This window comes from Schistocerca serialis, chromosome 6 (assembly GCF_023864345.2).
Source record: "Schistocerca serialis cubense isolate TAMUIC-IGC-003099 chromosome 6, iqSchSeri2.2, whole genome shotgun sequence".
Lineage (NCBI taxonomy): Eukaryota > Metazoa > Arthropoda > Insecta > Orthoptera > Acrididae > Schistocerca > Schistocerca serialis.
Window position 1 is genome coordinate 179,814,221 of NC_064643.1, and position 288,358 is coordinate 180,102,578.

Sequence of the window (288,358 nt, forward strand, 5' to 3'; positions counted from 1 at the left end):
GCTGCGTACCGTTTTTCTTGTTTCTTTGTGAGACAATGTCAACATCCTGGGAACCCACCTGGCACAAACATTTTTTAACGCCAACACTTACAGTATTCTGCAAACACTTCCTTCCCCTACCCCAACGTAGTGTGACAATTCGTTCACTGTGATGCGTCTGTCAGCAGTCACCAATTCGTTAACTCTCTGCACATTGTCTGGAGTGTGTGCAGTACGAGGCCTGCCGCTGCGAGGACAATCCTCAATATTTCCGTGCCCACTTACATCACGTAACCTGCTTGCCCACCGACTAACTGTACTGCTATCGACAGCAGCATCTCCATACACCTTTTTCAACCTCTTGTGGATGTTTCCCACTGTCTCGTTTTCACAGCACAGGAATTCTATGACAGCACATTGCTTCTTACGAACGTAAAGTGTAGCAGCCATTTTGAAGACATGCTGTGACGGCGCCACTCACTGGAACAGGTTGAACTAAGTTTGAAAACAAGCGGGAAGGATGTATCTACACACTGCAAAACTTTCACACATGCAGAATGAAAACTGTATTTTTAATAAATAGTGTGCATTTCTTTTGGAGTGACCCTCGTATGAGGGACGTTCAATAAGCAATCCAACATTTTTTTTTAAAGGAGGTTGGTTTTATTCGGTATTACAGTACACCATATTATTCCCAGGTCTTTTGGCTACAAAAATATTATAAGTATTATTTTTCAGCACAATCTCCATTCAATCCGACGGCCTGATGACACCTTACTGGGAGAGCCTGTATGCCCACATGGTGTCACTTTACTGCTCGACGTCGGACTCAACATCTTGCTGCATCAATTACGACCCTTTCACCCACGTACTGCTTCCTGCAGAGGGCACCCTTCATTGGACCAAACAGATGGAAGTCGGAAGGTGTGAGATCTGGACTGCAGGGTGGATGAGGGAGAACAGTCCAATGAAGTTTTCTGAGCTCCTCTCGTGTGCATAGACTTGTGTGAGGACTTATGTTGTCTTGGAGAAGAAGTTCGTTCGCATTTCAGTGGCGAAGAACACGCTGAAGTTTCTTCAATCTTCTGAGAGTAGCACACAGATATACGATCGTTGGAAGGGCATCAAGCAGAACAATCCCTTCAGCATTCCAGAACACCGTCGCCATAATTTTACCGGCTTTACAGATTTGAACATTTTCTTTGGAGGAGAGGGGTGTGGCATCACGCTATGGATTGCCGTTTTGTTTCCGATTTGATGTGATGACCCCACGTTTCATCACCTGTAAGGATGTTCGACGAAAAATTGTCAGTCACCTCGAATGAGAGTGTCCGCACTTTCCAGCTTTGCAGAACTCACAGCTGTGTGTGGCCAGCCGGCACACAACAGATCGGACAGGTTTCCACAACCTTGTTGCGATAACGACAGACGCCTCACACGACGACTCGCCATGCTTTTGTTCACTGTCAGGCCTTCATAGACACACAGCAAGCGCCTATGAATATCTGAGATGCTCTCCTCTCGCCAAGAGGAGGTCAGTGACAGTTCTGTGCTTGGAATACATGCCCGTTACAGACATTTTCAAGCCTCTATACAGCTCCAGCACATATCGGAAATTCACGAAACTGTAGGGGCTGAAAAGGGAATATTCCACGATGTCCCACAACAAATTTCGCGGTTTTCCGACTAAAATTGGCCGAGAAAAAAAATGTGTAGCATTACCTATTCAATGTCCCTTGTGCAGTCAAATACACTACTGGCCATTAAAATTGCTACGCTAAGAAGAAATGCAGATGATAAATGGGTATTCATTGGACAAATATATTATACCAGACCTGACATGTGATTACATTTTCACGCAATTTTGGTGCATAGATACTGAGAGTACCCAGAACAACCACCTCTGGCCGTAATAACGGCCTTGATACGACCGGGCATTGAGTCAAACAAGATTGGATGGCTTTTACAGGTACAGCTTCCCATGCAACTTCAACACGATACTACAGTTCATCAAGAGTAGTGACTGGAGTATTGAGACGAGACAGTTGCTCGGCCACCATTGACCAGACGTTTTCAATTGGTGAGAGATCTGGAGAATGTGCTGGCCAGGGCAGCAGTCGAACATTTTCTATATCCAGAAAGGCCCGTACAGGACCTGCAACATGCGGTCGTGCATTATCCTGCTGAAATGTAGGGTTTCACAGGGATCGAATGAAGGGTAGAGCCACGGGTCGTAACACATCTGAAATGTAAGGTCCACCGACCAAAGTGCCGTCAATGCGAACAAGAGGTGGCCCAGACGTGTAACCAATAGCACCCCATACCATCACGCCGGGTGATACGACAGTATGGCAATGACGAATACACGCTTCCAACGTGCGTTCATCGCGATGTCGCCAAACACGGATGCGACCATCATGATGCTGTAAACAGAACCTGGATTCATCCGAAAAAATGACGTTTTACCATTCGTGCACCCAGGTTAGTCGTTGAGTACACCATCGCAGGCCCTCCTGTCTGATGCAGCGTCAAGGGTAACCGCAGCCATGGTCTCCGAGCTGACAGTCCATGCTGCTGCAAACGTCGTCAAACTGTTCGTACAGATGGCTGTCTTGCAAACGTCCCTATTTGTTGACTCAGGGATCCAGACGTGGCTGCACGATCCGTTAAGGCCATGCGGATAAGGTGCCTGTCATCTCGACTGCTAGTGATACAAGGCCGTTGGGATCCAGCACGGCATTCCGTATTACCATCCTGAACCCACCGATTCCATATTCTGCTAACAGTCATCGGATCTCGACCAAAGCGAGCAGCAATGTCGCGATACGATAAACCGCAATCGCGATAGGCTACAATCCGACCTTTATCAAAGTCGGAAACGTGATGGTACGCATATTTCTCCTCCTTACATGAGGCATCACAACAACGTTTCACCAGGCCACGCCGATCAACTGCTGTTCGTGTATGAGAAATCGGTTGGAAACTTTCCTCATGTCAGTACGTTGTATGTGTCGCCACCGGCGCCAACCTTGTGTGAATGCTTTGAAAAGCTAATCATTTGCATATCACAGCATCTTCTTCCTGTCGGTTAAATTTCGCGTCTGTAGCAAGTCATCTTCGTGGTATAGCAATTTTAATGGCCAGTAGTGTACCTCATTGAAAGTGCCCCGAGTAGAATTCATGGCGTAGTAAAAGCGAAAAGTAGACTCACACCATATTAATGTCCACTAATAGGTGTCCAGATACTAGTGATCAGATGGTGTCTGTGTATGTTTTCTGTATGTGTTGCAGCTTTTATGCAGTCGTCTTCTGAGACCGCGAAAGTACCCATGAATACCCCTGTATTTTGTCCTGTGGATCTGTTCGGACTGGCGGCGTGGGTGCACCTGTCCTGTCCTGCAGGTACGTGCCCGCGGGCGCGCCGGTGGAGCCGTGGCGGCGAGTCTCTCTGGCGCTGGACTCTGGCTGCTGGCTGCTGCTGGTGGTGAGCTGGGCGGCGGCCGCGCTGGTCACCTGGAGGCTGTCGGGCGGGAGGGGGCCCGGCGACGCGGCGTTGCGCGTCTGGGCACCGCTGCTCGGCATGCCCAGCTCGCGGGAGCCACCTGCCGGCCGCGCCAAGTACTTCGCCATGCTATGGACCCTGTACGGACTGCAGGTCATCTCTCTCTCTCTCTCTCTCTCTCTCTCTCTCTCTCTCTCCGTGTGTGTGTGTGTGTGTGTGTGTGTGTGTGTGTGTAGAGAGAGCAACAGCGGCTCGTAATTAAAGGCTCTGAGGCAGAGCATCTCAAAAATATACAGGATGTTACAAAAAGGTACGGCCAAACTTTCAGGAAACATTCCTCACACACAAAGAAAGAAAATATGTTATGTGGACATGTGTCTGGAAACGCTTACTTTCCATGTTAGAGCTCATTTTACTACTTCTCTTCAAATCACATTAATCATGGAATGGAAGCACTCAGCAACAGAATGTACCAGCGTGACTTCAAGCACTTTGTTACAGGAAATGTTCAAATTGTCCTCCGTTAGCGTGGATACATGCATCCACCCTCCGTCGCATGGAATCCCTGATGCGCTGGTGCGGCCCTGGAGAATGGCGTATTGTATCACAGCCGTCCACAATACGAGCACGAAGAGTCCCTACATTTGGTACCGGGGTTGCGTAGACAAGAGCTTTCAAATGCCCCCATAAATGAAAGTCAAGAGGGTTGAGGTCAGGAGAGCGTGGAGGCCATGGAATTGGTCAGCCTCTACCAATCCATCGGTCACCGAATCTATTGTTGAGAAGCGTACGAACACTACGACTGAAATGTGCAGGAGCTCCATCGTGCATGAACCACATGTTGTGTCGTACTTGTAAAGGCACGTGTTCCAGCAGCACCGGTAGAGTATCCCGTATGAAATCATGATAACGTGCTCCATTGATCGTAGGTGGAAGAACATGGGGCCCAATCAAGACATCACCAACAGTGCCTGCCCAAACGTTCACAGAAAATCTGTGTTGATGACATGATTGCACAATTGGGCGCGGATTCTCGTCAGCCCACACATGTTGATTGTGAAAATTTACAATTTGATCATGTTGGAATGAAGCCTCATCCGTAAAGAGAACATTTGCACTGAAATGAGGATTGACACATTGTTGGATGAACCATTCGCAGAAGTGTACCCGTGGAGGCCAATTAGCTGCTGATAGTACCTGCACACGCTGTACATGGTACGGAAACAACTGGTTCTCCCGTAGCACTCTCCATACAGTGACGTGGTCAACGTTACCTTGTACACCAGCAACTTCTCTGACGCTGACATTAGGGTTATCGTCAACTGCACGAAGAATTGCCTCGTCCATTGCAGGTGTGCTCGTCGTTCTAGGTCTTCCCCAGTCGCGAGTCATAGCCTGGAATGTTCCGTGCTCCCTAAGACGCCGATCAATTGCTTCGAACGTCTTCCTGTCGGGACGCCTTCATTCTGGAAATCTGTCTCGATACAAACGTACCGCGCCACGGCTATTGCCCCGTGCTAATCCATACATCAAATGGGCATCTGCCAACTCCGCATTTGTAAACATTGCACTGACTGCAAAACCACGTTCGTGATGAACACTAACCTGTTGATGCTACGTACTGATGTGCTTGATGCTAGTACTGTAGAGCGATGAGTCGCATGTCAACACAAGCACCGAAGTCAACATTTTTTTTTTTTGTTCATCAGTCTACTGACTGGTTTGATGCGGCCCGCCACGAATTCCTTTCCTGTGCTAACCTCTTCATCTCAGAGTAGCACTTGCAACCTACGTCCTCAATTATTTGCTTGACGTATTCAAATCTCTGTCTTCCTCTACAGTTTTTGCCCTCTACAGCTCCCTCTAGTACCATAGAAGTCATTCCCTCATGTCTTAGCATGTGTCCTATCATCCTGTCCCTTCTCCTTATCAGTGTTTTCCACATATTCCTTTCCTCTCCGATTCTGCGTAGAACCTCCTCATTCCTTACCTTATCAGTCCACCAAATTTTCAACATTCGTCTATAGCACCACATTTCAAATGCTTCGATTCTCTTCTGTTCCGGTTTTCCCACAGTCCATGTTTCACTACCATACAATGCTGCACTCCAGACGTACATCCTCAGAAATTTCTTCCTCAAATTAAGGCCGGTATTTGATATTAGTAGACTTCTCTTGGCCAGAAATGCCTTTTTTGCCATAGCGAGTCTGCTTTTGATGTCCTCCTTGCTCCGTCCGTCATTGGTTATTTTACTGCCTAGGTAGCAGAATTCCTTAACTTCATTGACTTCGTGACCATCAATCCTGATGTTAAGTTTCTCGCTGTTCTCATTTCTACTACTTCTCATTACCTTCGTCTTTCTCCGATTTACTCTCAAACCATACTGTGTACTCATTAGACTGTTCATTCCGTTCAGCAGATCATTTAATTCTTCTTCACTTTCACTCAGGATAGCAATGTCATCAGCGAATCGTATCATTGATATCCTTTCACCTTGTATTTTAATTCCACTCCCGAACCTTTCTGCCGGCCGCGGTGGCCGTGCGGTTCTAGCGCTGCAGTCCGGAACCGCGGGGCTGCTACGGTCGCAGGTTCGAATCCTGCCTCGGGCATGGATGTGGGTGATGTCCTTAGGTTAGTTAGGTTTAAGTAGTTCTAAGTTCTCGGGGACTGATGACCTAAGATGTTAAGTCCCATAGAGCTCAGAGCCATCGAGCCGAACCTTTCTTTTATTTCCATCATTGCTTCCTCGATGTACAGATTGAAGAGTAGGGGCGAAAGGCTACAGCCTTGTCTTACACCCTTCTTAATACGAGCACTTCGTTCTTGATCGTCCACTCTTATTATTCCCTCTTGGTTGTTGTACATATTGTATATGACCCGTCTCTCCCTATAGCTTACCCCCTACTTTTTTCAGAATCTCGAACAGCTTGCACCATTTTATATTGTCGAACGCTTTTTCCACGTCGACAAATCCTATGAAAGTGTCTTGATTTTTCTTTAGCCTTGCTTCCATTATTAGCCGTAACGTCAGAATTTCCTCTCTCGTCCCTTTACTTTTCCTAAAGCCAAACTGATCGTCACCTAGCGCATTCTCAATTTTCTTTTCCATTCTTCTGTATATTATTCTCGTAAGCAGCTTCGATGCATGAACTGTTAAGCTGATTGTGCGATAATTCTCGCACTTGTCAGCTCTTGCCGTCTTCGGAATTGTGTGGATGATGCTTTTCCGAAAGTCAGATAGTATGTCGCCAGACTCATATATTCTACACACCAACGTGAATAGTCGCTTTGTTGCCACTTCCTCGAATGATTTTAGAAATTCTGATGGAAAGTTATCTATCCCTTCTGCCTTATTTGACCGTAAGTCCTCCAAAGCTCTTTTAAATTCCGATTCTAATACTGGATCCCCTATCTCTTCTAAATCGACTCCTGTTTCTTCTTCTATCACATCAGACAAATCTTCACCTTCATAGAGGCTTTCAATGTATTCTTTCCACCTATCTGCTCTCTCCTCTGCATTTAACAGTGGAATTCCCGTTGCACTCTTAATGTTACCACCGTTGCTTTTAATGTCACCAAAGCTTGTTTTGACTTTCCTGTATGCTAAGTTTGTCCTTCCGACAATCTTATCTTTTTCGATGTCTTCACATTTTCCCTGCAGCCATTTCGTCTTAGCTTCCCTGCACTTCCTATTTATTTCATTCCTCAGCGACTTGTATTTCAGTATTCCTGATTTTCCCGGAACATGTTTGTACTTCCTCCTTTCATCAATCAACTGAAGTATTTCTTCTGTTACCCATGGTTTCTTCGCAGCTACCTTCTTTGTACCTATGTTTTCCTTCCCAACTTCTGTAATGGCCCTTTTTAGAGATGTCCATTCCTCTTCAACTGTACTGCCTACTGCGCTATTCCTTATTGCTGTATCTATAGCGTTAGAGAACTTCAAACGTGTCTCGTCATTCCTTAGTACTTCCGTATCGCACTTCTTTGCGTATTGATTCTTCCTGACTAATGTCTTGAACTTCAGCCTACTCTTCATCACTACTATATTGTGATCTGAGTCTATATCTGCTCCTGGGTACGCCTTACAATCCAGTATCTGATTTCGGAATCGCTGTCTGACCATGATGTAATCTAATTGAAATCTTCCCGTATCTCCCGGCCTTTTCCAAGTATACCTCCTCCTCTTGTGATTCTTGAATAGGGTATTCGCTATTACTAGCTGAAACTTGTTACAGAACTCAATTAGTCTTTCTCCTCTTTCATTCCTTGTCCCAAGCCCATATTCTCCTATAATCTTTTCTTCTACTCCTTCTCCTATAACTGCATTCCAGTCGCCCATGACTATTAGATTTTCGTCCCCCTTTACATACTGCATTACCCTTTCAATATCCTCATACACTTTCTCTATCTGTTCATCTTCAGCTTGCGACGTCGGCATATATACCTGAACTATCGTTGTCGGTGTTGGTCTGCTGTCGATTCTGATTAGAACAACCCAGTCACTGAACTGTTCACAGTAACACACCCTCTGCCCTACCTTCCTACTCTTAACGAATCCTACACCTGTTACACCATTTTCTGCTGCTGTTGATATTACCTGATACTCATCTGACCAGAAATCCTTGTCTTCCTTCCACTTCACTTCACTGACCTCTACTATATCTAGATTGAGCCTTTGCATTTCCCTTTTCAGATTTTCTAGTTTCCCCTACCACGTTCAAGTTTCTGACATTCCACGCCCCGACTCGTAGAACGTTATCCTTTCGTTGATTATTCAATCTTTTTCTCATGGTAACCTCCCCCTTGGCAGTCCTCTCCCGGAAATCCGAATGGGGGACTATTCCGGAATCTTTTGCCAATGGAGAGATCATCATGACACTTCTTCAATTACAGGCCACATGTCCTGTGGATACTCGTTACGTGTCTTTAATGCAGTGGTTTCCATTGCCTTCTGCATCCTCATGTCGTTGATCATTGTTGATTCTTCCGCCTTTAGGGGCAATTTCCCACCCCTAGGACAAGAGAGTGCCCTGAACCTCTATCCGCTCCTCCGCCCTCTTTGACAAGGCCATTGGCAGAATGAGGCTGACTTCTTATGCCGGAAGTCTTCGGCCGCCAATGCTGATTATTTATCAAAATTTAGTCAGTGGCGGGGATCGAACCCGGGACCGAAGACGTTTTGATTATGAATCAAAGACGCTACCCCTAGACCACGGGTACAACCTTACCTTCTTTCAATTGGGCCAACTGGCGGTGAATCGAGGAAGTACAGTACATACTGACGAAACTAAAATGAGCTCTAACATGGAAATTGTTTTCTTTATTTATGTGTGAGGAATGTTTCCTGAAAGTTTGGCCGTACCTTTTTGTAACACCCTGTATATTAATACAAAGTTCTCAGTAACGTATTATAGAACTGAAATTATCAGAACGCAGAACGAAATTTTCACTTTGCAGCGGAGTTGCGCTGATATGAAACTTCCTGGCAGGTTAAAACTGTGTGCTGGACCGAGACTCGAACTCAGGACCTTTGCCTTTCGCAGGCAAGTGCTCTACCATTTTAGCTACCCAAGCACCCCGCACAACCCCCCCTCACGGCTTCAGTTCCGCCAGTACCTCGTTTCCTACCTTTCAAATTTCACAGAAACTCTCGTGCGAAACCTTCAGAACTAGCACTCCTGGAAGAAATACCCCTATAGTTATTGGTAATAGGTCAACAAGTATGTAGCAACTAACTCTAATACTTTATTATGTAAAACTGGTACTTCATTGTTCAAATCTGGAACGTTTGGCTCTTGACACTTGTCACATGTCCTTACATACTCAAATGTTCAAATGTGTGTGAAATCTTATGGGACTTAACTGCTAAGGTCATCAGTCCCTAAGCTTACACACTACTTAACCTAAACTATCCTAAGGACAAACACACACACCCATGCCCGAGGGAGGACTCGAACCTCCGCTGGGACTAGCCGCACAATCCGTGACTGCAGCGCCTGAGACCGCTCGGTTAATCCCAAGCGGTCCTTACGTACTCCTACACCTTCTTAGCCATATTATTAAAAAGGACCACCTACATTAATTTCCCAAACACCTTTTAGCTCCACCATATGTTAGGTGTATACGGTCAATTAAGTACCTACATATGCTATTCCAGCCAGCACACTTTCCACTTGTTCAATTCTTCCTTTCTTTGCGTAAACAGTATTGCGTTGGGGCGGGGGCGGTCGTCAATGTTGTTGTTAATGCTATCGTTCAAGTCACCTACTTCAATAGGATTCTCGCCGATGTCCTTTCACTTTGCGGTAGCAGATATGTGCCAGGCAGTCTAAAGCAGCGTTGATGAAACAGCTACCTTATACCTACCACACAGAGGCCGCGTAACGCAAAGGTCAGTTCCTGAAAGTCCATCGGGCGCTGAGGATATTCAGTCTACTTGCAGAAAAGCATTTAAAATTAGATTAACTCTGTTTTTATTTATATTGAAACAGATGAAATCGCTATCAAGTCCGTAATTAATATGATGAAAAGTTATCATTGAAAGTTCACTGTCTGTATGTCCACCCCCGGTAGCCCCAGTAGCCCCAGTAGCTGAGTGGTCAGCGTGACAGAATGTCAGTCGTAAGGGCCCGCGTTCAATTCCTGGCTGGGTCGGAGATTTTCTCCCTTCATGGACTGGGTCGGAGATTTTCTCCCTTCATGGACTGGGTGTTGTGTTGTCCTAATCATCATCATTTCATCCCCATCGACGCTCAAGTCGCCGAAGTAGCGTCAAATCGAAAGACTTGCACCCGGCGAACGGTCTACCCGACGGGAGGTCCTGGTCACACGACATTTACTGTCTGTATAACAAATACTCACTCTAAAAGCAGCCAGAACTTTATCAAGTCCGACCTGACTACTTTTCACGTTCTACCAGTCACAGACCCACAACTATTCGCGAATTAAACATTCGGTCGTTTCAGTGGTCTTACTGGTAAGAACCGCTCGCCAAAATATTCCGTACAGAGCATGAAACAAGCCAAGGGAGCTTTTACTACGACCAGAAACTTCACACACTCATATCTCTCAAGCTATTTAACTTAGAAACACCGATCTTTCATCCATATGTTCGTCCCTCCAGTAGCTTCAGTCACGATATGTACGAACCGAAATTAGCTCGCTATTTTCTCATCTTGCAGAGTGTTTTTAAGGAGCGATCTAACATCGTGTTATCCGTAGGCCGGCTAGCAAGCAACTCTCTTGAAGTACTCTCTCCTCTTTGCACACTCCACTATTCGCGCGGGAACTGCTTCATTCTGATTGGCTGTTGACCTAAACGACCAATCAGAACGTTCCTTCCTGATCATTCTCGCGGCAAATCTGACCTTATCCAGTCACTAATTTGATAGTAATTAATGTCATCAAAACTTTAATTTCTTGTATTATGTTTAACCAAAATAAGCAAAGTGCGAATTATTCTTCAAATTAATACTTATACCGCCTCTAACTTCCATTCTGGCTGCTTTTTATAAATGCATGCTCACACAGACATACGTCACCTGAATCGTTGTTGCAACGTAACTTTCCCACGATTCATTTGTACGTGCTTTTACGTAAAATGAAATATTAAATTTTAATGTATGTCCCACAAACACCCTTTCAATCATTCTTACGCACTCACCCAACAAAATATAATCAAATAATAATTTTGACCGATTTTTGCAGTATGTAATGCAAAGTGAGTAAAGTTTTAAAAAGAAAGTTCTAATTAATTGATTCTTATGCACTGACGACTTAGTAATGGCTTCAAATGATAATGAAAGTCAATATGTTATTGTTCCTAACTTGCTTTTAAAAACAAGTGTACGTTTTATGACTTTTAGATAATTCTCTTTATCTCCGGAACTATAACAAATAAAAATCTGAAATTTTGTCAGCATCATTCCATTAATAACAAAAGGCTGTGTACGAAACTTGAACAAAAATCGGATAATAACTAATATGGATTATTAAGATTCGTAGAGGGTATGAATCTTCGTATCGACTGAATGTTCCACTATGCAGTTCTCACAGCAGGCAGCGTCAGCTGTGCTGTGAGCAGAGCGAAGAAAAACATAGCCATCCTGCAGCCACCATACTAGATGGCTGTGTGCCTTACTGCAACGAATGTTATCTCGTAATAACTTGCTGCGTTACACACCCCCTACGAACCTAAAATTACTTTTAAGGTACATTTAAGATTCATACAACGACAATGTTACTACTGAATTCTTTAACTGAACCGACGACTTTAACTATGGGATTTTTAACAATTTTTTCACATGAACGAAATATCAAATACACTTGTCAGTTTTTGTACAATGTTACATTAGATTTCAAAGGCTTGGACTTGATAGCAAATAATAAAACTGATTAGCAAATATTCAAGTTTTCCTTGAAATTAAATTTTACTTCAAACAATTACTTTACAAATTTCTATATCGGTTTGACATGAAATAAACCACTTAATGCTCTTTACAGTCGCTATGTTAGCGTTCATGAAACCTAATATATTATTATAGTAAGGATTCGACTTAATTAGCGTTATTCCATAAAATTTTCTAGCAGGATAACATTAGCTTTAATCTTCACTGTGGATAAAATGTTTCTTTCGTTATATTATTACAATGAAATTTTACTCACTTATTCTTAACCTTCTCGCTTTCTGGAGCGTCTTTTTTACATACTTTAGCAAGAAAACACTTTCAGTAGCAGCACTGGGGTAGAACATTTTTCTTTCTCACACTTACACTTCGGTTGCTTTAAAGGCACTTCACTGTGACACAGCGTCCACTCGTCTGGTTTCTTATAGCCTCTTATCAGGTTTTTTTAAAGTTTTGTACCTGCAAAATACAGTACGTCCAAGCCACCATTCTCAATTTTTGCACCCTAACTTTACGCATATACACATATCATTATTCGTATTTTTGTTCTCAAATCTAAAGGAGAAACTTTGTGAGAAACCTTCCAGAATTTTAGTGTACTCAAAATTTACGGCTTATTTTCACAAATCTCTTTTCCTAGAAAACTCAATATTCATTGAAATTCAACATCTTTCATCAAATAGTCTTATACACTACTAATTATTTTCAGTAAAGAGTGAGTATAACAACAGTACCCACATTGGCACTATTACTTTACTCTGTTTCAAAAAATCTTTATATGCTTTTTAGAGTGGGAGGATTCCTAAGCAACTTCCTGCTGAAAGCAATACTTATTACTATGAAAGCAATCCAAAAAAAATCTTTTCTTTCAGAAATTTACAAACTTTTCTTTAACTTTTCTTTTCAGAAAAAATATTTACCTTACAGCTACTAGTAAATATCGCATGAGTTTACATAAAACAAGGTATTGTACTCAGAGAAAGCAAACTCACTGGTAATGTTGAAAATATTTATGCCAATTTATGTGGCTCTCAAATAAACATCAGATGCATAAGCTCTTTACTTACTTCTACTAGGCATTTTCCTTATGCTTTTTACCACAAACATCTTCCAAGATATTCCTACATGTTCTGAAAAAGGCTTAGAAATCACATATTAAGGAGTCACATTACATTATTTTTTTCAGTACACCTTTTTACATCACTTTCACTCCAGATTCATTCGTGTTGGTCTTTAGTAATCATTTACCTCCAAAAATTTCTTTTTTTACCAGTTCTCTTATTTTCTGATGGTATTTACTCTCTATGTACATTTTATATACACTATTTACTACGATAGGTAAGAAGGAAAGAAAATAGCAAAACAGTTCCGAATGATGAAAAGTTTTCTTGACAATACGAAACGAAAAGGAAATTATATTGGCAACAACTCGGGATTCCTGGTGTTCGTCATACACCTGACGACGCTCAGAATGTGTGTCCTCTGAGGTCTATTAACTACTACTGTTCCCATCATCTTTCCGTACATACCTCTTCAAATCAATGATATTTTGCAATCCCAGAAGTTTGTGCGACTTGACATATTCTAATTTATATGCATTAGCATGAGGCTTGGCCACAATTTTTAAGGGTTCCACATACTCATCTGTACACTTTTTGGTTTCTGCCATAAGCTTATTAGATTTTTCCTTGGTTTTCACCAGTACTAAATCGCCTTCTTGAAGATTTGTAGGACACGCTCTCACATCGTGTCTTCTTTTTCTTTCCGGAGTCTTTTTTCTAATATTTGCCCATGCTACCCTCTTATTCTGCTCCATGGTCATTTCAGTAAGTTTGGGAAATTCAACTAAGTCAAATATTAAGTTATTTGGTCTGATTCCACACATTAACTCTACAGGTGCATAACCAGTTGCTTCATATTCCAGGTGATTAATCAACTCTTCAAAATAATCTAAGTAGTTGGCCCAAGCTGAATGCTTCTTGTGACAATACGTCCTACAGAGACGATTTAGTTCCTTCATTATTCTTTTGCACATATGTACCTAGGGAAAATAGGCTGAAATCTTTATATGTTCAATATTCCTTTTGTATAAACATTCCTAAAACCTCTTGGACACACTCTGTGATCCATTATCTGATAACATGGCTTTCGGTACCCCAGTGTTTACAAAATAATCTTTCTCTAGTTTACTAACAATTACTTTGGAGTTTGCCTTCTTTATAGGATAAAATCTAACATACATGGGAGAGCCATCTACCAGCACAACGACATATTCACAGCCCCCCTTGCAACAGGTAAAGGGCCAAAAGGTCCACAGCTACGAGATCTAGCCTATTTTCAGGTTCTTCATAATACATTCGTCTCTGTACGATCCTATTATTTGCTCGCACCTTCTGACATCTGCCACAAGATTCCAGCCTTTTCTGCACCCTACGCCATATGTTATCGAAAATTGGTGGTGGTGGTTAGTGTTTAACGTCCCGTCGACAACGAGGTCATTAGAGACGGAGCGCAAGCTCGGGTTAGGGAAGGATTGGGAAGGAAATCGGCCGTGCCCTTTCAAAGGAACCATCCCGGCATTTGCCTGAAACGATTTAGGGAAATCACGGAAAACCTAAATCAGGATGGCCGGAGACGGGATTGAACCGTCGTCCTCCCGAATGCGAGTCCAGTGTGCTAACCACTGCGCCACCTCGCTCGGTTTATCGAAAATTATTACTTCATTCGACTTCGCAGTATATTTTGTGGCTCCATAATGCCCACACTTCCTATGCTCATAACCTACCAGCAAGTCCACATGTTGTTCTGAGAAACAGATGCGCCATGTTTCGTCATCGTACTTTCTTCGCCTAAATAATATCTCCTGAAATAATTTGTAATATTCTGCTATTTTCGGAATATCTGGATGACCTAGCCAGCTTTTTAACAGTTTAATATTTTCATCTTGATTTTCTCCTGAGGTTCTTACAAATGCGTTTTAGCGGTCCTTCTTCCTGTAATTGTATTGTTGCCAGCAAAACATCACTCCATTCCCATTTTCCTAAAGGATCTACTTCCTGCCCGTTTTCTTTCACATTTCTAGACTATACATCGACTACAATGTTCCCCAAGCCCTTTATGTACTTTATATCACAATTGCTGGAGATACATTGACCACCTCCTCAGTCTGCTGTGTTATAGGTGGCATGTCTGCAAATATGTTAAGGCCGGTGGTCACTGTAGCTATTACTTTGTATCCTAATAGGTAACGTTCAAACTTCTGTAGCCCAAGTGTAATTGCTAGGGCTTCCAACTCCGAAATGCCATAGTGTTTTTCCTCCTGTTGCAACGATCAACTAACAAACGCGATCGTTTTGTGAACTTGGTTTCCTCCTTCTGTTTCAGTTCCACCCCCAGACCAGAACCTCATGCATCTGATCCAAGAAAGAAAGGCTTGGCAAAGTCAGGATGATTTAAGATCTGACTACTTGGCAGCGTCTCTTTAACTTCTTCAAAACCCCTCTGACTCATGTTTTTCCATCTAAACGGTACATTTTTCTTTAATACACTCCTGGAAATTGAAATAAGAACACCGTGAATTCATTGTCCCAGGAAGGGGAAACTTTATTGACACATTCCTGGAGTCAGATACATCACATGATCACACTGACAGAACCACAGGCACATAGACACAGGCAACAGAGCATGCACAATGTCGGCACTAGTACAGTGTACATCCACCTTTCGCAGCAATGCAGGCTGCTATTCTCCCATGGAGACGATTGTAGAGATGCTGGATGTAGTCCTGTGGAACGGTTTGCCATGCCATTTCCACCTGGCGCCTCAGTTGGACCAGCGTTCGTGCTGGACGTGCAGACCGCGTGAGACGACGCTTCATCCAGTCCCAAACATGCTCAATGGGGGACAGATCCGGAGATCTTGCTGGCCAGGGTAGTTGACTTACACCTTCTAGAGCACGTTGGGTGGCACGGGATACATGCGGACGTGCATTGTCCTGTTGGAACAGCAAGTTCCCTTGCCGGTCTAGGAATGGTAGAACGATGGGTTCGATGACGGTTTGGATGTACCGTGCACTATTCAGTGTCCCCTCGACGATCACCAGTGGTGTACGGCCAGTGTAGGAGATCGCTCCCCACACCATGATGCCGGGTGTTGACCCTGTGTGCCTCGGTCGTATGCAGTCCTGATTGTGGCGCTCACCTGCACGGCGCCAAACACGCATACGACCATCATTGGCACCAAGGCAGATGCGACTCTCATCGCTGAAGACGACACGTTTCCATTCGTCCCTCCATTCACGCCTGTCGCGACACCACTGGAGGCGGGCTGCACGATGTTTGGGCGTGAGCGGAAGACGGCCTAACGGTGTGCGGGACCGTAGCCCAGCTTCATGGAGACGGTTGCGAATGGTCCTCGCCGATACCCCAGGAGCAACAGTCTCCCTAATTTGCTGGGAAGTGGCGGTGCGGTCCCCTACGGCACTGCGTAGGATCCTACGGTCTTGGCGTGCATCCGTGCGTCGCTGCGGTCCGGTCCCAGGTCGACGGGCACGTGCACCTTCCGCCGACCACTGGCGACAACATCGATGTACTGTGGAGACCTCACGTCCCACGTGTTGAGCAATTCGGCGGTACGTCCACCCGGCCTCCCGCATGCCCACTATACGCCCTCGCTCAAAGTCCGTCAACTGCACATACGGTTCACGTCCACGCTGTCGCGGCATGCTACCAGTGTTAAAGACTGCGATGGAGCTCCGTATGCCACGGCAAACTGGCTGACACTGACGGCGGCGGTGCACAAATGCTGCGCAGCTAGCGCCATTCGACGGCCAACAACGCGGTTCCTGGTGTGTCCGCTGTGCCGTGCGTGTGATCATTGCTTGTACAGCCCTCTCGCAGTGTCCGGAGCAAGTATGGTGGGTCTGACACACCGGTGTCAATGTGTTCTTTTTTCCATTTCCAGGAGTGTAGTTCCCTCAGACAAGGTGCATTGAATAATTGTCCAGGCACAAATTTTCGTTAGAATCCAAAAAGGCCAAACATGCCTTTTATTCCTTTCGAGTAGTAGGTGGTAAATAATCCCTAATGGCTTTAATTTTTTCAGGATCGCGCATAATTCCTTTTCCACTAACAATAAGTCCCAGGGATTTTATTTCTTTCCTCACAAACTCCGTTTTGACTAATTTAAGTTTCATTCCATCCCTTTCTATTGCTTCTAAAACCTTATCCAACAACATACAGTGTTCTTCCCAAGTGGGACTTGAAATCAATACATCGTTCACGTAAACTGTAATTCTTCTTAATAACTAGTCACCTAGCACTAGGGACATTGCCCTAACAAATACACAAACGCTGATGTTTACCCCAAATGCACAATCTTGTACTGATAGCACCTTCCCTCGAGCAGGAAAGCTGTGTATTTCCTAGATTCTTTCGTCAAGGGTAGGTTCAAATAACCACAAGTTACATGCATCCATTTAAAAAATTTTGCACCTTTAAATTTTTGCAATAATTCTTCTGTATCTTCAGGCCTCTCACTCTCTTGCAATATTATTTTGTTCAAAGCTCTATCGTCCAAAACGAGCCTAATCGAACCATCTTTTTTAGGCACCACAACCAATGGGCTGTGAAACACACTAATTTTCCTTTCTATAATGCCCCATTTAAGCATTTTCTGAATCATATCTTTCACAGTTTCTTTATGTACTTTCGCAACAGCGAATGGCTTTCGGAAGATATGTACATCCTCGTTTACAGTTAGATAACATTCGTAATCTCGAACTAGTCCTGGTTGGTCAGGAAACACTTCCTGATGCCTGCTCAAAATTTGTTGTAGCTCATCCTTTTGTGTTTCTGTCAAATCCGATAATCCCTGTACTTTTTCGTTAATCCTTATTCGGATGTTTTCTTCATCAGAAGGATCTACTTACTTCCTTTCGCCATACTCATTACACCCCACAATATCCTCTTTCCTTCTGCAGTAACGTATAGGCATGTCACTATGCTCGTCGGATTCATATTGCCTTTTACCAATAAAAGGAATAGCTACTGTTCTTCCCCGCACCACAATGACCGCTTCGTTGCGTCCAAAATCCACTTTTCCTTTTTACTTTTGTAGGAAACCTGCTCCCACCAGCATTTCCACGCTTAAGCCAGTTATTATCAGAAAATTCTGGTCCAACTGAACATCACCGATCCTGACAGGTAGCATAACTTCATGTTTAACTACTTTCTTACTTTTCCCTGTGGCTACAATAATATTTATGTCATTCACTGGCATTGTAATCACATCCTTACTAGCAGGGAGAGCATTCACAAAACTCTGTGACACTGCACAAAAATCGGAACCACTATCAAGTAAACAAGGAACCTCCTCATTAAAAATAGTAACTTCTATTATAGGCTGTCCTGCAGTTTTCTCTCTGACTCCAGAATCACGTTCGTCTAACAAATCTTGCACTACATCATGTCTATTGAATCCTACACCTTCTGTGTACATTACGCACATATTCACGGAGTCTTCTTCCTCTTTAATTGTGGCATCTGTAATTAGTCTGTCCACTACTGACAAATCAAAACACTTCTCCAAACGTTCTCTTTCTTTAATAGTAATATTGGATTCTGCAACCCTTCCTATCGTGTTGACAGAATTATCAAAATAACCATCTGCTTTCTCCACTTCTGTTCCTTCTTCGTCACTATCAAACACTACTCCTTCTAATTTACGTAAAACTTCCTCTGCCCTTCTATATTCTTCCTCTGGTACCTCTAATACCATTTACCCTATTATACTGCTACTTCCACAGTACATCGTAAGCTCATCATCTGCACTGCAGTGCTCACTCACACTAACATCCTGTTCTGAATCGTTATTTTCTAATAGCTGTTCCTCATTAACGTGGTTCCTGGAATCGCTGTTATGCCATTTTCAATCGCAAAAATCTATTACACTTCTCTGAAAAACACACATTTTAAGTGTCCCTCTCCTCTGCAACATCTATTTCTACTATACCAACCCCAAGATGTTCAGCTGGTGGTTACCTTACAAAAGATTTTGCTAGCGGATTTAACCTATGCTGCCGCAGCCTGCAAACGCTAGCGACATTACAGACAGCCATTAGTTTTCCCACTCTCCTATGCGGTTAATGCCACTGACATTTGTTTCGGCTGGCTGTCTACGCCACTCCGTCCAGTCAGCGGACTGCTTCTGTCTTATTCAATGTTTCGGTCTCTGTCATTATGTCTACTTCCAACGGGACCCCCTCACCCTCTGTACCTGCCTCTGTAATTACTGGATCTTCGCAGTCCTATTCTATTAACACGTGCCTCGGCTCTGTTTTCATTTTGCTTAATGGGAGGCCTATAATCCCTCCTAGCATTCTCCTCCCCCATTGGAAGATTTTCTACCTTCTCAAGATAATGAATAAATTTATCAGTATCATCCCTAGGTGCCGAGATTATTTTATTATGCCAGTATAAAGGCAGCTTATCCTCTATCCCCATAATGATCTGTTCTATCTCAACTTTAGAGCTCAAATATGACAAAGTTGTGAACCATTTTTACACAAACCTCTTATAGTATCTTTCATCAGATCATATTTATCACCTGACCAGAATTTGTTCAAAACTTTCATTTGCTTTAGTTTGCTCCAATATTCCTCAAAAAATGCCTGTTTAAAAACCTCTATTTGTCATATTTATATACTGCCCAATTTCCCAACTCTCTAGCTTCACCCATAAAATTTGACGCTATGAATCCAATTTTTTGCTTATCATTCCATGATCTAGGCTAAACGTCCTCAAAATCACCCCAAAATTCTTTGGGATGTACATTTTAACTTGGATCAAATCGCAGAAACTGTCGATGTGTTACATATACATTTTATTAGGATTCTACAACACCATTAGATATTACGCAGCCACTACTGTTAGTAACACTTTGTTCTACTCTTTTTAGTCTACCATCATGGTTAAGCAGTTGTTCATCTACAGCGATATAATTTGAATTATGTTAGTTTCCAGGTTAGTAAATTTAGCAGCCTCTTGCACGACAAATTTCTCACACACATTCTTTCTTTTCTTGATTTGATTTCCCATTATAGTGTGATTATCCTCACATTGTTTTCCCACATTATTTACTTGTTCCTGAATTTTATTTAAATCTGCATTTACTTGTTCCCCTAACTGTTTGCTGTCATCAGCAGCTTGCTTCATCTGAGATGGCAATTCATTTTTTACTGTTACAACAGCATTATTACATTCTTGTTTTACTTAACTAACTGCACTTTTTACACTGTCACTAAACAAAGTCATATCGTTTTTCCATGAGTCTCTTAATTTAGAATTTTTTTTCCATTCTGGATTCCATTTCTACTGACATGTTAGTAAACCCATCAACTTCAGTATGCAACCCATTTATTTCAGTGTGCAATCCATTTATCTCAGATGTTAAAGAATTCGTTATATCAGAACCCATTTCCTTCATTTTACTGTTAATATCAGAGCTTAATCAAATTGTAGTTTCGGAACCCCATCTGTCCATTTTGATATTCATATCCTCCATATGTTTCAAAATATTTGCTAACATTTCTGAAACACTATCTTTCTGCTCACAAGCAATTTACAATGGTTCCTGTTTTATCTCTGTAACAGTAACAGGTGTAAACTTTTAACGTTAACCTCAGATTCTGCTTCACTTTTTTCATCCCGAATAGGAATAGGTGTGAAGTTTTCAACCTTTGATTCCCTTTTTGGGCTTTGAATACCAAACAGTGTAAACTTGACATCGGATTCCACCATGTTCTGTTCATTGTCTGTCCCATAATCAGTATGCATTGAATCTGGCAAGCAACTATCATTTGCTTGTGATGCATCAAAACTAAATTTACCAGCCACTGCATCATCTGCATGTATTACTTTCTCCAAATCTACCCCGACATTCTCGTCTACTATAGCAGGGTTATGATTTTCCGCCATGTTCCCAAGTTACTTTCCACACACACACACACACACACACACACACACACACACACACGCCAGACTAAGTAGAGTATAACTCAGTTTTTCTCGATCGTCGTCAGCACGGTGAGATATTACAGCGGGTCCGTTCGCCAAGCTCTGCCCCCCGCTCTGGGTCCACACTCCGTCCATTGCTACCAACTGCCTTAGACTCCCAGCTGCTATTGCTCATTTTGCGCGATGCTCAGCTGTTGCCGACGTCGTCGGCCGCCTTCTGAACCGGTTGTTGTAGCCGCTAAATCTTCCACTTCGCTATTGCTGTCCTTTCTGAATCATCTTTCCCTTGGTTCTTCTGTCTTTCTATCAAAGTTTATTTACGCACGTGTGAGTCTTTCTCTTATCAGGTTAGCTACACAGCTGCTTTTAAAGTTCGCACTCACTTGAACTTCACGTTTCCCAGACGCTAAATGTTCCAATTGCGGCGGGGCGTATCGTTCAGTCCACCTACCTCGATAGGATTCTTGCCAATGTCCGTTCTAGGCAAGTAAAGCAGCGTTGATGAAACCTGTAACTAATACCTACCGCACAGAGGCCGCGTAATTCTAGTTGAAAGTCAGTTCCTGAAGTATCATCATTAAAAACTCGGGCGTTCGGGATATTCAATCTACTTGCAGAAAAGCGTTTAAATCTAGATTAACTCTGTCTTTTATTTATATTGAAACACATGAAATGGTTATCAAGTCCTTCTTTAATATAGTGAAACGTTATCATTGATAGTTCATTGTCTGCATAACAAATACTCACTCGAAAAGCAGCCAGAATTTTAGGAAGTCTGACCCAACTAATATTCACGTTCTACCAGTCACAGACCCACAACTATTAGCGAGTTAAGCATTCGGTCGTTTCTATGGTCTTCTTCGTAAGAAATTATCGGCGTACAGAGCACGAAACACGCCACCGGAGTTGTTACTACGACCAGAAAGTTCACAGGCTCATATCTCTCAAACTGTTTAACTTAGAAACACCAAACTTTCACTAAAATGTTCGTATCTGCAGTCGCTTCAATCGCGATATGTTCGAACCGAAATTAGCTCACTATTTCCTCATCTTTCAGAGTATTTTTTGGAGCGATCTGACATCGTGTTATCCGTAGGCCGGCTAGCAAGCGACTCTCTCGAGGTACTCTCCTCTCTGCACAAATGCTCACACAGACATACGTCAACCGAATCGTGGTTGCAACATAACTTTCCCGTGGTTCGTTTGTACAAGTTTTTACGTAAAATGAAATATTAAATTTTAACGTATGTCCCACATACACTCTCTGAATCATTCTCACGTACTTACCCAACAAATTATAAGCAAATAATAATTTTGGCCGATTTTTGTATCACATAATGCAAAGTGACTAAAGTTTTAAAAAGAAAATTCTAAGTAATTGATGTTTATACAATGACAACTTTGTAATGGCTTCAAATGATAATGAAAATCAATCTGTTATTGTCCCTGACTTGGTTTTAAAAAGCAAGCGTAGGTTCTAGGATTTTTAGGTAGTTCTCTTTATCTCCATAACTATAATAAATAAAAATCTGAAATTTTGGCAGTATCATTCCATTAATAACAAAAGGCTGTGTACCAAATTTGAACAAAATTCGGATACTAACTAATATGGATTATTTAGATTCGTATGAATCTTTGTATCGACTGAGTGTTACGCTATGCAGCTCTCACGGCAGGCAGCGTCACCTGTGCTGTGCGCAAAATGAAAAAAACATAGCCACCCTGCAGCCACCATACTAGACGGCTGTGTTACTTACTACAACTAATGTTATCCTTGCTGCATTACAGTATCACTTCAAGTAATGTGTAGTCCAAAAGGGACATCACACTATTGGTAGCTTTTTCTTGCAAACAAGAATGCTGTGTACTTGCATGACAAGGTGGGTAATGGTATTTGCCAGTATATGACGGTTAAGGCAAGACTTCTCATAAATTTAACACCATTAAACTCTTTTATTACATCTTCTGTACTCCTTGGTTTATCACATTACCTCCATATTACGGCATTCAATTTTCTAGTATCTGTTAATACCTGTACCCTTGAATCATTCTTACCCACTATCATTAAGGAGTTACTATATTCTCTGTTGCTCCTTTCAATAATACCCCACTTTTCTATATGAGCCAACACTTCTGCCACAGTCATCTTCCGAGGCAAAGATATTTGGTAAAGTTTTGCAAAAAAAGGAGTATGTGTTTTTATATTCAGCTAACATTCAGAATCCTTTACTTTCGCCAGATCATCAGAAAACGCTTTTTCGTTGTCAGTTAATGTATTATATAAACCACCTTATCGATCTTCACTTATACCTTGACTTTTATCTACTATTCTTTTCGACAATCCCATTTGATTCAATATAGTTTTTACTATCTTCGAATATATTATCATCATAACATGTACCCAGTGACATCATAAACATCCTCATACACCCTAGATGATCATTCTCATCCATCACTTGTTCATTAAAATCTACCGATATGTCAGCACCATTACACACAAAATTAGTCGCTTCCTTTTCACAATAAATTTTCACAGTAAATACTTTCATAAACCCTCTTCACGAAATTACTCTCAACACAAATCACGTATCAATAAAAATTCATACTCTACTTCATATCCCTCAAGCTCATATGTCAGATAAACTTCTCTTTTTTATTTCCTCACTCAGCCTTCCTGTCTCATGGAGCACTCTAAGTCCAGATACATGCACCTCTTGAATTTTATTATTTTTCCTTATTTGTTCCCATAATGCCTCTGACAAAGCTGTGATCTCACTACCAGTGTCCAGTAAAACCCATTAAACTCTAAATAATAAACGTTATCATTGTACTGTTATTTCCTTTTACACACCTAATCTTCATTTTCTTCCTTAAGGAATACTGTCCAACAGTCTCTGCAGTTCAATCAGATTTTATTAAACTATTTGTTCCCATAATATTATTTACATTTGCTGTAAACTGACTTCAGCTTTCCATTTGCTTGATTCATCTCTCCTTCACTCCTTCTCCAAAGATTCTGTACACTGGTAATCCTTTCGGCCCAACTGACCCGTTTTCTTCTTAATGCAGAATATATTGATCTCATCCTCTTATTCATCTTTTGTAACCTGACTTACTTTTATACCTACCTGAATTCTGTTCTTCATTATTTTCACTGGCATCAACATAATCTCCTACTTGAATGTCCTTCAACATCATCTTCTGATGTTTCCTCATCACCATTTAATCCATTATCTTCCTTATTATACAGTACTTTAGCCTCTTCGCTGCCTCCCCTATTGTCCACTACACACCTTTCAAACATCTCTTTTGCTGCTTGTCCTTTTCTTCAGAATATTCCATAAGATCATTAGTTAACCTATTCATCTCTTCCAAACCCCTGTTATACAAATCTCTTAACAGGAAATATCTACACCAGAATTATAAACAGTTACATGACAGTCACTATGTAACTCATCCAAGTTAAAAGTCATTACACCTTTATCATCACTTTCCCTAGAGCTATGGACCATTCCATTCTCCCTATCTTCCTACAGATTAAATCTCTCATGAACTTGGCGGCCTCTGTCCATAATACAGGACCTGCCTTTTTTCGTTTTCACCTTCCTTTATTGGAGATTGTACCCCATGTTCAGATCTCCCTGCAGTCTTTTTTTTTTCTCTGTCTCAGAGAATTATGAACTGACCGTCCGGTCATTGACGAGTCTGTTCGCTGAATTCAGAGTTGTGTCTTTGTCGTGGTGTAGCATCCCTTTGCAATAGCGAGGTATAAGAAAGGGACATAGAGACATACGTACCTCGTATTTGTTCTACACAAGCACCACATGTTATGACTCTTGCCTTTCGTTTTGGAAGTTTTGATTCTTGAATTCCTTTGTTGTAATAAAATTCACATCCGTTTATTTGTTGTTTTCATATTTATGAGAGGTCTATGCAGCATCCCTCCTGCTCTCACTATTTATTTACTTGCGACAGTAATATAGTCTTACCACATGACTCATATTCTACACTCCTGGAAATGGAAAAAAGAACACATTGACACCGGTGTGTCCGACCCACCATACTTGCTCCGGACACTGCGAGAGGGCTGTACAAGCAATGATCACACGCACGGCACAGCGGACACACCAGGAACCGCGGTGTTGGCCGTCGAATGGCGCAAGCTGCGCAGCATTTGTGCACCGCCGCCGTCAGTGTCAGCCAGTTTGCCGTGGCATACGGAGCTCCATCGCAGTCTTTAACACTGGTAGCATGCCACGACAGCGTGGACGTGAACCGTATGTGCAGTTGACGGACTTTGAGCGAGGGCGTATAGTGGGCATGCGGGAGGCCGGGTGGACGTACCGCCGAATTGCTCAACACGTGGGGCGTGAGGTCTCCACAGTACATCGATGTTGTTGCCAGTGGTCGGCGGAAGGTGCACGTGCCCGTCGACCTGAGACCGGACCGCAGCGACGCACGGATGCACGCCAAGACCGTAGGATCCTACGCAGTGCCGTAGGGGACCGCACCGCCACTTCCCAGCAAATTAGGGACACTGTTGCTCCTGGGGTATCGGCGAGGACCATTCGCAACCGTCTCCATGAAGCTGGGCTACGGTCCCGCACACCGTTAGGCCGTCTTCCGCTCACGCCCCAACATCGTGCAGCCCGCCTCCAGTGGTGCCGCGACAGGCGTGAATGGAGGAACGAATGGAGACGTGTCGTCTTCAGCGATGAGAGTCGCTTCTGCCTTGGTGCCAATGATGGTCGTATGCGTGTTTGGCGCCGTGCAGGTGAGCGCCACAATCAAGACTGCATACGACCGAGGCACACAGGGCCAACACCCGGCATCATGGTGTGGGGAGCGATCTCCTACACTGGCCGTACACCACTGGTGATCGTCGAGGGGACACTGAATAGTGCACGGTACATCCAAACCGTCATCGAACCCATCGTTCTACCATTCCTAGACCGGCAAGGGAACTTGCTGTTCCAACAGGACAATGCACGTCCGCATGTATCCCGTGCCACCCAACGTGCTCTAGAAGGTGTAAGTCAACTACCCTGGCCAGCAAGATCTCCGGATCTGTCCCCCATTGAGCATGTTTGGGACTGGATGAAGCGTCGTCTCACGCGGTCTGCACGTCCAGCACGAACGCTGGTCCAACTGAGGCGCCAGGTGGAAATGGCATGGCAAGTCGTTCCACAGGACTACATCCAGCATCTCTACGATCGTCTCCATGGGAGAATAGCAGCCTGCATTGCTGCGAAAGGTGGATATACACTGTACTAGTGCCGACATTGTGCATGCTCTGTTGCCTGTGTCTATGTGCCTGTGGTTCTGTCAGTGTGATCATGTGATGTATCTCACCCCAGGAATGTGTCAATAAAGTTTCCCCTTCCTGGGACAATGAATTCATGGTGTTCTTATTTCAATTTCCAGGAGTGTATAACCAAGGTATGGTATGACAATTGCCAAGACTACAAAAGGAAAACAGAAACGTCAATGAACGGACGGAAAGCTCATGATTTTGTGAAATAAAATTTATATGGGATGCGAGGGAGACTAGAACATGGATCCCCCGCTTTGCAGTCCAACACCGTGAACACAGAGTCACGACACCATTGTTCTTACAATGTGCTCGATGTTGCACATCTTGAGCTTCAGTCGTTATTTGTTTCTAGTTTTCTTCGTTTTTCACTGTTCAGTACACCTTCTTCCTGTTTTTATTCTTGATCCCTGTTCAGTTTTTTGACAGACTATCCACTGGATCATTTCACCACTATATCTAAATGGAATGCGATGGGGACTTCCCCTTGTCAGGAACAAGCAGCTGCTGACGTAGTCGAGAGCCATTAGCCATGCAGAAAGCATCCAAACAGCTCTGGCATAGTGAAAGTAATGCCCAACCTAAAAATATTTTACTTGTAATAGTCATAATTAATAGTCTGCAAATGTTGCAAATACTGATGTATAGTTGTTCAGTACACTGTGCTCAGTCACCAGCAGAAATATCTCCACTTATACCTGTTACAATCTCTATAAAGTGTGATCTACACACAGCTGTATACAAATAATGGGCAAGGATGACAACTGCTAAGAGCGTCTAAGGATCGTACCCTAAGCCTATTTTGTAGTCCAGTACTTACCCACTTGCGAATCAAACCTGTAGCTAGTTAACGCTCTGGAATTCAAAGTACGACGGGGGCGAAGAGAAGCCTGTTGTAGCTGTAGCTAATTGCTGCCTGCAGGTGACCGCCGTCTTCGGCTCGTCTCTGACCAGTCTGCTGACGCACCCTCCAATTCAGCAGCCAGTCGAAGACGAAGAGCAGCTCGCCCAGTCGAACCTGCAGCTGTTCATGCTGCCCTCCATCTTCGACATCCTCAACAACTCTGGATCAGCACTGGATCAGAAGATTGTATCTCGTTCGCAGGTACTTATATTCTCAAAAAAACACTGTTCAAGTAAGTTGCAACACACATAAAATTTCCTGAGCTCTCTAACATTGTTTCTGTCTACAGGCATTAGACAAAGCAGTAAATACACTGAAGAGCCAAAGAAACTGATACACCTGCCCAATATAGTGTAGCGCCACTGCGAGCAAACAGAAGTGCCGCAACACGACGTGGCAAGGACTCAACTAAAGTCTGAAGCAGTGCTGGAGGGAACTGAAACCATGAATCCTGCATGGATGTGCATAAATCCGTAAGAGTATGAGTAGTTGAAATATATCCCAGATATGCTCAATAATGTTCATGTCTTCATGTCTGATGAGTTTGGCGGCCAGCGGAAGTGTTTAAACTCAGAAGAGTGTTCCTGGAGCCCCTTCTGGACGTGTGGGGTGTCGCATACTCCTGCTGGAACATCCCAAGGCCGTCGTAATGCACAATGGACATTAATGGATCCAGGTGACCAGACAGGATGCTTACGTACGTGTCACGTGTCACCTGTCAGAGTCCTATCTAGACGTATCAGCGGCCCCATATCACTCCACGTGCACACGCCCCACACCATTACAGAGCCTCCACCAGCTTGAACAGTCCCTTCTGACATGTAAGGTCCATGGATTCATGAGGATTCTCCATACCCGTACACGTCCATCCGCTCGATACAATTTGAAACGAGACTCGTCCGACCAGGCAACATGTTTCCAGTCAACAACAGTCCAATGTCGGTGTTGACGGGCCCATGCCTTCGGCTCCGAAAGCCAATATCAATTACGGTTCGTTGAATGATTCGCACGCTGACACTTGTTGATGGCCCAGAATTGAAATCTGCAGCAATTTGAGAAACGGTTGCTCTTCTGTCACGTTGAACAATTCTCTTCAGTCGTCGTTTGTCCCGTTCTTGCAGGATGTATTTCCGGCCGCAGCGATGCCGGAGATTGATGATGTTTTGCCGGATTCCTGATATCCACGGTATACTCGTGAAGAATCCCCACTTCATCGCTACCTCGGTGATGTTGTGTCTCATCGCTCGTGCGCCGACTATAACACCACATTCACACTCACTTAAGTCTTGATGACCTGCTATTGTAGCAGCAGTAACCGATCCAACAGCACCGTACACTTGTTGTCTTATATAGGCGTTGCCGACCGCAGCGCTATACTCTGCCTGTTTACATATCTCTGTATTTGAATACCCATACATATAATAGTTTCTTTGATGCGTCAGTGTAATTTTTTTTTGGGGGGGGGGGGGGGGGGGGGAAGTGGGGGGCAGTTGCGATCCAAGAATCCAGGAAAGATATCGCTTCCAGGAAATTCAAGGCTTTCGAGAATGTTTTAAGCTTGACATCGGATAGTAAAGCACAAAAGAAATCTTTGTTCGTGTAATATAATTACAAATTAATAATTTTCTGACTTTTTGGTTTACTCATTCTGTGAAACGTTACTTGTCGCCAAATTTCATGACTCTACATCAACTAGAAGTATCCTATAGGTTTCAATGAGGGAGTTTGGGAGTGTTAAAATATGACAGAAATGACCGTAACTTTTGATTGCCTTGATTTAGAAGCTTAACATTTTTATAGCATGGTAGAATTATAGCTCTCAGTAGGTGAATCAAGTTTCAGCTTGATACATCTACTCGTTCCTAATAAAAAGATAGATTAACGGATGGATTGACAGACAGTCAGACAAAAAATTACAATATTTTTTCATGTGGTATAGTTATAAAGTAACAGTTTTCGGATTCTTTCCTTTATTTGTACAGTGAAATGTTGCTTCTACTCAAGTTCCAGGATTCTAGACGAATGGGAAGTATCATATAGGTTTTGATGAGTGAGGTTTCGAGTGAGATAAGTGGCCGTATCTGTTAGTTGCATTAACGTAGAAGCTTACGTTTATTACACCGCCGAGGGACTATAGACATAAGAATGTGACATAAATTTCAACTTAAAACGCTTACTCGTTCCTGAGAAAAATGTGACTTAACAGACGGGCGGACAGACAGACAAGCTGTACCAATTGGAAAATATCTTTTTTCATTCGATATAACTACAAATTAACAGTTTTCGGATTTTTTTCCTTTAGTTGTACAGAGAAAAGTTACTTCTTGCCTAAATTCCATGACTCTAGACCAACGGGAAATACTCTATAGGTCTTGATGAGTGAGTTTTCGAGCACCAAAATATGTGACATAAAGGGCCGTATCATTCGATTGCGTTGACTCAGAAGCTTCCATTTTTTACCCAGCAGAGAGAGTGTAGACATTAGTATGTGATATAAATTTCACCTTGATCATCTACCCGATTCTGAGAAGAAGAGTTTTTTTAACAATCGGACAGACAGACAACAAAGGGTTCCGTTTTCACCCATTGAGGGTCGGAACATTAAAAAAGAGACAAATTTTTTATTAATGTGGTGTTGGCCCTCCATCTTGTCTAAATTACAGCTTGTATCAGAAGTGGGATGGATAAACAGCGGTCACGCACGTCATTCTCATGCAAGAAAGGTGGTAATTAGGTAATTCCGAAAAATGCCTTATGTTGAAGAAATCGACCGCGAATCTTCTCCTCTAATAAAACAACAGAAATTTTCAATTTTGTTCAGATGTAGGCACTGATGGGCCTACAAGAAGTGTTGTACGTCATCATAGTGTCCATTAAGCCAATCTTGAACAATTCCAGTGGAACGAATACAGGCATATTCTACTGGTAGACGGTTGCAATTAGAAGTACTGGGTGAAGATGGTCGCACAGAAAACACAGTCCTGCACACGCAGGACAACAAGTGGACCAAAACAACGGTGCGACATCAGGCCCAACAACATCACTAAACAACCGCCATGTTTGACAGTAGGGCGGCAAGAGTCAACAGTGGCAAAACTATCGTCATTGGCAAGAGTCAACAGTGACAAAACTATCGTCACACTTGATTCGGTCACCGTTTTTCAAAGCATGCTCAGGTGTTCCAGATTTCTGGGGGAAGCATACGCGATACCACCTCTCATGCTTCTTCCTGCGTCGTCCCAAATTACGCACTGTTTGCCCGACATACCTTATTCGCCCTCAGAGAATGTTTATTAAATCCCAAGCATTCACAGACCTGATATATATTTCACTGGTTCAGTATCTGGCGAATTACAGACAGCACTCTTAACACTAGGGTGATCGCGCGGTTGAAGTGGCCGCAGCGTAGATATGACCACATAGCAAGATATCGTTGACACAATTAATGTCACAGCCAGTAACTTGGGGATACTTCACAGTGCATACTACAGGTTTCTACGTACTTAGCAGATAGAGTTTTGATAAGGAATCCTACACTGAAGCGCCAAACAAACTGGTATAGGCATGCGTATTCAAATACGGAGATACGTACACAGGTAGAATAGCGCGCTGCGGTCGGCAACGCCTATACAAGACAACAAGTGTCTGTCGCAGTTAGATGAGTTATTGCCGCTACAGTAGCAGTTTATGAAGACTTAAGTGCATTTAAATGTCGTGTTATAGTCGGCGCACGAGCGATGGGACACAGCATCACCGAGGTAGCAATGAAGTGGGGATTTTCCCGTACGATCATTTCACGAGTATACCGTGAATATCAGGAATCTGGTAAAACGTCAAATCTCCGACATCGCTGCGGCCGGAAATACATCCTGCAAGAACGGGACAAACGACGACTGAAGAGAATCGTTCAACGTGACAGAAGAGCAACCGTTTCTCAAATTGCTGCAGATTTCAATTCTGGGCCATCAACAAGTGTCAGCGTGCGAATCATTCAACGAAACATCATCGACATGGGCTTTCGGAGCCGAAGGCCCTCTCGTACACCCTTGATGACTGCACGACACAAAGCTTTACGCCTCGCCTGGGCCTGTCAACACCGACATTGGACTGTTGATGACTGGAATCATGTTCCCTGGTCGGACGAGCCTCGTTTCAAATTGTATCGGGCAGATGGACATGTACGGGTATGTAGGCAACCTCATGAATGTATGGAACCTGGATGTCGGCACGAACTGTTCAAGCTGGTGGAGGCTCTGTAATGGTGTGGGGCGTGTGCAGTTGGAGTGATATGGGACCGCTGATACGTCTAGATAGGAGACTGGCAGGTGACACGTGACACGTACGTAAGCATCCTGTCTGATCACCTGAAACTATTCATGTCCATTGTGCATTCCGACGGCCTTGGGTAATGCCAGCAGGACAATGCGACACCACATACGTCCAGAATTGCTACAGAGTTGCTCCAGGAACACTCGTCTGACTTTAAACACTTCCACTGGCCACCAAACTCCCGAGACATGAACATTATTGAGCGTATCTGGGATGCCTTGCAACGTGCTGTTCAGAGGAGATCTAAACCCCCTCGCACTCTTACGGATGTATGGAGAGCCCTGCAGGATTCATGGTGGCCATTTCCTACAGCACTACTTCAGACATTAGTCGAATCCATGCCACGTCATGTTGCGGCACTTCTGCGTGCTCGCGGTGGCCCTACACGGTATTGAGCAGGTGTACCATTTTCTTTGGCTGTTCAGTGTAGTTTGGAAATGTACCTTTTGGACGTAAAAGAAGTTTGAAGGTCGGATCTTTTACAAATCTCCCACTTCACACAGTGGAGACAATGAACTCTTTCCTGCGTACTCTACAGGCGCCAATGGGATGGCCAATGTTCCGTGCACCCGTTGCAGGGGTTCTCTTCTACGTGAGGAAGAACGTCCCACCCAATGTCGAGAGTGCGGGTCGTCCGTGTAGCGCAACAGTGAATGCTCCCAGCTGCGAACGTACCAGTTTCTCGCAGTCATCGTGGTATGTGATGTCGTAATTACAACAGGGACTGACCACAGAGTCTTCGTAGTTTGTGTGCGTACCGTGAAGTGGGGGATTTGAGAGTGCCCAAAGTTTTCAGCTTACTTTATATCGAAATGGGACATTGTTTTAACCGCAGGAACAAGCCAAGTCTAATTACAGTCGTTTTCAGGCAGGACGCCGAGAATAGTACGTAGGAAAGAGTTAAAATTGTAGCCCTGGACGCCGGGCGTGGCCGAGGGGTCAGCCGAGGAGGAAGTTCAAACTGTCGGGCAGAGGCGCTTGATAAGAAAGCAAACAGCCAATAGATACAAACGAAGCTCTGTGCAGGGACTCATGATAAGCAATCAATTACGGGTATCACCAGAAAGCATTCCTGGCTAGAGAGAGAGGTCTGGGAGTGGAGAGAAAAAGAAAGAGGGCCCTTGGTGGGAAGAGCAATACGTCATGAGGAGCCAGTGAAGGGCTCAGGACACAGTGCGTGACCATATAGGGAGAGGCGCCTTTATCCCTCCACCCAAGCTCTGAAGAACAATAACAACAATAATACTTTAACGATACCAAATAAGGACAAATTGCCTTCGACGCTAGGTCATGCCAAGCGCTGGTGGGGTCGAAGGGGGAACGCTAACAAAACTCGGGAGCACGCCGCTCTGCGGGGTCGTTCTCCGTCTCTCGATGTTAGGCTCTAGGTATCGACAGTAGTCAGCGTGATAGCAGCAGCCGACTTGGGCTGAGGAACATGCTGTAGGCTGCAGCCGGAGATAGTCGCTGGAGAGCGTTAGGGCGTAGCCGCAGGACCCTGACGTAGGGCGCTAGGAAATATTGCAGAGCTTCTAGTAGACGGAACGGTGGAATCAGTCACCGTCTCTGTATTAGACTTGGCCTTCCTGTGAATGCAGTCACCACGCATTTAGGGTGAGCTGTAACTATTCGGAATAAACTGCAACTTGTTTAAGTTAGCAAGACTTCAATTCAACCCGCTTCCTAGCCTTGTACCTTCACACCGGGGATTTCCACATCTTAGCCAGATCAAAAAGTCTCCCTCTCACTAAGGTCAACCGGCTAAATCCCATCCACGAACCGTGTCGCTCAATCCCTTGCAATACCCACACTTGGGACGCGACAACATTTCCAAGCGTGGTTTCCTCATCAAAACTGTATCTCCTACGTCCCACTCTACAATAGGGATACGAAAAATCGACGGTTAGAACGAATACCGGTATTTTAGCTCTCAATATCCGGTATTTCTCGGTATTTATTTGGTCTGGTTTATAAAAGGGGATTTTTATTTTTTTACCAGTAACCAGGTAAAAAATCTAAATATCAATTAGCAATAGCAGTAGTGCTAGATTTTTTGGTTTTATTATAAATCATTTTTATAAAACGAGTAATTTTTATTCTTAAAATTGCCATTCATTTTAAATACTGTGTTATTATAGAAAATGTGAAAAGCTATTAGTGCTATTTTAAAAACAATGGTCGCACACATAACGTAAGAATAACGTGGTATGTGATGTCGTAATTACAACAGGGACTGACCACAGAGTCTTCGTAGTTTGTGTGCGTACCGTGAAGTGGGGGATTTGAGAGTGCCCAAAGTTTTCAGCTTACTTTATATCGAAATGGGCATTGTTGTAACTGCAGGAACAAGCCAAGTCTAATTACAGTCGTTTTCAGGCAGTACGCCGAGAATAGTACGTAGGAAAGAGTTAAAATTGTAGCCCTGGACGCCGGGCGTGCTGAGACAATGCTATCCTTTTACAATGCGGTCTAGCGTTATCACATGGCATGGGCGTACATGCAGTGTGTAAGACTTCCCCCATCTGGTACGTATAGTAATTTCTCGCTGTTGGATTACAGAACGGTAAATTTCTAATCAGGAAGTACAGTACTCCATTTGCTTTTAAAGATTAAAAAGGGAAGGAGTCACAGCAAACTTGCGACATCATATAACGAGAAAACTTAAAACGTATAAATTCTTTCATAGTTTACAATAAAAATAGAAAGCAGCTAGTTTGCTGTCTGTGTCTGCATAATATGCCTTTCTCTTCTTGTAGCCCCTGAAAACACACTAATCAATACTAAAAATACGGTTCTTCAAACTCAGCTTTCACCCATTACCACTGACTAATCGTAATACCCAAATAGTGGCATGAGCCTCAATTACAACATGATTTTTGAGCAGAAATTAGAATCAAAAGGAGAACGTTAGTAGTTTTTGTTGTTTTGGAGAGAAGAACAGCGTAAGGACTAAGTTTTCTTTTATTTGCCTATTTAATTTAATATTTTGATTCTGTGTATCTTGAAACTGGGAGTCACAATTTTTCATTCTTTGTTCGATTTCTACCTTTATCATAGGAAATTACAGGAATAAAAAACCGAAAACCGGTTATTTCAGGAATTGGTTATTTTTAGCGGTTTTAACAGTCAAGTTAAGCTCGCGTTGAAAAAAAAAACAGTACAACCGAAAACCGGTTGTTTCAGTGATAACCACCATCCCTACTCTACAACCCCAAAAGTCTGTCAAAGGACTTGTAAAACATCCTGTATGAGGGCATACTAGCAGCTTAACAGCTGACATTCGCATTTGAGAATGGCTGATGACTGCTTAGTTGAAAACTCGTGGCTTTTCAACCACTTGTCGTGGCTGGAAATCCAAGACTACTTTATTGTATGTAAATTGAAGATGGAGGGGGGAGAGGAGAAGGGAAGTAAAGGGAAGGGATTACTAATGCCTGCTGCATCGGGACATTATGCGCAATCAGCGGCGATAAGCGAAAGTGGCTATAGGACTGGAATTCGAACCCGAGATCTGCTTACTAGACAGGTGCGTCAATCACTGCGTCATCCGGAACACATTGTTGTGACAACTGCGGGCCTATCTCTGCGCGCCTCACGGTCGACCTTGACTCTCACCGAGCGCCACCTATTTGCAGTCCCTGTCCATTTCCTCCATGCTTGCCACTCTGAGATTCCGGCAGGAGATCAGACGTACTTGTGCATCTGCAAAGAAGAAGGTGGATCCATTGCCCATGTAGGCGAATCACTTATATGAAAGTGTGGTGTCTTGTTTCGCACAAGTCCAAAAGAACCTGACACCAGGCGGAATTCGCAGCTGTGATATACCCTATGTGATCAAAAGTATCCGGACACCTGGCTGAATATGACTTACAAGTCCGTGGCGCCCTCCATAGGCAATGCTAAAATTCAATATGGTGCTGTCCTACCCTTAGCCTTGATGACAACTTCCACTCTCGCAAGCATACGTTCAATCAGATGCTGGAAGGTTTCTTGGGGAATGGCAGGCCATTCTTAACGGAGTGCTGCACTGAGGAGAGGTATCGATGTCCGTCGGTAAGGCCTGGCACGAAGTCGGCGCTCCAAAACATCCCAAAAGGTGTTCTACAGGCTTCAGGTCAGGACTCGGTGGAGGCCAGTCCATTACGGGGATATTATTATCGTGTAACCTGCCACAGGCCGTGCATTATGAACAGGTGCTCGACCGGTTGAAAGATGGAATCGCCATCCCCGAATTGCTGTCCAACAGTGGGAAGCAAGAAGGTGCTTAAAACGTCAATGTAGGCCTGTGCTGTGATAGTGCTACGCAAAAAACAAGAGGTGCAAGCCCCCTCCATGAAAAACACGGCCACAGTACACACCACCGCCTCCGAATTTTACTGTTGGCACTGCACGCACTGGAAGATGTTCACCGGGCATCCGCCATACCCACATCCTGCCATCGGATCGCCACATTGTGTACAGTGATTCGGTATTCCACACAACGTTTTTCCACTGTTCAATCGTCCAGTGTTTACGCTCTTTACACCAAGCGAGGCGTCGTTTGGCATTTACCGGTTTGATGATGTGTCGCTTATAAGTACCCGCTCGACCATGAAATCCAAGTTTTCTCACCTTTCGCCTAACTGTTAGTACTTGCAATGGACTCTGATGCAGATTGGAATTCCTGTATGATGGTCTGGATAGATGTCTGCCTATTACACATTACGACCCTCTTCAACTGTCGATGGTCTCTGTCAGTAAACAGAGGAGGTCGGCCTGTACGCTTTTGTGGTGTAAGTGTCCCTTCACGTTTCGATTTCACTATCACATCGGAAACAGTGGACAAAGGGATATTTAGGAGTGTGGAAGTCTCGCATACAGACGTATGACACAAGTGACACCCAGGCAACTGACAACGTCCGAAGTCCGTGAGTTCCACGGAGCGTCCAATTCTGCTCTCTCACGATGTCTAATCACTTCTGAGGTCGCTGATATGTATGGAGTACCTGGCACTAGGTAGCAGTAAAATGATGCTAATATGAAAAACTTATGTTTTTGGAGGTGATCGGACACTTTTGATCGCATAGTGTATTATACGTAAATTGAAGACGAGGTTAAGAAAGGAAAGGGAAGGGATTACTTCAGACATTCCTGTAGGAGGTCTAACGTACTTGTGCATCAGCGCTGAAGAAGGTATGTCCATTGATCATCTAGGAGAATCAATTATACGAATATGTGGTGTCTGTTCTTTCGGACTTTTCAAACAATCTACAAATTTAATCGAACTACGAACAAACTAGACTGACTAAAGGAGACAGCTTTAGCGATGCTGCTTCTGGATCATGGGGTTCCGGGCAGACATCAAGCATAAAGGGTCCAGGTGAATGTCCCCCACAGCATAATACTGCACACAGTGCCCTTCATTTGTAGTACAAGACATATTTCGAGCACTCATTCTGCTGGATGACTGCGTATTCGCATACAACTATCAACCTGGTGTAACAAGAAATGCGATTCACATTTCCATTGATCCACAATCCAATCTCGATGATCCCGTGGCCACTGCAGCCATATTTGGTGACAACGTTGGATCAACCAGAGAACACATATGGGCTGTGTACTGAGCGGCACCCTGTCGTCAGAATTGCTACAAATCTCGATCTGTCCTGCTTTTCAGAGCTGGCAAGCCTCCGACCTCCACGTTCATGGACGAGGCGTGGACGCCCAACACCTTCTCGCCTACTCGTGGTTTCACAATACTTGAACCACTCTCCATTGGTGTTAACGACAGCAGGACGTAAACAGCAGGCCAGCATCAATATTTCTACCGTTTGTCAATGTCGAGTAAGATGTGTATATGCAGGCTGCAGCGACGAATGAAAATTTGCACCAAGGCCAGGGTTCAACGCAGCTTTCCTGCTCACTAAACAACTCGCCGCCCTGGTACAGTGGTTTCGTGGAACTGCAGGGACTATCCTAGCACACCTTAGTCCAAACACCCATTCGCACCTAATCCCATTTGGTATTCCCCCTAAACTCGAATAAGCATTGCAGAGCCTCTTCAACTGTGTTGGAATAGCACCTCAGTATCGAACGAGAGGTGAGATCTTTCTGAAACCCACGCATAGGTGCTTTAATCAAATGATACTATATGATTCCACAGATCTTTTCAAGTCTCAAACATCTATGATGTATGTATGCAGACTGAAGCGACGAATGGAAATTTGTACCGAGGCTGGGAATCAAACCTGTGAGCTGAGGTAGGAATGGGAAGGAAATTTGTATTGCCCGTGCAGTTGTGCACAGCCACTGTGTCAGGGTGCCATAGTGGTTAGCACACCTGCCTAGCGAGCAGCAGACCCAGTTTCGAAAGTCGATCTTGGTACAATTTTTCATTCATCGCTTCAGTCTGGGTATATCTCTCATAGATGTTTGAGACTTGAAAAAAGTCTTGGAAGCATATAGTTTCATTTGATTAGCGTCCGCCTTAGCCTACTCTGCACTGACTGACAAGTGCGACCGCGAAACTACTTCCCTAACATTGCTTCTTCCAGGAATGATCACGTTCACGTCGAATTTTAACAACGAAAAATAATTATGTTGTATGTTAAAGTCGAACACTGCTAAAATTGTTAAAATGGAGGGAAAACCGGACGCATGAATACCAGAATGAGCGTGAAATCTCTTGTATGTAATTTGGGTCCAAATAAAACTTAGAATAAAAAATTTGAAAAATAAACTGCTCCTGCAGATCGTGGAATATCACACCCACTTGGACTGAACCTGCACCAGAAAAGGTAATATTACAGTGTGATGTGCTCTGAAACATAAATGAACTTAGGCAACACCCATTTGCGGAACGTAGCCGGCTGCTGTGGCCGAGCAGTTCTAGGCGCTTCAGTCCGGAACCGCGCTGCTGCTACGGTCGCAGTTTCGAATCCTGCCTGGGGTATGGATGTGTGTGATGTCCTTAGGTTTGTTAGGTCTAAGTAGTTCTAAATCTAGGGGACTGGTGACCTCAGATGTTAAGTCCCATAGTGCTTAGAGCCATTTGAACTATTTGTCGAACGTAAAGTTTTCTCGTGGTCTTAACCTTCGCCGGTGAATATGCACCTACTGCTTCCTGACTGGTAAAAGCCAGCTGGTTTAATGGCGCATCCTATTTTACTGACACACTACACACACACACACACACTATCTCAGACATCGACACGAAACTTACCACACAAGTAAAGCAGTAACATTCACAAACATTGCGAACATTCATTTATTTTGAGAAAAAGGCAAAGAAAACATTGAATGGAAAATTTCGTATAATTGCAGTAAATGCAAGAATGTGTAATACATTCGGATGCCACAGTAATGAAAGTAATGTCAAAAAGAAAGTCTTCGAACAAAGATTTTGTAGTGGCTGGACAAAAATACGGAAAGATCGCGAGAAATCCGTGCTTGACCATAAATGCAGATGCTAGTCAAGCTCACAGGTTGTATTTGACAAAGAACAACACCTATGCAATGTTGTCAGTACGCTGCATGTGTCAGTTGTGAGTGCATTATGCTGCAGCTGCAGAGGACAGGCAAAATAATGTGAACACCTGTACGTACTTGGGAATGGTTTATTAATAAGGCGCTGCACCCCCATACGCTGTAATACAGCTGCGATTCTTCTTGGAATATTGGCATTTAATGATTGGAGAGTCTCCAGTGGAATGTTATGCCGCTCTTCGATCAGATCCTCTTCTAGCACCTACAGCGACGAGGCAGGCGGAAATCTGCTCCGGAGCCTGCGCTCCAATACCGCCCACAAGGATTTGATAATGTTCAAGTTCGGAGACTGTGCTGGCCAGGGAAGACGCTGCATTTCAGTTGCATGCTCCTCATATCACAATTGTACTGTCCTCGCTGTGTGAATGGGTCCATTATCGTCATGAAATATGTCGTCCTTGTTTGGGGACAACATTTCAATCATGGAGTGCACCTCATCACCTAAAATGTTCACAAAATCGTTGGATGTAACATGGCTTTTGAGAGAAATGATGGGACCAGCAGAATACCATGATATGGCTGCCCACACCATCACGCTTCCATTTCCATGCTTAACCGCTAGAATCAAGCAATCAGGATTGTAGGCTTCTTTTGGCATTCTCTAGACGTAAAACCCGGTCCGATGTTGAGATAACAAAAACATTGCTTTGTGACCGAGCGGTTCTAGGTGCTTCAGTCCGGAACCGCGCTGCTGCTGCGGTCGCAGGTTCGAATCCTGCCTCGGGCATGGATGTGTGTGATGTCCTTAGGTTAGTTAGGTTTAGGTAGTTCTAGGTCTAGGGGACTGATGACCTCAGATCTTAAGCCCCATAGTGCTCAGAGCCATTTGAACCATCTGAACCATTTGGAAAAATTGGCTCGTCGTACGTTATGACGTGTATCAACTGGTCAGCCGTCCATGATTTATTGTCCTGACACCATGTTTTACGCTTCTTTGTGTTGGTTGTCGTCACTAATGGTTTCGGTCTAGCAGCTCGTCCACGAATATTCGCTTTATGGAATTCTCGGCGGACAGTGTCGATAGATATGGGGTCTCGAAGATGGCTATTGAGCTCTGCAGTCACTTTAGCCACCGCAGTTTTGTGTTGTATTGACACGATTCGTGTTAGCGGAAGACGATCTCTGTCATATAGTTTTGATTTGCGCCCACTATTACGCTTACACGATGATGTCTTTCCATGTTTTGTGCAGGCTGTCATGACTGTTCGAACAGTTGCTCTTGACACTTTCAATAAGTATGCTGTCTGGTTACTGATGCTCCACCTAATCGGGCCACCACAATCTGCCCTCTTTGAAACTCTGTTAGGTCTTTCATTGCACGTCGATCTCGGCCTCTGAATGCAAATACGAAGTGTGCACTACTCGTAAACAACCCGCCCTGATGCCTAGTTCGTACTGAACATTCACTGTTCAGCGCAACACGTGCCTTACCTGCGTTGTTGACCGTCAAACACAACCGTCCCATTACTACCACTGTTCACATTATTTTGTCTATCCCTGTAAGTGAAATCAGGTAACGGCCTTGCCACAGTGGATACACCGGTTCCCGTGAGATCACCGAAGTTAAGCGCTGTCGGGCGTGGCCGGCACTTGGATGGGTGACCATCCAGACGACATGCGCTGTTGCCATTTTTCGGGGTGCACTCAGCCTCGTGATGTCAATTGAGGAGCTACTCGACCGAATAGTAGCTGCTCCGGTCAAAGAAAACCATCAGAACGACCGGGAGAGCGGTGTGCTGACCACACGCCCCTCCTATCCCCATCCTCAACTGAGGATGATACGGCGGTCGGATGGTCCCGATGGGCCACTTGTGGCCCGAAGATGGAGTGCTTGTAAGTGAAATCCGCCGGCCGGAGTGGTCGAGCGGTCCTAGGCGCTACAGTCTGGAACCGAGCGACTTCTACGGTCGCAGGTTCGAATCCTGCCTCGGGTATGGATGTGTGTGATGTCCTTAGGATAGTTAGGTTTAAGTAGTTCTAAGTTCTAGGGGACTGATGACCTCAGAAGTTAAGTCCCATAGTGCTCAGAACCATTTTTTTAATCCAACGTGGAAAAATACACTCATGCTCATAAATTAAGGATAATGCTGATACATGGTGAAACAACTCTCTGGTGGGCGGTTTGCGGGTTTAAATCACCTTGGGGTATGACCATGTGGTGTATTTGACCTGCGGTCGTCGCACGGTGGCGCAGGCAGCAGTCCACATACATAGAGATGTGTTGGTGCATGTCAGAGTACGATGCAGCGAGTAAGTGTACAGACGTTTTCAGACGTGCTATTGGTGACTGTGTGTTGAAAATGGCTCAAAGAACACATATTGATGACGTTATGAGGGGTAGAATACTAGGGCGACTGGAGGCTGGTCAGACACAGCAGGTCGTAGCACGGGCCCTCCCAGTGCCACAAAGTGTGATCTCACGATTATGGTAACGATTCGATCAGACAGGAAACGTGTCCAGGCGCTACAGTACGGGTCGTCCACAGTGTACAATACCACAAGAAGACCGATATCTCACCATCAGCGCCCGCAGACGGCTACGGAGTACTGCACGTATCCTTGCTCGGGACCTTACCGCAGCCACTGGAACAGTTGTCTCCAGACACACAGTCTACAGACGACTGAACAGACATGGTTTATTCGCCCAGCGACCTGCAAGGTGCATTCCACTGACCCCTGGTCACAGGAGAGCCCGTAAAGCCTGGTGTCAAGAAGACAGTACATGGTGATTGGAACAGTAGTCGCAGGTTATGTTCACGGACGAGTCCAGGTATAGTCTGAACAGTGATTCTCGCCGGGTTTTCATCTGGAGTGAACCAGGAACCAGATACCAACCCCTTAATGTCCTTGAAAGGGACCTGTATGGAGGTCGTGGTTTGATTGTGTGGGGTGGGATTATGATTGGTGCACGTACACCCCTGCATGTCTTTGACAGAGGAACTGTAACAGGTCAGGTGTATCGGGACGTCATTTTGCACCAGTATGTCCGCCTTTTCAGGAGTGCAATGGGTCCCACCTTCCTCCTGATGGATGATAACGCACGGCCCCACCGAGCTGCCATCGTGGAGGAATACCTTGAAACAGAAGATATCAGGCGAATGGAGTGTCCTGCCTGTTCTCCACGCCTAAATCCCATCGAGCACGTCTGGGATGCTCTCGGTCGACGTATCGCTGCACGTCTTCAAACCCCTAGGACACTCCAGGAACTCAGATAGGCACTGGTGCAAGAATGGGAGGCTATACCCCAGCAGCTGTTCGACCACCTGATCCAGAGTATGCCAACCCGTTGTGCGGCCTGTGTACGTGTGCATGGTGATCATATCGCATTTTGATGTCGGGGTACATGCGCAGGAAACAGTGGCGTTTTGTAGCACATGTTTCGGGACGGTTTTCTCAACTTATCACCAATACCGTGGACTTACAGATATGTGTCGTGTGTGTGTTCCCTATGTGCCTATGCTATTAGCGCCAGTTTTGTGTGAAGCCACGTAGTGTGGCACCACATTCTGCAATTATCCTTAATTTATGAGCATGAGTGTAGTTAGTACTCGTATCGCGAGTTCTTCCGTAACCAAAATAGCCGAGGTGTTTGGTGTTTCAACAGGTACCATATCGATGATTCATACTTCCTATAGGGAAATCATCTTATGCTATGTCACAATGCGGACGAAAGTGTGTATTGAGTGACAGAAACAGGCGGCCATTGAAGAGTATTGCGACGAAAAACAAGAGGACGACGGCTGCAAAAGTCACTGCAGAACTGACTATGTCGAACTCGCGAACACTGTCAGCAGCAAAACTACACGAATGGAGCTCCAGGAGCAGTGAATTGCAGGACGAGCGGGAACTGCAAAATGACTCATCAGTGATGCAAAAGCCTGCAGCAGTAAAATGCGGTGCCTGAGACATAAAACCTGGACTACGGTACTGTGGAAGAAAGTCATTTTGTCGGATGAATCTTGAAGCACAGTGTTTACAGGTTGTGGCCGGGTTTACGTCGCAGGAGTGAAGCATGGCGGGTGTTCGATGATGATTTGGGTAGCCATATTGTGGCATTCGAATGGCCCCTATGGTTATTCTGCAAGGTCGTATTACTGCCAAGGATTACGTGGCCATTTTGGCTGAGCAGGTCCATCCTATGGTACAATGTTTGCTCCCCAGAGGTGATGTTGCATTCCAAGACGGCAGAGTCCCTATTCACACAGCTTGCATCGTCGAGGACTGGTTTTGTGAACACGAGAATGACTAGCAGCATCTCCGCTGGCCACCACATGGCAATATTATTGGGCCTCTGTGGTCTACTTTGAAGAGGAAAACCTGTGATCGCTAACCGCCTCCATCATCGTTAACTGAATTTGCCACTATTTTGCAGGAAGAATGGTATAAGATTCCTTTGATAATCATGGACGACCAGTATTTATCCAACCCGAGACGACTGGAAATTGTTTTGAACGCCAATTGTTTCCCTACACTTTATCAGGCGAGGTAATGTGCTACAACTTTGGGTCTTTCCATACTTTTGTCCACCACTGTACGTTACTGTGACCTAACATTTCGTGCTAAATTATATCCAGCATTCGTAAATCTTTAAAATTACCAGTGGTGATTTAAAAGATCTAAGAACAAGGTAACAACGATAAGAACCTGTATGTGTAAATTCAGCGAAAGATTTAATATACAGAGGGGTCCAAAAAAATGTATCCACTGTTTAAAAGGCCATAACTGGCAAACTAATTGACGGAGTTGTCTCATCTTTGTTAGTGTAATAGTTTGTAGTTCCGGCAATCTCCACACAAGCGTTGTATTCCGTTGATTTGTTTTGTCAGATGACAGTCGCCAGATAGTCAGTGTTTTGTTCTTAGATGCACCTAGTTATTCGAGTAAACATGGTTGGCTTACATTCGATGAAAGGAAGGCAGTTTTGAAGTGGTATTTTAAGTACGAAAACATTGAGATTCAACGGCAATGGGGAAATGAGTATCAAACAGAGCCACCGACACGTTTAACGATTCGTCGCATTCGAGACAAATTTGAAGCCAAAGGCTGTGTTAAAGATGTACACAAACAAGGATCTGGACGACCTGTAACACTAACAAGTCCAGCTAACTCTCGTCCTGTGTTACAACAATTCGCTCGCTCACCACGAAAGTCTGTGAGACAGAGTGCCCGTGAAACTGGAGTGAGTCGCTCAAGTGTTCGGCGAATTTTGAAGACAGCAAAGTGGAAGTGCTACATCCCCATAGGATTATTCAAATTTAAGAAAAATCAACGTTGCGCAATGGAAACGTCTTATTGAAGAAAAACTTCCAGGGATGGCTCACTCAAGCATGAAAGTACGAGTAAGACACCACATATGGATATAGTAATGAAGTGGTTCATCTGGAATACAAAAGAGAGTAATGGTCTCTGTTACAATTTGGTTTATTACCATAAAACATTGAACACATGAATTCCCCACTGAAATAAGTCTCTAAACTAAACATTTAATAAGTGCACAAAGGGCTGTAACTATGAAATCTACTCTTAGCACAGGTGGGTGGAGACATGAAAGCAATATTGTGAAACTTTATCATAGATCAGCCTGTTGTTTGTTGTGGTCTTCAGTCCACAGACTGGTTTGATGCAGCTCTCCATGCTACTCTATCCTGTACCTGCTTCTTCATCTCCCTCTACCTACTGCAACCTACATCCTTCTGAATCTGTTTAGTGTATTCATCTCTTGGTCTCCCTCTTCGATTTTTACCCTCCACGCTGCCCTCCAATACTAAAGTGGTGATCGCTTGATGTCTCAGAATATGTCCTACCAACCGATCCCTTCTTCTAGCGTCTTCTCCCAAATTTTATTCAATACCTCCTCATTAGTTATGTGATCTACCCATCTAATCTTCAGCATTATTCTGTAGCACCACATTTCGAAAGGTTCTGTTCTCTTCTTGTCTAACTACTTATCGTCCACGTTTCACTTCCATACACGGCTACACCCCATACATCATCAGATCAACTCCATATATCAACAGATCAGCCCACGAATACAAAAATAATAAGTGGCATAAAGAAAATGTTGGCGTCAACTGAAAAATGGGGTACAACCCATCGGCTTTGATCAATGACGTCATAGTTTACTCATAGATATTAATGTTTTTATTTTCAAACCAAAGATACTAAATGAGTTATCTCCTGTGGCGAGGCGTCATCAGTGTAAATTGAAATAAATGAATGTGTTTTAATAGACTGTGCATGGGGGCTTAATTATAAAAATGCAACAAAAATAATTTTAGTAGCTGTGTGTCCGGTTACGAAGTCTCGTAACCGGTCGGCCCTGAGTAGTATTAGTACGCAATCTGACTGCATAAAATAACAATAAGAATAAAAGGAAATTTCCGTTAACACAATTGATTATTAAGTCCCCAGCAACTATAAAAGCTACGAAACAACAAAGCACAAGTGTAATTGTTCTGTGTGTGGTAGTGTGGTTCAACGTACATGTATCTGGCACGGTTCTTCCTCAATACGGCAAGAAATTTTAAACACCATTTACAATGACGTAATTAAAAAAGCCAGAAATACTATAATTGCACATAGAAACCAGAATTACAGTCTAATACATGAACACGAGCCAGATGCTTTGTTGACTGAACCTGTGACCAAGAGGCATTGTTATTTAGGAAATTTGAAATTAAAAAATTTTTTGTTACCTCCATACATATTGACGAAAAATACATTGTGATCACTGCAACATCTTCCATCTGTACATTACACCAACCGAACACCATCTCTCGCCCAACAGAACAATAACTGCACACGACACGCTCTCAACTAGTACTGCTCTCGACATCCTTTCAACAAGCACTTCCCACGGCAACCTCTGAACTGCAACTGCCCTCGACATTCTCTGAAAAACTACTGCCGCCAGTGGAGGCGGCGGAATAATACTCTTTGGCGCAATCTCTGGCGCTGTGACTCAGTGTAGCCACCTTTGAACTGGACAAGACATTAGTACGATTTTTGTCGCTTGTATAAGTTTAAATAATTTGTTCGTTCAAATTCACGTGGTACTCATTTTCATTCTTAGTCAGTTTGAAATACTTTAGAAGAATTGTTTTCATTCTGGACAATTTTTGCTTTTTGATTTTCGTTTGTAGGTATGGATTTATCTATTCCTATGAATTTGGAAGACTTGAAGCAGAGTTCGTCAGCTGCAGTACGGAATACAAATTTTGCAGTTATCGCTTTTTTTCGCTTTCGTTAGCACAAGCTATATAGGCCAACTGAATTACAGGATACAAATCTTATGTAAATCGCTATTTTTCACCTTCGCTAGCACTGGTATCCTACTCTTCAGTTGACCTATACAGGTCGGCTCAAAAAGTACGAGATACAAATTTTACTGTCGTAGGTTTTTTCGCCGTCACCAGTACTACTATGACGATTTTCAGTCGATACTATTAGTATCGAAGTATCGCTTTCGTTCGCCTTTGTTCAGCTGAGGTACAGGATGCCAATGCCAATGCTAGCACTAGTATCCTATTCCTCTGTTGCCCTATATAAATTGGCTGAAGTAAGGGATACAAATTTTACATATGTCGTTCATTTCGCCTTCGCTAGTACTGGTATCAACTGAAGAGTAGGATACTAGTGCTAGCGAAGGCGAGAAAATCGACATAAGTTAGATTTGTACCTTGTACTGCAGTTAACTTATACAGATCAGCTGAAGTTCGGAGTACAACTAATATATGTCAACACAGATATTCCACGCTAACGTTACTTCTGTCCTTTTTTTCACTTATATCCCATTCTTCAAGTGAACTGTAAAGGTCAGCTGAAGGATAGGATAGGATATTACTACTCAAAGAAGCGACATACTTAGCATTTGCACGAAATATGAATGTACGTGATATACAGGTTGTTACACTAAATGTGTTAGCCGCTTAAGTTCTGGAGTAATAGGCAACGGAAATATTTATTGGGGTAGGTTACCATAAGAAACATTACACTGTCTGCGGAGCTATGAACATAGTTTATTGTGTTATTATCCAAAGAGTTACAGCAAAAAGATACAGTTTTTTAAATGGAACAATAATTGTTTCTATCATGCACTGGAATCAGTAAGACTAGCTGTGTATACATCAATTTAAATCACATTCCTATCACTTTTGCCGGCCGGGGAGGCCTAGCGGTTCTAGGCGCTACAGTCTGGAACCATGCGACCGCTACGGTCGCAGGTTCGAACCCTGCCTCGGTCATGGATGTGTGTGATGTCCTTAGGTTAGTTAGGTTTAAGTAGTTCTAAGTTCTAGGGGACTGATGACCTTAGAAGTTAAGTCCCATAGTGCTCAGAGCCATTTGAACCTATCACTTTTAGTATGGGAACTACAACCCTACAAAGTTTCAGGGGCAGACAGTACACGCTGTACATAACACATGGCTGTGCGGTGGATGATGGATGTTCTGGCGGTGGGAAGTTGATTTAAATGAGATGTTAAAATGTGTGTCCATGTTCGTGAATGCACAATGCACACTCCTTCTAAAGGATCTGTGGACGTGATGTAACACCGCCGGTGTCACGGAGCAACATGCGTCCTCGATGCACCGTTTTAGATCATCTGGGATGTAGGCTCAGTGACATAAACACGATCCTTTGGATAACCCCGGAAAAAGAAATCTAATGGTGTTAAATCGAACGACCTTGCGGACCATGAATGAGGACCATGGCGCACCAACCACTTTCCTGCAAACCTGTTGTTTAGTTCTTCCACAACAGCACGCGCAGAATGGGTTTAGTGACCATCGTACTGCATCTACATGTGGACTCTCGTGTGTAGACACACATGTTCAAGGAGACCACCCAAACTGTTGACTATAAACGCGCGGCATAACTCACCTGTCAGTGTACCTGGGGAGTAGTGTGGAGCGATGATTTCATCACCAAGGATTGCACACCATACATGAATAGACCACCTACGTTGACGGTCGACAGGTCGTACCCACCGAGGATTGTCTGCGGCCCGGTAGTGCACGTTATGGCGATTCACTGCACAATAATGTGTGAACGTGGACTCATCAGAGAACATAACACCTTGTAAAGACTCCAGCGTGAAATTACGCATGGCCCATTCACAGAATGTAACTCTCGCACTGAAATCATTCCCATGCAGCTTCTGTGTCAGTGACAGGTTAAACCTGTGGCCGTGTCCTATACGCCACACAGACGTGAGACTGACACCAGCGACTGTAACAACGGCTCGTAAGCTGACATGAGGATCGTGGTGTACTGCAGCTAAAACAGACACCTCCGTCTCCTCACTTCCTGCAGTTCTTCGTCTGTTACTGCGGTGCATTACCAAACTGCCTGTTTTCCGAAGCCGTCGTTCGGCACGTAAGAACTTTATGGCTGCTCGAGCCCTTCACCTAGGATATCTCACGGCGTACGCCATGGCTGCTTCAGTGGCATCGTGTCGGCACTCGCCGAGCATCAGCAACATGTCAACCTACTCGTTGCTCGTGTGTGCCATCTTCATCTGATGTCAGTAACTGTGGTATATTGAGCCCAGTTTGTTTGTGTGGCTCGAACTGTCGGGTATACGGCCGTGTGCGGCGACAGTCGGCAGTCTAACAGCGCATCGAGGAAGCTTCTCGCTCCGTGACACCGATGACGTTACAACTCGGCCGCCCCACATTTAGAAGGCGCATTGCGTTGTGCCCAGCGTGTGTGGCATCTGCCCCTAAAACTTTGAAGGGTTGTAGCTCCCAAACTAAAAGTGATAGGAATGTAATTTAAACTGATGTATACACAGCTGGTGTTACTGATTCCAGTGCATGATAGAAACAACTATTATTCCATTTAAAAATTGTATCTTTTTGCTGTAACTCTTTGGATAATAACACAATAAACTATGTTCATAGCTCCGCATACAGTGAAACGTTTCTTATGTGACCTACCGCAATAAATATTTCCGTCGGCTATTACTTCGTAATTTACAGAGGCAAACACATTTAGTGTAACATCCTGTATGTCTACTATCTGTTTTCTCTGTCTTGCATACCTTTGTTTTTTCAACATTCACCTTTGCTGTTGAATCTGTGCAATACATCATCTGTGACAACTACTGACGTCATCGGTCAAAGCCGACGGGTCGTAGCCCATTCTTCAGTAATCCCAAATGTTGTGTACGACTTTGTACGCTACGGTAAAGACAAGTGGGCTACAGAGTGTTGCGGCAACTGTCGTCGTAACAAAACTGAACGGGAACAGAAATGGTTAGCGAGGAAGTTAACACAACAAACAGAAGATTTACTGAACTTGTATTTCTTGAAATGTAAAAAAACTCATTACAAATAGTTCATCAAGATACGGAGTAGAACTATCACAATGTCAACTAGGATGAGGCTCGCTGCACTAGGCTGTGCATAGCTTCAAGTGCGAACAGGCTGAGTCGCTGCTGCTGGCTATCCCATATCATGGCAGCAGAGGGCGCTCGTGGTACAGAGCCAGTGGAGGAGTGGCTCAGCAGATGGGCTCCATTGGGTCCACCGGATCCCATATGACCACTATCGACATTGGACGGAAACTTGCAATTCCGTTGCCAACTGACATGCGCCAGTAGGGTGGTATCGACACGTGATACCACAGAAAGATCCCAGAAAAATAAATACGGACAACATTAGAATCCCGCAAAGTGGATGATGTAAACAACTAGCTGGTTGTGAACGTTAAAACAGTGCAGTTAGACCCTGATGTTAACCAGCATTGTGTCGCCCTTGATTCGGTGATTGTAACGCCAGCTCATTATCACCACTCCTATATGGTGTGCATGTCGAAGAAAGACTGGAAATTCTGAGTCCAACTTGTCCTCTGCACTCAGCTCTAATCCGGAGACGTCCTTCCACGCGATGCCTCAGCAGCAAGCGTGTCTCCCAGCACCAAGTCTACTCTCTCTCCGTCACCAGGCAGCAAGTGTCATCTGACCTAACTTGCCAAAACTTGGCTGCCTGAGTAGGAATCTTGTTAGTCAACAGCAGCAAACTTTGCGAGGTGTACAAATAATAACTTTATAAATAAAACTTCCTGGCAGATTAAAACTGTGTACCGGACCGAGATTCGAACTCGGTGCCTTTGCCTATGGCGGGCAAGTGCTCTACCAACTGAGATACCAAAGCACAACTAACGACCCCTCCTCACAGCTTTACTTCCGACAGTATCTCGTCTCCCACCTTCCAAACTTCACAGAAGCTCTCCTAGACAAAGGTCCCGAGTTCGAGTCTCGGTCCTGCACACAGTTTTAACCTGCCAGGAAGTTTCATATCAGCGCACACTCCGCTGCAGAGTGAAAATTACTTTCTGGAATTTCGTAAATAAGTTAGACAAACTCCTACACTCCTGGATTTTGACACGATTAACAAACAATAGTTTGGCGTAGGGAAGAGGACACAAAATCTCTCCCACTCTATGACAGATTTAAAACCCCGGACAACTGAAGAGCCTGTGCATAGACAGGTACAAGAAAGCAAACCTTCTACAGAAATAATTATTGTGAGCCAATCACAGTGCCTGTTACTATGATTTTAAATGAACGTTCTTTTGCGGCATAACTGCAGAGAAATGGCTCGTCTGTGGAAGACAGATTTTAGCTCCAAGCACGTTTATGACCCGTTCCGGTCTTCTTAAGTGAACTTCTGTGTTGTACGAGTTAGCTAGAATGCTTTCAAGGTTACAGAAAAAAATGATAGGTCCCCTCTCGCCATAATAAACGGCAGGGAAGAGGAGAAAAATTAGCTGAGCAATTGAAGTTTTGGGCCACCTAGCAATAGACCTGACTTTCTTGACCATCTCCACATTCAAACTGCTATTGGTGACCATGTGGCAGTTGTGATAAAATGATTACAAAAGTAGAAAGGGTAACTAAAACAAGGTGACAGATTTATATGTTGACTAGTTACTGTCATATCTCAGTAAAGAACTTGGAAACACAAAAGAACTATGGATAAGGTATACAAGAATAATTGTCTTGAGCTATGATACAGGATCGAATAGATTAATCGTGGGGATGTGCATATTACATTATAAAATACGTTGCACGACAGTTTTGGGCCACCTAGCAATAGACCTGACTTTTTTGACCATCTCCACATTCAAACTGCTATTGGTGACCATGTGGCAGTTGTGATAAAATGATTACAAAAGTAGAAAGGGTAACTAAAACAAGGTGACAGATTTATATGTTGACTAGTTACTGTCATATCTCAGTAAAGAACTTGGAAACACAAAAGAACTATGGATAAGGTATACAAGAATAATTGGCCATGCACTAGAAAGATGTGCACCCAGTAGAACAGTTCATGATGGAAGGGATCCTACATGGCATATGACCACTGAAAAGAAACATCAACTGAAAAGAAACATATAAAGAGACTGAGACTGTGCGCATAATAGACGTAAAACTGCGTGGAGCACTGGACAGCGCAATTCTAAATGGAACTGGTTTGGCTGTAAAAGAGGGCAATGACTACTGTAACAGAATATTATCGAAAGCTCTCTTAAAAACACCAAAAAATTCTGGTAATATGGATGTTAAAGGCACAAAAGGTAGCGTCTAGACACTCGTGAATAAGACGGGATCTGAAACGCGAGACCGTAAAGCGAAAGCAGAAGTGCTTAACTCCATTTTCAAATCATTTACAAAGGATATCAAGGAGTATTGATCCAACTTAATCCTCACATCACTAGGTATTAGTGTCAGTACCGTTGGGGAACAGCTGAAATTTTTAAAACTGAACAAAGCTCCAGGGCCTGATGAAATCCTTACCAGATTCTACTAGAAAGAATCTGAGGCTGAATTAGCCCCTATTTTAACGATAATGTACACAGATCCCTCGAACAAAACGCTGTGCATAGTAGTTAAATAAAAGCACATATCACACCCGTCTTCTGTAGGGAGGGTAGCAAAAGTGATACAAAAAATAGTATCCTTCACATCCATCTGTTGAATCATCTTAGAATACATTGTGTTCGAACGCAATGAGATATATCGAACAGAATGACCTCCTCCATGCTGTTTGTCCCAATCTCCATAAGTAAGTAGAAAGGAAAGAAGCCCTAATAACAGATACTATGGGAAATACCCTCTGCCATGCACTTCACGCTAGCTTGCAGAGTATGGACGTACCTGTGTAATTTGCCATTCGAACGTCTCTGCGCATTGTTCGTCAGTATGGAGGAATATGCGGTTTGCACACTGCTCTCCCAGCAACTGATATCAGATGTTCCAAATCATTGTTCCCTGTTGAGAACTCGTCAGGTATTAAATGCTGAGAAGTACTGCACCATACTAGCTTTGCAACGAAAGATAACTGAACATCTAAATAATAACGTAGTGAAACTTTGCTCATTATTCAAAAAATAAAAAAAAAACCTTTATCGTTTCAGATTGACAACTGCTTGTATTATAAGACTTATCACAGTACGGTAAGATCTTGTTCATGTAGTAAAGGACCCACTACTGTTTCTGTTGGACTTTAATAATGCAGAGGCAGTGAGCCCACAATCTTCTCATTATGAAATCAAAATGGGAAAACCTAGAGATACTGGATAAAGAGCTACCAAAGATCCTAAAGAAAAAGATAACTATTCATGCTTACGATTAAAAATCTTTTCTAACTATAAAGATAATCGTTCGGACACTACTCACCACAACAACCTCTCATGTTCATAACATTATATTGCAAGATTAAAATTATGTGCTCTTATCATGTAACTTTCGAAACACTCTAGCAGAAGTTCATAAGGGTGTACTCAGGCTATAGAATTTTTTTAAATACTGTACGAAAATGATAAAATATCTTAGATCACTTCGCATCAGACACGGAAAACTGGAGCAGATTATTTTGATAACTATCATGTTGGTGACTTAAAAACGTTGAAAACTGTGGAGCGGGAATCATAAACAAAAATCTCTTTATTTAAAAACTAAATTTATGTCTGATATTCTGTTAAGAGCTTCAGTAAACTACCTATAATTAATGCATTTCATATATGATAAATCAGAAAATTCATCCAATTAATGTTTGATTAATGAATAATTTTCTTTTCAGGCATGTCCCACAATGGAAGAATGCCTCTCAAAAGTGGCATTCGACAGGACAGCAGCTGTTGCAACTGCCGTACAGTATGTGAACTTCATTGCAGTTCACAAGTTCTCTTCAAGTGGTACTATGTTGCTGAAGCCCCTTGATAACACAATTACCACGTTCTTTACTGTCATTCAAATTCGCAGAGGGAGTCAATTTGTTACATACTTCAGTACAATCATATTAAGAGTTCTTGAACATGGCATAATGCATAAATGGAAGAATGAGCTGATACATGTTTCTAGAAGCATGTACCACAGTAAATCCGAGTTCACTGAACACGTGAAGTCAGTTCCAGTAAGTTTGGATTTTGAGCATATTCAGCCAGCTCTTGGCATACTGTTCGTTGGTCTCATGGTCGCACTGCTGTTTTTTGTAGCAGAGTTACTCATAAGTAAAAATCAGAAAGCAATTTTTCTATTTCAACGTGCGAATTAGAATCTTCTTGCTGAAAATTCAAAGATGTTTCGGAACAAAGAGTGCATGCAATCTAAAGCAATGCACATCTTTAAAATTTGATTGAAATAAGCAAACTCAAATGTGCACATATTATTACATCATTCCTTTTATAAAAAAGTATGAATTTACAGCGTATACTCACATATATTAAATACACGTTTATAGGTTTATAAGCGAATTATTTCATATAAGCCTTATGAACTTCGAAATACGTTAAAAGATCACAATGACTCCCTGTAATATATATATATATATATATTTAAAAACAAAGATGATGTGACTTACCACACGAAAGCGCTGGCAGGTCGATAGAAACACAAACAGACACATACATACACACAAAATTCAAGCTTTGGCAACAAACTGTTGCCTTATATATATATATATATATATATATATATATATATATATATATATATATATATATATACTTCACGTGTGTGTGTGTGTGTGTGTGTGTAGGGGAGAACGTGGTGGAACAAACAAAATGTAACGAAAATTTGACTAATAGATGGCACTCGTTTATAGTATGACAGTATACCGTATTTTTTTTCAAGGAGATTTGTCCTGCGTGTCGTGTTAGCTGTACCATCACTGGTAAACGCCATGAGACTCTTTCGCACACCCACGTCATTCCAACTCTTCAAATGGATAGATGTGTGGGCAGGATCATTTTTATGCAAGATGCTGCTTCTCCGCACTTTACACAGCCAGTGAAGCGCCTGCTGCAGAGGCATTTCGCAAATGATAGAATTATCAGCCGTCATATCCGCACAGTCTGGATGTCCAGATCACCTGCTCTTAATCCGTGTGACTGCTGCTGAAAGATGTGTTCAGCGCTTCAGTTACGAATTTAGCTGAACTGAAGGCACACATAGCGCAACTATTTCTGAATGTGACCCCCGAGACACTCCGATCTGATGTGGAATACACAGTTTCTCGATTTCACCTTGTGGCAGAATACAGCGGACAGCATACTTAACATGTTTTGCGGCAGTCTCACGTCAGTTAAAAACCGGTGTCACTTTACTTTTTATGTTGCTTTTGCCCCCATTAAAATAAAAAAATGTCATTTCGCTTTTTACTAGCCTTTTGGCCTCAGGACAATTAAAAACGAAGTCATTGTCCTTATAAATGGGTTCTTGGGCTCAGGACAATTAAAAACAGATTTTTCCCTTCAGATGAGGTACGACATTGCCGTGGTGGATGTCTCAACTGTTGGTTGCCGAACTTCTGCAGTCATGCTAATGCTCATCGAACAGCACAGATGGTATAATATGCAGCTCAAACCATAGCCGTCGTCTTGCGATTCATCAGTCATTCGTAGCCGACCCCATTTACGTTAAGACGCTTACACCACTATCTACTGATAAAATTCTCGTTAGTTTTTTACCCTTGCCCCATGACGTTTCCCCCTGCATCGATAAGATGCTGTTCAAATTTGACGCCATTTTGGGCAGTGGCTCTCTTTCCACAGCGATTTGAAACTGGTACTGGAACTGTGTGTATTTATGAACATTTAAGGATAAAACTAGGATACAGACACAACTGACATTTTATAAAGTCGTGGCAATTGCTACTTTATTATGTTGTTGTTGTTGTTGTTGTTGTTGTTGTTGTCTTGTCTTCAGTCCAGAGACTAGTTTGATGCAGCTCTCCATGCCACTCTACCCTGTGCAAGCTTCTTCATCTCCCAGTATCTACTGCAACCTACATCCTTCTGAATCTGCTTAGTTTATTTATATCTTGGTCTCCCTCTACGATTTTTACCCTCCACGCTGCCCTCCAGTACTAAATTTCTGATCCCTTGATACCTCAGAACATGTCCTACCAACCGAGCTCTTCTTCTAGTCAAGTTGTGCCACAAATTTCTCTTCTCCCCAATTCTGTTTAGTACCTCCACATTAGTTATGTGATCTACCCATCTAATCTTCGGTACTCTTCTGTAGCATCACATTTCAAAAGCTTGTATTCTCTTCTTGTCTAAACTATTTATCGTCCACGTTTTACTTCCACAAATGGCAACACTCCATACAAATACTTTCAGAAACGACTTCCCGACACTTAAATCTATACTCGATGTTAACAAATTTCGCTTCTTCAGAAACGCTTTCCTTGCTATTTTATATCCTCTCTATTTCGACCGTCATCAGTTATTTTGCTCCCCAAATAGCAAAACTCCTTTACTACTTTAAGTGTCTCATTTCCTAGTCTAATTCCCTCAGCGTCACCCGACTTAATTCGACTACATTCCATTATCCTCGTTTTGCTTTTGTTGATGTTCATCTTATATCCTCCGTTCGATACACTGTTCATTCCGTTCAACTGCTCTTCCAGGTTCTTTGCTGTCCCTGGCAGTATTACAATGTCATCAGCAAACCTCAAAGTTTTTATTTCTTCTCCATGGATTTTAATTCCTATTCCGAATTTTTCTTTTGTTTCTATTACTGCTTGCTCAATATACAGATTGAATAACATAGGAGATAGGCTATAGACCTGTCTCTCTCCCTTCCCAACCACTGCTTCCCTTTCATGTCCCTCGACTCTTATAACTGCCATCTGGTTTCTGTAAAAATTGTAAATAGCCTTTCGCTCCCTGTAGTTTACCCTTGCCACCTTCAGAATTTGGAAGAGAGTATTCCAGTTAACATTGTCAAAAGCTTTCTCTAAGTCTACAGATGCTAGAAACGTAGGTTTGCATTTCCTTAATCTATCTTCTAAGATAAGTCGTAGGGTCAGTATTGCCTCACGTGTCCTTCTTCTTGAAGTCTGAGTATATTTCGCCTGTCTCATACATCTTGTCCACCAGATGGTAGAGTTTTGTCAGGGCTGGCTCTCCCAAGGCTATGGAATGATGTCTACTCCCAAGGCCTTGTTTTGACTTAGGTCTTTCAGTGCTCTGCTCTTCCAGGTCCTGGCAGAATTACAATGTCACCGGCAAACCTCAAAATTTTTTATTTTATTATATGGGGGAGAAAGTCGTACGATGAGCAACGAAGATTTGCGGCAACTAGAAGCATAAGAAATGAAATGTGTAAGACCTGTGAAAGGCTACACTAGAAAAGACAAAATTAGAAACGAAGTAATAAAGGAAGAATTAGGAATCCAACCAATAATCCAAAAATCAATCCAGTACAAAGAAAAATGGAGACTGGTGTTAAACAGGGAGATGGATTGTCACCATTGTTGTTCAATATAGCACTGGACGAAGTGATCAGGCAGTGGAGAGCAATAAACGAGGAAATGGGAATACCAAAGACACATGTGGGGGACAAAAAGGACAACAGGGCTCAAGTGGACTGCCTAGCCTTTGCAGACGACATAGCAATAGTAAGCGAGACGTAAGAAGACGCAAAGACACAACTCGACAACTTAAGTAAGGTAGCCAGAAAGGTGAGACTGAGGATAGCCTGTAACGAGACAAAGACATTAAATATCACTGCAGACTGGGAAACACCGGAAGGCACTGTGGAAATGGTGGAGAAATTTAAATACCTGGGAGAATCTATAACAGGAAGGATCAGGAGCAAGGAGGGCATAACAGAGAGGATAAAGAAGATGAGGTCAGTCTTCTGCATGACGAGAGAGATATACAATAAAAAGAATACATCCACAGAGGCAAAGATAAGCCACTACAAGGCAACGGTGAGGAATGCAGTATTATATAGTGCTGAGACGATGACACTAGGAAGAAATGGGGCAGAACAACTAGAGAAAGAAGAGAGAAAAACACTGAGAAAAATACTGGGTCCCAAAAGAGGTGGAGAGAGGTGGACGCGAAGACCTAGGGAAGAAATGTACCGGAACATGAGATCAATATCCGGTGAAATCGGACTCAAAAGGGCAAGGATAACTGGACATGTAGTTAGGATGAGTATAGACAGAATGACGAAGAGAGTGTGGGAAACCACAGGGAGGACAAGGGGAAAGACAGGAACCAAGTGGGTTGTTGAACTTCGGAAGGACTGGTTGGAATTGGGGATCAAGGTCGAAGGAAAGGAAAACTGCAGGAACAAATATACACCGCCCAATATGCCGGAAATCAATGACAAAGAAGAATACAGAAAAAGATTAGAGTGTCACCATTGGAGCCGACAGGAGAAACGGACACTGAAGATCTCGGAAGAAGAGCGGGAGAGAAGAAGAGAAAGAATGAAGAGGTTCTGGGAGAAGAAGAGGAGAATGCAGTCCACGAAGGGGCTACCCGTGGTCCAACAGAGGCCGTAACGCAAGAAGAAGAAGAAGAAGAAAAATGGAGAGAATATGTACTTCATATGCCATCATAAAGACTTCATAAACTAGCAATGGATTATAAACCATGGGGCAAGAGAAGTGTGGGAAGACCGAGGATGAGATGGTGAGAATGGAACAGGCTCTAAGTTTAATCCTGGAGTGGCAGAAGAATATAGGGGGTGGACTAAAATATGTAAACACGACAAATACAACACACTACCATGTCTAATACGGTGTAGGAAAACCATTAGCATTCAAAGAGCTTCCAGTCCTCTCGAATGGATAAGAGCAAATTCTGTGTGGTTCTCAAGGCACTCTTATACCATTATTTATGCAAAATCGTGGCAAATTCTGGTAACTGATGGAGCTGGATAGTGATCACACACCCTTCGCTCCAAAATGTATTGAGATCTACTGACTGCAGTGGATTGGGAGATGCGAAAATTTTATCCTTGTGCTCACAAAACCAATGCTTGACGAGTTGTGTGGACAGGGCCCCAGTCGTCTTGGTATACAGTATCACTATTTGGGAACAAACATTGTACCACTGGATGAACCTGGAGAGACAAATGCTCACATAATACTTGTCAGTGATGCGACCTTGCAGATGCGGCCCACGAAATACCACGATGTGGCAGCCCATATCATCACTGAACCTCCGCCATGTTTCACTCTTGGGTCGTAACCGCGGCCAGAAGTTGTAAACTGTGCGCTTCAAGGCTCATCCGACCAAAAAATTTTCTTCCATTTCTCCAGAATAGAGGTTTTATGACTTCGGTACCACGTTTCCTCTTACAGACACTACTCTTCAATGACTGTCACGATCACTCAACACACGCTTTTCGTTCACATTATGGCTAGACGGCTGATGTTTTTCCACTTTCCCTACATGCAATACAATACTTCGATACGGTGCCACTTGCTAACGCAAGCGCCCACCATGCGAGCAACAACAGTTTTCCCACACTGTAATTCACTTAGCTCTGACATAAAGCAGTCACAACTACACAAGAGACTGTTCTCACCACGGCTGACGCAACGTGTGGAGGACGTCGCACAGGTGCCGTTCGTCCTCAAACACAAAAGCACAACCTGCAGGCTTGACTGGCATCTGCATTTAGGTTCAAGCATGCGTTTGCCGCGGTGTTTCCACATTTTTGGCCGACTCCTGCACTGTAAATGATTCTTTATCAAATATCTTGCCACAAAATAGAAATGGTATTGATTTACAAAAGAGCTCTACAAAAAAATGTGGCTCAAAATTTACAAAAATGAGACTCTGTAACACAGTCATTGTAGCAGTATCTTTAGGAGCCTGAAGAAGGAACTTACATATAAGATCGAGAAACTGAAAAGTACACTGCTGGCCATTAAAATTGCTACACCACGAAGATGGCGTGCAACACACGCGAAATTTAACAGACAGGAAGAAGATGCTGTGATATGCAAATGATTAGCTTTTCAGTCATTCACACAAGGTTGGCGACGGTGGCGACACCTACAACGTGTTGACATGAGGAAAGTTTCCAACCGATTTCTCATACACAAACAACAGTTGACCGGCGTTGCCTGGTGAAACGTTGTTGTGATGCCTCGTGTAAGGAAGAGAAATGCGTGTCATCACGTTTCCGACTTTGATGAAGGTCTGATTGTAGCGTATCGCGATTGCGGTGTATCGTATCGCGACATTGGTGCTCGCGTTGGTCGAGATCCAATGACTGTTAGCAGAATACGGAATCGGTGGGTTCAGGAGGGTAATACAGAAAGACGTGCTGGATCCCAACGGCCTCGTATCACTGGCAGTCGAGATGAGAGGCATCTTATCCGCATGGCTGTAACGGATCGTGCAGCCACGTCTCGATCCCTGAGGCAGCAGATGGGGACGTTTGCAAGACAACAACCATCTGCACGAACAGTTCGACGACGTTTGCTGCAGCATGGATTATCAGCTCGGAGACAATGGCTGCGGTTACCCTTGACGCTGCATCACAGACAGGAACGCCTGCGATGGTGTACTCGACGACGAACCTGGGTGCACGAATGCAAAACGTCATTTTTTCGGATGGATCCAGGTTGTATTTACAGCATCACGATGGTCGCATCCGTGTCTGGCGACATCGCGGTAAACGCACATTCTAAGCGTGTATTCGTCATCGCCATACTGGCGATGACAAATACACGCGTGATGGTAAGGGGTGCCATTGGTTACACGTCTCGGTCATCTCTTGTTCGCATTGACGGCACTTTGAACAGTGGACGTTACATTTCAGATCTGTTACGACCCGTCGCTGTACCCTTCATTCGATCCCTACGAAACCCTACATTTAAGCAGGATAATGCACGACCGCATGTTGCAGGTCCTGTACGGGCCTTTCTGGATACAGAAAATGTTCGACTGCTGCCCTGGCCAGCACATTCTCCAGATCTCTCACCAACTGAAAATGTCTGGTCAATGGTGGCCGAGCAACTGACTCGTCACAATACGCCACTCACTACTCTTGATGAACTGTGGTATCGTGTTGAAGCTGCATGGGCAGTGCACCTGTACTCGCCATCCAAGCTGTGTTGGACTCAAGGCCCAGGCGTATCAAGACCGTTATTACGGCCAGAGGCGGTTGTTCTGGGTACTGATTTCTCAGGATCTATGCACCCAAATTGCGTGAAAATATAATCACATGTCAGTTCTAGTATAATATATTTGTCCAATAAATACCCGTTTATCATCTGCATTTCTTCTTGGTGTATCAATTTTAATGCCCAGTAATGTATATCACTTATGCGGATATGAAGAACGCAGGCTAAAATTCTATGGGCATATCAAAAGACTAGAACTAACGAAGTTCTGGGGATCACCGATTGTGGCAGTAAAGCTAAAACTGAAATAATAAAATGAATCAGTGCAATAAAAGAAGACCTGAAGGTAGCAGTATTAACGCAACTTGATATCTCAGAGAGAGCAAAAAGTAGGCAGAAAATTCACAATTGAACAGTTATCCTGCCCGAAGAGCCCAAGAACAATGGAAAAAAATTCCCTTGACGACAGGTGGATGGTCCACTCTGATAGAATGAAGGTACTTGTATCGCGCAATCGTTTAAAAACTACACACATAAACAAAAGTTTTCCATCGCCCCTATATGCCGTGTAGCTGTGTTAATGTGGCTGTTCCTGTAGCGATCGAAAGCACTGCAGATTTCACTTGAAAGTAAAACACTGCTAGGAACGCATCAGAGACGTCTGTGGAAAATCAGAGCGAACAACCATCATGCCACTAAGTGCAGTCGGGACCAATGATTGGGTCCGTGTCATCACGTTAAGTGGAGAAGGATTGTTATCCAAGGAAGCTGCACCGGAGTTAATGTCGTGTGGGCAAGGGAGCGGTTCCAATTGAAGGCAGTATGAAATCTGACAACGCACAGGCCGTTCACGTTCAACAGGTGCAGAGGATTATACATTTCTGCAACTGTGGGCTAAGCGCTCCAGACCTGAATTCGGCCTTCTATGACGCTACAGGCCCTAATGCATCGCATCAAACTGTTAGGAGTCGATTGCATGATGCGAAGCTCCATTCCCGAAGACCACTATGAGCACCATGACGTGCACCACAACACCATGTACTCCATTACAGACGGGCAAGAAGTCACGCAGAATGGACGCTCCAGGACTGGCGACGGATGTTTTGTGTAGACAAAATTCGAATATGTGTGTAACTTGACGATTGCTGCAGACAACGTGTTTGGGGACAACCGAACGCTTCCAACATGCATCGAACTCATGTCCCAAATTGGCAACAGCGTGGTGGTTGAGTGGTGTTCTGGGGGAAGGGGTGGGGGGGTGGAGAGGTTCAAGCTTTTCGTGATTTTCGAGGGCAGTCTCAGTGCCTTACGGTACAGGCACTAGATACTGCAGCCAACAGTGGGACCGTATCGCCAACAGTTTGGTAACAATTTCATCTTGATGGACGATAACTACTGGGCTCATCCCGCTGTTCTAGTGAACAAGTTCCTTCAGCAAGCTAAAATCACCTGAATGGTGTGGCCTGCCTGTTCCCCAGACATAAACCCAATCAAACATGAGCGGAGTGAACCGAATCAGACATGACCGTTTCTGGATGTAGGCAACGATCACGTACTCTGTCCGACTTTCGCAGAAATGCTATTGGAAAGTAGGACATCGAATGCTCTGAAGAATCCTCCATGGGAACAGAAGATTTTTGCGAACTTCCAGCATGCTGGAGTAGCTTGGGTCAGCAACTCTTGTTAATCAGTAGAACGAAAAACCACTTCAAGTTGCAAATTTTTACTTGTTATTCATTCGATGATTAGTTTCGGGCCGAGACTCATTTCCAAATCATAATAAGAAAGTCGAAAATGGCATTTCCAAAGATGTCGGAAATGTGCACTGAACATTTATAGTGCATATAGATAACTGCAGTAAACATTTACAGTGCATACAGATAACTGTATGCACTGTAAATGCTCATTGCACATTTTAACGTCTTAGGAAATGCTATTTTGAAATTTGTTATGATGAGCTGAAAATGGATCTCTGCCCGAAACTAGTCATCGAACGAATAAAAAGTAGAAATTTTCAACTTGGTCTGGTTTTTCGTTCTACAGGAGATTTTGTCGTTAAGCAAATGTATGTTCTTTTTTTTTTTAATTTGGCGAGCTGGACACATTTCAAATGAATATATACAAATGAAAATAGCGATTTTTTTCTGTGACATGAATTTCGAAATAAAGAGGCGGCGCAAACTTTTGTGAATGTATCTATTATGGTAACGAAATTTAAAAGCTTCGAAATTCATATAGTAAAAATTTGAGGTGTGCACTCATTATCCTCAGTATTTCACATAACACTAGGATTGCGAACACAGGTCAAAACATTATGGTTACATAAGCTTCTAAATAGGTAAAATGCAGTATCTTTTAGCCATTTAGGCCTACGTTTAGTAGAGTAAGCCTCTCTGTAATTTTTTCCTTTCCCACTCTGTCTCATATTACTGAGATGCTTCTGGCTTGCCAGTTTCGCCTGTGGATTCAAGGGGAGTGTCATAATTGCTTCTTGGGAGCAATTAATGTCAGCATTTTTCGAGATTTTTAGTTTTCATGTTACTATTTTCTCCAAAAGTTAGCTCATAATTTGACAATTGATATATGTAACAATATAAATTGGCATCAAAAAATTTGTTTCTAAATAAAAATTAAGATAGTGTGCTATTTTTATAACCTGAAAATTACTAACACTATTTTTGTAAAAAAAAATTCACATGTATACAAGGACTAAACTATTCCCCAAGTAGATTAACAAGATGGGCACTAAAATTGAGTGAGTTTCAATATGAAGTAATTCACAAGCCCTGTGACAAGTATATGGATGTGGATACACTCAGTAGGAAAATTACAATGTTGCCAAAATCGGAACTGAATCTAGTAGGTTTGAAAATGACACAAGCAGTGGATACAAAAAGCCAAGTATACAGTAAACAACCACAATTTCATATGCAAAAAGGCATACTCCGTAAATTCTAAATGCACCACTCATTGGCGTTCCTTCAGCAGTAAAAACCGAAGTGCTATGACAAGCACATGACCATGTACTATCAGGACATGGAGGTAGGAGAGCTACTGACAGACACGTCGCAGTGAGGTTTTGATGGAGAATATGACATAGTAATGCGGAGCATTAGGTAACAAATTTGCATTCCTTGTGGACTATGAACAAATTTGAGCCAGCAAAAGATACAACTCCAGAGATTGCCATAATTGGACATACCTTCTCAGACGACAGGAATTGATGTGTTAGAGCCATTTAAAAGAAGTTTTATGGGTAATCAGGACTTACTGACGATTATCGACCATTTCTCAATATACCGTGTAATGACAGCAGTACCAGATCAGAAAACAACCACTGTCACTCAAGCCATGGTTAACAATTGGTTACCTAAGTTTTGTTTACCAGAAACCATAGATACAGATCAAGAAACAAATTTTATGTCTGATCTGGTGGAGAAGTTATGTCTTCTATTGAGAGTAAAGATATAGTGGATTAATCCATTCCACCCATATGCTAATGGTCATACAGAATGAATATACAATGACATAATGAAAATGTTAAGTTGCTACATGAACAGTCAACATTTAGACTGGTATTTCTGTTTAGACTATGTGGTGTTTATATATGACTCCAAAAATCGGCACAGGGACAGATCTTTCACCATATGTTGTGATGTATGGGTGAAACATGCCATCACCTTTGATTTAGTGCAGCCAAAGGTTGGAACACAGGGTGAGATGGGAAACAGTCCACAATAACATTAAAAGAAGTTTGTCAGTGAGTGAAACAAGCTAACACAGACTTTTGGGCATCAAGAGTAGAAAGGGCGGGGTATGAGTAGTACAGGGTAGGATAATGGTTTCTAATAGCAAATACGTATACCCCAAAGCACAAAACCAAGGAACTCCTTACAAAGTTCCAAGGACTGTAGCAAACAGTGGAGATGACTACACTGATTGTCAAGTTGCAACTACAGACAAAAACACCAGCTGCACATGTTAGTCGAGTTAAATTTTTTAAAGGTACAATTGATGTGACACCACAAATACTTGCAACATTACCACAGAAAAAGGAATTACTGTGTGGAATGAGAGTAGCACAAAGTGTACCTTATGGCCTTAGGTCTAGGGATAAATTATAAGGTAGCAGTGTATTGTGTTTAATTTTATGTTGGTTTACGTAGATTAATATTATTTTTCTTAGTTTGCTACAATAGTTTTCCGAGAGATATGCATTTTGTCTAAGGAGGAAGTGGATTCATTGTAATTCCTTTGTCCTAAGTGGTGTTGTAGATGGTGTCACAATATATTGTCATGGGTATAATTTTCTTACACAAATGTGAAGCAAAGGTGACTGAAATATGGCAGTTTCCATTGGGATTACAGCAAGCAGAAAAGGAATTTCCAAAGGGGAAACGACACATTGTATCACTAGTGAAAATTAGTACATCATTTTTCTTTCATGTTACTACAGTTAAGGTTCAGTCAGATCAAGCTAGAGCGTATATTGATTACAATTTCCAGTCGCAAATTTAATTTTCTATTACCAATGTTTGACGAGCCATACATATCTGGTGAAATGGAAAATTATCTATAAGAGACTACAGATGCAAACTAATTAAGTGTTACTTGTGACAGAACAAAGAGGTACACATTTTCTCATGAGACAAGGGAATTATGTGAGGGAGTTAGTCGGCATTTTTCTAGCACAGAAATAGGAATTGACAAGCAGTCTTATGGAATTCAGTTGCCTAAGAAATATGGAACCATCAGAGGGTAAAAAAGTAGTATCAATGCTGCTGCCACATTTTCAGAGGATCGGTAGTCATATATTTTATGTTTTCGCCAGAGATAGTAATAGCAAATTGCTACAGTAATAACACATGTGTGACAAAGTTAGAGAGAAAACAAAGTGGATTGGTTGTAAAAGGAAACAAGGGTGATACAGATGGAACAAAGATTCCCATTCCTGCCATGATTATAGGTACCACAGTAGGTACAGGGACTCGACCAATAAGCACAGGAAGTCGACCAAGGGAGACGTCTTAGTCTGTTACTCATGTAAAAGCTAACCTTCGTAAATAATACTTTCAATACAACTTTACAATGGATAATAGAAGAAATACTCATTGCAGAAAAAGACAAATTTCGAGAGACCAAATGTTACATGTTCAGAGATTTCAAGGGAAGCAGAAACACAATATCATGACATTCAATGTATTCACCAATAGTGCCACAGTGATATTAGCTTTTATCTGTGCTGTCTACTTTTGCCTCAGGAAGAGAATAAATCTTGTGAAGAGAACAAAGGATCATCCAATTCCTTTGGAATGGATTCATAGTCCGCAGCTCGTGGTCGTGCGGTAGCGTTCTCGCTTCCCACGCCCGGGTTCCCGGGTTCAGTTCCCGGCGGGGTCGTGGATTTTCTCTGCCTCGTGTTGACTGGGTGTTGTGTGCTGTCCTTAGGTTAGTTAGGTTTAAGTAGTTCTAAGTTCTAGGGGACTGACGACCATAGATGTTAAGTCCCACAGTGCTCAGAGCCAGCCAATGGATTCATATGAGCAACAGATTTTGGAGTAAAATGTAAAAGAAGCAAGCTAGAAAAATAATGGTAAGCTGGGATAATAGTTTTTGTGATCACTGTAACGAAAGGTTCAAAGGAAAAGTAAATATGTAAGATAGTTAAGCAAACAAATAGAAAAGGGTAAAATTCGGGACGAATTTTATTAAAGTGGAGGGGAATGTTATGTTACAGAATTTAGCAAGGGAACACCAAAGCAAAAATTTTGTAAATTTCAAAACAGCCGGCATAACTTAATAACATGGTTGCATTAGAACAATGGAGACAGAACAACCTTCATCTGCGTCTAGCCATCTTGGTTTAGGTCTTCTGTGATTTCCCTAAATAGCTTCAGGTGAATGCCAGGATGATTTCTTTGAAAGGGCATGGCTGACTTCCTTCCCCATCCTTACCCAATCAGATGGGACCAATGACCTCGCTGTTTGGACCCCCCACCTCCCCCCCAACTAACCAAACAACCATCTCCATTACTTCCACAACATTACACAAGAGACACTAAGTAGGACACAAAAACTACTAGCGAGAGTTTGAGTAAGCAGTAAAAGCCCTTTAGCGAACCTGTTAAGCAAATGTAGCAGAACAGTCTCGCCCCAGCGACATAAACACTCCATCCCAACTAGCTATGGGCACTTTATCAGTAGGATCGATCGCATTCATGTTCTTTGCGCTCGATTCTCTGATTGTAGAATAGCTACACCTTGTGTGTGAGATCGTTCTAGTGTTGGTCTTGAACTTCGTGTCCTATGAGATGATCAGCGAATCGAAGACTAATGGAGTCCAGCATCCAGTACTGATGTCAGCATAACAGCGAGTGCTAATAGGTAGACTGGAGATATACTTACATCACTCTGGTCCAGAGTGGAAGTAGCCCTGAACTCCAGTATAGCACAGGTCTGTTGATCTATCCTACCAGAGGGCCATGGTTAGCTTTCAGCACGACTACATGGCATGAGACATCATGATCCACCTGCTTGCTGACATTTCGCAGTTCTTTGTCACTAAATTTTTGTCGCCATTATTTACTGCTTGGTTCAGAAATAGACGCTTATACTGACAGGTTACTCTAATTGCTTTATCGTTGCGGCCGCGGAAAATTGATAACAGCGTTTATTTTGTTCTTCTCTGCCAAGATTTCTTGACGTCCTAATCACTGTCATGACCCGATAATTGTAATTCATTTCTCCAAAACTTCTGTCTCTGCAGATTGAGAGTAAATTCTTAATTGCTTTTCTGAATCCTTACCTTTCCTAACGGTTCTATTTCTACATCCCATGTGAGCATGGCTGCTTATGAGTCATCTGAGTAAACATTAGACATGAAACCGTTCCATCAGATCAGGACTTCTTATCTTGTCTTATGTTGAGATGAATAAATCAGAAAAATTTAGACCAAATGATACTACTGTGAACATGTAATTTCTCCCAGTGTCAATATAGGTGGAGTGCAGGGAGTCTCTAGCAAATGGACTCTGCTAATTACGTGAGTGCACATCGATGCTCCGTAAATATCGAACGCCATAAAAACGCATTAACTGCTCTTGTAGTGGTTTTTTCTGGGCTCATTTTGACTGCCCACAAAACTATTATTGAGAGTGCCGACAACAACCAGACTGTTGCAGTAGTCCAGGGATTTGGCGATCGTACGAAAAAGTTTTGGAGAAGCTCTTAAATTTCCTCATTATGTTTTTAAGACAGTGATTACACGAAGTCCAAAGTCACCATAAGTGAGGAACTAACATCTCACAGAATAAAAGTATTGAATAGTGCAATCTCTCAGCTCAGGTTGCAAAATGTGTGAACCACAGGGATGGCAGGATAATTGTAATGACTGATGCCGAAAAGCACTGAGTGAGCAACTACATAGAACTTCGAAGCCTAAACTGTGTAAGCCCAAATAGATCTTTTGTAAAGAAACATTTTGTTTTGTAGTACTTTTCTTGAAAACAGTTTCCTGTTATTTTAATTTGTCTGTTTAGGTTTACTTTTAGTAATAGTTATAAATATTCTGTTTTCATATTTACAATATCAGAATAGACGTTATTTTACTATTATTACAGGGTTTTTATTCAGACACTTTATTTACTGCCAAGGTTTCATTTTATTCATTAGTAACATCATTCTAGATATCGATGGTGGGTAATTAAAAAGTAACTCCATTTTGTTCAGTTATATGTTGTTGTTGTTGTTGTTGTTGTTGTTGTTGTCAGTCCTGAGACTGGTTTGATGCAGCTCTCCATCCTGTGCAAGCTTCTTCATCTCTCAGTACTTACTGCAACCTACATCCTTCTGAATCTGCTTAGTGTATTCATCCCTTGGTCTCCCTCTACGATTTTTTCCCACCACGCTGGCCTCCAGTGCTAAATTTGTGATACCTTGATGCCTCAGAACGTGTCCTACCAACTGGTCCCTTCTCCTCATCTCCCCAATTCTATTCAGTACCTCCTCATTAGTTACATGATCTACCCATCTAATCTTCAGCATTCTTCTGTAGCACCACATTTCGAAAGCTTCTATTCTCTTCTTATCTAAACTATTTATCGTCCATGTTTCACTTCCATAGATGGCTACACACCATACAAATACTTTCAGAAACGACTTCCTCACACTTAAATCTGTACTCGATGTTAACAAATTTCTCTTCTTCAGAAACGCTTTCCTTGCCATTGCCAGTCTACATTTTATATCCTCTCTACTTCGACCATCATCAGTTATTTTGCTCCCCAAATAGCAAAACTCCTTTACTACGAGGGCCGTTCAGAAAGCAACCTCCGGTTGATTTAAAAAAATACACCAAGTTAAATAAAAATATTTTAATATATACATCTTACAACTACATCTTTGCACTATTTTTCTACATAGTCTCCATAGCGATTGAGGCACTTATCGTATCTCTTCACAAGCTTTGAAATTCCTTCTGCATAAAAATCACCCGCTTGTGCCTGGAGCCAGCCTGTGACCGCATCTTTGAGCTCTTCGTCGTCATCAAACCGCTGTGACCCGAGCCATTTCTTCAAATGCATGAAGAGGTGATAATCACTTGGCGCCAGGTCTGGGCTGTAAGGTGGATGGTTGATAACGTCCCACTTGAAGGACTCAAGAAGGGCCGTTGTTCTGCGAGCAGAGTGAGGACGGGCGTTATCGTGCAAAAAAACGATACCGGAAGTCAGCATACCACGGCGTTTGTTCTGTATAGCCCGTCGTAACTTTTTTATTGTTTCACAGTACACGTCTTGATTAATGGTCGTACCACATTCCATGAATTCAACTAACAACACCCCTTTGGCATCCCAAAACACCGTTGCCATCAGTTTTCTGGCAGAAAAATCTTGCGAGGCTTTTCTTGGTTTGGTAGGCGAATTTGAATGTGCCCACATCTTTGATTGTTCTTTTGTCTCAGGGTTCACGTACTTAATCCAGGTTTCGTCACCGGTCACGATTCTGTTTAACAATGGTTCTCCTTCGTCCTCATAACGTGACAGAAAGTCTAATGCAGAGGCCATTCTTTGAGTTTTGTGGTGGTCGGTAAGAATTTTGGGCACCCATCGTGCACAGAACTTACGGTAACCCAATCTTGCTGTCACTATCTCGTACAAGAGAGTCTTAGAAATCTGTGGAAAACCGGTAGACAACTCCGACATTGAGAAACGTCGATTTTCACGAACTTTTGCATCAACTGTCTGAACGAGTTCGTCAGTCACCAATGATGGTCTACCACTCCTCTCTTCATCATGAACGTTTTCTCGTCCACTTTTAAATAAACGTACCCATTCACGGACAACTCCTTCACTCATAACTCTTGGTCTGTACACGGCACAAAGCTCACGATGAATAGCTGCTGCAGAATATCCTTTGGCTGTAAAAAACCTTATGACAGCACGCACTTCACATTTGGCGGGGTTTTCTATTGCAGCACACATTTCAAACTGCCACAAAAACTAAACTAGCGCAGGTACGACGTTCACTCGACCACGGCTTGATGCCGACTGACCTGTTGAGTGCGTGAACGCACAGATGGCGTCGCTACTCCCCCCACAACCCGCACTGTGACCAATCGGAGGTTACTTTCTGAACCGCCCTCGTACTTTAAGTGTCTCATTTCCTAATCTAATTCCCTCAGCATCACCCGACTTAATTCGACTACATTCCATTATCCTCGTTTTGCTTTTGTTGATGTTCATCTTATATCCTCCTTTCAAGACACTGTCCAATCCGTTCAACTGCTCTTCCAAGTCCTTTGCAGTCTCTGACAGAATTACAATGTCATAGGCGAACATCGACATTTTTATTTCTTCTCCGTGGATTTTAATACCTACTCCGAATTTTTCTTTTGTTTCCTTTACTGCTTGCTCAATATACAGATTGAATAACATTGGGGAGAGGCAACAACCCTGTCTCACTCCCTTCCCAACCGCTGCTTCCCTTTCATGCCCCTCGACTCTTATAACTGCCATCTGGTTTCTGTACAAATTGTAAATAGCCTTTCGCTCCCTGTATTTTACCCCTGCCACCTTTAGAATTTGAAAGAGAGTATTCCAGTCAACATTGTCAAAAGCTTTCTCTAAGTCAACAAATGCTAGAAACGTAGGTTTGTCTTTCCTTAATCTATTTTCTAAGATAAGTCGTAGGGTCGGTATTGCCTCACGTATTCTAACATTTCTGCGGAATCCAAACTGATCTTCCCCGAGGTCGGCTTCTACTAGTTTTTCCATTCGTCTGTAAAGAATTCGCGTTAGTATCTTGCAGCTGTGACTTAGTAAACTGATTGTTCGGTAATTTTCACATCTGTCAACGCCTGCTTTCTTTGGGATTCGAATTATTATATTCTTCTTGAAGTCTGAGGGTATTTCGCCTGTCACATACATCTTGCTCAGCAAATGGTAGAGTTTTGTCAGGACTGGCTCTCCCAAGGCCGTCAGTAGTTCTAATGGAATGTTGTCTACTCCCGGGGCCTTGTTTCGACTCAGGTCTTTCAGTGCTCTGTCAAACTCTTCACGCAGTATCGTATCTCCCATTGCATCTTCATCTACATCCTCTTCCATTTCCATAATATTGTCCTCAAGTACATCGCCCTTGTATAGACCCTCTATATACTCCTTCCACCTTTCTGCTTTCCCCTCTTTGCTTGGAACTGGGTTTCCATCTGAGCTCTTGATATTCATACAAGTGGCTCTCTTTTCTCCAAAGGTCTCTTTAATTTTCCTGTAGGCAGTATCTATCTCACCCATAGTGAGATAAGCCTCTACATCCTTACATTTGTCCTCTAGCCAACCCTGCTTAGCCATTTTGCACTTCCTATCAATCTCATTTTTGAGACGTTTGTATTCCTTTTTGCCTGCTTCATTTACTGCATTTTTATATTTTCTCCATTCATCAATTAAATTCAATATTTCTTCTGTTACCCAAGGATTTCTACTATCCCTTGTCTTTTTACCTACTTGATCCTCTGCCACCTTCACTACTTCGTCCCTCAGAGCTACCCATTCTTCTTCTACTGTATTTTTTCCCCCATTCCTGTCAATTGTTCCCTTATGCTCTCCCTGAAACTCTGTACAACCTCTGGTTTAGTCAGTTTATCCAGGTCCCATCTCCTTAAATTCCCACCTTTTTGCAGTTTCTTCAGTTTTAATCTACAGTTCATAACCAATAGATTGTGGTCAGAGTCCACAAAAAATGGTTCAAATGGCTCTGAGCACTATGGGACTTAACTTCTGAGGTCATCAGTCCCCTAGAACTTAGAACTACTTAAACCAAACCAACCTAAGGACACCACACACATCTATGCCCGAGGCAGGATTCGAACCCGCGAACGTAGCGGTCGCGTGATTCCAGACCGTAGCGCCTAGAACCGCTCGGCCACACCGGCCGGCCAGAGTCCACATCTGCCCCTGGAAATGTCAATTTAAAACCTGGTTCCTAAATCTCTGTCTTACCATTATATAATCTATCTGATACCTGCTAGTATCTCCATGATTCTTCCATGTATACATCCTTCTGTTATGATTCTTGAACCAAGTGTTAGCTATGATTAAGTTATGCTCCGTGCAAAATTCTACCAGACGGCTTCCTCTTTCATTTCGCTCCCCCAATCTAGATTCACCCACTATGTTTCCTTCTCTCCCTTTCCTACTCTCGAATTCCAGTCACCTATGACTACTAAATTTTCGTCTCCCTTCACTACCTGAATAATTTCTTTTATCTCATCATACATTTCATCAATTTCTTCATCATCTGCAGAGCCAGTTGGCATATAAACTTGTCCTCCTGCATTACCCCTATTTGATTTTGCACTTATAACCCTGTAATCACCTGACCAAAAGTCTTGTTCCTCCTGCCACCGAACTTCACTAATTCTCACTATATCTAACTTTAACCTATCCATTTCCCTTTTTAAATTTTCTAACCTACCTGCGCGATTAAGGGATCTGACATTCCATACTCCGATCCGTAGTACGCCAGTTTTCTTTCTCCTGATAACGACGTCCTCTTGAGTAGTCGCCGCCCGGAGATCCGAATGGGGGACTATTTTACCTCCGGAATATTTTACCCAAGAGGACGCCATCATCATTTAACCATATAGTAAAGCTGCATGCCCTAGGGAAAAATTACAGAGTGGCCGAGCGGTTGTAGGCGCTACAGTCTGGAACCGCGCGACCACTACGGTCGCAGGTTCGAATCCTGCCTTGGGCATGGATGTGTGTGATGTCCTTAGATTAGTTAGGTTTAAGTGGTTCTATGTTCTAGGGGACTGATGACCACAGCAGTTAAGTCCCATAGTGCTCAGAGCCATTTTTTGAAAATGACGGCTGTAGTTTCCCCTTGCTTTCAGCCGTTCACAGTACCAGCACAGCAAGGCCGTTTTGGTTAGTGTTAAAAGGTCAGATTAGTCAATCATCCAGGCTCTTGCCCCTGCAACTACTGAAAAGGCTGCTGCCTATCTTCAGGACCCACACGTTTGTCTGGCCTCTCAACAGATACCCCTCCATTGTGGTTGCACCTACGGTACGGCCATTTGTATCGCTGAGGCACGCAAGCCTCCCCACCAACGGCAACGTCCATGGTTCATGGGGGTAGGGTTCAGTTTTTTAGGTGAAGTAATAACTATATCTTATAAACTTTCTTAAAAAATCATATAAAGTGATACAGAAAGCTGGTACATGTACAACTGTATAGCAGAAGTCTAGTTATTGACAGCTTAGAAAAATTCATGCACTTTCAAATCTCTCTTTGGTGATGGAGTTACTAGTTACTGGTATTACGAATTTTCACTGACAGATGGAATTACGAAGTTTTCATTGCGTACCATTGATATACTGTTTCTGTGCTGCTTTTACATTACTATTTTATTCCTGTTTCAGTATAATCTGTTGCTCTTGCTTTTTCCTTTTATATTGTTATTTTCAATTTAATCACTCTTTTATTACCATTTCCCATACTTCTATACACTGCTTACTTTGTCGCCATGCTTCATCGATCTCTGGAAAGCCCATACACCTTCGACCTTCACGCTCCTTATCAGGCAAGTGTACCCGACCATGAACCTCCCACCTTTGTCCGGCACCCTACCTGGCTGTTTGCAGCTCTGTGCACCCTTCCTCAGCCCTCACCCCTGCATTTCACAAGGCGTTGGGCCACGCCTGTCTCTGAGAGAGTTGTCCCTTCTGCTGTGTCCGACATCTTGGACACTGACGTGGCTAGCAATAATACAGTTAATTAGAACACTCTGAATAAGTAATACTTTATTAATTTCACAAGAAATGCTATGCTATTCCACTCCATTCCATACAATTGAACTCGTACCAAACTCTCCTCTTACTGAGCGTTCTGGACCACTGTGGGGCAAAATTCTATGTGCAACAACCCCCCGTGAAAGCTGAGGTACTGCAGTTGGAACTAAGGTTCAAAGACTATGTGAGGAAACAGACAAAAAAAAAAGCCACTGAATGCAGTGTGCATGTTTGCTGTTGACTTTAAGGTTTTACACCAAAGGCACCATTCAAATAGTGGTTGGTGATCTGTTTAAAGGAGACGTATCAACAGCTTGCAGAACTGTCCATAAAGTATCCGCCTGCATTGTCTCATTGAAAAATGAATTTATCGAAAATGGCGTTGGGAACACCCAGAGTGATTTTTTTTTCAAACAGCCCATTTTCCTGGCGTTTTAGAGGCTATTGACTGCTTTCACATCCCCATCAAATCGCCTGGTGGCGAAAATGCTGCGATATTTAGAAATCATCACGGGTGGTTCTCTTTAAATGTACAACCGATCCCAGACCCTAAGCTGTGGTGGTTAAATATCCTGACAAGATGGCCAGGATCTGCCCATGACAGCAGTATTTTCAGAGGTTCACGCTTACATGCTCAGTTGGACACAGGAGAAATACCGAAAGACATACTTCCGGGAGACAGTGGCTAACAGTGTTGCAGATATTTGTTGATGCCGGTACTTCGTGAAGAAACGGCGGATGAGCGAGTCTATAATCATGCCCACAAGAAAACCAAAACAGCAATTGAAAGACTGGAGCAGTAAAAAGACGATTTCCCTGTTTGAGTTTAGGACTCAGAGTAAAAGGCAGGTGTTATAATAATTGGAGCATTCGTCTTACACAATATGGCTATCAGTGCATCAAAGGAGGAGCTTGAAACTGACGACAATGTGTTTGCTGGGAGAATAGTGTACGTAGAATTTGCGGTACTTGCAAAATGTGACGCCAACAGGCATCATAGTGCAGTGAGAGGGGTATTTAAAAATAATGTGTTTAGGTAAGAAGATAAAAAATTGGAATCAATGTACAAAGTACAAGTTTGAGAGCCAGATTTTCTTTTCCTTCCTTTTAGTTCTAGTTTCTTCTCTGTCACTGGTTACTGAATTCTGCATCAGAACAAGAATGCCATGAATATTATAAACTACCTTTTACGCAACAAATTCGTCTCAAAACATTAATCACAGCGTATTAAAATACATATAAAACGACGTATTTAACTTTGGGATGAAAATCTGTTCACGAAGAAATTCCAGTAGGCTGCATACCAACAGAAAACGAAGACAGCAGCAGTCACAATGCCATGAGGGAGAAATTTAGTTGGTTGGTTGGTTGTTTGGGGAAGGAGACCAGACAGCGTGGTCATCGGGCTCATCGGATTAGGGAAGGAAGTAGGCCGTGCCCTTTCAGAGGAACCATCCCGGCATTTGCCTGGAATGATTTAGGGAAATCACGGAAAACCTAAATCAGGATGGCCGGACGCGGGATTGAACCGTCGTCCTCCCGAAATTTAGTAATAAGACATTTATACAAAGGGTTACTAGATTGGAAGAAATTTACAATGTGTCAGATTAAAAGTCTGATTGTCTTTTAACTATCTTTAAGTTCCAGTCTTTAGCTTCTTTATCTATTTTGAGAGTTTCCATTATTATTTCATGTTCTTGCAGAACGTTCATGCTCGAGGCATTCTAATTTTCTCTTGTAAAATTAGTACGGTATTTGTTATCGAGAACATTTTCTGTTCTTTTGGTTTTGGGGCGAGATTCCGACGCTATAAGAGAATCCTGGCTTGCATGTTTCGTGTCTGCCGGTAATTAGAGGTTATTCTCAGTGCAAAATACGCGATTTTGTGCTGTTGCAGTAAAGCTATTACATTATTTTAGTGCATTACCTTTCTTGCCATCTGAACGTAAACATTCTCTCCTTCGTTTCGATTTTCATTGTCATCAACAAGAGCAGTATTCTCATTTGAAGTTACAGCTGTGTCCTCGTTTACTCATGTTAATGAACAGTACTCTTTGTTACCGGACCCTGTATCACCTTTTACACAGCAAATTTTCTTCAAAAATTTATGCGATCGCATCAAAAGGTTAACAAACCACTGCACATAACTTTAGGACGAAAATCTGTATCGTCATCGTAGGGGTTGGAAATAGAAAAAAATTGTGGCTTCAGGGGTGCAATTAGCTTTTGTCTATTTTTTGTAATAGTAGGCGTTACGAAATTACAGCCTCCAGTTTTATGCATTTCAACCTTGAAAAATTTTGATACACAAAAAATGAAATGTAATAATTATGAAGTACGTCTTCAAATTATACCTTGTTATGTACAAATACTTTCTTGGTCCTTTTCTTAACATTTTCGTAACACATTTTCAAACTCTTCCAGTCACGATCTGTCCCGATGTTAAAGTGAACATCAACTTTTCTCCATGTCTTTATTTTGTTGCTCACAGTGACTTTATCTGGTTTTTTGTCACTCAGTTGTACCTTTATACTGGCCCAGTCGGGGCACACATATTCATCTGTCCCCGCGGACATGTCCGAAAGAACAGATACCATCTGAGTATATATATCGTAGGCACTTGTTGACACAGTTCTGAAAGCGTTGGCGCGCAGGCGTAGTTCACAGGAGACCGAAGTCTCTTCACTCCCCCACGGTTGACACGGGCTGTCACGGCAGTAGGTGGCACAACGACATTACTCCGACAGGAACTTCCCGGAAGTGGGCAGGATCCGATCTTGTACAGAACTGGCCTCCTGATTGGCGATATTGTTTCAGGACACACGCGAGGCGGTGGCGTCTAAGAACTACGGAAGACACGGCTTCTTCCTGGCATCTCACTGACGCCACGTGATATCGCTTTACCGTGCAGTATCTCTGCGCTGATTGATACTTCCTATGCCGCTCTCGATACACGACGAACACCGCACCTCCTATCGCGAGACAAATATTGGAAACAACTTGCGACAGCTCTACACTACAGATCGCCCACGCAAACGTGCGCTCCTTTACAGCCCATCTGAGTTCTCCTGCATATATAAGGATCTCAGTTTTCATGTCGTTCCGCTGCTGAATTAGAGTATCCCTTCCAGTTCTGTAAGTCCTGGCAGTTACGTTTTTCTGAGACATGGCGTATGTAATAGACGAGGGGAAACGTATACACAATAAAATTTGTTCCCCGTATTCGTATTCACGTCTACAAACGAAGATAAAATGATCAAATACATGTTGATTGTTAACAGAAAATTTCTCATCCGTTTAATATGTGTACAATGTACCTAAAGTTGTAAAACTCGCTAGCTTTGAACATGCGTTCTATGGTCTTGATTATTCGTATGAAGACATAATTCTGGCCAGACATTCCAACATAAATCGTCTAAACAACAGTGCATACTTTCCTGCTCGAATCTTACACTGGTTACACTTAGGCTTGCTCATCATACAGCAGACACTCATGTGTTTATCCATATATTCGCAACAAAAATAACCAGAGTAGTCTGCACCGATTAGATTTCAGAACCTGGGTTGTCTGCTCAAATGGCGACTTGTAGAGATTTTTAGGACATGAATATGCCTGAGGTTACAGCTGACGTTTATGATATTTCTTGGCAGACATCAGTAGGAAACAACTTCGACGAAAGAAACGAAGTACCTAATTTCACTAAAAGGCTCAATAATTTACACCATAAACATGCTTCTCTACAAACAGGAAGCATAAGGAGAAAACCTGTGCAGTGGCTTACGAACCACAGGTGTAACTTGCTCAGTGGCGGCGTAAGTTCTTGCTCTACGTTCAGGTAGAGAAGCCGGCACAAGAGGTACAAACACGTTATCCTTGATGAATCCCCATTTAAAAAAATCGAGTGGTGTTAGGTCTGGAGATCGTGGGGTCCATGCAATTTGCGCATCATGGCCAGTCCATTAACCTGGAGAGATAGTCCCAGACGTCAGTCATGTAGTGGTGTGGTGCATCATCTTGCCTGAGGTAAACATTTCGTTCTTTATCATTCTCATCGATCTGTGGTATCAAAAATCACTCAATGACGTCGTCGGATGTGCTTAGACAACCTGACGATTTCCCATATCTTACTGTGTAGGGGATGATGCGGGAGACCTGCACCGCTGACTAGGCAAGGTGCTAGTGGAGGTGGTTTGCCTGCCATTGCCTTCTTCCAACCATAATGGGGATGAATGATGATGATGAAGATGACACAACCCCCAGTCATCTCGAGGCAGGGAAAAATCCCTGACCCCACCGGGAATCGAACCCAAGACCCTGTGCGCAGGAAGCAAGAACGTTACCGCAAGACCACGAGCTGCGGACTCATACCTCTGTAGGTACTATGAATTAATTTATATAAATTTTCGAAGTTGTAACATCATTTTTGAAACACCCTGTAAGTGTTAGACATGCAGCACACAGGCCATATAAATGGCACCTGACACCTGATAATCACCTCACCTACAAGCAGCTGTATAACTGAGTTACTCAATCTGTGAGAAATGCGGAAATCAGGTACACCCACTCTCTCACAGAGGGCTACTATAGACCTACAGTCCTGCGGAAAAATCTGCAAGGTTTAGGAATACACAAACCAAAATCTGCAACTGAATCTCTTATTCCTATCGAAACTCTAAATGAGTCTTTCGCCATGCACCAATGCACAAGGGTGCAAATCATCATTTTCATTGAAATATCAGTGCTTGGTACAAACGAAAATTTTTTTCTGCAGCCCGTAAGCCCTAACATAGCTAGCACGTCGACTGTACAAATTCTTTCGGCAGCTGCAGGACACGATGGTATTACAGTGCAAATGATTAATTTTCTCGTCGATCGAGTGCTGTTCTAGACAGCAGATGCTTTTACACACTCTCTGACCTACAATATCTTCCCAACAGCCTGGAAGCAGGGACTCTTACAACCATTACCCAAGAAGGAATCTGCTAAGGAACATTTCGATTATTGGTCCATTTGCATTCTGTCAGCATTATCCAAGGCTTTAGACATATTATTTAACATAAATCAACGTTTTAGATGAATCCAGTCTGGCGTCTCACAAAATCGCAGCACAGTGATTGCCCTTATAAAAGTAACTGGCGAACTGAAACAAGCTATGGACAAATAACAGGCAACTGTTTGCTTTTAGGATTTCAGCAGATCCTTCGATACTGTCAATTTTGACATTCTAGTTGATAGTTCACAACTCAATTTTTTTTCTGTAAGTGCTGTATAACAGTTCCATTCATACCTTACATCCCACCGACAGTGTGTAATGATTAGAGCAAAACGGTCACAATGCAATGATGTAGTATCAGAAGTTCTACAAGGGTCAGTTCTGGGCCCATTACTTTTTTCATTGCATGTTAATGATGTGTCAACTATTATCTCCTACTGCAAATATCACCTATATGCTGAAGGCCTTCATTTACATCTAAGTGCAAGTCCAACTAATCTGATCACTACCATCCACCATGTAAATGTCGATTTACTTACTTTATTGGAGTGGGCACAGAACACAGATTTGAAACTTAACCCACCTAAAATGCAAGCAATCCTAGTTGGTCACAAAAGACTCATTACCGTCAGTACAGAGAAAATCTTCCATCATTAGTCCTAAACATCACAGAAATAACCTTTTCTTCTTCTGCAACGAACTTGGGGATAATTCTGGGTCATTACTTTGACTGTACTGTACACATAACTGCAATCTGTAAGAAGGTGTCAGAGTTGCTCTATTTACTACATAAACATAAAAAATTATTTCCTTTCTAGCTTAAAACAACCTCATAGCCTCAAAGAGACACTACCACTCTCTATACTTGACTATAATGATGTTATTCCCTAAGGATTCCCATACAAAAGCTCGTGCAGGCTCCAACTAGTGATGACATTGTGTGAGATACATTTGTGACATACACTTTTTCGACCATCTCACTCCTGCCTACAAACATTTCATGGCTACAAGCCGATAAGTGTAGGGACTACCACACTCTATGTTTGTTCTATCGTCTTCTCAGTCATTGCACTCCATCTTATTTGTCTTCAACTCCTACACTACTATCTGAACAGCACAGGAGAAATACTAGTTCTCAACAAAGTAAAATTCCACCTGTACCACCACATAACACTTCGATATTCTCTGAATAATTTTCTGTATCAGGAACAATCTCTCAAAATATCATAGAAATTAAATCCCTTCCAAACTTAAAAACACAGCTAATGGTCCACTCTCTATCACAGTAACCATCTCCTCCATATACTAGTCTGCAGCTCCTCCTCATCAACCCCTTCTCCCCTACAATTTATCCCTCGCCCTTGTTGGCAGAGTTCTTTGTTTATATTCTGGCCTTTCCTAACAGCTATTGTCACTGTTCTTCCAATCTTCTCCACTTTCGTTATCCTTTCTGCTCCAGATAATGCTGAATGTGCTTTCACATATGCTAAGCTAATCTATATCATATTAATCCCCTTTATTATAATTATTATTAGTTCAGTGTCAAATATTGTTACTGTTATTATCAGTATTATTAATTTGATATTATTATAGTTACTATTATTATTGTGAATTATACCTTTGGTATATGTTGTTGGTGGTCAGGTGTAAGAAAGAGTCTTACCATCCTAATATCTTGTTAGGCAAAATAAGCAATAAATAAATAAATAAATAAATAGATATTTAAACTTTGTCAGTTCGAGTTTGTACCTGCAGAACAAACCTTTTTAAGATCTGTTTTCCAATTTTTGGCTCACAACTTTCGAGATAATGCATTTTCTTATGTAACGAAGATATATATTAAATAAAGAAGATTTAATTTCCTACACTTTTTATCCCAATGACGTTTTTGTGTCCACTGCATCCGATTACAGCAAATGCTTCTGGCTGTAGATGTTATCAGTGATCCGTTGCTTGAATTGACAGAAGAGTTCATAAGTTTCCTTGGAAAAAGCCAGGCTGGTCCAAAGGAAAAAACTAAGGCAAGGAAAAAGGCACCAAAGAAAAGATGGGAGTAAATGGTATGAAGCCAGAGTGGGTCACTAAAGACTAATCTTTGTTGGGAAGAAAAATATTTACTAAATAAGTTCTACTTTTTCCCTTGTTCAGTTCTGTATGCAACAATAAATACTTCTTATTTTTTTACTATCCTCTTTTACTGGTTTATTGACCTCCCTGCACAATATTAAAAATTATTGAAAATGGTTGGAAGGGAATGCGATTTGGAAAAAGTTGTAGAGATAAAATATAGAGCAACATAAATGTCATTGTAATAATTCTCATGTAATCTAGAAAAGATGAATAACATTATGGTAGCAATATATTTAAACCAGTTTATGTCTGTTTGTCGTAGACATTTTGAACAGCTAAGGGACTTCTTCCTTAACACTAGTATGCTCACCAGTAAATTGTGTCAACAGTTCATTTCTGTGACCATTGTGTTCATAGTTGCTTTGCAGTTCTTGATATTATTTTAAATTTGTCTCTATAACTGCAAGAATATTTGTATTTTTTTAACACACACATTTAGTTAGTGATATAAATCATCATCAGTGCTCTTTAATGAAACATATTTACGATTTCACTCGTTTTCTAGTTCTAGAAACCAGTTTGTCACAAAATACAGGGTGATTCAAAAAGAATACCACAACTTTAGGAATTTAAAACTCTGCAACGACAAAAGGCAGAGCTAAGCACTATCTGTCGGCAAATTAAGGGAGCTATAAAGTTTCATTTAGTTCTACATTTGTTCGCCATTTCAGCCAATAAAGTTTTTGGTCCCTTTTTCTTCGAAGGTGCTACTGTAACTGGACTGCAGTATCTGGTGATGTTAGAGAATTGGCTGTTCCCTCAGCTCGAACAAGAAGCACAACAATTCATATTTCAGCAGGACGGAGAGCCACCAGTGGATGGATGGGATGGAAAAGACACCACTGAGGTGGGATGATGTACTGCAATATTCACCCCAGTTGAAAGGACGATTAATTTTAGCAATTTTACCAGTTTTTCGGTAATTTCAACGCCAGCGAATGAGATAGCAGAGTGTTTCCCAATTTTCATAGCATCGTTAAACCACCCCTCCATTAGATACCAGGTCCCAATACTGGGTTCCAGTTGCAGATAGATGACTGTGTAGTACGTTCATTAGGTCATGTAAACCTAAGTGTACGAAACAGCGTCATATACAGATGCAGTTAGGTTATCTACATATTTCTAGCACATCGACATTGTGCGGAATTTACGATTAAACCAGTCATCTTTCCCTGTGTGGATGGAAGGCACATAGTGTTCTCGGATTCAAAGGATGAAGTCGATGACTGAATGATATCCCTGCATTGTCCGTGACCGTCCCCTCTGCAACACTGTCGCCAATTTAATTTGCAACTGAACAGAAGTAGCAGGGTACTATACCCGCTATATTCCACATCTTGTAGAGGAACAGAGCAAGCTGAGGCCGTAACTGCTGCTCACCAAAGACTGTTCCCCATCAATCTTCTTCAAGGCATCCCATCCAAGTGCACAAGACCTCTCCATATGCATACGTGTTGAAGAGGTTAGCACCCCTTATCGGTGTATAGTAGACATGAGAGTGTTGTGGTGATATAACAGACAGTTAAGAAGAAAAGTGTGGTTTACGCACGATGGAGCTCCAGATGGGTGGAGTTCTAACATTTTACGTAAATCAATTTTGGTAAACATTTTTGAAAAGCAGTGATCAATTAATTGTTATATTTTGACTAAAGTTCAGTCTTGATCACATCATGTATGTTTTAACAATATAGGTAACCGGTTTCGGTTCTTTCTACAAAACCATCATCAGATCCATGGCTCCCTTAGGATGGTAGGCGGAGCTCTCCTCGCTGCTACGCAGTCAACTGATCAGTTTAGCGAAACTGAGAAAGCATTCTGCTATCTAATTGGCTGGCGTTAATGTTACGGAAAAACTGGTAAAACTGGTGGATCTATCAACTGCAATGCTTACTGCAGTACATCGTCCCACATCTATGGTGTCTTTTCCATTCCATGCATCTGACACCACTTGTTTGAGATGAAGAGAGCCTTGGCGGAACACTGGACATCTGCTACTGTTAGGTAATACATCTTCACAGTTAGGTAATGGAGTTGATTAGTCACCCACCCTATCTCCTTCAAGAGGTCATACTAGCTGAAGGAGTACATTTGATTAACACTGAAATGGGGGCTCACGCAGGGTGTGATGCCAAAGAGGATCTTTTTAAACCAATAGAGAATTTGTGAAAGCACTGCAAAACTTACTTAAGAACGAAATTGGATGGGCTTTTAGGCGCAAAGAATTACAGTATATCTCCAGATCAAATTTTAAATAGGGCATAATAAACAAACAAGTTTTCGTCACTCTAGAGATGGCTAAAATTTTGATATAGTTCAGGAAGTCTGTCTGTCAGCATGTGCATATTGGGCCTCTCCAAACTCCACGTGTAACCAGGTTATTATAGGTTCACTAAAACTCATTTCACAGACCCAAATTTCCATCAGATGGTTATGGAAAGCTTCATCTATCGGGTGAAGCATTATAATCCATGTGTCACCCCAGTGCATTCAACACGACTGGATATGAGGCTAATAACCCTTATGGTATAACACCTGCTAATGATATGGTTATTGGCCTGGTGAAAGATGAGTTATGTGGATTGCAGTTTGAAGAGTTTGTGGATCTTCACACGAAAATGTACCATAGTGTACAATGACAGTTGTCACCCAGAGGCAGGCAAATGGTGTGTATTGTGCATCATCAACAGCTCTTGAGGTTGAAGACTATTTGAATTGCCTACTCAGTGGTGTCGGCAGCACTAAGCCTTCTCCTCCACACATGGTGCAACAAATTAGTATTCAGTCATGGCACCATGTGTTGCACACTGTATCACAGATGAAAATCTGCCTGTTATGCCATGATGACAAGTGGCACTTCTGTGAGGATAGGGTCAAGACCCTTCCATAATCTTGCTATTCCCACAAGTGATAGACAGAGGGTGAATTATTTATTTGTAAATAGTGTACATCTGCATGTTTGTGTATACAGAATAGTATGATCCTTTCATCACAGTGTAATTAGTTGTGTGTATGTATGTGTGCATGTCTCAGTTTATTGCACACAATGGGTGTGGTAAAGAAATTTGTTCTGTATGTACAGGTATGTGTGGAGAAAAGAAAATGTGTGTACTATGTATGTGAGTGTGAGGTGGTGTATATATTTTGCATTAATTTTTAATTTTTGCATCTCCTGCCAGTCATCAAAGTTCCTAGCTTTTAGCGTAATGTGGCTCTCATGCTAAGTATTTCTTTTTAACACTGAAAAAGTATATTAAACGATATTGCATAGCTGAATTGCAGTTTTTTCATTGTAACAAGTGAAAAAAGTGATAAAAATTTCAAATGATTCTGCAATAGGTGAACTGTAATTTTTTTCCATTGCAACAACTGAGAAAGAATGACATCTGTAAAGACTTTTATGGGAAACATATTGAACTGCTTACTATAGACTTTGTCACATGACTGTTGTATGCTACTAATCATTATTATAAGTGTAAAGAAAGTATCTCTGTACAAAAAGTTGTTCCAAAAAAGTATCATATACTTTGAGAAAATCTGAGTGACTCTACACTGTGCTCGACATGCTGCAATAACGATTCAAAGTTGGCCACAGTTCCCTTTAGTTGATCTGATGACTGGATTTTGATTCAGATGGTTTTATGTGTATGTGGCTCATGCCCAGCTTTGTTAGCCAGGACAATGGCCTCCATTTCACAGTTTGACATACTGTGATGAAGCCACTACAGCGAAATGTGTTATTTTTAAATTTAAATAAAAATAACTTTGTGATGGTGACTGTTTTATTTTTAATAGAACAGTGAAAACTGGTAGCTGCATAAGTCAACCAACAATGGAGAACATATAGTCATTGTATTAGTGTCTCTGTACAAAAAATTAATAATATATTTGTACAAAAAATTGCTGCCAAAGAAATTATTGTATATATGATAAGACAATTTGACTGTAACTATTTTAAAGAATGAATAGTGAAAAAATTGCAACCAAACAAAACAATCGGAATAAATTAAGAAGATTTATTGCTCTATATCCTCGCAATTGTTTACAGAATCATACCTTCAATCCTGAAAACCACTGCCATACTGGTAAATCCACTGCAGATAAATTAAAAAAAAACTTACACTTCTATTGCACATAAATGTAATGAAAGACACATACTGGTAGATATATATTACATGTTGTAGCTCACTTTTAAAATAATTGAGAAATGTCAAATTTCAAGCAAAGATCATGAAATTTCAAGCAGAAAAACAGTAAAAACAGGATTTTTCTCTAAATATATAAATTTACCAATGAAGATGTAGTGCAAATGGGCACAGAAGGTCACTCAACATAAATAACCGTTTTTAAGCATTGTCACTAGTTCTTCCAATATATTCACAGTTTCTTCAAGCATTTTCAGTATTTTTAGGTGTTTTTAAGTATGTTTGATCTAAATAAAAACTATCTATTCCTTCATGTCTCCATCTAGTGAAGTTTTCTGTAGCCATATCCTAATTTTCAAGAATCATCAAATAAAACGACTGAATTTTCTCCTCACTCATCCAGTGGCATAATTTCATCATTATTTTCAATAAAAGTACCAATCGTCTCTTAATTTTCGTGTTCAACCTTTTCATACATTTTTGTAACCTCTTTTTGCTTTATCTCAATTTTTATAATAAATGTATAAATGGTTGATTTTATCCCAGTTTAGCCTGGAGCTAAAACAAAATTATAAACTGTCAATTTCGTTTTCTCACACCCATTTGGTCCTATCATTACACATCGAATTGAGTTAGGAAGAAGTTTACTATATTTATTCTTTTATTTGTTCTCTCAGATTCTTATTTTACAATCCCAGTCCGCGTTCATTTAATTAGTGAAATTTAATTAGCAATAAATAAATAGCTAGTTTCATCTATGTGGCAACTGATCAGTGCTGAATGAAAGATTGAATGTACCTATGAGAGATTGTTATAAAAACTTTGCACTGTTGGTTTTATGTAACGTTTTAACTCCAAATGTCTCATCAAAAGTAATAAATAGTATTCTCATAGAGAAACAATAATAATTCCAGTTGGTTAATATAGTTGAAATAGTTTAGAGAAATTTATTCGTGCAAAAAGCCTAACATGTATGTTAAATCAGATGATGTTTAAATAGAATTAATACTGAGAACAATCTTAAAATATACATAGATATAAAAGATACAACTAGAAGTATGTCAGGATTTAATAAACAGATTATTGAAGTTAATGATAGGTTACTTGTTAGTGAGATTCCTAAAAATATGCAATTTAAATTAATTAACATAATTTTTAATTTAGCTTTTGGAGTGTTTGTGAAACACGATTATTTTCATTGTGAAACTAATATTATTTCTTCATTTAAGCCTAATGTTGAATCTGGTACACCTGTAATTGAAAACCATTTTCTTAAAACATGCTGTATGCATTTTTTTAAAAAATAGTTTATTTCTCAACACATACTCTTTGGCTTCCTCTGCAATCCTATAGAGCCGGCTTTAGAGAAACTAGCTTTATTTTGGACTTACACCACAGAGAAGATGGCCCATTTTTGCAAAACTCACCTCATGTGTAAGTAGGCGTCTTTTCAAAACTCATTTTATGCTAGTTAGTTTGTAAAAATTGTCAGAGGTATTGCTGGGTTTTCTCATAATTTGGTTAATGTGCAATAGACATAAGACTAAGTACTTTTCTGATTGTGTTATGGCACACCTGAAATAATTGCTTTGCTTGGTGGTAGATGGCAGCACATATTTCTGTGTGCACCAACTAAACTGACTATCAGCATGGTGGCTCATGGGAACTCCCATTAGCCACTGTGCCGGGTATCTATTACATTTGCACAGGCAGTATTAAACTATCAAATGTTTTCAAAGTAAAATCATATCAATATTCAAAGCAAAATACTACAGCTGATACTGACTGCCAGCATGCTGAAAGAAGTGAGGCAAGCAATTGTGGAGGGAAAGATGGTTATACAGGCAAACTCTCTTATGCTGACTTATCATATTTCAATTATTTGTTACATTCTTCAAACGATAAAAGTAAGCAAACTGCGTTCCTTCTGTCTTACATGGATATCTTAGCATCAGCAAGATATGTTGTAGAGTCCACTGAAGCTAAGGCTTCTAAATCTGTGCCTATCAGGTATAAGATAAAACTTCAAGTACCTGTTTGTGCAGCTCCATTTCAAAAACTAACATGTGTATCACAGGATCACTTAGCCATGATTCCTGAGCACTGTCATAGGATTGCATTTTAGGAACGAAGAGACAGCTTAAGAGCAACTCAAGTCAACATAGTTATGATCCAACACCTGAAACAGCACATTTTCAAGTACAATTGTTGAGAGAGTCATTATAGCAGAGGGAAAATGAGTAGGTCATACTTGCCCACTATAGCATATGTAAATATAATGTAGGAAATTTTTGCAAAAAACAAAGAGAAGCAGGCAAGTTGTCAAATTTTAAGCTGAGTTCTATAAGAATTTTAATCTCGGCTTTGGTAACCCTAACAGTGACACCTGTTGAACATCCAAGGAACTCGAACTGAAAATAAAAAACCCAGAAAGCAAAGAAAGCCAGAAAGTGTGTAAAACTAATCTGCACTTTTATAGTGCCTGTGGAAAAAAGTTCCACAGCATCATGAACAAATACTGTGAAGACATTGTAAATGTTGTCTTTGACATGCAGCAAAATCAATATCTGCCAAAGCTCTCTATTGCAGAAGTCTTTTACATGTAAGTATGGTTCAATAAACTGACCTTGCTGATACATGAACCAGACCACAGTGCTGATATCATTCATCAATGTACTTGGCGTGAAACACAGCTGGAAGAGGTGCAAATGGAATTGCATCTGCACTACAACATTTTCTCCTATGTTATTTGGAAAAGACGACTAGGGATATTGGTAAGAGAAGATTGAAACTTGAAGTTTTTTCAGAGTCATGCACCAGCTATATTGAAAGGCCATAGTTTTCTGGATAAGAAATATGTTGTGAGGTTTTGAAGGAAAACATTCCTTCGTTCAGACCCATGAAATGTGCTGTGCTTATTCCCAAGGTAAACTATGCTGCTGGAGAAAAGAAGAATGATGTACTGAGCAAATGCATTTCATTACCATCCCTAAGGATGCAGCAAGTTTCTACAACGATCTGCTCTCTGCAAGTGGTGAGGAGTATGAAGATCATGACAGGTCAGAGAGCATTTATCAAGATGAAGATTCGCCTGAAATTGTGTAGAAGAGAAAAAAGAAATATTATTTTGAAACTCTAATATAAAAGACAGACATTTAGTATTTAGATATCAATGATCTAGTTTGAGCATAAAGCGAGTTTTGAAAGAGAAAATTGTCTTTCTACAGAATTGATAAACTATCAAGAAATTTATGTATATGCAAAGACTATTTGGAAACATATTCAGAACTGTAGGAAATTTGCTAATTGTAGAAAACTATTCCCTCTCAAATTTAAATAAATGAGTCTGCCATAAAATTCTTTTGCTAAAATCACCTTTATTTATTCCAATTCATAATAAAATTCAGGATTTAAAAATAAATGTAACTGATGAAAATGGTAAGTTGATTGACTTAAACTGTGCTACTGTAACAGTTATTTTATAAATGAATTAATAAATTTTATCCTTAGTAAATGAACAAGATTGAAACATATCTATTTTATTCTTTTCCCATGAATGAGAAAAGTAAAAACACTATGATTATTCCTAATAAGGACACAGAAATTAACATTCATATGGTAATGGATGGGTAATCCTGATTGTGCTCAATTGTACATCAATTTTAAATTTGTTCATATGATGAAACAGATTATCCAACATATTGTAGAAAATCTAAAAAGAACTAATTCATAACTATGTAGCAAAGTTATTTCCTTTTATAACAATAAAGAAATGAAATAATATTTTATCTAGAAATGAACATCCATTTATTTCATCATCAGTTTTGTTGCATTTGACTTGTTATCTTGCTGATAAAATATGAACAGAAGATTATATAATTGAATTGCTAAAATAAAAAGAAAGAAAATGAAATACTGTGTCTATTGCATATGTGAGGAAGACTTTTTTAAGATTATAAAGAAGTATTGTAGGAAGATGATCTTACTGTTTCTTTTACTGGGAGCACAAGTGCAAATCACCTATTTTTCGATGGGCACATTATAATGAAGCTGGAGTTGAAATAAAAGATATGCTTCCAAAAGAAGTAAAATTGAAATACAAAACTTGCAAATTTGAGTGACCATTGTTAAAAATTAACCCAATTATCAGACAGAACAACGAGAAATTATAGTGAAGAATTCTAAAATACCTATAATTTTTTATGAATTATAGACTACAAAGATAGTTGCATTACATGGTAAGAAAAATGATGAGCTAGATACAACAAATTACTAAAACTCTATGAAATTAGATATGTATTATCTTGCATTTGTTGTATTTCAAACTAATCCTAGTAAATATCATCAGTCATTATATGGTCATGTTAAGTTACATACATTATATGTGAAAATGGAATAAATAAATTATTTCCACAAGAAATACGGAATTTGGATTCACCAATTAATTAGTCAGAGCTCATGATTCGTTTCATGATCATAACTGAGCTGCTTAATTAAAATGAGTTGTTGATACAGATCCCCCCAATTACATGGCAAATTATCCTATCTACATCACAAACTTGACATGTAGAATAAATATAATGGATACACAGAAACAACAATGAAGTTATGCGATACATTTAATGATAATGTACCAGCTGATACACTTATGTAGATAATCATGTGTTGAAAGAACAACTGAACATATGACTTCAATATCGATTGTTACCTGAAAATCATTGCTTGATGGGATTTTATCTGAACACTAAGTATAAAGAAAAAATTTTTGTTAGGCTCAGTAATGAATTTAAAATTGTTTTGCCAAACAAATATTTGAAACTAATGACTGGGTTTGATTTTCAATTTTTTGAAAATGAAAATGTGAAACTGAAGTATACAGGAAAGAAAAAGATACTGAGTTTCTAGTCTGAAAACTTTATATTATTACACATTTTTATTTTTTGGTTTGAAATATTTGACAGCTTTTTATTTGCTATTTCATAGTTTTTCTATGAAAATGTTTGGCCAATTTTTGAAAAATGAGAAAAATTGCTTGAATAAATAGTGAAAATGTTTGAATATATAGTGAAACTGGAATGGGATGGTTGGAGATGAGATACTTGCAGAAGCAGAGCAGTGAGAATGGTTGGTGAGTTGTGCTTGGGTAGCTCAGTCAGTAGAGCACTTACCCATGAAAATGAAAGGTCCTGAGTTCCAGACTCAGTTGGGCACACAGTTGTAATCTGCCAGAAAGTTTCAACACTAAAAATGCTTAAAAACAATGAAAATACTCTAAACAATAGTAAAAATGCTTGAAAAAATTGTTATTTACATTCACTTACCTTCAGAGTCCATTTGCACAACTTTTTTTTTTTTTTTTGCAAACGTAGGTATTTCGCGAAAAATCGTATTTTTTATGTGGTTGTGCTTGATATATCATACTTTTGCTTGAAAATTGATGATTTTTCCGCCATTTTGTTTAATACTGACATCACAGGTCTGCCATCTTGGATCCGCCACATCTGATAGTGAAATCATGGGGGAAGTAGAGTTTGTAACATAAGTATTGAGTGTGCAGGCTTTTCCCAACGTTTTTAGGGCGCTCATTGCTTGAGAAAGGTGGAGGGGGAGGGAGAAGTAGAGTTTGTAACAAAAGTATTGACTGTGCCAGGAATGGCACAGTCTTCTTACTCTGATTTCCCACGAAGTTCCTTCCACAAGACTTCCTCTGCTGGTATCTCCTGCAACTTATCTTGCCTGGACAAGCTGACCACGTCTCTGATGGGCTCTCAGGATGGCTTCTGTTTCTTTTGACCTGTACCACAGCCCTGGTCATCAAGCTTCTTGCTGTGCATAGTTCGAGGGACTGTTATCGATAGTCTTTGAACTTCTCTTCCAATATTTATGACCCAATACCCTAGTTTGGAATGCCTCTATAAAACCTGCTCCTGTCGCATCCTGGTACAGGTACTAGCACTATCTTGGATGTAGGTATAGCCTGCATAGTACAGTCAGTATGAGGACAACAAAGTGGGGTCAGGTCTAACAAGTCACCTATAATAGAATGAGAGGGAAAAAGTGTCTCATAATGCTTAGAACAGCTGATTCTGGAATGCAGAGGCGTATCTATGAGTCATAGAACGTGAATAAGGATCGAAACACTTAAGGGTTCAATTTAAAAACAATTTATTTTCTTAATAGTTCGAATTTATTCAGAGAGATGTCTTACAGTTGCTGTACGTTTTCGCAAATCAGTACGCCCTACTACTCTCCATTTTAGACCTTTGCAGCAACTCCCACTTTCTGATTTCTAACTATCAGAGGCAGGAGCTCTACTTTCACAATCAGATACCTTAATCACAATTGGAGACGAGCGTGAGGCAGCACTTGTTCCTCTTTATATTCCGAGAGACAGACGATACCAACTATTACTCACTGCGATTTAACGCAGTCAGATACTTTATTCACACTAGGCGACAAGTGAAACACAGTGCTTGCTGCACTTTATACTCTGAAACACAGAAAATATAAACTATTATTCGTTGCGACTTACGCGATGAAATACCTTACTCACACTAGGAAACTGTATGAAATAGCACTTGATCGTCTTTATATTCTGGGAGACAGAAGATATCGCTCATTAGTGGTTGCGACTTACGCAATCAGATACCCTATTCACACTAGGAGACAAATGCAATACAACTTGTGTTCCTCTATATATTCTGACTCTCGGAAAATATCAACTATTACTTGCTACTACTAGAGATAAACTCTATAGTGCTTCTTCTTTAACAGGCAGAAACCTCAAGGTAATAATTATTGCTGGCTGTCTCGTACTTTATACTGCAGCAGTAAGGAAGTGCCCCTCTGTAGTGATTTCGAGCTTAGGCTGTATTACTGCTCCTGGTAATGACTGTCTAGGCACTGTGCCCTAGCTATTTACATACTGATTTTTCAGGGCTCTTGGAGAAGTTTCTCTTGTAACATTGCTTTCCCCCGACTGTTCTTGTGGTAGTCAGTACCGTTTGTCTTTGTACTGGATGGTGGCAGACTTGTTGCATGAAGCTGTGTGTCTTCTTCCTATGTACTGCGTGGCCTAATGAACCATCTGCCTTCCTCTTGATTATTATGTCAAGGAAGGAGAGGCATCCATTTTCCTCCATTCGCATCCTAAATTTGATATTCGGATGGATGCTGTTGAGGTGCTCCAGAAACTCATCTAGCGCCTGTTTGCCATGTCCCCACACGACAAAAGTGTCGCCGACATAGAGGATAAAGTACTTTGGTTTCTGTCTGGCAGTTTGAAGGGCCACCTCCTCTAAATGTTCCATATAGAGGTTTGCAATTGCAGGAGCCAGTAGGGAGCCCATGGCCACACCGTTGATACACTCGAAGAATTCCCTGTTGCACTAAAAGTAGGTGGTTGTTAGTGCGTGTTTGAACAGATTGATTGTTTGTGGTTCAAAGTGCTGAGCTAGAAGTGCCAAGGAGTCTTGAAAGGGTCACTTTCGTGAAAAGCGAAGTCATGTCGAAGCTCACGAGTAGGTCCTCCCTTTGTAGTCCCATGTGCCTGAGTATTTTTACGAATTCGGTTGAGTTTCTCACATGGTGGCTGCAGTATCCCACAAGGGGTTTGAGCAGTGTCGCCAGGTATTTAGCTAGTCCATAACTGTGAGAGTTGATGGAGTCCACAGTCGGTCTCAGAGTCACTCCTTCTTTATTGATCTTGGGGAGCCCATAGAGGCGTGATATCACTGGCACTCTGGGATGCAATCGCTTCTTCATTGGCTCAGGTAAGTCAGATTTCTTTAGCAGAGCTATCGTCTTTCTACTCATCATCGGGGTTGGATCCTTCTTCAGTCCCTCGTAGGCAGCAGGTTTATTTTCTGCCGGTACTCTGCAGTGTTTAATAAGACTGTAGCGTTCCGTTTGTCAGTTGGTAGTATCGTTATATCAGCATTATCTCTAAGGGACCAGAGAGTTGCTCGTTCTTCCGCTGGTATGTTACATAAGAGGCCATGCAGTACATAGGAAGAAGACACACACAGACCTATACATTCATGCAACAAGCTGCTACCATCCAGCACAAAGACAAACAGTACTGATAACCATGGTACATAGGGTGCGCGCCATCTGCGACAAAGACAGCCTACCATCCAAGCTGAAACATCTGAGGGAAGCCTTCCACCAAAATGGCTACAGTGAAATGCAGCTCAACAGGGCGCTTAAAAGGAAGAAGGAAGCAGCGACAACCCCAGAAGGAGAAGAAGACAAATTCCTTCTGTACGTGGGTCCGCTCTATGCCAAAATTGCATGACTTTTTGGCATATACAATATCAAAACCGTTCTCCGCCTGCCACTGAAGGCGAGGGAGCTCCTAGATTCTGCAAAAGACCTGCTGAAGCTTTACACACCACAAATATACAGCATCCCATGCGAATGGTAAACAATACATTGGACAAGCACAGCGCTGTACATCTAAACGCTGTGGAGAACATATCAGATGTGTGCGACTACGTCACAGAGAAAAATCAACCATAGCAGAACACAGCATAAACGAAAACACGAAGATGCTGTGCCGAGCATCTGGGCCGGCCAGAGTGGCCGAGCGGTTCTAGGTGCTACAGTCTGGAACCGCGCGACCGCTACGGTCGCAGGTTCGAATCCTGCCTCGGGTATGGATGTGTGTGATGTCCTTAGGTTAGTTATGTTTAAGTAGTTCTAAGTTCTAGGGGACTGATGACCTTAGAAGTTAAGTCCCATAGTGCTCAGAGCCATTTGAGTCGAGCATTTGGCTTCTAGGAAAGTACTATCAGAGCATCCCTAGAAATAAAGATTCACAACAACCTGGTCAACAGGGATGAGGGATACCAATTCAGCGCAGCATGGAACCCTGTGATAGCGGCAATCCGTCGGGAGCGCGCCCGTCGAACGTCCTCCGCCGCAGACAGAATGCTTACACTGAGAACCGAACGCGGCCGCCGGGGGCGACCGCTGCCCCCACCACCGCGTCCACCGCAGCCTCCCGAGGTCTAGTGGAGGGGGGGTGACAACGCACATAAATACCTTGCTCTCCGCGAATCTCGACACTTCGCCAGAAGATGAGTAGAATGACACTTCCCGAAACGTCGCGATATATCAACACTACCACCCGGCCGGAGACCCGAGAAACCTTCATCCAATGTGAAATATATTTCAAAGGGTACTTCCACTTGTGCGAGTTATTAGGGCCCTTACCCATTCCATTCACCAATGGAGCACGGAAGGAATGATTGCTTAAACGCCTCTGTGCATGCTACACTTAGTCTAACATTGTCTTTGTGATCCTTACAAGAGCAATACCCAGGGGCTGTGATGCATTCCAAAATTTATCGCGTAAAGTTGATTCTTGGAACTCAATAAGTCGGCTTTCTGCGATAGTATCCATTTCTTTTCTAAAGTGTGATAGTTCATTTCTTTCAGCAACCTCGTGATGTTTTCCTATTCGTCATATAGGTCCATGACCAGCAGTGGTACCCTTTTTTTATGTGGTCAATGTCCCATACTACTCCTGTTTGCACTGGACCCCTCACATTCTGAGGAAAATTCTAGGCTAGGTCGAATGAGTGTTTTGTAAGCAATCTCCTTTATAGACTGATTGCAATTCCCTAGTATACTAAATGAAGCAGTCTACACACAGTACCGGTATGTGCTGTCTATTCTTTCAGACATGTCTAAATGAGCAGACACTACACATATAATTAAGGCAAGGCTGGCTAATGAGCCCTTCTGTGCAGACATACTGTGCTTGAACTCTTACGGGAATCGGCGAAACGCCGTGAGTAATGAGAATAATGAGTAGGGCACCTCATCAGTAGCGTGTAGATAAGCATGCCATAACAGTGCATGCAGTTGCTTTAAATGTAATTAATTCCTTTGTGCCTTGAAACAAGTCTGCCACCTGCTTTACCTAAAACCGAGTCTATGCCATCATTACATATTTATGTACCTACATATCGTTACACCACGTATTTGTGTGAGTTAACAGTTCCGACGGCAGCTCGCTGATTTTAAGTTATAGGATACAAGTCTTATTCGTTTTGTGAAGTGAAACATTAAACATTTATGAAATTTTAAATCTAGTTGCCAACATCTGGCATGAGGAAGGTTATTCTGTTCGACATATTTCTTTACATTTGAGACAGAGTATGTTCTAACATTCTGCAACAAATAGATGTCAAGTAATATTGGACGTACCTCTATGGATTACTACTCTCACTTTTCTTGTAGACAAGTGTGACCTATGCTTTCTTCCACACCGAATGCGTAGAATTCATGCAGTGGATCTCTAATATTCGCCATAACACGATAGATGTGAGTAACTTTATCCGCACAGAATGTGTCGCATTAGAATACCAGATCATCTGTCCCGTTCGATGCAAGCAGCCTTTGTCGGTAGTTAACTGAAAAGCAAATTTACAGCTCGTAGGAAACAACAACCCCCGGAAAGCACAAGTATTTTGGTAACAGCTATTTAATTTCACCACGTTACTTGCAAACTTGCAATCTATCGATGTTTCACTCCGATTAGCGTCCGAGATTAGTCAATCGATCTCCACCAAAGTTTGAAAATTGAAACTTTAAAATGTACATCGTTGATTTACAAACCATAGGTGAAGTTGATGAAGATTTTAATTTGTAGCTTGTACGATAGAATAAACGTAGAACGTTTTGAAAATAATTTACTTGCGTGTGCCTTGCGTAGGTTATAATGCCTCAATGTCAGCTAAGCCAAATAGAGTTGGTCCTGTTGCGGTAGTTAGTGTCTTAGCAGATGGTGAGTTAAAGTAAACAAACACTTTTCAAGAAATGTTTACATGGATGTTGTCATAACTCACCACATTATTGTAAACAGTTCATGGTAAACAGCAAAATCCTTTGTAAATAACAAAGAATCAGAGTTCATTTTACGTAAGCGTGTTACCTAATAAAGTGCATTTAAAATTAATTCGAAATCGCCGGGGGTTGAATATTATTGTAAGTCTTGAATCCACTGTGTACTGAAAAATGATTGAAAATATAGTAACTGCCCTTATTTTCTCTGACAGTGTCTTGACATCTGCTGGTGACTTGTTGCTCCTCCAGGCTTCCCTTCCCAGACTGGCGTTAGGTCGGTGCAACTTATGTATTTGCTTCGATTGCAAGCTCAGTCTGATTATTCCGTGAATAAGTGTCTGCGATAATTTATTATTTATGAACGCAAAACGGATCTGTATTTTTCATGGCTTCATATTTGTCAAGATTTAGGCTAATGTCATTGTCTTCTGACTTCCTGACCTTTGCAGACCAATTAAATGTTTCTTTCTGTTCAGATCTGTGTTTACTGTGTTCATGGATTCTTATTAGTTCTTTGGGCTCGGGCACTACAGACCGTACTGTTGTACACCCACAAAACCTTTTCATCGTCATTATCAGCTGTCCCCAGTGCTGTATTGAAGCTCGTATGTGCTCTTCAGTACAAGCAGATGACCTGTGTTCGTTAAGCCAGTGAGCACATTTTTTCCTGTCTCTCCATCATTTGATTTGTGCTTACGTAGATAAATTTGTGGCACCTGATATGACTTAATGACTTATCAGATATTCATTTTATCAATGATTTCATTAACATCATTGATGACATGCCTCATGCCTGGTCCTGAATGCTGCAGACATCTTGTAGTCCCCAGAAGATGACTGAATTATCCATAGATTTCTAAAGGAATTCAGAAACAATTCATTGGCATAGAGGAGTGCATATGACCATTCTTGTTTGACTTATTTGGAACAACAAGAAGTAGGCCTAGGTGTTTATTGAATTGTAAATGTTTTCTGTTTTAAAACTTCATCTCCCTGGTTCTTGCAAGTTTTGAGCTAGACTGTATTGTATGTTACTTTTGGACATACTTCTGTTGGTTTAACTAAGAATTTAATGCAGCATAATCAGCTAAATGCATTTTCAGAACACCACATTTTTTTTACTTTACTCCTGTGTCGTTCTCATTTGTATAAAGTTAATTATTTATGCACATTGCTGTGATCATATTGCTGTGTCCTGTGTAAAACTGTTCAGGCCGATATTCTGTTGTCTGTGTAGTGTGTATTTTGTCATGCTTTTTTCAAGTAAATATTTGGGCTGTTGAGATTACTTGCCACTGAAATTACTGACCAAATCCCACAAGGTAGTTCGACTTTTTTTCTGACCAACAACCTATCATTCAATGACATCACACATTTCACAATTTATTGAGAACATCTTGTCTGCTAGTGAGTCTTGGGCAAATCAAAGTTTCTACTGATTATCATCTTGTGATAGATCCAGAAAATATGCAGGATGTAGAGAATATATAGGCTTAAATTTCCAATCATTTTGTGCTTTTATGTGATCTGTGTATGATCTTGCATGACAATGCTTTAAAAATTTGGCAGACACCAGTGATGTGTGTTTTGATATGGCAGACTTCACATTGTTTGAAAGGAGATTATGCTGGGGTACTCTATATATAAAGTGGTTCCCAGCTTTTTATTTTCCGGGATCATATGAGAATCACTTTTCCTGCAGAAGAGCACAAACATCTTTGTGTGTCACATTAAATGTTGCCAGTATGTTTTGCATTTGGTCTCTGATTGGCACGAGTTGATTAATACATTATTGCAGTAGAGATCCCATATGACAAAAATGACGTTTTCTTTCTGTATGACAGGGCATTGTTGTGCTACAGTGCATCACATAGTAGACAGTGTGTACGGCTGATGCAACCATTCACGTAATGGTCACTTGATTCCTTGTTATCTTGCAGTTCTGGGATATCATTCAGTCTGTCATTTCTAGCATTTTGTGTCAGCAACTTTAGAGATAGTACATCACATGAGCCCTTCCCACCCAATTTTAATGTCTAGTTGCATCCAGAGCACTTAATTAGATGATAACTGCTTGTTGTAACTGGAAGTAAATAAAGTAGTTTATTTGTTGATTTTTGGGGAGGTGTGAAAAATAATGCAGATAGGCCTACATCCAGGTTACAATCTCTGATATAGTTGGTAAATGTTTTTTCTGATCTGAGGTTATTGTTAATTATATTCAGATATTGGTGTTTGAAACTGCTTAGTCTCTGTTGTCAAGTAACTTGCTGATCCCAGTACCCAATCCATTACCCTATACCACTCACAAGTAAAGAGAAGGTAATACAAACCACATTCCGATGTCTAGCTGCCCTGACAGACTGATAAGTCTCTGACGACTGTCCTGTGGGAGTGACAGAAGTCGTCATAATTAAAGTGCTTCCTGTTGGATGTTAGGGGCCATCTCCCACTTGTTCAATCTGTAAACCACTGTCTTCTGGGGAGAGGGGAGTTGTAGATTACGATACTGACAGCCTGCACGTACCACATTTATTCTCACCTTTCATTTCATGAGTTATATGCCATTTCATAACATATAAAGTTTGGAGATGTGATATGATACATCAGAATTGAAGTTAACACTTTGACTACCAGTCCTGTCAATTAATGTAGCCTAGTACGAAAATGTGTGCCTGTCATTAGATTACTCGATGTGCTGGTACACTGAGTTTCCGATCCAATGAAACTTACGGAAAATGAGTTATTTCATAAAATGAACATTGTCCTTCTTGATTACAGTGGTATTTTTCAAAGATTGTTTTGATTTTTTTTTATGTTTGTAAATGCTGAGTGCTCTTCATAGTACATTATTACTTTCATACAGCATTATTACAAACACTTTTGGTTACATTGTTGCTTACAGTTAATACCTGAATCAAGATATTCAGGTAACATGTAGAAAGAGTGGCTAACATGATATGTTTTTAATATTCTTATTAACTGGTAACTGGTATGGATTTCTAATTTCAGCTGTATGTTAGATGGGAGCATGTTGAATACCTCATCACCAGAGTACATTAACTCCATTCTGAATCCTGAACAGGAAGGCAAACTCTACATGAAAATTAGTTTTGTTTCTTGTGTTTTGACAGTATTTATAACAGTTAATCTGAAACTGATTTTATTTATTATTATCAGCAACAAAAAACATTAAGGAGTAAAAGTATTGGGAAGTGGGTTCAAGGAGTCCAAGATCCTTAGAAAGGCATCTGCAGGATGTACAGTTATTTAATTTACACTACATTCTTACACTGCTCACTTCTACTGAACAAACACTTTATTTACTTTAGATGCACAGACCCAGAAGATAATTCCTTAAAACAATGCAGAATGAAAATATGTGAAATAAGCCATAACTGTTGTCTATGTCAACACAGTTCAGAGATGCTTTTAAGGGACTAGCTTCCACTTTGAATAGTTTCTCCAAGTATTCACTCTGTTTTAACTTGTTATTCAGCTGGACTGTTTGTGAGATTAAGGCTTAAACTGTTAGCCGTGAACCATTTGCAGGCATTTTCAAGCTCTCATCTGTACCTAGAAGTGTTGAGTTTTGTCCCTTGACTAGAACACTTGTGTTGTCATCAGCAAAGATTACAGTTCTGAGCTTTGTTTATGTAGGTTAGAATCAAGAGTGGGACCAGCACCAGTTTTTGTCATTCTCCACATATTACCTTCTCCCATTCTAAGGTTATTTTCGTGTCCAAGATAGAGTCTGCTAATGAGACCCTGTGATTTCCATTATGGAGACAAGATTCTAGATCCACACAATGCAAACCAATGAGAATTAGGCATGGCAGAGGGTGCCAGTTACAAGGTTTTCTTCCCAGTCCATTCACGTGTGGAGCATGCAAAGAATGAATACTTGACTGCTCGTGTATGAGCTGAGGACACAGGTAGACTGACTGCATTTCACCAGTATTCTACCAATAAACCAGAGTCTACGACCTGCCTTACCCACGACTGAGCCTATGATGATCTTTGCATTTCATGTTCATACGAAATGTAACACCTGGTATTTGTATGAGTTAGCCAATTCCAGCTGTGACTCTGATATTATAGTCATAGGATACTATGTTTTTTCGTTTTGTGAAGTGCATTATTTTACATTTCTGAACATTTGATGCAAGTTGACAGTTTGTGCACCACTTTGAAATCTTATCAAGATATGAGTGAATATTTATGCAGCTTCTTTCAGATAGTACTTCATTATGGATAACTGCATCATCTGCAAAAAGTGTGAGGTTATTTTTAATATTGTTCTCTAGGTCATTAATATACAATATGAAAAGTGATGGTCCCAACACAATTCTGTGCAATGTGTTGAAAAAGTAACTCTTATAAAACTTCAGCATATGGACGTATCATCAACTTCTCTTTCTGAAATTAAGGAAGTTCTCTCAAAAATAAAAGCTCATTTGGTTTTGATGGTGTTTCCAATAGAGTACTGAAGATTTGCTCCCATAAAATAAGCCCAGCCTAATCTGAAATATGTATTGCATCACTAACTCAAGGCAGTTTCCCAGAGAGACTAAAACATGCAGTTGATAAACCCCTCCGTAAGAAAGGTGATAAGAGAGATGTCAATACCTACTACCAACCTGACAAAAATTCTACAAAATTTTTGAGCAGGTGATGTATACTAGAATTCTGTATTCTATAATACATACAAGGCTCAGTCTTAGGCCCACCATTGTTTGTTACATATGTAAATGATCTTCCATCTAATATACAAGGAGCAGAATTATTTCATTTTGCAGATGACAGAAGTATTGTAACCAGTCCAAGCATACACACAGAAACAGAAGGATGGTAAACAATATTCTTAAAAGTATCATTGACTGTTTCTTTGCGAATGGCCTCACCTTCAGTTTCAAAAAGACATAAATCTTTGCTTCTGCACATCTGAGAGTGTTACACCTATATATGTGTAACTCATTGTGAGAGAATAATAAAAAAATCTTGTGTTTCCATATTGATGAGAATTTAAACTAGAAGAGATCACATTTTGCAGCTCCTAAAACAACTTAATTCAGCCTCATTTGCACTTAGAATAATTGCAAATATTGGGGAGAGAGAAATCAGTAAGTTAAAATATTTTGCACATTTTCATTCAATAATGTTATATGGAATAATGTCCTGGGATAACTCAGCTTTAAGGAAGAAAGTCTTCATTGCTCAAAATTGTACTGTAATAATAATAAGTGTCTTGTAGAAATCTGTTTAAGGAGTTGGGCATTCCAGCTAGTGCTTCACAATATATTTATTTCCTCATGACGTTTGTTGTAAATACTCCACTGCAATTTGAAAGACACAGTGATGTACATAACTACAATACCAGAAGGAAAAATAGCATTTATTACTTTGTATTAAGGTTGTCTTTAGCACAAAAATGTTGCACAATTCTATGTCAAGAGATTTTTGATCACTTACCCAGTGATACAAAATGTCTGATAGACAGCAAAGTAAAATGACATCATTATGATTCATTGTGCAAAATTATCTATGGAACATGGAAATTATGGGACTAGTGCAGCAGGGGATACAACCCGTCGGCTTTGGACAATGGCGTCACAAGTGGCCAATCGAGAAGCGATTCTTCTTAGTGTTGTAGCTCCCTTCAGTGGCTGATAAGTGCTTTTTGGCTTTTAAAAAAAAAAAAAAAAAAAAAAAAAAAAAAAAAAAAAAAAAAAAAATCTCACGAGATAGAATAAACAGATCCACTTTATTAAGCAATCAGTAAAAAAACGAAACTGAAACATAACAGTAAAAGCGAAAATGGTAAACTGCTCTCTGGCGACTTGTGACGTCATTGTCCAAAGCCGACGGGTTGTATCCCCTGCTACACTAGACCCGAAATTATTAACTAACCTATGGCACACTTGAAGTTACTTTGACGTCTGATGATTACTCCATCCAAGATAACTTGCTGCATCCTCACTATCAAAAAATCTTCAACCCAGTCACAAATTCCACCCAATATACCACACATCCGTGCTTTTGACAATAAGCATAGATGTGGTACTGAGTGATGTTCTTCTTTGAAATCCAGAAATACTGCAGCTCACTGTCTGCTGTGGTCCAAAGCCTTCATTATGTCACACAAGAAAAATGTGGCCAGAATTAGATTTTCACTCTGCAATGGAGTGTGCATTGATATGAAACTTCGTGGCAGATTAAAACTGTGTTCCGGACGGAGAATCAAACAAGACTTCAGTTTGTTAGGTAGAATTTTGTCATCCACACAATCAAATCTTGTGATCAGTGAATATACCAGCAGGATAATTTTTCTTATCTAGCTTTGCTGGCAAATCATTTGTGAGGTCTTATGTTGCTGTCCATGTGGAGAATCCTTTACAAAAGTCAAACCAAGAGTCAATTATCAAGCTCTACTCAGTCAAATGAGTCAGTATTTGATCATAAGCCACTTTCTCAAAAACTTTTGAAAAGACTGGAAGGGGTGATATAGGACCTTATCTCTATTGGACCTTATCTCTAGTTTTGTAGTTGGGAATTATTACAGTATATTTGTCTGTCAGGAAATAAGCCCTGGGTCGTTGATTGAGAGCAAAGGTAACTTAATGGTAGTCCTTTCAAGTCAGCATGACCTTGTAATATATTGTTAGAAACACCATCTAAATTATTACTTTTTAGGATGAATTCTGCAATCTCCTTATGCATTGTATTTTTGAAACTAACGGGCGTATCTGTCAGTGGTGCATATAAGTAAATCTAAGAAATCTGTATTTGGTTGTTTAATACTACATACAGTGTTTGCTACTGCCATGAGGAAGTAATCATTGAATTTACTAGCCAATGATTTGAGAATGTCACCATTTCTGCCAGAGGTATTTTCTTGGGGCTCAGTTTCATTACTACTTTTGTTTGTTTCTTGTTTAATAATGTTGCAATGGTTTTTGCCTTATTCTTGGAGTGTTTTATTTTTTGAGTATAGTACATGAGTTTGCTTTTTTAACAACAGTGGAGGAGTCAACAATACTAGTGGAGTTTCAAATGTTGGCTACAGCTTCTTCTCTGAATTATGTAGAGCTTTCTCTTCCTATCACAGGATACTTTAATCCCTGGAGTTATTCACTCCTTATCCTTGCTTCCATTCGATTTTGCCGTTTTTTGTATCCCATAAATTCTGTTTTTCCCCAGTTTGACTCAGTAACTTATTTTTTATCAGTCTAATCTTCAGCATTCTGCTGCAGCACCACATTTCAAAAGCTTGCATTCTGTTTTTGTCTGAATTGCCTGTAATCCACATTTCACTTCCATACAAGGCTACACTCCAGATACAGGGGCCTTGCCTTCAGAAAATACTTTTAACAATTAACTTTATATTAGATCTTAACAAATATCTCTTTTTCAGAAATTCTTTTCTTGCTGTTGCCAGTCTTTATTTTACATCTTTCCTACTATGACCATCATCAGTTATTTTGTTCCCCAAATAGCAAAACTCAGCTACTACTTTTAGCATCTCATTTCGCAGTTTAATTCTCTCTGCATCACCTGACTTTAATACAATTTCATTCTATTGCCTTTGTATTAATTTATTGGTGTTCATCTTACAACCTCTTTTCAAGACACTATCCATTCCATTCAACTACTCTACCAAGTGCTTAGCCATCTCTGACAGAATTACAGTGTCATTGACAAACAGCAAAGTTTTTATTTGTTTTCTCTGAACTTTAATTCCCTTTCCAAATTTCTCCATGGTCTCCTTCAAAGCTTACTCAATATACAGGTTGAATGATGTTAAGGACAGACTACAATCCTGTATCATTTCCTTCTCAACCACTGCTTCCCTTTTGTGTCCTTCAACTCTTGTAACTGCTATCCAGTTTCTGTACAAGATGTAAGTAATATTATGGTCCTTGTATTTTCTCCCTGCTACCTTCAAAATTTCAAAAAGTGTAGTGCAGTCCACACTGTCAAAAACCTTCTCTAAATCACCAAATATTATAAATGCAGGTTTGCCTTTCTTCGATCTATTCACCAAGAAAAGTCACATGGTCAGTGTTGCCTCACATGCTCTACATTTCTCTGAAACCCAAAATGATCTTCCCCACTGCCCACCAGTTTTTATTTTTTTATTTTGTTTTAATGATTTGAGTCAATATTTTGCAACTATGACTTCTTAAACTGATGCTTGAGTAGTGAGTAGTAATCACACCAGTAAGCACTTACCTTTTTTTGGCTTGGAATTATTATGTGCTTCCACAAACCTGACGGCATTTTGCCTGTCTCTTGTCTTGCACACCAGATGGGATAATTTTGTCATGGTTCTCCAAAGGATCTCAATAATTCTGAGTTAATTTTGTCTACACCAAGGGCCACATTTCCATTTAGGTCTTTCAGTAATTCATGAGATTCTTCTCACAGTATTGTATCTCTGATCTCATCTTCACCTTCTTCCTGTTCTCTTACAATAATATGATGGTCATTTCAAAAGTTCTGTACACTGTAAGATAGAAAGTAATAAAATAATTTATTTCACGAAATACCTTTACAGGCCTTCACTATAATCTCCAGTCTTGCTTATGACACTTCCCAACATTTTGGCAACTTCTGTATTCTGGATAGGGTACTTTCATTATTGAGTTGTCTAATTACTTGGGTCACCTCACTGGAAGCTTCATCAGTTGTATCAAAATGTTTTCCATGGAATTATTCTTCAATTTTGGAAACAGATAAAAGACAGATGGGCTCATATTAGGACTGTATAGTGAATGGGGAAATATTTCCCATCCATATTTGTTGATTGTTTTCTCTCACTGGTAGGGCAATATGCTGTCTCCCACTGGGTACAAAATGAGGACAACAGCTGCAAGCATGTCAGGTCTTCTTTGATGAATTTTTGGCTGCAGAACATTTTGTAGAAACAGCTTCTAGTATGTGCCAGTTACAGACTCCCCTGAGGCACTCTGTTTCTAGCTATGACTCCATTAATGTGATACGCAAAGATCATCATCAGTTCCGCCTTTGAGTTGGCGGCAGAATTTTATCGGTGCAGGAGAGTCAGAACTTTTCCATTGCGATGACTGAGACTTCCGTTCTGGCTCGAAATCTCGTATCCAGGTTTCATTGTATGCCAAATATTTTTTCAGGAACTGTTCTCCTCCTGCTTGATAATGTTGAAGCCATTTTTCTGTGATTCTTTTGCAACCTGCTTTTTGTTCTTCAGTTATGATTCTGTAAACTGAAGTGACAGACAGCCTGGCCTGATATGCAACCTCACGTATTTTTCAACAATCCTCTCTCAAAATGTCATTAGCAATAACATGAGAAATGTAATCTCTAGCAATTGATGGCCTTCCACTTCTTGAGCTGTTCTCAGTGTTTTCCATGTGTTCCTTTCCTCACATTTCTGCAGAGAACATCCTCCTTTCTTTTCTTATTGGTCCCCTAATTTTCAACATTCTTCTGTTGCACCAAATGTCAAATGCTTTGATTTTCTTTTGTTTCTGTTTTCCTACAGTCCATGTTTCACTACTGTATAATGCTATGCTCCAAACGTAGATTCTTAGAAATTTCTTCCTCAAATATAAGGCCTTTGTTTGAAACTAGTAGACTCCTCTTGGCCAGGAATGCCCTCTTTGCCAGTGGTGGTCTGCTGTTTATTTCCTCCTTGCTCCGTTATGTCTTGGGTTATCTTGCTGCCTAGGTAGCAGAATTCCACAACTTTGTATACTTCGTGATCCTCAATTCTGATGTTAAATTTCTTGTTGTTCTCATGTCTGCTGCTTCTCATAACTTTCATCCCTCTTCAACTTACTCTCAATCCATATCCTGTACTCATTAGACTGTTCACTCCATTTAACACATCCTGTAATTCTTCTTCACTTTCATTGATGATATCAGTATCATCAGCAAATCTTATCCTTGTTTGCTTCCACCTGGAATTTTAATCTCACTCTTGAACCTTTCTGTAATTTCCGTCATTGCTGCTTTGATATATAGACTTAACAGTAGGGGCAAAAGACTACATCCCTGCCACACACCTTTTGTAACCCAAACACTTCGTTCTTGATCCTCCAATCTTATTATTCTCTCGTGTTTCTTGTGCACATTGTATATTACCCGTCTTTCCCTACAGCTTCCCTCTGCTTTTCTCAGAATTTCAAACATCTTGTACTATTTTAAATTATCTAAAGCTTTTTCTAGTTCGACAAACCCTGTGATTATGCCTTGATTTTTATTCAGTTTTGCTTCCATTGTCAACCACAACCTCAGACCCCCTCTCTGGTGCATTTAATTTTCCAAAAACCTAACTACTCATCATTGAACATTTGCTCAGTTTTGACAAAATTAAGAAAAGGGTAGATTGCTACTCAGAAATGTTGAGTCACAGACAGGCACAAACAAAAAGACTGCTAAACAAGTAATCTTTATGCCAAAAAGCCTTCTTCAGTACGAGACAACAAACACACACACACACACACACACACACACACACACACACACACACACACGCGCGCGCGCATACACACACACACACACACACACACACACACACACACACGTTTTGCCTAATGCAGAAGAAGGCTTTCTGGCCTAAAGCTTATTTGTTTAGCAGTCTTTTTGTTGTGCCTGTGTGTAATTCAACATTTACACTATATGGTAAAGTCTTATCATTTTCATAAGATTGTCATTATTCCATCCTCGATTTTCCTTTCTTAGATCCTCTGTTTTCTTTTCCATTCTTCTGTATATTATTCTTGTCAATTACTGTTAGATTTCTCTTTACGTAAGGAAGTACCCTTTCAATATCCTCATATACTTTCTTTGTCTCTTCATCTTTTGCTTGTGATGTTGGCATGTATACCTGAATTATTGTTGCTGGTGTTGATTTGCTGTCAATTGTGATGAGAACAACCATTTACTGGATTGTTCACAGTTACTCATTCTCTGCCCTACCTCTCTATTCATAACAAATTCTGCTTGGACTGTTATATCATTTTCTGCTAATACTTATATTACCTTACCCATCTGTCAAGAAATCCTTGTCTTCTTTCCATTTCACTCATTGACCTCCACTGTATCTAGATTTTTCGTCCATAAAGGAAAATAGAAATAATTCAGCTGCCAATGTATGTGTAATTGTTACATTTGGCAAGAAGTAAACAATATGGTAAAAATGTTCAGTATAGACTACAGGCCACAAGAGTTCAGTACCTTATTCCACTTGGTATTCTAGGTTGTAGTGGTTGTAATTTGTACTGATGTTTTGTTCTAAAGTTATCTTTATACAACACATAAAAAATTTGCGAAAGGTAATGATCCACAAAACTGAAGTACGCAAGCACTTGGGGGCAAAAGGTCCACAGTTGGGTGAATTAAATCTCAAAGAGGGTGTTTTCATTTTCCCACAGATTTGAGAGTGTTTCAGAGACAAGTAGTTTGATGAAATGTTGTGTGGCAGTAAGAAGGCTGCTTGGGAAAGTGTCAGAAATATTTGATTCAAATTCAGTATTATGAAAATAATAGATTGCTACTCACTGTATATAGGAGATGTGTAATCACAGACAGACAGAATGAAAAGACTGTTGTACAGTTAATCTTCTTGCCAATAAGGCTTCTTCCAATGTAGAACACACACGTGCGCGCGCACACACACACACACACACACACACACACACACACACGTGCGCATGCATGCAGCATCAGCAGGTGAGCTTCAGTTATCAGTGATGTGGCACACATAGATGCAGCACAAAACTTCCTCTGGATGTAATAGAGAAACAAATTTTAGAATTCAACCATAATCACACTCCATATTAAAAACAACTAGTGCTACACTGAACTGGGATTCATGCTAATATCCATCTGCATTCTGGCTGGTATACATGAATTGTTGAAGAGTAGAGTTTGACAAGACTAAAGAAGTGAAGCATTCAGTCCATTTTGGAAGAACCATCTCAGCATTTGCCCAGAGCAGTTGAGGAAAACCAAAGAAAAATTAAAACAACAGGTTATGTGTTTGAGACCCTTCCATAATACATGAATTCTACCACTTTGACCAACTGCTGCAGATGCATTGTGTCTTTGGGAAAAGCGATTCTACAGGCTATTTTGTTGATGACTTCAGGGAAGACACATAGAGACATACAGTGAACAAATTGCTGTCTGCGAGTGTTCTCTTGTGTTACTTTTGTAACCCTACCTGATACCGACTTCATAACATCACATTACCTCTGCTTTAATCCACAATTTTTGTTGTACTGTTGCTTCTAAATGTCAGTTAAGTGTCGGCAGATGTCTGTCACTGTGTGGAATCCATGTTAAATTGTAGTTCTTGTGTCTGATATGAATTTGGATTTCTCGCCAAATCGATATGAAATCTCAGATACTGCGGTTTGCAAGTAAAACCTATTCTTTGTGGTTCCACAGACAACACAAGCAGAGGGGACAATGAATGTATCCTCTAGAGAAGTTCTGCACTAAAATACACATGCAGGATCACATACAGCCACTGTGTGTGAGGGCACATTGCTTGTAAACTTCGTTTTAATTATGTAATTTTTTTGAAATCTGTCATTTAGTTAGTTGTTAAGTGGCTTTTAAGCATGTTGAAAGTTTTGTTTGCATAGTTAATAAAACTACAGTAACATATATTGGTATTATTCCAGATGCCCGGTGTCATGTCAAATCAGCATAGCAGGCTTAGTTTAAATAAGAGGCCATTTAGCTTTTTAGGAAATGATCCTCAGGTTAAGAAGGATTTTGGCACTAATTCTAAGAAGCCAAGGTTAGATATTACCTTGACTCCGAGTTGCAGCACAAAACCACCTCTGGATGAATCTTCTTTCAACGCATCAAGTACTGATCCCTATGATGATGTCTGGGATGAAGATTTATCAGAAGATGTTGTTGAAGAATGTTTTCTTCTTGCTACACAAGCTTCCCAATCATGTGCTGAGGTTAGCACTGTAAATAACTTTATTTTCATTATGTTACAGTGTATGATTATAATTCAACATAATTATGTAATATTTCCTAAAACTGTAAATGATGTTACGATTTCATCAGTTTTTCTCATTTCTGAAACATCCATATCTGTTTGTGTATGAAAACCAATTTTAATGGCATTTGTAATGCTGATTTTATACATAATAATCTGACAGCATTTATAAATCCGACAAAAGGTAAACCAATTTTTTTCCCTTTCTTTCCTTGTATGTTAGACTTTTTCATTTGCCATTTGGTGTTTCATAGGCTTTTTGGCATTGTTATATTAAAATATTTTGGTTAAAGTGTGCACATTATTGTTAAAAATAATGTAATCTGGTACACAGTATTTTTTACCCTCCCTTTAGGAAACTCGAGATGCAAATGTTGTTAAAAGCAAGAATAAGTACAACGAGAAAAATGTCAACAGTTTTGAGACTCCTGCTTTCCTACAGCCTCCTGCAGGAAGCTTCAGTTTTAGAACTAGTAATAACCAGCCAAAGAGTGTCACGAAACAGTCAACAAATGTTGAAAACTCGAAGTTTAAAGTTCCAACCACTTTCCAGACTTCAAAATTACCACCTCAGGTGCAAAAATTCCAGCCAAAGAAGCCTTCAAACTTAGTAGCAACAACTGAAAAACCTGCTGTTGTATTTCCTATCAGTTCTGTCCCTGTAGGTGAAGCTAAAGCATCAAACAAGGGCTTTAGCACCACTAAACCTCCAGGTATGTACAACATACGTAAGTTGATACATTTTGTGCATAATATTATCTTGCACTTCATTTATCTTACTGTGTATGTCTTTTTGTAGTTGCTGTAAAGGAGGATCTAAGTTCCACAGAAGCTAATGGCTTAAGAAACTTAAAAGAAGAAAATGAAAGACTTCAAGATACTCTCCTTTCTAAAGAAGGCGAAGTAAGTCTCTTTTTTTCCATTCTCTTCCTCACTTATTATGTGTACCAGCATCTCCAGTAATCACGTACAATAATTACAACTATTGCTAAGAATAATTATCATTCAATTTGTTTGCAAGATATGGTTTTAATCATTCTGCATATTATTACCTCCCTTGATAGCACAACTTTTAGGTAGTTCTTTAGTACCTCAGATTTTTATTTTCATATCTGCTGCTCTTGACAGCTTTCATCATACATTGCCTTGATTCAGGTAAAAAATTATGATATTACATATTTCATTTGTGTCATTAAATTAAAATCTAATATATACAGATATAAGTATCTAAAAATTATTGTGAAGAAAAGCTGAGGTCCGAGTTTCAGATGAGACGCATAGTGAAATAATTTTCTGGCAAAATGGTACCGATAGAATGGAAAAGATCGTGGAACACATATTGAACTATTAGAGCTTAGTTAATATGGTAATAAGATAAGATAGACAAGGTAGAAATTTTAGACAAAGATTGAGGTTTGTGTTTGTTTACTGTAAGGCCTATTTATTGGACAGTACTCACCACATTCATAAGCTGTCTTGAAACTTCATGCGCTTCTTGGTTAATGTTAAAAATACTGCAGCCTAAACAGTGTAGCAACTTTGAAATGAGAGTCCCATGAATTGCGTATCCTCACTCACAGGCCAGTTATCACTTTCAGCACCACAACAATATGTGTTCTTTGAGTACTTCAGTAACTATCCTTAGGCATGATGATGTAACAGTGAATGAATAATTCATTATTTGTGCCTGGGTCATGACAAGACGCTGAATTTTTTGCAGGGTTAGCAATGTGCTAAGATTGTGAACAGGTGCTAGACAGCCAGAACATTTTGTATTGTGTGAACTCTGCAGTATGTGAGAAGTTTCAGTTGTAATTTGGATTTCCCAGGCGTACAGGGCTCTAATCCATACAGTCCCCCCCTCCCCCCACCCCTCCAATGCTGCCAGCAACTTGTTCAAACTATCTGTACCGATAAAAGGAATGTCCTGATCAGACTTCATCTAAACTGTATACTGTAACCTATGCAGCATATAAAAATGTACACTTTGATTACTGGCTCTAGTTTTTATCAACACTGAATGTAAATACATGACCTTGTCACCACCAGCAAGAGAGAAGACATAAAGTTTTTTATGCTAATGTATAGATACATTCTGGAAATGAGCAGTGTACAACAATACAGATACCAACATGGTATTCTTGTAACTTCCTGGCAGATTAAAACTGTGTGCCGGATCGAGACTCAAACTTGGGATTTTTGCCTTTCGCGGGCAAGTGCTCTACCATCTGAGCTACACAAGCATGACTCACGACCCGTCCTCGCAGCTTCAGTTCTGCCAGTATCTCGTCTCCAACCTTCCAAACTTCACAGAAGCTCTTCTGCGAACCTTGCTAGAACACTTGCCCGCGAAATGCAAAGGTCCCGAGTTCGAGTCTCTGTCCGGCACACAGTTTTAATCTGCCATGAAGTTTCATATTGGTGCACATTTAGCTGCAGAATGAAAATCTCAGCATGGTATTTTTGTTCTTGCCAAACCTCTCTCATGCAGGTCTAGTGTGATGTTTACAGTAACTGTAGTGGTAAGAACTTTCCTACCAATTTCACTGAAGTGTAGGGATATGAACTTCACCCTTGACAGAATTCCACTGAGAGATATGGTGAGTGAGGTGGCTGTGTGTAGATATCCACAGCCAATGTGCGACCCGAATGTTGTTTGATTGGAATTCTTCTAAAGCTATAGCCAATTCTGAGTCTAATATATAGATGTAATATGTAATACTGGATTCCTTATGCCGTCCGAACCGACATCCGCTTTTTATTTAATGGTGTTGACAGGTAGTCCCTTCCCCTTATAAAGGCACTCGGAATACTCTTTCCTCTGTGTATGATAGTGGAGTCCCTTTTCAACTTCTGATGTTGATACTTTACCTTGTAAATTCTCTGAAAGTTACTTATGTGTATGATAGTGGAGTCCCTTTTCAACTTCTGATGTTGATACTTTACCTTGTAAATTCTCTGAAAGTTACTTTGACCTCCTTATGCAGAATCTGTCCTCCCAAAGACCTTTTCTTTTTCAATTCCTTTAAATTTTTCCTGCAGCCATTTTGCTTTAGCTCCTTTTAGGTTTCATTAATAAGTGACTTATATTGCTACCCTCCTTTCTTTTCTTGGATATTTTGATACCTTGTATTGCCAAAAAATTAAAGTATTTCTTTTGTTATCCATCATTTTGTTATGGTTACTTTTCTTACATCTGTATTTGTGTATGATTTCCATTTGAGAGATTTCCATTCTTTCTCATCTGGTCCAGCTACTCTATAATGTAAATGAATATAATAGAGGGAAACATTCCACATGGGAAAAATATATCTAAAAGCAAAGATGATGTGACTTACCAAACGAAAGCGCTGGCAGGTTGATAGACACACAAATAAACACAAACATACACACAAAATTCAAGCTTTTGTAACCAACGGTTGCTTCATCAGGAAAGAGGGAAGGAGAGGGAAAGCCGAAAGGATGTGGGTTTTAAGGGAGAGGGTAAGGAGTCATTCCAATCCCGGGAGCGGAAAGACTTACCATAGGGGGAAAAAAGGACAGGTATACACTCGCGCGCGCACACACACACACACACCTATCCATCCGCACATACACAGACACAAGCAGACATTTTCTGCCTTCATTTCTTCTTTCATCACATTAAACCTTTTATTGGAATTACTACTTTCCATTGCTTTTCATAGATTGTTTTTGTCAAGAAAACTAATGGATTTGCTTCTTGAGAGTGGTGAGGCTGGTACCCTAATTCGTAGTCACTAAATTTTAAAGGGGGATGGATTTCACGAACTGGACATCGATTTGGTAACTCATTTGAATATTCTTGGTGACTAGTTTCAATCTAATCAACAGTAGATTCACTTTTCTCTCCTGTTTCTTCAGGTATGGAATTAAATTCCAAATCAATCAAATTTTCAGTTGTGCATAGCATTTCTGGTTGAAAATCAACATTGTGTTATTTCATCACACGATGTTTTGATGGAATCCACACTTTGCAACAATCTTTGTCATTCACATAGTCAATGAAATGGCCAGGCGTAGCCTCGTCTTCAAACTTAGACTGGAATTTCTTTGGTGGGAAATAAACGTAGCATTTTGATCCAAAAATGCGTAGATAGCTAAAACTGTCAAACACTTTGCTAGGTCACAATTTGAAAGGTGTTTCACCTTCAACACTTGACACTTCCCAATACAATTGCGTAGAAGAACAGCTGTGTCATATGCATGAGCCCAAAATGATTTAAGTAACTTACTAGACGTTAACATTGAGCAAGCTAATTCAACTATATGTCGATTTGCTTGTTCAGAAACACCATTTTGCTCAGGAGTTTCCGGACACCTAATACGAAACTAAATACCACAATTTTGTAGCACAGCAGCCGCCATGTTACAATTAAGCTCTCCTCCACTGTCTGACTGACATACTTTTACCTTATGACCAACAGCATCACATTCCTTCAAAAATGTTTTCAGATTGGTAGCCACTTCACATTTATTTCGCATGAAATATATCCGAATGAATGAGAATAATCATCTTTGAAATTCACATAGTTAAAAAAAACCATTTATAGAGTCAACAGACATGGGTCCATTAACGCCTGCATTGATCAACTCACCAACAGTTTGTGGATGATCTCTGCAATATCTAAATAGTTCACTGTGGAATTTTCCAAGAGCACATCCATCATAAAACGATGTGGTACCAGGGCACTTCACTGATATACCAAAACAAGAGAGCACATCTCGTACTTGATGTTTATCTTGATGACCAAGTCTCTCATGCCAACATTGTAGTTGTTCTTCTGAAGTTGCTAAGTTAATCATGACTTGTGAATCCAGTGGACAAACTCATCTGTTCATAATGTATACTGAACCAACTAGCCTTCCTGTTGTGACTATTTCACTATGTCGCTGATTGATAACAACTTTGTTATCATAAGTCACAGCTTGATGGACAGAAAAAAGTTGGTGCCTGACATCAGGTACATACCGGACATTTTCAAGCAAAGCAGGTGTCCACCTTTTGCTTATAAATATTTCAATATTAATACTGCCAGTCTCGTGTGCAAAAACAATTTCTTTGCCTGCTGTCTGTAAACATTGTGGAATCATAAACTTTTTGAATGTAGTGAAATTCCTTTTATTTAGTGAAATATGATGTATTGTGCCAAAGTCCATAATCCAAGAATCTGCTCTATCAGATACAGATACATAGGACTTTCTTTCTTCTTTGAGTTACTCCCCTCTGTTGCAATTTTTTTTCTGTTTTTGATGTTGCTCATCCGAGTTTGATTTTGCGTAGAAAGCACCAGCTGCCTGTGTAGCTAGCAAATTCTCAATTGAATGCAAATTCTCAATAATAAGCTTTGTCGTTTGCTCGTATTCAGGAACTCAACACCAGGTCAACCTGTAAAACTGATATTCGGTTCCTAATGTTTTGAAAATACTATGGTGGAGCAGCAAAAGGGGCAAAGTTGCATTTGGATTCACTTTGTTCATTTCACTGCACAGGTCATGGAAAATGTTCGCAAATTGCAATGTGTGTTTTGTTATAGATGTGAAGTCATCTTTTAATGTTTCAACTGACGTGTACCATCTATAATCGAATAAAGAGAATGTCCCTTTAAACAAAGTTTCAATGTTTCCCACTGATCTTCACTTGATAATTTGCAAATGTTTGTGCGACTACTATCATCACTCAACTCAAGTGTTGTGTCTGCCATTGCAAAAATTTTGCAGTCTCACGAATAGCCTAATAAATGGAAAAATAGTCTGGCGAACAAATACTGTAATTCTCAGAACCTGAGGTGCTCAAACCTGGGCCCATAATCTGTTGTGGGTGAACTTAGGATATAATTTTATAGCAAGAACACAACTCTTTTATGAATAGTGATCTTCTTCCTTTAATATCTGAAAGATGACTCATAGCAGCAACAAAAATTTCATAGAGTAAAAGCATGGAAAATAAACTCTTACGGGCAAAGAAATTTACACAACACAAAACCAAGTGCCACCTTAGGAGAGAAGAGGAAACACAAAGTTCTGATTTATTTACTTTAACAGGGTATACTTCCAGTAGAGTATCTGATTTCCAAATCTCTTTCTTGCCATAAAGTAACTCAGATGGTAATTTTTTATGCTTTTTTTCCAGCTACACCTCCTTCTCTTGTGATTTTTAAATATTATGTTTGCTATTACTAGCTAAAATTTACTGCCAACCCCATGAACTCTTTCTCCTCTCTCACTCCTGTTGCCGAACCTTTCCTGTAACTCCACCTTCTGTACCTTACCCTGCTATAGTGTTCCATTCCCTCATAATTATTAGATTTTCATCTCCCTTTACTTGCTGGATTACCTCTTCAGTTCCCTTGGTGAGACCAAGTTGGAAGTTAGGAATTCATCATGCTCGTTCTGCACTGCTCTCAGCCAGTGCACCCACTGATCTTCTCCCCTTCTCTGCTCCTCTCCTTTTCCACTCCCATTCCCGCCCCCTTCCTTCCCCCACATCATCCTGATGCTGCACCTGGCAGCCTTCTGCTAGCTCTCTCACTTTCCTGCCCCACTCTGGATTGGAGCTTTCATTCAATGCAACAGTTGCAGTCACTGAGAGTGACCAGAGATAGAAGTCATGTGTGCATGATGAGTATCTGCTTGTGGGAATGTGCGTGTGTGTGTGTGTGTGTGTGTGTGTGTGTGTGTGTGTGTGTGTTATTTTCTGAAGTAGTCTTTTCCTGAAAGCTCAATGTGTAATACTTTTATCATTGTGCCAGTCTGCAACTCGGCTTGTCTTTTTTATGGTGAGTAGCAATCTATCGTTTTCATAATATTGCCCCTATTCTTGTGGATAGACATCTTTATCTTCTTTCCATCTCACTTCACTGGCCCCCACCACTCGCAGTGTCAGCTTTTGTATTTCTGTTTTCAAATTTGCTTGCATCCCTGTCACAGTTAGATACTGAGCATTCCACACTCCCACTCATAGATTGTTACCTTTTAGTTAATTATTCGGTCTTTACCTCATGGTCATATCCCCCTTGGCAGTCCCCTCCTTAAGTCTGAATGAGGCAGTAATACAGAATATTCTGTTAAAGGGGAGACTGCCATGATTGTTTTCCAGTTAGAAGCTTTATTTCCTATGAATACACTTTCCTTGCCTTTAATGCACTAATTCCTTCATTTACCTTTTGCATCTCAGTACCATTGATCAGGTCTGCTGTTGCCACATTCTGAAGAGAATTTTCCACCATGAGGACAAGAGAATGTTCTGATCTATTTTGGCTGCTCTTCTGTCCTCTTGTTAGAAGGCCATCGGCAAATGCAAATAACTAGGCTACATGCTTAATATATATAAGAAAATGCAACCGCCCTAAGATAGTATCTTCTAGGAGACCAGAACCACTACCAAGATGATGTCTCACGTTTCGCTCATTTCTTTCACATTGTGCAGGTACTAGATTTAGAGGACAATTCTGACAATAAAACATTTAAAAATGTCATTATTTTGTGTTTACATGATCCTATGAAAATCACAGTTGGACGAAAGTTTATGGCAGCATAAAATTGATAGTACCCTGTTTGAGAATAATCTGTGCTGTCTGATGTCTTAAGTTCTTTTACCTTTTAATGCGTCAACCTCTTGATATCTGTAATTCAAAACATAATAATATGAATGTTCTTTACAGAATATATTTAGTTCTTGCTGTTTGATTCTTCTTCACATTAATATAATGCGGTCTCTTACATTTCTTATGCTGTTGTACATGTCTCGCTGTAGTGACTCCTTGTTTCCTGGTTTAAAGACTGTGAAACAGTTAATTATTACCACTTCATAGAAATTTTCTACCTTTTCTAGCTGGAGCAGAAGGAATAAACTACACAGGCAAAAAGAAATTGCACTTCCAAAAAATAATTAATGTAGAGTAATGAAATTTTGGGAATGCATTTGTCTAGGTAATGCATTTAAGTGATGAACATTGCAAGATCATAGGGTAATGTAAGCATGAGATATGCCATTGCAAACGTGAACTGCTGGTAAATTAATAACTGGTGTAACTGCCAGACTGTTGAATGCAAACATGCATGCATTGTGTTGTATAGGTACTGGGTCACGTCAGTTTGTAGGATGGAGTTCCAGGTATGTTGCACTTGGTCAGTCAATACAGATACCATTAATGGTGCTTGTGGATCTTGCTGGATTTGTCATCTGATTATGTCCTATGTGTGGTAGTTTGAAGACAGATCCGGTGATCGAGTAGCCAAGGCAACACATCAGCATTCTGTAGATTACATTGGGTTACAACAGCAGTTTGTGAGTGAGTGTTACGCTGTTGGAAAACACGCCCCTGGAATACTGTTCATGAATGGCATCACAACAGGTAGAATCACCAGACTGACATAAAGTTTTGCAGTCAGGGCGTGTAGGATAACCACAATAGTGCTCCTGCTGTCATACAAAATCACACCCCGGACCGTAACTCCAGGTGCAGGTTCTGTGTGTCTAGCACACAGGTAGGTTGGTTGCCGGCCCTCAACTGGTCTCGTCCTAACCAACACACAGCCATCAATGGGACCGAGACAGAACCAACTTTCATCAGAAAATGTTACAAACTTCTACCCTGCCCTGCAATGAGCTCTCGTTTGACACCACTGAAGTCTCAAAGGATGGTTGTTTGGGGTCGGTGGAATGCACACTACAGGGCATCTGGCTCAGAGCTATCCGTAAAGTAACCAGTTTGTAACAGTTAGTTGTGCCATTGTGGTGCCAACTGCTGCTCAAATTGCTGATGCATATGGAGTACGATGTGCTAGAGCCACATGCCGAACATGATGGTCTTACCTATCAGTAGTGCCAAGTGACTTGCTGGAGCTGTCTTTTGTGACCACTGCTGCCAGCAATCATGTTCAGTGTGTACATTCCTGCCAAGTCTTTCTGCAGTATTGCAGAAGGAACATCCAGCTTCTTGTAGCTCTATTACACAACCTCATTCAAAGTCAGTGAGGTATTTATAATGACATCTTTTTCACCTTAAAAGCATTCTTGACTGACATACTCGCCATGTCCAATCTGAAAGGTAAGTAATGCTCATGACCATTACAGCATGTGTTTAATGCACACCTGATTTGCATCCCCATAATGGCACTGCTAGCGCCACTCTAATGTGACTGGTGCGAGTTTTGAATAGACATGATCTTTCAGATGTAGAAACACTTCTACCAATCTTAGTTTATGTTGCACAGTTCCTTTGTGGTGTTGTGATTTTTTTGTCATTATATTAATGCATAACCTTCAGTTTGAGAAAAATCAACTGTTGAATGTACTTCATTTAATGTACTCTCTATTTTTATACAATTTTTAATTTTTGTTTGCTAAGCACACACAGTAAAGAATGAGTATCTTGGTATGAAAGTTTAATCCTTCTGTCAGTACAAAATAATAATTCACTTTACAGGTATCTTTGCTTCGGTCTCAGATCAAAAAGTTGCAAATGCAGCTTGAATCCCAGCACCAAGAAAGTGCACGAGAAGCAGAGCTTCAAGTAAAAAGATTTAGTGAACAAATTGAAACGTACAAGAAAGAACTGGAGATTACCAAAACAGAACTACAGTTTAAGGTATTGGAATGTTTATTTGTAATTAAACCTTCAGATCTTCTATTTCATGATGTAGTAGATTGTTCTCTTCAGTTGCCATAGTACAATACTTTTTGTGCATTAATTATTTTAGTTGTCAATTCAGCCTCCTGTTTTAGATGTTCTTTAGTTCTTTACCAAGAGTTCAAAGAGAGTGGATTTGAATTAAAATAACTGCTGCAGAAACAAGCAAGGAGGAAATTCAGTTGCAGGCTTTATTGTAAACAAAAATATTAAAAACAATACTCATGTACCGCTAAGGAGGTAGAAGATCTATAAAGAGTTTCAGAAGGTGTTAAATAACAGAAAATTCTGCCAGAAAATTGTAAAGGAAGATTTATACATGGGACTATACTTCAATTAAAATAACACTGTGATTCACATATGTCACTGGTGGTGTATGGAGTTGCAGGCTCGTACACAACAAGCCATGTGCTCACACAATCAAGAGATGCATGCATTGGTGGGGGGAAGCATATACCCTCTGCAGCCTGTTTCACCTGACCCCTTTCCACTCCTTGGAGCCTGTGTCACCAGATTACGTGGGCTTGCAGAACAGGCAACACAACAAGCATGTGGGGTCCAAGAAGCAGCTGATTTGCTGATGCCCAGTTCCTACCACTCAACTCACTGAAACATCAGTCACGAAGTTATTTTAATCAAAGTATAAGACAAAAACCTAATGAATGACTCTATGGGAAACTTGAGGTATGACCCCAGAAATTTCATAAATTGTTAGAATTTACCAAGAACACAATTTATATAGCAGATACAAATACCGTTACATCAGGTTAAATGAAGGTTGCTTGGCTTCGGGTAGATAACTGTTATAAGTTGCAGAATTTAAATGAAATAGTTAAAAATACAGTATGTATAAAGGCATTGAAAGACATAGTGCACGTATGAGGCACTGTGAACCATAAGAGCTTAAAGCACACCATCATAAATATTGAAATAGTAGCATGTTTCATCTGTAGATCATATGGTGAACAAGCTTTATCTGTGCTGTAGGCCCACATTATATAAACATTCACAAAAATCTCTCTCACTGATTTCTCTTATACTCACTTCCACACAGGCACAAAGCATAATTTTGTTGATACTATCTGAAAGATTAAAACTATGCGCCAAACTCAGACTTGAACTCAGGAACATTGCCTTTCGTGGGCAAGTGCTCTTCCACTGAGCTACCCAAGCACGACTCATGACACCTTGAAAGGCAAAGGCCGCAGGTTCAAGTCTCAGTCCAGTACACCAATTTTAATCTGCAAGGAATTTTCATATCAGTGCACATTGCACTGCAGAATGAAAATTTCATTCTGGAAATATTGTCCAGACTGTGGCTAAGCCATTTCCCCACAATATCCTTCCTTCCATGGGTGCTAGTCCTGCAAATTTCAGAAGAAAACTTCTGTATAGTTTGGAAGGTAGAAGATGCACTGGCAGAAGTAAAGCTGTGGGAACGGGTCGTGAATCGTGCTTGGGTAGCTCAGTTGGTAGAGCACTTGCCTGTGAAAGGCAAAGGTCCCTAATTCGAGTCTTGGTCCAGCACACAGTTTTAATCTGCCAGAAAGATTCACCTATAATTTTGTTGCTCTGCACTGCTAATGGTTATCTAGCATTGTCAACGTAATTTAGTGTCCACATCATGTCCGTCGTAGTACTTCGTAATTGGGGTAATTGCCTGTACTGTTTGTTTTCGGTGGCTCTGTAGATGGAAGTTACAACTTTTAATAGTGAAATGCTGCAAAATAAAGGCGAATAACATGTAAGGGATGAGAAGCAATTTAAAAAATGTCAGAGGGAGATAACACGAATTTTTTGTTCCTGACCACACTTCTCTCCCATATTATGCTGACTTCAGATAAATCGAAAAAGTAAAGAGGACAATTGTTTCACTTTTCTCACCTGATGGTTGGTGTCAAGCTATGTAGGAAGCAAGGCTAGCTACACCTTTTTATAGTATGTAAAATGGATGCTGAGGATTTCAGGAACTTAAAAGAGTCTTCCCGACCCCACTACCAGACGTTGATGCCCATAATAACAATGTACATCTCAGAAATTTTACAATTTGAAGCTTTCAGCAGGTTGCCAGGAACAGTTGTTTAGTATAATATATTCTCCATTGTACTCTTGGGAGACCAGTATTTTCTGCAAGTCGCATGGAGGGAGGTGGCAGTTTGTCATTTCCCCACAGCCTGTAGATGTCTTGCAAAACCTAGTGCCCAAATATGTTGATGGAAGGCAAATATCAACCTTGAAACACGTAACTGTAATGAAACTACTAAATTTCATGCCTGAAGTGGACAGACAGTTTTATCCTAACCTCATGCCACAGAATGTGCTTAATGAAAATGATATCAATGAGGACCATGAAGTGTTGGAATAGGTAATAATTGTGCATATGGTGCATTTAGTATCTGTTCTTTATGTTCTGATTCTAGTTTCACATTAATTACAATCTTTACAACTGTCAAAAGGACACTGTTGTCAACAGCCTATATACAAACATTTTGTGAATTAACATTAATAATAACAACAATCCTAAATGATAATTAAGATTTTCATAGAAAATATAGGATGTTAAGACGTGTTTAAAAAACAAGTAAAACTTATGAGACTGGTGATTTGCATATAAATTTTATTTTCACAAACATTTATTTTTCTCAAAACTTCATCTTTGTGCGTTGGGTCCTTATGGTTCTCAATGCCTCATATATATGCACATATCAAAGTAGCCGTCTCTTATACATGTACACATTATCTTATACACTTTTTTTATTAGTGATTAATGCACAATTGACAATCAATTACACAGTGAAGCACACTGTCTCAGCTTCTTTTAACCTGATGTAATGGTGTGTTAAGGAGGATGGAACATAAACATCCACAACATCAGGAAGGTAAGGAACTGTTCAAGTCCAGAGCGTTCTTTCCATATGTCGGCAGACTTTCATCTAAAGTAGGCAGGAACCTAAGGAAACATCAAATTGAAGTAATCTTCCAGCCACTGGCAAAGATTAGTGCCGTTCTCAGTTCAGTAAAAGATGATTTGGATCTACAGAAGGCTGAGATTTACAAATTTCCTTGCCAGTGTGACAAAGCAAACATAGGTCAGACAATAAGCACAGTATGTGAAAGGTGCATTGAACATGAATGCCATGTCAATTCTTGGATCTTTTTTTCCGTTTGATACTACTTTCTCTGCTGTATTGGCATAATTATAACAATGCTACATTCTGAAACCACATCCCTCTTTCCGTTTTCATAACGTTCTGGACCACTGTGCTGGGCAGCATTCTATGTGCAAGAAACTTACATGATGTGAAGTACAGTATACTGTTTTCTTTACTTTACTTTACTTTGCAGATATCTGAATATTCTGATGTGTGTTGAGGACGATAAAGGCTGAACTCATTCTCAAAATTAAGTGATAAATCATTTAAGCTTGAAGGAAAAAAAGAAATACTGCACAGCTGTTAGAACTAAAGTTGAGAGAGTACAAATCTGCTGAAACCATGAAAGGAAACCAGCCACTGACTCCAATGTGCATGCTACTTTCAACATTAAGTTTTTGTGCTGCACGAAGCTTTCAGATGATGGTTGGCAGTTTGTTCAAACATGTGTAGCAACAGCTTGCAAAGTTGTCCTCAAGGTATTGGCCTGCATTGCTTGCCTGAAGAAAGAATTCTGCAAAATACGCATTGTGGTTTTTATCAAATCTCACATTTTCCTGGTATTTTAGGTGTTGCAGACTGTACCCTGTATCGCCTAGTGGCAATAGTGCAGAGACATTTAGGAATCATCACTGATGGTTTTCATTAAGCATACAAGCAATTTCGGACACTAAACTTAAGCAGACACATTTTAAAATGTGTAAAAGCATCACACATAACTTCAGGACGAAAATTTTTCTACAAAGAAAGCCCAAAACCAACAGAAAATAAGCTAACAGGTGTTCCAATGAAGTGAGTGCATATATTTGCAAAAAAAATGTTATTCCTTTTCCTTGTTATTTGTAGTAACTTCATCAATTTTTTGCGTTCTATTGTGTTATTATATTGGCTTAATATGGTTTACAGAAAAAAATCTTTTTTGTATGGGGAGAAGTTCGGACATTGGTTTCTTTTTTTTGTTTACTTTCCTCCATCTTCATAACACGACATTTTCGATAATAAGTACTGTGGATCAAAGTTCATTGTTATACAATAAAGTGGAGTTCTGAACAGAGTTCAATTTCTGAACTAAAGTCAGAATTGATTGCCACTCAGTGATGTTTATACAACTGGTCCTAAATGTATTATATTACGAATGGAATTGGTTGACTAAAATAAAAATGTAATGGTGGTGTGTCGGACACACAGGTAGTTGATATGGTGGTAGATGGACCAAGGAAGCTCATTGTTGGTTTACAAGAGAAAAAAAATACCAAGGCGATGGCCTGATGGAAGATTGGCAGATGACATTAAAGTGCATTCTGCAGTGAGGGGGAAAGGAAGAGACAGCGGGGTAGGGGTGGAGGAAGGTGCTAGTGCTGCCTGTGGGAGCATGCGGGGACCTCGTGGGAACAGGATAGTGGGCTGCTAGGGATTAGCGAAGGTTGAGGTCAGAGGGGTTACAGGAATGAAGGATATGTTGCAAGGAAAGTTGCCATGTGGTTGTGAAGTAATCATCCTTGAGGTGGAGGATGACATTGAGGCAATTGGCTTTTGAGCTAGGAGGACCAGCGATGTAAATGAGGGAGAAGATGTTGAGATTTGGGAGGAATGTGCATGGTTGTAACCACCCTTGATCCAGGTTATGAAGATGTCGTCAATGAATGTGAACCAGGTGAGAGGGGAAGGGGGGGGGGGATTTGGTGTGACTAGGAAAGATTCCTCTAGATAGCTCCTGAATTAGTAGGTATTGGATGTTGCCTTGCAGGTGCTCATGTGCCTCAAGGATAGCTACATAAGTAACTCAGTCCATATCACACCTATGAACCACCAACAATACCTCCATTTTGGCAGCTGACAACCACTCCACACCAAGATGTCTCCCCCATACAGACTATCCATCTGTGATCATCGCGTCTGTAGTGATAAAACAGTCTCACTTTAAATATGCCAAGGGTCTCAGCCTTGTCCCATGGCTTGTCTCCTTAGGCACTTACCATCTTCCATATACTCACGGACAAGTCACAAAGGAGCACCTCTCCTCTTGACTCGCGAGCAGACCACATGGCAATAGGTTTTTTTTTTTACATTTTATGTGAAGTCCAGAACTCGAGTATCAATCTGCGAAAGCTGGGGAAGCAACTCCTAAAATTCTCAAGAAAATCGACTTTGAAGTTTTCTGAGGGTTTTCAGTTCCCTAAAGTAAGTCAGACATTTCATCAGTGTGTGTGACATTCTGGTAGATTGCTCACGTTTCACGTGTGTGGCCCAGGTTTGATTTCCAGCCAATGCAAAATTTTAGATGGAGGTAGATTTCTATGAGCATTTCCATGAAGCGTAAAATACCTCAGGATAGAAAAAATTGGTAGTACTAGAGGCTAATAATAGATCAGTTGCTGGTTTGATTCCTGTTTCGGTCCCTTTTTTTCTCTCTTCATCAAATCTATGCCAATTAACATGCATCTAATTGTCATTTTTTATGAAAAGTGCAGGCCTTCTTCTTTCTAATTATGTATTGCACAGAAATATCCGTTTCATTGCAAATATAAGTTAATAATTATTGATTTTTTAAAATATTGTTAAAAAGATTGATTAATTTAAGAAATTACAAACTATTTTTTTTCATTTTCATATATTTTATGCGTCATTGAAACGCTCATACAACATGTGCCTTTGTTTAAAAAATTTAAAATGCCCAGGAATCGAACCACAGTCACCCATATGGGAGCTGAGCATTATGGACAGAGCTAAGTGGCTGAGTGAAAACTCGACTTTGTTTTAGGATATGAAACACACTCAGAACACTTCAAAGTCAGTTTTCTCAAGAATTTTTCGGAGTTGAATCGTTATGCTTTGACTAATTAATATTCCAGTTCTGAACTTCACGCACCATCAGTACATAAAGTACAAAATTCGGATTGCTGTGTGGTTCCTTTGGCAGTACCACACGGGACTGGAGTAGCTGAATAACAGTCTTTACCAAGGTTTTGACTACCTCGCATCGTGCCTTGAAATGAGAAATATCCTCCCCACTGCACTCCCCACCCTTCCATCGTGATGTTCTGCCTCCCGTCCATCCTACACAATATCCTTGTTCTTCCCTTTTCCGTCCGTGTTCCACCTGTGCTCCTAGCATCTTCCCCATGGCTCATATCCCCCAAGAAACATAGGTACAAGACCTTCCCCAAGTATCTTCCTACTGACACCTACTCTAGTCCTGTCAGGCATCTTGTCACGTGTGAAAGCTGTCATTATCTATAAGCTCAGATGCAATCACTGTGTAGCATTCTATGTGGGAAATTCTCTGTCCACATGAATGGCCACTGCCAAAACTGGCCAAGAGACAGCTGGATCACCTATTTGCTGACAGCCAAACCTCCAGATGTTAGACACTTAGATCGGTACCAAACGTTGTGTGTCGATATAGTATCAGCCAAAACACCAATTTAGTTTGTTCCATGTGCTGTCGTACAGTGGAACATGTGTAAATGGTAATTAAAAGTAACACCAGAACTACAGAGTATAGGAAAAGCATGTCTGTGAGCTCTGAACATGAAGATCTCTGGTAGGTGAGTTAGTAGAGTGTCAGATCGCTGTACTAAAGGTCTCAAGTGCCGAGTTCAGAACTCACTGATGACAATTTTTTGTGTAACAGTTTACACGTGAAATTGTTATAAGGGAGAACATTTTTTTCTGATATATAAAAGGACATTGCGGAGTTTGTAGCACTGTTCTTTTGGCAGTCTGCTTTTGCTTCGTTAGTTGAAAGTAGCAAACCCATTGCATACATTTGTATAGATATCACCACACCTTTCTGTGCAAATGTACTCTATAGGTTTGCTACTTTCAGCTAACGAAGCAAAAACAGACTCCCAAAAGAACAGTGTGACAAGCTCCAAAACATGCTTTTACATGTCAGAAAAATGTTTTCCCTTATAACAGTTTCACACATAAACTGCTTAAAAAAAATCGCCTGAGTGAGTTTTGAATTCAGGACCTTTAGTATGATGATCTGACACTTTACCAACTCGTCTGCCAGAGATCTTCACATTCACCACTCACTACTCCGTAGGTCTGGTGTTTCTTTTAATTACCGTTTACACATCTTCTATTGGATGACAGCACATAGCACAAACTAAATCGGTGTTTTGGTTGAGACTATCTCGACACGCAATGTTTGGTTCTGATCTGAGGTTTGGGTGGGAGCACGCCACACAACACAATGTGCCTGACTTTCAGTGACTGCTTTACTGCCTGTGCCATCTGTATTGTTTTCACCAAACCTAGCTTTTCTTAATTATGTGGATGGGAACTCCCATAGCCCACTTGCGCCCACCCCCCTTTCCGGTCTCAATCTTCACAAGAGCCTGTCCTCCACCTGCTTATCCTCTTGCGTGTTCCCACTCCAGACGTACATATGCCTCATAGCCCACCTGCACAGTCCTTTCCACTTCATTACTCCTTCCCTCCCTGCCTCCAGATTCTGCATCTAGCTGCCCACTGCCCTCTACCTGGTCCTTGCCACGTCCCTGCACACTGCACCACACAGGTAGCATTAGCATTGTCCCCCACCCCTAGGTTGCTTTCCATCACCTCTGTGCACTGTCTCTTCAGTATCCCCACGATGACATTGGCCGTATCTGTGTGACATACGCAATTATAAGTTTTGTTTGGGGGAGGGGGGGGGGGGAATATTTTTGTCTTGGCTGCCTCTGACGGGGGACTTGGTCCATTAGCTAAATAATATCAATCTTCTTTACTATGTCTCTCTGCCACTCAAAACCTTCACTATGTGGTGAGTAGAAAATCCATCCTTTTTGTAATGTCAATCCATTGTTTGACAGAAAGACATTTATGTGAGATACTCTTAATGTAAAATATTCCGGAGGTAAAATAGTCCCCCATTCGGATCTCCGGGCGGGGACTACTCAAGAGGATGTCGTTATCAGGAGAAAGAAAACTGGCGTTCTACGGATCGAAGCGTGGAATGTCAGATCCCTTAATCGGGCAGGTAGGTTAGAAAATTTAAAAAGGGAAATGGATAGTTTAAAGTTAGATATAGTGGGAATTAGTGAAGTTCGGTGGCAGGAGGAACAAGACTTCTGTTCAGTGACTACAGGGTTATAAACATAAAGTCAAATAGGGGTAATGCAGGAGTAGGTTTAATAATGAATAGGAAAATAGGAATGCGGGTAAGCTACTACAAACAGCATAGTGAATGCATTATTGTGGCCAAGATAGACACGAAGCCCATGCCTACTACAGTAGTACAAGTTTATATGACAACTAGCTCTGCAGATGACGAAGAAATTGAAGAAATGTATGATGAAATAAAAGAAATTATTCAGATAGTGAAGGGAGACGAAAATTTAATAGTCATGGGTGACTGGAACTGGAGTTTAGGAAAAGGGAGAGAAGGAAACGTAGTAGGTGAATATCGATTGGGGCTAAGAAATGAAAGAGGAAGCCACCTGGTAGAATTTTGCACAGAGCACAACTTAATCATAGCTAACACTTGGTTTAAGAATCATGATAGAAGGTTGTATACATGGAAGAACCCTGGAGATACTAAAAGGTATCAGATAGATTGTATAATGGTAAGACAGAGATTTAGGAACCAGGTTTTAAATTGCAAGACATTTCCAGGGGCAGATGTGGACTCTGACCACAATCTATTGGTTATGACCTGTAGATTAAAACTGAAGAAACTGCAAAAAGGTGGGAATTTAAGGAGATGGGACCTGGATAAACTGAAAGAACCAGAGGTTGTACAGAGTTTCAGGGAGAGCATAAGGGAACAATTGACAGGAATGGAGGAAAGAAATACAGTAGAAGAAGAATGGGTAGCTTTGAGGGATGAAGTAGTGAAGGCAGCAGAGGATCAAGTAGGTAAAAAGACGAGGGCTAGTAGAAATCCTTGGGTAACAGAAGAAATATTGAATTTAATTGATGAAAGGAGAAAATATAAAAATGCAGTAAATGAAGCAGGCAAAAAGGAGTACAAACGTCTCAAAAATGAGATCAACAGGAAGTGCAAAATGGCTAAGCAGCGATGGCTAGAGGACAAATGTAAGGATGTAGAGGCTTATCTCACTAGGGGTAAGATAGATACTGCCTACAGGGAAATTAAAGAGACCTTTGGAGATAAGAGGACCACTTGTATGAACATCAAGAGCTCAGATGGAAACCCAGTTCTAAGCAAAGAAGGGAAAGCAGAAAGGTGGAAGGAATATATAGAGGGTCTATACAAGGGCGATGCACTTGAGGACAATATTATGGAAATGGAAGTGGATGTAGATGAAGACGAAATGGGAGATATGATACTGCGTGAAGAGTTTGACAGAGCACTGAAAGACCTGAGTCGAAACACGGCCCCCGGAGTAGACAACATTCCATTGGAACTACTGACGGCCTTGGGAGAGCCAGTCCTGATAAAACTCTACCATCTGGTGAGCAAGATGTATGAAACAGGCGAAATACCCTCAGACTTCAAGAAGAATATAACAATTCCAATCCCAAAGAAAGCAGGTGTTGACAGATGTGGAAATTACTGAACAATCAGTTTAATAAGTCACAGCTGCAAAATACTAACTCGAATTCTTTACAGACGAATGGAAAAACTAGTAGAAGCCGACCTTGGGGAAGATCAGTTTGAATTCCGTAGAAATACTGGAACACGTGAGGCAATACTGACCTTACGACTTATCTTAGAAGAAAGATTAAGGAAAGGCAAACCTACGTTTCTAGCATTTGTAGACTTAGAGAAAGCTTTTGACAATGTTGACTGGAATACTCTCTTTCAAATTCTAAAGGTGGCAGGGGTAAAATACAGGGAGCGAAAGGCTATTTACAATTTGTACAGAAACCAGATGGCAGTTATAAGAGTCGAGGGACAAGAAAGGGAAGCAGTGGTTGGGAAGGGAGTGAGACAGGGTTGTGGCCTCTCCCCGATGTTATTCAAACTGTAAATTGAGCAAGCAGTAAAGGAAACAAAAGAAAAATTCGGAGTAGGTATTAAAATCCATGGAGAAGAAATAAAAATGTTGAGGTTCGCCGATGACATTGTAATTCTGTCAGAGACAGCAAAGGACTTGGAAGAGCAGTTGAACAGAATGGATGGTGTCTTGAAAGGAGGATATAAGATGAACATCAACAAAAGCAAAACGAGGATAATGGAATGTAGTGAAATTAAGTCGGGTGATGTTGAGGGTATTAGATTAGGAAATGAGACACTTAAAGTAGTAAAGGAGTTTTGCTATTTGGGGAGCAAAATAACTGATGATGGTTGAAGTAGAGAGGATATCAAATGTAGACTGGCAATGGCAAGGAAAGCGTTTCTGAAGAAGAGAAATTTGTTAGCATCGAGTTTAGATTTAAGTGTCAGGAAGTCATTTCTGAAAGTATTTGTATGGAGTGTAGCCATGTATGGAAGTGAAACATGGACGATAAATAGTTTGGACAAGAAGAGAATAGAAGCTTTCGAAATGTGGTGCTACAGAAGAATGCTGAAGATTAGATGGGTAGATCACATAACTAATGAGGAAGTATTGAATAGGATTGGGGAGAAGAGAAGTTTGTGGCACAACTTGACCAGAAGAAGGGATCGCTTGGTAGGACATGTTCTGAGACATCAAGGGATCACCAATTTAGTATTGGAGGGCAGTGTGGAGGGTAAAAATCGTAGGGGGAGACTAAGAGATGAATACACTAAGCAGATTCAGAAGGATGTAGGTTGCTGTAGGTACTGGGAGATGAAGAAGCTTGCACGGGATAGAGTAGCATGGAGAGCTGCATCAAACCAGTCTCAGGACTGAAGACCACAACAACAACAACTCTTAATTTACCTGCAGAATTTTTTTTATCTGAAATATACAATGAACTTACAATAGTAATTGATGATTTTGTTTTTGTCATCAACCTTCCTTCATTGTGTTTATTTTTTTTTAATTAATTTTTGTCCTGTCTCCTTTATGTGACCAGATTATTGAAGCAACAGCGGTGCAGAATCACTCAAAAATCGTTGAATCATCTTCAAAATTAAAACTGGTAGAACCAGAAGCTGCTGTAATGGATACTTCATGTTTTACTGAACATTTACATGCAAAAAGGTTTGTGCATCATATTCAGTTATGAATTAATTTCATTCTGTCATTCAGTATAATGTAGTACCGAGTACTAGATACGTCTGGTGTAACTGTAGCAATTGCACTAATAGTGAAACTGAAAAATGGATGTTGAATATGAAGTTTCAGTTACAAGAGCTCCAAACGAGCAGAATAAAATATAGGTCATGAACAGAGAAAAAGGGTTAGCCTCCCAAAAACTGCTGAGACACAGTGAATTAAGAGAAATTTAATACAAAGAGCTAAGTAAAGAAAAGTAAGGACCATAGATAACAGGGTAGAAACAGAGGAAAACAAGAAAAATATAAGATGAAGAGTACGAAGGTAGGAATTGTTTGTGAAGAGTTATCATGGTAATAACAAAATGAGGGATTTTTAAAGTACATTAGGAATTGGTTTTAAAATTAAAAATACTTGTGGAACATAATGTAAAACAGTAGGTGGTCATATAAAATTTTTTGTGGAGCACCAGTTACCATCTGCAAAGTTAAAGGATATGGATCAGTTAAGATGGCTGTTTAACTATCCCTTTGCACCTTGATGTTGTGTTACAGATGTTGTGCATTTGGAAAATATATGTTTGTTGCTAGTCAGTAATTCATCAGTCCGTCAGCACGACTGAATGCCATGCTAAGGGGCCCAGGTTCGATTCCCAGCTCGGTCAGAGATATTTTTCCGCTCAGGGACTGGATGTTGTGTTGTCTCCATCATTGTCACGTTATTCCCATCGACACGCAAGTCACTGCATTAGCATCAACTCAGGCAGTCGGTGTACCCGACGGGAGGCCCTAGCCACACGACATTTCATTTCAATAACTCATCACAGTATATTTGTAGTACACTGATTTTTAGAGATCCATGCAGATATGAAAAGTGCTATCCATCAGTCCCTTATGCACATCTGCAATTCTTTTATCTGTATCTGCGGATATTAAAATTTTGTGAACTAGTGAACTCATTCAGTATACCAGTATTGTGATGTTAGGCTTGCGCCTGGCCTGTCTACATTCTGTAGACTAAGAATGTAGAGTCCATTCATGAGTACACTTTATTACAACATAATCTGTCATATTCCTGATATGTGCCATAAGTTACAACTTTCTGTCATTACTACTGAAACTGGTGTTCCAAAATTTAGTACATAATATTTATTCAATATAGGGAAGTAAAAAGAAGTGGTGTTACAACTTCCCTGACATGTTTCGTACTATTAAACATTAGCCATTCAGCTTGTTTATCAAATGTAACTTAAATCACCATTGTTAAAGGATGTCAACTTGTTACACTTCTCAATGTAATAAGCGTTGCTTTATGTACTTGTAAATATTTTGAAACATTGATAGCGTGACTGGTTTTATTCTGATCATTATTTATGTTGTAAGTAATACGCAAATGGGAATCAATCCATGAAGTGAAAAGATTCCAATGGGTGGAGTGTCATAGAACAATCTTTGTGCTGCTTTGTGACAGCTTTTTGTAATTGCAAAGTGTTTTCTGCTATTACAAAAGAAACGGTAGTGACTCAGGCATAAGAGAGTTGCTGGTATGACACATAATTGTGATGATGTCAGTGACACACCTACTGTGCCCAAGAGATTGTGCATTCAAGCTGATACAGCAGTATTTCATCTCGAATGAGTGATAATGATGACTTAAACATCATGATTATCAATTGTTTGTAATGCAAAAACTGTAATATTAACACTGTCCTTTCATTTTTAATCACAAAATAATTATTATGGTGGATATTGGCAGATACACTGCAGATTTCTTTGTCATTGCAGCCCTCAATCCGTGATATCAGTATTCCTGCATATTTCTGCATCTGTGCAAGCCTTTAACTATTTTAGTGTTGGAATCTTTCATGAATGATTTTTCCAGATGAGCAACTAGCTTTCCTTTCCTTTGTTTTACTATTATTCCATCTAGGAATTTCCATTGTAGATATAATTGTAAATAAAATCAAGGGAATGAACTGAGTGTGAGATAAACATGTCACGTGGAAATGTAGAGCAGCACTGCAGTCATCTGCATGGATATGTAACTACCTCACATGTTTGACAACTCCAGTGTATATCATTGTGCAGTTTCAGTGATGAGGAGATGTTGAAATCCATAAATTGGGTCTCACATTCACTGATTCTGTGTGTTTATAACCCCACTATGACAACACAAACAAATTTACACAGTACATTGTCATCTTAGAGTAGGCTGTAGTGTGAGTATATTGATAACCTATTCCATGTAGATCTAAGTTCTATTACTTTCTAAACTTTCGATTTAATTGACAAGAATATATATGTTTCAAAGTGGTTGTTGTGTATTCTTGTCATGAATACTTCCGGAGTGGCTGAATTTTTGCTCTCTCTTACCACTGTCACTTGTCAGCTGATTACTGTTTCAGTAACAATATGCAATACATGCAAAGTCCCTCTCAGTATGGTGCTACTTGATCCATAAAGATTGTCATCTTACACCCACTGTTTCTGTTTCTCTTTTTGTGCAACATCTACAAACCATACTAGATTATACCTGCGGGGTCTGTAATAATTTCCAGAATCTATTTTGAATGTTTATCAAATGCATCCATTTTTAGCAGTGTTTCCGTGTTCTATTATTACTGTGTTGCATTTTGCTGTAAAGAGATTTCTTGTGCTGTCTGCCGCCACCTCCATAAACAAGCCAGCAGAACTTAAACAACATATACACCTGGCAAAACTGTTAATAGCGTTATAATTTTCCTAAGTAATTTATTTCATAAACAAAACTGCTTTTAATAAATATATCTTTCTCTACTAATAAAACAAGCCATTCAACTGCAGAAGAAACAGTGTAAAAACCTCAGGTTAGAAGCGTAAACTCTGTGGTTCTTGTGTCATGAAGACTGACCAGAGCAGCAATAGAAAATAGGTTGATGGGGTTGTTATTCAAATTCTTTCTCTTAGCACAAGTACTAAAAAACTATGTCAATAGTTCATGCTTATCTGGCAATGCTATTATGACCATTGTTTCAGTTCATTATTTATTTAGTAGCCGACAAACCCGGTATTGTCCGGGTACTCATATTGCCAATTTTTTTTATTAGAAACAGACACAAAGAAATGAACTGTGTTTATAATGTAATATCAAAAAAAAATTCATTTTTGTGTATTTGTGAAACACTTTTGAAATTATGAAACAATGACACAAAGATAGACCCATAATGTACTGCTATTTTACATATCTGCAACGCGATTTTGTAAACGTCTCTAAGGCAACACCTCTTCATAGCTCTATAGATGGCTATTGTTTACAGCCATTTGCAGTTTGGCATTGAAAGCTGTAAAAAGTGCTGGCAAGTGTAAGGAATTTCCATAAGTTGACTTGACAGTAGGAATGTAGTAGGAGTAAATAAAAAATGTATTAAAACTTCCTGCTTGTCACTTCTTCACGCATCTCAGTGTTTATGACATCATATCTCTTGAACTATGTGTCATACTATGATGTTTTTGTGTAGGTATGTTTAGCAGTATATGTGGATACTGTCTGCAAAATGTGTTGCGAATAAAGTTAGTAACAAAAAAATTTAACGTCGTGCAAAATGGGGCAGTTTTTCAAGCATCTCACCGTATATGATGTCATATCTCTGTAACTATGACAAGTAGGTGGTTCTTACCCCGTCAGTGATTGTTGCCTGACAGGGAGGGATATGTGTAACAGGTTTGGTTGAAATCATTCCAGTGATTTAGGAGAAGCTGTTGAAAACACACACACACACACACACACACACACACACACAATTCAGTTTCTTTGGCAAAACTCTAAGGCCTGTGCCTGTTTTTCAAACTGATATCTTTAGCCTGAACCAAACTGTGTTAAGTACGCTTTGTGCAGCTATTTACATTGATGAGTCAAACATTGTGGCCACTGCCCAATGTGAGACTGAATACCACATGATAACATTCCGGATATACATAGTAAGGAAACTATATATACGAGGTGTGTGAGAAGAGTAATGTGACCGACAACACTGCAGGCTATCTGGCAATGCTGTGTTAATCTGCTTGTGTAGACTGGTGTGTTCATCCCTGCCAGACCCTTAGTACGAGATGCAGCTACATACAGCCATCACGTGACTTTTGAGGGTGCCATTGTTGAAGTCATGTTCTTTTTTTATGTGTTACAAAAGTGTAACAGTGGAATTTAGAGCGATGTTATGCAATCAAGTTTTGTGTTGAACTTGGGGAGTCAGTGAGTGTGACTTATGAAAAGTTGAAATAGACTTAAGGGGGACATTCCTTATTAAGACCACAAGCCTTTTGCTAGCACAAGTCATTTTTGGAAGGCCAAGAACATGTTAAAGATGAACCTCGCTCAGGGAGACCTTCAGCTTCATAAACGACAGAAAGGTCGACCGCGTGCATGATCTTGTGAGATTTTTGCTCCAGGACAAACTGTCTACCAAAAGTTCTGTAAAGATGTCCTTGAAAAGCTCAGGAAAAGGGTGAACGGTTTGAGGTAAACATAGCAGACAAGTGGATGCTGCATCATGACAATCTACCCTGTCTCACAGCCACTTCCATCACATAATTTTTTATCTCAAAAGGCATTCCTGTTGTCCCACAGACCCTGTTCATCTGATCTGAGTCCTTGAGATTTTTTTCTTTTCGTGAAATTGAAAAATGTTTTGAAAGGTTGTCATTTTGGGCTCTGGAGAACAGTCAAAGGAACGTGACTGACATTTTAAAGGCCCTACCAGATGAAGCTTTTCAGCACTGCTGCCAAAATTGGGAACAAAATCTCCAGTAGTGTATGGCTTGTGAAGGGAACTACGTTAAGGGGACAATATTGTTGTTTTTTTTAAAAAATAAAATCGTTGATAAATAAAAAATCGGTCTCAGTACTTTTCTCACACACTTCGCAGATGGAGCAAAGACAAATCAGGAATCATTCTACCAACTTTGACAAAGGGCAAATTATTTATGACCTGGTGCCTGGCTACAAGCATCTCAGACACAGAGAAGCTAGTCAGTCGTTTATATGCTACTATTGTACAGGATTTCCCGTTGGCATAAGAAAGGCTGTATGTGGACATTTAGATGAGCGGAAGAATTTCAGTTAAATAACAAAAATGTGAAAAACTGACTGGATATTTATTCCATTAAATCTAGCATAAGGTATTCAGGCATAAAGCTGCGGCTAGTGAGAGGCCATTGACAGCTAGACTGATGGGGCGTGTTGCCCGAATAGGGAGAAGCAGGGGGATTGGGTTGGAAGCTGGCTGGCTAGCAAGAGAGCACCCCAGTGGTGCTGGCACATTCTTGCTAGTCTGCCCTGCATCCACAATGTGATCCTTCGCAGCCCTCTGTTTTACTGCTGGAGGACACTTTGCAAAGTGTGATTAGTCAGCAACACAGGCGAAGCGTTACCTCGTCAGCAGTATTCGCTGTGAGAGAATTATTCACGTGGACTGAGCACGTGTAGACGGTGATATCCTGTGACATCCCATACCCACTAGCCCAGGTCAAGGCACAACCTCACTACACTGTAACACATTTCTGTTGCATCGTAATTAAGAAGTGGAAAAAGAACTCTAATAAACTTTTTCCCCCTCAGTCTAGCAATCCACCCTGCATGCTGTCATGGGTATCTATGGGAAGTAGTTAAATGATGATAAAACTGTGAGTAGGTGACAAGGTTTCGAACATCCGTGCCTCATCCCAGAATGTGAATGATGGAGTGGTGTCCACTCTGTTAAATTGTTTGGGCAACGATCTGTTGCAGACTTGGTACAGGCACAGGTCCATTATTGATCATAGGGCTCTACAGCAGATGACCCCCTTCATGTTTCCACGTTGACCCCATGACATCATCAATTACAATTGTAGTGGATATGGGGTCACAGAGATTGGACCATGAACTGATGGAAAAGTGTCACCTAGTTTGATGAATAACATCCCTTGACACAGCAGGTCAATGGCCAACTCCAGATACACCACCATTCTGGCAAATGGCTCCTCAAAACATGCACTATGCTTTGTATGCAGGCCGATGGGGGCAGTGTTGTGCTATGGGGAACATTCACCGAGGCTTCCATGGGACCTGCGATGTAATTGAAGGCTCCATGACAGCTGTGGATTATATGACATTAATTGCGGGATCACCTGTATCACTTCACGCTTGAGTCTTCCCTGACAGCAATGGCATCTTCCAGCAGGATGCCTCTACCTGTCACAAGGTCCAAATAATCCCACAGTGGTTTGAGGAACATGATAATGAAATCGTGTTGATGTCGTCACCATCAAATTCATGTGGTCTAAACCTGATGAGACACATTTGGGATGTTGTTGGGTGCCAGACCTGCACCCACAAACCACCAACCTGTAATTTACAGGAATGTATGGCCTGTGCATGGATGTCTAGTGCCACATACCTGTCGGAAGCTACCAAGGACTTCTAAAATCCATGACATGGAGAATCACAGCTGTGTTGAATTCCATAGGTGGACCAACATGTTATCAAGGAGATGCTTATTATGGTTGGCCTCTTTATATGGTGATAGACTTATAACATTAAGCAGCTTGAAAGGTCAATTTAAGTTTAGTATACCTATTAATCATACACAGTTTTAAAAATGTGACATTTGCAGTTGATAAAAATTAATAGATTATGTGCACCAGCTACAGGAATATAATTAAAATACATCATAATTTTCTTTATTTCCATATCATTTATTTTGATATCAAAGTTAAATTGATGGTGTTTACTCTTTACAGAGTTGTATAATAGCTTACCCTTTACCAAAAAAATTGACATGTATCCATAACGTACTAAGATGATAAAGGAAAGAATAATATTCCCATGCTGTCAAACTGTTACTCAAGTGCATTAGTTCATATAATATCCAGTCTGTCTGTGGCACTGATGGACTCATATCTTTCACACTACTCGTGTGAGGCGGAGTTGTGTGCAGAAGCTGTTTTTGCACAGGTAAAGATCAGCTGGATTGGACCATGTGTCACTCAGCAGTGATTCTACATGATTATCATCACTTAACTCACAGACACAATCATAAGCAAACTTCTAGCAGAATTCTAAGTGTCTCATGTCAGGAAAAGCAGCAAAGGTGTTCCCCAGTAGGAGGATATCTCCAAGTGTCATCTCTCCCCTCATATTTTGCAAAATTTGTATTGCATGTGTTTTTACATGTGATCTGCCAGTCCGGGCTTTTTATCTCACCAACCAAATTATTTTTTAGCAATTTGCACTATTCTTGAATAATATGCTCTTTTTCCATGCTAAAAATCCATGTTATATCTGAATGATTTGACAACATTTGTGGAAACTTATATTTTTAACATACTTTGATAGTTCTATTCACCCAGAGTTTGTTGTTCATGTTTTTATGATTGTTCCATTCATAATATTATCCATACAGTTACATACCATACATATTCCATGTCATGACCAGTAGTATCTGTATAATAAATGGAAGCTCAATCTGTTACATAACACCTTCTCTAAACTGAAACTTATTGGTACTGCTGAAAATACCAGCATTGATAATAAACATGGTTAATATAAAGGAAGATTTCATTCATTTCATTGCCGAAGAAACTGGAGATCAGAGAGTTGGTACCACTAGCTCACACTTCAAATTTCGATGTTATGTCAGCTGCAGCAGTCAGACGGGAAGATTGGAGAACTGGCTGGCTGTCATGGTGGGGGATGGTGGGATCGGGGGGGGGGGGGGGGGGTCGACAGATGGAAGTTTTAGAAGCCATGATGCACTGGTCAACTACACAACATGCATTTGCTGTAAGTGGGCATTCCAAAAACTGAGATGACTTCATTTTTAGGTAAACACACTTTTCATCAAGCTTTTAACTTGCTATCTTCCAGTGCGATTAACCTTTGGGTGAGGAATTTCGAGACCAATGGTAGAACCACAAAGAAAAGAGGTTGCAGAGTACAAACAAGCTGAACTCAACAGAATATTGATCATGTGTGTAAGACGCTTTATAAATATGACTATGAAAATCAGCTAGTCAGAACAATGCAGAACTTGGTCCCAGCAGTCGATCTGTGAGAAGGATATTGTAGAGTGATCACTATCGTGCTTACAAGCTGCAGATTATCCAAGCCTTCCAATCGTAAAATTACAATAACTGTATACACATTTGCCAAGCAATGTGAAATATCGGAGGAAATGCAGAGTGAGTTTACAACTTATAGATGAGTGATGAAACCCACTTTCATCTTAGTGGTTTTGTCAATAAGCAGAACTTTTGATATTGATCAGATGAAATATTACATTGTCTCCATGAAACCCCCATCCACATACAAAAAGTAACAGTTTGGTGCACAATATCTTCTCGGACAATAATTGGACCTCATTTTTTTGTAGAGAAACACATTGACGGTAAACTCTAAACATTGTGCTGTGTGTTGGTAACATGTTCTTTGCCTGAACTCGATGCATATGATCCAGATGAAAAAGCACTCTTCCAGCAGGGTTGTGCAACGGACAATATTACTGCTGTGTCAATGGACTTGCATAGTGTTTCATTTCCTGGTCATCTCATCAACAGCAATAGTGATACTTTGTGGCTTCCCCATTTACCAGGTTTATCTGTACCAGACTTTTTCCTTTGGGATTAGAAGGAGAGAATTCACTAAGAAATATATAGACATTCTGTTGGAGATACTAGGTAATGTTGTGAATGAATTCATCCCCAACTCCAACAATGTGTGCGAAACCAGGGCTGCCATCTGAGTGACACTAGATTCAAAAAATGATAACTTTCAAGGTAAACTATTAATTTCCTCTTGTGCACACTAAAGCCATGCCAAAAAATAAATAAAACTTGTTAAACTCTACAGTTTGTGCAACTTTTTTTAAACTTCCTATTTGACTGCATTGCACTGTAGTAGAGGGTGATAATTTGCAACATGTTATGTTCCTTCATTTACGCTGTGGAACAAGTAGGGTTGCAGTGGCTATTCATTTCAAGCTGTTGTGCATAGTTTCCTCTTAACTGAACCTGTCACTTTGTTGTTTTATAGTCATCAACTGATAACCATATCTACTGCAGAATCAATTTGTGCAATCTGTTTCAGTTCAATTTTAGCAGTGGATATTATATTTTGAGTCATTTTTCATCTGCTCATTCTTTTTAGGTCACCAAAGAAACTGCATACCCACATGGAGATTGTTGAGGAAAATGAAAACACTGATTTCAGAGCAAAGATGCACAGTACTCATCAGTTGCAGCAGTTGCCCCAGATTTCTGAAGGCATGTATGAAATTCTTCTCTTTACTTCCATGCAGTACGCGATTCACTCTTACACATGCATTTTCTGAGCTCATGTGAAATGTAGAACATAAACTGGGTGTGTCACTGGTTTCCAGATTATTAACATATTCTACTGAATAATGATAAAAAAAGTAGAAGATAGATGGTACTGGGTTTTGGTTAGATAAGAAGTCTTGTGGAGAGGAAGGCTACGCATGGCTACATTTTTATTTGCTTCGGTACAGAACTTATCAGCGATTCTGTTTATTATTGATTCTATGGTGCTTCTTTCTTTTACTTTTTCATTTGTTTGTACTGTTAGTTTTTTTGAGGGGTAAGGGGTGGGAAGATGAGAGCATTAGAATAAAAGCTGCTATGTGGTAAAACTGTTACTTGTTTTAGAAAGCATCCTCCCCCTCTTTACTCTCCACCATCCTCCCTCTCCCCATCTCCCCCTCCCCCTTTCCCGTTCCCCTTTCACCTTTACTTTCTTCCCCTTTCCCTTTGCCCCTTCCCCTTTCACCTTTACTTTCTTCCTCTCCCCCTTTGCCCCTTCCCCTCTCTCCCACTTCTCCATCACCTCTCCCTCTCCTTTTCATCCCCATTCTTCCCCTTACTTCCCCACCTTCGTCTCCCCAGTTCTTGTCCTACACTCCCCACATTCTTTTGACAAATCCTGTACAGTGTGGTCAGTTCTGGCAGAAGACTTAGTGACCATCTTGTGAAGTACTGCAAGGATCTGTTCAAGACCACCTTGAAGAACGCAAACATTAACCCAACTACATTGGATGCTGTGGAAGAAAAGCAGACTAAAGCTCTTGCACTTGACCATTTCAGCTAAGTTTAACTGTTTTAAGAAAATTGTAGAATACAGGACAGGATGTCGAACCAAAGTAAAAATTATAGTAAATAACTACTTCAGCCACCCATGTTATGTGCAACATATATGGACACACGTCTAATGCATGGATTGGTCTTCTAAGCCAGCAGTAATTTGTGTGAAACTGTCGGAGAAAAGCGTATACTCATAAACAAGAGATGACCAATTGATAATTGAATGCGTGGTGCATTTTGCAAGAAACAAGACTCATTATAATGATTATCATGAAGGTAATGCCTCAAGATTGTCCAACCAACTAACATAATTTCAAGCACGGTAATTTCAGCTATTGACAAAAATATTAAAAAAATTATACAGTTACATGTAATGCATATTTTATACTAATAGCATTTATTGACTTCAAGATTACATAAATCACATCATACCTAGAGGCTGTGAAATCTGTTTTGCAACGTCAGAAGGTTAACCATGCACAATTGGATTTTGTCCATGTAGCGAATAAATTATCCCTCTGTATAATTAAGGTAACTGAAATAAACAGTAGAGTCACCAGGATAGCTGTGACAGCAGACCTCTATCCAAAATCAGTTAACTTCTTATGATTGTAAAATTTAAACAAAAGAAAGAAAAAGAAAACAAATCCGTGAAGTGGATTCTGAAGTGATATAATCAAATGGAAAAATAAAATAGAGTGCACATATTTTGAGGGGAGGGAGAGAGGGGGGGGGGGGGGTCTGCAGAGGTACCTGTGTTGTGTTTTAACAGAGGGAGACCCCTCTTTCCACAAACTTTTAATCTTCGTTGATCCATTATTGCATCAAGAAAGGCAAACTTTTAAATTCAAATGAGAATCTTCACCTGCCGCAAGACAACCACTGATTCCAGGAAAGCATGCAGAAGTTTTATTTTGACAGGAAATACCCAACAGACACATTCTTTCCCATAACTGTGATAGAATCTTGTACCACTATTAGTACAATAAAAAAAATCACAGTGCTTTTAAATTTTGCAGTTTGAAAACAGTTATAACAATGTGCATGGACAATGTTGTTGTGGCACACAGTGAAAGATCTGACTGTTGCAAATGCCATTGTTGCACTAATACTTTTCAGATCTATATTGCAGGAAAGCATTGTTTGAATCACCATGAAATAAAATTCTGTGCGTAATCCAAAAAGATAGTTTGTTAAACAGTGAAAACACTCATTTGCAAACAGAGAGTTGACAAAAAGCAAATCAAGTGAAATAACATTACAGAGCTTTGTGGAGTAGTGGTGTAATTCAGAACAATGCTTTTCTTCTTAATGATATAATTTCCACACACTTTCCGCCAGATTAGATTTACAGAAAATCCTGTAATGACAATTGTGTGAAGTGATTAAACACTGTAGTAACAATTTCATCCAGTCAGTCATTCAATCCCTCTTATTACCAAAATAGCATCATTCTAATAGTTCATTATATATGAAAATTAAAAAAAAAAATAAAAATGCAACTGCAGACTACATATTCAACATCAGACCAAAGAGAGACTATTTTTCAGTCATCATTCAGTGTTACTTACCTCAGTGCTCTATATTTCACCTAATCGTAGAGTAGTATTTATTTCACTTTCAAGTTTATGGTTTTTATAGCTTGTTTTCAAGATTTGATCATTTGGCCAACTACTTAAGTCACCTTCTTGTAATTTAGGTAATTTACAATAGCAACTTTAAATGTGATCATAAAATATATATAACATTCCAAGAACTTGTGGTATTTATGAATGGTTAGAGTAAAGCAGGAAATTCTGCAGAAAGTGTATTAGGTGTAACAACCTTTATTTCTGTCCATGTCCTTTAATTGATGAAACAAACAGTCAAACATTTGAGCTTCTTTGTATTAACAGGCCACTGTCTAGAAAGTTTGAGTGTATGTAAACTGTTAATAGCTTATAAGCAGAAACAGATGTTGTACATAGGAATTCTTCATCGAGTACATATTTGTATATTTTTCCAGGTGCTAAACTGGGAAATTCTCTGACTGAGTCATTGCAGGAGTTACCAGTTCCTGAAGTTGATTGGTTGCATTACATAAGACAAACAGAAAAATTTCGCAGCACTGCTGAGAGTGCCAGAGGTCTGTAACTCTACTTTGATGAACCAAAATACAAGTTCATACAAACACCTTATTGTATTCTTAAAGGACAAAATTTGGTGCTTGTTGTTATAATTATTAGTTTTTTCACAGGATATTCTATTCATTGTTACATTCAGGTGTTTTAAGTGTGATAAAAGATGGTCATCAATGCCTATTATTTAAAAAAGGAACACTGTGATGTAGAGAAGACATTAGGATAGTCTCCATTAATCAAAACTTCTCCATAGGATTCCTTCCCAATTAATATCAATAATAATAATCCATAAATAGTATAAAAATGTGTGTGTGTGTGTGTGTGTGTGTGTGTGTGTGTGTGTGTGGTGCTATAGGACAGATTTCAACCAAACTTGGCACACATATACCTTAATGTCAGGTGACAATGACTGAATGGGGTAAGAACCACATAAAAGTTCTGCATGAGGCATGGCATTTATTACTAATTGTATTCATGAGACTCTTTCCAGGCCGTGTGCACATATACCACAGAATGTAAGTGCAAAACTATATCATTGTACAACATGTAATTCAAAAGATATGATATCATAAACAATGAGATGCATGAAAAATCTGCTACATCGTGCATGACACTTAAATTTATACTTCTTTGCTACTAATTCTGTTCGCAATAAATTTCACAGACAGTGCCCACATACGCCGCTGTATGTACCTACAATATTGTATCATTGTACGACACACAGTTCAGGAGATATGACATGATAAAAATTAAGTGCAAGGCCAGACACTGTGTGGTAAGGGCATGGACAGACAGCTATAAATAAATACTTGGGCAGTGCTGAGTTTCTCCGCTAGTGATAAATTTGTCAAATACTTCTGTCTGTATGCTTAAAATTTTATAATTAGTCTGGTCTACACTTGTGTGTCTGTCGTATTGCAAGTTGTCAAGTATTATCATTGTATCTATTATTATTATTATTATTATTATTATTATTTATTACTGGCATTTCTCTCCTATCTACATCCACAATAGTCAAAACGTGTTTCTGTGTCTACTGTACTTTAGTCCTGATTCTTACAGTATTTGTTCGGGAACTGTTATTGACATGCAAGTGTCTGGGTAATTATTTTAGTGGTCTGTTATTATGTAGTTTGTAGTATCTTGTATGTTAATATTGATACACCACAAAGACAATATCAACAATAGTGCATTTTGCAATGCTTTTCTCAATTGTTATCTGTACTTGTAAGGTAATTGCTGAGTATGTGTATGTATTGGGGCCAAAATGCATGTTTATGTTGCAGGAATAAACACAAAAATTGTGGCCTTGCAACATCATCCCTTCACAATACACGATTGTATTGCACAGATGATCAAATTGGTAGCCATGACATCCCTGTCTTCTCCTCAGGCAGGACATTTGATAAGCCAAGTAAGTTTGCTGCAGTCCGCAACATTAAGCTGTTCTTTTATATTTCCTTGCTCATTTTTACTAATGTCTGTGGCCCATGTATAAACTGTATCTAATGGTTACCAGTAGCACTTTTACAGTCATCCAACAGTCTTTATTCATTTAGATATGAAAGGTATAGTAAATGGTTCATCTGATCATAATAAACAAACATTGTTAATACAAGAATCCTAGCAATTAGGCTCACATTACTGTGTTCCTCAGAGTAATGTGAAGACTGATTCACTGCCTAGTGCAGGTATTGGGCTGTAAGGTGTTAAGAACTTGGAAAGCAGAGTGTTAGAGCATAGTCGTGCTGGTGATGTGTGTCACGACTTGTATCTGAATTCTTCTGATAATAGGCTACTTGTATTTTTAATTGCCAGAAGCATCCACTCCAGCCAAAGCAGAGTCCATTCTCTTTCTGTGACAGACAAACTGAACAGCAGAGTAAATATAGTTGGAAATGGAAAAGGATAAGAATCATTGTAAATATAATGGACCACCTTCTTACATCAATACAGGAAAATTGAAAGGCAAATGAAATATCAGCAGATATATTAAGCTTATCAGAAGTATGTAAATGATGTGTTGAATCATTCTTTGAATGCCGTATCATATTAGTGGGACTGCAAAAACAAGTGTTAGTAGTTAACAAACCAGTCAGCAGAAAGGAGCTTAAGATTATCAAGTTGTGAAGAGAGTACAAATAAGAGAATTTGAATTTAATTGGTTAGTCTTTATCTGAGAAGGATTTAATATCCAACTTTGGATTGTTTTCTTCACCAAAGTTCTCAATGACGATTGATTCATTGTGGAACATCAATTTGCAGTTTGCTTTCAGATCCAACAACCTGCAGTGATTCGGCTGCAAGAGCAGTAACGAGTGATTCGTAGGGGCAGGACAAAAAAATTCTCAGCTCGATTTTGATATACTGGTATGTGTTGCACAAAAGAGTCCAAGTGAAGTTGGGGCTTAATTTGTGTAACAGTATTGTCTGTTTGGAGTTAGTAGCCATATTGTGTGTAATTGAAGTGGTTGGTTGGAATGCTGTGCCATCATATAATTTTATTTATTTATTCAACCTGATCTGATTAGGTTCCATGAGACCCTCTCTTACATCGGGGCAGGGTTTCACCACACATACAGTACCTTTTTGCATCATAGTTTCTTAAGAAATAACATTTTTAATGTGACAAATAGTAAAATGGCATGAGTGTCTGAAGTGGCAATGTCAGTAAATAACACTGGCTAATTCTCTGGTTTAGATAGTTCATTGCCAGCAGATGTTAATCGAAAATGTTGGAGGTGTAAAAGAAGTCAGCTCCATCATTCTCAACAGTTGATAATTTAGTAGCTCAGTTTTAATATGTACTTTCTTCTTTTGTTAATGATGCATATGAAAGACCTCCTCAGCACAAGATGGATGCTAAAGTTTTGGAATGCTCACATGGAAAATCCGCAATGTTTGAACCATTAAAAAAACTCATTTTGTGTGCTGATTTGTTGCTGTAATCAGTACATGGGTGTACTATTTCATGACAGAAATAAAACATTAATCAAAGCAGTGGGTGGATCCAGGTTATAATGGTACTAACTGGTTGTAGCCTCTTCCTCTTGGCAGCACCACAAGTTTGTCACATCGAAACTGAAAACTTTTTGGATGTTGAGCAGTGTTAAACAATAACATATTCAACAGAACTATTCCTAGTCTCACGTGTTCAGTTATTTATTCAATTTAAGTTGACTTTCTGAATGATGGCCAACACCAAAAAATGCAATTCTTGTTTGTACCGATAAAAGAAGTTCACAAAGATATTTAATGACACGTGGGTGTTCATTGAAGCAGTTTGGGTGGCAGCGTGACTTTGTGCACTTCACTACTTAATGAGATCAGAGTGGCCACAAATTCTCAGAGATATATTAGCTTGCTGATTGTCAACCATGAACTTTCATACATTTTCAAATAATGCGAGCGGCACGTATTTTCATTGAGATGTTATCTGAGTTGTTACTCTCACAAAGGCATTAAACAGTTACAACACTAAGTACTACACAATGCCACTGCCATGATTTCCAACCCCAGACTGAATTTTACCAAAGAAGTTCATAAAGATAGATGACTAGGGCCACATTTTGTTCAGTAATTGAGTGATGACGAGAGGTTAGTGCCACTGACTCCTAGTGCCAACTGAAGACTTTTGAGGAGGGGGGGGGGAGTATTTATAGATAAGCAAAAGAATATCTCATGATTTCAGTAGGTACATATTAGCTAAATATTAATTTATAAAGCTGTAAAGTAAGAAGCTACTATTGCAGATGAGTTGTGTGTTCCAACAATAACTTGATTTACATGATATATGGTTAGTTAACGAAGGAAAAAGGATTTCAGAACTATTTAGTGTGTCTCCAGTGTGAATTACCTATGCACAATTACAGTACTATGAAAAGGAAAGATTTATCAATGAAACTAATAATTTTTTTGAAAATATAGGTAATTGAACAGATAAAGAAATCTACACACCAAGTGGCGGGAGGAGAACACACAAATAAAAGGTATTACAGTTTGCTAGCTTTTGGAGCCAGTGTCTCCTTCTTCTGGCAGAAGGATTGAAGGGGAAGGATGAAGGACTGGTGAGGTTTAAGAAAAACTGTAGTCTGGAATAGTCACCCAGAATACCAGATCAGGGGAGATTTATTGGACAGGGTGAGAAGGAAAGACTCTTTGTTGGAAACTGCAACAGATGGGATTTGAAAACCTGAGAACTTAAAGGTGAAAAATAGAGTAATGAAAGATGTATAAAACTAAAAGAAAGTGAAGAAAGGAATAATTGCTGTGAAGAAATGCTGAGACTGAATTAATCCACGTAAATTAAGGCCAGGTGGGTGGCGAGAGCCAAGGACGTGTAGTGCCATTTTCCATCTGTGGAGTTCTGAGAAACTTATGTCTCGAGAAAGAATTCAGATGGCACATATTGTGAAACAGGCACTGAGGTCATGACTGTCATGTTGTAGAGCATGCTGAGCAAGAGGATATTCTATATTCTGTGTTGTCAGTACATACCCTCTGCCTGTGCCCGTTCATCCTAAATGATAACTTGGTGATAGTCATACCAATAGATTGTTACTCACCATACAGAGGAGACAATGTGCTTGTGCAGCATTTTCTCTTTATGGTACGTAGCAATATTATCTTTTTCATTATACTGTTGTTATTCCATCCTGGACTTTCCGTTTGCAAGTACTGTTGCCATGTTTTAAATTATGGTAATTTATACAATTCCTAATTAATGACTTCATTGAATACTGAAGGGTTTCATTTGATTGAGGAAAGTTGGAGCAAGAAAAGTATGATGAAGAAAAGTATGATGTGGATTTTGAGAACTAAACAGAAATAGTGGCTCTAATGCCAAAAGTAAATTTGGGTATGCCTGTACTTTAATTACAATTGTGTATTAAGTTAATTAGTTTTTGGACACACAAAAACATGGTTACCAGAAAACATGAATCAGGACTCTCTATCTAGAAGTGCCAATCCTATCAAAACTAATGATTAGCTCATTTGAATATCTCCATTAGACACTGTTACAGTAATTTCAGTTATGCATTACTTTTAATGAAGATGGTTTTAAACAAAACTAACTATATCCCTATAATTGTTGGTTGGAAATTACCATTTGACTAATAATTTATTGAGAGATACTGCATGTACAGTATTGTGGTCATTTTGAGTATACTGTATGTAATATGTACAAAGTATGTGTGGTCAGACATGGCTTTTAAGTTATTGATAGAAATAACAAAAGCAGATGAAGAGGTTCCAACAAGCTCTGTTTCAAATTTGAAGGTGAAGCCAATATCACATGACCAAAAGAGCAGTGTTTGTGGTGATGCAAAAAAGGATTCTTCAGAAAAACAGGAAACAGAGAGATTAGATTAATACTTGTTCCATAGATCATGAATATGACACTTCGTAATGATGTGGAACGTGTCAGGTTAATAAAAGATGTCTGTACAAGATATTACATTACACAAAATATTGCATGACACTAATGTTTAAGTCCCCTCCCCCCTTAATTTGTATCTAAAAATTCAGCCAATGAGTAGAAGGAGTTGTCATCTAGAAATTCTTTTAATTTATTTTTAAATGTTAGTTGGCTATCTGTCAGGCTTTTGATGTTGTTTGGTAGGTGACCAAAGACATTTGTGGCAGCATAATTTACCCCTTTCTGTGCCAAAGTCAGATTTAACCCTGCATAGTGAAGATCATCCTTTCTCCTGGTGTTATAGCTATGCATACTGCTATTTCTTTTGAACTGGGTTGGATTATTAACAACAAATTTCATAAGTGAATATATATACTGTGAGGTTACTGTGAGGACCCCTAGATCCTTAAATAGATGTCTGCCATGATGACCGTGGATGGGCTCCAGCAATTATTCTGATTACACGTTTTTGAGCAATGAATACTTTTCTACTCAATGATGAATTATCCCAGAATATGATGCCATATGAGAGCAGTGAATGAAAGTAGGCATAGTAAGCTAATTTACTGAGATTCTTATCACCAAAATTTGCAATAACCCTAATAGCATACGTAGCTGAACTCAGACGTTTCAGCAGACCATCAATGTGATGCTTCCAGTTTAACCTCTCATCAATGGACACACCTAAAAATTTTGAAAATTCTACCTTAGCTACAGGCTTCTGTTCAAAATCTATATTTATTACTGGAGTTGTGCCATTTACTGTACGGAACTGTATATACTGTGTTTTATCAAAATTTAAACAGAGTCCATTTGCTGAGAACCACTTAAGAATTTTGTGAAAAACATCATTTACAATTACATCACTTAGTTCTTGGATTTTGGATGTTATTACTATACTTGTATCATCAGCAAAAAGAACGAAGTTTGCATCTTCATCAGTGTGGAATGGTAAGTCATTAATGTATATCAAGAACAGTAAAGGACCTAAGACCGAACCCTGTGGGACCCCGTACTTGATAGCCCCCCAGTTTGAGGAATCAGCTGTTGTTTTAACATTACATGAACCACTTATTTCAACTTTCTGCATTCTTCCAGTTAAGTATGAATGAAACCATTTGTGCACTGCCCCACTCAAACCATAATGATTTAGCTTATCTAAAAAGTGTAGCAGAAATGATGACACATTGAAATAATGAGCTGAGAAATGAATACTTCCTTTAAGTTGGAGCAAACATAAAAGCACCTGATAATAGACAACCAAATACAGATGAATTATATTTACTCCAGCAGATGCTGTTTACATCCCCAGTAACCATTACTTTTGAAAATGCAGCCTCAGTAGGATACAAAAATCATTATATCATTAAATAGCAATAATTGCAGGGGGCTGTGGTCATGTTTCTAACAGACTACCAGTATTAATCTCTTATGATGATTTGGTAGCAAATTATTCAAGGTGTATGTCCTAACAGACTTATACACAAAGTAGTGACACCCATGTACCCACCATATACTTAAAAAAAACTGATATGGCTAATCAAGGGATACTGCCTAATTTTTCAAAGTAACTTTTTTAGTTGTCCCTCAGTTTGACTTTCATGAAGAATTTATCTCTATGAAAGCCATTTATAACTTTACAAAGTAAGCCCTGGCAAAGCTAAATAAGAAAAACTATCCCGTTAGCATTTCCAATGGGACTGTTACATCATTCTTCCTCTAACACACACACACACCCCCTCCCATCCAGACAGTGAAGATAGTAATTTAATAGGCTTACAGCTGGTTACTAAAATGTATTATGGAATTTCAATAAGCAGAAACAACTTGCTGCTGATAGAAATAGACATTAATGGTGATAAAACAGTGAAAAGTCGAAGTTATGAATTGGTCCATGATGCACACTCTGATAGTGGAGTTGTTAGTGTACTGTCTGCTAGAAGAAGGAATCTGTGGTAGTGTCACAGTCTGACAAACAGTTTTAGCTTGTCACAAATTTTCATTAATGATCAACCAGCAAATGAAACACTGTGTGTAAAATTTGTTGCACCCAGTTGCCTAAAAGTTTAAAATTTGGTGGTAAATAAATGTACTAATCAAGATGCTCAGTTCACCATGTTTTGAACTTAGAACTAAATCTCACTGCATTGGCTTGAAGACACGATGTTGTCTAATTTAGTGCAATTGCACTCCATATTCTCTTACAGAATTGTCTTCTGGAACAGTTCATAAAACAAAAACAATGAGAATATTGTGTAAAGCAGATAATTGCATATCTTGCAGATTTTTCTTAAAAGAACTGTACTAACCTGCATTTTCTACTGATTATACTCCTGTGTTATACATGTTGCTACTAATGAAAATCAGGTTCTTTTAAACTGTGCTTTACACAATCACATTACAAGAAAATGATAATTTTCATGAAAAGACTTAGGGTTCAGAAAGGCATTCTGTATCTGGTACAAAGCCTTCATCAAGCCCTCAGCCATTATTATTGTTGTTGTTGTTGTTGTTGGTGGTGGTGGTGGTGGTGGTGGTGGTGAGGGTGAGGGTATTCAGTTGGAAGACTGGTTTGATGCACAGTTGTCTACCCTATAAAAATCGCTTCATCTTTGAATAACTACTGCAACCTACATTCATTTGAAATTGCATTATTTCTTCATCCCTTGGTCTCCCTCTACAATTTTTACCACCCAGGCTGTCCTCCATTACCAAATTGGTAATTCCGGGATTCCTTGGTAAGTTTTCTGTCACTTCTTTCAGTCAGGTTGCACCACAGATTTATTTTATTTCCATTTCTGTTTAGTACCTCCTCATTAGTTCTGTCTACCTACCTAATCTTTAGCATTCTTCTGTAGCACCACATTTCAAAAGTTTCAATGTTATTCTTGTCTTTACTGATTATTGCCCACATTTCACAAGGACACATTCCACACAAATACCTCCAGGAAAGACATCGTAACACTTAAATCAGGGTGGCCGCGGCGTACCAGACCACACAAGAGATAGGTGGGTGGGCCAAGGCTGGGCCTGTCTCAGCTTTACTTGGTTGTTTTCGGATGTATCTGGTACAGGATGACATTTCATTTGGTATTACGGTGTGGCAGTTTTCAGTCTCCACAACTCTCTTCAGTTTGGGAGAACCATGGTGTCAGCACTGTTTACCCTTTGTTATTTGTTCGTGGTATGAAGGGCGTTCAAGGTCCTGGGCTGGTTCCACAAAAAGAGGCAGTATAGTGATCTATCATCACAAGCCTTTAAAAATGAGAGGGATGAGAATTCTCAATATATATATGTTATGCAGTTGCATAATCGACGGGTACTGCAGATTTGCTATGAAACATTACAATACCATGCAGAAAGAATTTAATGGTTTAGTTAACTTTGAAAGAGCAGAAAATTACAACGATTGACAGAATTCATTATTCTGTCATCAAGAAGCACTTAGTGTTAAATTTGCAGGCCTGGAGCTTGTGAGGATATTGGTAGTACGAATAGTAAAATTTCTGAAGTTGCATGCATTATTCCACTAATGAAACTGAACAAAGTCTATTGGAATTTTATGTGTTACTGCAAAGTACGTTGGTTAAGTCAAGGGGAATGTCTGAAATGATTTTTCAATATAAACCCGCTATTGAATTTATTAAGGAAAAAGAAATGCAAAAATGAAAGTTACAATGTCTGGAGTCAATTGCGTATTTGGCATTTTAAGTGGACTTCACTGCACACTGCCCACTGTAAGACACTGCAGTGTGAAAACAACGTATTTCTGATTTGATGGGATTAAATTTTAAAAGAAAATTTTATTGTAGAATGGGCAAATTCTATCAGACACAGTCCAGTTAAAAAAAAAAAAGAGGTTTGAAGAATTCGTTGTGGCCTTGAAAAAATTTTAAGGATAGTTTTCTGAACATTTTGAGAACATTGCTAATCTTATGCTTGGTTTTGAGACCGGTTGTCATTTCAGTTGAAAGTGCCCCTGTGCAAGTGTGGATGTGATTGATTGATCTGCAGTGTAGTTCCCATTTTAAAGACAATTCCTTTTACATTAAAACTGTCCAGGACACCTGCCTTGTTTTTCTCACGTTGTATTTCTATGTCTCCCTAATGAGGATGCAAAAGAGCTGCAATATTTCAATCAACGTAAGTGTTTGGAAGACCTTTTTTTTTTATTATGAAACTAAGTAAATCACAGTTACATTACAGCATGAATGTGAAAATCAGTGAAAATGCCTTGTTGGTCCATATGCCAACAGTTTGTATGAGATAAAAATGATGTCTTCATCATGTCAAAAATACTTAAATAATACTAAAAATTTGTTGTGATCTGTGTTATTGAGAAATATGAAATCAATTTGTGTGCAGTGCAACTGCATTGCCATCTAAGTACAGCATATTTGCAGTTTCCCTCTTTTTGCCTGCCTCCCACTCAGACTGTGTGGTGTTGTTGTGGAGAAAGTGAGTATTATGTCCCTCAAGCCAGGGTACAGTTTGTGGACTGAATTCCTGGCTGTCCCTGACTTTAATATACAGTGTGCCCATAAAGTCCCTTTACAACTTCACAATTTCATTACCACGGCAGTTGCTGAAATATTTTGACTACATTTCTTTTATTGTAATCAGTGTTTATAAAAGTTTTTTTGACAGTGTTTAATAGACCTCCATATGTTGCACGAAGCACATAAAGACTGTACTCGATTTCTTGCCATGTTTACTGTAGCATAGTGTCATCAATGGCGGCAATGGCATTATGAATCCTTTGCTTCAAGTCACCAATGTCCCGTATCTGTGTTTGATACACAATATCTTTTACATAACACCCCCCCCCCCTCCCCAAAAAAAAAAGGTCCAAGGGAGTGATATCTGGCGAACACGTTGGCCAAGGAATTGGCCCATCCCTCCCAATCCATCTACCTGGAAATGCATCATTGAGGAACCAACGAACATGCAGTCCCCAACGAGGTGGTGCTACATATTCGGTCAGAAGATTGAGGTAAACATCTGCTGTAACTGCTGACTCGTTGAAGAAAAATAGACCAATTATTCAGTTGCACATGATTCCACATCATACATTCACTTTTGGACTATCCTGGTGAATCTCCCTAGTCACATGGGGGTGTTCAGATCCCCAGATTCTCACATTGTGTCTGTTTAATGTCCCAGAAACATGAAAAGTTGTCTCGTCACTGAAACAAACTCGCTTGAGGAATGCTTCATCCTCTGAAAGGCATTCCAGCCTGTTGAGGGCAAACTCTGTCCGTTTTGGCTTGTCATTTGGCTCAAGTGTCTGTAACAGTTGCACTTTGTAAGTGTACAACCATAAGTTCTTGTGGAGGACCTTATGCATAGTTGAACGTGGTAGTTGCAACTGTCTGGCAGCAGCGCAGATGGACTTCGTAGGTGAATGAATGAAGACGTTTAAAACACGATCGATGTTTACCTCAGATGTTCTTGGTCGCCCGCTCCTCCCTTTATCCAACACTGTCCCAGTCTCCATGAATTTTTTGTGGCATGCACAGATTGAAGGGTGTGATGGTGGATCTCTTCCATACTTTGTTCTGAAGTTTCATTGAGTCTGAACATCTGATTTTGTCTCAATAAACCAGGACACACATTGTGCCTTCTCTTGAGGAGTTGCCATTTTATAGAGGTTGAGTTCCTTCCATCAGCAGAGTATCTGAAACACAAACTTTTCGTATATATAAAAACTTTACTAAACAGTGATTACAATAAAAGAAATTTTGTTAAAATATTTCAACAACTTCCATTGTAATAACATTTTAAAGTTGTAACAGGACTTTATGGGCACCCTGAACATTAGATGTTAACAAATTTCTCTTTTTCAAAAACACTTTTCTTGGTATAGCATTTTATTGTACACGGTGACAATTATTGAACTATGGTATGCACACTCTTTATTCAACATGTAAATGTCCCCCCGCCAAGAACCATGGACTTCGCCGTTGGTGGGGAGGCTTGCATGCCTCAGCAATACACATAGCCGTACCGTAGGTGCAACCACAACGGAGGGGTATCTGTTTTACTAAGAACTGACTTTATTTTGTTGACCTTGTGCTGCTGACCAGGCACTTCCTTCACAACTGACCACATGGTTTTAATTTTATCCTGTGAATTAATTATGCTGTTTGCATACTACATACTCTTTGCCTTCCTAATAACATTTTAAGGACATTATAATACTGTTTTTAATGGGCTACTGTAGCTTGATTGTGACTACTTTTAACATTTTGATATAATTCCCACTTTGTTCTACATGATACCTTATCTCACTAGTCAGCCACCTGGGCTGCTTATTACTGCTAATACCTCGTTTAGAACACTAAATGTGTTAAGGAAAGCCTTATATTTATCATCTATGTTATCGTCACTACAAACATCCTGCCACTCTTGTTCCTTGACAAGGTTTAAAGAACTCTCTATTGCCATTGGATTAACTTTCCTACATAGTTTGTAATTATATGTGACATTTGTTTGAGTACAAAAGCCTTTTAGTATTTAAGTTTGCCCATCTAGTAATGAAGAATGAATAAAAATACTGTCTATGGCTGTGCTACTGTTCCCCTGCACGCTAGTTGGAAAAACCAGAATCAGCATCTGATCATATGAATTTAGGAGATCTACCAACATCCTTTTTCTTGCCCCATCGTATACAAAATTTATATTGAAGTTACCACACACAATTAATTTCTGGAACTTCCTACAAAGTGAATCAAGAACCTTCTCTAGCTTGAGTAGAAATGCTCTGAAGTCAAGAGTTAGGGGACCTATAAACAACAACAATTAGAAATTTAGTTTCACTAAATTCAACTGCCTCTGCACAACATTCAAATATCTGTTCAGTGCAGTGCCATTATACGTCTATGGATTCAAATGGAATACTGTTTTTTTTTACATGCATAGCCACTCCCCCACCCCACAAGGAACTCCTTGAAAAACAGACAGCTAATCTGCATCCTGGTAAAGGAAGCCTCTGAATTGTCAAATTATTTAAGTGATGCTCCGACATACCAACAATTTCAGAGTCAACTTCTATAAGTAGTTCACTAACTTTATCTGTAATACCTCTTATATTTTGATGAAATATGCTAATTCCTTCTCTACTTGGAAACATGATGTCCTCTGAAGGTGACCCCTTAGTTAGAGGGACTTCCTTTAAGCAGGTATACTTGATAGCTGACTCAATTTAAGAAAGGTGCAGCTCTTAACACCAACTACTACAGGAATTTTTCCATGAGTGACCCCACCACCACCCACTACATTGTCACCTATAAGCTTTGCCAAGCTCCCCTTCCCATACCTATTGAGGTGCAGGCCATGCCTAGTGAAACCCGATCTACTGATAGACCCACATGATACCACTGAAATGTGACCCATGCCCTCTACCATCAGCACCCTCCCCAGCCCCATGTTACCATGCCTAACAGCCGCATAATACGAGGCCGATCATGATGCTAAAACAGTTGCACGAAATGCACATTAGTGCCACCAGTTTGAGTAATTATCTTTACCAGGTCACCACCTACATCATACTCCCCGTCCCTATCAAGACTGCTCCCTTCTCCACCCACTATCTCTACCCGATCCTCCTTCGTAAAATTCGTACATAATTCAGCTATGCTGTTGGTCTCCTGAGCCAACCCCGCATTAGGCTTCACAATGCTGGTGACCTGAGACTCACTCCCCAACACTTCCTGCAACTGCTTCTTCGCTTTCACTCAGAATAGCAATGTCATGAGTGAATCGTATAACTGATATCCTTTCACCTTGAATTTTAACTCCACTTGTGTACCTTTCTTTTATTTCTGCCATTGCTTCTTTGATGTATAGGTTGAACTGAAGGGGTAAAAGACTGCATCCCTGTCATACACCCTTTTTAACCCGAACACTTCGTTCTTGGTCTTCCACTCTTATTGTTCCCTCGTGGCTCTTGTTCATATTGTATATTAGCCATCTTTCCCTATAGCTTACCCCTATTTTTCTCAGAATTTCAAACATCTTGCACCATTTGATGTTGTTGACCACTTTTTCCAGGTCTACAAATCCTATAAACATGTCTGATTTTTCTTTAGTCTTGCTTCCAATATCAACTGTAGCGTCAGAATTACCTCCCTGGTGCCTTTACCTTTAATAAAGCCAAACTGATCCTCATCTGAAACATCCTCAGTTTTCTTTTCGATTGATCGGTATATTATTCTTGTCTGCAACTTGGATGCATGATCTGTTAAGCTGATTGTGCGATAATTCTCCACTTGTCTCCTCTTGCAATCCTCAGAATTGTGTGTATGATGTTTTCCCGAAAGTCAGATATTATATGACCAGACTCATATATTCTACACACCAACATGAATAGCTGTTGTGTTGCCACTTCCCCAAATGATTTCAGAAGTTCTGATGGAATGTTACCTGTCCCTTCTGCCTTATTCAACCTTGAGCTTCAAAGCTCTATTATATTCTGATTCAAATACTGGATCCCCTATCTCTTTTATACTCTGCTGCAACCACTGCACAGCTTTTTATATTGGTACAACTACCAACCAGCTGTCCACCAGAATGAACAGCCACTGCCAAACTGTGGCCAAAGGCAAAGTAGACCATCCCCTCCCCTCAACCACCACCACCACCACCACCACCGCCGCCGCCGCCACCAGCTTTTCTGAATTTTGCAGATGGAACTTACCCTTAAAACACATTCTCCAGTCCCAAAATTATCTCGACCTCAACCTACAGTAACCTACTGGCCCCACAACCTCCACCCATCAGTTTTTGCCCCCTCGTCCTATCACTTCCTCCCCTCTCACATTCCCTCTCCCTTTTTGTGTGTTGCCCTCTGCTAATGTACCTGTCCATCCTTTCCCCTTCCCTGCTCCCCTACTTTTCCTCTCCTCTCCTTTTCCACTCTATCCTTTTTTGCCCCCTCCCCCCCCCCCCCTCCATATATATATGTACACACACTCCACTCCTTGATGCTGCACCTGTCAGTTTCTACTCCCTGCACACTCTGCCAGGCAATGCTCTCCTCTCCCCCAACCATATTCTGCTATCCCTCACTCTTCCCCGCCCCACTCCATATTGCTATTAACTTGACAGTCGCATTCCTGTTGGAACTGCCAGAGGTGGCAGCTGACTGTGTGTGAGGTATGCTTGCACAAATGTGTGATTCTTTGTGTTATGCCTATCTGCGACTCAGCATCTCCGCTATATGGTTAATAGCAACTTTGCTTCTCATAAAATTGTTACATTCTATCTTGGAGTTTCCATTATTGTATTTTCAGATATACAAATTTTGCACTTATGTCCATATATCATCAGTGGTCAGTGTTACTCTGTTCTCTTATTACAATGTGGTATAGATTTAGAACTCTTATGCTATAAGCTGTTTGGTGTTTTGCTGCAGTTGTTAGGCATCCTTCCTCATAAATTTTGTGATTTGATGTCTTATTGTCAGGCTTCACAGTTGTGACAGTTGGCTAAAGATGCTATTTGGTTACAGTTGCTGTGGTGTGTTATTGTTATCATTTGTGCTGTAAGTATGATCTATCTAATTGATGGTCTGTGTGTAGTTGTTTGTGTCTATCAAATATTGTTATCATTTGTGCTGTAAGTATGATCTTTCTAATTGATGTGTCTGTGTGTAGCTGTTTGTGTCTGTCCATTATCTTTGGTTAGGGATTCAATAAAATGTTGTGTAAAATGTTTGTGTTTTAAATCTGTTTATTCATTCAGAATGGTATCAGGCTGTTGTATTTTGTGTACGTGCATTTCTGTCCCTGTGAGTATATGTGTAAAATTTTCATTGGTAACTCCATTGGTTCTGCATTCTGATTATCTTTCTTTAGTTGGTTGAAGAATGCAAATAGATTATTTTCACTAATTCTCATGTGCTCTCGATATCTTGTACTGAACTCTGTCCTACGTGAAATTTATTGCAATCCTGACATTCGATTTTGTATATGCCAGGGCTTGTGTGTACTTTGATAATTTTGTTTTTTCCTGAGTAAAGTCTATGTCAAATATAGGTGTTCCTTCTATATGTGAATTGGCTAATTATATTTTTCATTAGTGAGTTTAATTTATTTGATATTGTGCCTAAGTATGTTGTTGGTATGTATGTTACTTTAGGCTTTTGCTTTAGACTTTTTTGGTGTTTCTCTGGATAATTTTATGTCCTTGTGTTTTTTGATTGCATAGGTGTAGTTTTTCTTTTGAATATCAACATTACAGGGTCTGTGCTATTTTGTTGTCCTATATATTGTTAGGTGTATTGTAAGGTATTGTATGGCAGCTTGGTTCAGTGGTAGATTTTATATTCTGTTGATCATGGCATTGAAGTATACGTGCTTGTGTGCCTTTGGGTGGCATGAATTAGCATATATGATGCTGTCAGTTGTGTACTTTCTGTAAATTTTGAAAATGTGTGAATTATTGTTGTTGGTGAATGTGAGGTGCAGAAAATTAATTGATTTCTTCGTTTCTGCTTCCATGGCTGAAGTGCATTTTAGGATATTTATTAAATTCTTGATGGATATGTTACATGTAAAGTTCATCTCCATCTATAAGGGCTAGCGTGTAACCCACATATGTGAAATAATTAAGAATTTTCTTGGTTAGGGCATTTGTGGGTGCAAAAAATTTTTCTTCTAATGTATTCAAGAAAATATCTGATAAGGTGCCAGTAATAAGCAACCCTTGGTTACTCCATAAACTACTGCTCATGTGTTTAGGATACCCACCAGACCAGATTAAAGGAAGACATTGAAGCAATTCAGTGACATGCTGTTGGAATTTTACCAATAGGTTCAGCCAGCACACGAGTATTACGGAGGTACTTCATGAACTCAAATGAGAATCCCTGGAAGGAAGATGACATTCTCTTTGTGAAAAGCTATTGAGAAAATTTGGAGAAATGGCATTTGCAGCTAGCTTCAGGATGATTCTACTGCCACCAATGTAATTTTCCCATAAGAACTGTGAAGACAAGATAAGACATATTAGGTCTCATATGGAGGCATGCAGATAGTCATTTCCATGCTCCATTTGCGAGAGGAACAGGAAAGGGATACCCCTCTGCCATGTACTGTATGGCAGTTGTGTACTCTGAAAAAGAATGCATGCAGGCAGGCAGACACTACGGAACTTCTTTCTTTCACTATCCAATGCTCAGCACATCATATGTGCTACGAGTTTCTCGTCACAGTATTTGTAAAATAAATATTATTTTCCGTCTCCCTGCAATGTTTATCGCCTGTTATTGTAATTACTAGTAGATTGTTTCTGTTTCAGGTTGTGCTCGTGTGCCGAAACATTTTGTGTCGGCAGGTACACATTCTTCGCCTTCTGCAGCAAGTACAGTCTACAGCCGAATGGCATGAGCTAGATGAGAAGGTTGCTAGTCTTGTGGGCACAATGGCAGCACCAGAAGATGCTGATCCTCTTACTTCAAGGTAACTAAGTATCTTCAAACACAGTTTTTATATTGCTTTGTGTGTCTAATTCTAATAGGTGGTTAGTGTATTGGCAACCACAAAAATTATCCTCTTCTTACAACTCATGTAGAAAAGATATGTAACACTTAATGGCAGGCAGGAGCAGAAAATGGCTGTTTAACTTGGTTGATAATGTGCTTATTGGAATAGTCAGTGTAAATTTCAAGAACCATTTCATACTATATTTGTATTATTCTGTGTATTACTCCAACATACTATAATGTCAACAAAATAACTATACTAGCAATGAAAGTAATATTTTTTTGCAAGCAGCAAATGAATAAAATTAGAAACGTGTAAGTCAGGCAATGGAGAGCCCTCAGTGAAATATAAATACCAGCCAGAGTAAAAGTAACAAGTCACTGTATAGTTGAGGTGAAGAATCAGTAGGCACATAAACAAGACAGTTTTGCTAAACTTCCAGATGAATTCATCCGTCAGAGTTAACAGAATACACATACACCTACACGACTACAGTGTGCCATCACTGCAGCTCTATTGGGGTGGATTCTGTTAGGTAGTGTGGGTGAGGAAAGAAACTAGTCTTTCCTTCTGATCCCATCCAGTAAGTCTCCCCTGACCCAGGGTTCTATGTGACTTTTCTGAACTGTATCCCTTTTCCTATACCTCTCAAGTCCTTCAACCCTTCTGCCAGAAGAAGCAGCCATTGGCTCCAGAACCTTGTAAAAGTTAAATCCTTTTGTGTGTGTGTGTGTGTGTGTGTGTGTGTGTGTGTGTGTGTGTGTGTGTGTGTGTTTCCCTGCTGCTGCTTGGTGAGTAGAATTTTTATCTGTCCTATTACATTATTATATCTAAAAACAAAGATGATGTAACTTATCAAACGAAAGCGATGGTATGTTGATAGAGACACTAACAAACACAAACACACACACAAAATTCAAGCTTTCGCAACCCACGGTTGCTTCATCAGGAAAGAGGGAAGGAGAGGGAAAGACGAAAGGATGTGGGTTTTAAGGGAGAGGGTAAGGAGTCATTCCAATCCCGGGAGCGGAAAGACTTACCTTAGGGGGGGAAAAGGGGCAGGTATACTCTCTCTCTCGCGCGCGCGCCCACACACACACACACACACACACACACACACACACATATATACAGACACAAGCAGACATATGTAAAGGCAAAGAGTTTTGGCCCAAACTCTGTGCCTGTACATATGTCTGCTTGTGTCTGTATATGTGCGGATGGATATGTATGTGTGTGAGAGTGTATACCTGTTCCTTTTTCCCCCTAAGGTAAGTCTTTCTGCACCCAGGATTGGAATGACTCCTTACCCTCTCCCTTAAAACCCACATCCTTTCGTCTTTCCCACTCCTTCCCTCTTTCCTGATGAAGCAACCGTGAGTTGCGAAAGCTTGAATTTTGTGTGTGTGTCTATCAACATACAACGCTTTCGTTTGGTAAGTTACATCATCTTTGTTTTTAGAAATATTTTTCCCACGTGGAATGTTTCCCTCTATTATATTCACACTATTACATTATTAGTCAGTTACATTACTGTAACAGTGCAGCCATTTTAAAATAAACATAATCAAATAATGGAAAATTCAGGATGGAAAATGATAATTTTATGGAAAGGGAGGTGTTGAATTGCAGACAGACACAACAGTAGAGCTCTCTCTCTCTCTCTCTCTCACACACACACACACACACACACACACACACACACACACTAGCAAATGTAGCTCTCACACACACATGACCACTGTCTCTGGCTGCCGGGGCCAGACTGTGAGCAGCTACGCATAATGGGAGAAGATATGTGGGTGGTGGTAACTGATGCGTGGTGGTGGAGTGAGAGGGAGAGGCAGGGTATGGAGAGAGGGTAAGGCAGCTAGCTGCAATCAGGAGGCTGGGGGGATGGAAGTAAAATGACTCTGGGTGCACTTGTGGAATAGAAAGCTGTGGCGTGGGAACAGGGAAGGGAATAGGTGGACAACAGTATTGTGTAGGTTCAGTGGGTGGCAGAATATAACGGTGGGAGGGGCGGGGAGAACAGTGGGTAGGACGTTCCTCATTTCAGGGCATGACAAGAGGAAGTGAAAAACCTGGCAGAGAATGTGATTCAATTGCTCTAATCCTGGATGGTACTGTGTTATGAGATGAATACACCTCTGTGGCCAGATGGTGAGACTTTGGAAGGTGGTGAGTGACTGGAGGATAAGGCACAGGAGATCTGTTTCTGTACAAGGCTGGGAGGGTTGTTATGGTCTGTGAAGGCCTGAGTGAGAGCCTTGGTATATTTCGAGAGGGATTGCTCAGATGTGACAGCCACAGGTGTCTAGGCTGTATGTAAGGGACTTCATGGTGTGTTGTGGGTGGCAGCTATCGAAGTGGAGGTATTGCTGGTGGTTAATAGATTTGATATGGACAGAGGTACCGATGTAGCCATCTTCGAAGTGGAGTTCAACATTGAGGAAGGTGGGTTAATGTGTTGAGGAGGACCAGATGAAGCAAATGGGGAGAAGGTTTTGAGGTTCTAGAGGAATATGGATAGGGTGTCCTTGCCCTCAGTCCAAATCACAAACATGTCACCACTGAATCTTAACAAGGCGAGGGGTTTGGGCAAAGAATGGTGACCATAGCTGCACCCTGGGTTTGTTTGTTGGTAATGCCTTCAAAGGAGAAGTAATTGTGTGTGAGGATAGAGTTGGTCACGGCGACTAGGAAGGAGGTTGTTGGTTTGGAATCTGTTGGACAATGGAAAAGGTAGTGTTCAACACCGGTACGGCTGTGGGCGTTAGGGATGTTAATGTAAAGGGAGGTGGCAACAATAGTGACGAGCAGGGCACCGTGTGGTAAAGGAACAGGAACTCCATCTATAAAATTCTCTTGCTGTGCAATCTCAAATTCCTGTAACTCTTGCCGTCCAGGAACTAGAGCAACATGCTCAATGCCACCTCAAAAAACTCTCCACCCTGCTCACTTCCTACTCCCTCTTTGGAGTACCACTGTCCACCACCTCTACAACAACCTCCAAACCTCCCCCACCCCCCTTGTAGCTGACAAACTGTGTCTCGCAGACCTACTACATTTACGCCTCTCTACAAAACTCCCTCCCACCACCACACAAAATCCAGAACCTAAACAGACCCAAAACACAGTCGTAAACCTTTCCCGTAGAAGCCTTAGCCCCACAGAAATATCAGTCCTTTTCAAAAGCCTTACCTTTTTCCCCACTCCCAATAATGCAGGACTTCTTGAAGTCCTTCTCTCCTTCTCCCGGTCCCTACAGTGTAAAAATTTTTTCGCCACAAACCTACCAATCAGGCTCGACCAAAACCAATGTTGAACTGTGCCTGACTCAGTTCACTCCTCCATCCAACCATGATCCACCCCCACTGCCCCCCAAATCACCCCAAGTTAAATTTCCAGTATTTCTTAGCCATGAACATTGCCTCACCATCATTCCCCAAATCTCTCAACATGCAAACTAACTTTACATCTGCTGAAAGAACAGCATTCCGCCATCTAAAAACTGATCCTGACCTCATAATCCTACCTGCGGACAAAGGCTCCACCACTGTTGTTTTGAACTGCAAGGATTATCTGGCAGGAGGACACTGCCATCTGTCAGATACTCCACCTACAATTCTTGCCACAGTGACACCATTCCAGAAATCTAGCAGATCTCTAGTCGCTCCTCAAATCCTTAGGCCCATCCCAGAACCTCTCCCCAGAGTCCATCTCTCTGCTCACCCCAACCACTTCCTGCACTCCTACTTTCTACATGCTTCACAAAGTCCAGGAACCTCACCATCCAGGATGCTTCATTATCGCTGGTTACTGTGCCCCCACGGAGAGAATCTCTGCTCTTGTAGACCAACACCTTCAGCCTACTACCTGGAACCTACCCTCCCATATAAAAGATGCCAACCATTTCCTCCACTGACTCTTCACAGTTCCTGTCCCATTACCACAGGTTGCCCTGCTCATCACTATTGATGCCTCCTCCCATTACACTAACATCCCTAATGCCCATGGCCTTACCACTGTCGAACATTACCTTCCCCAATGCCCGATGGATTCCAAACCAACAACCTCCTTTCTAGTCGCCATGACCAACTACATCCTCACCCACAATTACTTCTCCTTTGAAGGCATACCTACAAACAAATCCTGTGTGCGGCTATGGGCACAATCCTATGCCAATCTATTCATGGGTAATCTAGAGGAATCCTTCCTAAACACCCAAACCCCTCACCTGGTTCAGATTCTTTTATGACATCTTTGCAATCTGGATCAAGGATGAGGACACCCTGTCCACATTCCTCCAAGACCTCAACAGCTTCTTCCCCATTTACTTCACCTGGTCCTACTCAACCCAAGAAGTCACCTTCCTAGATGTTGACCTCCACCTCAGAGATGGCTACATCAGTACCTCTGTCTGTATCAAACCTACTAACCAGCAGCAGTACCTCCACTTCAATGGCTGCCTCTTGTTCCATACCAAGAAGTCCATTCCATACAACCTAGCCACCCATGGTTGTTGCATCTGCAGTGACAAGCGGTCCCTCTCGAAATATACTGAGGGTCTCACTGAGGCCTTCACAGGCCATAATTATCCTCCCAACCTTGTACAAAAACAAATATCCTGTGCCTTATCTTTACACCTTCCAAAGTCTCACCATCCGGCCACAGAGGAGCATTCCCCTCATGACTCTGTACCATCCAGGACTGGAGCAACTGAATTACATTCTCCACCAGCATTTTGACTACCTCTCGTCTTGCTCTGAAATGAGAAATGTGCTGCCCACTACCCTTCCCACCCCTCCCGTAGTGGTATTCTGTGGTCCACCGTACCTACACAATATACCGTATTTACTTGAATCCAAGCCGCACTTTTTTTCCGGTTTTTGTAATCCAAAAAACCTCCTGCGGCTTAGAATCGAGTGCAAAGTAAGCGGAAGTTCTGAAAAATGTTGGTAGGTGCCGCTACAACTAACTTCTGCCCTTGAATATTTGTAGCGCTACACAGGCATGCTTTGCAGGCACAAAGATAAATACTGGCGCCAAAACCTCTGCGTCAGTAAATAAATTTAAGAAAAAAGGTGGAAGACTAGCTTTTTTCTCCGCCCCGAGTTTCGACCACTGCATTTTCATACATTATCCAATGAAGTAAATACAAATTCCGTATTGTTTATCTTCGAATGTAGCAGCATTTCAATGTACTGCGAAAATCCGACTGGCAAGACTGGGATATTTGTCAATATGGCCAACTCTACGTTCTGAATTTTATCCTACCTGTGAGAAGAGATGGTTGTTAATAGGAACTTTTATGAATTGTGAATCGCATGCAGTATTGTCTTCACCGTAAGAATAATACGAATATAAACATTTTGCCATGTATTCTTTGGTGTTTGCTGTTACCTCATTTAAATCCTGTCTGCCTAATAACCTACGAAACTAGCGTGAGACAACAGCAAATGCGGAAGAATATACATGTCATGTTTATATTCGTATTATTTTTATGCCCAATAGTGATACAATCAGAAATGAAGCACGGAAATTGACTAGCTTTTTAAATCTAAGATGACTTTAATTTCTGTGCAAAATGTAATGTACACGAGAGGCGTCTGCAAAGATTTTCAAACGGAGAAAAATTTTAGCTAAACTCTCGTCCAGAACATCTATCATACGCAGTCTATTATTTGGTTCTTGTTGATCATTATCAAAGAAGGCAGCAGTGTAAGTAACAACAAATACGTCTCTTGCCATTGTTTCGCTAATGAGACAATTCCTCTGTTTCATTTTTATTGTAAGCGGCGGTAGCACGCACAAAAGCAAGCCATGCCACGAGCAGCGACAGGTCGTAAACACTCATTATCAGAATGCGATAAACAATGCACGACACAGTACAGTAATGCATTTTCAGCTTAGAGTGACGTAAACACCTATAACAAAGAGAACGGCACTTATCAGATCAAAGAAAAACAAGCTATCAATTCAAACCAGACGAAGCACGTGAAAAAGGAAGTGCACCCGTATAAATGCGGACGGAGCGCCTGACGCATAGCAATAGCTACCTGGTAAAGCTTAACTGCTAAGCTTACGACTCGAACCAAACTACTGTAGCTGTATCGTCATTCATTCGACCTAAATTGTGTCTCATATTACAATAGACCAACTTTGTTTCGGTTTGGAGGTGCGGCCTAAAACTTTTCTCTCCCCTTGAATTTCGAGTCTCAAATTTCAGGTGCGGCTTAGATTCGAGAATTTTTATTTCCTTGATTTCGAGTCTCATTTTTCAGGTGCGGCTTAGATTCGAGTGCGGCTTAGATTCGAGTAAATACGGTACTTGTCCACCCCTACACGATCCCTGCTCCCAACCCCTTACTTCATGACTCGTATCCCTGTAATAGACCTAGATGCAAGACCCATCCCATACATCCTCTTACCACTACTTACTCTTGTCCCGGTTACAAACATCACATATCCCATCAAAGGCAGGGCTACCTGTAAAACCAGTCATGTGAGGCTACCTGTAAAACCAGTCATGTGAGCTACAAGCTAAGCTGCAATCACTGTGCTGCATTCTAAGTGACAACCAACAAGCTGTCTGTCCTCATAAATGGCCACCAACAAACTGGCCAAGAAACAAGTGGACCACCCTGTTGCTGAGCACGCTGCCCAACATGATCCTTCATTTCAGTGACTGCTTCACTGCCTGTGCTGCATGGATCCTACCCACCAACACCATTTTTTCTTCATTGCGCAGGTAGGAACTCACCCTGCAATGTATTCTATTTTCTTGTAACCCTCCCGGCCTCAACCTTCGTTAGTCGTTGTTCTCACCCATTTGGTCCCTTACCTGTTTCCATTGCAGCACTACACAGCCCTCATTCCACCAACAACACACCCACTCTTTTTACTTCTCTCTTTTTCCACTACCTCCCCCCCCCCCCCCCTGCATACCTCCACCCTTCCGTCCCTCTAACCTCCCAACTGCACCTAGTTGCCCTACCCTCTCTGCACCTTATTCCTGTTTCTGTGTGTTCCCCAGCAGCACTTCACTGTCTCTCACCCCTACACTGCATTCCCTCCCCCTCGCACTCCATCCCCCTCCTTACTCCCACCCATTTGTCACTCCCATTATACACTGTTGCTGCTGCTCGCAGTGTGGCTTCAGGTGCCAGAGGCTGCAGTCATGTGTGTGAGTTTCGTGTGTGTGTGTGTGTGTGTGTGTGTGTGTGTGTGTGTGTGGCCGAAAGGCAATATAACTTTTTGTTGTGCCTATCTGTGGCTCAGCATCTCCGCTTCATGGTGAGTAACAACTTTCACTTTCATACTATTGTTACATTCCGTCCTGGATTTTCCATTGTTTGGTTCAATATTAATATTTCTCAGAAATGATGTATCCTTTAGATGTACAGGGCATCGGCCAATTGTAAGTAATATTTTCAAACTATGGAAAATCCAGGATGGAATGTAACAATATTATGAGAAGGAAAGTTGCTACTCACCATACAGCGGAGATTCCTATCTGTGACTCAGCATCTTCACTATATGGTGAGTAGCAACTTTCCTTCTCATAATATTGTAAGTAATACTTTCCTATAGACACCTGAGAAAAAGATTTCTGATGTCATCCAGGCATTGCTGTTGTATTCATTAGTACAAGGTAGTTTATTAATGTTTTTAAAATTCCTAGAAGTTTTAAATTTCCCTATTGTCAGTGACGACAACTTGTCATTCCCATCACTATTTACATACAATAGTGCAGTCATTCTCTCTTTACTTTTTTAAACTGTGTGGCATTTTTCTCCCTTAACAGAATAAGTTTTTGCAGGAAGTAAATCATTAAAAAAACGCCTGTTTCATCTGCGTTAAAAATGTCTCTGTGCTCATAAGCCTGTATTAATCACAGCTATGTAGTGTTCTCCCAGTGGTTTACATTTTCTAAGTCCACAGCTTCTCTTTCTCTCTCTCTCTCTCTCCACTTATACTGTGAAATGAGAGATTGTGACATTTCTTAAAACGACCTAACCATCTGTTTGACGCACTGAAATTTTTAATGCCGATCTTCAAGGTGATTTCCCAAGATTTCTCTTGCAGAACTGTTCTGCTTATAGGATTGCTCCCACTTCTCATTCCTTGAAATCGTTTTAAAAGAATAGTTTCTGGATCACTGAACGTTGACATGCAGATGTTCCTCCTATTTGACAACGCTTTCTTGTTTTTGAGAATGAGTATGCTGCACAAAACATTGTGGATGATTATCAGCATTTGCTCAATTGTAAGCTTCCTATGTTTGCATGCCAAAACTCCACAAAAGTATTAAACATATTAATTCGGCTATAAGAAATACAACACAACACTTGAAAGCTCGTGCTTCGTAACTCATCCACTGTGATGTCAGATCATGTGATCAGGGATGCATGGTAGTCAGGCAGATATCACTTTCTGATTCATTCAGTGCTCTTTCCTGTATCACTACATGGAATTCGATCTAGACACGTGTCGATCAATTATCATATACTGCTGTCACATGACATGAAGTAAAACCAGTGTAAAATTGAAATAAATCAAAAACACACTCAGACACGTTAAGAATTGCATAAAAACTGGATTTTAATGTGCAGAGTGTTTCATGTTTGTTCCTTAAAAGTGGACTTTTTCTTAAACCATGATTCATTAAAATCGGGGAAGAGTGACATTGTTCCTATGGGAGTTTCACCAGGACCAATGGAAATATTTGTTGAAAGCAGCATTTCCTTAAAAGTTGGTTCATTAATTTGGGGTTTTACTGTATATGATTGAGGTGTTGTCACCCACTGATACATAGCCAGTAGTCATTGACTTGCCTGCTCAAACACTGATGTCCTTCATTGAGGTCCAGACAGACAGACAGACAGAGATAGAAAGAATGAGCTGCTTGTCAGAGGCAGCTGAATGTTAGGTGTGTATTGATCTTCTGTATGGAAATGGTGACACAAGAGGAGAAGGAATCCAGTGTGCACTTGATGTGTAGTCCGGGAGGAATTGTCTACCATGTGGAAGAAACCATTCTGGGTATCACATCTATCACAAAGGACCTTTGACTAGTCTCAGTTCTTTCTAGAGGAAAGACGGCAAACCTCACTCATAGAGTTTTAAGAAAGTAGTTGATTTGCTACATCATACTGGGGGACTGATCAAGAGTACTGTAGTTTCTAATCAGTTGTAGAATCTAAACTATAGCTTGCAGCCAAATTTAGGATTTAAACAATAGTCTTCTTTGGTTCTATGATGAGCTTGACTACGGATTCTGGAGTTTGTACCTACACTACAGAGCAATGTTGTAAAATGATGTGCCCTATACATCAGAAGTGACCACTTAGGTCATGTCTCATGTAGTTTGCTGCCACGTCCTTTGTTAAGGGAAACTCGGAAATCCACAGCTGAATATGAGGCACCGACCAAGAATTATTAAAACTGATCAGATATTAAGTACGGACAGTGGTAAAATTAAAAGCTACAAAACTGCTGAAATGTTATCAGTAATGCCTAATAACTTGGCTCTCCCAAGAAAGTAGTTGCACTCTCCTAATATTAAGAACCTGAAGTATATCAGAAAATAATTATCGCTTCCCAAAGGGTGAAGTGCTTGAAGCAACAAACTGCAACATTAGATCTGGTGAACTCTAAAATGAATCCCACTGTGACATCAATACAGACAAGATTATCTGTCAGTTGTTACCAGTGTAGTTGATGATGCATTTCAACTGAGCACAAGGGGAAGACAATTACAAAGCAGTATATAGTGAGAGCTGTACATTGACAGGATGGGTGGGAATTAACTACCTACTAAACATTAGTCATTTTGTAAGTAGGGAAAAAGACTATGAGCTTGGAAAAAATAACTCTAGAACTGTATATTGATTTTAATTTCTTTGCAATATTTCACAGCTGTCATTTTGTTATACATGTATGGCACAATGTTGGCAGGAGCTGGTATAATGGTGAACAGGGTATTGAGACACGCAGGGCATTTGGATTGCTGGAAACCTTATGTGCATCTTCTCAGTTTGCAGCAGATCTTCTATCAGGTAACCTTCAGTTTTTAAAGACATTTTGCTAAAAGAGAAACACATTAGTTAAGCTATGCAAGAAAGAGAATATTGGTTAATTTTCAGTAACTTATAAATTCAGAACTTCAAGAGTGATTGCTGTTACAGTGTGAAATGTTAATTGGAAGAACAGGAGAAACCCTTTTCAAATAACTAAATTATAAGAATAATTCCATAATTGTGTTGTTTCAAAATTATGAGATAGGTCTTCAGTATTACAGAAATAGAAGGAACTATCTATGTGTAAATAGCAGTGTTTAAGAGGTTGTAGATGGCTGTTTGACATTTTAAAAAATCCATGATAAACATATTTATTATAATAAATCGAAAAATTTTGGCAGGGACCAAGTAAAGAGTGTTTGTCTTTCTTTCACATGGTATGATGAAAGACTGCAGACTTTTATTGTCATTCCTCACATTTTGTTTTATTCTCTCTTTTCAACATCTTCCAGAAAAATGTCTGGCAGGTTATCCTTCCATCCTATCTCGTCTTTGAACTTTCACTGCTATGAGCAGCCCTCTGGGTTTGCAAAATATACTGATATTTTCCTCTCTTAGTGTACCATCATAAATCATAATGAAGGAGTACTGAATAGATTCGATAAGAAGAGAGATTCTTTATGACACACCTTGACTAAAAGAAGGGACAGGTTGAGAGGACTAATATTCAAGCACAAAAGTATGGTTCATTTGGTAAAGAAGGGAAGAGCGAGGAGTAAAATTTGTAGAGGGAGACCAGGGTTGAATGCAGTAGGCAGGTTGAAATAGTGGAAGGCCGCAGTAGCTAAAACAAAGCATCACGCCATGACCATTCATCATGATTGACAGCATTTTTTGCAAATCATGTTAGTTATTTATGTGTTCTGTGGATCATAGTTACAATGTCTCACTAAGGTGTTTGAATTTAATTTTATTACCTTTTAGATTCTTCACCTTGCTGCAAAGTGTTCTAAGGCTTTTGTGGCTGAATATCTCACGGCTTTCTGTAAAAATCAAACAATGGAAACTCCAGATAGGAATGTCAGCAATGTAGGAAAAGACGAATTGCTACTTACCAGAAAGAAGACACATCAAGTTGCAGACAGGCGCGACTGTGTCCTTTAATTGTGCCTGTCTGTAACTTGATGTGTATTCTTTATGGTAAGTAGCGATCTGTCTTTTCCTACATTGTTCACTACTTTCTGTGACACACTTAAGCTGAGTGATGGAAGTCTAGTGATATATCAAAAGAAAAATTTTGTTGAGAAAACTTTTAAATTTGAGACAGAATTACTGGCATTGATAAGACAAAATCTATGTAGTACCTCCAATAAACACACACCAAAGTGCCATAGGTTAGGGAAGATTGAAAATGACTTGTAGGTCACTCAGGTGACAGGTGATGAGGATGGGTGAGAATGAAGGAGAAGATGGCAAAGAGAATGGGAGATCAAACAATGGAAAATCCAGGATGGAATGTAACAATATTCTGAGAAGGAAAGTTGCTACCCACCATATAGTGGAGATGCTGAGTCACAGATAGGCACAACAAAAAGATTTTCACACGTAAAGCTTTTGACCAATGGCGTTTGTCAACAATAGACGCGCCCACACACACACACACACACATTCATGCAAATGCAAAGGGGTCGTGTGTGTGAGTTGCATTTGCATGAGTGTATGTGTGTACATATGTGTGCCAGTTGTTGACGAAGGCCACTGGCCGAAAGCTTTAAGTGTGAAAATCTTTTTGTTGTGCCTGTCTGTAACCCAGCATCTCCACTATATGGTGAGTAGCAACTTTCCATCTCAGAATATTGTTACAGAGAATGGGAGGTCAAAGATAGTGAAAAGCACTGTGCTAGCTTCAGTCCAGAGTCGATAAGAAGTAAAGGCAGAGTAATAGTGAGATAAAGGAATATTCCTATAAAGAACTAGGAGCAAAAATTCAGTGAAAAAGAGGAGAGGAAGGCAGTGAAGCTGAAAAACCAAACACTAATTATAATACGAAATGAGACATAGTAAAAAGAAATTTTAAATATGCATGAAAATATACTGGAAAATGAAAGCTTTGAACACTTTGCAGCAAGGCAAAGAATCTAAAAGGCAGTAAAAAAAGTGAAATGATATTAATGTGGGAATTTGTTAATGGAGTTTAATTTCAGGAGGGTGTTTGGATGAGAGGATGTATTGGAGGGCAAGCTTGTATCTCTTTAGTTCAGAAAACTACTATTGGCTGGGAGGATCCAGATAGCGTGTTGGATGCAGCAGGCACTCAGGTCCCTTTAGTCATGCAGGAGCATTTTTAGCAACTGGGTACCAGGCGTCCCTAAAGTGGTCAGTTCTATGTCTATTCATGTGCTCAGACAGTTTTTTTGTGGTTGGTTGGTTGATAAACTAAATGCATCGTAAGTTGCCCCACCTTTAATATTGTAATATTTACCAGTTAAGGGGTAGTGGGTAATAGTAGAAGAAGAAGTGGCTTAAGTAGGACTGAAAAATTAATCTGTTCATTAACATTAACACCAATCATGCATCATGTATACCTGTAATCTGACTTATTCCATATCATTTCAATAAAAGAATTGTTCAAGTGATCTATAAAACATGTAACTAACTAACGGACATATGACTCTCCTTTGGGGTATGCCCAAAGTTACTTTTATGTCTGAAAATTTCTCTCTGTTCGAGTGACATGCTGTGTTCTAGTTGCAAGAAACTTCAGTCTAATCACACACTTCACCTGATATTCCATATGCTCGTATGTTGTTCATTAGGCAGCTGTACAGAACTGTATCGGATGCTTTACAGAAGTAGAGGAACGTGTTATCTACCTGGACGTCACTATCTGTTGTTTTCTGAGACTCAAGGATGAACAGAGCGAGCTGGGTTTCACATGATTATTGTTTTTGGAACCCATGTTGATTTCTACAGAGGAGATTTTCAATCACCAGGGATGTCATAATACATGAGCACAAAATATGTTTCAAAATTTAACAACAAACAGTTGTTGGAGATAAGGCCTACAGCTTTGTGTATGTGTTCAATGACCCTTGTTGAAAATGAGGATGGCCTGTGCGTTTTTCCAGTCCTGAGGAACACTTCACTCCTCCAGATACCTATGGCACACTGCTGCTAGAAGAGGGACAAGTTCTACCGGACACTCTATATACCGATGCCCTGTCAGTCCCAGTGGTTTTTCCTGTGTTAAGCAACTTCAGTTGCTTGTCTACCCTATGCTCACTTATTTGAATAATAACCATTTTGTCAGTCACGCAACAATTTAAAGGAGGCACTTTCAGTGCTATCTTTCTCTGTGAAACAGTTTTGAAAAAAGTCATTTAGCATTTTGACCTTTTCTGTGTTATTCTCTGTTTTGATCTCATTATGTCCACAGAGTGTATAGACAGATGGGGGGGGGGCTTTATCCCATTTGCTAATTGAACCTAAGACCAGAACTTCATAGAATTTTCTGTCATGTTGTAGACAGAATTTTACTTTCAGATTCATTGAACACATCACATGTGCCTCTCCTTACACTAATTTTGCCTTCGGTTGGTTTTTGTTTGTCTGTAGGACTTTTCCTATGTTTAACTTTCAGTGACGCTTTCCTAACACACAACACAGCCGTCAAAGCACAGTGGGTCTTTTCCGTCCGTCACAGCTTTGCTCAGCACATACCTTTCTAAAACATAGTGTACAATGCTCTTGAACTTTGGCCATCTGTACTCCAGATTGGTAGTGCTGGACATGAAATTTTCATGCTGACTGTTCAGATATTGTGGAAACTGTTTCTTGTTGCTCCTGTTGAGTAGAAAGACCTTCCTACCTTTCTTTATATTTGTATTTACAATCATATTATCTGAAGCTGTAATGACCTTCTGATAACTGATTCCCTGTTCCGTGGTAACTGAGTCGAAAAGCTCGGATATGTTTATCACCACCAGTTCTAAGATGTTACCTTTTCAAGTTGTTCTCTGTTTAACTGCTCAAGGTAATTTATGGATAAGGCATTTAGAACAATTTCACACAGTTCCGTGTCACTAGTATCTGCCCAAATTACATGTCTGTCCAAGCCTATAGCCGATAAATTGAAATCTCCGCCTAATACTATAGCGTGAGCTGGAAGTGGGCGCAAAATATTCTCCAAGTTTCCCTTCAAATGTTCCACCATTACTGTGGCCGAGGCAAAAGGTTTATAAAAGCATCCAATGACCATGTTTGATGTACCTTTAATGCATATATTTACCCAGATTATTTTGCATTCTCTGTCTGTACGTATTTCACTTGATTTTTTTTTATTATTATTTTTAAAAAAATGGTTGCCTCCACCTACCTCTACCTACCTTTGCAATATACATTCTGATCAGATTTTCGAATTTCATTGCTATTAACATCTGGTTTCAGCCATCTTTGTCCCAAGTACTATGTGGGCATTGTTACCATTTATAAATGAGACTAGTTTTTGGGACATTTCCGTAGATGCTAACATTGTACATTAAAAATATCTTTAAATTTTCTTTCTCTGAACTGCTATGATGAATGCTACCCTGTCTGGAATCAGAACATCTTACCTGGTCTGCGGAGGGACTTCCGTAGCCTTAAAAAAACTCGCATGTGTGTAGCACACACATTCAACAACCCTAGACGTCACGTACTGCCTGTAATGCGTGTATGACCTTAGGAAGGTCCTACAATTCTCCACTTGATAGCAGAGATTGAGAAATATGTATTTAAAATTGTCACAAAATTATCTGAGACCGGTTGAAGCCTTCCAGTCACTCCCACCAGAGGTCCACAGTCAGTTCTGGAAATGATTCTGCAAAACAGTGGCTCAGCTTCCACTCTGCAGGTTAAGCTGTCTGTCTTCACCAAAGCAGCCTGTAGGAATGAAGGATGGAATCTGAACCCAGGCAACAGGTGGCACTAGTGCCTACAATTTGCAGCCCAGTGCACCCAGCGTGGTCAATCGCCGCTGACAGAGCCTCCTCCATGTCTTGGACAAGACCCCTCTGCCAAGCAAACACAGTGGGAATTGGCGTTCTTTCATGACCTATCTGCTATTTCCCTGATGCACTCCACTAACCACCCAACATCGGAGTTCCTAAGGACAAGCAGTCCCAACCTCTGCACTTGTCTGGACCTCTCAAGAAGACCATCAACAGTCCCAATAATCGTGGCATCCTGTACTGGCTCAGATGTACTTTCAGCAGTAGGCAGTATGTCAAATGCATTTTGAAGATATAATGGGAGCTCCATGGCACTTTGGCCCTCCAGCCAGAGATTCGTGAATTTGGCGTTGTTTGCCAATCACCATCAGGTTAGTGTTGTCCAGCCACGTCAGGCGAATCAGAGGATGCAGCATGTTAGGGATCCCAGGCGACATTAAAAGCTTCAGAGGTGCCAAAACATTCATCTCGGGCACCCCAATGCCACCACAGCCCAGGGTGGGAGCCCAAAGTCTGTTGATCTTGGCCAACACAGCTTACAGCTGTTAACAAACAATGGCCAATTCCCCCTGCTTCCATATACAACAGGTGCAGTTCCTATCCATCTGAAGACAGTTTTTGTCTGTACCACCTAAATAATGTAACCTAACCCAAAAAGTCACTGGGTGCAATCTAAGTTCTGCTGATACCCCACTTCCGATATTTTTTAACTATGCTTCAAAGTCGGCTCACACAAAGCTAATGTACATAAATCTACACAAAAATCTTAGAGTAAGTTATTAAACAGTAGTCTAAACAATAAAATACACTTGGGAAAAATATATCTAAAAACAAAGATGATGTGACTTACCAAACGAAAGCGCTGGCAGGTCGATAGACACACAAACAAACACAAAAATACACACAAAATTCAAGCTTTAGCAACCAACGGTTGCTTCATCAGGAAAGAGGGAAAGATGAAAAGATGTGGATTTTAAGGGAGAGGGTAAGGAGTCATTCCAATCCAGGGAGCGGAAAGACTTACCTTAGGGGGAAAAAAGGACAGGTATACACTCGAACACACACCCATATCCAACTGCACATACACAGACACAAGCAGACATTTGTAAAGGCAAAGAGTCACCGCAACTACCCTCCCGATCTGGTACAGAAGCAAATAATCAGAGCCACTTCCTCATCCCCTCAAACCCAGAACCTCCCACAGAACCACCACAAAAGTGCCCCACTTGTGACAGGATACTTTCCGGGACTGGATCAGACTCTGAATGTGGCTCTCCAGTGGGGATATGACTTCCTCAAATCCTGCCCTGAAATGAGATCCATCCGTCATGAAATCCTCCCCACTCCTCCAAGAGTGTCTTTCCGCCGTCCACCTAACCTTCGTAACCCCTTAGTTCATCCCTATGAAATCCCCAAACCACCTTCCCTACCCTCTGGCTCCTACCCTTGTAACTGCCCCCGGTGTAAAACCTGTCCCATGCACCCTCCGACCACCATCTACTCCAGTCCTGTAACCCGGAAGGTGTACACGATCAAAGGCAGAGCCACGTGTGAAAGCACCCATGTGATTTACCAACTGACCTGCCTACACTGTGAAGCTTTCTATGTGGGAATGACCAGCAACAAACTGTCCATTCACATGAATGGACACAGGCAGACAGTGTTTGTTGGTAATGAGGATCACCCTGTGGCTAAACATGCCTTGGTGCACGGCCAACACATCTTGGCACAGTGTTACACCGTCCGGGTTATCTGGATACTTCTCACTAACACCAACCTGTCAGAACTCCGGAGATGGGAACTTCCCCTTCAGTATATCCTCTCTTCTCGTTATCTGCCAGGCCTCAACCTCCACTAATTTCAACTTGCCGCCGCTCATACCTCACCTGTCTTTCAACAACATCTTTGCCTCTGTACTTCTGCCTCGACTGACATCTCTGCCACTCTTTGCCTTTACAAATGTCTGCTTGTGTCTGTGTATGTGCGGTTGGATATGGGTGTGTGTGCGAGTGTATACCTGTCCTTTTTTCCCCCTAAGGTAAGTCTTCCCGCTCCCGGGATTGGAATGACTCCTTTCCCTCTCCCTTAAAACCCACATCCTTTCGTCTTTCCCTCTCCTTCCCTCTTTCCTGATGAAGCAACCGTTGGTTACGAAAGCTTGAATTTTGTGTGTATGTTTGTGTGTCTATCGACCTGCCAGCGCTTTCGTTTGGTAAGTCATATCATCTTTGTTTTTAGATACAATAAAATACACTGATACAATTCCCTTCGTCGCAGAAGATGTGAAAAACAGAAACTCAACTCAGTACTGTCTGCAACGCAGAAACTTTTTGTATGGTACTAAGCACACCATCTTGGCTCTTTGCAGCCACTAGATATCATTTGGTGGTCAGTGGTACACTGCTCAGAATGCATGTGTGAGTACATAACTGGGCACAGAACCCATCTCATTCATTTACCACCCTGTGCTGTGCTTTTTACTTTGACGTCTACATTTGTGATGTGGTTTATTCATTCTGGAGATCTCATTTTTCCACTATACCTTTGCTCTGATCGATCGCCCGAACAGTGATCCTTTTTTTCAGCTACTCCATACTCTATATTTCACTGTTACTAACAGACATCAGTGCCTATTGCTGATCTGTGCTCTTGTTATTGTTTCCTGTTATATTTGGTTTAATGCTGATATTTTCTGGAACTCCAGTAATTCAAGAGCAAAGAACCACTTATCAGTGACATATTTTTTTGACATGCCTACATGACTGGAGTGGTCTTTATCTTTTTTCTGTAATCACACTTTGAGACTAAACTCAAAGCGGTTGTAATTATGGCATCTACAACAACATGAATGAGGATGCCTTGATTTGATTTTCAGAAGCTTCCTTCCGAGGAAAAAAAAGGTTTTTCATATGTACTCCCTTAACACCATACTGTTAGTATCTCTGTTTCAGCATAGTATTCTAGAAGTAATTATGTAATATTATTGATACTACAAAGGTAAAGTAAGTGGTACATTTTTGTAAAATACTTTTTTATTTTTTTGAACATTATTGAAACTTTCTGTTAAGCTTCATTTTGCACTCTTATTCCCAGGGACGAATTATGTTCCCACACAGTAATAATGATTATTATTTACTTTCAACATCTGTTTCATAAAATACAACAGCAATGTATATCAGAATATATGACTTTCTTTATATGTACTTCGTAAATACTTGATAAGTAAAGGAGACCACTCACTGAAAATCAAAAGATTTGAGCATTGACAGGGGCACACAAAAAAAGACAACTTGCTAGCTTTTGGAATAAATTCTTCTGCAAGCTAGAGTATAAATACACACACAAATGCCACAGTAATGAGAAAGGCTTTGTTCCAAAAGTTAAAAGTTTTCTTTCTTTTCTTGTCTGTCCCTGTTGATGACTCAACGCTTCTGCTTTTCAGTGAGTGGTCTCTTTTACTCCTAAAGTATTTACATTCTACCAGAACTTTCCTACTATATTTATTTGCCCTTCCATTTCTTTGTCTTGTTAGGTACTTCTGGACCGAAGGATATTCCTAAACCAGCCTTTAATTCTCATATTGATAGCAGCTCAGAATCAATAGTAAAGAAGACTATTGCCAAAGAAAGCACTCGGCAAGGAAAGAATGTTGCACCAGCTGTTACAAATTCTAGTGCAGAAATGGACACAGATAGTACACACAGCTCACAAGAGGTGATGATTGTGGAACCAGTAGCAGGGCCGTCGGGATTGACGGAACGCCATGCCGAAGGTGTAGACACAGAACTGCATCTGTTGTTGAAGCAAATACCGGCTATTCCTAGGATTAGTGCTCCAGAGAAATTACCATTAGATTTATCAGATTTCATATCAGACCAACATGGATTTCTCCGCTTATGCCTCGAAGTTGCGTCACAAATTAGCTTACAGGTATGTAAACAACCACAGAATCCCATTAGTTAGTGGTTCATGCTGCTAACACCCAAACCTGCAGCTGTCAGACACTCAGATTGGTACCAAATGTTCTTTGTAGATAAAATATCAACCAAAACACTGATTTAGTTCATGCTATGTGCTGTCGTCCAGTATAAATATGTAAACCGGTAATTAAAAATAACACCAGAACTATGGAGCACATGAATGATGTGTCTGTGAATGACAGCTGTAGATATCTTGTGGGTGAGTTGGTGGAGCATACGATTGTCTATCCAAAAGTCCTGCGTTCAAAGTCCTGTTATGACAATTTGTTTTAACTGTTTACATGTGAAACTGCTATATGGGAGAACATTTTCCTGACATATAAAAGGACTTTTCAAAGTTTGTAGCCATGTTCTTTTGACAGTCTGCTTTCACTTCAGTAGTTGAAAGTGGCAAACATTTGTATAGATAGGTGTGGTGTTCTGTCAGACATGTGCAACAGAACAGACACCACTCAAGATGAAGCAGCTAGTGCATTTGTAGTTTCACAAAATAAACATAAACAATCAAAACAGCAGAATAAAGAAAACATGCGGAAGTATTAATAGAGCCATATAACATGTAATACAGTACAAATTTTGTCGTCATTGGGGTATGAAAGCAGGACCCGTGGTGCAATAATCTAACACTCTACCAACTTCCCCATGGAAGCTCTATGTATTAATTAATTGCGCACAGTTATGCTTTTCCTATGCTCTGTAGTTCTGTTGTTACTGTTAATTAACATTTATGCCCGTTCTGCTGGACGACGGCACATAGTACAAACTAAATCAGAGTTGTGGTTGATACTCCGTCGATATGCAATGTTTGGTGCCTATCTGAGTGTCTGACATCTGGAGGTTTGCGTGTAAGTGCTACAGTGTGGTAATCTTCTATTTGTAATGGAAAAATTATACTCCAGTTTATTTCTAATGATATATTCTTAGTTTAACTTGCATATTTCATGGTCCACCAATTGATTCTGACATTAATTTGCTATCTAGGATACCTGCAGGCTCACGCAGTAGTAGTTACTTTAGAAAATCCAAAACCATTTTGCCCATCATAGATTTTTTAATTCATTGTAACAAGCTGAACATTTATGTCAACATTTATTTTAATTTATTCAATGCCAGTGAACTAATAAAAGTTTTAAAAATGTTCTGTTGTAAAATACGTAACTTATGAATGCTCTTGTAAATAGTTACATACTGGCCTGTATCAACAACATGTGTTGTCATATGTAAAACCAGTTCATTTATGTGACAACAGTAGTTTGTTCCCACAGAGAAGTCAAATATCTTTAAGAACCAGAACATCTATGATCACACATTGCACTGCTCATCATATGATTAATATTGTTATGATGTGGTTGCTAACCATTTAATGAAGAATAATCATCTTGGGATTGAAGCTCTTTTTTCCCATGTTTGCTTTAACAATACATATGTTTTTGGATAGGGTCTGCCTTTAACAAAACACAATTTTGTTTTTTAACCTAAACATGTTTCACTGCAGTAGCAGCATCTTCAGTGGGCTTTTATTTTATGGCTTTTTACCACATGGTGCGGTTTTCCTGATGTATTATGTTTCTACAGTGACTGTTTTGTTTCACAGTTTGTCATCTGCAACAATTAACATGTTTTCTTTTTCCTCATCTTCATCACTGTAAAACACTATATATTGAGCTGTCACTGTCACAGTTTCACTATTTGTTTTTACAGCTGGTAAACAGTTTTGTTATTTGTTGTTGTTTTTTCTTCTTATAACTGTTTGTTTTTACAGCTGCTAAACAGTGAAACAGTGACAGTGACAGCTCAATATATAATGTTTCACAGTGATGAAGGTGGGGAAAAAGAAAATGTGTAAGGGGTTGCAGATGACAAACTGTGAAACAAAACAGTCACTGTAAAAACATAATACATCAGGAAAACCGCCATAAAATAAAACTGCACTGAAGATTCCGCAACAGCAGTGAAACATGTTTGGGTTAAAAAACAAAACTGTGTTTTGCTAAAGGTGGTCCCTATCCAAAAACATATGTTTTTTATGAACAATTTTTGCACCACAATGCATACTTCCTCTTGCACCAATATGCAGACTGTTGTAACAAAATAAGAGGACAGGTACATTTAAAGTTAATTTTTTATTTCATGATATTTTGCAACAAGTTTTCTTGTATACCCAGTGCTTGATTATTATTTTTTTTTTTTTTTTAAGAAAAAAAGAGGTTCCAAAATGTCATTTTATCACATTTTAGGTTAGAGATCCCAGTACGGCCTACCAGCGTGTACTGCCACATCAAGCACTGTGTATACTAGCAAAGGGAATTACTTGACATCTGGCCACAACTATATGTTGTATTTGTACATTGTTATTTTTTACTTAAGTATAAACCTTGTATTGTTGTAATATTTATGCTATCTTTCTGTAAGTACCTCCAGCTGTCATGATGTATCAGTCGACAGCTTGTGGGCATAATTGATTGTAGCACCATCAATTAGCCTGAGAATAATTTTTTCAAGAGTACAGTATGAAATAATGTTGTGTGTGGCTGTAGATGCCCATCATTTTATTGTGTGGGACAAGTTGAAACTGTGTGGTGGTCCAAGATTCGAGTCCACATCTCTGTCTTCTGCTGGCAGTGTGTCACCAGTTACAACATCCAAACATGCCTTGCAGACCTACTAAAAGCTTTAACTTGTAGCTGGCTCCTGCCCTCTCCATTATGAGCTATGCAGAGTCTGCTGCAGTGCTGGGAGCCCAGCAGAGACTAACACCTCTGAGAGAGAGGATGTAACTCGGAGTCAGGCTTATTTAGAACCTGAGAGTTGTTTCTGAGAATGAATTATTTTAGTCTACACTACGGGAATGACATTATTGAGCTGAGGAGGAACTAGTATCAATCTGAAACCATGTTTTGGTCTATGTTCAGATGGCAGAATTTGTTGTGCATGACACACAAAAGGCAGTGCAGCAGGTTTGAATTCCAGTCTGGGGATGCTTCAAAACCATGTACATTCAACTGTAAGTGAAAGGCTGTTACTAGAAACACCCTCATTTCTCTCCAATATCCTTTCTTCTAGGAGTACAGGTTCAGCAAGCTATGCAGGAATAAAAAATGGATTATAGAAGTGAGCTACTGTCATAGCAGAAATTGTGATATCAGTCTCCAATGACTGTGCTCTCAAAGAGATGTTAAACTCTGATCTCCATTTTGAAACTGTAAGAGTAGGTTCTGGGTTGTCAGTTGTGCTGGATAGCTTGGTCAGTAAGAGGAAGGCAATGCAAAGTTCCACGTTCAATGCACAATACACTGCACAGTTTCAATCTGTCAGAAAGTTTCAAGATTGTAGTAATTCACCAGTGACCAGTTTCCCTCTTTTAATTAAGGCTTTCTGAGAATATGTTCCAGTTTAATTTTTGGTTGACATTCTTAGTGGAGAAATAAGACTGCGGGATTCTGGACCATCAGGTGTCAGGGACTCTCACTCTTTACCTTCCTTTGTATAGTTTTCTTTTTTCCTACCAGCTTTCCCTTACTCATTTTCATCTGTTTCCATTTTAGTTTCTGTTGAAAGTTACTTCTCTCATTTCAGTTTTTTCACCATTACTACAGAGGTCTTGAAACTGTACAAAACTTGATAGGGCCTTTAGAAAGATTTCTTATCCCACCATTTTTGTTTTCCTGATATTCATTGAATTCCAATATTTTTGGGGCGACATAAGCTACGTATTTGAATGCTAAATTTTTATGTTGATTCTGCATATGAAGAAATTTCATTTCAGTGTAGTATCATTATGATTACTTAAGATGAACAGTTCCTTTGTATCTGCTATTTATTATTCCAGATTTTTTTGGCTATCACAAAACCATCTCTTAAATTTATAAATGTAGAAAAGTTATCTGTACAATAAATACTAAATATACTTTTTAGACCCAGTGTAATTTTTCTTTTGTTGCTGATTGTGACAACTGTTTTGTTTTTAGTTCTTGTCGTAATGTGCCACTTTCATTTCTTCCTTCTTTTAAATATATCTTTTTGCTTGTGATTTTGTAGATCTAAACAGTGTGGTAGATAGATGGTACCTTTTGAGTATTGTAGCCAAATTGATGATTCCTTATTGTGTATGACATATGGCAGCTAAAACCAAGTGTGTGAAAGACTGAGAAAGAAAATTAAAAACCAGGGCATTTATCCACCCTGTACTCACCCAGTCATCTGAAAATTGATAGACTCCTACAGAAACACAGCATTCATTACTATTCACTCACATCAGCATTAGCGCATGTAATGTGGGATTGACCAACATAAGTCAAGAAGAGATATAATGACAGAATGTGATAGCTCAATATCAGTATTTTCTTGCAGATTCCAAGTTTCTAGGACAATACAGTTCAAGAGTACATTGAAATAATGCTGTCAGTAAACCTTATAATAAAGGGTGGAGACTTCATTTTAAGCAAGTCTTGGATCCCTATTATTTGTGTCATATTCAAAGCCTTTTAGGAGGAGATAAAGGTAGACGATTAGAATTTTATTGTTGTAATTGCATATTGTCAAGAAATTTCATTAATACTCTTTACTGATGAAGCCACTCTCACTCTTGACTGTGTCACTAACACTATGAACTCACATAGGTGCTCCAACAAAAAAAAACCAAATACCTTTGTGGAGGAACATGCTCAAGAACACTTCTCTATAAATGTGTGTTGTACGAGAGGCAATCAGTTTACTGGGCCTGTTGTGAATGCCAGATTGTCTTACAGCTCCCCATTACCTAGAATTTCTTGAAAAGAAACTTCCAGCATTATTGGAAGAGGTTCATTTGGCTACAAGAATGGGTACTTTCTTCCAGCATGATGATGCCCTGCACATTCTAACTATCAGATGATATGTCATCTATACTTAACATTTCCCAGAGGATGAATTGACAGAAATCGTCACATTTATTGACAGCTGGGGTAAGCAGACCTTATCGTTTTAGATTTTTATATGTGGGGTGGTTGTAAGGTGGAATCTACAAAGAAAAGATAGACACTACAGGCAAATTGATTGTTGTGATTATGTGTACTGCTGACCACATAGAAGAACACCAAGATGGCCTCAGGCAAGATACATGTGGTATTATCAAGAGAATTTGAAAGTACATGGAAATTTATGAAGATCAGCTTTGAATTCAGTCATTTGCTGTTGTGTAAAGTGTCACTCTAGCTTGTATAGGTTTATGTATGTATGTAATGTAGGTGATATATTGAAAAAACACTTAATGATACACTGAAGTAATGAAAGTTTAGGTTACTAAGGCTGTGTAATTGTAATGTCCTATGGCTACTACTTCCACACTGATTAAATTTAATCTCGTAACTATGTGAAATTGTTGTCTGTAATTATCCAAAGTTCAAACCAATGTAGCAAGGCCTAATGATTTTGTGTTATACCATCAACGTTTCGCAGAATACTTGCATCAATTGTTACGTCTTTCCCAAAACTGTGAGATATAATGCACTGAAATAAAATTGTGACCTGCCAATAATAGTGAAACTGCAATTATGTAAATTTGTTGATCTCATAGTGCAGAAGCAGCAGCCAATGATCTCCGGTCGCCAGTGGATTAACTGTTCATAAATAGGAACTTATACAGAATCCTCGAATACTGATTCGGTGCTATTCAGTTCTCGTTTGGTTATATAATGGGTAGCCATAAAGCAAATTAAGCTTACCCATTACAGGTATTTTAGAGCCCATAACTGTAAATTGAATGTAAATATATAAAACTGCAACAAGTCAGTTTTTTTGAATAGTTATTTATTATTGCATGAACTGGTTGTTGAACCTTTATAGGTTCATCTGAAGATGGATCGGAAAAGGTTCAAAAACTGCTTCATGGAATAATAAATAACTATTCAAAAAAGTGCCTTGTTGCAGTTTTATGTATTTACAGTAAAGCATATTTCTCTTAATTGCAGGAAAACTGTTCCTGAATTTCCTTGCCATTGCTTGTAAATTCACCAGCAAACTTCACAGACCAAATGGCTGAAATTCCTTTATAAATTCACAGTAGTATGTCTTGTAACAGAGTCCCTGTTGATCGCTAATTGTTTACGTGAGCAATCTGCTCGCCGTGGAGCAACTGTGTGTCATGGGGTAAACACATTTCTCCTGCAGGCAAAATGTGGTAACGTGCGGTATTTTAAAAATTTTCACCTTAACAATTGACATGTCACTGAACTGTCAGCTGAACGGCTCTGCTTTAATACTACACCAAACTATAAAATATCGCAACTGGCACAGGCTCTTGTTGAGATATTATATGCTTAACACTCCCTCCTGTTTGTGTTAAAGTCTTACAGCTGTATCTCTGTAACCAATAAAAGGTGGATGCATGTTATATGGAATGTTTTATTCAGATTGGTGTATACTATCACCTCTTAAAATATTTACTGTTCCTCCTAAAACGTGTGTGGGTGGGGGGGGGGGGGGGGGGGGTTGGATGGGTGGGTGGACTGTACTGACCTGCAGGTGAGTACTGACTAGTCTGTCTGCTCTTGATGTAATTATTATACCTTATGATGAAAATTTTCTTTTTATAAATATCCATTTGGTCATAAGGATCTCTCGTTACCTTGTTGCATTCATAATTAACTGATTAACTGGAAGTACACCATCTCTCCATTTTTATTGTGATAGTTTCATTATAGTTGATTAAAACTTTTTTTCTGTTATCCCTTTTTTAATCAGAAACTGCCATTGAAAAGTCTGACCTTTATTCCAGTAGTTTTTATCTAAATTTGCTGTGGACTGAGTTACTATCTGTGCTCTCAATGAATCTTAAACGTAAATCTTCCTTCTTAACTATAGAATAAGATTTTAATAAAATATGTGTTTACATGTGAGGAATTCCAGCCTTATCATTTATTGTTCTGTTTTATAATTAATGAAGGTTATATTTTCTGTTTCATTTTACTAAACATGTATTTTCTGTTTACAGAGGAGAACTCATAGCTATGTTGGCGTTCTCACCTGCATGATCAGGATGCTGCGAGCAGTTGCCCTCAAGAGTTCCTTCACAAAGAGAGGGTTGGTTGCAAATTATCTTATGTTGATGTTAAATGTGATTATGTAGTTTTTATATGAACTTCTTATCAGTCTTACCATGAATGTTACATACTTACTGATACATCACATACGCTGTTTCTTCACAGAAATCCTGATTCAGAACTCTTCATTATTACTGTTAACAAATAAGTAATTCTGTACATATCAAGAAGCAAATAATTATCAGCAATAATTGAAAAGTGCTTCTCTTGAATTCCTTGTAATGAGGGCTAACAAATCTTTCCTGATTGCAAAAGTGTAAAGCTGACTGACCCATTTCATTCATCTACCAACGACATTATGATAATCCTAGGAAAAAAATGTACATGTGAATTCACGAAGAAAAGGTGCTGTAAAACTTTTCTCCGGGAACAAATTATTCTTAATCAATACATGCTTTTCGCATGAGGATAGGAGTACACAAATATGTTGTTGTTACCGTGCAATATTAAATATTCCTAGCTCATGGTGATGTAGGCATGATGAGCATGTCTGCACTAATCACAAACATCAGTTGGTGTACCTTTCCATTTGCAAAGGTCGCATTTTGTAACATGTTTGTTTGTGTCCAGTTTCTGTGCATCTCAAAACATAACATATAAACTCCATCACAAATAATGTGACTTGTCATTTGTATCATGCCTTTCAGTTGCATATGTAGTCAGGCTGTGATTACTACATTGAATTTTGACAAATAATGTGTGGTCTCCAGATGGTGTAATGTTATTAACAGATCGAGAGTGTCTTTTTGAGGTCAATAACTGCCTTGTCAGTAAACTAAGCAATTGAGGAAGGGTTAAACTATCAGAGTACATGACATTACTGCCCATAAATTGCACTATGTTGTATCTGTAGTAGAAGGGTGCTAATTCTGGCTGAGGGGGAGTTAGACAGGTTGAAAGTTAAGCATTCGTTATGTGAAAATAATAACCAGTGGAATGATAGATCTGTAAAGAAAGAAAGAGTTGGGAAGACCCTCAAGGGATAGGTTCAGTTCTTTATTCAGAAAGTGTTTTCTTCTTCCACCAACAACAACCGCTTTCCTTGCAGTATGTGAGAGTTGTCTCTTAAGCTTACCTTTTGAGTGTAGGTGAATGTAACGAATGTGTGTCTAGTGAGAGGTGTAATGTTTGTGATGTATGATGATCAAAGAAGGTAGAGGACAAAACCCAGCAGATCCCATATAACCTGTTCCTCTCAAATAGCACATAGGGGTTCACCTAGCTTAATATCGCCATCCAACAAACGAATCACCATCAACACAGTTGCAAGCCCTCACTCCAAGAGACACTACAGAGAGGTTTTTTAAATTTAATTCAGGACATTGATGCCCAGTCTAATGATCAGGAGCCTTATGCTACCCCCTCCGCTGTCCTCCCCTTGCTAGCCAAACAGTGACAATGAAAATTTCTTCTACCACCATGATTCAAACTTACCACTCAAAAGTCGAGTGCCACTGGAGGTATCCATCAGCTATCTAGCCTACAATGATGCGTTATAGACGTACAATTTGCATGGTACTGATGAATCATGCAGTTTCTTTTGAGCCCTCAACATAACTTTGCACGATTGAAACCATTTTGTTGTTCTTTGTGTCAATATTGCAATGGTCTGCTACACTGAAGTTTTCATTTTTCTAGACAATTCTCTTGATCTAGAAATATTAGTGTCTTAGACTATAGCAAGAATCCAAATAAATGCAAGTTTTTAACATTCTGTATTTTTTGTTTAGTTCCATTGTATTGATCGAGAATGCTATTCCAATTAGCATTTTGGAGCATTGAAGAGTGAAAGGGAGACACATGGTTTAAAACACCATCAGCTATCACCTTTTACATTAAACATATTGTGGGTATTTGCAAAGGAAACCCTACATACAGAAACCTGTAGATTCATTATATCATGTTGTTGTTAATATTAAGTTTCATTAGCGGTCCAGATATTTTACAGTAATGTTTCCATTTCGACAGCAGTGAGAATATTTTAACGTGGTCATTAGCTTATGTTTTAACGTATGTGAATAGCAATGCATTGTCTTTGTATTGAGGGAAGGGAGAGGTAAAACCCAGTGCTGGATGTGAAGACTGCTCCTCTTGAGTAACACAGAGGGGATCACCATGATATCCCCCCCCCTGGGGGCTCGACACTCTTTGGCAGGTTCATGCTTGGCTACCATGGGGCCCCAGCCTTTGCGGCATTTTTTTCCCTTCCGTGCTGCATGTCTATCCTCTTGCTATTCTTTTTCCCCTCCCTTGGGGAACATGTCTGGGGTATTATTGGGAATGTTCTGCACTCTGTAACTGATGTGTGAACAGTCTCACCAATGTTTTTCGCTCCCTTTTCCTTTCTTTGTTAACCTTCTCCTCTCATTCCTCCGCTTTGACATTTGAGGATCCTCTTTTTTTCTTCTTCCTCCGTGCGTGCTCCCGAAGGCCAGCCCACGCGTCGGACGCATAACAGGTGACTGATTAATACATAATTTCCAGCCCCGAGTCATCAGGTAGGGTTCACACATACCCCCTGGTACAGGCCAGGTCCAGGGAGGGGTGATTGCCTGAGCTGTAATCTTCCCAATTTGTCGATTGGTCCCTCTGTCAGGTATTCGGGAGGTGTGACCTGAGGTGTGAACAATCACCTAAGGCGGGTGAACCCCCTTGTGAAGGGGGCCCCCAGTTGGAAGGAGCGCGCCATCGAACACGGTGGCAATCGTGGGAGATTTCCTCGCGATGAATCAATCGTCTTCCCACTCAACATCTACAAAACATAAACACAATGGGGCTAATGATTCAGAGACCCTTCCCGCTGCACCACGGTTCCTCACGGCCTCACATACTGAAGACAATCAGTCCTGCGCCACAGTAAATCCGTTCATTATTCAGAAAAGTGTGGATATAATTGCTGGCCCTGTGAAATCCTGCTCTCATTTACGGAATGGCTGTTTGCTTTTGGAGACCACTTCTGATTCTCAAGCACAACAACTGCCTCACTTCTCCACAGTTACCCTGTTCATGTCGAGTCCCATAAAACTTTGAATTCTTCCTGTGGTGTAATTTACACCAGCCTACTCAACAGTCTAACAGAGGCCGAAATACAATCTTACCTCTCTGATCAGGGTGTCATTGCCATCCATTGTGTAATGAAAAAGGTAGATTGCTCCTTAGTGCCCACCTGCACTCTCTTTCTCACCTTTGATAGAGTGGTGCTTCCGTCCAAGTTCAAAGCAAGCTATGAACTTATTACCATCTTGCCATACATTCCAACCCCAATGCGCTGCTACCAGTGTCATCATTTCAACCACACTAGAACGTCTTGTTGACACCCAGCCAAATGTGTCACCTGTGGTAGGGATGCGCACAAGGGCAATCGTCCACCTCCTCCTCCCTGCTGTATCAACTGCAATGGCGGCAATGCTGCCTCCTCTCGGTATTGTCCAGTGTATCTTGATGAGCAAACTGTTCAAGAGATCCAGGTAAAGGAAAAGGTGCCTTACTCAGTCGCTTGCAAGTTAGTGGCTAGTCGCAAACCCTGCGTTCTCCTGTCTGGTGCCTATAGTTCTGTTTTTCTTACCCCTCGCTCCATAAAGGACATGGCCATGCAGACATGTGACCTCCAATTCAGCTCTGAGGTTGTGAAATTGCCCAGTTTCAAGGTAGCATTGCCATCCTGCCACCCAGCTGCGCTACAATCCATCAAACTCTCGCCTCCAGGGGCGAAGCCACCAGCTACACAACCAGTAGACCGACAGAAGTAGTACTCCCGTGAAGACTTCCTCCATCCCTCCAGCCGAACAACACCCGAGTCTTCATCTAACCGGAAAGGCTCGAAGAAGTCCATGAAAGGCAAATGGTCTTCTGCTTCGCCACCTCAAAGATCCTCTTCGGTGATGTCGCCACATGATACTTTAGCCCGGCCAGCTCCAGTGTCGCCAATGCGCACCAACAAACGTTTTTTGGCATTGGACTCTACAGATTGCCCGCACAAGCAAGTTGATGCTTCTGTGGACCCCATGGAGCAGGATCCTCCTGCTTCTGTGCCCTGTAGTAGCACTTCTTCCCCAGCTGTCACTCGGCAACTGCAGAGGTGACACCCCTACGTCTTTTCCTCATCATGACTCTCCCCCAATGGAACATTCGCAGCCTTCAGTCCCACAAAGAGGATTTACATCTGCTTTTAGTGTCGCAGTGTCCCCTTGTCCTCTGACTTCAGGAAACAAATTTGCGCACTCATGACCGTTTTGAGCATTCACATTTCTTACAGATTCGTTTTTACCTTCCCCCTGAAGTCGGTATTCCATCTCATGGGGGCGTCATGCTGCTCATACAGGATAACATTCATAGTTGGCCCATCTCCCTGACTTCAAGCTGTTGCAGTTCACCTTTTCCTTCCCTGCCTGACTTTTCCCTCTGTACCATATATGCCCTTCCATCATTCACTGTCACCAGGACAGACTTCCTTCAACTTCCTGGGCAGCTACCTCCCCCATTTTTGCTACTCAGTGACTTTAATGCACGTCATCCCCTTTGGGGTTCTCCCAGGATCTGTCAGAGAGGTGCCCTCTGGGCTGACCTTCTTAACCAACTTTACCACTTCTGCCTTACACTGGAGCACCCACTTTCCTTTCTGACTCCTCACAAACCTATTCTCATTTGGACCTCTTTGTGTGCACTGCCCAGCTAGCCCCTTGTCTTGAGTGGTCCATTCTTTCTGACACCTACTCGAGCGACCATTCACTGTGTGCTATCCATTTGCTGATTCCTACCACCTCCACGTGCACACCTGAATGGCAACTTGCTAAGGCTGACTGGCAGCTTTACTCCTCCCTGGTGACCTTCGAAGAACAAGATTTCCCCAGTTGTGATGACCAGGTGGAATATCTCACAAACATTATACTTACTGCTGCAGAACGTTCCATCCCCCACAGTTCGTAGTGTCCCAGTCCCTTGGTGGACTGAGGCATGCCGTGATGCAATTCGCACATGGAGACATGCTCTCCGCGTCTTTAACTGCTGCCCTACACTGGCAAACTGCATTCGTTATAAACAGATGCCTGCAAAGTGCCATCGCGTTCTTCGAGATAACAAAAGAGCCAGCTGGGTTTCATTCACTAGTTCTTTTAACAGTTTCACACCTTCCTCTGTCGTGTGGGCCAACGTCCGATGGCTCTCTGGAACCAAGATCCGTTCCCCAATTTCCGGCTTGACAGTCGCTGACAATGTTGTTGTGGACCCTGTTGGTATCTCCAACACCTTGGGTTGCCATTTTGTGTAAGTTTCGACCTCTTCGCAGTATCACCCTGCCGTCATCCATCGGAAACGAGCGGCGGAGGCTCGGGCGATACCCTTCTCTTCTCGGAATCATGAGTGCTACAATGCTGCCTTGACTATGAGGGAACTAGATCATGCTCTCAGTTCATCCTGATCCTCCACCCCAGGGCCAGATGCCATACACATTCAGATGTTGCAGCACCTTTCTCATGTGGGCAAGCACTTTCTGCTTAACACGTACAAACGCATCTGGGCTGAGGGCACATTTCCTAGACGCTGGCATGAAGCCACCGTCATACCCATACCTAAGCCCAGTAAGGACGAAACCTTCCTTCTAGCTTCCGCCCTATCTCTCTTACTAGCTGCGTTTGCAAGGTGATGGAACGTACGATTCATGCTCGGCTGGTGTGGTGGCTCGATTCTTGCCATTTACTAACAAATGCACAGTGTGGATTTGAAGCGTGGCGTTCTGCAGTCTACAATCTCCTTACTTTGTCCACTCATATCATGAATGGCTTCCTGCGGAAATCCCAGACTGTGGCAGTGTTTTTCGATTTGGAGAAGGCATACAACACCTGCTGGAGAACTGGTATCCTCTGTACTTTTTACTCGTGGGGTTTCCGTGGGCGCCTGCCCTGTTTTCTCCGGGCGTTTTCACAAGACTGAGTTTTCAAGGTATGTGTGGCTTCTGCCTTGTCGGACACTTTCATCCAGGGAAATGGTGTGCCTCAGGGTTCCATCCTGAGTGTTGTCCTCTTTGCTATCGCCATTAACCCTATAATGGCCTGTCTCCCATCGGGCATCTCTGGCTCCCTTTTTGTCGACAATTTTGACATCTATTGCAGTTCTCCATGTATCTTCTGCACTGTCTTGATCATCTTTACTCCTGGAGCATCAACAGTGGCTTTCGCATTTCCACTGACAAAAACGTCTGTTTGAATTTCTGGTGGTGCAAATGGTTTCTCCCACCATCTCTACAGCTTGGGCCTGTTGCTCTTCCTTTCATTGAAACTACGAAATTTCTGGGGCTTCTGCGAAGGGTAAAAAGAACGAAGTAAGAGGAGTTGGTAAAACTACTCAATTTGTTCTTATTCATGGACCTACTTTATTTTGTGGTGCGAGGTTAAATTTTTCTTTAATGAAAGTTTCTTCCTCTTCCAGTTTGGGTAACGGATGGATAACTGTAGCTTTCATTGCTTGTAACAATGCAGGAAGAGCTGGTTTGGAATCCTTTGAAACTCGCGAAATCTTAGCTTACTGTACTATTCCTGTTTCTGAGATTATTATTGCTAGTGAGGGTTCCTACCTTTTACCGCACGGGAGTTTGTCTTTGTCTTGTCGTAGACGTTGTAAGATAAATTCTGATTGTAGCATTCACTTATGGGTGAAGGCTAGTGGTCCTTCTTCTTTGGAAGATTGTCACATTGTGGGTGATTGCACTTTGTATAATCATTGAAGGAAGTTGTGAATGTGTCTTACCTTGCAGCCCGCTGTACACAGTCCCTCAGTCCCCTACGTGTCCTCAATGGTACTTCCTGTGGTGCCGATTGAACAACCGTCCTCTGTTTGTACCAGTCTCTTGTCCATTCTAAACTCAGCTATGGGTGCTTTGTTTATGTGCCTGCACGCCCATCCCTCTTATGCTGACTCAACACTATCCACCATTGTGACATCCAGTTTGGCCACGAGCGCCTTTTACACCAGCCTGATTGAGTGTCTGTATGCTGAAGCTGCTGAACTACCACTGTCCTACCGCTGTGACATTCTCCTCAGCACGTATGCATGCCATTTTTCTGCCATGCGTGGCCACCCATCCTATGCCTCCTTCTTTGATGATTTGTTTGATTGTCAGTATGGGGCTCGTCCTTCTTCTCTGTTACCTCCCGGAATCCACTTTCGGTACTTGATACAGCAGTTTAACTTCGCACTACCTGCAGCTTTCCCGATGGGTGTGAACCCTTCGCCACCTTGGCTTCGTGAAACGGCCCATGTTAACCTTGGCCTTCATTCACTTCCTAAGAACACGACTCTATCTTCGGTCTATCACCTACAGTTTCACAACCTTCGTATGGATCTTCGCAATTCTACCTTTGTATAGACTGATTGCTCTCAGACTGACTGTGGGGTCACCGGTCACCGTGCCTTTGTCATTGGCACCCGTGTCTTTAGATATCAGCTTCCAGCACATTCCTCAGTATTTACAGCCAAGCTTTTTACCTTGTATTAGGCCACAGAGTACATCTGACAACACAGCCTTTTTAATTGTGTCCTCTGCTCAGACTCATTCAGTGCCCTTCACAGTCCCTGTGCGCTGTACACTGCCCATCCCTTAGGTGGAGCGGGTCCAGGAAAACTGTCAACTGCTCACTCGTGGTGGAGCCACTGTGATGTTTCTGTGAGTTCCTGGTCATGTCGGTCTGCCAGGAAACGAGACTGCTGACGCTGCTCCCAAAGCTGCAGTCCTCGTACCTCAGCCCACAAGTACCTATATTTCCTCCAGTGATCTCTGTGTTGCCGTCTGTCAAGAGGTGGTGTCCGTTTGGCATCGCCAATGGTCCTCCCTTCACGGGAATAAGCTCCGGCTTATTAAGCCTCTCCCAGCAGTTTGGACGACCTCCTCTCGGCCCTCCCACTGGGAGTGGTGTCTTTTGTAGCCCTTCTTCCATGTGCCTGTTTTCAGCTGTCTTCTATATGTCAGTTGGGATTGATGTAAAGTCGTTTTTTAACTCCTCTCTGTCTTCTACGGTTTTGACTTGGAGGCATATGACTCCAGTTGTTTTTGTGCCCTAAAACAAAACAAAAATAATTATTACCATCTCCATATAATATTCTCTACTTTATTAGTTAGTATAATTTACGCAGTTTCATCCACTGTTATTCTAATGGCATTATGACATAATAGAAGAATGTACAATCATCCTTATATTATAGGCTGTTGGTATTCAATAGCCTTCTAAATTTATTATGTTTGAATCACTGAAAAACAGAACTTCAGATAAATGAGTAAACAGAAATGTGATGATTCTGTAATAAGGTAACTTTGAGCTGTTTCTAGAAAGGGATCATTTTATGCAGCTCTAAATACGAGAAAATTTTTTGTAAATACTTAAGTCAGGCCGAGTATATATATCCTTTGCCATTTGAAAAGCATGCCAGGCTTACCGGTTGCTAAAATGAACACACAAAGAAATTCCAGAGAAGTTCAGTTTGTGATTATTTTTAAGCACATAAACATTGCCATACATGGATTATGTTACAACAGTATACCATAAATGGGTTGTAGTGTGAACACTGATATTTTATAGTAGTAAATGGAATAGCTATATGGACATTTTAAGTGTGTGTGTTTGCAGATATAGGGTATTTTTGTTAAATTATTGTATATAATAACAATCAAATACGAGGAAATGTTGTGTCCTAGTGAGTGTCTCCATCTTTTGCAGTTTTCACCTCCACATTTGTAGCAACAATGAATGTTTTTGAGAAGTTGCCCAGTGAACAGATGGGAGAGGAGATGACATGGTAGACACAGCTTTGAGTGGGAAAGGCAGACAGGGAAAGAATGGGGTGGGTAAGCATTGACAGGCAGGACATACGGCTCTCAACCATGGTAAAAATTACAAAAGTGATGAGTGGAATGAGGTAAGGTGATTATCCCCAATGTCATTATAAGATATAAATTGGGTAGAAATTGGCAGTAGAGTGGAAGGGAGGGGGCAGGCTGAAGATGTTGTCTAGCAGCAGTTTAGGGATTGAGGGAACCAAGGGTGTGCATGACAGACTGATCCCACCTGCACAGTTCAGAAGAACCAGTACTGGAGAGGAGGATCAAAATAGCATGGATGCTGTTAAAGCCATTGGTTTGGTGGTGTGCGAGATCTGGGTAGTTGAGAATTTACTTACAAGGGAACCTCCCCATCGCACCTCCCTCAGATTTAGTTATAAGTTGGCACAGTGGCTAGGCCTTGAAAAACTGAACACAGATCAATCGAGAAAACAGGAAGAAGTGTGGAACTATGAAAAAAATAAGCAAAATATACAAACTGAGTAGTCCATGTGCAAGATAGGCAACATCAAGGATAGTGTTCGCTCAGGAGCGCCGTGGTTAGCGTGGTCAGCTGCGGAATGAGAGGTCCTTGGTTCAAGTCTTCCCTCGAGTGGAAAGTTTAATTTTTTTATTTTCAGACAATTATCAAAGTTCAGGCACTCTCACATAATCAACTTCGCTCTCCAAAATTCCAGGATATGTTCAGATTTGCTTGGACATATGCAGGATTTGATGGTCTACACACGGAAAAATTTGAAAACGTTAAAAACAAATGTTTTGACAGAGCACAGGGAAAACTGTGCGACTGTGAAACTGTTGCATTCATTTGTTGCCGTTTATGTGACAAACTCTTATGTTTTCATCACTTTTTTGGGAGTGATTATCACATCCACAAGAAAACCTAAATCAGGCAAGATAGAAGAATCTTTTTACCCATTCGCCAAGTGTACAAGTTAGGTGGGTCGACAACATATTCCTGTCATGTGACGCACATGCCGTCACCAGTTTCATATAGAATATATCAGGCGTGTTTTCCTGTGGAGGAATCGGTTGACCTATGACCTTGCGATCAAATGTTTTCGGTTCCCATTGGTGAGGCACGTCCTTTCATCTACTAATCACACGGTGCGGTTGCAAAACATAGACACTAAGCTTATTACAGTGAACAGAGACATCAATGAATGAACGGACAGATCATAACTTTGCGAAAATAAAGAAAGTAAACTTTTCACTCGAGGGAAGACTTGAACCAAGGACCTCTTGTTCCGCAGCTGCTCACGCTAACTACGGGACCACGGCGCTCCTGAGCTCACACTATCCTTGATGTTGCCTGTCTTGGGCATGGACTACTCAGTTTGTCAATTTTGCTTATTTTTTTCATAGTTTCACACAACTTCTTCCTGTTTTCTCGATTGATTTGTGTTCAGTTTTTCAAGGTGTGCCAACTTATAACTAAATCTGAGGGGGGTGCGATGGGGAGGTTCCCTTGTTAACAACGGATAGGGACCTACAGCCATAATAGCCCTTGACTTTGCTTCCAGAACTTTATTGCCTCTTCCCAAACCTGCTTCACCTTGGCCTTTTCAGCTCAGCGTGCTACCTTCCTGGATGTGATGACCATCTTTCTGATGGCTCTATAAAAACCTCTGTCCATATAAAATGCCTCAACCACAAACTACTTCCGTTTTGATAACTGTTGTCTGTTCCATATAAAAATGTCCCTCCTCTACCACCTTTCCACCTGTGAGGTGCCGTGTCTACAGTGAGGAGTAGTAGTTCTCCAGACATTCAGATATCCTTGGAAAAGCAAAAATTTCCTGGCCAGGTGGTCCGGAACAACTTTCCTGTGGCATAACTAATACCTTCTCCACAGACGTAGTAATATTTTTTGAATGTCCTAGAACACAGAGTCTTATATGCTACATTTTGAATGACAATCTTTCAGATCATATTATTTGCATATGATTAGTAACATCTTGCTTAGGTGCCATGTAAATTTAGTGTTTGCTGAGACTTTTCAATCCTGTATCCATTAGACTTAAGACTGCTGTGGCTTCTCGGTAGTGTGGAAACAAACTGCCCTGGCAGACACAAAATGCACCTAAGTCTCAAAGTATGTGTACACCGTTCCTTAGACAGAACTGAACAATATTGGAACTGTGGTCACTGAGTGTAACTTTTTGTAAAAGTGCAAGTATATCAGATTCTGCCATGGGAGCAGAAATCATTCCAGTACCTGATTCAACTGTATCTGTTACTATGGTTGTTGCAGTTACTATTGTCAGAGCATCAAAAATTCTATATTGATGTCGCGACATTAAGCCTCAGGAGTCCTGTTGCCAATTTCTGTTGTATTTTGTGACAGGAATATTAATTGCAGTTTGTAGGTTCATAATTTTGATTTACATTACTGCAGGAAAAATGCTGTATTTAAGTGGTCGTGGCAGTGTCCAGAAACACTGGCTATTATATAAGAGTGTGATCTGGTAGGTCTGGTGAAAATGTAAGAAAAAATGTTTCATAAGTAACTCACCTTACTTTCCAACATAGTCTCCTTTGTAGGATATATGCTTGGTCCAGCATTCCTACAGCTTTTTCATCCCATTGGGGAAATAGATTCTGTCAAACCCTGCAAAATATTCATTGACTGCAACTATTGCTTCCTCATTTGATGAAAATTTCTTCCCTGCAAGTCAAAATTTCAGTTATGGAACAGGAGGAAGTCATGTGGGGCTCACTCTGGTGAATAGCATGGATGAGGAATGAGTTTGAAGCCCAATTCGTGAACTTTTGCTATTGTTATTGCTGATGTGTGGGATGGTGCCTTATCCTGGTGAAAGAGCACTTTTTTGCACACCAACCTTGGTCTCCTTTCAGGCAACACAAGTTTCAAATGATCCAGCAATGAAGCATAACAGGGTCCAGTTATGGTTCTGCCTCTTTCCAAATAATGTTTGAAGATTTTACCTTGAGAATCCCAAAAACAGTGGTCATCACCTACTCAGCTGGCAAAATGTGTCTTTGCCTTCTTTGGTGCACTTTCACCAGCCATTGTCCATTGTTTTGATTGCAGTTTTGACTCTGGTAAGTAATCATGGATCCAAGTGTCATCAGTGGTCACCAGTTGGCATAAAATGTCTTGTGGACTGTCATTAAGTGTTGCCTGACATTGTGTTGAAAAGTTGTGCCAGATGCACTCTTTGTTGACTGTGAGCAATCACAGCACCCGTCTCACACACATCTACTTCCTTGCCAAGTCTCGGTGCAGAATATTTTGCACTCACTCAGTTGGCATGCCTACAGTCTCAGCAATCTCATGGATTTTTATCAGCGGTCTTGTGTTACCAATTCATGGATTTTTTCAACGGTTTGCTATGTGGTGACCTCAATTTGGACAGTCAGTGCACGCTTCATCTTCGGCGCTTGTCCGACCATGTTTAAATTCATTAATCCAAAAATAAATGTTAACTGAATCTTCCATCATTTCTTGGTAGAACAACATTATAATAAATGAAAAGCACCAGTTTGCTTTTGTTCTACAGTATTACTTTTATTTTGTTAACCGGTTCTTGGCTTACAAGGCCATCTTCAGACATTTACTGAGTATTGTCATCAAAGAAGTTACAATGTTCGTAAGCAACATTGGAAGAAAAGTTACGTATCTAGATTGAAGCAAAGACGTGCAGTTAGGAACATCTTTGACAGTGTGGTGGTAATGCATTGATAAAGTAAAAAATTGGACTGTAAATAAATAAAAATGAAGGAGACAGGAAAAAACTTTGACACAAAATAGGAACAGCATGCCTACATAACAGTTTTTATTAATAAACAAAAATAATAAAATAAAATAAGTCCTTGACAAGGGTACTTCAGGAGGTATGAAACATGGAGAGTGATACACAAACCATTTAAAACAGTAATCAATTATCAATGTAAGTACAGAATACATAAGGAACTTAAGCAATATCAGTAAGATAAATAGAAATGCAGGAAAATGGACGAGTTTGAGGGAACACACAGTAAATGCAATCTTTGAGAGTGTGGCGGTACTGCACTTTTAAAAGGTTAAAAGGCTGAACAGTACACAAATACAAAAGGAGCAAACAGGAAAACATCAACATTATATTCAAAATTGTGGCTGTGTAACAGTTTGCATTAAATAAATGAATCATGTAAAATATAAACAATATTTGGCTTGTGTCTGTATATGTGTGGATGGATATGTGTGTGTGTGTGTGTGTGTGTGTGTGTGTGTGTGTGTGTGTGTGCGAGTGTATACCCGTCCTTTTTTCCCCCTAAGGTAAGTCTTTCCGCTCCCGGGATTGGAATGACTCCTTACCCTCTCCCTTAAAACCCACATCCTTTCGTCTTTCCCTCTCCTTCCTTCTTTCCTGATGAGGCAACAGTTTGTTGCGAAAGCTTGAATTTTGTGTGTATGTTTGTGTTTGTTTGTGTGTCTGTCGACCTGCCAGCACTTTCATTTGGTAAGTCGCATCATCTTTGTTTTTAGATATATTTTTCCTACGTGGAATGTTTCCCTCTATTATAACCATAAACAATATTTGATGAGACAACTACAAGAGGTATTAAACATGGACAGTAATACAGGTAACAGTTAAAAGAAAGCCTTAACAATTTAAACTACAGTCTATATGGAATACATAGACAACTGCAATAAAATAAAAGAACTTAATGAATACAGGAAAATGGGATTATGTAGGAAGAGACAGTGTGTGAAGTAATGAACAACAGAGATGATTATATGAAGTTTAGGAGAGGGGAAGTGTTGAACTGTGTCTGGTCATTTAGTATTAGATCTGAACTGAGGGCTAGATGTTTATTAATTTCCAGGCCTTCCAGCAGGTTGAGTTTATGGCCTTTGTTTGCTAAGTGAAGTACATGGGACTCTGGCTGGTAATTGTGATCCTCTCTCATTACATGCTCAGCAAATGCGGAGTCAGAATTCTGCAACCTCCAGCTGCGTTCATGTTCAGCCAGCTTAGTTGCTATGTCTCTGCCTTACTGACCAATGTAAAATTTGTCACTATCAGAACAGGTAATTGTGTATACCCCACTGTTAGCTAATAACTGGATCTTATCTTTGCTATTGAAAATACACTGGGCTGTCGTGTTCTAAACATAGTAGCAAAGCCTATACTTGTAGGGGCTTTTAGTGCTTTGGCTACAATCTGTGATACTTCTCCTAGATATGGTAGTGTACACCATTTCTTGCAGATAGTGGATGGGAAGCAAATGGGGCATAGAGGAGGGGTATAATTTTCCGTTTTTGTTTCCTATGCAAGGTGTGGTCATTAAGAACTGAACTGTAGCCATTGGCTGTGGCCATAAATTTTATTGTGTCTAACTTTGCTTTGAAATCATATCTGCACTTGGGTATAGATGTCAGAAAATGTACCATTGAGTGGAAATGTGGATGTTTATGAGCTATGGGGTGTTGTGATCAAGAAGGTATTACTGTTTCTATAGTTGTAGTTTTTCTATAAATTTTGAAATAATGTGTGTGTGTACTGATGTCAGTGATGAGATCTAAGAAATTTACGAATTTGTTGCCAATCTCCATTGTGAACTGAATATTTTTATGTTGACTGTTTTGGTTTTTCAAAAAATTTCTTGAGTTGTCTTGTAGTACCAGTCCACATACTCAGGTACAGAAAGCTGGCTTAAGCCAGAGATAAATTCTGCCGAAATTTTTACAAAGGTACAGATGGTGTTTAGAAAGGATAGAGTGCATGCAACCGGTGGTGGAGTGTTCGTCGCTGTTAGTAGTAGTTTATCCTGTAGTGAAGTAGAAGTGGATAGTTCCTGTGAATTATTGTGGGTGGAGGTTACACTAAACAACCGAACTAGGTTAATAATTGGCTCCTTTTACCGACCTCCCGACTCAGCAGCATTAGTGGCAGAACAACTGAGAGAAAATTTGGAATACATTTCACATAAATTTTCTCAGCATGTTACAGTCTTAGGTGGAGATTTCAATTTACCAGATATAGACTGGGACACTCAGATGTTTAGGACGGGTGGTAGGGACAGAGCATCGAGTGACATTATGCTGAGTGCACTATCCGAAAATTACCTCGAGCAATTAAACAGAGAACCGACTCGTGGAGATAACATCTTGGACCTACTGATAACAAACAGACCCGAACTTTTCGACTCTGTATGTACAGAACAGGGAATCAGTGATCATAAGGCCGTTGCAGCATCCCTGAATATGGAAGTTAATAGGAATATAAAAAAAGGGAGGAAGGTTTATCTGTTTAGCAAGAGTAATAGAAGGCAGATTTCAGACTACCTAACAGATCAAAACGAAAATTTCTGTTCCGACACTGACAATGTTGAGTGTTTATGGAAAAAGTTCAAGGCAATCGTAAAATGCGTTTTAGACAGGTACGTGCCGAGTAAAACTGTGAGGGACGGGAAAAACCCACCGTGGTACAACAACAAAGTTAGGAAACTACTGCAAAAGCAAAGAGAGCTCCACTCTAAGTTTAAACGCAGCCAAAACCTCTCAGACAAACAGAAGCTAAACGATGTCAAAGTTAGCGTAAGGAGGGCTATGCGTGAAGCGTTCAGTGAATTCGAAAGTAAAATTCTATGTACCGACTTGACAGAAAATCCTAGGAAGTTCTGGTCTTACGTTAAATCAGTAAGTGGCTCGAAACAGCATATCCAGACACTACGCGATGATGATGGCATTGAAACAGAGGATGACACGCGTAAAGCTGAAATACTAAACACCTTTTTCCAAAGCTGTTTCACAGAGGAAGACCGCACTGCAGTTCCTTCTCTAAATCCTCGCACAAACGAAAAAATGGCTGACATCGAAATAAGTGTCCAAGGAATAGAAAAGCAACTGGAATCACTCAATAGAGGAAAGTCCACTGGACCTGATGGAATACCAATTCGATTCTACACAGAGTACGCGAAAGAACTTGCCCCCCTTCTAACAGCCGTGTACCGCAAGTCTCTAGAGGAACGGAGGGTTCCAAATGATTGGAAAAGAGCACAGGTAGTCCCAGTCTTCAAGAAGGGTCGTCGAGCAGATGCGCAAAACTATAGACCTATATCTCTGACGTCGATCTCTTGTAGAATTTTAGAACATGTTTTTTGCTCGCGTATCATGTCATTTCTGGAAACCCAGAATCTACTATGTAGGAATCAACATGGATTCCGGAAACAGCGATCGTGTGAGACCCAACTCACTTTATTTGTTCATGAGACCCAGAAAATATTAGATACAGGCTCCCAGGTAGATGCTATTTTTCTTGACTTCCGGAAGGCGTTTGATACGGTTCCGCACTGTCGCCTGATAAACAAAGTAAGAGCCTACGGAATATCAGACCAGCTGTGTGGCTGGATTGAAGAGTTTTTAGCAAACAGAACACAGCATGTTGTTATCAATGGAGAGACGTCTACAGACGTTAAAGTAACCTCTGGCGTGCCACAGGGGAGTGTTATGGGACCATTGCTTTTCCCAATATATATAAATGACCTAGTAGATAGTGTCGGAAGTTCCATGCGGCTTTTTGCGGATGATGCTGTAGTATACAGAGAAGTTGCAGCATTAGAAAATTGTAGCGAAATGCAGGAAGATCTGCAGCGGATAGGCACTTGGTGCAGGGAGTGGCAACTGACCCTTAACATAGACAAATGTAATGTACTGCGAATACATAGAAAGAAGGATCCTTTATTGTATGATTATATGATAGCGGAACAAACACTGGTAGCAGTTACTTCTGTAAAATATCTGGGAGTATGCGTGCGGAACGATTTGAAGTGGAATGATCATATAAAATTAATTGTTGGTAAGGCGGGTACCAGGTTGAGATTCATTGGGAGAGTGCTTAGAAAATGTAGTCCATCAACAAAGGAGGTGGCTTACAAAACACTCGTTCGACCTATACTTGAGTATTGCTCATCAGTGTGGGATCCATACCAGATCGGTCTGACGGAGGAGATAGAGAAGATCCAAAGAAGAGCGGCGCGTTTCGTCACAGGGTTATTTGGTAACCGTGATAGCGTTACGGAGATGTTTAATAAACTCAAGTGGCAGACTCTGCAAGAGAGGCGCTCTGCATCGCGGTGCAGCTTGCTCGCCAGGTTTCGAGAGGGTGCGTTTCTGGATGAGGTATCGAATATATTGCTTCCCCCTACTTATACCTCCCGAGGAGATCACGAATGTAAAATTAGAGAGATTAGAGCGCGCACGAAGGCTTTCAGACAGTCGTTCTTCCCGCGAACCATACGCGACTGGAACAGGAAAGGGAGGTAATGACAGTGGCACGTAAAGTGCCCTCCGCCACACACCGTTGGGTGGCTTGCGGAGTATCAATGTAGATGTAGATGTAGATGTAGATGTAGACATCATCCGCATATCTAAACCAGCATTTGATATTTGCACTCAAAGTTTTTTTTTTAAAAACTGGTGCTTGTATTACTGTCCATGTTTAATACCTCTTGTAGTTGTCTCATCAAATATTGTTTATATTTTACTTGGTTCATTTATTTAATGCAAACTGTTACATAGCCACAGTTTTGAATACAATTTTAATGTTTTCCTGTTTGCTCCTTTTGTATTTGTGTATTGTTCAGCCTTTTTTACCTTTTAAAAGCGCAGTACCACCACATTCTCAAAGATTGCATTTACTGTATGTGTGGTGTCACCGCCAGACACCACACTTGCTAGGTGGTAGCCTTTAAATCGGCCGCGGTCCATTAGTATACGCCGGACCCGCGTGTCGCCACTGTCAGTAATTGCAGACCGAGCACCACCACACAGCAGGTCTAGAGAGACATACTAGCACTCGCCCCAGTTGTACAGCCGACGTTCATAGCAATGGTTCACTGATAAATACGCTCTCATTTGCCGAGACGATAGTTAGCATAGCCTTCAGCTACATTTGCTACGACCTAGCAAGGCGCCGTATTCAATTGATAATTAATATTATGAAGCATGTACCGTAATGAGAGATGTTCTACAATTGTGGATTAAAGTTAAGTATTACATCATCAACGTACTTTATTTGCAATTCTCAAGATATTGTCCTGTTCCAGACCTCACGCCAGTCGGCGTGTAATTAAACGCGTGCATTTCGGCCTCCTCTAAAAACACAGTGTTGGCTCTTCTGCCAACACTACAGTATGTTCCCTCAAAAACCTCCATTTTCCTGCATTTCTATTTATCTTATTGATATTGCTTAAGTTGCTTATGTATTCTGTAGTTACATTGATAATTATTTCTTCTTTTAATTGGTTTGTGTATCACTCTCCATGTTTTACACCTCCTGGAGTAGCCTTGTCAAGGACTTATTTTATTTTATTACTTTTGTTTATTAATAGAAACTGTTATGTAGATGTGCTGTTCCTTTATATTAAAGTTTTTTCGTGTCTACTCCATTTCTATTTATTTTCTGTTCAATTTTTTACTTTTTCAATGCATTACCACCACACTGTCAAAGATGTTACTTACTGTATGTCTTTGCTTCAATCTAGACATGTAACTTCTCTTCCGATGTTGTTTACGAACATTGTAACTTCTTTGATGACAATACTCAGTAAATGTCTGAAGATGGCCTTGTAGGTCGAAAACCGGTTAACACAATAAAATTAGAACAATAGCAAACTGGTGCTTTTCATTTATATATTAAAAAAAAAAAAGTTCTTCAATGATGGTGCAGAGTCTGTGTGAACTTCATCCAATTTTGTTTTATTTGAGCGACTGTGCAACCCTTCCATAAAAATGTTTAATAGCAGCCCAAAACTCGGTTTTCTCCATTTTCAATCACAGTTGACGCACTGACCATTTCGGACAACAGTCAACAATGAACTGTATGCTGTACATTGTTGATATGATCCTTGGTGTAATTAAGGTTACCAACCATATAGGCACAACAGAAATGCCACATTCTTTCATGGAAATTTACCAGTCTTGCCAAACCAACCTTGTAAGAGAGTAGAATGTCTAAACATTTAGCTAAATATAATTCCCAAAATACAGTCCTTATTTGACTACCACTGATAGTGGCATCTGGTACCTGTTCGGAAGTGTGGCAATATCCTTTGTTACTGTAGGTGTGTGTGCTAGTGGTTGACACTATGAGCATAAGGAAGACAGTATGTCGTAAGCAGCAAGGTGCTGTGACTTGATCTGCAAGCTATCTTGAATGATAAGACCTGCTGACTGAGCTCTGTGTGGCTTGTCTAGCTTGATTTTGCTGAATGTGTTGCAGCAGGAAGTGGTACACAAAGATAATGTATGAAGATTGAGTGCTTTTCATGTGCAATTAGAGTCTTGAACCAGTGGTGCCAGCTTCATAAACAGGGATGTGATCTCATCATAAAGAGCAGCACTTTTGTTGGTAGCTTCTGGCATTACCACCACCGACAGCATTTTGATATCAGTTCTTATTAGTTTGATTCTGTTATTCCTTACTTTGTAGGATATCAGGTACAGTACACTGTGGTACATTCAGTTTACTGTTGATGCTTTGTAAATATGAACGCAACAATTTTCCTCAAGAGTATTTCTAGCTGATGTTTCTTGGTTTTCTCTTTCCTGTATCCATGTGGCTTAAAAACTAAAGAGAAGCACATAATCTCTGTACTGCATGGCAAAAATATAAATGTCCAGCACAAAATGTGAAAGTACCTGGAAAGGTGGTATGTAGTGGCAACCAGCAGCATTGGTAAGAAACTTGCCACTCCAGAAAGGAAGATTTCTCCATTAAAATTCCATAACATGTTGTTAAATGTTCACACTGAATTTATTACTGAGAAGAACGAAGCTTAATGTTATACCAGTGTTAAGTGCTTCAGTGAGAGAATACTATTTTGATTACTGAGTACAGAGGAGTAATTGGCCAAGTACTTGCTGAAGGAACTGTCCGATTATTGTCCAGAAGATATTTAAGAAACTAACAGAAAACTATAATCAGAGTGGCCCATTTGGTATTAGAACCCAGCTCCTCCTTCATATCTAACTGGAGCCGTAGTCAGTGCACCACATCATTAATTGGATTAATGTATTAATTGTTTTTAGGTTTATAGTAGGCTGTTTTCTCCAGTTTTAAGAAAAACAGAGCTATAAATATTCTCTCTCTCTCTCTCTCTCTCTCTCTCTCTCTCTCTCTCTCTCTCTCTCTCTCTCTCTGTGTGTGTGTGTGTGTGTGTGTGTGTGTGTGTGTATACATCTACATACTCCTGATTAGTCAATAGAATGGTAATTACCTAATTGTGAAAACTCCACTTCACACCTGTTGTACAATGAATGTATTCATGATTATCTTTTTGATGGTATTTGCTTTCTTTATATTGTTGTATGACTAATGCAGCTGTCATATGTCAGGTTACAGATAGTGCTGGAGATCATCCGCGATGTAGTGTTTTCCTGCCCTCAGGCAGATGTTGTAGCTGCCATTATTGCTTTACTTGCAAACACATCACAGCATATCTTCTTGATGGACAACCTATGCCATGGCAGTTGTAAGTAAAAACAGTTGAAGTGATTTCTTAAAATATTATTATGAAAGTCATGATTGCAAACATTCAGATTATGTTTCACAATGTTGCTGTTACAATACTTATAGAACCTAAAGGAAATAAATAACATTGTTTGAAGTTAACGCGTTTTTATATTCTCATCAGTTTTTTTATATATTTAGATGCATGGGGACTGTTAAAGGAAAAAAATGCACAAGCCTTTGGAGAAAGTTAAATTGTTGTTGTTGTTGTTGTTGTTGTTGTTGTGGTCTACAGTCCAGAGACTGGTTTGATGCAGCTCTCCATGCTACTCTATCCTGTGCAAGCTGCTTCATCTCCCAGTACCTACTGCAACCTACATCCTTCTGAATCTGCTTTAAATAACAAACCTTATTTCTTGTTTTCATCTCCCTTAAGTCAAAACCCTCATCCAATATTGGGAGATGGGCAACGGCATGAAGCAGGGGATTGCCTGTAGGAGCGAGGTACAATGGGGACTGTGTGTGCCAGGGACTGCTGTGAAGACATATGCATTAGAAACCTGGGTTATGAAAGGAAGAGAGAAAAGCAAAGTGCAAGCTAGTGAGATGAAATTCTTGAGAAACAGTATTGAAGTGACAAAGATAGACAGGTTAAGAAATGAGAGGATCAGAGAGTTAATGAAGGTGGAACCATAACAGGAGGAGATAGAGAAATCAAAGCTGAGATGGGAGGATACACGAGATGAAACTGGAAGGAAAGAGACCAAGAGGAAGACAAAGAGACAGACGGCTGAAAGGAGTAGAGGAATGTGTCCAGAAGAAAGAAGAAGACTGGGCCAAGGTGAAGACGGAGAGATGGTGGCAAGACAGAAGACAAGGGAGAGGCCTATGTTCCACACAGACCCAGCTAGAGGCTGTAAACTGTACAAGATGATGATTTCTTGTTTTGGTAATGCACACACACACACACACACACACACACACACACACACACACACACACACGCTCTCTCTCTCTCTCTCTCTCTCTCTCTCTCTCTCTCTGACCACTCCCCCAAAATACACTAGCATTAGCAGTACACATTCCTAAATTCTTCTGAGTAGTAGAAATAGTTGGCTGAATTCCTCACTCCTTTTTGTGCCACACTAAGTTTGAGCGATGAAGAGTATAAATCATTTCTCATTTTATTGTTCACTGCAAATTTCATTAGAGAGTACGTGTGCTGTGGGAGTATCAGTATGCTCTTGAAACAACTGTCTGCAAGACATTCTAGAGTTCACACCAGATATTTTCCTTATTAACACACTTCTTTGCAACAAACACTTTTTCCCACAATGATGAGTTACCCCAGAATATGATGCCATGAGTCAATCATTAATGACTGAGATATTAAGAAATTTTGTAACATTTAACTTATTGTTTAGGTTCTTATTAACATAAACACCTAAGAATTTAGAATATTTTGTTTCAGTTATTGACTTCACCTCATGCATTATTTCTAATGGTGTCAGTTTGAAAATACTTGTTAAAAGAATCCTGACTGCAATTTACTTTTCAAGAATTGTTAAACACAATTAGAGTGACCTTATATTACAGTATCACAGAATATAATAGGTTTCCAGAAATTTGGGTGCAACAGATGGTATCTTCCACTGTAGTAACATTCATAAATTGACATGAAGTATCATTTATGATTAATGAGCAATGGACATTATGTTGGGGAATGAGAAAACAGTAACAACATTAGGGAGTAGTATGGTATGCAGTAACCATAGTTATGATTTTGACATTTCACAGTTATCATAATAGTAATTCATTATGATACCCACTGCTGAATAAAATAATACTCCGAACTTTTGCTTCCGTTAGAGTCTTATACTGCATGCATCCTTGTTGACACAGCAAGGTTTCTGATGCCACCTGTCCATTTTCCATTAAACCCATTATCTGGGTCTTTTTGTGTCTCACAGAACCCAGCATTCCTACTGTTTCCAACTCCCAATGTACATAGTGTGCTTTTGGTACTTGTACCACATGGTCTCATGTACAGTCTTGTTACACCATATGACTGACATTTTTTGTCTTGATGTAGGAGATCTGCAGTGTTTCAGCATGATACTGGTTTATTCTCCATTTACAGGTTCTCTGACTCTGCTCCCTTGTAGGCCTCATTACTGTATAGCAGTAATCAATTTGCAGACAAACTCCTTCTGTCTGGCAGGGAAGCACCTGAAGAAGATTGACAAGAAATTCAATGCTCAGGAGGGCGTACTGGATATTGTGCACTCTTTCTGGAATGGCAGAATACTTTTGTTTCGCATGCCTGTGGTAGAGTAGATTCCCAGTGTTGACACCTGCATGAATGTGTAGGGGACAAGATTGAACTTCTTATTCAGCAACCTTGTAATGTGCCATTTGTCTACATGGAAAATGGATTCTCATGTAACAACTATTATTTTGGCTTTTCCTATCTTAATCATACTACAAATGAAGGTAGTTTGCCACCAGATATATTTCCCTCTATAGGTAAAGCATCAGTGATGTTTCCTCAGACATTACACTGATCATCCAGAACATTATGACCATTGATCTGCTATCGATATAACCCATCCAGCCAGTAGCAGCATCACCTGGCAAGGAATAACTGCTAGGCATACATATGCACAGTGCATGTAGTATCAGTGAGCATGCTGTCCGTGTGTAGAATGGGGAAGGCACATGATCCATCTGAATTTGACCGAAGGCAGATTTTGATGGCTTGGAGGCTTGGCATGAGCATTTCAGAAACTGCATGACATGTCGGGTGTTCAAGGAGTGCTCTGGTGAGTGTGTCAGACTTTAATGCTGGGCAGAGTACAAGTGTGTCTGAACACACAAAGCCCATAACACTCCTAACGACAGGCCTCTGCAGCCAATGACCTATGCATGTGCCAAAGTTAACACAATGACACTGACAACTACAACTGAAATGGGCTCTTGACCATTGGCACTGGACTTTGGTGCAGTAGCAGAGCTTAGCATTGTTTGGTATACTCCAATACCTTCATCATGCCGACGGGAGGGGTATGAATCCATCATCTGCCAGGTGAACAGCTCCTGGACACCTGTGCTGGGGGATGGAGACAAGCTGGCTCCATTATGCTCTGGGGAACATTCATATGGGCTTCCATGGGTCCAATGGAGCTCATGCAAGACACAGGATGGCCAAGGAGTATCATACAGTGGTTGTAGACCACGTACATGCCTTCATGACAATAATGTTTCGTGACATCAGTGACCTTTTTAAACAACATAATGCGCCATGTCACAAAGCCACGAGTGTGCTGGAGTGGTTTGGGAGAGAGAGTGGCAATTTCCAATTCATGTGCTGGTCCCCCAACTCGCCAGATCTAAACCCAATTGAACACATTTGGGATGTGGTTGAACAAACATGGTGTCAGAGCTCGTTGCCCCCCGCCCACAATTTATGCATATTTGTGACTTGAATGTGCAGATGTGATGTCAGCTCCTTCCAGTGACCTTACGGGACCTCATTGCTTCCATGTCTCAGCGCATGACCACTGTTAACTGTGTCAAAGATGGACATACTATCTGTTAAGTAGGTGGTTATAATCAACTGGCTCATCAGTACACATGAGCATGCGCACACACACGTACAGCAGGGATTCATTGTTAGCAAAACTCTTGAAAAGTGCTTAGCCATTTACCTCAAATTTTTATCTGGATACTTCCCGCTAACACCAACCTATCAGAACTCCGGAAATGGGAACTTGCCCTTCAATATATCCTCTCTTCCTGTTACCCAACAGGCCTCAACCTCCGCTAATTTCAAGTTGCCGCTACTCATACCTCACCTGTCATTCAACAACATATTTGCCTCTGTACTTCCTCCCCGACTGACATCTCTGCCCAAATTCTTTGCCTTTACATATATCTGCTTGTGTCTGTATGCATGGGGATGGATATGTGTGTGTGTATGAGTGTATACCTGTCCCTTTTTCCCCCTAAGGTAAATCTTTCCGCTCCCGGGATTGGAATGGCTCCTTACCCTCTCCCTTAAAACCCATATCCTTTCGTCTTTCCCTCTCCTTCCCTCTTTCCTGATGAAGCAACCGTGGGTTGCGAAAGCTTGAATTTTGTGTGTTTGTTTGTGTTTGTTAGTGTCTCTATCAACATACCAACTTTTTCGTTTGGTAAGTTACGTCATCTTTGTTTTTAGATATATTTTTCCCACGTGGACTGTTTCTCTCTATTACAAAAAGGTACGGCCAAACTTTCAGGAAACATTCCTCACACACATAGAAAGAAAATATGTTATGTGGACATGTGTCCGGAAACGCTTACTTTCCATGTTAGAGCTCATTTTATTACTACTCTTCAAATCACATTAATCATGGAATGGAAACACACAGCAACAGAACGAACAGCGTGACTTCAAACACTTTGTTACAGGAAATGTTCAAAATGTCCTCCGTTAGCGAGGATACATGCATCCACCCTCCGTCACGCTGATGCAGCCCTGGAGAATGGCGTATTGTATCACAGCCGTCCACAATAAGAGCACGAAGAGTCTCTACATTTGGTACCGGGGTTGCGTAGACAAGAGCTTTCAAATGCCCCCATAAATGAAAGTCAAGAGGGTTGAGGTCAGGAGAGCGTGGAGGCCATGGAATTGGTCCACCTCTACCAATCCATCGGTCACTGAATTTGTTGTTGAGAAGTGTACAAACACTTCGACTGAAATGTGCAGGAGCTCCATCGTGTATGAACCACATGTTGTGTCGTACTTGTAAAGGCACATGTTCTAGCAGCACAGGTAGAGTATCCCGTATGAAATCATGATAACGTGCACCATTGAGCATAGGTGGAAGAACATGGGGCCCAATCAAGACATCACCGACAATGCCTGCCCAAACATTCACAGAAAATCTGTGTTGATGACGTGATTGCACAATTGCGCGCGGATTCTCGTCAGCCCACACATGTTGATTGTGAAAATTTACAATTTGATCATGTTGGAATGAAGCCTCATCCGTAAAGAGAACATTCGCACTGAAATGAGGATTGACACATTGTTGGATGAACGATTCGCAGAAGTGTACCCGTGGAGGCCAGTCAGCTGCTGATAGTGCCTGCACATGCTGTACATGGTACGGAAACAACTGGTTCTCTCATAGCACTCTCCATACAGTGACGTGATCAAAGTTACCTTGTACAGCAGCAACTTCTCTGGCGCTGACATTCGGGTTATCGTCAACTGCACGAAGAATTGCCTCGTCCATTGCAGGTGTCCTCGTCGTTCTAGGCCTTCCCCAGTCGCGAGTCATAGGCTGGAATGTTCCGTGCTCCCTAAGACGCCGATCAATTGCTTCGAACATCTTCCTGTCGGCACACCTTCGTTCTGGAAATCTGTCTCGATACAAACGTACCGCGCCACAGCTATTGCCCCGTGCTAATCCATACATCAAATGGGCATCTGCCAACTCCGCATTTGTAAACATTGCACTGACTGCAAAACCACATTCGTGATGAACACTAACCTGTTGATGCTACATACTGATGTGCTTGATGCTTAGAGCAATTAGTCGCATGTCAACACAAGCACCAAAGTCAACATTACCTTCCTTCAATTGGGCCAACTGGCGGTGAATCGAGGAAGTACAGTACATACTGATGAAACTAAAATGTGCTCTAACATGGAAATTAAGCGTTTCTGGACACATGTCCACATAACATCTTTTCTTTTATTTGTGTGTGAGGAATGTTTCCTGAAATTTTGGCTGTACCTTTTTGTAACACCCTGTATATATGACAGAGGGAAACATTCCATGTGGGAAAAATATATATAAAAAACAAAGATGCTGTGACTTGCCAAACGAGAAAGTGCTGGTAGATAGACACAATAAAAAAAAAAGAAAAAAGAAAAACATACAAATTTCAAGCTTGCTTCATCAGGAAAGAGGGAAGGAGAGGGAAAGACGAAAGGATGTGGGTTTTAAGGGAGAGAGTAAGGAGTAATTCCAATCCCGGGAGCGGAAAGACTTACCTTAGGGGGGAAAAAGGGCAGATATACACAGGTGTCTGTATATGTGCAGATGGACATGTGTGTGTGTGCGAGTGTATACCTGTCCTTTTTTTCCCCCTAAGGTAAATCTTTCCGCTCCCGGGGTTGGAATGACTCCTTACCCTCTCCCTTAAAACCCACATCCTTTCGTCTTTCCCTCTCCTTCCCCCTTTCCTGATGAAGCAACCTTGGGTTGTGAAAGCTTGAAATTTGTGTGTGTGTATTTGTGTGTTTTTATTGTGTCTATGTACCAGCGCTTTCTTGTTTGGTAAGTCACAGCATCTTTGTTTTATAGGTTTTTGTTGAAAGAGGGAAAATGTTCTGTTCTTCTGTGAAAATATATTGTTTCGTTAACATTTTCACAGTTAGTTTTAACTATGATAGCTGGGTGTTGGAACCATTAAATAATTTTTTTTCTCTCAAATATAGTCTACCCCTTTATACATAAATTTTATATAATAATTTTGTACACAACACTGTGCTTTTTGTTTTAACAGGAACTAGGAAAGTAGTTTTTATGGCGTATTGGTATACGGTTAGAATACTACTATGAAATCTGAATGGTCCAAAATGTTGTACTCCCAATTGTTCACATGTAAAAACTATGCAAAGTATTGTCATTGAAGCTAATATCCTCACAGATCCACCAGCTGGAGATGTCTCTCTCTCTCTCTCTCTCTCTCTCTCTCTCTCTCTCTCTCTCTCTCTCTCTCTCATGTCCAGTATATCAATGATACTATCCATTTTCCCATTCGGTTTAAGTGACTTTATCTCCCAATCAAGTCTTAGTTTGAAATACCAATAAACAAGCGTCAAGGTCAGAGAGAGTGTGAAAGAGGATATTTTTTTTTGGGGGGGGGGGGGTGTACTTAGAGAGTGTAAAGGATGAGATGGACAGAGAGAAAGGGAGGATTGGGGCAGGGGGGGGGGGAGGTATATCGACAGAGAGAAGGGGCAGGAGGACGTGGTGATGGAAAAAGACAAGGGGGAGAGGACAGGGATAGAGAGAGGGGATAGTAAGAGATTAGGCCTATATCCAATTTGCATACATGTTTAGTTTTGTTTAAGATGTAATATGTATATGTTACTTATATCAATTACAACTCATTTTTACGACTTTGGTGATAGTTGATTTATCATTTGTCGAAAATTAATAACAACATACTAGAGATGGACAGGTTATTGTGTGTTGACATTCAAAGTAAAAACTCATCGAGTAATTTTCTTCATTCAACTTTTTAGTGAAGAAGACACTAGAATGTCACCATAACTTGCTGGAGGAAGCAGCTGTGACTTTTATATCTAAGGAATACTGTGTGTGTGTGTGTGTGTGTGTGTGTGTGTGTGTGTGTGTATGTATGAGAAAGAGAGAGAGAGAGAGAGAGAGAGAGAGAGAGAGAGAGAGAGAGAGAGAGAGAGAGATCTTACTTCATCTGTGTTAGATTTACTCCAGCACACAGTATTTATATACGTTTGTGTTTAATGTATTTCATTAGTTAAAAGGTTACATTTTTAATTTCTGGTTATGTCAATACTCCAAAATCAATTTGAAATGCTCATACTGGCTGTTTTCTTTCCATGCAGTAACCAACACACTAGTTGACCGTCAAGTGAATGAAGTCGTATATTTCTCAAGAGGTAAGATTTACGCATTCCTTATGTACGCTAAGTGAAGTGAGAATCAAGATTTAGTTTTCCATATTTTTCCACAGCACCAAAAAAGTAATTTGTGTAATATATCCATCACAATTAGATTTATAAAAAAGATTCTGAACTGTAATCTGTCACAAAATACATGTCAAACAATACAGATTTAGTGTACAAAAATATTCGATGTTACTGTTGTGGAGTCAAGTTAAGTGCTGCAGCTGTTAATTGCAGATCTCACCATTGATCTTGTAAGGCAGGCTTGAAACATCATCTGATCACTTCTACATTGTTAAAATTATATAAATGAAAACAAGAATGATTTTCAACTAAGTGACCATGATCAATTCCTGACACTGGTTTGCAACAATTTCATTTTTCCAAAGAGTGTTTGATGCAACTGTACATGCTAGTCACTTGCGTAGAAGTTTCTTGATCTCTGCATAAGTACTGCATTCACTTTAACATGAATGTTTTTATTGGTAGTACTCAGTCATCAGTCACAGTATTTCATTTACCTGCTTAAGTAGAATGTTTTTCAGAGTGAAGGACTAATTAGTCACTTTTTGGGCATTACATCTGCTTCAGCTAATCACTTAGCACTAAATGAATTGAATGACAGTGCTGCAAGTGCTATTAAAAATTGTGAGATGAAATAAAAATAAATATATTATTACTACTACTTCTCGTACTACTGATACTACTACTGCTATTGTTTTTTGTTGTATTAATTTGACTACAAAATGTTTGTTTTCTGCATTGATGAAAACTTCCATATTTTCACTTACACTTTGAATAATGTTACAAATTTGTGACTGTACTATATTATTTGAATGGCTAATTTTAACTTGAAGATTCATTTTAATAATAAAGCAACGGTTAAATTGTTGTCATTTACATAACAGATGAAATAAAATAAAATTATTCAGAGTAGTGGCAGTGAAAAATTATTTTTGCCTTCTTACATATGCTACACAGGATTTAAGATGCTTATTAGTGGACTCCATGTAGGAATATCAACAATGTAGGAAAAGATAGATTGCTAGTTACTCTAAAGAAGGCACTTTTAGTTGCACACAGGAACAATTGAAAGACACGTACACAAAGATTTCTGTCACATCCTTCATCAGCAGAAGAGAAGCACACACCATTCACACACACAAGCGAGCACACCTCATGCACACATGACCGCCAACTCTGTCAGCTCAGACCAAAATGAGATTCTGCCCTGAGCTGCTGAAGTTGGCAGTCATGTGTGCGTGAGGTGTGCTCGCTTGTGTGTGTGAATGGTGTGTGCTTCTCTTCTGCTGATGAAGGATGTGGCAGAAAGCTTTGTGTACGTGTCTTTCAATTGTTCCTGTGTGCAACTAAAAGTGCCTTCTTTAGAGTAACTAGCAATCTATCTTTTCCTACATTGTTGTTATTATTAGTGTACTGTATTATTTTACTGAAATTATGCATCACAGTTTTGTTACTTCTATTGATAAATATATACTTTATATGTTTTGAGTATCTTAAGAAGCATGTTTGTTTTTTCCAGCCTATTCAGAAAACATCTCATTAAAATTAGCTACTACAGAAACAACAAAACAAAACACCTCCGTGCTAACAGTTGCAACAAAGTTGACAGATAAGACTTTCAGCAAAGTCTTTCTAACTCTTATTAAAGTTATATTCAGTATCAGCCAATTGTTGTTTTACACAAAAGGTCTTCTGGAAATTGCCAATCTGATTTTACATATCCTCTTTACTGTTGCCATTAACAATTTACTGTGGTGTCACCGCCAGACACCACACTTGCTAGGTGGTAGCCTTTAAATCGGCCGCAGTCCGTTAGTATATGTCGGACCCGCGTGTCGCCACTTTCAGTGATTGCAGACCAAGCGCCGCCACACGGCAGGTCTAGAGAGACTTCCTAGTCCTCGCCCCAGTTGTACAGCCGACTTTGCTAGCGATGGTTCACTGACAAAATACGCTCTCATTTGCCGAGACGATATTTAGCATAGCCTTCAGCTACATCATTTGCTACGACCTAGCAAGGTGCCATTACCAGTTACTATTGATGCTGTAAAACATGTACCATCAAGAGCGATGTTCACCATTATGAATTAAAGTTAAGTATTCCACAGCTACGTCCTTTTTTGCTAGTCTAATTTCCTTGACCTGTTCCAGACCTCACGCCAGCCCGCGTGAGCTAAAACGCGTGCCTTTCGGCTTCCTCTCAAAAACAGGTTGGCTCTCTTGCCAACCCACAACACTTACAAATAAATCTAGATATAACAATGGGCACCATCTAGAAGAAACCTTCCAAACCACCCAGACTCCCAAACAGCTCACCTGCTTCAAATTCACTGATGATATTTGTTATGTGGATCAAGAGTGAAGATGCTCTATCCACATTCCTCCAGAACCTCAACATCTTCTCCCCGATTCACTTCACCTGGTCCACCTCGGCTCAATAAGCCACCTCTCTTGATATTGACCTCCACCTCAGGGATGGCTACATCAGTACCACCATCCACATCAAACCTACCAACCATCAACAATACCTTGATTTTGACAGCTGCCACTCATTCCACAAGAAGAAGTCCCTTCCATACAGCCTAGCCACCCATGCCTGTCGCATTTGTAGTGGTGAGCAGTCCCTCTCAAAATATTCCAAGGGTCTCATTGAGACATGCACAGACAAAAATTACCCTCCAAACTTTATCCAGAAACAGATCTCCCATGCCTTGACTCACCAGTCACCTACCATCTTCCACATACCCACTGCCCGGCCACAAAGCAGCTTTCAGTAGTACCCAGGAATGGAGCAGCTGAATGACAATCTCTCCCAGGGATCTGACTACCTCTCATTGTGCCCTGAAATTAGAAATGTCCTCCTCACTATCCTTTCCACCCCTTCCACAGTGGTATTCTGCCTCCAATGCAACCTACACAATATCGTTATCTGTCCCTACTCCATCCATTTTCACAACCCCTTGCCTCATGGCTCAAATCCCCATAAGACCTATGCAAGACCTGTCCCATATGCAAGACCTGTCCCATACATCCTCCCATGACTATCTATTCCAATTGTGTCATAGGCATTACCTATCCCATCAAAGGCAGGGTCACCCCTGAAAGCATGCCTGCACGCTGAAGATTCCACTCAACTTGACATGCTTCACTTTAATGTCTGCTTAACAGCCTGTGCCAACTGGATTCCTCGCCCCCAATACCAGATATTCAGAGTTGCATAGTTGGAACCTGTCCCTACAACATATCCGGCATTCGTGTAACCCACTGGCTTCAACCTTCACTGAGTCCCTGACCTCCACCTATCTGTCCATTCCCTGCTCCCACTGCAGAACTTCAGGTGCATTCTATCCTGCCAACACACCTGCATAGTTTTCACCTTATCCACTTCTCTCTCTGCCCCCTCCTCCCGTCCCCTCAGCTCAGTCTCCCAGTGCTGGACCAAGGAACCCAATCCTGTCCCCACCACGTCCCCTCAAGTCTCCAGGCAACATTAATGTCTCTTTCCCCCTCAACCCCACCACACCTCCACCCCTAACTTTGCTATCCCTCCCTATCTCCATCCCACACCTCTTCCATATCCCCACTATCCTTCCCAGCTAGATTTCTGTTCACATCAGACACAGTTGAGCCTTAGTGTCCTGAGAAGACAGTGGCCATGTGTGTGTGTGTGTGTGTGTGTGCGAGTTTGTGACTTCAAGAGACGCTGAAATATTTCTAATACCCTTTTCATTGTGCCTGTCTGTGACTCAGCATCTTTATGTATTATTATTATTCCATCCTGGACTTCTGTTGTCTGATTTTACTTCTGGCATTTTCAGTTATTTTGGTTCCCAAATAGCAAAACTTTTCTATTGATTTAGTGCCCACTTGCTAATATTGTCCTCTCGCCATCATTGTATTTAATTTGACTGCATTCCATTACCCCTGTTTTACTCTTCTTGATGTTCATCTTATAACCACTTCTCAAGATGCTATTCACTCCGGAGTGATCCTCCCTGAGATCAGCCACTACCAACCATTCCATTCTTCCGCAGATAATTTGTAACTAGTTTCATTTTAAGAAAACTTTTTGTCCCAACAGAAAAAGGACTGAAAGAAAACTAGCTAGGGATTGTAGCTAATGGCTGTTCATAATTGGAAACTTAAAAGTTTTGAATGCTAACTGTAGCTAGGTTTTTTTTCCTACTCCTTTTGAGCAGTAGGATTACTCAGTTTCCAGTATTACTGTGTTCACTGTAGTCGAATGTTTGAGGTACAATGATATCATCATCTTTCAGATCCTCCAGGATTAAAGGGAAAATAAATACTTTTATCTGTTCACTTTGGAAAACATGTAAAATGAACTAATTCTCCCCAATTGTACCATGTGCACAAGATTACCTTTCATGCTTTTGGTAACAGTTTCAGCTGACTGCTAAGATACTGTCCGTTGTTCCTTGTTATGTTCTTAATTGCAATAATACTACTGTGTTTCATCATAGGGTACAAGTTTCTATAAAATGCTTGTCTTCTTGTATGAGATACACATTAGTACTTTTCATATCTGCATATCGTAATAAAAAAATTTTATGCATTAAAATAAAGATAAGTTGTTCCCATAAAATTAAACTACTGCAGGTCAACCACAGTACAATTTTTTTCACTGAATCTCAGGCACTCATTACAGAATACTCACCGTTATTAGCTAACAAGTTAAATGAGAAAGGTATTATAAAATCTGAGATATAAGGAAACTGCCATTACAGTGTAGGTTCTACAAGATATTTTAGTTTGTAACAGAAATGCTGGAGATCTGTTTTCTGTACTGTGGAAGTACTGTAAGAATTTTAGTTCAGAGCTTAGTTATGCTGTCCATTTCTTTCTTTATATTCATTCATAAGCTTAGTTTAAGTGCTCCCTCTGTAATGAGTGTCATTCTAATTGGCCTACATGTTAAACTGATTGTGGAAGTGTGCAACAGACAGATCGCAGATGAAAGAAAAATATAAAAATTCCATCTCTACAAGTAGCTACTGAAGGAAACACCTATTCAAAAGCTACCATTAGTAGTAACTTTTTCGTATATACGTCTGCTTGTGTCTGTATATGTGTGGATGGATATGTGTGTGTGTGTGTGTGTGTGCGAGTGTATACCCGTCCTTTTTTCCTTTTTTTCCCCCCTAAGGTAAGTCTTTCCGCTCCCGGGATTGGAATGACTCCTTACCCTCTTCCTTAAAACCCACATCCTTTCGTCTTTCCCTCTCCTTCCCTCTTTCCTGATGAGGCAACAGTTTGTTGCGAAAGCTTGAATTTTGTGTGTGTGTTTGTGTGTCTGTCGACCTGCCAGCACTTTCATTTGGTAAGTCACATCATATATATTTATATATAAAAACAAAGATGTTTGTGTGTCTGTCGACCTGCCAGCACTTTCATTTGGTAAGTCACATCATATATATTTATATATAAAAACAAAGATGATGTGACTTGCCAAATGAAAGGGCTGGCAGGTCGACAGACACACAAACATACACACAAAATTCAAGCTTTCGCAACAAACTGTTGCCTCATCAGGAAAGAGGGAAGGAGAGGGAAAGACGAAAGGATGTGGGTTTTAAGGGAGAGGGTAAGGAGTCATTCCAATCCCGGGAGCGGAAAGACTTACCTTAGGGGGGAAAAAAGGAAAAAAGGAAAAAAGGACGGGTATACACTCGCACACACACACACATATCCATCCACACATATACAGACACAAGCAGCTTTCCACGTGGGAAAAAATATATCTAAATTCAAAGATGATGTGACTTACCAAACGAAAGCGCTGGCACGTCAATAGACACACAAACAAACACAACCCCTCGTATGCCAACCTATTCATGGGTCACTTAGAGGAAGCCTTCTTGGTTACCCAGGCCTGCCAACCCAAAGTTTGGTACAGATTTATTGATGACATCTTCATGATCTGGACTCACAGTGAAGAAGAACTCCAGAATTTCCTCTCCAACCTCAACTCCTTTGGTTCCATCAGATTCACCTGGTCCTACTCCAAATCCCATGCCACTTTCCTTGACGTTGACCTCCATCTGTCCAATGGCCAGCTTCACACGTCCGTCCACATCAAACCCACCAACAAGCAACAGTACCTCCATTATGACAGCTGCCACCCATTCCACATCAAACGGTCCCTTCCCTACAGCCTAGGTCTTCGTGGCAAATGAATCTGCTCCAGTCCAGAATCGCTGAACCATTACACCAACAACCTGAAAACGGCTTTCACATCCCGCAACTACCCTCCTGACTTGGTACAGAAGCAAATAACCAGAGCCACTTCCTCATCCCCTCAAACCCAGAACCTCCCACAGAAGAATCCCAAAAGTGCCCCACTTGTGACAGCATACTTTCCGGGACTGGATCAGACTCTGAATGTGGCTCTCCAGCAGGGATACGACTTCTGCCGTCCACCTAACCTTCGTAACCTCTTAGTTCATACCTATGAAACCCCCAAACCACCTTCCTTACCCTCTGGCTCCTACCCTTGTAATCGCCCCCGGTGTAAAACCTGTCCAATGCACCCTCCCACCACCACCTACTCCAGTCCTGTAACCCGGAAGGTGTACACGATCAAAGGCAGAGCCACGTGTGAAAGCACCCACGTGATTTACCAACTGACCTGTCTACACTGTGAAGCTTTCTATGTGGGAATGACCAGCAACAAACTGTCCATTCGCATGAATGGACACAGGCAGACAGTGTTTGTTAGTAATGAGGATCACCCTGTGGCTAAACATGCCTTGGTGCACGGCCAGCACATCTTGGCACAGTGTTACACCGTCCGGGTTATCTGGATACTTTCCACTAACACCAACCTGTCAGAACTCCGGAGATGGGAACTTGCCCTTCAGTATATTCTCTCTTGTCGTTATCCGCCAGGCCTCAACCTCGGCTAATGTCAAGTTGCCGCCGCTCATACCTCACCTGTCTTTCAACAACATCTTTGCCTCTGTGCCTCTGCCTCGACTGACATCTCTGCCCAAACTCTTTGCCTTTACAAATGTCTGCTTGTGTCTGTGTATGTGCAGATGGATATGTATGTGTGTGTGTGTGTGAGTGTATACCTGTCCTTTTTTTCCCCCTAAGGTAAGTCTTCCCGCTCCCGGGATTGAAATGACTCCTTACCCTCTCCCTTAAAACCCACATCCTTTCGTCTTTCCCTCTCCTTCCCTCTTTCCTGATGAAGCAACCATTGGTTGCGAAAGCTAGAATTTTGTGTGTATGTTTGTGTTTATTTGTGTGTCTATCGACCTGCCAGCGCTTTTGTTTGGTAAGTCACATCATCTTTGTTTTTAGATATATTTTTCCCACGTGGGATGTTTCCCTCTATTATATATCTCTGTGTGTGTGTGTGTGTGTGTGTGTGTGTGTGTGAGAGAGAGAGAGAGAGAGAGAGAGAGAGAGAGAGGGGGGGGGGGGAGGCTTTGTTTCTCCTTTTTATACAATTTTAATTTACTTTCAAAGATTCTTTTCAGTATAAAATGTTGAGTAATGTGGGCATCTTTTGTGAAATTTAATTAATTGAGGATGCAATTTTGAAACAGTTATTTTGACATATTGCACAAACTCTATTTGTGCTGTGACCGCTGTCGTTAACATAGAATGGCTTCCAGTGATTTTGTTCACAGTCAGTATTTTTGTGCACTATAGAGAATTAACTCTTTTTGTGAAATGGGTACTAGTAGGCGAATTACTTCCATTAAATTTTTTGTATGCCCTCATTTCAAGAGAACTGACATTACTGAGTAGTGCCTTTTGGAGAGGGGAACCTTGTTAAAACAATTTGAAACAGACACTGCATTGTCACATGCCCAGCAGTTGTCATTAACTGATTTGCTTCTGACATACTGCTTGTGCTTTTTGACTGCTTAAACCACTGAGGATAGAAACTTGAAATTTGGAGACGGTGTGGATCTTATACGGTAGGCGTCGTTTAAGACGGGATTTTTCTAAATTCCAATCCTAATGGGGTGAAATAGGGGATGAAGGTTTTTTTTGAAAAATGCCACTATTAAGGCAGTTTTGAAGCTACACCAACAAAAATTGGTATTTGGTTTCTCGTTCAGAAGTAAAGAAATGTGTGTTTCAGCATTTTTAGAAATTCAGTGTTTTGGAAACTTAACATCAAGGGATGAGAGTTTTCAAGAAAATATTTTGTTATGAAACAGTTTTATGAAAAGGATAGTTGCTACTCACCATATAGTGGAGATGCTGAGTCACAGATAGGCACAACAAAAGGACTGTCAGAAAATGAGCTTTTGGACAACAAGGCCTTCATTGGAGATAGAACATACACACACACATATATTCACGCAAACGCAACTCACACACACGACTGCAGTCTCTGGCTGCTGAGGCTGAGGCACTTTTAAAGCTAAATCTGTGAAAATTTAAATTTTACTTCTCAGTTATAAATAAAAAAAATTGTTTCACTGTTTTTTGAAAATTCAGTCCCTGTGGGGCTGAAATAGGGGGGTGAAACATTTTATGATAATATTTCAGTGCAAAAGTATTTTTAACGCTAAATCTTTGAAAATTGGTGTTTGCCTTCTTGGTTAGAGAAGAAAAAATACATGTTTCATGTTTCACTGTGTTTGGAAATTCAACCCCTAAGGGGGTGATACAGGGTCGGACTGATTCACTGATTCATTATCGCCCAGCCCAAACCACTAAGCATAGGAACATGAAGTTTGGAGAGGGTGTGGATCTTATATTGTAGGCGTCCTTTATGAAGGAATTGTCGAAAATTCAACTCCTAAGGGGTGAAATAGGGGATGAAATGCTTTTTGAAAGTATCGTAATGGGGTGAAATAGGAGATGGAGGGCTTTTTTTCTTTTACAAAAACTGGTATCTGGTTTCTCTGTCAGAAAATAAAAAATGCAGGGTTCTGCATTTTTGGAAATTCAGCCACTAAGGAGGTAAAATAGCAAGTGAAAGTTTTTTTAAATAAATAATTATTTAAGTACTACTAAAGGATTTGTAAGGCTACAACAATTGGAATTTGACTTCTCAGTTAGAAATTTAAAAAATATGTGTTTCAGTGCTTTTGGAAATTCAACCCCAACAGAACTGGAATAGGGAATCAAATTTTTAAGAAAATATTTTGTTACATTAAAAAAAAAAAAAATTTAACGCTAAATTTATGCAACTTGCTATTTCTTTTCTTGGTTAGGTATAAAAAAATATTTGCTAGGGGTGAAAGTTGCTGTGGAAATATCGCACAAGAACACAAAAGGCATGATTAACAAAAACTTTGGGCTCCAGCTACCAGAATTGCTTTTGGTCAGAAGAACATTTGGGAAAGACCATGCTTATATGACCTTCATTAGCATGAAAAGCTTAGAAGGTGTTGCAGTTTGTGAACAATATAAAAATTGGATTAAATAAAAACGAAAAAAGCTCTGCAGGCCATACAGTCTATGAGCAAAGAAGCGCGCACTAAGCTAATTATTCATAAACTTTCTCTTCTCAGTATATAATACAAAGGCGTATGCTCTGAAAGTTTACCCAGTTTTTTTTTCTTTTTTCTGTAATTTTATTTATTTATTTATTTAAATTTTACAATATGAATTATGATTGACTGCTACTCACTGCATTGAGGTGGTGTGGAAAACACACACACACACACACACACACACACACACACACACACACACACACGACCATTATGTCTTCAGGTGGTCTTTTATTCTTGTTTGGAATATGTTTCGTCAGTAGTTCACCTACATCTTTGCTGAGACTTTACACTGCTAGTACTACTTGAATATGATTATTTCATAACATACTTTCATTTGATTGAACTAAAATTTTATTCACTACTGTTAAAATGTAAAACAAAACTATATCTTCAACTTAAGGGTCATTTATTGGCTGCTGTGGCGAAAACCTTTTTTTCCCTAACTGGTCTTTTTACTCATTACCTACAAAATAAACAACACAAATGGCTTTAAAAAATTAAAAAGCTAATGAAAGCTCTATTTCTGTTGCAGAATCATGTGTGATGCAAGTGCTGTTTCGATTAGTTCCGACTAATTGCACCTCACTATCATTTCGCACTTTTCTTTGTTCAAATCTGGTGGAATGGTTGGCTGGACTTATTTTCCAACAGAAGCATGAAACGGTGTGGATGCGAGCTACTGGGCCTGCTAGAGAATGTAGCTGTAAGGCTAAACTTATTCACACTCTGGTTACAGTCCTGTATGAAAGTTTTAATGACCTGCAGGATCTCCACTCTCAAGGTATAAGAGTTAGTGTTTACTGAGATTTAAAAATAGTTACTGTTCTTGGAAATAATGTGCAGTATCATAAAGTTAAGTCTTTTTTTAATGTCTGTTGCCAGTTTGATGTTTAAATAAAAGTTACAAAATACATTCATGTTAAACTGTGAGTTTTTACTAATGGATTCAGTGAGGTGGTGCTCAGAAGGAAGGCCTTGCTGTGCTGGTACTGCAAATGGCTGAGAGCAAGGGGAAACCACAGCCATAATTTTTCCTGAGGGCATCCAGTTTTACTGTATGGTTAAAAGATGATGGTGGATCTTTAACACTGATACCACAGCTTCATGACTGCTGTACTCTTTTCATTATTTATTTTTCTGTAATATTTGCTCATTTCATTTATTTACCTCTTCTCTTTGGGCTGACAATTTCTTGCTGCTTGTTCTTGTTGTCATTTTAGAGGGCTGATCTTTGTGCCATATCAAAATATTAATAAACCAGTGCACTCAAAGATTATTTTAAAGGCTTTTTCTCCCTGCATAACTTAGGATAAGTTTGCTCAAGATGTTCCAAACTTCGTAGACATATGGGAAAAATAATTAAAATGAAAACCCCATTATATTGGGAATTGATGTGGGAATTCTGGAACACCTTGTACTATTTCAGCCAGTCATAGGTACTTATTATAAGATTTGGATGGGCATGTCAGTGGGAAGCCAGTGACCTGTAAAAATTGTTGAAAATGATGTGTATTAGTGTAAAATCTATCTAGTATTCTGGACTGGAAGCTCCAGGTCGGAATATCCACAATATAAGGGAAAGATCCCCCCCCCCCCCCCCATGAACCATGGAGGTGTGGAGGCTTGCGTGCCTCAGCGATGCAGACAGCTGTACTGTAGGTGTAACCACAACAGAGGGGTATCTGTTGAGAGGCCAGACAAATGTGTGGTTCCTGAAGAGGGGCAACAGCCTTTTCAGTAGTTGAAGGGGCAATGGTCCGGATGATTGACTGATCTGGCTTTGTAACATTAACCGAAACGGCCTTGCTGTGCTGGTACTGCGAATGGCTGAAAGCAAGGAGAAACTACAGCCATAATTTTTCCCGAGGGCATCCAGTTTTACTGTATGGTTAAATGATGATGGTGTCCTCTTGAGTCAAATATTCCGGAAGTAAAATAATCCCCAGTTTGGATCTCCAGGCAGGGACTATTCAGGAGGACATCGTTGTCAGAAGTAAGGAAACTGGCATTCTACGGATCAGAGCGTGGAATGTCAGTTCCCTTAATCGGGCAGGCAGGTTAGAAAATTTAAAAAGGGAAATGGATAGGTTAAAGTTATATACAGTGGGAATTAGTGAAGTTCAGTGGCAGGAGGAACAAGACTTCTGGTCAGGTGAATACAGGGTTATAAATAAAAAAATCAAATAGGGGTAATACAGGAGTAGGTTTAATTATGAATAAAAAATAGGAGTGTGGATAAGCTATTACAAACAGCATAGTGAAAGCAAGCCAAGATAGACATGAAGCCCGTGCCTGCCACAGTAGTACAAGTTTATACACCAACTAGCTCCGGAGATGATGAAGAGATTGAAGAAATGTGTGATGCGATAAAAGAAATTATTCAGATGGTTAAGGGAGATGAAAATTTAATAGTCATGGGGGACTGGAATTCGGTAGTAGGGAAAGGAAGAGAAGGAAAAGTAGTAGGTGAATTTGGACTGGGGGTGAGGAATGAAAGAGGAAGCCACCTGGTAGAATTCTGCACAGAGCATAACTTAATCACAGCTAACACTTGGTTTAAGAATCATGAAAGACAATTGTATACATGGAACAGGCCAGGAGACACTGGAAGATTTCGGATAGATTATATAATAGTAAGACAGAGATCTAGGAACCAGGTTTTAAATTGTAAGACATTCCCAGGAGCAGATGTGAACTCTGACCACAATTTATTGGTTATGAACTGTAGATTAAAACTGGAGAACTTACAAAAAGGCACTAATTTAAGGAGATGGGACCTGGATAAACTGAAAGAACCAGAGGTTGTAGAGAGTTTCAGTGAGAGCATTAGGGAACAATTGACAAAGTCAGGGGAAAGAAATTCAGTAGAAGAAGAATGGGTAGCTTTGAGAGATCAAATAGTGAAGGCAGCAGAGGTTCAAGTAGATAAAAAGACGAGGACTAGTAGAAATCCTTGGGTAACAGAAGAGATATTGAATTTAATTGATGGAGGAAGAAAATATAAAAATGCAGTAAATGAAGCAGGTGAAAAGGAATACAAACATCTCAAGAATGAGATCAACAGCAAGTGCAAAATGACTAAGCGAGGCTGGCTGGAGGACAAATGTAAGGACGTAGAGGCATATATCACTAGGGGTAAGATAGATAATGCCTACAGGAAAATTAAAAAACCTTTACAGAAAAGAGAACCATCTTTATGAATATCAAGAGCTCAGATGGAAAACCAGTCCTAAGCAAAGAAGAGAAAGCAGAAAGGTGTAAGAAGTATATAGAGGGCGATGTACTTGGCAGTACTGTACTATGGAAATGGAAGAGGATGTAGATGGAGATGAAATGGGAGATATGATAATATAATAATTCGTCAAGAATTTGACAGAGCACTGAAAACCTAAGTTAAAAGAAGGCCCCTGGGAATAGACAACATTCCATTCGAACTACTGATAGCCTTGGGAGAGCCAGCCATAATAAAACTCTACCATCTGGTGACCAAGATGTATGAGACAGGCGAAATACCCTCAGACTTCAAGAATATAATAATTCCAATCCCAAAGAGAGCAGGTGTCTACAGGTGTGAAAATTACTGAACTATCAGTTTAATAAGTCATAGCTGCAAAATACTAACACGAATTCCTTACAGACGAATGGAAAAACTGGTAGAAGCTTACCTCGGAGAAGATCAGTTTGGATTCCGTAGAAATGCTGGAGCACGAGAGGCAACACTGACCCTATGACTTATCTTAGAAGATAGATTAAGGAAATGCAAACCTACTTTTCTAGCTTTTGTAGACTTGGAGAAAGCTTTTGAAAGTGTTGACTGGAATACTCTCTTTCAAATTGTGAAGGTGGCAGAGGTAAAATACAGGGAGCGAAAGGCTATTTGTAATTTGTACAAAAGCCAGGCTGCAGTTACAATAGTCGACGTGCATGAAAGGGAAGCAGTGGTTGAGAAGGGAGTAAGACATGGCTTATAGCCTGTCCACAATGTTATTCAATCTGTATATTGAGCAAGCAGTAAAGGAAACAAAACAAAAATTTGGAGTAGGAATTAAAATCCACAGAAAAGAAATTAAAACTTTGAGGTTTGCTGATGACATTGTAGTTCTGTCAGAGATAGCAAAAGAGCTGGCAGAGCAGTTGAGCAGATTAGGTAATGTCTTGAAAGGAGGATATAAGATGAACATTAACAAAAGCAACACGGGGATAGTGGAATGTAGTTGAATTAAATCAGGTGATGCTGAGGGAATTAGATTAAGAAATGACACTCTTAAAGTAGTAAAGTTTTGCTATTTGAGGTGCAGAATAACGGATGATGGTCAAAGGAGAGAGGATATAAAATGAAGACTTGCTATCACAAGGAAAGTTTTTCTGAAGAAGAGAAATTTGTTAACATTGAGTTCAGATTTAAGTGTCAGGAAGTCTTTTCTGAAAGTATTTGTATGGAGTGTAGTCATGTATGGAAGTGAAACATGGAAGATGAATAGGATAGATAAGAAGAGCATAGAAGCTTCCAGAATATGGTGCTACAGAAGAATGCTGAAGATTAGATGGGTAGATCACGTAACTAACGAGGAGGTACTGAATAGAATTGGGGAGAAGAGGAATTTGTGGCGCAGCTGACTAAAAGAAGGGATTGATTGGTAGGATACATTCTGAGGCATCAAGGGATGACCAATTTAGTATTGGAGGGAAGGGTGGAGGTAAAAATCGTAGAGGGAGACCAAGAGATGAATACACTAAGCAGATTTAGAACAATGTGGTTGCAGTAGTTACTCAGAAATGAAGAGACTTGCACAGGATAGAGTAGCATGAAGAGCTGCATCAAACCCGTCTCTGGACTGAACACCACCATCACCACAACAACAACAAGGAAAAGATAGATTGTTAATCAGCATTAAGATGACACATTGAATTTTAGACAAAAACAACAAAAAGACACTTACACATTAACTTTCAGCCAAAGCATTCCTCAAAAAAGAAAACACACACACACACACAGAGTAAATCTAACTGTTTGAACAAGGATTTGAATCTCACTCCTGAAAGTAAGTCCAGCATCTTAGCCACTGTACAAAGTCACACAGCTGAAATGCTTTCCAAGGAAATCATTTAAGAAGTGATTGAATTGTGAGTCATCAATGTCCTGGAACCTACTGAAAAGTGGATTAAACCAGATCAACTTCAGAATATTAAATGGTAAAATGTTAATGGCCTCAAATAGAAGTCCCAAAACTAATCATGTTGTTGTAGAAAGTTTACTGGTATTTCGTACCAAGGGTTATACAGTTGAAACAATGTTACTGGCACTTTTGGAATGAACAAAATTTTAAGAAATTTTGTAGGCTTTTGAATATGTTTAAAAATTCTTTTCAATGTTGTGGCGAGGAAATCATTTTGCCTGTTTTATTTACAGTGTGCAGGGTCTCATTTTTCAGTGATGAGTAGAAATAATTTCCTTTTAATGTGTGGCAAAAGTCAGATTGAATTTAACTTAAAAATAAAAATACTTGAGAAACTACAAAACTTTCATCCTCCAAGAAAGGAACCAATAGTTCTGATATGTAGCAAGTTTCTTGTACATTTATATGTGTATATTGGCAGTACTACTATATACAATTTTTGTGGTATTTCATCGCAGACACAGTGTTTTAACAGTGCACTACAAGCAGAGATTAAACTAGAGACCAAATTGAGGAAGCATACTAATCTCTGCCAGAGCAAAGGTACTTTGGAGTAACCAGTGATGTTGGATGTTGATCTCCATCTATTTGCTTGTGTTTCATTCCTTGTATAACTACAATGTGACTGCTGCATGACATCACTAAAACATAAAAAGAAAATGCTTTTCAATTCTGCTTCGACACCCGTCTATTACATCACATAGTGACGTAAGGTTCAAAACTAGAAATAAGTTTATAATTCCTTATCATGTACAAACCAATGGAATTTTTCCCCTAATTACAACATGGTAGGTGATGCAGGTGATAGGGATCTGCAGGGATACAAAGTTCTGTTGTCAGGGATCAAAGTTCTACTTCCAGGGATAGCATAGGGATCACTAGGAGTATCCCAAGTGCACAAAGCTGGGAAATGCAAATGGGTTAGACCAAAGCAGGTTCTGAACATTTGTAATAATCAAGTGAAAACTGGCAAATGTATTCATTCAGCTCTGTTCAAAAAATTCCAGAACATAAGTAATTTTGCGCCAATGGTGTGTTGGAGCAAAATGCGGTTGGCATCCCTGCACATTCCTGTGTTTAATCTGTAACTGCCAGACATTTCATTGTTGCATGCCTGTATTGAGTAGAAAGTTGTTTTGCACAGTTTACGAATTACGAGGTGGCAGAGTCAGAGGATCAGCGCTTCATTATTAAATTTTGTGTGAAACTCAAGAAAACCATTACTGAGATACACCAAATGATGCAGGAAGCCTACAGTGATGAGTTCTTAAGCCGTACTTGGTGCTGTGATGGTTTACATGGTTTAAAAATGACCGGGCAGAAGTAAGATGATTCTCATTCAGGATGCCATTTGATGTCATGCTGATAGTTTGCTTTGACTTTGAATGATTAGTTCATCATGAATTCATGCCACAGTGACAAACTGTTAATTGATGGTACTATCGGGATGTGTTGCAGTGCTTGCGATAATAAGTGAGAAGGAAATGGGCTGAAATGTGGCAAGAGATTTCATGGTTCTTGCACATTCATCCCTGTTGTTTTAAGATTTTTGGGCAAAAAATGAAATCACTGTGCCACCTCAGCCTCCATACTCTCGAGATCTGGCTTCTGTGGACTTTGGAAATAAAGAAAAGTTGAAAACCGCATTGAAAGGACAAAGATTTGCAATGGTAGACTAGATAAAAATAAATTCGCAGGTGGCATATCATGCAGTCCAGAAAGAGGCATGCCAGGACTACTTCCAGAAGTGGAAACGGCATTGGGAGTGGTGTATCAATTGTGGAGGAGAGTATTTTAAAGGAAACCAAGCACAATAAGTAAAAGATAAATACAGAAAAATTTTGTGTACAAGGTTCCGGAATTTTTTGAACAGACCATGTATATGTGTGGATTAACATGAGGAGGACAATGTGATGTAGATGGGAGAGAAAGTGTTGAAGTTGTGAAGGAACGAAGATGGTGTGTCACCAAACCCCTAGTCTGGTTCAGGTCCATCAGGGCCAAGACCCTATCTTTATTCTGCCACAACCTCAACAGCTTCTCTCCCATCTGCATCACGTGGTCCTCCTCAACAACACGTGTCACCTTCCTAGATGTTGACCCTCCTCCTGTGTGATGGCTCCATCCACACCTCTGTCCCCATTATACACACCAACCACCAACAGTACCTGCAGTTTGACAGCTGTCATCCCTTTCACAGCACAAAATTCCTCCCATATAGCCTGGCTACCCAGGACGGCATATCTGCAGTGACAAAAACTCCCTTGCTTAGTGTGCTGAAGCTCGCTCCAGGCACCACTCCCTCCCCCAGACCTAGTTCGCAGAGAGATCTCCTGTGCCATTTCCCCTCACATCCCCAATCCTCCCACCACCCCCAAGAACCAGCCATAAATGAGTGTCCCCTTCATCACCCAGTACCACCACAGACTGTAACAACTGAACCACATCCTTCGCCAGGGCTTTGGTTACCTATAGTTTCTTGAAACAAGGGACATATATTTCCCACCCTTCCTAAAGTGGTGTTCCATCCTCCACCCAGTCTCCACAACATCCTAGTCCATCCCTATGCCACTCCTAATGCCAACACCTTGCCAAAAGGATTGTAAGCCTGTGCAAGACCCAGGTGCAAAACCTGCCCAATCCACCCAGCCAGTCCTGTCACCAGTTTGTCCTACCCTATCAGGGGCTGGCCCCCTGTGAATGCAGCCACATCATTTACCAGTTCTTCTGCAATCTTGCACAGCTTTTTATATCAGTATGACTACCAACCAACTGTCCACCAGGGTGAACAGCCACTGCCAAACAGTGACCAAGAGCGAAGTAGAGTGGCAGAGCGTGCAGCTAAACATAACACTCTTGATTTCAACGACTGCTTTGCTACCCGAGCCATCTGGATCTTTCCCTCCACCACCAGCTTTTCTGAACTGCGCAGGTGGGAGTTATCCTTAAACCCCATTCCCCGCTTCCATAATTATCCTGCCCTCAACCTATGGAATGTACTGTCCCCACACTCTTCATCCAATAGCTTCCACCCACTCTGACCTATCATCTCCTCCCCATTCTCATATTCCACCTTGTTTACTTGCAGCTCTCTACCAACACATCCACCCATCTTTCCCCGCTCCTCTCCTTTTTTGCTACTTTTTTCCCCACCTCCCTAACCCATGGCCTCCTGACGCTGTGCCTGTTGGCAGTCTAGTCCCTGCACAATACACCAGACAGCATTTTTCTCTGTCTGCACCCTTACACTACTATCCCTGCCCCCTTGCCTTACGAGGGTCACTCCAAAAGAAATGCACACTATTTTTGTAAAAATACAGTTTTTGTTCTGCATGTGTGAAAGTCTCACAGTGTGTAGATACATCCTTCCCACTTGATTTCAATCTTAGTTCAACCTGTTCCTGTGAGTGGCACCATCACAGCATGTCTTCAAGATGGCTGCTAGACTTGACATTCGTCAGAAGAAACGTGATGTCATAGAATTCTTGTGCTGTGAAAAAGAGACAGTGGGAAATATCCACAAGAGGTTGAAAGAGGTGTATGGAGATGCTGCTGTCGATCGCAGTACACTTAGTCGGTGGGCAAGCTGGTTACAGGCAGGATGTTGACAGTGGCTAAAGAAAAACGGTATACAGCGAACTTTTGGAACAGTACAAGAATCGTGGAGATGAATTTCTTGGAAGAATTGTGACAGGTGATGAAACATGGCTCCATCATTTTTCACCGGAGACGAAGAGGAAATCAATGGAGTGGCATCATGCAAATTCACCCAAGAAAAAAAATTCAAAACCACACCTTCTGCTAGAAAAGTTATGGCTACGCTGTTTTTCGATTCCGAAGGACTCTTTCTTGTGGACATCATGCCAAGTGGAACCACCATAAATTCTGATGCATATGTGACAACACTGAAGAAACGTCAAGCTTGACTGAGTCGTGTTCGACCACATTGGCAAAAGCAGGATGTTTTGCTGTTTCACGACAATGCACAGCCACATGTCAGTCAAAAAACCATGGAAGTGATCACAAAACTCAGATGGACAACACTGAAACACCCGCCTTACAGTCCTGACCTGGCTCCATGTGATTATCATCTCTTTGGGAAACTGAAAGACCCTTCGTGGAACAAGGTTTGAAGATGATGACTCCCTTGCGCACGCTGCCAAACAGTGGCTCCAACAGGTTGGTCCAGAATTTTACCGTGCGGGTATACAGGTGCTGGATCCAAGATGGCATGAGGCAGTTGAGAGGGATGGAAATTATGTGGAGAAATGAAAATATTGCTCCTAAAGGATGTATCTACACACTGTAAAACTTTCAAACATGTAGAATAAAAGATGGATTTTAAAAAAATAGTGTGCATTTCTTTTGGAGTGACCCTCGTATTAGAAAATATCATACGGAAGGGATTGAGAATTATGATCATTATTTTGAAGAAGAACAGACTTGTTTCAGAGGCAACAGAGGAACAATTTTGAGCCAGGTTTTGCCATTAAACAACTAATAGTAAAGTACTGGGAACAAGAGGAAGATCTGACTGTAGTGATTTTAGACATAGAAAAAGCCTATGACATTGCAGGGAACAAAATGTGGGAATACTAGCATAAACTAGAGGTTTTAAGTTCTCTAGTTTGAAAGATCCAATTGCTGTACAGAAACTATGAAAGTAGTACAAGTAGGAAATGGTTGATTAGATCAAAGAAAAGAGTACAGCAAGGCAGTGCACTATCTTCACTACTTTTTATTGCACTCATGGGTGCAATTATTAAAGAAATTAAGGTTGTAGAATCTCGAGATTTTATTGCATTAGTTTTTGCAGATGATGAAGCCGACTGGAGAGAGACAGAGCAAGGGGTTCATTGGAAATTAGATTGCTGGAATAACAAATTTAATTAGTACAAACTAACTGCAAATAAGAAGGAAACAGTAGCAATGAAATTGAGCAAAACACACAGTCAATGTAACGTCAAACTTCATGGAGAAAGAAGTGGAAAGCTTCAGTTACCTTGGAAGTACTGAAACAAACCAGGGTAGTGCCAAGCTAACAGTCCAAAATAATGTGTCAAAAAGAGTCCATGTTATTCTTCAAGTATGAAATCAAGTGTGGGATGAAGCAGTTTCTGTAAAAGCTAAACAGTGTACAAATCATACATTGTGCGGAACATGACGTACTGCTTGGAGATGTGTGTGTCATCAAAAATAGACAGCAACAAACTACAGGCATGCAAAATGAAATTTTTGTGATCTGCTGCACAAAAAAAAAGACGAGACCAAATAAGAAATGAGTGCATTAGGATGTGCAAGTGACCTTCACAATGAAGGAAAGACTACATAAACATTGCACGGTTGAAATGAGTTGGGCATGTGCAAAGGATCCATGAGACTAGAACTGCTAGACATTCAAATTTTCAATTAGCTTTGTTTGACACCAGATCGTAAACACCAGTTTTTTTTTTATTATAGCCAATTGCACATCTTCATTCCAACACGAAATTTGCTAACCTTGTCTGATCTGTTTGAGGATGTCCTTCGCTGATGAGTGTAATTGAGCTATGACTAACCTCCACGTGTTCTCAGTTGGATGATTAGTGTTCACACGCAGTGTATTTGGCCTTGATGCAGAAACTCTTTTGGTGAGTTAAGATTCCACTTCTTGATCATGTCCACCCCAGCTTTTTTGTGGTCAGATTATTCTGTCCTTGCCTACAAGCACTATGCATATTAATTTTTTGCATTTCGCATCTGTCCGTTGATACCTCTACCAATGATGATATTTTCCTTTAAGTTTGGGTGTAGTGTCTCAAATCCTCCTGTAATTAATCTTTTTCAGCATCAGGGCATCCAGTTTGTGGGGCATAACAGAATGTTATTCACATATCCAGACTTGTGTTGTCTCAATGAAGGAATGCTATCTGCTTATCTAGTTACTTTAACATATACAAAGTCCTATAACTTGTGGCTCATTACCTCTGTTGTACCATTGCTGACAATAGTAGTACACTGAGCGAGGTGGCGCAGTGGTTAGCACACTGGACTCTCGTTCGGGAGGACGACGGTTCAATCCCGCATCCGGCCATCCTGATTTAGGTTTTCCGTGATTTCCCTAAATCGCTCCAGGCAAATGCCGGGATGGTTCCTTTGAAAGGGCACGGCCGACTTCCTTCCCTGTCCTTCCCTAATCCGATGACCTCACTGTTTTGTCTCTTCCCCCAAAACAATCCAATCCAATAGTAGTACAAAGTAGATGCTCTTTTAAGTATCTCTTATAGCTATGTCTTTGTGCCATCTACAAATTGAGGAGCAACATTTTTACTGTAGTAACTCTGTCAAATGCTTTTCCAAATCCACAAATGTTATTTATAATGCCTTCTGCTCGACAAGGGTGTTAAACTGTAACAAATATTCATCTTGCGAATGGTGCAGTTCTTCTTATTTCCAGGATCTCTAAGAAAACTGGAGAGGAATTCTGCCTTATTACCAACATAGCCTTATCTTCCTCGAGTTATCTGTGAGAAGGTACCTTAACAAACTTGTTTCTTCTCTCTTTTCTTTTCTTCATCCATCTCTCCTGTAACTTTTTCCTGTAGATTCCTTTTGAAGATTCTTAACAAAATTTTTGCTGACTAAGTATCAGACCTATAGTTCTGCACTCATAACATTTTTAGCATTTCTTTTTTGCAACTTATAAAGGAGGTGCCCTGATAATCATTTTTTACACTGTGGCTAAATTGGTTCAAAACGTCTTTAACAGAAATGCTAAAAAAGGCTTTCTTTGTGACTAATAGTTGATCCCATATTTACTACCATAAGAGAAAAATTTTCCTGTTTCATTACCTGTTGATTGCATGTTTTTCAGGACAACATTCTTCAGTGTCTGCATGCCTAGGACGTCATCTGTGTGTTGGTGTTCGCTTATTACATGGGCTGCTGCAGCAAGATGAGCTTATTGGTTCATATCTGGATGGCGTTGAAGGTCAATATCAGCTTTTCTTGACAGGACTGCGTGATGCTGAGGATATGCTCACAATGTCGGACTCAGAGAGTGAGTACAAGTTGAAACTAAATTTCTTAAAATAGACCATTTCACAAATATTAAGTATTCATTTTTCTACCTGTAATTTTTGTAATGCAGAACTCCACTTTATGAGACAGTTGATACAGTTTCTGTGCAAACTTTTTTCTGTTTCCTTTGTCGCTACTGCTATCTTACCCAAGCTCTGTGGAGAAATTGGGGTGGTGAGCTCCATCAGAAGGATGTGTTTTATTTGACTGAAAGTTGTTCTCTATTAAGAGAAAGACCAGTATTGTATATAGTAAGAACATTCGTTGCATTCCTTAGTATCTGTCTCCAACCGGCATGTTTTTGTTTTAGAAGCATGCTCCTAGTGTAACTCATCCCTAATTTGTCATAAATACACATCCTTATGTACATGGCATAAATATATCTACGTATGACTGAAACGTAATAGCAGAGGGAACTGGTGTTGCAGTTTTGTCTGACAATTCTGCAGAAAAAATCACTCCAGTAAAAGATAGTCCGCAAAAAATTCATCAAAAGTGCTTCATGAATTAGCTGCGTAAATCAGACTTACAAACACGTACTATACTCTGTTCATCATAAGAATAAATCTGATGTAAACAAACACAAACACAATCACTGGTCAGAATTCGCAGCACACATACACTGGTGCTTTTACGCTCTTGGATGTATATGTATTAGGAATCATTAAATGAAAATGTAAGATATTCTAATCTATAAACATCCATAAATGTTTATCTTAACCACACTTTGTCTACGTAGTTTTTATTTCAAAAATCATGTACAGCCACAGTCTCTGTACTATTGTGCTCTGATTGTCACACTGTTAATACACAGTGTGAAAATGGCTGAGGCTGCTTCCTGCTCCGTAGTAGAGCACCCATGTGGAACACGGTTAAAAAGTGTCAAGAAATAGGTTGTTCTTAATGTTTCTCATAAAGTTACAGAAAAGTCGGCTTTGAAGTTTTCCGAGGGACTGTATTTGATACAGCTGGGATACACTGGATGTGTAGCAGAATCAGTAGTTTAGTAGATTTTTCATTCAATTTGAAACACCTACATCTCCTAAATCTCATTATCATTTTTTATGAATAATGCACAACTTCTTGTTTCTAATTACATGTTGCATGCGAAATTCCTGTTTTCCTTTCAAATATAAATTCTTAATTATTGATATTTCATGAAATATTGTTAATAAAGGTTGCTTAAATTGAGAAAACACAACAATTTAATTTTTTTAGGGCAGAAATGAAAAACCAGCTACTCTTTATTTAGACTGTGTTCATTATTTTATATCACAGATGTAGTCTCAGATGAACCAGAATGATAAGTGTTGTAGAAACATGAAAAACAATCATTTTCACAGCATCAAGCACACCACACAAATTCTGCATTTTTACATTTGCCACTGTACCATTATGATATGAACCCAACAGAACTGATCTCAAGCCAAGTTAAGGTATTTTTCATGAGAAATAACAAGACTGTAAAGCTGCCAGACATACTGGAACTATTTCACACAGCTTTTTCACATGTCACTGCCGAACACTGGAGGGATATAGAATGGCATGTCACAAAACAAGAGTAGAAAATGCAACGCCTGGATCACTTTGTGGATTCTGTTGTTGGTCGACTCATTATCAATGTATCAGATGACAGTTCCAGAACTGAATTGTATTTCTCGAATTCGGATAAGGAAGGAGCTAAGAGATTACCAGATGACGTGATTGTAATTAATACCTTCAGTGGCATTAGTATTCAACGGTACGGTGAAATCCCTGCAGTATGCTTTTGAATCACACTTAGCTCTCTCAGAAAAATTACCCTGTGTTTAAGTTAGCAATTTTCATCACTCTTGTTTGTAATTAGAATACTATGTTAGGTGAGAACAAGAGCATTTTATGCTTTCCGTATGGTAACCTAAGAAGCACGCAGTAGTGCTGGAGATTTGCTGAACATTATTTCATTCTCTTTAAAAATTAAATTACACTTGAAGCTATATTGTTTCTCTGTGTGTCTGTTTTTACATCTGAACTGTGACTGCTCACATCATTGCAGGGTAATTGGACCAGTTGGCTGGCCAGTACTGTCCAAGTTAAATGCAACCAGTAAAGCTGTTGTTCCACATTATCCCTCAGTCTGTGTCTGTAACACAGTATAAAACGTATCCTTATAATCACACTTGACTGTACTGGACACGACATAGCTTCTGACCCACGTGAAATGAAATCCAGTGAAATTCAAGCAAATGTGGAAGAATACATGGTATAATGTATACATGAGGTTTATTCTTACAATGAATGCAGTATAGGCCTGCTATACTTTGACCAATATGTATATGCATCTATTGATTTGTCTAGGAAAAAATCTACGACAGTGTGGCCAGCACTGTTAATTAACTCTGAATTACATTAATTTTACTCGGGACATGTATTGTGATTTCTCTTTCAAGTTATTAGCTCTCTGCTTGTCCCTTCATTCAGTGTGTAACAGAGCCATTATTCAGAGTGTATAGCATTTCCGCTCACATGAATTTTCTTTCACTGAAGTCTATGGAGCAATCAGTTTGCAAGAAGTATCAACGAGAGAAGGAGGTCATCACAAAGTAATAGCTGCATCACATTTCACGTATAAAGTACCACTGAAAAATGCCTGTATCCTTTTAATAGGTCACTGCCACCATGCCTTGAATGAGCCAGTCAAAACATGCAATGAATAACTATCGTATTTTAAATTCTTGTTTCATATCTCTCTAAAACTGAGGTTACTTGGATGTGAATTAACTTGTATTCTCTGATGGCATAGTATCGGGCTCTTTTATTATTATTTAAACCAAAAATACCTCTGCATAGAACAGAATGCTATTTCTGTTTTGATAGAACAAAAAAGAATGGATTTTCCTAAAGAAATCTGACAGGGAATCATAAAGTCATAAACAAGGCTGCAGAATAAGTACTTACTTCCTCAGTACCCAGAATGACTCACACCTCCCTGTATCTATAGAAAGCCTTCCATTTAATGGTTCAAATGGCTCTGAGCACTATGGGACTTTACTTCTGTGGTCATCAGTCCCCTAGAACTTAGAACTACTTAAACCTAACTAACCTAAGGACATCCATGCCCGAAGCAGGATTCGAACCTGCGACCGTAGCGGTCACGCTGTTCCAGACTGAAGCGCCTTTAACCACACGGCCACACCGGCCGGCCCTTCCATTTAATATCTTTGGAAAAAACTAATTTACTTTTCCCTCTTTTTAGCATATTAAGAAAAAATTAACCATTCAGCAAGCCTATTAAAAATAGTCAATACTAAGGCACGTAGGAATTTGCAAGAGGGAAACGTACAGCAGTTCTCTTCATGATGAAGTAGCTGTATCAGTTATCAGTTCTCAGCTCTCAGCATAAGTATTTCATTAGGAGAGTCAAAATCCTGCTTCGTTTGGTAACAGCATTTGTCATAAAGTGAATAGAAATACACTCTCACTTTGTGTTTTTTAAAAAGCCTATTACCATATTATCTAGGATCCATTGAATAAACAGTTTCCTATACATAGTTAGCCATCAACTTCATTGTTGGCTTTTTGAAAATTCTTTCCAAAGTAAATAACTGCATTGGACCTCATTTTTGAAATTCACTGTGAATTAAAAAGAAAGAAAAAAAACACAAATAATTGTTCTATACATCTCTCACTTTCAACAGCAACAACATCAACCATTATCATAAAATGTAATTTTATGTGCATGGTGCTAAATCTCGTAGTTGTATTGTACAAATCAGAATGTGTGTCATAATGATAGTGAAACCATATTCGGTAATGGTTATTGATACAGATTCATTTTTGCCCTACAGAAAAATGCCTGAAGGAGCTCCTGGAAGTGGAAATAGTAACCAGTGATGGGGTGATTGCAGTTCCCATAGGAGATGAGGACAGTGAAACTTCTTCAATGAAAACTACTATAGTGGAAAAGAAGGATGATGATAGTCTTTGGGAGAATATGAACACCTTGCTTCAGTGGGATACCAAGATAAAACCTAAAAGCGTTTAGTTATTTGCTTCCTCATGGAAATAGGTTCCAGGGAATTGATACCAAAGCAGTGAAAACTACTGACGTTGCAGCTGCATTAAGGTGCAAGAAAATGAAATCATTGAGAACTCCTTGGGGGTAAAGCATACACAGTTTAGCATGCTAATAAACTTTTATAATATCTATGTAATTTGAACTTATCTTTGGTTGATGATAATTTGCTGCTGTGCAAGCAACTGTACAAGAACATCCAATGTGAGAAAACTAAACACTGTGAAAACTACAGATGTGTGAATGTAACCATTATTGCTGTGCAATTTTTTTGAATAATCAGTTAAAGTCTGTTACCTGTTGGGGTTCATTTTTCTGTGTTGTTGGTTACTTGAGGATATGTATTCGAAGGTTTCAGCCAAAATTGGTCTGAATCATATAATTACAAGCTTCAGTAACCAAATACTTTGAGGCAACATATCCTGTCAAAAAGAAATTACATTTTGAAGACTCCTTCTAAAGGAATATTATTTGGGGTATTGGTTACCTAAATCACTATCATTGTATCACATCAGTTTATTTATTTTTATGTAATGGGACCATTTATAATGATTTATGGTAGATAGAACCAGAGCACTTAATGCAAGAGCTATACTGTTGTGTAAACAGTTGTTTGGAAATTGGTTAATCAAAATTGAAATTCTGACAATACTTCCTACTTTATCAATACAAATTCTGTTCAAAGATATATCAAGACAGTCTGAATACAAATTGATCCCTGTAAATGTTATCCAAGTTCAGGGATGTTAAATATCTCATACATCACTGATGCATAATTATTCTGGATTATAAAGTAAGCAGAGAGATGCTCATACTTAGAAAACACATTCTTAATTCAGAAGACGCCTGGTTTTATGTTGTGATGAGGTAAATGAGCTTCCAGTTAACTGTGATATCTTCAGAAGTATTGTTTATACTGTAACATTTCAACAGAAGTAAGTAGTGGTGAAATATTGTACATATTGTAAATAAGAGCTCTCTTCAACTACTTAAATCTTCATGAATTAAAGGAAGTGACTGCTATATATTTGTGTGTGGTTTTATTTCATTTTTTTCTTAAATTACCTCTAAAAATTAGAAACCAATTGCCAGATGCTGATAGCATATGTCATGAAATGACGGTAAATACAGAGAGTCATGATATTTCAATGAACATAATCAGTTTTGGAAAATATAATTGCATAGATAAAAAATCTACTTACCAAGTGGTAGCACTTGGTTAGTAGTTTTCTTATGTAGGCAATTACGTTATACAGTCATAATATTGATACATTAGAGCCAACACATATTCAGCTGGGTTTCAAGTCTAATATAAAATATGGCCATCCTCCGCAGCAAGAATGTAAATACTTGCTTTGTAAATAAAACTGCCTTTTCCTGCTGCTAATTAATTTATTTATCCCATATGTGTTTTGCCTTATCTTGTTCTAAGGCATCATCAGTGGGATCTATAAGGATACAGTTTTGTTAGCTTAGATTACGACACAGTTCAGGTCACAATTTTTTTTGTAAAAAAGTAATTACTTAAGATTTGCTGATTTGTGTTTCCTCACATCTGGTCTGGAGGTCATACTATCACTTTTATTACTACCATATAAGCACAACTTTGCATTCTGACCTTCTTTACACTGTTCACCATGTTTCTCATTCTTTCCTGTCGTGTACTATGTTCTTTTGCCACTCAATATAACTATTTCGCCGGACACTGAGTCACAATATTTACGTTGTGAAAAGCAATAATGTGTTTCCTCCTCTTTGGCATGTTTACCTACTGACTCTCAGACACACACACAGTATAAACATCATGAATAGAAGTTAGTCTTGAACATATACTTCGTACTTTGTTAGGTTGGCAACAAGTAGATAAACATGCCAAAGAGGAGGAAACACATAACTGAGACTCAATATTTACGTTGTGAAAAGCAGTGTCTAGCGAAATAGTTATATCAAGTGGCAAAAGAACTTAGTAAACCACAGGAAAGAATGAGAAACATGGTGAACAGTGTGAAGGAGGTCAGAACGCAAAGTTGTGCTTATATGGCAGTAATAAAAGTGATAGTGCGACCTCCAGACCAGATGTGAGGGAACGCAGATCAACAAATCGTAAGTAATTACTTCTTTACAAAAAAATCGCGAGGAGAACCATTTCATAATCTAAAACTAATAAAACTGTACCCTTATAGATCTCACTGATGATGCCTTAGAACAAGATAAGACAAAACAAGTATAAAATATACTAACTTGCATACGACAGTTGGCAGAGAAAGTGACGAAGGCCAGACTTGTTCATAGAATCTAAACAAAGGTCACAATCTGCAGCATTGTTACACAATTGCTGTAAAACAACGCATGGAGCTATATATAGAAAGATTCTAAATGAAACATGTTTGTCTGTCAGAAGGATGATGCATGAAGCCTTCAGTGACTACCAAATAGAATCTTATCGACAGACATCTCACAAAACATAAAGAAAGTCTGGTCATATGTAAAGGCTTTCAGGGCACCAAAGCTTGTGTACAAACACTAATGGATGATGAAGGAACTAAAATTGAGGGTACCAAAACAAAGGCACAGATGCTGAAATCCATTCTCAAATGTTCCTTTCCAAAGGCAGATACAGGAATGCTACCTCAGGTTAATTCTCAGGCCATTGCAAAGATGGATAGTATAGATATTAGTGTCAATGGCATTGAGACCCAAATGAAAAAACTAAAACTTAAACAAGGCTTCATGTCCTGAAGGAATCATCATCACATTCTACACAGAATTCCTCTTTCAACCATAACACTGTGCAATAAAATAATTTTTTTTCACTGTTACTGGGTTGAAAATATGTTCTTTAAAGTAATTTTTATGCTCTGAATACAGAAATGCAGTTGAATTTGCTCTGGCACATCAGGAAAAAAGTTAAGTATGTGCAAAGGTTATCAAGGATATAAGAATTTTTAGCATATTACAGCCCCATCAGCAACTGTGATAGACTAATATTTTAAGGAATGAGCCTCAGTTGCACAAATTCTCTGGTCTTTACCAGGTTTTGGCTAAAGTAATCTAGCCATTTTAAGTATCTTCTGAGAAAGGCTAGATTAATTTAGCCGAAACCTGGTAAAGACGAGACTTGTGCAACTGAGGATGATTCCTCAAAATATTTGTTATTGAAGATAATGTTATTAACAATGTTGAACTGCAAATGTGAGAAATTTTAGGGAAATTAATGTGTGTACTTTGGAACGAAAACACTAAATATTATAACTAAGAAGTGAATTATAAATGTTTATTTACCTCTAAAATGAGTCAGGTGCCCTCAGTTTCACTTTTTGCTTTCCGCCTGTGAACATTTTCTGTTTCTCTCTGCAAAAACCAACAGTAATCACTTATCATGTATGGTTTGAAACAGCCTTGATATCTTGCTTCCATGGTGGACATCTCCTGGTGGAATGTTTCACCATGCTCATCAATTACAGCTCCTATATTTGATGGAAAGGTGAGATGCGAGTGCAAAAAATGCATTTTAAGTATCTTTCACAACCGAGGTGCTGGAAGGCCGGTAGCAAGTTGTCCACAATTTCTGCATAGTTGTCTGCTCTGTGGTACCCAAGAAAGTTGTACACGACTAGCACAAATGCCTCCCAAGCTGCAAGTTATTGATTTGAGCTCCAGTCTGAGTTGTGGACCTCGAATCAACTTTCGTATTTCTGGTCCAATGAAGACTCCTGCTTTCAATTTTGCATCAGTTTTCATCTTTCCAAACTTGCCTTGTAGGTACTGAAACCATGATTTGTTTTAGCCATCACTGCAACAAACTGTGTCATAAGACCCAGCTTGATGTGGAGTGGAGGTGGTAAATCTCATTACAATCCACAAGAAGTACAAGTTGAATGTTGTGTTGTCCGACTATAGCTAAATTTCTGAGAGACCAGTTTTTCACTATTTAGTGATTCTCATCATCGCAATCATTCCACAGGCAAAGAAAGCACATGCACTTTGTATACCCAGTCTGCATTCCTAACAGAAAGACTAAAACCTTCAAATCACCGTAGATATTCCAATTATACTCAGAGTACCTAATCAGTATAAAGAGAGTGTTCTTTGTTTCACAGGTTTCTTTCATTCCCATGGCATGAGCAATTGGAATTGATGGTTTGTGGTTGCCAATGTGTAGTGCTACTCATTTGTTATCTAGTTCCTTTATGAGTCCTGTCATGTCATGACAGAATCAAACACCACTTTCAACTGGATAGTGTGCTGTGAATTTCATGTGGCAATCTCGAAAATGCATACCTGTAGCACCTCTGTTGAGTAAGTCCCACTCCTTCAGTCTGGAACCTAGCAGTTCAGACTTTTTGTTTGACGGACAAATTGCAAACCAGGTTGTCCTTTTCAGATTGGCTGGTCGAATGTGGCTTTTTAATGTCAGTCAGGATCATTCGTGTATTCCATAACTTCAGCATCATTGTCGTTACCTTCAGTATCACTTTCTTCATTGTTCATTGCATCGGATGGAGGAGGAATTGGTAGTGGGTAATCTGTGCCATGCGCCACAGGCTTTAGAGCAGACTGACAATCCAGATACACAATTTTTGACTTGTTCTTGCTCTAACTGGATATGTTGGTCAAGCAGAAACAGCAATCTGAGTGGTGATATTTCTGCTCCCGCCAAAACATGGAACCAGCAAAGGACCTATGATTTCACTTACCGTTTAACTGATGGGTTAGGCCAGAGTAACAGACAGTGAAACAGAGATGAGAAGCCCAGGATTTTGTTTGATCTCTGATTTCACATCCGAAGTAATGTTTATAAGCTATACTTAGCTTTCTGGTCATGTTCTTGCACTGGTTGGACATCACATACTTGCCACAAATGTAGTAAAAGCAGTCCAGACAATTCACACAACTGCACCTATTCATCTTTTGTTTATTGAATCACCATATACCGAATCATCTTATACGAAATCACTTAAATGCATGTTACTGCAACTGTTGATTAATAAAACACAGAACCACACTAGCACAAACTATTCTCTAGTCACCTCTGAATCAGACTGATGGACGTACAGGAGAAATTGCACAGGAACCAATTTTATAAAACATTGAAACCTGCCTGCATCCTGTAGCTTACAGACAAGTTAGAACTTGTCATGGACTAGTTAGAACTTGTCGCAGAGTATTTAGAACTTGTCCAATTCCACCTTTTCGTTTTTACTACTGCACACATTTTTTCACAGGCACACAAAGCAGAGTAACCTTGCGAATACACACACACACACACACACACACACCACCCAATCGCACATCAAACATGGTTCGTTGATGCAGCTATGTATTAACCCATGTACAAGCTATTAATATCGTATGACTTCCATCTATAATTTTAAATCCAGATGTCCTACAACATTTCTTACTTCAAAATCGGAATCAGTGCACCCTATTACATAACATTTACTTTATTTTCACACAGTAGCAAATTCTTTGTTGCTTACAAGGGAACCTCCCCATCGCACCCCCCCTCAGATTTAGTTATAAGTTGGCACAGTGGATAGGCCTTGAAAAACTGAAAACAGATCAGTTGAGAAAACAGGAAGAAGTTGTGTGGAACTATGAAAAAAAAAAACAAAATATACAAACCGAGTAGTTCATGGGAAGATAAGCAACGTCAAGGACGCTAAGAACGCAGGAACGCCGTGGTCTCGTGGTAACGTGAGCAGCTGCGGAACGAAAGGTCCTTGGTTCAAATCTTCCATCGAGTGAAAAGTTTAATTTTTTATTTTCAGTTTATGTGACAAACTCTTATGTTTTCATCACTTTTTTGGGAGTGATTATCACATCCACAAGAAAACCTAAATCGGGCAAGGTAGAAGAATCTTTTTACCCCTTCGCCAAGTGTACAAGTTAGGTGGGTCGACAACATATTCCTGTCATGTGACGCACATGCCGTCACCAGTATCATATAGAATATATCAGACGTGTTTTCCTGTGGAGGAATCAGTTGACCTATGACCTTGCGATCAAATGTTTTCGGTTCCAATTGGAGAGGCACGTCCTTTCGTCTACTAATCGCACGGTTTTGCGATGCGGTCGCAAAACACAGACACTAAGTGAACAAAGACGTCAATGAACGAACGGACAGATAATAACTATGCAAAAGTAAAGAAAATAAAATTTTCACTCGAGGGAAGCTTTGAACCAAGGACCTCTCGTTCAGCAGCTGCTCATGCTACCACGGGACCACAACGCTCCTGAGCTCACTCTGTCCATGATGTTGCCTATGCGACACGTGGACTACTCAGTTTGTATATTTTGCTTATTTTTTCACAGTTCCACACAACTTCTTCCTGTTTTCTCAATTGATCTGTGTTCAGTTTATCAAGACCTATCCACTGTGCCAACTTATAACTGAATCTGAGGGGGGTGCGATGGGGAGGTTCCCTTGTTAGTATAATACACCACAGAGCTCTTGAGGAGAAAACTGCCCAGTGGTTGGAATATAGCCCAAGTCGCAAGTGTTTAAAAAAACCTATTTATTTAACACAATACACAATGGTTAATTACACTACAAAACAGTAAATGGAGAAAAAGAACATTTTATTAAGTGTTGCAGGAGAAAAAAATGGTCAGTACTCAAGGGAGTGATCATTCAAAGTGAAAAACACAGGTTCTAAAATGCATACCTTAAGAACTACGAGCAGTTCTTAATCTTTGATACTGTGAACTAAATCTGTTCTACTATAAGATCTTTGCTTTTCATATTTTGAGATGTAGTAGTATGGACTAAAACAAGGAAAAAAGTTCAATAAAAAACCGTACCTTAAGAGCTACGAGCATTTGTTCAGAAGAAGCATTGTGTTTCATAGTAGTGTTCACAGCTCTAAAGGTGTGCATTTTAGAGCCCTTGTTTACTAGACCTTTTTGCTTAGAATGATCATTTCTGTTACAGCTGTGAATACTGACCAGTCCTACTGAGACACTCTGTACAAACTGATCCTGGACAGATTTGTCTATATGTACATGTATGAAGCAGAACTGGGAGTGCCTTAACAGCTTCACTCAGCTAACCACTGGCAAGTTGTTTACATTGTTGTTCTGCTTAGTGACTTGCTGCTTCATTATTATTTAATATCCGTTTTGTGTTTGAATGCTTATGTGAGTATTTCACATGTACCGACCGGCCACCCTGTCATCCTCGGCCCTTAGGCATCACTGGATAAGGAGGTGCATTTGGTCCACTGCTCTCCCGGCCATTGTCAGTTTTTGTGACTGGTGCCGCTACTTCTTAATCAAGTAGCTCCTAATTGCCCTCACGAGGACTGAGTGCACCCCACTTGCCAACTGCATTCAGCAGACCTGGACAGTGCTAGCCCAGCCCAACAGCATTTAATTCCCCTGATCTGACGGGAACCGGTGTTATCGCTGTGGCAAGGCTGTTGGCAGGCATTTCCCCACTGCCCCTGTGGAATATAAGCTCACAATAACACATAAGCAAGAACAAAAAGTGGTAGAACCCACATCATTAAATTTAAGTACTGCACGGTGTATCGAAAAGTCTCATTCAATCTGACAAGACTGTATATCTTTCATGAATGAAGGCAGAAACTTGGGGCAAATTTTAACTTATTACTGCAAAGGTTTTATTTCAAAAAGAACCACCTGGTTACACAAGTGTGTCCGATGTGCCCTCTACTGGACACACAACATTATGTCCAGATCACTGTCACACTTATCCCATATTTTTGCAAGCATATCTGAAGTTTGTATATTGAGAATGCATTTTTCCTGTCACAAGCCAATGAAAGACCATCTCACACTGCTATTCTGTGCCAATGCAAGCAGCAATTTGAAAATTAACGCAGTTCACCCAAAGTTGTTGCAGAGGAGATACATAGAATCTTTCCAAACTCCACAAAACAAAGTCACATATCGTGAGATAAGGTGATCTTGGAGGCCAATGCTGCTACGTGAAATGCTTGCTCTCCTTATGTCCGATCCTTCATTGAGGCAGCCCATTATTAAGAAATGCCTTTACATGCAGGTAACAGTGTGATGGTGCTCTGGCCCGGCGAATTTCAGCCTGAGCTCATAATTGTGGAAACAAGCCAAGTCTCTAGTGTGTGAGCCACTGTACCACATTAGAAGTGCTTTTCGACAGGTATTGTGGCAGATAAAAACATGTTTTCTTTAATGCAAGTCATAGAACACCAATATACACTGAGCAGTACAGTGAAACCTTACTTAACGAGAACCTCCCCTAACATGGAATTCTCGAAATGAGCAAAAGAAATTGTAAAAAAATGACTCACTGAATGAGCAATGTTTCGCATAGCAAGTGACAACAGTTTAAGGTGACATCACCAGCCGTTTGCATGCTGCAGGGGAAACATTCAGCAATAGGAACACCTTTCATTGTCGGCAGCAGCATATGAATAATGTCTTTAGTACACACTGCAGTCTGGGTTTAGCACTCATTCTGCTACCATCATAGCCCAGCCTGTGATTACACATTTTTCTAAACTTGCCTTTACACAGTGTTTTAGTGTGTGCAAATTTTAATAACTTTCGTAGAAATGTCCCAGAGGATAAAGAACCAAAGAAACGACCATGAAAGAAAGAAAATGACAGAAATGAAACATAAAAACATAGAAAAATGCGAACATGTTGAGCATTGCTCATTTAGCATACATATACAATCAGTCTACATCAACTATTTGCCCTATCCTCAAGAACAAGGACAAGATTAAGGAGATAGATGCTTCAAAGGGAGTGACAAGAGTAAACAAAAGTTTCATATTCTGGATGATGTCGAAAGGTTGCTCCTTATATGGATAAATGAAGAGCAATTACAAGGGACACTATTAATGGGATCATCATTTGTGAGAATGTGAGAGTGACTTTTGCTGACAATAAGAAGACGCCAGGATCATTTGTGGCAGAAGAAATGCTTAAGGGAAGCCATGGGTGGTGCAACAAGTTTAAAGAGAAGAACAGGCATCCACAGCATTGTGAGGCATGGAGAAGCAGCCAGTTCTAACACAAAGGCACCAAAAAACTTCATCAGCAACTTCAGGATGCACGTACATTCTGAGGGTTATCTGCCATAACAGATGTTTAATTGTGATGAGGCAGGTCTATTCTGGGAAAGGATGTTGAAGCGCACATTTATAACAGCAGAGGTGAATGCGCTTTTCCCGTCACAAGCCAATGAAAGACCATCTCACACTGCTGTTCTGTGCCAATGCAAGCAGCAATTTGAAAATTAAACTGCTGCTTGTTTACCATTCAGAAACTGCATGAGCCTTGAAGACATATAAAATCCAGAAGAGCAGGTTAAATGTGATGTGGAGGTCAAACAACAAGGCTTGGGTGACACGTGATCTTTTTTGTGATTGGATCAATGAAGTGTTTGGTCCTTTGGTGAAAAAATATTTGGTTGAAATGAATCTGCCACTCCATGTCTTATTTGGTATGGACAATACTCCTGCCCATTCTCCCAGCCTACAAGCCCACCTCCTTGAAGAACTTCAATTTATCATGATCCAATTTCTACCTCCCAACACCTCTCCATTACTCCAGCCTATGAACCAGCAGATTATTTCTAACTTTAAGAAGCCCTACACTAAAGCACTCTTCGAGCATTGCTTTGAGTTGACTGAAGCTACCAGTCTCACTCAGAGAGTTTTGGAAATATCACTTCAACATTGCTGTCTTCTTCAAGATGATCAAAAAGGTGTGGGAAGGGGTTGCCAAGAGAACTCTCATGTCAACTGTGACTCTGAGGCATTTGCGTCAGTACCTGTGGAGCCTGTAAGCAACAAGATTGTCTCTTTGGCCAATATCATGGGACTAGAAGTGGACAGCAATGATATCAAAGAGCTTGTGGAAAGTCACAGCCAAGAAATGTCCACCAAATAGCTTATGGAGGTGCAGTGTGTTTCACAGTGGGAAGCTGTGGAGAGGAGTTCTTTGGAGGAGGAGGCAGTAATAGAAAAGCAGCAATCTTCTGGTGCATTAAGAGAAATGCTGGAAGTGTGGAAATCAGCTGCATCATACATTGAAAACCATCAAACCCAATAAAGCAGTGGCTACATGCTCTACAAATTTATTTGATGATAATGATGTGTCACATTTTTGCTAAGTGTTGAAGCATTGGCAGAAACAAATGACTATAAATACATTCCTAGTAAAAAAAAAAGAATTAGTTATATATCATGAATAATAAAGTACATAATAATATGAATATAATAGAAACATTCCACATGGGAAAAATATATTGAAAAACAAAGGTGCTGTGGCTTACCAAACGAGAAAGCGCTGGTAGAAAGACACAATAAAAAACACACACACAAATTTCAAGTTTTCGCAACCCATAGTTGCTTCATCAGGAAAGAGGGAAAGATGAAAGGATGTGGGTTTTAAGGGAGAGGGTAAGGAGTCATTCCAGTCCCGGGAGCGGAAAGACTTGCCTTAGGGGGAAAGAGGGATAGGTATACACTCGGGGACACACACATATCCATCCGCACATATACAGACAAATATGTGCGGATGTGTGTGTGTGTGTGTGTGTGTGCGTGTGTGGGCGCGCGCGCGGTGTGTGTTCCCCCTAAGGTAAGTCTTTCCGCTCCTGGGATTGAAATGACTCCTTACCCTCTCCCTTGAAACCCACATCCTTTTGTCTTTCCCTCTCCTTCCCTCTTTCCTGATGAAGCAACCGTGGGTTGCGAAAGCTTGAAATTTGTGTGTGTGTTTTTTATTGTGTCTTTCTACCAGCGCTTTCTCGTTTGGTAAGTCACAGCATCTTTGTTTTTCAAAGTAAATAATAATGTATGTATAATTTTCTTTGAATAAATGGCATGAATAAGATAATGCATTCCTGAAAAAATACTAAAAGTTTTATCATATTTTACATTAATTTATATATGTGATAAACTGTTTTGCTTAATGAGTATTTCATACTATGAGTAAGATTCTGGAACGAATTATGCTTGCTATGTGAGGTTCCACTGCATATTCTTTCGAAACCAGGTGGACCTTGCAGATTTGTCAACATAGATGATATCAAGTATCTGATACTTGAGTGATATTATAAGAAGTGTCAGTGAGGAATTTTCCAAGCTGTCACACTAATTCAGCCATTGCTGCATTCGTATTGTCTTTGATAGCTCTTTGAAATCATAGTAAGGCAATAGGGAGGCAGCTGGAGGATACTTCTGGTACCACTGTCTGATTCCCCCTTCCCTGTGCCATTTGCTACTGGTGCGTGGGAAGAATGATTGTTGGTAAATATCAACAGTAGCTCTTAATTTTTCTAATTTCCTCATGGTCATTTCGCAAGATGTATGTGTGAGGAAGTAATATGTTTCCCAACCCTTACCAGATTGTGCTTTGTCTGAATTTCGGTAGTTACGTACTCTGTTACGCATATCACCTCTTGTAGCATCTGCCAGGTGGAGCATCTGCGTAATGCTCTTGCACCAACTAAACAATGATGAAATGCACTGCACTTTGTTGCGTCTCTCTAACTGTTTTATTAGTCTCAGCCCCGGACCTACAGTATTTCCGAACCGGAGCAAAAACTTGATCATGCCCCCGGATCCCATCAAGCATTTGAGGTAGGACGTCAAAAATTTTAAAAATTCAATTTTTCAAAACTACGCTCCAATTTTGGTTTTAAATGTGCCAATATGCAATGGCATGCCTCTTCACAAAGCATTCTTCTGTCACACATCACAGTATTTCACTCTGTGGAATTCAAATGTGTATATTTTGTAATGAAATCCATGAAACCTATATTCAGGATAGTGGAAATTAAAATGTTGTATGGCACCTCTCCTGCCCTCAGTCGGCCAGTTTGACATCCTACCCACCCCCCCCCCCCCCTTAAAAAAAAAAACAACCTCACAATTAATATTGCGTGGGATTATTTGTAACTGGGAGAATAAGAACTCTTCAGAAAATTTTCACACTTTATTGCCCATTAGCTAAGAACTTTCTCTTTCGTATGACATAAAGTCAAATATAGGAAACAAGACCAGTAAAGACAAGAGCTAGGCAAGACAAAACACATTTCTTCAATCCTTAGGTTCCAGCATTTTTTCTCTCTAATCTTGTTACAGCTTTACACGGCGTGCTTGCCTTTCTGCAAAAGAATCTATTACCCCATCGAAGTTTGTCAAACATTTTGCTGCATGAAAATTCAAAATATCCTCTAATACTGAAAAAGGTGTTAATGCAAATAGTATTAAAGACTGGTGTGGTTTCTCAATTTGATTATAAGTATATTGTCACTGTCTGCTAGATAAAACAAAACGGGTCTGTCTAATATTGCAGCAATTGTAACACATGTCTAATAAGTGAGATTGTTTTAGGCAAATGGTTATTTTTATCTACTTCATTTACATAAATAACACAACAGACTATATTTCATGATGTACCAATATCAAATACCTGTTAGGCCTAGTACAAGCAAAAAAGTTTTCTGTTAGGAAGTAGTTTCACATTTCATTTGTACACTCCAGTTTCTCAAGCATGAGGTCAAAAAGTAATAGTGCGAAATTTTTACATAAATTCGGAATCACTATATTCTTATATTATAATTTTTGTGATGACACCGTTTCTTCTCCTTCCTCGTTCTAACAATTTTGACATCATTAATTCTGTAACTGTTACTGCTATTGTCAAAACTTATTTTCCAGTTAACTTTACTAAACCTTCCAGAATCATCAGTTTAGTTATCCCGTGTTTATTCTCCAGTTAGGCATTATTATTATGTGTTCGTACAACATGTTCTCCATTCTGTTCCAAGAATAGAACTTAAGTGATTGCTAACCAGGGACTATACAACTGACTCTTAGTAGTGTAGCGTACTGGCAAAAATTTTCTGTCAAAATTTCCATTTCTTGGACACACCGAGAAGATTAATATGTGATCTCTCTTACCTGCTATTTCTTTATTTCCACTCTGGTAGTCTGAATATATGGCCTTCGCTAATAATTATAACAATGGTGATCATTTGCACACCCCTATCACATAAACAAACAGTGATTGGCAGTCACCCATTTGGGTTTATTTGGCTCAGCTCATATAGCCTCATCCCCTTTTGTCTGCAGGGAAAATTTTTATGATTCATTCAGAAATCAACTTAGAATGTGTTCAAAAAATCATATAAACAATCAATAGACCAACGTTTTCTAGGCACTTTGTGAAACAAGGTTTTTTTCCTTCAAGAATATGAATTTGGTGCCCCCTGAAATTGCTGCCCGGGGCAAATACCCCGTTTTGGACCCCCACCCCTCCCCTCCCCACCCCTCCCCTCCCCTCCCCTCCCCTCCCCTACCCTACCCTACCCTCACATCCCCTCCCCTCTGCTCCCCTCCTCCCCCTCCTGATCCAGGCCTGATTATTCCTACCTGGTAAGGATCCCAAAGTGATGAGAAATTCTCAAGAATCAGTTGAACAAGTGCTTTGTGAGCCACTTCTTTCATGTATGGGTTACATTTCTTTAAGATTCTTGCTGTGAATCTCAGTCTAGCGTGTTTTTCCTACTATTTGTTTTATGTGGTCATTCCACTTATGGTTGCTGCAGATGGTTGCTCCTAGATATTTACAGTAGATACGATTTCAGGTACTTTGTCACCAGTGGTGTAATCATACAGTAGTGGATTTCTTCTCCTGTTTATGCACAGTTTGTTACATTTATTTATTTTCAGTGTCAACTGCCAGTACCTGCACCATTCATTAAGCCTCTGCAGTCTTCTGGGTTTCCTACCTTCTTTTAGACAACCACTTCATCTGCAAATAGCCTTATGGAGCTTCCAATATTTTCTACTAGATGAGTTACATATACAAGGTATCCGGGATAGAGGTATACACAAACAAATCCTTATAACAAAAGAACTAGACATTTTACGTTGTTGGGAAAATACACAATTGATAGAGACTCTCCAAGATGAGATCATCACCATTTCATAAACAGCACTGAGTCGCATAGTGCTTGCGCACCATTGACAGGGCACACCTGTCTTGTCATGCTTATGAACATGTGTGATGAGATGTGGAGTACCGTTTCTGTTTCTGTCGAGCTACAGACAATGCCCTTGTTGAACTATACCAACATGCACAAAAATGTACAGTGTTGGACAAACAAAGTTATAAATCTTAACAGGTACTGAAATGTAAATGAATGTTTTTGTATACCTCTAGCCCGGACACTGTGTATTGTAAAAAGTAATGATTTGTCACACTACCTTTGGGTACCGGTACTCCTGAAATTACCTTTACATCTATTGATTATAGTGATGGAGATGGTTCTACATCTGCATCTATAATCTGCAAATAACTGTGAAGGTCACAGCAGAAGGTACCTTCTGCTATTTTACATCTTAGGGTTTCCTCCCCTATCATTTGTAAATGGAGAGCAGGATTGCCTTTATGCACATTGTCATGAGTCTAATGTTGCGTTATGGTTCCAGTAGGAAAGATATGTAGGTTGGAACTTAAACAGTGGCAACACTGCTGTGGAGGCACTGTGCAATGGAATCTACTACTGTCACTGATAGCACACGTTGTTGACATACCTACCTTACCTCTAAGCAAATGGACTCGCCCGTCCCACATCACCACCTTGCATGCTGTTACCGCATTAGTGGACAGTGATCGATGCCATACGACTCGTGAGCTCGCCCACAAAATTGGATTAGCGCATACGACTGTGCTTTGCATCCTGAAGGAATGCCTGGGCATGCGAAAAATTGCATCACGATGGGTTCCGCATGACTTGACGGAAATGCTGAAATGGATGCATTACAACACTGCCCAGACGCACTTGGAGCACTATGAGCATGAAGGAGAGGCTTTCTTAACACTGGATGAGACACTGGCCACATCGTATGAGCCAAAACTGAAATGCCAATGCAATGAATGGTGTCATTATGGGTCGCCGCAAAAGTCGAAAGTGTGTCAGAGCTCCAGTATGGTGAAAGTTATGATGATTCTCGGGCATGACTGTTATGGTGTTATCCTAACGCATTACGTTTCTCCATAGCAGACTGTCAGTGCACAGTATTACTGTTTGTTTGTGGAGCATTGGCCAGCTTTGCGAAAGAAGCGGCGATACTTTCTGTGCAGCCCACCCATCATTTTGCATGAAGTGCGTGGGCGCATACAGCACAAGCTGTGGCTGCTCTGTTCAGTTGATGGGATTGGGAAGTACTGTATCATCCACCATACTCCCCAGACTTAAGTCCTTGTGACTTTGATTTGGCTCTGAAGATGAAGGAACCACTTCGTGGCATTCACTGTTCCAGAGATTCGACAGGCAGTAGACCGCTCCATTTGCACCATCAACGGAACAGGCTCTGCTAATGGTATATTATGCCTTCCACATCACTGGGAATGGGTTCTACGCAATGCTGGTGATTACTTTGAAGGACAGTAACAGGTGCAAACTTGTAACTCTTTTGTATTGGTTGTGAATAAATAGTTGCCACTATTTAAGTTCCAACCCTCGTACATAGGAGGTTGTTGTATATACATAGATTCCCCACTCAATTCTGGTTGTTGAAACTTTGTGACTAGATTTTTGTGGGACAGTTCATGTCTGCCTTAAGCATTGGTAACTTTAGGTTTTTTTAGTATCTCAGTGATGCTCTCCAATGGGTGAAATCTGTGACCATTCTCATTAGTTACGAAGAATGGCTCACACAAGTGTTCTGTAAGCAATCAGCTTCATAGACAGACTGCATTTACCCAGCATCTTACCAGTGAACCGAAATCTGCCTTTGCTTTACATACATCTGAGCCTATTTGATTATTCCATTTAATATTCCTGCAAATTATACACCTTGGCATTCATAAGAGTAAAACAGTTCCAGTTTTGACACTCTAATATTGTAGTCACAGATAGTGATTGTATTTTATGAAATGCACACTTTTAAATTTCTGGGCATTTAAAGTTAGTTGCCATTATTTCCTCTATTTAAAATTTTGTGAAGACTTGACTCAACATTCTGTAGGTTTTTGTTTTGCAGGGTATTTTCTCACAGATAACTGTATCATATGCAAAAAATCAGAGGTTACTATTAATACTGTCTGCCAGGTCATTCATTAACAATGTTACCCCAAGCTGTGCCTTGTGCAGTTTGGTGTAATGATCAGCATAACTGGCTGGCATGCTGCAGGTCTCCAGTGACATACTGTTTATCATTTCTGAAAGGTTTTCAAGATTTCTTATGTTTGGATATTCTGAAATATTAAATGTCTGTATAAATAGCAGTTCTCTCTACCCAGGAGTTCTGTTCTGGATGTGTGTTGGTTTTCATAATATTGTGCTATCAGTGCTAAGCATTTCACTTCACCGATGACCTAGCTTTAGGATTTGGACTCGATTGTGGTTATGATGTGACATTATTTGGTGGGGATGCTGGGTACTTAGAAACATCTACAATCTTCAAGCAGCCTTGCAGGGTATGGAGGAGGATACTTCACCAAGTAGTTCACAGTAAGGCTGGTGGTAAACCTCCATGTGGGTTGTAGTCTCCTTGATTTTATCTTCATAGCGTTTTTGTGAGATTTACAAGGTCTGTTCTAAAAATTCCGAAACATTTATAATTTTACGCCCGTGTTGTGTCAGAGTGAAACGCAGTTGGCAACCCTGCACATGCCTGTATTTAATGTGTAACTGCCAGAAGTTTCATTGTTTATGTCTGTTAGTTATTGTTCAGTGCTGTCTTAAGTAGAATGTTGTGTCACACAGTTTGTGAATTTCGAGATGGCTGAGTTAGAGGGGCAACCCATCTGCTTTAAATTTTGTGTGAAACTCAAGGAAACAAGGAAACCTTTACAGAGACACATCAAAGATGAGTGTCTAAGCCATACTCAATGTTACAAATGATTCACTGGTCAGACAGAAGTTAAAGATGACCCTCATTCAGGACGCCTTTCGATGTATACTGACGACACTTACGTCAGGAATGTCACAAAATTGGATGTGCCAATCAAAGACTGACTGTCTGAGATATTTCAGAAGAATGTAACATTTCAGTTGGATTATGTCATGGAATCCTCACATAGCATCTTGGAATGCATAGTGCTGCCACCAAGTTCACCTCATGGCTCACGAGTCAAGACAAGAAAGATCTTCACCTTGCAAATCTATGAAGAGCTTTTGGATTGTACAGATGAGAACAAGATGTTCCTTAAGAGAACTACAAATGATGATGAGACGTGGGTCTATGGTTATGATGTTGAGGCCAAGGTTCAGTCTTCACAATGGACTGGGAAAGGTTCTCCGAGATCAAAAAAAGCTTGTCGGATCAGGTCAAATGTAAAAGCCATGCTGATAGCTTTGACTTTGAAGGATTAGTTCATCATGAATTCATGTCACATGGAAAAACTGTTATCGATGGTATTATTGTGATGTGTTGTGATGCATGCGAGAAAATGTGAGAAGCAAACGGCTTGAAATGTGGTGAGACAATTCATGGCTCTTGCATCATGATAATGTACCTGCACATTTATCCCTGTCTCTGTGTGACTGTCATACAAAAAACCATACCACTGTGCTGCCTCATCCTCCATACTCTACAGACCAGGTCCCTGCAGCCATTCTCCCCCCCCCCTCGCCCCCCCCCCCCCTCACCCCCCAACCCCCCACCACCACACCTCACCCCCCGAAGCTGAAAACCCTGTTGAAAGGACAGAGATTTGCAATGAAAGATGAGATAAAAGAAAATTTGCAGACAGTGCTTCATGCTATCCAGCAAATGATGTACAATGATTGCTTCCGGAAGAGGAAATGGCATTGGGAGCAGTGTATGAATTGTGGAGGGGAGCATTTCAAGGGAGACCATGCACAATAAGTAAAAGGTATGCCTAGAAAAATTTGATGGGCAAAGTTCTAGAATTTTTTGAACAGATCTCGTGTTTAGGAGGAAGAATTATATTTGCCGGCTCTTCTAGGAATGAACTCTCTCGGAATTTTAACAATAAACCACACCATGCTGCAGAACACCTCTCTTGCAGCATCTGCCAGTAGAATTGGTTGATCAGCTTTGTGGTTCTTACTAAATTAACCTGTAATGAAGCACTCTGCTCTTCTCTACTTCCCCTATCAGTCCTGTGTGGCACAGATCCCATACTGACAAGCAATATTTGAGTATTGGTTGAACAAATGTTTTGTGAGCTAGTTTCTTTCTTCATAGACTGCGTTTCAGGAGGATTCTTCCAATGAATCTGAGTCTATTACCTACCTTACTCATGATTAATTTGATGTGGTCTTTCCATTTCAAATCCTTCCATACTTGCACTCCTAGATATTTCATGAAGTAACTGTTGCCAGTGATTGTTCTGCAATTCTATAATCATACAATAAAGGGCATTTCTATATGTATTCACAATACATTACATATGCTTATGTTGAGCAATTGCCACTCTCTGCACCAAACACCAAAACTGCAAGTTTTCCTGCATTTTGCTACAATTTTCTGCTGCCAAGACTTCTCTTTAAACAACAGCATCATCCACAGAAAGCCCCACAGAACTTCCAACATTACCTACTGTGTCATATTATATATAGTGTGAAAACTAATGGTCCTATAACACTCCCCTAGGGTACGTTCAAAGTTACTTTTACGTCTGGAGACTTCTCCTCTATCAAAATGACATGCTGTGTTCTATATGAGAGAAACTCTTCAACCTAATCACACAATTGTTCTGATATTCCATATGCTCGTACTTTGTTCTTTAGGTGACAGTGTGGAACTGTACCAACTCCCTTCCAGAAGTTGAGTAACAGGGCATCTACCTGGGTGCCAGTATTTTAAGTTTTCTGGATCCTATGGCTGAACAGAGTGGGATGGGTCTCATGTGATTGTTGTTTTCAGAATCCATGTTATTTAATACAGAGGAGATTTTTGGCCTGCAGAAATGTCATTATATGTGAACGTAAAACATCCAAAAATTCTGCGGCTGACTGATGTGAGAGATAGAGGCCGATAGTTTTGTGTGTCTGTTCAATGGACTATCTTGAAAACATGGATGACCTGCATTTTTGTCCATTCATCAGAAACACATTGTGCCTCCCAAGACCTATGGTACATTTCTGCTAGAAGAGGGACAAGCTCTTTTCTATACTCTATGTAGAATCCTACTGGTATACCATCAGGTCCAGTGGCCTTCCCTCTGTTGAATGACTGCAGTTGCTTTGCTATCCCATGGTGACTCATTTCAATATCAGCGCCATTCAGGCAATGATAGAAAGGGGGTGGCATTATAGTACGATCTTGCTCTATGAAACAGTTTCAGAAAATAAACTTTTAGTATTTTGGTCTTTTCTATGTTGTCCTCCGCTTCAGTGTCATTACTGTCACAGAATGTCTGGAAATTTGGTGGTACACCCTAGATCATGTGGCTACCCCACATGGCAAATATCTGGACAGATGGCTCCAATCCATTTACTGATTTAATATAAGACCAAAACTCCTTGGAATTTTCTGTCAAGTTGGTAGACAGAATTTTGCTTGCAAATTCATTGAACATTTCACAAATGCCTCTCCTTACACTAATTTTGGCTTCGTTTGATTTTTGTCTGTCTGTGAGGCTTTGGCTGGATTTAAATGTGCTGAAGCTCTCTTTGCTTTCGTAGTAGTTTTCTAACATGACTGTCAAAGCACAGCCAGTCTTTTCGACCCCCACAACTTTGATTGGCACATACCTGTCTAAAGCATATTGTAAAATGCTCTTGGGTCCGTTGATACTCAATGTTGTTTGCACTGGAGATGAAATTTTCATGCTGACTACTCAGATAATCCAAAATCTGCTGCCTGTCACACTTGCTTAGCAGAAAGGTCCTCCTGTCTTCCTCTGTATTCCTGTTTACAGCCATATTCAGTGGTGCTGTAACGATCTTATCATCACCAATTCCCTGTTCTATGCTAAGTCAAAAATTTTGGGTCTGTTTGTCACCAGCAGGTCTAGGATGTTATCTTCATGAGTGGGTTCTCTGATTAACTGCACAACATAATTTTGTGATAGGGTATTTCAAAAAATTTCACACGGTTTGCTGTCCCTACTACCTGCCCAAATCACTTCGATCTCACAGTCTGTCACTAGTAACATGAAATCTCCACCTAATACTATAGCACAATCTGCAGGTTTGAACAAAATATTATCCAGGTTTCCCCCTAGTGTTCTTCCACTAATGCTGCTGAGGCAGGGGATGTGTGTAAGCATCTGATGACCATATTTGATCTCCTTTAATATCTATCTTCATCCAAATTATTACGGATTCTGATGTGTCCTAATCTCACAATATATTCTTGAATTTTTTATGACTATAAATACGCTGCCATTTGCCACTCCCATCATGTATTGGTGCTGCTGCTCGCAGTGTGGTTTCAGCTACCTGACGTGGCAGTCATGTGTGTGTGTGTGTGTGTGTGTGTGTGTGTGTGTGTGTGTGTGTGTGAGAGAGAGAGAGAGAGAGAGAGAGAGAGAGAGAGAGAGATTTATTGTTGATGAAGGCATTAATGGCCAAAGACTTTATTTGTGACAGTCTTTTTGTTGTGCCTGTCTGCGACTCTGCATCTCCGCTATGTGGTGGGTGGCAACTTTCCTATTCATATTCATAATATTAATAATATATTAACATTTTCTTTCTCCGATCTGCTGCGATGAATGCTACTCTTTCTGGATTTGAAACACACCTTATTGGCAGAGGTCTGCGGATAAGAAAAGTGCAATCCGCATCCGCAAGGTCCTAATCTGCAACCACATTCGCAGCAATTAATCTGCATCCGCAAGTTCCTTATCCGCATGTATTTAAGTTTTGAATGAGTAATTAATAGTAATAGACAGTAGTACTTAGAATTACAGTATGTAATGACATAGCTATTGTTAGGGTGCCATTTCTGTGACAACTTAACTACATTTGACTTCTTAAATCACAGGAAATGCTCCATACCTACTCTAAAGCATTGGCGCTCCGGAGCACACACAGTAGCCACTCGGATCTCGTGAGATTGGAAACACTATTTAAAAAAATAAAATTCAATGTAATAGTATTAAATGATGAAAATACGTGTATAGAAACAATTATATTTCACTGCTCTTGTGCCAAGGCAGCTGAAAATGACAATGATTTTAAACTGTTACTAGCACATTGCATCATTTACCGACAGTTTTTTTGTACTCACTGCTTGGATGTATCAAATTTTGAAGCCATTCATGTCAGCTGATGATTATATTATAGCTTACGCGTTCAGTCCTCGTCATTTCCAGGTGAAAATATTTACAGTATTAGGACTACACTGCAAAATGCTGGCACATCTGTGAAAAAGTTAAACTGCCAGCAATAATTGACATTGTCTGGAAGAAATAACTCGTCTTCCGAAGAGTGACAACAAAATCAGTGGTTATAGAAATTAGGAGTCCATTTAGCTTTAGCTAAAAATAAGATTTAAATCTCGAACCTCACCTTTTGGCTAATTTATCGAATTAAAACCTAGCGATAAATGAAATATCCATTTCATTCTCAACTAAACAAAGTTTTTCACACTTTAAAACATCCTCAACATTGGTCTAAATTACTAAGACAAAATTTGCAGTACATTTCGCAGTTAATACTTTCAATGTCAAAAAATAATTTTTTTTCAGAGTTTAATGGAACTGCAAACGATTTCAAGATGTCTATATAAAAACCACAGTCCCATAACTTCAAATGTTAGGCACTGTTACCTGTTAAGCAATACCGAGTTACAGTTAAAATGTTTAATTTTGTTATGAATTTCAGCCCTTATCTTTACTAATTGGATGGTAAATTAAAAGACACATTATTACTTTGGATGATTTGAATATTTTGTAAGTTTTCAATGTGATCAGAATAATATTTCATGGGCTACCGCAGTCACAGCTTGTTGGTGGTCACGAGCCGTAGTTTGAAGTCCCACTTGTAATTAATTACAAGGCCCGCCGTGCCACTGCTCCGGCCGTGCTGTTTCACTATTCACAGAGAGTGGCAATGCTCGGCGGCTGCAAGTGTTACTGTAGTGCACGCTAAAATTTAGGTAGGCACTTATGACATCATCATTACCTAGTTTAATAATATTGATGTGTTAGCTGCTGAATGTTCTTGTTGTGAAGAGTAAAAACTTAAAATTGAGCTCTTTAATATAAAAATTACATCAAAACAAATTGCTTGTTAAATATTTCCTTCTTTTACCTAATGCTACTTAAATGTTCTTGTTGGGAATAGTAAAAATACTAACAGTATGTCGAGGAAATTCTTTACTATAAATATTACAATAAAAACTCACAGCCTTCAGATTAAATATTTTCATCTTCTGCTTGCTTCTGATTCAAATTCTGTAAAAGAAAGAATTAGATGAAAAAAAATTGTAACTAATTCAGATAAGCCCAAAAAATGCAGTGAAGTAAGAGAAGCTGTACAAGTACATTTTTACTTTGGAAGATTACTATGCAGGAACATGATGTCATCAATCGTGTGTGGCTTCAAAGACGTGCGTCGGTCCTGCATTATTTGTCCCGCAGTAGAGAAGCTTCTCTCAGATGGCGCGCTGGATGCTGGAATGCAGTGCATGAAGTGTGTGAGTTTGGAAAGACACGGATAGACGTTTTCACGTCCATGCCACCAAGCTATCAGGTCGATGCCTTCCGAATATTGGACTTTATCATTCGTATTATGAGAATTTCATCTGACGCAAAGTCAAGATCTCTCGTCGATTCATATTCTGAGGAATCTTCAAATTCATTAAAAAGTACGTCAGACTTCTGGTTTTTTTTGCAGGAATTCCAGATGGTGTTTCCTCCTTAACTTTTAACTGTGAACAATTTCTCGCTACATAATTTTTCACTTCCTTTACAACTTCATCTTTTTCGACACTGCTAAGAAATTTTGGGTTTTTATATTTTGGTTTCAAAAACGTTGCAAGTTTATGGGTAACTGTTATGTCTCATTTGATGATTAAAATATATTTGGCTGTACTCTTTAAATCTATCAGAAATGGGCTGTCACCATCATTTTTGTCAAGGAAGGAGAGAAGTTTTAACTTCCACAACACATAGGTGTTTTGGAGGCTTCGAGATCACAAGAAGCTATTTTAAATGGTGTCAGAAAGGTTATTATATCTTCCAACATCCTCTTGTCTATAGAATCAATCAGATTATGTTGATTTTTTTCTCTGACAAAATTGACAGAACTTCAAGCCATTGTGAATTAATAGACTCAAACATATCCAATTTACTGTTCCATCGTGTGTCTATATCTCCTTTCAGTGACTTCTGAAGGCGATTCTGAAGACCAGATCTTTTAAAGAAAGTTGTGATAGCTCGACAGGAATTTATTAGTCGCTGCACGTCACTCTTCTCATCATTCGCGTCTCCTCGAGTCGTGTGCTCCAGCACAGTATTAAGAATGTGTGCTGAGCACGAGAGCCTCTTGTGTTGGCAAAGTGCTGCCACAATATTTGGACCTCTATCCGTAACGAACAAGATGTTATTCACAGCACTGAATAAATCTAATGACCGTAGTATCTTAATTAATTCAATTTTAATGTTTTCTCCTGTTTTTTTAATCTCACTCTCAAAATTTCTGGTGCACAACACTCGATCCTCAAGTTTCACTTCTTCATAATTAACATAATGTGCAGTCACTCCCATATAGTTTATTTTACGGTATGAATCAGTCCATAAATCGACAGTTAGTGTTCCACTTATACCTCTGAATATAATCTTCACTTCTACGGAGACAGTTTCACGCAGACGATTGGCCGTTTCCTTCAAATTTCTGGATATGGTGGTTGGATGAGGTAGCAGTTCCTTAGCACTCACTGCACCGTACCTGGCCCCCACATCAATAAGACGCTGTGCCATCTCGAGAAACCCAGATCCACATGCAACTTTGAATGGTAAAATGTCTTTGCTGACAAGATTGATAAGTTTTTCTGTAGTGATTGTCTTCAAATTTGGCGGAAGTTCAGGAACTTTCACGTCTCTCTTGGTATTTAAATAAGTAATTATGCTGCTTTGTCCAGCCTCACACTGAAGTTCCACTTTTGTGTCCAGTGTAGGAATATACTTTTTTTACATGCAAAACAAGCCACTATATCTTTTATCTTTTCATTGCCATCAAATACGTATCCGAATTTTTTCCAAATTGGCGATTTCAATTTGTTTTCCTTCACTGATGTAAAATCACCTTTTTTCACCTTACACGGAATTGTATCCATCGATATGGTGTTGCAGAAAGAACTCTCACTGATATTTGCTATGATGCACGTTGTCACTCGGTCACTACAAAGTGCTAATTGAAGGCAGCGGAAAATTGCAAGAGGCACCTGTCTGGTAGACAGTGGGCAAGTTTGCCACCCAGAGAGCACTTCACAAGCCACACAAAAGACACGGTCGTGGAAACGGTTTAGGTGCAGGTCTCTTGGGTATAGCTACGTCGGTCGTAGCCAGGGGCTGAGGACAACAGACATCCGCTCTACCTGGGCCCTGCAAGATTCCAAGAATGTCAACAGACTTGAAGTTTTCAACTAACATTGCAACATACGTACTGGGCAGATGCCTTGCTCATTATCTGCAGATGACCCGCGGATATCCGTACCGGTCGCGATTTTATCCGCCAAGTAACAAATACGCGGATATCCGCAGATATCCACAACCGCGCAGACCTCTACTTATTGGGCCAGTGGAGGGATTTCTCTATCCTAAAAAAAAAAAAACATATGCAAGCCACACAGTCTCCTCTACCCCATTAGCTGCTTCCTGTGTGTAGTGTACACCTGACGTATTAAGGAGAACTGTATAATTCGTCATCCAATAGCAGAAGTCAAGAAATTTGCATCCAGTGCCATCGCAGAATCATCTGATTCCACTCTGGTCCAAACCAGAAGACCAAAGTCAGTTCAGGAATGATGCTGCAAAACAATAACTCTGCCTCCACGCGGTGGACAATACTAGCTGTCTTCACCAAATCAGCTAGCCCCTGTAGGGCCTTTGAACCCGGATGGCAGGCTTCACTTGTGCCTACATGAGGTATGATTTGCAGCCAGTGTGCCCAGTCGCTGCCGGCAGAGTCTCCTTCACATCTCGGATGAGATCCCTCAGCAGGCAAATAGAGTGGACATTGGCCTTCTTTCCCAACCTGCCCACTATTTTCCTGAGGGGCTCCATCACCCACCCAACACCAGAGCTTCCAGTGACAAACAATCCAAGCCTCTGCACTTGTCCAGACCTCTCAGGAAGACTGGCCACACTCCCAACATGCAGGGTATCCCATGCTGGCTCATACTTCAGCAGCAGGCAATACCTCAAACCTTTTTTTAAGACAGCTGTGTGACTAGTAGCCATGTTCACCTTCTGCCCAAAGATTTACAATCCCATCATTGTCCACAGCTCCAGTTAGGCAACATAGCAGTCGTCACATACATGGAACCAGAATACAAGCAGCACGCCATTCTCAAGGTTCATATATTCAGGATACCAGTGGATTCCGCACAAGTCAGCATATTAGACATCCATCAATGTTTCCTGGAGGTGTTGGTCAAGATTCGAGGAAATGGTTGAAAGTTTTTTACCGAGTCACCAAATACAGTTCACAGGATGACATGGTGTCATTGTCTAATGTGTATTTTTACACAGACATTACAACCCAGCAGTGGTTCTAGAACAACAAAGAGGAGCTCAATGGGTGGGACAAATCCCAGGCCGAACTGATGACAACATTTGGAAATAAGCAACAGCGCAAGTCCACTTAGTGGAAGAACAATTGAAGAACAGAACTGAACATCATGGCAAAATGATAAACTCACATATATAATGTTTTGGTCCTATGCCACATTGCTAATATGAATATGACAGAAGCTGACAAAATCTCACACCTGATAATAAGGGTTGTGGATGGCACGTACCAAGTGAATGTCACAACAGTTGAGGAATCCATCAAATGGTGCCAGTACACTGAGGAATTACAACAGAAAAGAGTTGGATGAAAGAAGTATGACCAACTCCTGAATGTGGTCCCTATGGCAGTTGTGGAAAATCAGTGCTCTACAACTGGCATTCAGCTGAAATTGGTCAGTTTGGTTGTGATGATTGACTGATCTGTAGCATAGGATCGAGTTTATGTTGAAAGACGATTATTTGACTGTGAGTTGGAGAAGCCAATTGATGTAAATGCTACATTAAAGTTGCGGTAAAATATTGACCTGTAGCACTGCCTAATGTTTACGGTTGCATCATATTTAATCAGTCAATTTCAGTCAAATGCCAGTTGTATTGTACTTGTTTTACTTGCTCATCTCATAGAACACCGCCGCGACCTCACCTCTCTCATGCCCCCAGGTAGTGAGAGAAGAGATATGCATTTTATGACAGCCATAACTGTCAGGCTGAGTAAGCAAGAAATAGCAGCCATGAATGTTGCACTCATATCTCAGGAGGTAATAAGGAATGTTGAAGAAGAGGTAGATCAGTCTTCAGCATCGATCTCCACCACCAGTCAAACACACCAGGAAGAATTAACTTGACCATCTTGAACTTATGCCGCAGCTATCAAACAAAAAATCAGCACATGGAAATGCAGGTGCACAAATCCCTCCACCAAGTGTAACACTCTGCAAAATAACAGAAACTTAGAGGGCATATGACACATGCCAGTATGTTTTCACTGTGGATGCCCTGGACATGTTATGAGGCTGCCACAGACGAAAATCCTCCATGGGCAACTGTCCTCAAGATCTTAGAAAATCTCATTTCGTCATTATCATCATCATCATCATCATCATCATCATCATCATCATCAGCTAAAGAAGACTATGTTCCATGATATGAAGGTGATTGTGCTGAATGTTGCAAATGGAAAATGCGCTCAGTAACAGAAACATGTATTGGAATTTATTTCGTTTATCTTTTGTATGTGTATATGAAGATTACTAAACCGCTACATATAAACACTGCTCTCCAGCACAATATAACACAAATTACAATATCTGCAGGCAAATATTGAGGTCTTTTATATAGTTTACTACACCACTCATCACTGTTAGGAAATCAAAAACTCTCATTAACACGTGCAGGACATGTGATACAACATGATCAATTGTCTGTCATCCCGCATCTCAGTCACGAGATTGTGATGTAGATCTAGACTTCTCCCATAGGCTATTCAGAAGTGATTCATGGTAGTCCCTGGATGTAGGTCAGTTTCAGAGATGGTGGAGGACAGTTTCGTTGCCAACAGCATTTCCATTCATCATTGGAACTGAGTTCATTTTCAGTAAGACTCCGAGCTGTGATAAGATTCCTGGCCGTGATAAGTGTGGGTTGTTTTCATCTTAATCTTTTTTGCCCACAGGGAAGAAATACAGCACTTACTGTTGGAAGGTCAGGGTTATCAACAATCTTCTGGTATATGTGTAGTGCTGCACCCTTCTGACTGGTATAAGGAGGTGGAATGTGACTCAAGATAGATAACCAGTATGTGGAAGTAGTCTGTACTGACCCACTAACAATGCACATGGATTTGTTAAGTTGTAAATCTGCCTTTTTCACATATGGACTATTAAGCCAGTCAGATGCACAGTACTCTGCTCTTGACCATAGTGATCTAATGCTGATACTCAGAATGTGTCTGCTGATTATTCCCCAGTAGTGCTACAGGGTTTATGGAGAAGGTTATTTCTGCTTTTGATTGTAGCAGATGTTTGCATCCAGTGTTCCTTAAAAGAAAGTGTCCTGTCTAATGTTATACCAAGATATTTTGAAGGCAGGTTATGACAAAGTTTGTCTCCCTCAAGATAGACATCAAAGCCTCTGTGTGCCAATCTTCTGGAAAGATGAAAACATGCAACTTCCATTTAGGGAAGTACTGGCTTAAGATGTTGAGATCATTTGTTTCTAAGATTTTGTGTAGGATAGTCATCCACATAGTCAAACTTTCTGGACTGTGTTAGAGGAATAACCAAGATAAGAGCAAAGATATATCTCTGCACCAAACCATTATTCAATGCTTTTGTTCTCTGGCTCATGGTAGAGAACAGTCACTTCAAGGCAGATACATAAAGATGAGAAGCAGAGACTACCAGACAATATCAAAGATCTCCTGGCTAAAATAAATTTGTCCCAAGACATGTACTGCAATAGTAAATATCTATGACAAAATATTGCCCTTCAAATCTGTGATTTTAGCAAAAAGTAATTATAATGTATTGCGAGGTGTGCAATGTCAGAAAACAATAGTCATTCTGCACCAGTGTTCAGATGCCCTCAAATCCAGAGAGAAGAAGAGACAGACAAAGCAGTCCTTAGTAAATCATCATATCAACAATGGAGATCATCCACCAATCAGCCAGCACTCGTTAGGATATCGCCACCTGAACAACAGATAATCCAGGAGGAACTGGACACTATGCTGCAACATAGCGTCATTGAACTTTCAGAGAGTTTTTGGTTCTCTTCGGTGTTCCTTCTTATGAAGAGGGATGGCACATGGCATTTCTATGTCGATTACCAATAACCAAAAAAAAAATCACAAAAAAAGATTTCTGCCAATTGCCATACATTGAACATAGACTGCTTGAAAGGAACAAAGTATTCCTCAACTATGGACATGCAGACAGGGTACTGACCAGCTGAGGATGATTGTGAAAAGACTGTCTTCCTAAGACCGGATGGCCTCTATGAGTTCCTAGTTACATCATTTGGACTATGTAATGCTCCAGCCACCTTCCAACATATGATGGACAACCTGCTTTGTCACCATAAATGGATGTTGTGTCTTTGCTATCTAGGTGACATTATCATTTTTTAAACACATTTGAAGAACATTTAAGCCACCTGATAACCATCTTAAAGTGTGTTCAGACTGCAGGCCTCTGCATGACTCTGCAAAAGTACCTCTTTGCCACTCAGAAAATACAAATCTGGTGCACCTAGTTAATGGCAAAAGAATCCATCCTGATCTAGAGAAAATAGAAGCAGTCATAGATTTTCTGACTCCTTAGCACATTTGTGACATGAGAAGTTTTTCCAGAATGTGCTCATACTGCTTGTGGTTCATAAAAAACTTCCGTTTCAACTCTCATCATTTGCAAGAACTACTGCTGGGGGATGATGCCAAATTTTCCTGGAATGAGGTGCAAGAAATATCTTTCCTTTTCCTTAAGGAGGCACTAACCTATTCTCCAGTTCTAGCATTGTATGACAAGAATGCAAAGACAGAACTTCACACCTATTCTAGCAGCTATGGCATAGGTGCAGTTCTAGAGTAAATTCAGCAATGTGCTGAAAAGCTGGTAGCTTATGCTTCCAGAGTACTTTCCAGGTCCAAGATGAGCTACTTTACAACTGCGAAAAAGTGTCTTGCAGTTGTCTGGACCATCAAGAAGTTCCAGCCATATTTATTTGGCAAACTATTCACCATTGTGATGGACCACCACTTTCTAAACTGGCTGACTAGCCTGAGAGATTGTAGCAGGATGGGTGCTTAGGCTTCAGGAGCATGACATCAAAATGGGATGCAAACCAGGGACTGCCTTTCAAAAAATGTTGTAGTGGAACACAGCAGTGTAGATGAAATCTCAGTCATTTCTACACTTAGTGACATTGCTGCTTAACATATGTAAGATCTAGCACTGCTGAAAGCCATAGAAGAACAGACCAAAGGAGAATTCCAATTAGTAAACAGAACATTGTATAAGAGGAACTATGATCCAATGGGGCAGGAATGGTTGTTCATCATCCCAGCTCATCTACAGTCAACTATCCTGAATTATTTCCACAATGCTCCTATATCTGGTCACCTATAATCCAAGAAGACTCCAGACTGATTCAGTCGCAGTTATCACTGGCCAGATCTCAATTGATCTGTTAGACACATTGCGAGACACTGCAAAAAGTGCCAGTGATAGAAACATATGCCACAGTTACTTCCAGAGCTTCTGGTAACAATTCTGCCTAAAGCAGCACCATTCCACCGAACTGGAACTGACTTCTTGGGGAGGTACCTGAAGTCAACCAAAGGGAACCAGTGGTCAATAATAGTCTGTGCTGACTATCTCACTTGCTATGTCACCAAATCTAAGCTGACTGCCAAAGCTCTAGGAATTGTGAAGTTCCTTGTAGAAGACATCATTTTGAAACAAGAATCACCCACATGTGATGGTCTCTGATCGAGTGAAAAGTTTTCCAGTCAAAGCTAACATCAGAGGTAATTTCACATTGTGACATCACCCACAGATGAATGGCCTCACAGTAAGCTTTAATGAGATGGTGGCAGATATGCTCTTGGTGTATGTTGATGTCGAACAGAGCGATTTGGATACAATACTGCCCATTATGACATTAACATGCAACACAGTGAAGCAAGGCACCACAGGTTCTTAAGGTCTTCCTGTGACACTGTCATAAAGTTGAAATGACAATGGATACACTGTTCCTATTACCACTCAGGATCACTACATGAATAGGGTGACTAGATGCAATTGTTTGAAAAGGAGGATAAACAGCTTCAAAAAGGAGGACAAAGGAATAAAAAAAGAGGATACATCAAACAGGTCAACTGCAGATTAGGATACCACCCATCAGCTTTGGACAAGTCACGTGATTGCCAGGATTTAACGGTAAAACTAGTAGTTAATTGTTACTGGTGGTCAGATGGTGATTCCCAGAAAAATATTTTTTTTTTTTATTTTTAATTAAAAACATTGATTGTGGTGACAGTGTGGCATCAATTGTTTTTATATTTACACGTAGTTTTAAGATTTAACAAAGACAGCTGCCTAAACGCCACTCCTGATTGACTACTTTCATGTGACTTGTCCAAAGCTGACGGGTGGTATCCTCATCTGCAGTATTCCCCATCAAACATACGTTCAATTTTAATAAATGAGTTCATTATTTATAGACATAACATACATACATTCCTTAGCAATTATTGATACTTCTCGAAGGAAACAATTTTTTGCAGAAGTTTAGGCTTACTTAACAGATAATTGTAAAATGAAACACATGAAAATTCTTTTAAATTGTATTGGACCATCAACAGACCTTTCAATGATTCAAGGTTTAATCTATTCCTCTCATCAGTCCACTGTGTGGTAATTAGAGAAAATATTCTCAGTCCTGGTGCCACCTAATAACACCACCTTCATGCGTATTTATCACTAAGGCTGTGCCAATAGTTAAAGTATTTAAGAAAAGAGCAATAGAATGGGACAAATTGTAAATTTAACTGTATTACGCTCAACTTTGTGAAAAAGCCGGACACTGTAAAAATCCGCCTGGACCCCGGACAAAGAGCTAAAAAGGAGGACATGTCCGGATTAATCCGGACATCTGGTCACCCTATAAATGAAACACCTCATCACCAGGACCAAAGAACCAAGGCAGCTGGCTTGCATATGGACCCTGGATGCCCAGGACAAAGACTGAGAGCGCTAAAACAACAAGCACCGACCAATTAAATACAGCCAGGGTGACTTGGTATGGATTTTTACACCTGTGCAGGAAGTGGGACTACCAGAAAAGTTACTAAATCGCTACTCTAAGCTGCACAAAATCCTTCCTCATTTGTCAGACATCAGTTAGGAAGTCGAGGATTGTTACTCTTTCCTCAAGAAGACAAATGTGCAAAGATGTGATCCTTGTCCTTTGTATGAAGCCCTGGTATGTTTCTCATTTGCAGGAGATCAACAATGTGAATATCTCATAAAGGTGACTGAAGAATTGCTCGACAGTCACGAAGGTTCAATGGGAGGGGCTACCTCCAATGCCCGTTATAGTAAAGAGGATGTGGCAACAAGATTACAATGCAAGGATCTGCCAGTGCTGTCATACAGAGGCCTATTAACAAGATCTAGATCAGGATGATGTAGTCGGCTCCATTGTTAACTTATGAAACAGCAGGTTGATGTTTCTCCAATACTCTAATTGAGGGAACAATGCTGCAACCCATGGTGCACACATTGTGGAGTAACACTTAGCATCACTGACTGGCATGTTGAGAGCTGCCACTTCAAGTGGAAGGTTCTCAAAATTTCTAAACATTTGTAATGTATGAATATTCTAGAATATTCATCGTTTGTATAAAAAGCAGCACTCTCCATCCTCATGTTCTGGCTGTACATTGCTGTTCATAATAAACGTGCTTTCAGTGCTAAATGTTGCGCTTTGTCCATGGCTTTCCCTGATTTCAGATTTGGACTCAAATGTTGTTACAACATGATAATATGAACAGCAAGTGACTGACCCTGCATGCATCCCTGAGGCTTGTCTAAAGTTATTTTATGTCTTTGAGTGATGTGGTCCCTCATGAGCCCTGGACATTGCGGACATGAGGTGACTTATGTGCCTCCACAATACAGTCAGTCATATTGTAGGAGCAATCTCCCCAGTCCTCTGTATTCCCGCCAACCCTGATGCTTTGTGCTAGGGAAGCATAACCAACCTGGAACTCTGTGCTGTCTTCAGCCCTCCACCCGCCTGTGGTACCCACCCCCTCCGTCACATCCCCCTCGCATATGGTAAGGCATTGGCTATGCCAGAATTCAGGGCAGTCACTGTCCATGCTTGCAGCATTGTATGGGAAACAACTCACAACTACTCACATGACAACTGAGACATGCAAACACCAGTCATTAACAGACCAATTGACTGAGTTCAGAGGTGTATTTCAGGACCTCAACTTTCATGTCACTCCTGTTAGAGATGTGGCTGAATCCTCCTGAGACGTAACAGGTATAATAGAAAAGGTGGCAATGTGGCTGCATATTTACATGTAAACTCACTCCCCAAAAGTTTACTCATGTCCAAAAATGGGGACAAATAACCCTAATGCATTTTCATTAAATTACCATAACTGTAGCCAGAGATGTCAACATAAATTTTATTAACAACCGTCCTTCAGTTTCAAAATTTGAGTGTATACTTCCCTGCTCAAGTCTTATACTGCATCCACTTGCGCCAACTCATCAAATGGTAGACACTCATACCTCTATAGATATTTTCACAATAGAGTCTCCAAACAGAGGAATTCACACTGACAAAATTTATACGTGTCTTATCTGTTCACAAAGTGATGTTTAAAGAACAAACCACAAGTGGTCACTTTTAGAGATTTTAAGTGCTTCATTACGTCTGAGCTTACAACTGCTACCTTTAGTATATCTTGGCAAATAATGACAGGAAATAACTATCACATAAATCATGAAGTACCTAATTTCACTGAGAGACTCAATTTGTATGATGAATATTTTCCAATAAAAACTGTATAAGTCAAGAGAAAACCTGTACCTAGGCTTACCAATCAACAACATCTTCGAATATCAGACATGCAGCACACAGGAAATATAAACAGCATCCGAACTGCAAGAATCATCTCTTCTTCAACTGAGAATGGAGTTAGTCAGTCTGTGGAAATGCAAAGATCTGGTAATCCCTGCTGTTAACTGAGGACTTTCAGAGGCCCTCCATCTCATGGAAAAAATCTATGAGAGCTAGGAATAGGCAAACTCAATCTGCAGCTGAACTTCTAGATCCTATTGAGGATGTAAATGGGTATTTTGCCACACCTGCAGCCCTTCTTTACCGATGCACAAGGATACAAATCATCAATTCCCTTGAAGTATCTGTGGTCAGTGGCCAGTAAGCCTTAACACAGTCAGGAAGACAATTGCGCAGATTCATTCTGCAGCTACAGGATGCAACAATATTACAATGCAAGTGATCAAATCCCTAATCAATCCATTACTGCCTGCCCATAATAATAGATATTCCTGATCTTTCTCTGATCACTAGCATCCTCCCAAAGCCTTGGGAAAAATGACTCATAAACCCATAACCAAAAATGAATCTGCCAAAGAACCTTCTGACTACAGGCCCATTTGCAATCTGCCAGCATTATCTAAAGCTTTAGAATACACAGTTCATGACCAGCTTACAAATTACTTAATATTAAATGACCTTCTGGACGAATACCTACCTGCTTTCTGGAAAAATCACTGCATGATGATTGCTCTTATAAAGGTGATTGATGAACTGAAACAAACTATGGACAAACACGAGATGCTAAACTCAAAACTTTTCTTCAAGTTGTACAGTGGTTCCACTCACATGTTACATGATGTCAACAGTGTGTGATCATGTGAACAAAGAGGTGACAATGGAAGAATGTAGTACCAGGGGTCCCATAAGGATCAGTACTGAGTCCATTACTTTTCTCACTAGATGTTAATGATGTATCAACTGTTATCCCCAATTGCAAATATCATTTATACACTGAAAACCTTCAGTTATACCTAAGTGCAAGCCCAACAAATATGTGCACAGCCATCCAGAAGATAAATGCTGACCTACTTGCTTTATCAGAATGGGTTTGAAACTTGATCCATACAAAATGCAAACAACTCAGTCACTCACAAAAGACATATCATTCCTCAGTTCAGAGAACCTCTTCCACTCTAATCCTAAACAGCACAAAAATCACTTTTTCATCTGCAAATAATTTTAGGATAATTCCAGACCATCATCTAGGCTGGACTGAACACACAACTGCAGTCTGTAAAGTGTCAGCATCACTTCATCCCTTGCAGAAATATACAAATGTATTTCCCCTCAGGCTTAAAAGGAAACTTGCAGAGTCACTAATACTCCTCATTCTTGATCGTGGTGATCCTATTTTCAAAGGAATTCTGTATGAAAGCTCAGGTCAGTCAGAACTGGCAATGAATGCTTGTGTGCGATGCATTTGTGACGTACACTGTTTTGACCATATCACTCCTGCTTATGAACAACTATCATCCTGCGTGCCGGTAAGTGTAGAGATCATCATGCCCTAGGCTTGCTGTATCACCTTCTTAATCATTGCACTCCTTCCTATTTAACTTCAACCCTTACACTACTAGCCGAACAATGCAGCAGAAATGTTCATTCTCAGAAAAGTAAAATCATCGCTATATCATTGCACAACACTGCCATGTTCTCTAAATAATTTTATCTTGGGAAGCTGACTTTGGAAAAATCTTCCTCAGAATATTAGAGAAATTAAAATCCTTTCAAACTTTCAGAGACAGCTAATGGCCCACCTTCTACACAATAGCTATCTCTTCTTGTCAACCTTCCCTCCCCCACCACTTTTCCCCCTGCTTGTCTGCAGAGCTCTCTATTGGGTCTGTTTATCATGAATGGTAGCAAAAGGTTATTGATAAACAAGCCTACTGTTTTCACAGTCGCAGGCTTTCAAGAAAATCATTTATAATGGACAAAATCAGAGTCCTTTATTAAAATTCTCTTCTTTCCCAGCAGCCACTTGCGACAAAGCAAGCTGGGCCCTCTATACTTCCTCTCATGTTTCACCATCTGCCTTATTAAATCCATTCTGCTTTCATTTTTACCTAATTACCACTAACATGCATGAGTATAATCTGCATTTCCATAAAAGAGAAAGGTTGGCTTTCAGTCTTAAGGAATATAGCACCAGGTCTAATTTTGTGTGTAGTTTTGTGTATGTAATTAATCTCCTAATTTATTTTGACCATTCCTAATTAATATCTTTTGCTACAGATTATTATAGGGTAAAATCAGTAATTGTTTCATGATTTAGATTCTGTACTAATTATAAACATTTGGAAGAAGAACTACTAGGATTCTTATAGTCTTTATTTGGCTATATTCGAATACATATTAACAAAGCCAACCCTTAATTAATTCCAAAATAATTACCAGGTTTGTCAAAAGTATTGTTTGTATAACTATATCTGTTAATTTCATTATTTGAACTAATAATTCAGCCTAACCTTTGTGGTTGAAGGAACTGTTAAAAAGAAGGAATTTTTTGATACATTCAATTAATGGGATCAGTTGCATTTTAATTGCAATTGCTGTAACTTAAACATCAAATAATGTGTAGTTTCAGTGCCTGTTATTGTGAGAATATATAAAGGACCAATTTTTGGTCCTGAGACAGTCAGTTCTTGGCCAATTTTCAGACGTGAAACATGTATTGGTTAAATTAGCAACAATGCATCAACTTAACAGTGGAATAAGTGTAACACAAATAGGCCGTGTCCTAGAACAATTAATGGCAATGTCTGTTTAATTTATTTTAAAAATAGTGTCACACATACTGTATTACTCTGCATGAACTGTGAACTGTTTGGTTAGGTTTTCACTGTTCATAGATGTCCAACAGCAAAATATTGTAGCAGTATGCTGATGTTGCCTGCAACCTATTAATGAGGCTTATCACCATTTACCAATGGTGAACTGGCCACATAATTGTGTAGTATTGGGAGGTTGTGAACAGTGAAAGTAAAGAACTGTGAAACACAATTGTGAAACTGTCAGCTACATCATTTACAGTAGTCAGTGTTGAACTTCCAGCCCCGATTTTTCAGCCAATATATCAATGTAGTATGTTGACACCGAGGACTATCGACGAAGAAATAAAACAGGTGAACATCACACATTGTTACTTTTATTTTGCTCTAATACCAAACCAGCCTCCATTATTATTATTATTATTATTATTATTATTATTATTATCTTCTTTCCTTTCTCAGACCTTAGGTCTGGTTAAAAATGGAAAGTGACGCGGACCTTGATCAAGCGTGACTTCCTTTTAACTGTATGGTATATGTTACATTGCATTTAGGAACTTTCAGGTAACTGAACATGTATCAATAATTACAGATTTCTGTAGTTGTATATATAAGTTTGGATGTAGCTGTATTGCGTTGATGTACTGGTGGATATTGTGTGGTATGACTCCTGTAGTTGATAGTATAATCGGTGTAATGTCAACCTTATCCTGAGGCCACATGTCCTTGACTTCCTCAGCCAGTTGGATGTATTTTTCAATTTTTTTCTCCTGTTTTCTTCTGTATATTTGTTGTATTGGGTATGGATATTTCGATTAGTTGTGTTAATTTCTTCTTTTTATTGGTAAGTATGATGTCAGGTTTGTTATGTGGTGTTGTTTTATCTGTTATAATGGTTCTGTTCCAGTATAATTTGTATTCGTCATTCTCCAGTACATTTTGTGGTGCATACTTATATGTGGGAACATGTTGTTTTATTAGTTTATGTTGTATGGCAAGTTGTTGATGTATTATTTTTGCTACATTGTCATGTCTTCTGGTGTATTCTGTGTTTGCTAGTATTGTACATCCGCTTGTGATGTGATCTACTGTTTCTACTTGTTGTTTGCAAAGTCTGCATTTATCTGTTGTGGTATTGGGATCTTTAATAATATGCTTGCTGTAATATCTGGTGTTTATTGTTTGATCCTGTATTGCAATCATGAATCCTTCCGTCTCACTGTATATATGGCCTTTTCTTAGCCATGTGTTGGATGCGCCTTGATCGATGTGTGGCTGTATTAGACGATATGGGTGCTTGCCATGTAGTGTTTTCTTTTTCCGATTTATTTTCTTCATATCTGTTGATGTTATGTGATCTAAAGGGTTATAGAAGTGGTTATGAAATTGCAGTGGTGTAGCCGATGTATTTATATGAGTGATTGCTTTGTGTAATATGCTAGTTTCTGCTTGTTCTATAAAGAATTTTCTTAAATTGTCTACCTGTCCATAATGTAGATTTTTTTATATCGATAAATCCCCTTCCTCCTTCCTTTCTGCTTAATGTGAATCTTTCTGTTGCTGAATGTATATGATGCATTCTATATTTGTGGCATTGTGATTGTGTAAGTATATTGAGTGCTTCTAGGTCTGTGTTACTCCATTTCACTACTCCAAATGAATAGGTCAATATTGGTATAGCATAAGTATTTATAGCTTTTGTCTTGTTTCTTGCTGTCAATTCTGTTTTCAGTATTTTTGTTAGCCTTTGTCTATATTTTTCTTTTAGTTCTTCTTTAATATTTGTATTATCTATTCCTATTTTTTGTCTGTATCCTAGATATTTATAGGCATCTGTTTTTTCCATCACTTCTATGGAGTCACTGTGGTTATCCAACATGTAATCTTCTTTTTTAGTGTGTTTTCCCTTGACTATGCTATTTTTCTTACATTTGTCTGTTCCAAAAGCCATATTTATATCATTGCTGAATACTTCTGTTATCTTTAGTAATTGGTTGAGTTGTTGATTGGTTGCTGCCAGTAGTTTCAGATCATCCATGTATAGCAAATGTGTGATTTTGTGTGGGTATGTTCCAGTAATATTATATCCATAATTTGTATTATTTAGCATGTTGGATAGTGGGTTCAGAGCAAGGCAGAACCAGAAAGGACTTAATGAGTCTCCTTAGTATATTCCATGCTTAATCTTTATTGGCTGTGATGTGATATTATTTGAATTTGTTTGGATATTAAGTGTGGTTTTCCAATTTTTCATTACTATGTTTAGGAACTGTATCAATTTAGGATCTACTTTGTATATTTTCAATATTTGTAGCAACCATGAGTAGGGTACACTATCAAAAGCTTTTTGGTAATCAATGTATGCATAGTGTAGCGACCTTTGTTAAGTTTCAGCTTGATATGTCACCTCTGTATCTATTATCAGTTGCTCTTTACATCCTCATGCTCCTTTGCAGCAACCTTTTTGTTCTTGATTTATAATTTTGTTCTGTGTTGTATGTGTCATTAATTTCTGTGTAATGACTGAAGTTAATATTTTGTATATTGTTGGTAGGCATGTTATGGGGCGATATTTTGCTAGGTTTGCTGTGTCTGCTTGATCTTTAGGTTTCAGGTAAGTTATTCCTTGTGTAAGTGTATCAGGGACTGTGTATGGGTCTGCAATGTAATTGTTAAATAATTTAGTTAGATGTGAATGCGTTGAGGTGAACTTCTTTAGCCAGAAATTTGCTATTTTATCATTTCCAGGGGCTTTCCAATTGTGCGTAGAATTAATTACTCAGGTGACTTCATGTTGCAAAATTATCACTTCAGGCATTTGTGGTATCATCTTGTATGTGTTTGTTTCTGCTTCTATCCACCGTGCATGTCTGTTATGTTGTACCAGGTTTGACCATATGTTGCTCCAAAAGTGTTCCATGTTTGTTATGTTTGGTGGATTGTCTATTTTAATGTGTGTGTTATCTAATGTCTGGTAAAATTTCTTTTTGTTTGTGTTGAATGTTTGGTTTTGTTTCCTTCTATTTTCACTTTTTTGGTATCTTCTAAGTCGTTTGGCCAATGCTTGTAATTTCTGCTTCTTTTCATCTAATTGCTCTATCGCTTCTTGTTGTGAGATTTTACCTAAGCTTTTTCGTTTTTTGTCTGATATTTCATTTCTTATAAATTGTGTTAGCTGTCCAATGTCTTTTCTCAGTTTTTCTATTCTGATCTGAAGCCTGTGTGGCCATGCTGGTTTTGTGGGTTTCTTCTGTGTGTTGGTTGGTTCTGATCTCTGCCTAGTGTGTATATATAGTGTAGTGAGTGCTCCTACTACTACTATTATTATTATTATTATTATTATTATTAATTAATTAATTAATTAATTCATTTATTCTGTATAGACCATCTTTGGGCCACGTTATTTAAACTGTCTTGCTTTATGTGTTCCGATGTTTGCCCAGTGCTCCCGTATTCATTCTCAGTGTTGCTCCTACCTCTTCTGTGTCCAAGCCTTTCCTGTTTTTAGTTTTGGCTTTTCTTGGAAACCCTGCCATGCCATAAGTTTCTCCTTGAGTAGGACAACTCCAAGATGTCACAATGGGTGATCCCCATTTCTTTAAGATCTTTCTCCACCTCTGTGAACCAGACCCATTTTGTTTTCTTCTCCTGAAAGCAGGTGATCATACAATTGGAGAGCACTCATTCAGATCATATGTCCATAAAACATAATCCTTATTTTCCAGATGGTATTGTTTATCTTCTTTACATGGGAATACAGTTCATGTGATCGTGACGTCTTCCATATTTCCCATTCTCTTTGATGGGACCTAAGATCTTTCTCAAAATCTCCCTTTACTTGGCCTCCAGTTTTTCGATTAGGCCTTTTTTGTTCATTATTAGGCATTCAGAAGCATACAAGAGATCCGGACAGATAACACTGCAGTAATGCCTTAACTTTGCACTGAACGATACTGATCTTATGTTGTAGATGTCTTACATTAAATGGAATGCCATTTCCATTTTGCTCATGTGTGATATGAAGGCTTCTTTCTCTGATAAGGTGGCTGTTATCCATTTTCCCAGATATTTTATTTTTCAACTCGCTTTATTTTACCTTGATCCAGTACAAGCTCCCTAGGTGGTGAATTTATGTTTTTCATAAACTCGGTTTTCTCGAATGAAATTTGGAGGCCAGTCTTCTGTGATTTTACTTTAAGCTCATTAATCTGTCTCTCAGCTGTTTCCATGGAATAAGAAAAAATTGTAAGATCTGCAAAAGCAAGACAGCCGATTTCAAGCTTTTGTTTCTTGTAACCCAGCTCGACACCATTTTCAATTCTTTGGTTTACCAGTTCTTTGCGCCACTTACGAATCACCTTCTCTAGGGCACAGTTGAAGAGCAGAGGTGAGGGCCCATCTCCTTGCCTCACTCCAGTCTTTATTTCAAAAGCTCCTGATGTTTCTCCTCTAAATTTCACTTTTGAGGTTGTAATGGTTAGTGTTTGCTGGATTACCGCTTTGGTCTTCTTGTCTAGGCCAAGTTCTTCTAGAATTCTGATCAGGGTTTTATGATCAATTGAGCCGAATACCTTTTTGAAATCCACCAAGGTCACAACAAAACTTTTATTCCTGGGCTTCAGGTACAAAAGGATGGATTTGAGGTTCATTATTATCTGTTCAACGCATGATCTCCCCTTGCTGAAACCACCTTGATACTCTCTCAGCTGTGGGTCTAGCTGTTGTTCTGTCCTGGTTTGCAGAGCTTTCAACAGAATCTTATAGGCTGTTGATATGAGAGAGACACTACAATAGTTATTTACAACTGTTCTGTCACCTTTCTTATGAAGAGGATGAATTAGAGCAGAATTCCAGCCATGTGGGAGTCTTTCAGTTTCCCAAATCTGGCTGATAATTTCTGTTAGTTTATCTACTGCCTTATCCCCTGCAAGCCTAGCAATTATAGAATTCTCCCCTAGTGCTTTGTTGTTTTTAAGGGAGTGAATAATTAGCTTGATTTCCTCTTTTGTGGGTGGTGATGAATTAGGGTGTACTTCTACATAGTCGGTAAAGGGATATGTGGAGTTCGAAGGTTCACAATTCAGAAGAGCTGTAAAGTAATTCGCTGATATCTGGCAGTTGCCTTTATCATTGTGAGCTAGCTTCCCATTTGGAGTTTTGAAGTGTGAGGATTGCACTTGGTGAGATTGGCCTTAAAAGTTCTATAGAAGTTTCATGTATTTGTCTTTTGGAAGTCTTGTTCAATTTTTGCCAACTGCATTTTCTCAAATGTATGCTTCACTCCCCATATTACCTTTGCAGCATGTTTTCTAGCATCCAGGAAGTTAGTTTTGTTAGCTTCATTTTTCTTGCCATTCCATCTCTGCCATGCATGCTGTCTTTGCTTCACTGTTGCCTCACAATCACTGTTCCACCAAGCATGCTTCTTTGGTTTCAGAAGTGGAACAGTTTCCTTTGTTCTGACTAGGGCTTCTTGCAATTTTTCCCAGCACTCTGGATATGAAGATTCAAGTTTATGAGTGAATTCTCAATTGGACATCAGCTTTTCCATGTCAAATCTGTATCTTCTTCGGCTGTGTTTTTCCGGGATTTCTTGTAATTAGCTTAATTTTAATCTTTGAAAGATAGTGATCTGAATTCAGATTGGCATTCCTCAGAACTTTGACATTCTGGATCTCTCATTGTGCTTTACAGGCAATGGCAATGTGATCAATTTGATATTCTCCTAGATTCGGATTTTGGCATGACCAAGTTTACTGTTTTCTTGGTAAGTGTTTGGATGCTGTTGGTTTCATGACTAGGTTAAAAGCTTTACACAATTCCATGAGTCTCTCTCCATTGCGATTTGTTCTTTTATGTACTGTGTAATTTTCAAAAATGTCCTGGAATTTTCTCTCCTTGCCAAGTTGAGCATTGAAATCTCTGACCAGGATGATGATGTGTTTGTCTGGGATCTTTGATAGGAGGTCTTCTACTTCTTCCCAAAATTCATTTATTCCTTTCGAATCTCTCTTGTTTGTCTGGTTGGTAGGTGCATGAACATTCACAATGCTGAATGAGATTTTCACTCTACAGCAGAGTGTGTGCTGATGTGAAACTTCCTAACAGATTAAAACTGTGTGCCGGACCAAGACTCGAACTCAGGACCTTTGCCTTTCACTCTACCAACTGAGCTAACCAAGCACGACTCACCACACATCCTCACAGCTTCAGTTCTGTCAGTACCTCGTCTCCTATCTTCCAAACTTCACAGAAGCTCTTCTGCAAACCTTGCAGAACTAACACTCCTGGAAGAAAGGATACTGTGGAAACATGGCTTAGCCACAGCCTGGGGGATGTTTCCAGAATGAGATTTTCACTCTGCAGCAGAGTGTGTGCCGATATGAAACTTCCTGACAGATTAAAACTGTGTGCTGGACCGAGACTTGAACTAGGGACCTCTGCCTTTCATATCAGCACACACTCCACTGCAGAGTGAAAATCTCATTCTGGAAACATCCCCTGGACTGTGGCTACGCCATGTCTACACAATATCCTTTCTTCCAGGAGTGCTAGTTCTGCAAGGTTCACAGGAGAGCTTCTGTGAAGTTTGGAAGATAGGAGACAAGGTACTTGTAGAAATGAAGCTCTGGGGACCAATCGTGAGTCGTGCTTGGTTAGCTCAGTTGGTAGAGCAAAAGGAAAAGGTCCCGAGTTTGAGTCTCGGTCCAGCACACAGTTTTAATCTGCCAGGAACTTTCATTCTCAATGCTGTAAACTTTGTTTGTGCTTCGGAAAGAAATAGTAGATACTCGGCTATTTGGTGAGCTAAAGTCTATGATGGAATCCAGGATTTTCTTGTTGACTATATCCCGTGCCAAGATGAGGAATAGTTTTTACAATGTGTTTTTGCCAGTTTTACCTTTAAATATTCTGTAGCACTCTGACTCAAAGGTATGTTTATCTGTGATCTTGTTTCTTGAATTGCTACAATTAGTATCTTATGTTACTGCAGGGTATCTGTAAGTTGTTTTAGCTTACCAGCCCTCAGAAGTGAGTTGCCATTAAAGGTGGCAAAGTAATTTGGGCATTTGTGCTTAATCTTTGCAGGAGTCCCCGATACCTCCAAGCATGTTGGTGCAGGTTCCCCAGACTCCGAAGGCCTGCACCGCAGTCCGAGATGATGGTGAATTGCGTACCACCTGGGGTAGTAGCATTTTCTGAGCTTTCCTCCATGCTTTTGTCAGTCGAAAAACTGTTTTTTGGAGTCAACGATGTTTTGCACCAATCAAGAACCTGCCAAGGTCGTGAGCCTTGGAGCCCCCAGCACTGATTGGCTCGTCGACCCAGCTTCCCACTGGAATTGGTTACCCAACCTTCCACTGGGTTGCTCGGCTTAACAGGGGCACCTCTTGTAGGTTACATGCTGGAGTTGGAGTGAAAGAGGCTAGTTGGATTCTCTTGCTGAAGCCAATATATTATGGTTGCAGGTGACAGGCAACAACACGTTTCACTCCCATTTGTCCAGAGTCACAAGGACTCCTCCCAGGTTGATTCCTGGGACCTATTATTATTATTATTATTATTATTATTGCATAGCATACAATAATAATAGTAATAATGTAATAATAATAATAATAATAATAATGTAATAACAATAACAATAATAGTGTGATTGCTATGTAATATCTTACATCTGACCAGGAACAACACATACAATAAAAATATTATTATTGTGATTGCTATATAATATTTTTTTGTATATGTTGTTCCTGGTCAGATGTAAGAGAGGGTATTAAGGCCCTAATCTGGCCTGGCTAAATAAGCGGTAATATGTAAATAAATGAATAAATATCACTGGAGAGATCAGACTAACATTCGGTTCCTGAAGAGGGGCAACAGCCTTTTCAATAGCTGCAGGAGCAACAATCTCAATGATTGATGATCTGATCTTGTAACATTAGTCAGAATGCCCTTGCTATGTTCATACTTCAAATGGGTGAAAGAACGAAAAATGAAAGCTGTAACACTTTTCCCAAGAGCATGCAACTCTACTGTATGGTTTAATGATTATGGCACCTATTGAATAAAAAAGTCCCCCACTTTGATCTCCTGGCAGGTAGTGCTCAGGTGGACATTGTCATCAGGAAAACACTAAACTAGTTTTATACAAGTAAGAGTGAGGAACATTAGATCCGTTAATTGCAAAGGCAGGTCTGAGAATTTAAAAAGGGAAATGGATAGGTTGAAGTTATATATAGCAGGGATTAGTGAAGTAGAATGGCAAGTAGTACCTCTGGTCAGATGAGTTCAGTGTTACAGATATGAAATAAAATAGTAGTAAAGCAGCAGTAGGTCTAATACCCAATAAAAAAAAAAAGAGACGAAAGTCACCTATGATCAATAACACAGCATACACATCATCATCATCATCATCATCATAGCCCAGGCAGATACAGAACCAACTCTCCCCTTGATAGTAAAAGTTTGTATGCCAACTATCTATGTAGATGAAGAGACTGAAAGAATGTATGATGAGATAAAAGAAATCATTCAGGTGATTAAGGGAGACAAATATGTAATGGTGATGGGGGACTACAATTTGACAGTAGGAAAAGGAAGTGGAGGAAAACAGTAGCAAATGGACTGCGAGAAAGAAAGTAAAGAGGGCTCTACCTGGCAGAATTTTGTACAGAGCATAATTTAATTGTTGCTAACACTTGATTTAAGTATCATGTCAGAAGTTTGTATATATGGAAGAGACCAGGAGATACTGGACAGTTTCAGATTCATTATATAATGGTAAGATGGAGATTCTGAAACAAGATTTTAAATTGTAAGACATTTCCAGACAGTAGTGGACTCTGATTATTATCTGCAAACTCAAACTGAAGGAACTGCAAAAACATAGGAAAACAATGATACGGGATCTGCATAAATTTAGAAAAAAATAAATTTGAATGTTGCAAAGAGAGCATTATGCAATGATTGAAACTGGAGAAAGGGATATAACAGAAGATCAATGGGTGAAATAGTGGAGGCAGCAGAAAATCAAATAAGCAAAAAGACATTGCATGCTATAAATTTCAGAATAAAGTTCAGTCTGTTTCAGTACTTTATGTAGAAGCATATACCACAGTTGCTGAAAAAATAACAGTTATGAATAAATTCACATTAGAAACCTCAGATTATGCAGAAAGTATTGAATTTCACTGACAAAAGTAGAAAATCAGAAAATGGCACAAGTGAAAAGGGAATTGATAATCAATCATGCTAATGTATTGCTACTGTTTGCTTGTTTGTTTTGTTTTAGGGCACAAAAACAACTAGGGTCAAACGCACCCATGTCAGAACTGTAGAACATGAAGACAAAGAGAGGAGTTAAAAATGAGTACATGTTTATCTCAATCGATGAAAGAGAAGACATCTAAAGATAGGGACACAGAGAAAGGTCTATAAAATATGCCATAGAGAAACGAAGGTCATGAACTAAAAATTTAATGGACTTTGCCATATTGCTACGATGGATAAAAAGTAAAATGCAGTAGACAGCCGGCGCGTCATTCGCTAAAACGGTCGGTAGCTCAAACAGCAAACACAAACAAGAATGTAAGTGGTTAAAAAAAGGGCATTCCATCAGGAAATGGCAGAGCGACAAAGTTTTAGTGCAATGAGTACAAAGTGGTGAGGGAGCATCACTTAACAAATGGTGATGGCTAAAAAGACGGTGTCCGATATGCAATCTACCTAAAATGATCTCCTCACAGCGAGAGGGCCAAGAGGAGGTCATCTAAACTGCTGGGAGAGGCTTAATAACCCGGAGCTTGTTCCCACGAAGGGAGGACCAGTGGTCATGCCAAAGTGATACCGCCTGCTAACACATGGCAACACAGAGATCATCAGAGGGAATGTAAGAACTACTGGGCTGAGGTAAGAGGACTGCAGCCTTGGCAGTCGCATCAGCAGCCTCGTTTCCGGTCAGACAGACATAACCAGGAATCCACATAAACATCACAGTGGCTCCATCAAGAGTGAGCAAGTGAGCACTCTCCTGGACCTGTTCCACTAAGGGATGGATGGTGTACAACACACTCAGGCTTTGAAGGGCACTGAGACAGTTGGAGCAGATGACACAATTGAAAAGCCTGTGTTGCCGGATGTACTGTGTGGTCTGATACAGGGCGGGGATCTCTGCTGCAAATACTGAGCACTGTCCCAGAAGCCAATACCAAAAAACATCGGTGCCAATGACAAAGGCACACCCGACACCATGGTCAATCCAAGAATCATCAATGTACACAAAGGTACTAAGGTGAAGTTCCGTGCGAAGGTCGTGAAACTGAAGGTGATAAGGTAGGGCTGGAGTAGTGTCCTTACGAAGCAAACGAGGGCCAAGGTGAAGAAAGGCTGCCACACGAAGCCAAGGTTGTGAAGGGTTTACACCAACTGGGAAAGTTGCACGTAGTGTGAAGTTAAGCTGCTGGAGCAAGAGCCAAAAGCAAACTCCAGGAGGTAACAGAGAAGAGGGTTGCACCTCATACTGGAGATCAATGGAGTCAACAAAGGAGGAGACATAGGATGGGTGGCCATGCATCGCAAACAAACAGTATGCATATCTGCTGAGGAGAAAGTCATGGAGGTAGGACAGAAGTAGCTTGGCAACTTCTGCACACAGTCTCTCAACTGGGCTAGAGTAAAAGGTGCCAGCAGCCAAATGGATGCCACAATGGTGGTTAGAATTGAGATGGTGTAAGAGGAATGGACAGGAAGATGCATACATAAAACACCCATAGTCTAATTTCGAATAGACAAGGAACCGGAGGGTGGATCAATCTGCTCCCCAAGAAGTACCATTGAGGACACATAGGACATTGAGGGACCACATACAGTGGGCTGCCACATAAGACATGTGGGAGGACCAAGAAAGTTTCCTATTGAGCATGAGCCCCAGAAATTTCATAGTTTCAATGAATGGAAGAGCAACAGGCCCAAGATGTAAGGATGGCAGAAGAAACCAACTGCACCACCAGAAATTTATACAAATGGATTTGTCAGTGGAAAAGTGAAAGCCAATGTCAATGCTCTATTAGTATAAATGATCGAGAGATCACTGAAGATGCTGTTAAATGAGACAGGTCTGTGGAGAACTGCAATAGATGGCAAAATCGTCAACGAAAAGGGAGCTGGAGATGCACAGTGGGAGACAGGCCATTACAGGGTTAATGACAATAGCAAAGAGGACGACGCACAGGACAGAACCCTAAGGCCACAAACTAAGTTTTCCTGGATATAGGTGTTCGACAAGGCAGAACACACACGGATATTCAAAACTTGGTCTTTTAAAAATTCCTGAAGGAAACGGGGCAGGCGGCCATGAGTAGAGTGTACAGAGGATACCAGTCCTCCAGCAGGTGTTGTAGGCTTTCTCCAAATCAAAAAATACGACCAGTCTGGGATTTCTGCAGAAACCATTCAATTGCAGAACAGCACACTCGAAATCCACACTGTGCAATGGTTAGTAAATTGCGGCACTTGAGCCACCACACCAGCCAGGCATGAATCATATGTTCCATCACCTTGCAAATACAACTGGTGAGAAAAATGGGGTGACGGGTGGAAGGAAGATGTTCGTTCTTACCAGACTTAGGTATAGGTATGACAGTGGCTTCACATGAGCATCTGGGAAATGTGCCCTCTGTCCAGATGCGGTTGTACATGTGAAGCAGAAAGTGCTTGCCTACAAGAGAAAGGTGCTGCAACATCCTTATGTTAACATCATCTAGCCCTGGGGTGGAGGATCAGGATGAAGTGAGAGCATGATCTAGCTCTGTCATTGCACTAATGATTCTGAGAAGAGAAGGGTATCGCTTGAGCCTCCTCCACTTATTTACGATGGAGGAAGGCAGGATGATACTGGGAGGAGCTCGAAATCTCCTTAAACTGGCAGCCCAAGATGTTAGAGATAGTAATAGAGCCCACAATGACATTGTCTGCTATTTTCAAGCTGGAAAATGGAGAACGGTTCTTAGTCCCAGAGAGCCTTCAGAGGTTGGCCCACACAATGGAAGAGGGAGTAGAACTGTTAAAAGAATTAGTGAATGAAATCCAGCTAGCTTTTTTGCTATCCCGAAGAATGCGATGATACTGTGCACGCAACTGTTTATAATGAATGCAGTTGGCCATCATATGATGAAGGTTAAAAACACAGAAAGCACGTCTCTGCATGTAAATTGCATCACGGCACGCCTCAGTCCACCAAGGGACCAGTACATGGCTTAGTAAAAAGGAAGTGCAAGGAATGGAATGTTCTGCAGTGGTACGGATAATGATTGTAAGATATTCTACCTGGTCATCACAACTAGGGAAATGTTGTTCATTGAAGGTCGCCAGAGAGGAGTAAAGCCTCCAGTCAGTCATAGAAATTTGCCATTTGGATGTGCACATAGGTGGGGTAGCTGTCAGCAAATGGATAAAAGTCACTCGAGTATGTGTCAGAGAGGATGGACCACTTGAGATGATGGGCAAGCTGGGCAGTTGAGAATGGTAGGTCCAAATGGGAATAGGTGTGCATGGAGTCTGAAAGAAAAGTGGGTGCTCTTGTGTTAAGAGAGAGGAGGTTAAGTTGCTTGAGAAGGTAAGCCAAGAGGGCACCTCTTGGACAAGTTCTGGGAGAACTCCAAAGGGGATGGTGTGCATTAAAGATACCAAGCAGCAGAAATGAGTGAGGTAGCTGCCCAATAAGCTGGAGGAAGTCTGCCCTGGTGACATCAAAGGACAAAGGGATGTAAACGGTACAAAGGGGAAAGGTCAAGTGAGGGAGGAAAAGGTGAACTGCAACAGCTCTAAGGAGGTAGTCAGGCATGGGTTGACAATCATCATCCTGTATGAGCAGCATGACTCCACCATGAGATGGCATGTCATCCTCAGGGGTGAAAGATCGAAACAGACTGGGTAGAAATGCGAGAACTCAAAGCAGTTGCGAGGATGCAATTTTGTTTCCTGAAGAGATGGTGATTCTAAGAGCAGCCGTAAATCCCCTTTGTTTGATCGAAGGCCACAACAAACATTCCACTGAATGAGAGTCATAACGAGGAAAGGGGGGGGGGGGGAGGGAGGGAATGAAGGGCTGTCACCTCAGTGGCTCCCAAGTGCCAGCCTTCAAAGACTCCCTGCTACAGGGCACAGAGGAGTAGGATCCTGCTCCATGAGATATACAGAGGCATCAGCACCCTCCCTGTGTTGATCAGCAGAGGACAGGGAAGAAAAATGTTAAGTGATGCACACCAGCGACATGGAGGTCAGCTGGGCAAAGGTATCATGTGGCAACACTGCCAAAGAGGATCTCCGAGTTGATGAAGGAAAAGACCATTTGCTTTTGTTTGATTTCTTGGAGCCTTTCCAGTTGGCAGAGGAAGATTCAGATGTTGCTTGGCTGGAGGATGTAGGAAATCTTTGCAGAAGTATTCCTTGTCCTTTCTGCCCTGCGATTTGTGTAGCAAGTGACTTCACCCTGTGAGGTGAATGTTTGGTGGCTTGTTACACAGCTGGATGATGCGATGGCGATGCTATCACGACACTGGGTGATTTCACAAC

At 40.3% G+C, this 288,358-nt stretch overlaps 1 protein-coding gene and 1 pseudogene across 2 annotated transcripts; both read left to right on the forward strand.

Moving 5' to 3' along the window:
• The first annotated feature begins 40,486 nt into the window (after positions 1 to 40,486).
• On the forward strand, positions 40,487 to 40,603 carry LOC126485724 (5S ribosomal RNA; annotated as a pseudogene).
• A 54,890-nt stretch (positions 40,604 to 95,493) lies between these two features.
• LOC126484032 (uncharacterized) lies at positions 95,494 to 239,700 on the forward strand. 2 transcript variants are annotated; one of them, XM_050107364.1, is made up of 18 exons: positions 95,494 to 95,547; positions 108,445 to 108,735; positions 109,132 to 109,489; positions 109,576 to 109,679; positions 118,226 to 118,387; positions 129,541 to 129,668; positions 138,843 to 138,958; positions 141,798 to 141,917; positions 143,199 to 143,326; positions 158,633 to 158,793; positions 168,781 to 168,881; positions 177,363 to 177,760; positions 184,781 to 184,869; positions 205,064 to 205,200; positions 212,827 to 212,880; positions 222,928 to 223,176; positions 234,426 to 234,611; positions 238,459 to 239,700. In XM_050107364.1, the coding sequence occupies exons 2-18, from the start codon at positions 108,445 to 108,447 to the stop codon at positions 238,653 to 238,655; spliced, it is 2,979 nt and encodes a 992-aa protein (XP_049963321.1). In that variant the 5' UTR covers positions 95,494 to 95,547; the 3' UTR covers positions 238,656 to 239,700. The 2 variants fall into 2 exon arrangements, with proteins under 2 accessions (XP_049963321.1, XP_049963320.1); XM_050107363.1 differs by having other exon boundaries at positions 95,514 to 95,711.
• The last annotated feature ends 48,658 nt before the right edge of the window (positions 239,701 to 288,358 follow it).

Coding starts and splice junctions, on each gene's coding strand:
- LOC126484032 (XM_050107363.1), top strand. Junction 108,736..109,131: donor CTTCCCAATCATGTGCTGAG/GTTAGCACTGTA, acceptor CCCTCCCTTTAG/GAAACTCGAGATGCAAATGT. Junction 138,959..141,797: donor GTTGCCCCAGATTTCTGAAG/GCATGTATGAAA, acceptor ATATTTTTCCAG/GTGCTAAACTGGGAAATTCT.